At 43.1% G+C, this 246,664-nt stretch overlaps 4 protein-coding genes across 23 annotated transcripts; 1 reads left to right on the plus strand and 3 right to left on the minus strand.

The window, feature by feature from the left end:
• Positions 1-94,549: 94,549 nt before the first annotated feature.
• UTP18 (UTP18 small subunit processome component) lies at positions 94,550-137,154 on the minus strand. Of its 2 annotated transcripts, XM_060646440.2 has the most exons (14): positions 136,816-137,154; positions 134,978-135,090; positions 133,544-133,642; positions 129,444-129,511; positions 125,477-125,565; positions 123,469-123,594; positions 123,195-123,369; positions 117,241-117,341; positions 116,922-117,012; positions 112,404-112,527; positions 102,151-102,325; positions 97,090-97,232; positions 95,476-95,514; positions 94,550-94,702 (listed from the first exon to the last, which is right to left on the minus strand). In XM_060646440.2, exons 1-13 carry the CDS (start codon positions 137,152-137,154, stop codon positions 95,490-95,492), a joined length of 1,668 nt encoding a protein of 555 aa, XP_060502423.2. In that variant the 3' UTR covers positions 94,550-94,702; positions 95,476-95,489. The 2 variants fall into 2 exon arrangements, with proteins under 2 accessions (XP_060502423.2, XP_060502424.2); XM_060646441.2 differs by lacking the exon at positions 95,476-95,514.
• A 125-nt stretch (positions 137,155-137,279) lies between these two features.
• On the plus strand, positions 137,280-208,725 carry MBTD1 (mbt domain containing 1). Of its 18 annotated transcripts, none has more exons than XM_060646429.3 (20): positions 137,280-137,625; positions 138,549-138,612; positions 142,596-142,694; positions 158,563-158,642; positions 165,590-165,791; positions 172,887-173,026; positions 174,336-174,450; positions 176,912-176,997; positions 186,071-186,188; positions 188,520-188,654; positions 188,933-189,021; positions 189,234-189,468; positions 190,089-190,144; positions 190,484-190,588; positions 194,043-194,190; positions 195,059-195,141; positions 195,530-195,764; positions 196,304-196,381; positions 200,482-200,658; positions 205,497-208,725. In XM_060646429.3, exons 5-20 carry the CDS (start codon positions 165,638-165,640, stop codon positions 205,613-205,615), a joined length of 2,073 nt encoding a protein of 690 aa, XP_060502412.1. In that variant the 5' UTR covers positions 137,280-137,625; positions 138,549-138,612; positions 142,596-142,694; positions 158,563-158,642; positions 165,590-165,637; the 3' UTR covers positions 205,616-208,725. The 18 variants fall into 18 exon arrangements, with proteins under 18 accessions (XP_060502412.1, XP_060502414.1, XP_060502413.1 ...); XM_060646425.2 differs by lacking the exon at positions 137,280-137,625 and adding an exon at positions 137,651-137,910; XM_060646431.3 differs by lacking the exon at positions 142,596-142,694.
• Positions 208,726-214,464: 5,739 nt separating this feature from the next.
• On the minus strand, positions 214,465-218,065 carry LOC132687851 (nucleoside diphosphate kinase B). The gene is made up of 5 exons (XM_078437323.1): positions 217,934-218,065; positions 217,548-217,676; positions 216,335-216,436; positions 215,474-215,586; positions 214,465-214,717 (listed from the first exon to the last, which is right to left on the minus strand). The coding sequence occupies exons 2-5, from the start codon at positions 217,671-217,673 to the stop codon at positions 214,600-214,602; spliced, it is 459 nt and encodes a 152-aa protein (XP_078293449.1). The 5' UTR covers positions 217,674-217,676; positions 217,934-218,065; the 3' UTR covers positions 214,465-214,599.
• A 3,703-nt stretch (positions 218,066-221,768) lies between these two features.
• Positions 221,769-228,825, minus strand: LOC132677066 (nucleoside diphosphate kinase A). 2 transcript variants are annotated; one of them, XM_060628980.3, is made up of 5 exons: positions 228,718-228,825; positions 226,573-226,716; positions 224,005-224,106; positions 222,830-222,942; positions 221,769-222,079 (listed from the first exon to the last, which is right to left on the minus strand). In XM_060628980.3, the coding sequence occupies exons 2-5, from the start codon at positions 226,696-226,698 to the stop codon at positions 221,962-221,964; spliced, it is 459 nt and encodes a 152-aa protein (XP_060484963.1). In that variant the 5' UTR covers positions 226,699-226,716; positions 228,718-228,825; the 3' UTR covers positions 221,769-221,961. The 2 variants fall into 2 exon arrangements, with proteins under 2 accessions (XP_060484963.1, XP_060484962.1); XM_060628979.3 differs by lacking the exon at positions 228,718-228,825 and adding an exon at positions 228,431-228,534.
• Positions 228,826-246,664: the final 17,839 nt, after the last annotated feature.

Consider the following 246,664-nt stretch of genomic DNA (forward strand, 5'->3'; position numbering starts at 1 on the left):
ATTTATTTGTTACCTCTGCAGAGCCCAGCATTACTTACCCTGATTAACACAGTATTAAACATCATTGTTGGGCTTGAACTATAATTGGAAATCATTCACTAAAGTTTAGATTTATGGGAGAAAAGCCTGAAAAGATAAATAGGGATCAATTTGCAAAGGAGCCTCACTAAGGACTGGGGAGTTTGTCCTACAGGCAAATTACTGGGAAATTATGAAGATGTTTTAACTAGAATAGCAGAATCAAATGTGTGCTTTCAAAAGAGCACCCTGAAAACAGGGAAGAAGAAAAACCTGGGTGGAGGTGAGTCTGGAAGTAGAAATTCAGTTATTAAAGACCATTAGCTATGAGGCCTTGAAGACAAGGACTGTATCGTTCTCAGCATTCTATCCCAGGGCTTAGCTCAGTACATGCCACACAGCAGGCACTCAGTACAACTGGATGGATGGATGGATGGATGGATGGATGGATGGATGGATGGATAAATAGGCAGGCAGATATAATTATAGTAATCCTAGTGAGAGATGATGAGGCCTTAGGATTATGGCAGTGGAGATGGAAAGGAAGGGACAGACTGAAGATATATTTAAGGAGTCAGAGTAGACAGGGTTTGGGGACCAGTTGGCTATAGAGGATGATGGATTTCCAAGAAACATCAAGTTCAGGGTCCTAAAGTCAGAGCCCAGAGGCAGAGAAGACAAATAGTAGATGAGAGACTTGTCGCCAGCCAGGCTTTCAGAAGGACCATCTCGAGACTTGGCCTTTTGCCAGACATTCAACACATATTTTCTCATAATCTCTGCAAACAGCTTTGCATCCCCAGCAGAGACAAAGGAATTAAAGGGAGCAGATTTATCGATTTCCTAATATTTCCTGGCTCGTCTTTTGGGGCTATTGCCAGGTCTGCTGAAGGTCTATATTCTCCTTTGACTCCCCTCCCTCCTTTCTCTGGAAGCCAGTGTTTTCTCCCAACCCTTCTCCTCTTCAACCTTTTGGGATTTCCTCACTTTCCTGACTCTGTGATTGCCCACTCTGAAATTCCTCCCACCCAAGCAGGCAATGACATTCTATACCCCAAATTGGTGAACTTCTCTACAGAGGACCAAATAATAGAAATTGTAAGTTTTGTGGGCCATTCAAGCTCAACACTGCTATTGAGTCATAGACAATAGGAAAATGAATGAACATAGCTGTTTGTCAATAAATTTTACTTACAAAACCAAGCAAAGGGCCTGACTTGGCCCCAGGACCATAGTTTGCCAACCTCTTCTCTAGGCTGATCCAAGGCCATACTGGAGTGGAAACCACAGCAGGCAAGCAGCTGACCAGCTCTGGCCAGATTGGTCCTCAACCTCACCACCACATCTCTGGGCCTGGCCCTCAGCTTGCAGGGCCAAGAGCTGATGAACTCGTCACTCTGGACAGACTCCCAGTAACCAAACTCACAACGAACTAGTTATAAATCAGAATGCCAGAATGCCTGTTTTTCATGGGGGGGGGGGGGGGGGGGAACGTGAGAATTCCTCTTTTTGTAACCACAAGATTCTGGTCCCTTAACCAGCACACAACTCTCCTTGTTATCAGAGCACACAAAGTTCAGATTAGGAACCCTTGTGGCTTCCAAGGGAGCAGTGCCAAATGCAAGTGGTCGTGGGGGCAGACTCTGCTGCTGTCCAGAAGTAGCATTTGTTCTCACTTCAGGAATCTTCGTTTATCTCCACAGAGGCTATCGGTCTGGGGAACAAATAAAGCACTCCGAATAATACCCATAACAAGTTTTAAAAACAATAATAAATAACAAAATAAAAACCACTGGATTCATATTCCCTGCTCAAATCCTACCAACTCCGTGGCCTTGGGGACACTGCTTAACCTCAACATGCATCAGTTTCCTCACCTGTAAGTTAGTGATCGAATAATGTCTACTTTAAGGATGGTCTGAGGAGCATAAAATAATGTATAAGTGTTAATGTATGTGCCAGGCATACATCGGTAGGCTTGAGATATTTTATTATTATAATTATAATCATCATCATGATGATTACTTCTACACTATTGTTATTTATTATGATTACCGTTATTGTTGTTAAAGGAGGTTAAGGGACATCTCAGAGCCAGCCACACAGGGAAGAACCTGGGCCTTGATAAATTTCAGCTCACTGGGGCCCGTAACAACTCCATTATCACAGCCATAAACCACTGGGGGCACCTTCAGCACGCTGGCTGATATAATGCTGTACTCTTGGTGACAGAGGCCAGCCCATAAATAAATCAGACCAAGCTTCAAAGCCAAGATATTCAGACTCCTAAAATTTAGTGGCTTGCTTCTCCTCACAGCTAACACCATGCTCCCATCCACAGGACCCAACTACTCTGTCGCCGCTCGCCGGTCTAATGAAGATGGGGGGGGTGAGAAGGATCACGGCAGAAGTAAGGGAGGCCGTGAGCAGAAGGGAGGGGCACGATGGTGGTAGTGGTGGTGGATGTGTCTAGGGATGGACAGACCACAAGACAACCACTGCTACAGCCTTTCAAGGACTCAGACCTACCACCGTTCATCCCCTCAGCCATTTGAAACTAATAGAAACTGACCCAGGACACAGCATGCAGGATGCCAACCTAGAGCATAAGTTGGTGGCCAGAACAATGGGTCAAACAGGAGACTAAGGAGTCAAAGTTAGTTTGGCATACCTTTCCCCAGGATATCTTTAAAAAGAAAAATAGGGACACCTGGGTGGCTCAGTCAGTTAACCATCTGACTTTGGCTCAGGGCATGATCTCATGGTTTGTGAGTTCGAGCCCCATATTGGACTCTGCACTGACAGTGTGGAGGCTACCTGGGATTCTCTCTCTCCCTCTCTCTCTCTCTGCCCCTCCCCCACTTGCGTGCATGTGCTCTCTCTCCCTCTCTCTTTGTCTCAAAACAAATAAATAAACTTAAAAAAAAGAAAAGAAAAGCAAAAGAAAAACAGATCCGTTCTCATTAGTCCAGGCCAGCTTTCCCAGGAGAGAGGAAAAGAGGCCAAAATGGGGAAGAGAGGCCACGAACAAAATGTCAGACGAGCAACCCGTACCTGCTCGCCACATTCTCACTTTGCTCAGAGATCAATTACATAACAAGTTTATATGCTCTAAAGTCAATCATGACATCAATTCCAAAATGAGATTTATTTCCTCTCCTGAGTCGAAAGTCGCATATTGACACACGTCTGCTACTTCATGCCCTTCTTGTAAATTAATGCCTCTTTTCATCAGGGTCTGCATGGTGATGAGAGCAGGTGGTTTTTAGTAGCAGAGTCAGGCTCCAGCTGCATGGCTTGAAATTAAACTCCAGGGTGCAGCTTGATCCCACGCAATTCACCCCCTCCAGCCTGAAAACCGCACCCCCACAATCACCCCCAGGAAAGCTCTCTTCCTGTGCTCCGTTAGATGGGAAGGGACTGCCTTACTTGTGCCCTCATTCTCTTCTGCCCACTCTAACCCCTTCCTGAGTGCGGGTCCTTGGGAAGGCAGAAAAAAAGGCACTTTGCTTGGACAAATGACCATCCCCCCCACCCCCACCTGCCGCCAGTTCTCCTGTAAGAGGCCATCTATAATGCAAAGCACAAGTTTTTGGTCTTCGGGAGGCTTCACTCTGATGACTCAGCAGAACCTGAAGGACCAAGGTTGGGACCGTGATGAGGCCCTTCAGGATGGAGTCGGGACTCTGTGGGGAGAAGCAAGAACCTGAAGAGACCAGGAGGATCCCAGAGTGGAAGCAGAGAAGAAGGGGGACAGTCAGAGACAGAAGAGCCTTCCAGGCAACAAAGAGTTCAGTGTGGACTGAGAAATGATCCAATAAAGCAGCAAAGGAAACAGCTTTTGCCCTCGGTGTGTTCTTCTTGGTTGGCTGTGGGGAAGAATTTCCTTCTGGCAACAGTCCGCATCACCACACCCCTGCAGATGTCATGGATATTAGCGAGGGTTCCCTCCTGCGCTGACACTCTGTCTGCCTTTCTGTGACAGCCTATTGAGAGCTCAAGAAGGACATTATTATAATAATATCGATAGGGATTATAATAACCGCAAACAGAGATTTGATGCATACCGTGTGCTGGGTGCTGGTCTAAGCACTTTACAAACATGAACTCATCTCATCCTCTCAACAGCCCTTTGAGGGGGCACACCTATTATCTTCATTTTACTAACGAGGAAAGTGAAGAGCAGAGAGGTGAAGGAATTTACCCAAAGCCACACAGCTGGACAGAAGGCCAAGCTTAAATTCAAACTCAGGCACTCTGACTCCAATGAAAGACCATGAGCCAGGATAAAGCTGAGGACCAGAGCTTACGGCCATGTCCAGAAGTTTGGCACCAAGAGACAAAATGAAAGGGAGAGGTCCATGGCAAAAGTGAGCAATGAGAGAGGATTTGAGTAATTCCCTAGAACACGTTGGCGTTCAGGACTTGTTTGGTATAAAGGAGTATGGGGCATGGCAGGTGGATGATTCCACCTGGCTGGGTGGGCTGGGATAGTAGACAAACCAGGTAAGCAACATCCATTACATTAGGGAATGAGATCCTGACAAGTTCCCACCTCCTGCAGGCGACCTTTTTCCCTTCTCTGACCTCTTCACTATATTAAATAGGAAAAGCCCATCAGTTAGGCAATAAATATTAATTGAGAGACTCCTATGAGCTAGGCACATCCTAGGTGCCGGGGGCACATGGCAGGGAATAAGACAGAGCCCTGCCTTTAATGCACTTGCTTTCACATGGGCCCAGAGGAATGCCTTTGGAGCCAGAAATGGAGTGAGCGACTGGGATGAACACATCCAAAAGGTGGCCTTGAAAACAAATGTCCAAATATACTCTGGGAACAAGGTAATGTTTTTTATAGCCTTTTTACACCAGTCTGTAGGGAATCTTGGTGCTAAGGAAACCAATTTGATAAACTGTCATCAAAAAGCAGGGAATTGTCTTGCATGTGGTAATTACCCTAAGTCTTTTAAGGTTTAGCTGAACGCCAAAAAGTGGTTCCAATAAACTCATCATAATGAGTCATTTCTATCACCTTTTATGAGTTCCATACATTTTTAAAGTGATAATATTTGAATGCACTTTGCAAATTATGGTGCCTTCCCCAAATAATATCTAAAGTTCACGTGACAGCATTTGGGTAAGTGAGTGCGGCATACATTCCTTTATACAGTCAACAAGCAATTATTGAGCGCAGGCTCTGTGCTGGGCACATGGCATGCAATGGTGAAAAAGACAAAGGCTTTGCCCTCAAGGGTCTATGGGAGAGTGGGGACACAGATAACGAGCAATCACAATACAGCATGAAACATAGCACTGAGTAGACAAGCACCCAGTTCCAAGGAGGACCTAGCCTTGAGGGGTCAGACTACATGAAGGAAGGGACATCCGAGACCCACAGGATGCAAAGCAGTGAGCATTAAAATACCCAGGTAAAAAAACATGCCATCACTTCTGTAAAGAACATTCCTGTCTTGGAAAAAAGTAGGTTTGAATCGTAGCTGACCTGTTGGGTGTTTGGGGCAGATTCCTTCATTTATCTGAGCCTTGGCTTCCCAATTTATGAGATGAGCATAGTAATACTTACTTTGCAGGCTTAGGTTAAGGTACTTGTAATTGCCCAGCACCGTGCCTGGCACATAGTAAGTGCTTAATAAATGGAAAGCATTGTTTTTATGTTAGTGAGAAGCCAATAAACATTCACCCCTTTCAGCAGAGCAGAAGTAACTCTGAGCTGAGAAGCATGGGGTGGCCAGGGAAAATAAAGTAAAAACACTGCCATATTTCCTCATTAAAACCTGGCTTCGCTTTAGAAACGGAGATTTTTTCCTTCCTCTTCTCCCATACGTGGTGATTAACTAACCTACTCTAAAGTGGGAGAAATGCCACCTTCCCCTCCAATAAATAATAAGGTGAAATTTTCCAACATGCTCCAGGCCACCCAGGTCTCATCTTTGTAAGCCAGCAGGAAACCTCTCCTGAGTGCTGAGGGTGACCGTAATTGAATCATTTGGCATGAAATTGGGGAAGGCACCATAATAAATCAGACCTTCTCCTGCATCCTCAAAGAAGCAGGCACCTATGAGACCCTGATGCCAGATCTAGCTGAGAGGGCCCAGCCGTGGGGCCACAGGGGATCACATGCACTTCTGCACAGTTGGCAAATATACACTTCCTGGAAATGTTGAAAGGAAGGATATTGAGAGGTCATCGCACCTATTTTCTGTCTCCAGGTAGCCCTGCGTTAACCTGCTGCACACAGATTGAGTTTTTGATGTGTTCGAAGGTGTACTTCGGAAAGATGACTCCTCAGGCAGCAAAATCAGAGGGTAGGAAACACAGGTTCTGAGTCTGACAGCGTTGGAACCAAAGCTTGGTTCCATCTCTCACTAGCTGTGAGTCCTTGGGAAAGTTATTCAAGCACACTGAGCTTCCTTGTTTGTAGAAATGGGGAATGTAAGAATATGGTCGTGTTAGTGTCCAATTGCTTCTATAACAAACTGACACAAATTTAGTGGCTTAAAACAACACAGATTTACTCTCTCAAAGTTCTGGAGGTCAGAAGTCTGAACTCTGATTCACTAGGCTAAAGTCAAGGTGGTCTAGGTGGATTAAATCCAAGGTGGATTAAACACTGAAATATGAGACCTGGAAGCATAAAAATCCTACAAGAGAGCACAAGCAGTAACTTCTCTGACATCGGCTGTAGTAACATTTTCTAGAGGTATCTTCTGAGGCAAGGAAAATAAAAGTAAAAATAAACTATTGGGACTACATCAAAATAAAAAGCTTCTGCACAATGAAGGAAACAATCAATAAAACTAAAAGGCAACCTACTAAACGGGAGACAACATTTGCAAATGACCTATCCAAAAAAGGGTTAGTATCCAAAATATATAAAGAACTGATACAACTTAACATCCAAAAAGCAAATAATCCAATTAAAAAAATGGCAGAAGACATGAACAGACATTTCTCCAAAGAAGACATCTACATGGCCAACAAACACATGAAAAGATGCCCAACATCATGCATCATCAGGGAGTTGCAAATCAAATGAGATATCACCTCATACCTGTCAGAATGGGTAATATCTAAAACACAAGAAACAACAGGGGTTGGCGAGGATGTGGAGAGAAAGGAATCCTCCTGCACTGTTGGTGGGAATGCAAACTGATGCAGCCACTATGGAAAATAGTATAAAGGTTCGTCAAAAAGTTAAAAATAGAACTGCCTGTGATCCAGCAATCACAGTACTGGGTATTTACCCAAAGAATACAAAAATATTAATTCAATGTGATGTATGCACCCCAATGTTTGTTGCAGTATTATTTGCAATAGCTAAATTATGGAAGCAGACCAAGTATCCATCAATAGCCGAATGGGTAAAGAAGATGTGGTATATATACACAATGGAATATTATTCAGCCACCTAAAAGAATTAAATCTTGCCATTTGCAAGATGGATGGAGCTAGAGAGTATTATGTTAAGTGAAATAAGTCACTCAGAGAAAGACAAATACCATATGATTTCACTCATATGTGGACTTTAAGAAACAAAACAAGTGAGCAAAGGAAAAAAAGAGAGAGAGAGAGAGAGAGAGACGAGCCAAGAAACAGACTCTTAACTACAGAGAACAAACTGATGGTTACCAGAGGGGAGGTGAATGAAGGGATGGGTGAACTAGGTGTTGGGGTGTTGGGGATTAAAGACTACACTTACCGTGATAAGCACTGAGTAATGTATACCTTTGCTGAGTCACTATATTGGGCACCTGAAACTGATATAACACCGCATGTTACCTATACTGGAATTAAAATTTACAACTTGATAGAAAAATCAAAGTCAAGGTGGTCAGCAGGACTGGTTCCTTCTGGAGGTTCTGAGGGGAGGACCCAGTTCCTTGCTTTTTTCAGCTTTTAGTGGCTGCTTATATTTCTTGGCTTGTGGCCCCTGCCTCAATCTTGAAAGCACATCACTCCAACCTCTGATTCCTCACATTGCCTTTTCTGCCTCTGACTTGACTGTCTCCCTCTTATAAAAACCCTGGTGGTGGGGCACCTGGGCGGCTCAGTCGGTTAAGCATCCGACTTCAGTTCAGGTCGTGATCTCCTGGTTTGTGAGTTCGAGCCCCGTCTCGGGCTCTGTGCTGACAGCTCAGAGCCTGGAGCCTGCTTCAGATTCTGGGTCTCCCTCTGTCTCTGCCCCTCCCCTGCTCATGCTGTGTCTCTCTCACATGCGCAAAAATAAATAAATACTTTTAAAAATTAAAAAAATAAAAACCCTTGTGGTTACATTGGGCCCACCTGGACAGTGTGGTTAAGAATCTCACGATTCTTGGGGTCCTTGGGTGGCTCAGTCGGTTAAGTGTGCGACCTCAGCTCAGGTCATGATCTTGCGGTTTGTGAGCTCCAGCCCCTTGTCGGGCTCTGTGCTGACGGCTCAGAGCCTAGAGACTCTTCCGATTCTGTGTCTCCCTCTCTCTCTGCCCATCTCCTGTTCATGCTCTGTCTCTTAATAAGAAATAAACGTTAAAAAAAAAAAAAAGAATCTCACGATTCTTAATCACATCTGCAAGGTCCCTTTTACCATATAAAATTGTATAGACTCTGAGGATTAGGATGTACACACACAGTGGTGGGGGCGGGGGGGGGGGGAACATTATTCAACCTACCATAACCATAAAGGACAAAAGAAGACATGTGCAAAGCACCTAACACAGTTTCTGGTATCCGAAAGGCCCATGGTAACTTTCCATCTCTTCCCCACTCCTCACATATGACACCTGTGCCCAGAGGGATGGTCGCCTGGCATGCCCTACCCTGACTGCATGGGGTAAATGGTGCACTTCAGCACCAATGCAGACTTTTATGGCCCATCTGGAAGCTGCATATTCTCTTACTGAGACTGACTATTCCTGGCCCTGTGATGAGTCACCTCTGGCCATCAGAAGCCATTCTTCTGGTCAGGAGCTATTTGCTTGCAAGGAAGAGAAACACTCAAACTAGATGGGGTCACTGCAGGACAACAATAAGCAGGGAGCATCCAGGGACAGGAAACTGGGCCACGGGAAACGGAGGGCACTCCCCACAACCCTCCCTCTGGGCCACGTGCTCTTGCAGCTCTACTTCCCTCTGTTCATGCTCCCCAAAGACCAGCTCTAGAGTCTCTCTAGCTTGCCCATGGGTCTGGCTGGCCTTGGCACCGACTCTGGCCCCAACACCGTGTGGTTTTCCTTTGCCTAGTGTCTCATCCAGCCAGTCTCTACAGCCCTTTGTTCAACTTACCAATAGAAATAATGGACTGGCCCAATGCATCATAGATCCCTGTCTTAGTTCAGGCTGCAGTAGCAAAGTACGATAGCCTGGGTGGCTTATCACAACAGAAATTTCTTTCTTACAGCTCTGGAGGCTGGAAGTCCATGATGGGTGCCAGCCTGGTTGGACTGTGGTGAGAACCCTTTTCTGGGTTGCAGAGGGCCAACTACTTATTGTATCCTCATATGGCAGGGAGGAAGGAAGCAAGCTCTTTTGTAACCCTTATATGGGCATGAATCCCATTCATGAAGCCTTCACCTCAGGACCTCATCTAACCCCAATTACCTCCCAAAGGATCTACCTCCTGGTACCTGGGAGGTAGACAGCCAACACAAATTTTGGTAGGGACACACTCAGTCCCTAATAATCTCCATAAGTTAGGAGTACACTAGAGATTCAATCAGCTGTGTGGTTAAGGGGCCAAGATCACAGGCTCTTAGAAGGGGAGAGAGCAGTTTCCAAAAAGGCAGTCTGGGCTGGACACTCACTGTAAAGCATATGTACCTGACAACCACCCATCTCTAAAAGGGACACATAATTCTGCTAATATTCAAATGTAATCATTAGTTTCATTAGTGCTTGGAACACCTGAGAATCATTAATAATAAACTGTCTTGACATTAAGAATGAGAACTCCATGAATTGTTCATCACAATCTCCACTTCCTTGCCCTTACCTGGTATAGGAAAGACACCAACAGGGCCCAGAATCTAAAACTGCTGGCTGCTCTGTCCCTAAAAGCAAAGTTGTCCATTTCCTCCAAGGGTCCATTAAGCTCAAAACATGGATGAGAGTGCCTGATCGCAGAACTTTAGGAACATCTTTCTATACTCTTAGACCTGAGGTGCCTGGGTGGCTCAGTCAGTTGAGCATCTGACTTCCGCTCAGGTCATGATCTCACAGCTCATGAGTTCGAGCCCCTCGTCGGGCTCTGTGTTGACAGCTCAGAGCCTGGAACCTGCCTCGGATTCTGTCTCCCTCTCTCTCTGCCCCTCCCCTGCTCACATTCTGCCTCTCTCTCTCTCTCTTTCTCTCTTTCTTTTTTTTTTTTTTTTTTGATGTTGACATAGATGTATTTTATTTATTTATTTTTTTTTTTTTTTTAATATATGAAATTTACTGTCAAATTGGTTTCCATACAACACCCAGTGCTCATCCCAAAAGGTGCCCTCCTCAATACCCATCACCCACCCTGCCCTCCCTCCCACCCCCCATCAACCCTCAGTTTGTTCTCAGTTTTTAACAGTCTCTTATGCTTTGGCTCTCTCCCACTCTAACCTCTTTTTTTTTTTTTTTTTTTTTTCCTTCCCCTCCCCCATGGGTTTCTGTTATGTTTCTCAGGATCCACATAAGAGTGAAACCATATGGTATCTGTCTTTCTCTGTATGGCTTATTTCACTTAGCATCACACTCTCCAGTTCCATCCATGTTGCTACAAAAGGCCATATTTCATTTTTCCTCATTGCCACGTAGTATTCCATTGTGTATATAAACCACAATTTCTTTTTTTTTTTTTTTTTTTTAATATATGAAATTTACTGTCAAATTGGTTTCCATACAACACCCAGTGCTCATCCCAAAAGGTGCCCTCCTCAATACCCATCACCCACCCTGCCCTCCCTCCCACCCCCCATCAACCCTCAGTTTGTTCTCAGTTTTTAACAGTCTCTAATGCTTTGGCTCTCTCCCACTCTAACCTCTTTTTTTTTTTTTTTTTTTTTCCTTCCCCTCCCCCATGGGTTTCTGTTATGTTTCTCAGGATCCACATAAGAGTGAAACCATATGGTATCTGTCTTTCTCTGTATGGCTTATTTCACTTAGCATCACACTCTCCAGTTCCATCCATGTTGCTACAAAAGGCCATATTTCATTTTTTCTCATTGCCACGTAGTATTCCATTGTGTATATAAACCACAATTTCTTTATCCATTCATCAGTTGATGGACATTTAGGCTCTTTCCATAATTTGGCTATTGTTGAGAGTGCCGCTATAAACATTGGGGTACAGGTGCCCCTATGCATCAGTACTCCTGTATCCCTTGGATAAATTCCTAGCAGTGCTATTGCTGGGTCATAGGGTAGGTCTATTTTTAATTTTCTGAGGAACCTCCACACTGCTTTCCAGAGCGGCTGCACCAATTTGCATTCCCACCAACAGTGCAAGAGGGTTCCTGTTTCTCCACATCCTCTCCAGCATCTATAGTCTCCTGATTTCTTCATTTTGGCCACTCTGACTGGCGTGAGGTGGTATCTGAGTGTGGTTTTGATTTGTATTTCCCTGATAAGGAGCGACGTTGAACATCTTTTCATGTGCCTGTTGGCCATCCGGATGTCTTCTTTAGAGAAGTGTCTATTCATGTTTTCTGCCCATTTCTTCACTGGGTTATTTGTTTTTCGGGTGTGGAGTTTGATGAGCTCTTTATAGATTTTGGATACTAGCCCTTTGTCCGATGTGTCATTTGCAAATATCTTTTCCCATTCCGTTGGTTGCCTTTTAGTTTTGTTGGTTGTTTCCTTTGCTGTGCAGAAGCTTTTTATCTTCATAAGGTCCCAGTAATTCACTTTTGCTTTTAATTCCCTTGCCTTTGGGGATGTGCCAAGTAAGAGATTGCTACGGCTGAGGTCAGAGAGGTCTTTTCCTGCTTTCTCCTCTAAGGTTTTTATGGTTTCCTGTCTCACATTCAGGTCCTTTATCCATTTTGAGTTTATTTTTGTGAATGGTGTGAGAAAGTGGTCTAGTTTCAACCTTCTGCATGTTGCTGTCCAGTTCTCCCAGCACCATTTGTTAAAGAGACTGTCTTTTTTCCATTGGATGTTCTTTCCTGCTTTGTCAAAGATGAGTTGGCCATACGTTTGTGGGTCTAGTTCTGGGGTTTCTATTCTATTCCATTGGTCTATGTGTCTGTTTTTATGCCAATACCATGCTGTCTTGATGATGACAGCTTTGTAGTAGAGGCTAAAGTCTGGGATTGTGATGCCTCCTGCTTTGGTCTTCTTCTTCAAAATTACTTTGGCTATTCGGGGCCTTTTGTGGTTCCATATGAATTTTAGGATTGCTTGTTCTAGTTTCGAGAAGAATGCTGGTGCAATTTTGATTGGGATTGCATTGAATGTGTAGATAGCTTTGGGTAGTATTGACATTTTGACAATATTTATTCTTCCAATCCATGAGCAGGGAATGTCTTTCCATTTCTTTATATCTTCTTCAATTACCTGCATAAGCTTTCTATAGTTTTCAGCATACAGATCTTTTACATCTTTGGTTAGATTTATTCCTAGGTATTTTATGCTTCTTGGTGCAATTGTGAATGGGATCAGTTTCTTCATTTGTCTTTCTGTTGCTTCATTGTTAGTGTATAAGAATGCAACTGATTTCTGCACATTGATTTTGTATCCTGCAACTTTGCTGAATTCATGTATCAGTTCTAGCAGACTTTTGGTGGAGTCTATCGGATTTTCCATGTATAATATCATGTCATCTGCAAAAAGCGAAAGCTTGACTTCATCTTTGCCAATTTGGATGCCTTTGATTTCCTTTTGTTGTCTGATTGCTGATGCTAGAACTTCCAGCACTATATTAAACAGCAGCGGTGACAGTGGGCATCCCTGTCGTGTTCCTGATCTCAGGGAAAAAGCTCTCAGTTTTTCCCCGTTGAGGATGATGTTAGCTGTGGGCTTTTCATAAATGGCCTTTATGATCTTTAAGTATGTTCCTTCTATCCCGACTTTCTCAAGGGTTTTTATTAAGAAAGGGTGCTGGATTTTGTCAAAGGCCTTTTCTGCATCGATTGACAGGATCATATGGTTCTTCTCTTTTTTTTTGTTAATGTGATGTATCACGTTGATCGATTTGCGAATGTTGAACCAGCCCTGCATCCCAGGAATGAATCCCACTTGATCATGGTGAATAATTCTTTTTATATGCTGTTGAATTCGATTTGCTAGTATCTTATTAAGAATTTTTGCATCCATATTCATCAGGGATATTGGCCTGTAGTTCTCTTTTTTTGCTGGGTCTCTGTCTGGTTTAGGAATCAAAGTAATACTGGCTTCATAGAATGAGTCTGGAAGTTTTCCTTCCCTTTCTATTTCTTGGAATAGCTTGAGAAGGATAGGTATTATCTCTGCTTTAAATGTCTGGTAGAACTCCCCTGGGAAGCCATCTGGTCCTGGACTCTTATTTGTTGGGAGATTTTTGATAACCGATTCAATTTCTTCGCTGGTTATGGGTCTGTTCAAGCTTTCTATTTCCTCCTGATTGAGTTTTGGAAGAGTGTGGGTGTTTAGAAATTTGTCCATTTCTTCCAGGTTGTCCAATTTGCTGGCATATAATTTTTCATAGTATTCCCTGATAATTGTTTGTATCTCTGAGGGATTGGTTGTAATCATTCCATTTTCATTCATGATTTTATCTATTTGGGTCATCTCCCTTTTCTTTTTGAGAAGCCTGGCTAGAGGTTTGTCAATTTTGTTTATTTTTTCAAAAAACCAACTCTTGGTTTCGTTGATCTGCTCTACAGTTTTTTTAGATTCTATATTGTTTATTTCTGCTCTGATCTTTATTATTTCTCTTCTTCTGCTGGGTTTAGGCTGCCTTTGCTGTTCTGCTTCTATTTCCTTTAGGTGTGCTGTTAGATTTTGTATTTGGGATTTTTCTTGTTTCTTGAGATAGGCCTGGATTGCAATGTATTTTCCTCTCAGGACTGCCTTCGCTGCATCCCAGAGCGTTTGGATTGTTGTATTTTCATTTTCGTTTGTTTCCATATATGTTTTAATTTCTTCTCTAATTGCCTGGTTGACCCACTCATTCGTTAGTAGGGTGTTCTTTAACCTCCATGCTTTTGGAGGTTTTCCAGACTTTTTCCTGTGGTTGATTTCAAGCTTCATAGCATTGTGGTCTGAAAGTATGCATGGTATAATTTCAATTCTTGTAAACTTATGAAGGGCTGTTTTGTGACCCAGTATATGATCTATCTTGGAGAATGTTCCATGTGCACTCGAGAAGAAAGTATATTCTGTTGCTTTGGGATGCAGAGTTCTAAATATATCTGTCAAGTCCATCTGATCCAATGTATCATTCAGGGCCCTTGTTTCTTTATTGACTGTGTGTCTAGATGATCTATCCATTTCTGTAAGTGGGGTGTTAAAGTCCCTTGCAATGACCACATTCTTATCAATAAGGTTGCTTATGTTTATGAGTAATTGTTTTATATATCTGGGGGCTCGGGTATTTGGCGCATAGACATTTATAATAGTTAGCTCTTCCTGGTGGATAGACCCTGTGATTATTATATAATGCCCTTCTTCATCTCTTGTTACAGCCTTTAATTTAAAGTCTAGTTTGTCTGATATAAGTATGGCTACTCCAGCTTTCTTTTGGCTTCCAGGAGCATGATAAATAGTTCTCCATCCCCTCACTCTCAATCTAAAGGTGTCCTCAGGTCTAAAATGAGTCTCTTGTAGACAGCAAATAGATGGGTCTTGTTTTTTTATCCATTCTGATACCCTATGTCTTTTAGTTGGTGCATTTAATCCATTTACATTCAGTGTTATTATAGAAAGATATGGGTTTAGAGTCATTGTGATGTCTGTAGGTTTTATGCTTGTAGTGATGTCTCTGGTACTTTGTCTCACAGGATCCCCCTTAGGATCTCTTGTAGGGCTGGTTTCGTGGTGACAAATTCCTTCAGTTTTTGTTTGTTTGGGAAGACCTTTATCTCTCCTTCTATTCTAAATGACAGACTTGCTGGATAAAGGATTCTCGGCTGCATATTTTTTCTGTTTAGCACACTGTAGATATCGTGCCAAGCCTTTCTGGCCTGCCAAGTTTCAAAGGAGAGATCAGTCACGAGTCTTATAGGTCTCCCTTTATATGTGAGGGCACGTTTATCCCTTGCTGCTTTCAGAATTTTCTCTTTATCCTTGTATTTTGCCAGTTTCACTATGATATGTCGTGCAGAAGATCGATTCAAGTTACGTCTGAAGGGAGTTCTCTGTGCCTCTTGGATTTCAATGCCTTTTTCCTTCCCCAGTTCAGGGAAGTTCTCAGCTATAATTTGTTCAAGTACTCCTTCAGCACCCTTCCCTCTCTCTTCCTCCTCTGGGATACCAATTATGCGTATATTATTTTTTTTTAGTGTATCACTTAGTTCTCTAATTTTCCCCTCATACTCCTGGATTTTTTTATCTCTCTTTCTTTCAGATTCCTCTTTCTCCATAACTTTATCTTCTAGTTCACCTATTCTCTCCTCTGCCTCTTCAAGCCGAGCCATCGTGGATTCCATTTTGTTTTGCAATTCGTTTAAAGCGTTTTTCAACTCCTCGTGACTGTTCCTTAGTCCCTCGATCTTTGTGGCAAGAGATTCTCTGCTGTCCTGTATACTGTTTTCAAGCCCAGCGATTAATTTTATGACTATTATTCTAAATTCACTTTCTGTTATATTATTTAAATCCTTTTTGATCAGTTCGTTAGCTGTTGTTATTTCCTGGAGATTCTTCTGAGGGGAATTCTTCCGTTTGGTCATTTTGGAGAGTCCCTGGCGTGGTGAGGACCTGCAGGGCACTTCCCCTGTGCTGTGGTGTATAACTGGAGTTAGTGGGCGGGGCCGCAGTCCGACCCGATGTCTGCCCCCAGCCCACTGCTGGGGCCACAGTCAGACTGGTGTGTGCCTTCTCTTCCCCTCTCCTAGGGGCGGGATTCACTGTGGGGTGGCGTGTCCCGTCTGGGCTACTTGCACACTGCCAGGCTTGTGTTGCTGGGGATCTGGCGTATTAGCTGGGGTGGGTAGGCAAGGTGCACGGGGGCTGGAGGGGCAGGCTTAGCTCGCTTCTCCTTAGGTGATCCACTTCAGGAGGGGCCCTGTGGCAGCGGGAGGGAGTCAGATCCGCTGCCGGAGGTTTGGCTCCGCAGAAGCACAGAGTTGGGTGTTTGCGCGGAGCGAGCAAGTTCCCTGGCAGGAACCGGTTCCCTTTGGGATTTTGGCTGGGGGATGGGCGGGGGAGATGGCGCTGGCGCCTTTGTTCCCCGCCAAGCTGAGCTCTGCCGTCCGGGGGCTCGGCAGCTCTCCCTCCCTTTGTCCTCCAGCCTTCCCGCTTTCCGAGCAGAGCTGTTCACTTATGACCTCCCAGACGCTAAGTCGCGCTTGCTGTCGGAACACAGTCCGTCCGGCCCCTCCGCTTTTGTCAGCCAGACTCGGGGGCTCCGCTTGGCCGGCGAGCCGCCCCTCCGCCCCGGCTCCCTCCCGCCAGTCCGTGGAGCGCGCACCGCCTCGCCGCCCTTCCTACCCTCTTCCGTGGGCCTCTAGTCTGCGCTTGACTCCGGAGACTCCGTTCTGCTAATCCTCTGGCGGTTTTCTGGGTTCTTTAGGCAGGTGTAGGTGGAATCTAAGTGATCGGCAGGACGCGCTGTGAGCCCCGCGTCCTCCTACGCCGCCATCTTCCGGCACTCCCCTCTCTTTCTCTCTTTCAAAAATAAATAAACGTTAAAAAAAATTATACTCTTAGACCTAAGACAGTCATTGTCCAGCAAAATAAGTAACCTAAGCCTTGATGTCTGAGCTTTCAATGATTAATGCAAAATTTGCCCATTTAAGGAAATATGGAGGTAAGTCTTGAACTCAGAAAACCAAAAATTAAAAGGCAGGCAGAGAAAAAGAAAGAATCTGATCAATGAAAGACCTTAGCCACACCCTTGAATCATGGGGGATGGAGTCAGTGTGTCGTAAGAGTACCAATGGTGTCACTTATCACTAAGGTCTTGTGAGTCTCATGACCACATGACTCTTCTCCCAAAAGGGAGGCGGGATATCCCTGTGTGAATAAGCCTCCCCTGCTTCACCCAGCCCATGGAAAGGTAGTGAAATAAATGTGAGGTTGCTTCCATCCAGACCTCACCTGTTTCAAACACACTGGAGAAACGGAGATAGTTTAAGAGACTCTATTGGAACAGCCGGACTCCTGCCATCAGGGAGGAAAGGGGGGGACCCTTCTGGGCCAGAGCTGACAGGGCCCTGCCTCTGCTGAGCACAGTGTAATGGAACACAGAGGGAATGAGGGATGCGTGCTGTGTATGTTTATCAGGCCGTTTCCAATTTTGTGTCTGAAATCAAACAGCCAAGGATCTGTATGCTTTGAATTTCAATCTGTCCCTTTAGGGCAGTCACAGGTTATGAATACAGAGAACAAGTTCTGGGTACAGTGAACCAGCTATGTATGTACATTTATCCCTGTGTTTCCTTTACCACGTCCTCAGCATAGAGGTCCTCCTGGTCTTATTTTAGCCAAAATTCTCATGCCAAAAAAAAAAAAAAAAAAGATAGAGCCATTTTTATTTCCATCCAATAAAGACCATCTGACCGTGCTCTGGAGGCGCAGAGTGGCTGATGAAATTTCATTTCCTCTCAAACAGCTTATCTACTGTGACATCTCAGTCCGCAGGTGACCAAGTTAGGAAAGGACTTTACTTATCACTGGAGTTTGGCCACCACAAAAGCAGACGCTTCATTTTCAAAACATTCTTCTCCATTTAGAAAAAAAATGAAATGCTCATTCTATGGGGTCTCAAAATTGTAACAGAAGTTAAAATGATTATCAAAATACAGACCATTAGAACGTGGTGAGTAGCCACTGATTTTAGATACTTTGAATTTATGTATTCCTTTTACGGTGCCTCACATTATGCATTCTAATGTCTTTGGTCATGTTCTGCATTCTCAAAAGTGATATGCTGTCTACAGATGTGAGAGACGGAGTTCTAAATTATGAGGGGTGGAAAAAAGACACATTTTCTGAGTAGGAAAAGATGATGCCACAAGCAGCTCCTAAAGTTCCCTGTAAATCAAAGCACCTGACACTCAACTTGGCCATGAGGAGATCTGACGCTCCGCCAGGTCTAAGTCTACATATTTGGCAAGTGTATAATGAATGGCTGATTGGGATTTAATCCTATTTAACTTGCGAACATAAAAAGAGAAAGAAAATGAGATAAGTTTTTTCAAGGCAAATTGGTTTTATTTTTGTAGAATCAAAGGGCAGTTCTGCTTTCTTTTCCCATTTTAGACTCTATTCAAGATGTCCGTTTAAATCTAATCAAAGGCTTCTTCTCTTGCATACTGCATCAGTGTTCCTGAAATTATGGGTGATCAACCACCACACAAGTCAGAAAATATCAAACCGTGTTTTTTTTTTTTTTTAATTTACGATCTGCTTTGATAAATGGGTTAGACTACTGAGTGAACCTACAAACTTCATGTCAATTACACTTCCTCTGGGATTGATCAATCAAAAAATATTTTTAAAAAGACTCGATCTTTTCTGGAGGGAAATCTTTGGCCACAAGCCATCTACGCAAACATAACTGTGAAAAAGAACCCCAAATTGCACAAAGACATTTATCCTTGTACTTTTCCCACTTTAAATTGGTCTCAATGCTAAATGGACCCCTGCAGTTCATTGATTTCTTTCTCTGCTGCCTTGAAGGACAAAATTTCCTAGAAAAGGGTTACTAGGAAACTCAACTCTGCAAAGTAGATTGAGAAAAGCTGCAACTCGAAGATATTCTCCCAGGAGATGGGCAACAGGGCATTTTTCTGGCATCAGGAGGGTAATCTCACTAGAAACCAAGGGAGATAGGGCTGTGCCCAGCAGCCTAAAATTCTAATGATATACTTGACCTACTCTTTGTTCTGTTTCAATGGCCCCTCTTTAGCCACCCCCCAATCTTTGTCAGCTGGAAGAACCACCCATCCTTCCAGGTCTGGCCACTCTGACACTTCCTCTCTAAAGTTTCATTGGCATTTTGGCCAGATGAAGATAACCCTGAAGGAGAAAGGGTTTTTCGATGAGGATGAATGAGAAATGGTCTGAAAATGGCAATGGAGACTAAGAGAAAGTCCAAAATCACACCCCACTGCACTAGACTTGATCTGCCCTCTGATTCGATCACGTGTTCCCAAGGGTCAGAACTGTATTCCCAAAACCTCCTACAGAGCCGAAGATATAATCAGCTCTCAGAAAACTGTTGAATGGATGAATGATGGAGGCCATCTACCCTTGGATACAAAGAAAGATGGAAAGTGGTATTGTCTAATTTAGAAGCTATTGAGCATGATGAGGATTTGGAAGACAAGAACGGAGAAAATGGAAGGAAGGAAGGAAGGAAGGAAGGAGGCAGGAAGGGAGGAAGGGAAGGGAGGGAGGAACTGTTGACCCTCCACAGCTTAGCCACAAATCCTTTGTCTAGAGCCACTCTTTGGCACCTAAAGTGTTTTTGACCTGCTACCCAGAAATTCATTGCCTTTATTTTCTCTTATCAGGGCCCACCCTCTTGCCTAAACTAGCCAAATCTTAGAGATAGCAAAGGACCAGCCAGGAACATACCTTTGATATGCAAACTAACCTGTCCAAAGCCATCCCCCCTCTTATCTGACCCATACACCCCAGGAGGCAAGGTTCTATTGTAATCATCCCAGTACCTGGCAACTAAGGACTACCTCTATAGCTTGGAGCCCACCGACATTTTTAAACTAGCCAATCCTCACCTGCTTATCCTGTCCTGCCTTGCCTTTCCCATGGAAACTCCAATAAAGGCCATGGCCTTGGCTTTCTGCTTGCTTCTGCCCTTCTACCTCCTGACTACGACTAGTGCCTTCTCATTTGGCCTAGTGCCTTCTCATTTGGCCTTGCATGACATGCCTCCTATTTCTGTGACCTATGAGCATAATATACTGTTTTCCTGAGCCTCTCTCTCCTGTATCTCCTCTCATGGCTATTCCTGATTGACCGTCACCTAAAGAACACACACAAAAAGCTCTGACTCACACAACATACATGCCGAAAGAGACTTCTCTTCCCCCACAGCTCTGCACACCCCAGGAGTGGATCACTGTGCCCTTCCTCTAGTGTCATTGCAACATGATAAGGTGCTTTCTACCTTCTCTGCACTGGGTGTTTCCTTTATTTGCCCCATACTCTTTCATTCCCTGCTTCTGGATTATATCCAGCCTACAGCCAATAAAAGAACAAAATATCCTTCCATGATGAGACCCAAGCTGGGGCCATGAGAATCTTTTTATGTTGGATCTGACAAGAAATACTCTCTTGTTTGGGGGGGTCATGGAGAAAGTCACCTGCACAAAAAGAGAATGAAACCAAATAAGCCAAGCAGAGAGAGGTAGAGATCAGAGAGATACCAAGAGGCCTAGAGAGACAGAGAAATAGGGCCTCAGTTCCTGGTGTCCAGCTTTCTCTTTTTTCTTTTTTTTTTAATTTTATGCTTTGTACATTTTACCGTGATTTAATTTTAATTTTAATTTTTTAATATTTTTTAATGTTTATTTTTGAGAGAGAGATAGACAGACAGAGCACAAGCCGGGGAGGGGCAGAGAGAAGGGCAGACACAGAATCAAAGCAGGGTCCAGGCTCTGAGCTGTCAGCACAGAGCCTGACACGGGGCTCGAACCCACGAACTGGGAGATCATGACCTTAGCAAGAGTCAGAGCCTTAACTGACTAAGCCATTCAGGTGCCCCTCTTTTTTTTTTTCTTTTTAATTTTTGTTTAATGTTTATTTTATTTTTATGTTTATTTATTTTATTTATTATTTATTTTTGAAAGGGAGAGAGAAAGAGCACAAGCAGGGGAGGGGCAAAAAGAGAGGGAGATACAGAATCCAGAGCAGGCTCCAGGCTCTAAGCCATCAGCACAGAGCCCGATGCAGGGCTCAAACTCATGAACTGTGAGATCATGACCTGAGCCAAAGCTGGACACTTAACTGACTGAGCCACCCAGGCACTCCTCCAGCCTTCCCTTCTATGTACTACTCCATATTCTTACTAAATAAATAAATAAAATTTTTAAAAAGCTGTTGTTTCTAGCCAGCTCTATCCCTTCCCCTAGACATCCACCATCATATGCTTCTGACTTTCATCATGAGACCAGTCATAGCAAATTTTGGACATTGGTGCAGGTCATGCATCTTCTCAGCTGTGGCCTGTTTGTTTCCCAAGAGCACCATTTCCTGAAGAATGTTCCTTCACCACAAATTCCTCAACACCACAAAGGATTCTGCCACCCACTATGATGGGGAAACACTGATGGTGAGGGGCTGAATTCCGTCTCCTCCAAAATGCTTATTTTGAGGCCCTAACCTCCAGTACCTCAGGATGTGACTGCATTTAGAGACCGGGGCTCTTAAGAGGTGATTCAGTTAAAATGAAGCCTTTACACTGGGCCCTAATCCAATCTGACTGGTGTCCTTATAAGAAGTCATTTGGATATGCAGAGAGACACCACCGAGCTACTCACACGGAGGAAAGACCATGTGAAGACAGACACAGCAAGAAGGTCACCATCTGAAGGCCAAGGAGAAAGGCTTTGAAAGAAACCAACCCTGATAACAACTTGATCTTGGACTTCCAGCCTACATACTGTGAGAAAATAAATCTCTGTTGGTGTAGCCACCTGGTCTGTGGTATTTGGTTATGGCAGCCAAAGCAGACTAATATACTGGCCATTTATCCCTTAAAGAGTTACCACATATACTGATGAGGTAAAGGCTCTGAGAGGTCCTGCCATAAGGATGACTGTTTACCTTTAAACCGCATTTCCCAAACTTCTGTATGTATTCCCTCCACACAACTGCCATTATCAAGACTGATGGCAGAGAAAAGGCCATCTGGATATCAGTAAAAATTATGTTCTTGCTCTTCAGAAATAAAGAGGTAGATAGATAATTGTCAAAAGCATTCCCAAATTATAAAGAAAGGAGAGATATCACAAAAATGTCAAAGTCTTAACGGTACAATAATAAAGAGCGCCAAAGTTAAAACCAAAGTTCAGATTCCATCTCTGCTTTTAAGTGACTCAGCGACCTTGGTCAAGTCCCTTCCCTTCCCTGACCTCAGTTTTCCCCATTTGTAAAGTGAGTGGAATAGCTAGCCTTTGCTAGATTTTGCCTGAGTCGTCAAACGCTGGCGTGTCAAGGTTTCTTAGAGTTCCATAATTAACTTGCCAGGCTCTCCTTCTCATAGTTTCTAACATTCAAGTTGGAGTTTTCTTGTGGTGTCCATTTTAAATTTGAAAGTCTCTCTCATGACTAAGTGCCCAACTTCTCTCTGAAGCTTTCAGTGTTCCCGATCTTTAATTTTTCTAATCTTTAACACCTATAACAGAATAACACATTTTGACAAATGACCAGGATGCCCCAACTCTGTACACTTCTTTTACCCTTTGTCCTCTTCTCTTCACAAATCTGAGCATTCATTTTATGCTAACCATCTCCAGGAAAGGATCATATAGCAAAATACAGAGAGCAAGGGAGTCAATTCTTGGCTTTTGAACTGAAAATTCATAAATCCTGAGTGGATCTGGGGCACAGAAGACACATGAAGAAGAACCATGCTGCACTGACTTGCTGGGGATTTCCCGGAAAGCCTTCAGACTTTAAAATGGTAGAGCAAAACTCTTTCTATCCCCCGCCCTCCCTTCTCAAAAATCATCCCAAGATAATAAGGAAAGCAAGATATAGAAACAGAAACTCCATGTTAATGAGGCTACAAGTTATCTGTAAAATCAAACCATGACATATAGAAATAGAGAACAATAAAGGAGTGAAAAATGGCATGACAGAGAAAGGTCAAAGCTGAGTGCCAGAGCAAGAGATCATGAGAAGCACACCAGTTCATCACCTCAGACCCAAAGCAAAGGCAAAAGATAGCCTGGAACATGGGGTACCAGAAATGACACACTTCTTGAAAATCTGTATAAAGAACACATAGACCTTATAATAGCCACAATCTAAGATGGCCCCCAATGATCCCCATCCACTGCTCCCCACACATTTGCACTATGTCCTCCCACGCTGGACCAGGTTCAGTTGTGTGGTCAGTAGAACACTGCAGAAGCAAGGGTAAGTCACTTCCAAGATTAGGTTATAAAAGACCACTACCCCCATGCGCTAGTCTGGGGCTTCTCACAGCAATGCTGGAAGCTAGAAAATAATGAAGCAACACCTTAACATTCTGACTTAAAGTTATTTTCAGCCTAAAATTCTTGCCCCAGCAAAACTATCAATCAAGTGTGAGGCTAGGACAAAGATACTTTTCGACCTTCATAGACTCCAAAAGTTTACCTCCGTGTACCCCTGTCTCAACAACTACCAGAAGCTGTACTTGGCCAAGGTGAAGGACTAAATCATGACAAACAGAGCCATGGGGTTGAGGAAACAGAGTTCCCAGCACAAGTGAGAAGTAAAGGGAACCCCAGGAGGATGGCCATCCAGTGGGCCAGGACAGGGTGGAACAGCAGCACAGAGGACTCTTAAGAGTCTCTTTTCTTCTCTGGGGGGGTGGGGGGGGGTGGGGGAGGGGTGGGGGGGGCAGGGGGGAGGATAAAGGTTTATATGCAAATTCGTACTAAAAAACTAGTACAAATTATTAGAGGCTGTGAATTATTAGAGGCTGTGAGTAGGTTTTGCCAGGAATGGAAAGAAAACAAGAAAACAAATAAAATGCCACAATTATTAACTTTTCAAAAGAGCTGTTCAAAAAAGGACATAGGTTCATAGTGCATTCAATAGTGAACAATAACAGTGTAAGAACACCTTGGACTGTCAAAACACAAAAAACAAAAAATCTCTAACACAAGAAAATTGAAAGAATGGGAAAGTTGAAGGAGACAAACAAAAGCAAAAGAAAAACAAAAACAAAACAAAAAACAAACAAAAAACCTCTCAACTACCATAATAGGAATTAAGCAAAAAATGTCTAAAGTGGACAAATCAAGAGAGAGCCATGAACACATATTATTTATGATCCTGGAAAAAGAGCTTTTTACAAATGGAAAAGGATGCCTCTGGGGGAGGAGAAGAAGTCAAGGAGTGGGAGATGGAGGCTGGTGTTTTTCTTTTTCATTGCAAGACTTTCAGCACTATTTGTTCTCATGGGGAGGGGACCCAGATGAGAGGAGGACTCCCCGAGAATGACAGCATGGACAGCACCGAGTCCCCACCTGAAACTCTGACATTACATGAGACGCCTAGCATCACGGGAAAAGGGAGAGGAACCCCAAACAGAACCTAAGGTGTCCTTTACCCAGCAGAAGAGGGGCTTGAGCTAAAAATTAACTTCGGCCACACAAATGTGAAACTACATTTCTTTTTTTTTTATTATTGTTTTCAATGTTTATTTTTGAGAGAGAGAGCGCGAATGGGGGAGGGGCAGAGAGAGAGGGAGACGCAGAATCCAAAGCAGGCTCCAGGCTCTGAGCTGTCAGCACAGAGCCCGACACGGGGCTCGAACCCACAAACTGTGAGATCACGACCTGAGCCAAAGTCAGATGCTTAACCAACTAAGCCACTCAGGCACCCCCTGAAAGTACATTTCTTAGCCACCCGTGTGAATGGACCGAGGATCCTACTGGCTCTCGGCATGGCCCGAAGAACCTTCTGCAGGTGGAAAGATTCTGCACCTGCCCAAGGCAGTAGCCATTAGTCACAAGTGTCTGAAGAGCACTTGAAATGTGGTTGATGGGTGTGAGGAACTCCATCTTTTTATCTTATTTAACTTTAATCATTTAAATGTAAATAACCGGGGCACCTGGGTGGCTCAGTCGGTTAGGCGTCCGGCTTCAGCTCAGGTCATGATCTCACAGTTCGTGAGTTCAAGCCCTGCATCAGGCTCTGCGCTGACAGCTCAGAGCCTGGAGCCCGCTTTGGATTCTGTGTCTCCCTCTCTCTCTACCCCTCCCCTGCTCATGCTCTGTCTCTCTCTGTCTCAAAAATAAATAAGACATTAAAAAAAATTCAATGTAAATAACCACGAGTGGCTAGTGCCTACTGTAGGGAATGGTGGAGCCGAGTGGCATTCCTTAAGTCAGTCTGTCGTTCTATAAACATCAGGGTCTACTGTGTGCCAGGTTCTGTTCAGGGCTATTGAATAAAACACCCCTGGTCTTTTTAGTCCCAAGTGTACAGAGGTAGGTGAGACAAGACAATCATCACTCCAATGAGAATATTATTGTGAATTATGGTAAATGCAACGGAGGAAAAGGATGGGCTGGCACAAGACAGCAGAACCAAGACTTCTCCTTTAGACTGAGGAGGCCTCTTGGGATAGAAAAACGAAACCGCGGAATGAAAAATGTGGCTGGAGAGGCCCCGGGAGGTAAGCCTGGACAGATGAGCAAGAACCAGACTGTAAGGGCCTCCTAGGCCAAGCGGGGGGATCTCCTATTTTATTCTCAGTGACAGGAGCAGAAAAGCTTCCAAAGCATTCGGCATGGACACGTTTGCACCTGGCGAAGACCGCTCCGGGAGCGGAGTGGAGAATGCAGCAGAGAGGCAGAGGCTTGTAGGAGGCTGCCACAGGCAGGTGGCTGGGAGAGGTGACGGTGACAGAGATGCGGGCCAAGCCAGAGGCAGCTGGGTAAAGAGATGTGACCAGGTTCCAGAAGCTTCTGGGGAAGAGTCCAGGGATGGACTGGATGTGGGAGGGGCCAGGAAGGGCGCAGCAAGGAGGCCCCCTGCTTCAGCCGTAAGCGAATGAGGGTGTGCTGGAGCTGAGAGGGGGAGCAGGTGAGGAAGAAGGAGCCCCATCTTGGAGGGTCAGAAGTTGTTCCCTTGGCTCCCCGCTGGCTCCTCCCTCCCTGGGCCTGAGCCTCGGCTCGCAGCCCCTTCCTCAGCAGCGGCGCCCTCTGGTGGCCAAGCTCCTGCTCCCACTCCCCACGTCCCCATCTCCCCGCCATCTGGGTCTCCAGGGCAGGTGCTCACTTTCACCCGGAGTTCTTCTGCCACTTGGGGTCTCTCAGTACCCCGTGCCTGTGACCGGTCCCCAAGAGCTTGTCGCAGGCTTCCCAGAGCAAAAACCCCATGCTCAGGACAGGGTTGGAGGCTCAGCATGAAGGGCTGGCCATGGGAAGGGCCTGGTGTCAGATTCCAGGACTTGAGCGTGACTGGAAATCCAGGGAAAAGCCAGACCAATAGAAGCAAGGAGCAGGGACAGAGCCCAAGCAGGATGGAAGGCAAGAGTAGGCAATAAGCCCCTTGGGGAAAGGTCGTGGAGAAGACTGCCCCGATCCCTCCACCCCCCACCCCCCACCCCCCCACCTACCCGGGGCAGTGAGGGTTTTCTATGGCCTGCCTGCAAAGGAGGTCCTCGGCTGACTCAGGATAAACATTTGTGATCAGTTCTGAAAGGCTGGGCCCATTTGTTCTTCCTCTTGTGCTAACTCAATACTGCAATTTCACGGCCCCTCTGTCTTCCTCTCCCTTTTGTGTCTGCACAGAAAGTGTCCCCTCCCCTCTGTGCCTGTGCCATCTTATCTCCCTCAATTCACACACACGCATCTCGATCCCGCCAAGCTGTCTCCCTCCACCTGTGGAGATCCTTCTGCCACTCCGCAGATTGATTTCCCGGGTGTCCCAAGTGATCTGACCTCAATACAGCTGTGTTTGAGTGGCAAGAGAAATCCCGGTCGCCCTACTTCTCCGCCATCTTAACTCCCCCTCCCCATTTGTTCTCCTCCACACAGAAGAAACACTGCACCCCAAACTCAGCAAAACCTCACAACCAAGGACCATCTGGCCCAAGCATATGTGCCCTGAAGAAGCATATGTGCCCTGCATATGGCCCAAGCATATGTGCCCTGCTGGCTGTTGTGGGGCCATGCAACCCTGGCCACATCTCTTAGGCCCAGCCAGTCCCAAAGCCTCCCCGGTGAGGCCCCTGATGACCTTCTGTTAGTCTTCTTGTCCCATAACCTGACGGTTAAGTCTGAGCTCTCAGGGATGTATGCTTTCTTCATCTGGGACAGAGGTCCTAATCAGAATGGCTCAGCAGAGAGGATTCAGGTCCATCTGGAAAATCTGAAGAGTCAGGGACACTACCCCACCAGCAATCCATGTGCAAAGAAGAAACGGGGGCCTCCTGGGGTGGGGGGATAGGGATCTCCGCCTAAGAAAAGAGGAAGTGAGGTCTATAAACTTCTTTGAAAGGTTGGGGGTGGGGGGCATTTCTGGCCACAGCCCTGAGAAAAGCAGTTGGCTAGAATAAGAGCCATGAGGCAGTTTCTGCAAGGTGATGTGAGCAGAAGCCAGCTCTGCCTCTTAGCCTACATTCCATGCATCCAGACTACAGGCCTCAGCATAAATGTCACCTCCTCCAGGAGGGCCTCCAGGCACCCCAGACTAGCTAAGTTCCCCCTGCCACATATTCCCACAGGGCCCTATGCTTCCTTCTCTGAGTTCATCAACTTTCCAGCAACTGCCTGTTGACTCATCTGTCCTCCCCCGCTGGACGTCACCACCATGAGCTCGGGGACCACATCAGCTTCGTCCACTGGTATAGGCGTAGCACCCGCAGCAGTGCCTGGCACAGAACCAGAACGTCGTGGTACAAGTGCAGGCACTTTCCCCATTTCAATCCCATGTCAACAAGGGACCTTCCGCAGGGAAGGTCCCTTACCATCACTGCCCTCCAGGTCCAGAGACCTCCCCAAGGAGCTGGCAGGAAGCCAGAAGAGGCCGTACTTTCACAAAGGCAGACAAACACCACACTGGTATACCTGTCACCCCTACACAGGCCTAGCTGGGAAACAACAAATGCACACACTTGCACGTCCTCAGCAAAGAATACCAAGGTCGGGGCCACCTCTCTCCCATCGGAGATTTAACACATTTGCACGAAGGTGTTGCAAACGGATGTATATTAAAGCAAAAGTTCTATCAGAAGCAACAGCATCTCCTCAGCTTAACAGAAGCTATCAGATGCCACTACAATATTCAGTGTCTTTTCCCCAGACTTAAATCATGTCCTCAGCCACAGAGACCATCAGTTTAGAGTCTGATGTACAGCTATCCGAGAGAATAACAGGCACTAGCTGCTCCAACCTTGACTCCTAAAATAAGATAATAATTCTTTTGACACCTCAGAGAATATACCATCAGTTGGTCAAAAATGGATGAAGTCATCTAACCATTTCCAGGACCCAGGGGGTGGGGGGTGATTTAAGCACATTTGTTTTAAGGAATCGAAGGTGGGGAGAGGAGATTGCTGATTCTTTTCTGGAAAAGTCACGGATTTACTACTTGACCGCAGGCTAAAACCATATTAATTTTATTTCCAATGTATGTATCCAAGCTAAGAGAGGTTGTCGCGAAAGGTTTAAATCTTAAATCAAATGTTCTTTCCAATAAGGTCATTAGTGACAGGCTGAAATGTTGCAAGGGATGTATTACATGATGGATGTTTGTCATTTATTCAAAGAAAAATGCTACAGTGAGCCTAAAGGGTCATTTCCCAAAGCACAAGGTATTCTCAGGAGGCAAAGCTGCCACGTGATGAAGTCCAAATTACCCCACTCCCTCCTCCGGCCACGTTCATTACCCCTGCACTTTGCAAGGACAAGCTTCCAGCTAGTGCTCTGCTGTCTCCCGACGTTGCCTGCCTGAAGAACTCAGAGCAGCATCGTTTGAGCCTGTGATCACCAAACCCCATGAAGGGGAGAAGGAGAGGAATCCTATGCATTCAGAGACGTCTGGAGGCTTTTTCCTGAGCATGATGTCTATGGACATTCCAGGACATTCATATCTGGGGGTAACCAAGGACACAGAGGTGCCTGTGGATTCAAATTCCGCCAGCTGGTATAAGAACCATCACTGGGGCATTAAGTAACAATACCAGATATATCCCCAGCTTCTATAGCAGTGATGATCGGATATTCACGAAATCCCTGAAGTCTCTACAGCAATCGAAGGTTCCACAGAGCATAGTTCAAAAACCACTGGGGAATTTGAGTTTGCGTGAGTGTAGGCAAGGTCAAAGGCTGACCCCACCACTTCCTCATTGGGTGACCATGTATAAGTGATGTAACAAAGTGGGGCGCCTGGGTGGCTCAGTCAGTTGGGCATCTGACTTCGGCTCAGGTCATGATCTCACACTCCGTGAGTTCGAGCCCCACGTCGGGCTGTGTGCTGACAGCTCGGAGCCTGGAGCCTGCTTGGGATCCTGTGTCTCCCTCTCTCTCTACCCCTCCTCCACTCATGCTCTCTCTCTGTCTCAAAAAATAAATAAACATTAAAAAAAAATTAAATGATGTAACAGAGTAACAACCTTCCCCAAGTGCCCCTCCCAAATCCTCCCAGAACCCTTGCTTTCATTCCAAAAATTGGCAGTATATCCTCACTGACAAGTAACTACAATAATCAACTAGCAACAGTGATTGCAGTAAACAGAATACCTCATAGAATAGGTATAAGTATAGAGCTTTACACTTTGCAGAGCATTTTCATGCCCAGAGTTACCTCACGCCCTGCTCCTGACCACCTTCCACGGGAGGGAAGGGATAACAAGGCTCTCTCTCTCTGTGTTACAGACGGAGAAGCTGGAGCTCAGAGAGACGAAGCCACTAGCCCAAAATCACACAGCAAAAGGAGATGTGCAGGAACTAAAACAAAGTTTCTGTCTCCAGCTCTGGTGTGCTCTCCCCTACATGGGGTGGCCTCCTCATTCAGCGCCTAGAAGTTCCAGTCAGACAGCACACACATGACTACATCACCACACACAGTCTACGCCAAGAGGCTTGATGTCAGCCTAGGGTCCCAGGAAAAATGACTGACCACATCACAAGACTACCATGGATTGAGCTTTATGAGGCATGGAGTAAATGAATTGGCTCTTGCATAAGCCAAACCCAAACCCATCTCCTGTGTATTGCAAACAAAGGTTCATAGATGTCCAAAGAAAAGACGATGCTAAGGCAACACTGCTACTCTAGGCTCTCTGGTCAACGCTCTTCCGCAATATTGGATTTTCCACTCTGAAACTGCATGGAAAAGTCATTATAAAAGGATAATTTCCTATACTCATAGTAACTGCCAGTATGAACAAGCCGTCTTTGATATCAGATTCAAGTGGCATTTGATATTGGAAAACACTTTATAATCCACAAGTCTTCCTGGACCAGCAACTTCACGCTATATAAGCAGAGCACGAAATCTGGAAAATCAAACGGCAAGGCAGTCTCTTTCCTTCACACACACTGACAAAACACTTCCATCCTGCTTGGGTCTTTCCAGGCTGCTGGATTCAGAGGGAGGTACCCTTGGCTTCTAGCAGTCTTGTGACTGGTCCATCTGGGAGGCTTAGGCTCTGGGGAGCCCATGCTCTCTCCCAGAGGACCCCCTGTACCTGGGCTTTCATGCCAGGAGGGACCTAGGAAATGGTCTTATCTCACAACCTCATTTTACAGATGGGAAAACTGAGGCCAAAAGAGTTGAAGCTCCTTGCCCAGAGACAACCAGCAATTCAAGGTCTGAGCTAGGACAAAGAGAGACACAGGATAAGCCAAAGCAGCGGGTGTGGTTCCTAACGGACTACAATAATATAGTAACACTTTTTGTTTCTTTGGGATAAAGATAATTCCCTTGTATCCCCAAGCTAAGCCCTGGGCCTTATACGATCCTATGTCGATAGAACAAAAGACATACATTCGTAGCCCCATTTTATAGATGAGGAAGCTGAGACTGAGTTGTCCAAGTTACACGACGAGTGAGAAGCAGAACCAGAGTCCATAGTTTCGCCTGGCTCCAAAGCTCATGCTCATTCTCCTTCTTTGACGTGCAGAGTCCCTAGAGGCACGCAGTTGGCCTGGCCTGGAGGCTGAAGGTCATCTGGATTTTGGAAGTACGGTACCAGGTAGGCTGCCGGGCATCTGGTCCTTGCTCTTCGGCGCAGAGAACTCTTGCTGCTGAGCTGCGTGGACGCTTGCTGCCCACTCGAAGATGCTGAGGCTATCCTCCTGACCGCTGCCCACAAGGTGCCTTTGATGAACGGAGTAGCTGGAGTCCCCACTCAGTAGCTGTGCCTCCGATGCACACCCCTTCCTCCTCTGGCACTGGGAAGCCAGCCAGCTTCAGAGACTTCCGCCAGAGGGTGCAGAAAACCAAACCCAAGCAGAAATGGGGCAAAGGTCGAGGAGGGGCGCACAGCTCAGACCCACGTGACTCCGACCACCACCTGAAACCTGTCTCGCCCCGGCACAAACACCTCCCAGACCAGGCAGCCTGCCTCCCCTGGGCCCCGGGGCTCCACGCTTCAGGAGCCGGCTCACTCAGACGAACCAAGAGACGGCCTCTGAAATGCTGGTGGGAAAAGGAAAGCAATTGATTTTGTTTGGGAGAATTTCGTGTGCGTCCTTTTTATTATCTCAAGAAGGGTCAGGAAATCCTCTGAAGCAAAATCAATTACAGCCAGGCTCTGGGAGGCCAGGGCAGCCCTTTGGCTTCAGAGCAACAGGCGGGTCTCCAGACGAGGAGCCCTGGCCTTTGAGTGGCTGCTGGTCAGCTCCCTGCTGACTGGGATCCATGCCACCCTCTGCCCTCCACAGAGCACTTACGTCAGCTTGTAGGATGGCCCTGCCTTCGAGACCCTCAGCAGGTGATAGGGCTGGGAGCAGGATGGGGTGAGACCCTGGTCCACGGTGCACCCCGATTCCCTCTCCCAGAAATTAGAAAGTAGACACAGAGCCTCTGAATGGTGAGAACAGAAGCGATATTAACCTGGCATTTGGGGAGAGGGTATCTCCTGCCACATTCTCTAAAAAAGCAGAGGAAACCCATCTGAGCAGAGAGAGAGCAGCTGGTGGGTGGAAAGAAGCAGAAACAAAAGAGGGAGTTCTGGCAAGTCTTTACACCCTGGCAACCAGACCCTCTGACTGGGCTTGACTTCGGGTGGGTTGGGAATCCGCCCCCCTTTCTCAGTTAAGCTGGCTCGAGCTGATCTATCTGTGTTGTTTGCAGCCAAATATTAGAAATAATGTCTTTTCAGGGCACCTGGGAGGCTCAGTTGGTTAAGCGTCCAACTTCAGCTCAGGTCATGATCTCACAGTCCGTGAGTTCAAGCCCTGCATCGGGCTCTGTGCTGACAGCTCAGAGCCTGGAGCCTGCTTCAGAATCTGTCTCCTTCTCTCTCTGCCCTCCCCCACACACTCTCTCTCTCTCTCTTTCTCTCTCTCTCAAAAAATGAATAAACATTTTTTTTAATTTCTAAAAAAAGAATGTCTTTTCTTCCATTAGTTTGGTAACTATAAGAAAAATACCCCATAAATATGCTTAAGAAACAGTATGTCTTTATGAAATATACAGAACAGGTAAATCCATAGAGACAGAAAGCAGATTGGTGGTTGCCAGGGGCTGGAGGGGAGGGGTTAATGGGAGTGACTGCTTTCATAGGTAGGGGGTTTTCTTTGGGGTGATGAAAATGTTTCAGAACTTCATATAGGTGCTGGTTGTACAACACTGTTATTAATGTACTAAATACCACTGAATTGTACATCTTTATAGAGGGTTAATGTTTATGTTATGTAAATTTCCCCTCAAAAAAAAAAAAAAAACAAAAAAACAAAAAAACAAAAGGAAACAGTATGCTATACCTACGGATAACTGGAAGTCCCGTTAGAGATGCAGAATTTACCACCTAACTGGCTGAAGTATCTCATTCATTTGTTCATTTATTCGTTAATTCAACAAATACATATTAAGTGTTGACTGCATGCCACTGGGCAGAGGGTGCTGTGGTGAGGGATTGCAGTGGACAGTTAACAAGCTGTAACATTAGAGTATAGCAGGGGGGCCGGTGCTTTGTCCTCTGGCACCCGCTCCTCCTTTTCTTCCAGCAGGAGAACCCCCCTTCCCAGCAGGGAATGCATTCCCTTGTGGTACAGAAAGGAGGCGGATTCTGCCCACCCACTCCTTCAAGAGGTCAATCAGGGTAACCCCGTGCTCCTGACCACCAGGATCATTGGTTCAGGAATGGACACATGGCAGAACATGAGCCAATCAGATCTCCCTGGAACTCTTCTGCCATTGCCCTCCTGAAAGACCCTGTCTTTGCCCTGACGTTGCTAAGCAGAAGGATGCAAGCATTGGATGTTGGCCATCTTGCCCATCAGTGGAGATGACCAGTCCAAGAAAGTGAGAGAGAGACCTGGAGCCCTGAAATGAGCTACCCCACTGATGTTTCCAGTGATCGAGCCAAGAAAGTCTCTTCTTTTTGGATTGCTAGTTTGAGTTGTGTCCATCACTTTAAAATTTTTTTTTAATGTTTATTTATTCATTTTGAGAGAGAGAGAGCAAGAGTGCATGTATGAGTTGGGGAGAAGCAGAGAGACAGGGAGAGGGAACATCCCAGGCAGGCCCCATGCTGTCAGTACAGAACCTGATGCAGGGCTCCAATTCATGAACCTCGAGATCGTGACCCAAGGAGGAATCAAGAGTCGGACGCTCAAGCGACTGAGCCACCCGGGCACCCCGTGTTGCGTCACTCTTATTGAAGATTCTTTCCTTGGAAGGAGGACAAGTGTTACAGCAAGTAAAGTAGGGAGTGCCAGAGAAGCTCACAGCAGGCGCATCCAGTGAAGATCACAGGTTGTATGAGGTACTTTGTCCTGTAATTTACATGCATATTCGAGATTTCAGTATTGACTACTGAACACTTATGCTCAAACTCCTATTGCAGTAAATCACTACATTATGATTTCTAAAATGTTTAGGGTCAATGATGCTTGAGAAACACTACACCACAGCCTACCGTAAGCCATCAGAGAACAGTCTGTAAGGTGGATACTCCCAGGGCCTCGGTGTTTCCAGAAACCTGGGAGAACAGCAGGCTGGAGCCACATGACAGTCTTGGGAGGGCAGGGAGAGCCCTCAGTCAACGCTGGCAGCTCAGAACAGACTGAACTGATCAGGAACATTTGGTGCCCTGTATCACATCCTTCATCCCAGCAGGGCTGAGCCTCGTTCCCTAGCAACTCTGCTCCCTCCCTGCCCACCCACCAGAACTGCAGTCCATTCTTCCTCCTTAGGCTACTGGGATGGCTCCCTGATAGTCTGATTCTCAAAGCCTCAGAGAAACTACCTCTGCCTGCCCTTATCTACCCTCCACGGATGGAATTCTCACTGTTCATGGCACGTGACATTTACACACAGCTTTCAGAGCTTATAACATGCTTCCATTTACCTTTCTTCATCAGATGTTCACTGCCACTCTGTGAAGTAGGAATTACTCTGTGTCCATTTTACAGATGAGAAAGCTGAGGCTCAGAGGGGCTGAGGAACTTACCTCAGGTCACACAGCTTGCAAATGAAGGAGCTAGGGTGGGACAGTTAAAGAAGAAATCACCCCATCCCAACAGACTGCTTTCCACATGAATGCACATAGACCACACACCCTCTTGCCCAGGTTTCTGGAATTTCCAGATCATTCTACTCTCAGTCTCATTGAAACGTTGTGCCTCCTGCTGTTTTAACTGGCATGGGTCCTGACCCTGCCTTACCAGCCTGGATGGGGCTGCTACATCTTGCCCACATTCTCAGGGATGCCTTGTCTCTGTTTTCCTTCTCCCTCATGGACACCCCCAGGGGTCAGAGGCTTTGTAGCAAAGAGAACTTGACCCCAGAAGTTTCTCCAGAAGAAGGCACTGAGTGAGCAGAGGAGACTGTGCAAACTTGTTCAATTCAATTTGCAATTCTGAGGAAAATGCCAGGAGATACTCTGTCACAATGTCAGCTACGACACTTGTCTGTGGCCAGGCTGGTCGTTCTGAGCCCATTTGCCATCCCCCGGGACCGTAAGTCTCCCTGTACATGACAGTACGTGTTGATGTGCATGTGTGTATCTGTGTACGTGTATCGTTTTATCATTATGGCATTTAAGTGGCTGTTTCTGTAAGTCCAACGCTACTGGCAATTTCACTTGGTTTGACCTGATGTTTTTGAAAAATGGAAAACTCCATATTTGTGGATGATTTATTCACAACCCTCCTCTGAAGATCTGCTTTTCAAAACCAACAAGCAACACAAAAGAATTCTTTGGGTTTTTTTTGACAAGTGTTCGAGACGGGGGGCCTGGGAGAAGCAGGCCTTGCTCCCAATTACACCCAGGACCTGGCGGCTCCTGCAGTGGGCGGGGGAGGGAGGGGGGCGGGGGCTGCACTTACAGCTGGCCTTTTAGACGTTGCACCTGCTGGAGTCAAGTCAGACCCTCCCTTCCAGGTTCTGCTCTGACCCCCTGTTTGCTCCATTTGCTGGCAAGACTATCACATCTCCCCGCCATAGCCACGGATCCAAGCGCAGGTCTCTCACCCAGCCTGCGACCCCCTCCCACTCCCGGCTTCTCAGCCTGGGGGTGTCTCCCTTGCCTCCATCCGCCCCCTCCACTTCCCTCACTCCCTGGCTATGCCCCAGTCAGTACCAACACACCACAGGACGGCTTTTGCAACTGCTTTTAAATGCCTCAGAAATGTATCACAGTGAAAATGCTTGTCATTTTTCTCCAGGTCTCTTCTCCTAAAAACGTGGGCAGTCTTGAGAACGCCTCAGATAAATAGGCAGCATGCTGCTTTCAGGGAAAGGAGGTTCAGGGGGAAGCTGGGAGCCTCGCAACCTCGTCGAGGACCCAGGGAAGAGAGACCTGGTAGATGGCAACCCAGAAAGGAGCCGAGTCCACCAGAAGAAGGGTGGTAAAGGGGTTGAGCCCTGAAAAGACTCCCAGAAGAGTCTGCAAGGTCTGATTCGCCTCTGGAAGGCTTTTCCAGGGAAAACACTCTGAACACCCTGGGTTTACTTTATTTTTTTTTTTTTATTTTTTTAATGTTTATTTATTTTTGATAGAGAGAAACAGAGCATGAACAGGGGAGAAGCAGAGAGATAGGGAGACTCAGAACCCGAAGCAGGCTCCAGGCTCCAAACTGTCAGCACAGAGCCCGACGCAGGGCTCGAACTCACAAACTGTGAGATCATGACCTGAGCCAAAGTCGGACGCTTAACCGACTAAACCACCCAGGTGCCCCAACACCCTGGGTTTAGACATCCCTGCTGGCAGTCCTATAGGAAGAAGGCATAGGTTGGGAAGAGAGAAAAGAAGTGCATAAGGAGAGGGAGGAAGTTAATTTTACTGGGTTTCATGTCCCCACAATGATAGGAGACCCTCCAACTCCCTTGCTTCCTATAAAACAGGCCACATCACCAAAACAAGGCTCTTGAGCTTGGTAGGGTTATGTGAAGGGTGCAGTATTTGGGCCAGGTCTATACTAAAATATGGTTCATTGTTTATTTGAAATTGAAGTGTAGCTGGGCCTCCTGCGTTTTATCTAGCAACCCTAAGAGTGTGGGGAAGCTCCCAGAAGAGATACAGAACCAACTACCCAGACTGGGGTGACATCTCCCCTACCCCACGTCTCTCATCAGACACTAAACCGGCACAACTCTTAGCCCAGATGAGGGACACGCTCACACTTCAGAGAGAACATCAAGAAGGTCTCAGGATGGATATCCGAGAGACAAAAGTGTCAGCTCCTCACGGCATCCCCTACCTCCGTGTTCCTCAGCTCCTCACACCCAGGCTGGGCTCTGCCCCAGCACCCGGACCAAGGGTCTAAGCGTAAGTGACTTAAATAGCTGCCCACACCTCACCCGTCACTGCCAGGAGGTACTGGGTCCCTCGCCCTATGCCATCTTCTCCAAGGCACAGTCTTGGAGTTGCATTTCTGGTCCCTACAGCAGTCTTGGCTAAGAATAACTGTTTCTTTTAATCTTGACTATGCAAAGGATAGATGTGAATGATGATGCAAATGATTCACTGTAAAAAAAAAAAAATAGGAAATGGAGAAAATTCTAAATAAGAGAACAGGACACAATCACAATGTGCGTATACAGATAGACTCTTGCCATCTTTTTCTACGCATCTATGAACTTCTTTTCACATAGCTGGCATCAGGCTGAATGTTTGGGGGATTTTTTTTTCCGGCTTTTTTCGCGCAAATTGTTTTTCATTTGACGTCATCCCACTCAGTTCAACCTTAGTCAATAAATATTTGCCACATGCCTACTATCGGCCCTGCACTGTGTGCAGAGCCGTAAACAAGCCTGACACAGTCCCTGCCCTGTGAGGCTTACGGTTCAGGGTGGGGGACAGACATTGAACCAGGGAGATAAGAAGAGAAATAGTCTCCGACAAAGTCTGCAGCATAATTCAATTGTACGCGTTGCTTTTGAGGAACCGTGTTCCTAAAAATGCAGAGAGACTCTCTTAAAGAGTTACATTTAAGGTAAATATTTTGTATGTGACGCTGAGTGGTAGAACGTTTAACAGATAATGCCTGACCGTATTTTATCCTGGATTCCCGTGAGCCTTGGGCATCCTGGAATTACTACTGAAGAAAGCACTTGATGACCATGGGCCCAAAACACATCCTTCCACAGCACAATTTCTAGCGACGGCATAGAATTCCATTGCGTGAACAGACCGTAAGGTCTTTGATCCCTTATTGTTAAATATTGAAGTCGATTCTGAATGTTCACTTTTATAATAACAGAGCAATGAACATTTTCATGCTTGAATATCTGGGTGTGCAAATCTGATGATTTCTTTGGGATAGACTCTATGGTCTGACTGTTTCAACAATGAGTCTCGGGGCAGAGACCGGCTAGTCATACACAAAACCCACTTCGTCCTCCTGGGCGCACACTAGGCTACATTTCCCAGGCTCCTTAGTAGTTAGGTGTGGGCAAAGACTCATTTCTGGCCACTGGAATAGAGGTGGGAAAAATGTGTCAGGCTGGGCCTGGCCCGTGAACCCTCCCATCTATGCTGTTTCATGCTCCTTCCCCTGCTTCTAAGAGACCTTGGAAGGCACGTGTTGAAAATGGCAGGGCCACAAGTTAGAAGGAGGCCGGGTCCCTGAATCACCACTTGGAGAAGAGCTATCTCCTGGCCGGTCAGGATCCCCCATTTTGAACATTTCACAAAGAGGAAATGAACCCCTTTTGTGGTAAGCCGCTGAGACTTGAAGTGACATCTGTTACAGCAGCTAGTGTGGACTGATCCAGGGATCCTGACCCCACTTCCCACCTTGAATCCAGTCCCTCCTGGGCATCTCAGACGGTAGAAATGCAGTGGCCCCTCCACCCCAGGCTTCCATCCCTGGTCACCTGCGCGTGTCCACCGGTTTCACCACAGAGCCCGGGGCCCCGTCTTGTTCTTGGCAGTCTTCCTCCCTGGGGACTGGCCCCCAAGCTGAGGCTCAACTGAAGCTGCTTCACCCAGCCTCTCACCTGGGAAGACTCAGGTGAAGGCTACCAGCTTCCTGTCCTGGGACGCGCCCAGTAGCCACTGCACCTGGAGGGCCGGCACCAGTTTCTTTCCATGGAGCAAAAAAGAATCTACAGAAGTCGCAAGATAAATAGCCCCACAGACTACAAATAACCCATTCTCCAAGCTCGCCAGCACTCATTCCGTGCCCAGAAACCTCTATGTTGTTTTGTCTCTATGTCTCTTTCATCAGAAAGCAAAATGGATAATGCAGCCTTGTTCAGGGGAAGTCACGGCTGCTGCGTCTGGACACATCTGCCTGGCTGCCCAGGGTTTGGGTCGGCAGGGCATGTCGGCTTCCTGGTCCCTATCTAAAAGCCCCTTCCTCCCACTGTGCACAGGGGAGGCTCCAGTGTCCCTCAAAGAGCCTGCAGGCTGGTCCATTCATTGTGCTGTGATTGCCATCTTGTGGCAGAAAGGGCTCAAGGCAGTGGAGCGTCCCTGGTAGGCTTCGGGAGGACCCAACAGATAATCAGCCTCCAAAGAGCACCAGAAGACAACGGCCAAGATCAATGTTGCTTCTTCTCACTGGCTCCCAAAGCCCTTTCCTTTGCCTGGCAAAAAAAAAAAAAAAAAAAAAAAAAGCCTGCTTCCTGTTTAGCCTCCTGCAAATCATATGCTTTGCAGATTATCTGCAACTAGCTCTTTTAGCTTATTTCATTGTTATAAAAATGATACATGCACTTTATTCAAAAGTTAAAACACGACTGAGGATTTTAAAGAAGACAGTCACAAATCACCCCAAATCCACCGCTCAGAAATCACCAGCATTAGTACCTGGGAGAAGCCGCCGTAGGTGTCTCTCCATGCTACCCACAAAGAGAGAAACAGCCTGGCTTCTAGCAGGGCTTGGGCCGCGGCGCCAGGCTGCAGGGGTCCCTGGTTGGCTGTGCCACTTCCTTGGGCAAGCCACTTACCGTTTGTATATCTCGTTTTCTCATCTTAAAAACAGAGGTGATAGTCACATCTCCCGCTCAGCATTACTGTGAGGAATCAACCCTGAAATATTCAGCACAGTTCCCAGTCCGTGGGAAACCTTCAAATGTCAGCCATCATTATGGTGGATGGGTGAATAGGCAGATAGCAAGGTAGACTGTTAGGAGAAGAAGATTTAACTATGTACATTACTTTTTGCATTAAAAAGATAGAACTACCAGGGCACCTGGGTGGCTCAGTCAGTTCAGCGTCTCTTGATTTCACGACTGTTGATTTCGGCTCAGGTCATGATCTCTCAGTTCGTGAGTTTGAGCCCCACATAAGGCTCTGCCCTGATGGTGGGGATCTTGCTTGGGATTCTCTCTCTCTCCCTCTCTCTCTGCCCCTTCAGCTCTCTCTCTCTTTCTCTTTCAAATTAAATAAATACACTTTAAAACAATAAGATAAAATAATTTAAAAATAGAACTACCATTTGATTCATCAATTCCACTTATGGGCATTAATCTGAAGAAAATGAAAAGACATACACACTCCCATGTTCGTTGCAGCATTATTCACAATAGCTAAGATATGGAAACAGCCGAAGTGTCCATCAAGAGATAAATGGATAAAGAAAATGTGATGTATATGTGTGTGTGTATATATATATACACACACACATATACACACACAATTTAATATTACTCAACCACTAAAAAACAAAGGAAATCTCCATTTGCATATATATATATATATATATACACACACACACATATACACACACAATTTAATATTACTCAACCACTAAAAAACAAAGGAAATCTCCATTTGCAACAACATAGATGAGTCTTGAGGGCATTATGCTAAGTGAAATAAGCCAGACAGAGAAAGATAAATACTGTATGATCTCTCTTCTACGTGTAATGTAAAACCACAAACAAACAACAAAAACGAGCTCGTAGATACAGAGAACAGATGGGTGGCTGCCAAAGGCAGGGAGTCGGGGATGCATAAAATGGGTGAAGGGGTAAAAATAAAGTTATAACATAAGTTAAAAGTTATAAAATAAGTAAGTCATGGAGATGTGACTTGCATGGAGATGTGATGTGCAGTGTGGCATCTCTACCTAATAATACTGTATTGCATATTTGAAAGTTGCTTGGAGTAGATCTTAAAAGTTCTCATCACACACACAAAAATCTGGATGAGTGGGGATGGACAGCAAACAGACCTACTATGGGGATCGTTTCACAATATATACAAATATCAAACCATTATATTGTGCCTCTGAAACTAACAGAATGTTATCTGCAATAAAAACAAAAGGACGGGGGTGCCTGCGTGGCTCAGTCCGTTGAGCATCCAACTTCAGCTCAGGTCATGATCTCGTGGTTCGTGGGTTCGAGCCCTGCGTTGGGCTCTGTGCTGCCAGCTCAGAGCCTGGAGCCTGCTTCGGATTCTGTGTCTCCCTCTCTCTCTGTCCCTCCCCCAACTCATACTGTCTCCCTCTCTCAAAAATAAATAAGCATTAAAAAAAATTTTTTTAAAGGATGAACCATGGAAAGGGCGGGGATAGGGACTCCATAATTGGAGAGGCTAAGAACTGAGTACCTGAATCCCCCTGGGTCCACAGGTGACCAACCATGTGTCTCCTGGCTGGTTCTCTGTCCCCAGCCACCAGCAAGCCCCCAGGGATGCTGCCTCCAGCAAGAGCAGTACCCACTTAAGCAATTCCCACTCGGGAGGAACAAGGAGTGCTAAAAACCAACCAGGGAGAAACAGAACTGGGAGAGAAAACCCATCGTGCTGCCGGCACAAATCTGTGAGTTCCTTGCGGGCGGACGCTGGCTCTCACGCACCGTGTCGCCCCCGCTCCTCTCTCTTCACCTGGCTTATCGTGGATGCTCAGCCACATGCATGTACTGAAGGAACAAGTGACTGGCGGGTGGACCTGAAAGGCCAGACCTAAAGAGTCATTCGAGGGGATGCTCCCCACTAAGAAGTCACTCTGCCAGAACTCCTGCTTTCTATTAACACACGTCGGCCATAATAGAGAGCTCCCGACCAATGCTGGCAGGAAGTACCTGAGATACACCTGTCACCTTAACCTCTGAGTTAGATGTTATTGTCTCCATTTGGCAGTTGGGCACACTGAGGGTCAAAGAGACAGAACCTTACTTAGGGGCACATAGCCAGTAAGTAGCAGAGCTGGGGTTTAAATTCAGGATCCGTGCTGTCTGCCTCCCAAGTTCTTCCAACTGATCCTGTTCTTACAGCAAAGGGAAAGTGATAATCAACCCACTTGCTTGTGAAGTTTCCACATCTGGCCACAACACACAATCAGTCTAGCCAAGGAATCCCAGGGCGATTAGAAGCTGGCTTTTTGATCCTTACATCTTTTGACAAGCACCTTGCAGAGTAAAATCTTGGCCATCTAGAGTCCTTATGAAATTGGGGTGGGTTGGTTAGTTGGGTCATACCAAAGAGGTAGCCCTAAATTTTTCAAACAGTGGTATTAAAAATAGTCACCACAGGGGCGCCTGGGTGGCGCAGTCGGTTAAGCGTCCGACTTCAGCCAGGTCACGATCTCGCGGTCTGTGAGTTCGAGCCCCGCGTCAGGCTCTGGGCTGATGGCTCGGAGCCTGGAGCCTGTTTCCGATTCTGTGTCTCCCTCTCTCTCTGCCCCTCCCCTGTTCATGCTCTGTCTCTCTCTGTCCCAAAAATAAATAAAAAACGTTGAAAAAAAAAAATTTAAAAAAAAAAAAAAAAAATAGTCACCACAGGGGCGCCTGGGTGGCGCAGTCGGTTAAGCGTCCGACTTCAGCCAGGTCACGATCTCGCGGTCCGTGAGTTCGAGCCCCGCGTCAGGCTCTGGGCCGATGGCTCGGAGCTTGGAGCCTGTTTCCGATTCTGTGTCTCCCTCTCTCTCTGCCCCTCCCCCGTTCATGCTCTGTCTCTCTCTGTCCCAAAAATAAAAAAAAAAAAAAAAAAAACGTTGAAAAAAATAGTCACCACAGATCATCTAAGCAACTATGATGGATACAGGAGTGACCCTCTCCCTCTGTTCTCTTCTCTTCAATCTATTGCTAACACAGCCACTGCCTTAGTTTGGGTGGCTATAACAAAGCACCATAGACGGGGTGGCTTACATAGTTCATGGTTCTGGAGGCTGGAAGTCCAAGATCAGTGCATCACTATGGTCAAGTTCTGGTGAGAACTAGTTCCTGGTTCACAGATGATGGCTGTTTTCTCACTATGTCTTCACAAGGCTGAAGGCATAAAGGAACTTTCTGGGGTTCCTTTTATGGACACTAACTTTTAAATTTTTTTTTTAAGTAGGCTTCATGCCCAGTGTGGAGCCCAACATGGGACTTGAATTCATGACCCTGAGATCAAGACCTGAGCTGAGATCAAGGGTCGGACACTTAACTAAGTCACCCAGGAGTCCCTAATTTTTAATTTTTAAGGACATTAATCCCATTCATGAGATTATCTAATTATCTCCCAAAGCCTCCACCTCCAAATATCATTACATTGGGAATTAGGTTTCAACATCGGAACTGGGGACGCAAACATTCAGTGTCTAACAGCTACCAAAATAACTTAACCTTCTCTAACATAGAGCCCGCCTTGCTTACTGTCTCACTTAAAATTCGTCCTTGACTCCCTATCACTAAAGAACAAGGCCTAAGACCCCTTGCATGGCACACAGGAGCCTGCACTATTTACCTTACCCACCGCATCCGCACACCCTCCTCAGGATAAGCCCATGCCTTTAGCCAAGCTGTTCCCTCTACCTGGAAGTCCTTTTCCATTTTCTACACCAGGAATTCCTTGAGAAACACCAAAGCCCAGCAAAAAAGAAAACAACACGATTACCCCTGGAAAGCTCTCTCTGATACCACTTGGACAAAATTAATCATGCCCTCCTTCATGTTCAGCTAAAACAATGGGCGCTGCCTAGGTCACCTTCACAGGTGTCCGATAGGTGATTAAGAAATGTCTGGTAATTGTTTAGAACAGATGGAGAATAACCAAACCTTCAGGGAATAATGTCTAGAAGAAAGTCTATCCATGAAGAAAGTCTACCCAGACCCACATGTTGCTCTGTCCAATGGCTTCAAAGTTGCCAAGGAGGGTGAAAGAAATCACGGGTCATTCCTGTCTCTGTGAAAGGCATCTTGTATGTGGTACCTCATCAGGGCCCTCATCCACTGCCCAGGGCCTGGTTCAATGCAGGTATCCTCCCAGCCCCAAGTGTAACATGGGCCTGCCCTGGCTCTGTCCACCCTAGAATCCAGAGGCAGGTGATTGGACCCATTCCTACTCTGAACAGTGGGCAGGATGTCCAATTGATGCAGAGCTGACCAATGGGGCCAGTGTGCTTCCCAGCTCCCCAGCTTCCAAACCAGAACGTGTAGAATGGACCCAGAGTTTCCAAAGCAGGAAAAGGAGGCCCTCAGAACAGTCACAGAGCTGGAAGGAAAGCTCCTGGGGTGAGGTGGGCAGGCGGGGCGGGGGGGGGGGGTCTTTTCTCCCTGATCTCTGAGATCTGACAGCTAGGAATGGGGCATGAAAGATTATATCCAGTTCCCCTTATGGTTCCCCTAGCCCTATGATAAAGGGAGACTGGCACACAAATGTGCTCTTAACAATGGTCAGCCATTGTTCACAGCCCCAGGGGCTGAGGGTGTGGGCACTCCCTCTTGCCCAGGACAGGAGCACACACCCTAGGGTCAATATTGCCCCTTCATCCTTGCCTCCCTCCCTCCATTGAGTCGAAGACTACATCCATATGATGAGGCACCAGGAAGGGAAGAACAACATCCCTAGAAATCCCACTGGCCCACAGATTTGTCACATTTATAGCCCTGAGAAGGCCTCTAGATCTCTTTGCCTATTAACTTGACTTTGTAAACAGACATTGGATCTGGAGTCTGAAAACTTGGGTTCAAGTCTCAATCCAGCCACTTACTAACCATGTGACCTTATGCAAGGCACTCCCCATCTCTGGGTCTCAGTTTGCTCGGGAGCACGAGAGGATAAACAAAGACCTACCTCCAGGCCTCTTCCAAATCTAACTCCACAGTCCTCAGTGGTGACCATAGTGGGGAAAAGGAGAGGAGGAGTTATATGTGAGTCTCCTGCTCACCTGAGCTGGTCCCCAGATGTAGCAAATGAATGACTGACTGGCTGTGTTTGCACTCACCCTGTCTACCAAAATGTGCCTGCACTTGGATTGAGGAGGAGACTCCTGATCTTTGTCTTGACTTCATACAAGGAAGACATAAACAAGGGCGCCTGGGTGGCTCAGTCAGTTAAGTGTCCAACTCTCGATTTCAGCTCAGGTCATGATCTCACACTTCGTGGGATTGCGCCCCACATTGGGCTCTGCAACTGACAACATGGAACCTGCTTGGGATTTTCTCTCTCCCCCTCCCCTGCTTGTATTCTCTCTCTCTCAGGATAAATAAACTTTCAGAAAGAAAGAAAGAAAGAAAGAAAGAAAGAAAGAAAGAAAGAAAGAAAGAGAGAAAGGAAGAAAGGAAGAAAGAAAGTGAAAGGAAGAAAGAAAGAAAGAAAGAAAGAAAGAAAGAAAGAAAGAAAGAAAGAAAAAGGAAGAAAGACATAAGCAAAATGGACCACAGAAGGTCAGGGGAGATTTGGTAGCCATCTGACCATTCCCCACATTTTACAGACAAGGGAGATAAAGCCCTGGAAGATAAAGGCAAGTCTGCGAGTGAAGTCCAGGACTCTGGGTCTACCTCCAGGAGTGACTTCAGGCTTTCCAGCCACCCTATCTTCTGAATCAGACTTCCCAGAACCACTGGGGTCAAAATGGCGCTAGAGGCACTAGGGTAGTATGCACAGAGTATGGATGCAGAAATTATTAATTCTTGGGATCCAGATGCATTAGAGCCCAATTATTTGCATGATCTCAGCAATGGCAGTTTCATATATTTAGAGTTAATTAAATAACTTTTCTATCTTATAAGAAAGTCAGCATAATGCAATGGTTTGCTCTGTGGAGCTAAAGAAAGCAATGGACCCTGTCCCCCCAAAACACAAACACCCGATTTTGAAACTATTTCAAAGAATCCCCAAGCCCAATGAAACCTACAAATAATCTACTAGGTGTTCTTGGACCCCAGATTAAGAACACCTAAGAAGAAAGACCTTGGGCTTTTTAGTTACGAGTCCAAGGCTCAAGTCTTTTCACTACCACTTACTAGTATATGACCTTGGGTCACTTTCCCAAATCCCTAATCTTCTGTTTCCTCATCTACGAAATGAGATGATACTTCCTACCTCATAGGTAGGGATTTGAAGGAAATGTGAAGCCATGTATTATAGGCCTGCCAGAGGGTTTGCAGAGGTTAATAAAAGCTCTTAGAGACCATGTTCTCTGAGAGCCAGGCTCTGCCCCATGCACTTTACCTGTACTTTCTCAACAACCCTAGGAGACAGGTATTAACTATTATAATCTTTGTTTCCATAGATGAGGAGTATGAGACACAGAGGAGCTAGGAATTTGCCCGTAATGACACAGTTTCTAAATGGCAGGGCCATATGGTGGGCTCCAGAGAAAATGTTCTTAACCGCTATACCATATTGTCTCACCGAGTGACAATTTATTCCAGAAGTGTGGTTTACAAAATAAATAAATAAATAAATAAATAAATAAATAAATAAATAAAAATAAAAGCAGAGGAGAGGAAAGCGGAAAGAAACCGATGGATCTTATGAGAAAGGAGTTGACCCAAAGACCCCTCCGCAAACATGCCCGTTTTGCCATTTTCCTGGGACAGGAGCAGAGAAGCAGTGTCCTGAGCCTGGGGCAGCAGGTTCTTAAGATCTGCCTCACCCAGGCTCTGGCAGAGGGTGCTCTGAGGACAATCGCATATTTACATGCACGGGCACCGTTCTAAGGATGCTTTCCATAAATCATCCCACTCGATTCTCATTATCCCTATGAGAGAGGGATACCACTAGCCTCATTTTACAGACGAGGAAGCTGAAACCCAGGTTGAAAATGTCCCCCCGAGACCACAAGCTAGAGAGAGGCAGAGCCGGGCTGAAAACCGAGACTGGCCTGAGGCCAAAGCTCTCAAATGCCGCTCTAAGCCACTTCCCACTATGGTATCCCACAATTTTAGTATAACACGATGGTTAACACCAGAGGCTTTGGGGTGAAATCCAGGTAAATTGGGGCTGGGGGTGTTAGGGAGAGGTGTTAAAGCATCACAATCCGTATATTGCACATTGGCACAGCCTCCACCCAGCGTGAACCACTTGGGTGTGGTGGGGCTCATCTGAGAAGCTGCCCAGGGACAAGAGTGGGGGGAGTGAGTTGGTGGATGTGAGAGGGGAGGGTTGGTGGACAAGGCAGGTGATACCTCAAGGTGATAATCAGACACCTGGACTCCAGCCAGGAAGTAACAATATTCTGAGTTCCGGGACCCCTGAGGAAACTCACACGCCCACCAGCCTGCAAGTTGGCCCCACTGGTCTGCCGTAAACACCAGTAGGGTACAGGGATAGCCCCTCGCCCCATCACCTCCAGCCAGGTGAACCAGACCTTGTTCCTTGGTTCCCAATTCAACCTCAAGACAGCAGCAGGAGTCGGTGGGGTCAGACCAGGACCCTCCAAAGGAAGAAGTGCAGTGCAACAAAAACGCTGGCATCCCCTTCTGCATGTGACTTCTCATGCACTTAACCTGGGTTTTGCTTGTTTGTTAGTTTTAAGTCTTTTCATTCTTTTTGAGAGAGAGAGAGAGCTCTCGAGTGAGCAGGGAAGGGGCAGAGAAGAAGAGAAAGAGAATCCCAAGCAGGCTCTGCACTCTCAGCACAGAGTCGGACACAGGACTTGATCCCACCAACCACGAGGTCATGGCCTGAGCCGAAACCAAGAGAGTCGGACGCTTAACTGACCGAGCCACCCAGGCGTCCCGCACCTCACCTTGTTTTAAAATAGTGGTCCCTACACCTGTTGGCATGAGCACTGGGTGTTGTATGGAAACCAATTTGACAATAAATCTCATATAAAAATAAATAAATAAATAAATAAATAAATAAATAAACAATAAAATAAAACAAAACAAAACAAAACAAAACAAAACAAAATAAAATAAAATAAAATAAAATAAAATAAAATAGTGGTCCCTAATCTTGGCCACACAATGGAATTACCTAAGGGGCTTTTACAAAATACCAATTCTCTCTAGGGACGGGGCCTTGAGATTGGTATGTCAAAAATTCACGAGGGGTCCAAATGTACAGCCCGAACTGAGACTCCATTCTTCATTCATCTAGGATGGCCCCTATGACCCCTGCGACTGAAAGTGTGCTCCATGGAAATTTGGCATCAGTGTCACCTGGGATCTTGCTAGAAATGCAGAAACACAGCTCCCACCCTGGACCTCTTGAATCTGAATCTGCATTGTCACAAGATCGCTAGATGATGTATGTGCACTCTGGAAAACAGTATGGTCGTGCCTCAAAGAACTAAAAATAGAACTACCCTACGACCCAGCAATTGCACTACTAGGCATTTATCCACAGGATACAGGTGTGCTGTTTTGAAGGGACACATGCACCCCCATGTTTATAGCAGCACTATCAACAATAGCCAAAGCATGGAAAGAGCCCAAATGTCCATCAACAGATGAATGGATAAAGAAGATGTGGGATATATATACAATGGAGTATTACTCGGCAATCAAAAAGAATAAAATCTTGCCATTTGCAACTACGTGGATGGAACTGGAGGGTATTATGCTAAGTGAAATTAGTCAGAGAAAGACAAACATCATATGACTTCACTCACATGAGGACTTTAAGAGACAAAACAGATAAACATAAGGGAAGGGGAACAAAAATAATATGAAAACAGGGAGGGGGACAAAACAGAAGAGACTCTTCAATATGGAGAACAAACTGAAGGTTGCTGGAGGGGTTGTGGGAGGGGGAATGGGCTAAGTGGGTAAGGGGCACTAAGGAATCTACTCCTGAAATTATTGTTGTACTATATGCTGACTAATTTGGATGTAAATTTTAAAAAAAAACAATAAAACAAAAAAAAATTACAAATTCCCAGGGCACAGATGTGTTTAACAAGCACTCCCTGCCTCAGGTGCTTCTAATCCAGGTGATCCAGAGGCTGTGAGTAGAAATTCTCTGTTAGGGGTGCCTGGGTGGATCAGTCAGTTAAGCAGCTGACTTTTGATTTCACTTCAAGTCATGATCTCACAGTTTCATGAGTTCAAGCCCCATGCTGGGCTCTGTGCTGATAGCACAGCGTCTTCATGGGATTCTCGCTCTCCCTCTCTCGGCCCCTCCCTCGCACATGCACATGCTAACACTCTCTCAAAATAAATAAATAAAAATTAAAAAGAAAAGGAAACGTTCTGTTAGAGTGGAGGGGAAAGGGGCATTGGGATCAGTTGAATTACACCCCAAATTCTGACTCTGCCACTTGTCACACATATGAATTTATAGGAGTCATAAACTTCTCTGACTCTATTTTCTTAACTAGAAAAATCAGACCCTTGCTTATAGTGATGTTATGCATTCAGTTGTGACACACACCCCCAACATATACTCACGTCCTAAACCCCAGTACCAGAAAATGTGAACTTATTTGATATTAGGGTCATTGCAGATGTAAATACTTAAAAGGAGGTCATACTGGAGTAGGATGGGCCCTTAATCCAATGTGACTGGTGTCTATAAGAAAACACCACAGTTGCATGAGGGGAGAATGACATGTGGCAAAGGAGGCAGGGATCGGAGTGATGTGGCTGTCAGCCAAGGGACGCCACGGACCGCCACAGACCTCTAGAAAGTAGAGGCAAGAAAGGGTTCTCTCCTCCCAGTTTCAGAGAATGTGGCCCTGTGACACCTTGATTTCTGTTGTTCCAAACTACCCGCTTTGTGGCCCTTTGTTATAGCAGTTCTGAGAAACCAATATAAGTAGGGTTCAAGAATTAGGGCGCTAACATGAGAGTTGCACAAATAGGAAGTATCAATAAAACAGGGCTATCATGTCCTGTATCCCAATTTTTGACCTTCTAGTCCTTTGTCGTTACATAGACATGACGGCACTGTGGGTGCCCATTCCTTCAGAGCAGAGGGTCCAGTGCAAAGTGACAGGGGACATTCTTTGCAGGGAAATACATGAAGAAACTCAAAGTCCTTGTCCAATGAGCAGCCAGACAACAGCTCTCCAACCAGGGCAATATGATCAAAACCTAACTCTGCCTGTGCAGAGATAGGGGCGGCAAGGAGACCCCTGCGTGGCCACAGCAACTGTCAGCAACCCTGAAGGAAGCCTTCACCCTGAACAGCCCGCTCCCCCTCCTGCCCACACAGCCAAAGGAGAGCACAAAGGCTGGATCAAAGAGCTAGTCAGAGTTGGAAAATAATTTCTGAAAAGCCATAAAATCTTAAAAGGAATTTTGAGTGATGCCAACTGGATGGGGTAAAAGAGAAAAGAGATGCAAGGGATATTTGAATCGGAAAAGCAAAGAAGTGCTCTTAGAGTGAGTGAAGAATCTTAACACATTCACAGTGAAAGGAGGCTCCCTGTCCACACCATCATGTTTGCTGCAGCATCATTCACAATAGCCAAGACATGGAAACAACCTCAGTGTCCGTCCACGGATGAATGGATAAAGGAGACGCGATATATATACAATGGGCTATAATTCAGCCACGAGCAAGGGTTATCTCGCCATCTTCAGCAACATGGATTGACCTTGAGGGTGTTATGCTAAGTGAAATAAACCAGAGAAAGACAAATACTGTATGGACTCACTCACATGGAATCCAAACTCAGGGTGCCTGGATGGCTCAGTTGGTTGAATGTCCAACTCTTGATTTCAGCTCAGGTCATGATCCCAGGATCCTAGTAGTGAGCCCTGCATCAGGCTCTGCACTGAGTGTGGAGTCTGCTCAGGATTCTCTCTCTCTCTCTCTCTCTCTCTCTCTCTGTCTGTCTCCTTCTGCCCCTCCCCTGCAGCTCTCTGTCTCTCTGTCTCTCTTTCTCAAATAAAAAAATTAAAAGTAAAAAGCCAGATTCATAGAAACAGAGAGCAGAATGGTGGTTATGTAAGGTTAGGGGGGAAATGGGGAGATGTTGGTCAAAGGGTATAAATTTCCAGTTACAAGATGAATAAGTTTTGGAGATCTAATAATCCTGTGTTATGTACTTGAAAGTTATCAACAGAGTAGATCATAAATGTTCTCCCCATAAAAAAGAAATTGTAGTTATGTGATGTGATGTGATGAAGGTGTTAACGCTACAGTGGTAACCATATCACAGTATGTAAGTGTCACCTTAAACTTGCACAATGTTATGTGTTGATTACAGTAGCCTTCCCCCTTATCTGTGGGGGACATATTCCAAGACCCCCCAGTGGATGCCTGAAACCACAGGGGGTACCAAACCTCATATGTATTATGTTTCTTCCTATGCATAAAGTTTACGGTGAGGTTTAATTTCTAAATTAGATACAATAAGGGATTAACACCAACTAATAATAAAATAGAACAGCTATAACAATATACTACAGTAAAAGTCATGTGAATGTGCTGTCTTTCTCTCTCTCAAAATATCTTCCTGTACTATATTCACCCTTCTTCTTGTGTGGATGTGAGATGATAAGATGCTACGTGATGAGATGAAGTGAGGTCAGTGTCATAGGCATTGTGACATAGTGTTAGGTTACTACTGACCTTCATACCATATGTCAGAAGGATCCTCTGCTGCCAGACCATGGTTGACCACAGGTGACAAGCTGCAGATAAAGGGAGATGACTGTGTATCTCAATAAACCATATCCCATCTAACCATCTCCCATTCCCACTGTTGAGAGGCCAGTGAGCTCACTTAAATCATTTTACAGATGGGGACACTGAGGCCCAAAGCCAGGAAGACTTCCCAAGGCTGTATAAGTAAATATGCAACAGAGCTAAGCCCTAAGACTTCCAAGCCCCAGACTGCTGCAGGATTCCTGGAAGAACCCTTCCTTCCCTTGCCTTTATAAGATTGTCGCGTCCAAGTTGGGTTGACTGGGAGTGACTCTCTCAAACCATCAAGCTATGGGCATGTGAAAGAAACCCCACCCTAGATTGCATCCTCACCCTTAGGATGCTGGGATGGCTGGGCCAGGAGGGCCCTTGGGGGACTTCTGCTCAAACCCCCTCATTTCGCCCTGAACGCTAAGCCCAGAAAGGGAAGGAGCTCTCCCAAGAGCAGGGCTGAGTCAGGGATGGAATCAACTGGAACTCGGGTCTTCTGGCTTTAATTCTACTTCCGCACAAAGCTCTATTTTTTTGGCTGCAGGTGTTATGAACTAAATGTGTCCTCCCAAAATCCACAGGTTAAAGCCCTAACCCCCCAGTGTGACAATGCCTGGAGTAAGGCCTTTATGGAGGTAATGAATGGTTAAATGAGGCCATTAGGGTGGGCTCCTAATCCAATAGACCTTATAAGGTCCATGATAGGAAGCGGGAGAGATAGCAGGAGAGGGCATGTACAGAGGAAAAGCCATGGGAAAATACAGCAAGAAAGTGGAGGCGAGCCCAGGGAAGAAGCTCAGGAGAAACCAACCATCCCAGCCCTTCATGTGGACCTCCAGCCTCCAGAACTATGATAAGATAGATGTCTGTGTCGTAGCCACCCTGTCTGTGGCATTTTGTTACCACAGCCCTGGCAGGTCAATATGGTAAGCTTTCCCTCAGGCCCCCTCAAGTACTGGGTATTTATTGCTCTGATGCTTTTGCTATCATCTGAGAACCACCGGGCCCCCTTCTCTGTGGGCCTAAATGCCTCTCACACAAGTTGGGTTCAATCACGGATCATACCAAAGGCCTATGAGCTAATTAGAGACCTTTCAGAGGACTAGGGGAGATGAATTGAAAATAGTGAAGAATCAGGACCCTAGAACATATTAAAAGAAATGGTGTCATTATTTCCAGGGTCTTCATTTGTGTATCATTTCTTATTCCTGAAGTTCGGTTGTTATTTCCAACTACTAGAGGAAGTTATTCTTATCAAACATCATTAGAACAACAAAGAATCTCAAAACCCCCATTTGCAAATGGAGAAACAAAAGCCCAGAAAGGCTGTGGGACCTTCCTAAGGTCACACGGAAAATAGGTGGCAGGACAGGAGCTTGAGATGATGCCTCACATGGGGATGTGTGACTAAATGGGAGAAGTCCCACCTGCCCACGAGGCCTCCCCACGCCACCCTGGCTCATGCGTGACAATATAAACCACTGGCCTCATCCAGAAGCTCAAGGGTTTCCTTTAACATTGATGAAAGCATCCTTGGAATGATAAAGTTCTTCTGGGCACATGCACATCCCTTTTGCACCTTCGTCACACCGGGCTAGACAATCATGTCATGGAAAGCTCCAAAGGGGAGACTGCCCACACACTACCCCTCTCGGGGAAGGAAAAATGTGCCACCTGGAAGTGAACTCTGCCTAGAAGTTCCAGACAAGCCACCTTGTGGGACAGGAGCCTTACAAAGGCAAACGGGTGGGGAGGATTTTACAGGAATTTAGACAGCCTCACACCTTCTCCTGTACCAAGCAGAGCTGGCTCACTTCACATTTTGCCTCTTCCTTTCTGGCAATGCGAAGGATTCTAAACCCTGGATCTCAGCTCCAAGAATAGCCCTGATTGCTCAAACACAATATCTCACATTCCCTTTACATGTCCTGCTGGGACCTCTGGAAGCCTTGGGAAGATATTATAATTTATTGTCATGCCCATTTTATAGGACACCGTGGTTAAGGCAACTAATCTGAGAACAGTTAGTTACACGGCAGAACCAGGATAAGAACCTGGGGGATCTAAATCCAAACCTGTGCCTCTCTGCCCCACCAGTTCTGCCTGGAACCTCTCCATTAGGCAAATCCTATTATGCCACTGCCTTGCTTAAAACACCTTCTGTGGCTCCCCATTCCCCCAGGACTGAATCCCAGTTCCTGAGCCTGACTGGAAAGATCCTCATAACCTGGCTCCTTCCCACTTCTGCTACTGTGCCTCCCACTTTGTGCCCTACACCTTGCCTCTGTGACTTTGTCAATGCTGTTCCCTCTGCTGGACATGCCGTTCCCCTCCTTCTGCACTTGGCAAATGTCCATTCTCCCTTTAAGGCTCTTGCTTTATTCAACCTGGAAAGAGTGAGTCAATTCTCCCTACCCCTGCCTTTCCCTATAAATGTGTCTAGGGTGGCAGTTGCCATAGCTGCCCTGTAATTGCTGCCCTTTTGGACCAGGCTCCTGAATGCCTAGGAGGCAGAAACTGGCTCTTATCCACCTTTGACTCCCCAGTCCCCCACCAAAGCGGGTGCAAAAGGTTAGCTCCAGCGACTGGAGTAGACTCCAGCTGCTGCCCACCAAGCTTCACAGATGAAGGGAGCCACCTCCCAGAACCAGAGATTCCTGCCGAAGCAAGATGCAAATATTCAGACTCTTGGCAAAGCTACTCCTCGCCCTGCATTAGGAACACATGAAAGGCTCCAGTGATAATCATGCCTAAACAGTAATAGCAGGATGTCTACATGTTCCCAAGGGGCAGGGGGTCATCTTTCCCAAGGATTCCCCTCCTGCCAGTCCCAACAAGTCAGAGTGAGCCAAGTTCTTTGGCAGATGCCAGAAGGACTATCTCAGTGAAGGCCCCGAGCAGACTCAAAGTGGAGTGGAGGGGAACCTCCATAAGCTCACTGGGTCATTGGATCTTCACCCCACACCTTGTGATGCCTGCCCCTCCAAGGGTGGAAAAAGCAATGAAAGACGAGCAAAATCAAACTGGTTAATGTTGCTGCTTCTCAGCAGATGACTCTGGGACCACAGCAATGGATTCTAACAGGATTAACATACCTACAGTTAATCATGTTATTGTGGGGTCCTGCAGGAAGTGATTAGTAAGGCTGGTGGTGGGAGGCAGGGAATCAAAAGGCCTTTAAAAAATACAGAGCTCAGGAGGGGCCAAGATGGCGGAAGAGCATGGAAGGTTTTTTTGCAGCTCTCATCCCTGAAATACAGCCAGATCAACACTAAACCATCCTGCACACCTAAAAAACTGATTTGAGGATTAACACAACAATCTTCACAACCTCAACCAGAGAACTCAGCAGGTACATGGCACACGGAGAGGTGAACTTGGGGAGAGAGAAGCCATGGAAGGAAGGGAATTGTTTTTGCTTGCAGAGAGAGGATGGAGATGAGGGGAGAGTACAGAATGCATCCCACCTGCCTCAAAGCAACTGGAGGGAAAAGAAAGAGCATGCAAGGGACTGAACAAAAAAGGGAGAAAGGAGAGGGTTTAAATTCCATTAAGACTCTATAAACAGGGGGAGCACAGATTCTGAAACTCTGCAGCTCGATACCTGGCGGTGCTCTGGTGGGAAGGGCGAATTCCCAAGAGCAGAGTGAAGTCCGGGGGTCCTTGGGTCACACTGGGAGAGGCGGTTCCCCTGCTGGGAGGACATTTGGTAGAGGCTGTGTGGACTCCCCACAGGCAAAGGTCCCATTGGATCCTGGAGAACAACAACATTCACTGGTGCTGGAACAAGGACATTAAGGGGAAGCCCTGCGCCAGATGTGTGTTGTGATTTTCTATAATCCATGAAACACTGCTGCTACACAATCACGTGAAATTTTCTGGGGCGGGCCAGCGGCTTGGCCAAAGTATCTGGGCGTCGGCAGCAGCACAGTCCTGTGAACATTCCTGGGTGTGGCCGGCACCTATCCATTGCTTGGTGAGACCACCTCCAGAAGGTCTGGGCGGGTCATACCCACAGTCCCCCAGAAGTGAGGGATCCGGAAACACATCCACATCTGAGATAAAACACAGAATGGAGGTGCTGCCTGGCAACCTGACTGCTTAGTCACAGTGTAAAAGCGGGGAGTGGACAGAAGCCAGAGACAAAGGACGGATGTACAGTTGCTGACTTGGGAGAACAGAGTTCCGATATTAGAGCCTGGGTAGCTGGGTGACGCCATTTTGACCCCTCCCACGCATGCGCATACACACCTACGAGCACGACAATCCACCCCTGTAAGCTAAGCAGCACCATCCAGTGGAAAGCAGAGCTGTTACACTAAGCCCCGACCAACTGGGCCAACCTCGCTTTTCAGGAACACCACAAGTCTCTCTGCCTGCTTAGTTTACAGACTATAAAGTGTTTCATAGTTCAACTTCTAGGCGAAACCAATGTTATTTCAATCGTACTTCAGTCTGTTTACTGGTCCATCTATTCAATTTTTTTCTTTTCTTTTCTTGAATACAGAAAGAGAAAAAATTTATTTTTATTTTCCATTTCTATTAAAAATATTTTTTTAATTTTTTTCTACTAAATTTGTTACTTTTATGTAAATTTTTCAAATTCTATTATTTTACTTCCATCATTTCATTTGATTCTATTTCATTGTATTCATTTTTTCAAATTTTTAAACATTTCCTTTTTTTTTTTTCTTTTCTAATCTTTCCCTTTTTACTCTAATCTATCAAGCTCCTTTCAACAACCAGACTAGAACACACCTAGGATCTAGCACCCTTTATTTGATTTTTTGTGTTGTTTTTAATTTTTTAATTTTAATTTTTTCTTTACCTTATTAATTCCTTTTCTTCCTTCAAAATGATGAAATGAAGGAATTCACCCCAAAAGAAAGAACAGGAAGAAATGACAGCCAGGGACTTAATCAACACAGATACAAACAAGATGTCTGAACCAGAATTTATAATCACAATAATAAGATTACTAGCTGGGGTTGAAAACAGATTAGAATCCCTTTCTGCAGAGATAAAAGCTAGTCAGGTTAAAGTAAAAAATGCTTTAACTGAGCTGCAATCTCGAATGGATGCCACAGCGGCCAGGATGGATGAGACACAGCAGCAAATCAGCGATATAGAGGACAAACTTATGGAAAACAATGAAGCAGAAAAAAAGAGGGAGAGTAAGGCAAAAGAGCACTATTTAAGAATTAGGGAAATCAGTGACCCATTAAAAAGGAACAACATCAGAATCATAGGGGTCCCAGAAAATGAAGAGAGAGAAAAAGGGGTAGAAGGGTTATGTGAGCAAATCATAGAGGAAAACTTTCCTAACCTGGGGAAAGACACAGACATCAAACTCCAGGAAGCACAGAGGACTCCCATTAGATTCAACAAAAACTGACCATCAGCAAGGCATATCATAGTCAAATTCACAAAATACTCAGGCAAGGAAAGAATCATTAAAGTGGCAAGGGAAAAAAGGTCCTTAACCTACAAGGGAAGACAGATTAGGTTTGCCACAGACCTATCCACAGAAATTTAGTAGGCCAGAAAGGAGTGGTAGGATATATTCAATGTTCAGAATTGGAAAAACATGCAGCCAAGAATCCTTTATCCAGCAAGGCTGTCATTCAAAATAGAAGGAGAGTAAAATTTTCCCAAACAAAAATTAAAGGAGTTCGTGACCACTAAACCAGCCCTGCAAGAAATTTTAAGGAGGACTCTCTGAGGGGAGAAAAGATGGGGAGAAAAAAAAAAAGACCAAAAGCAACAAAGACTATAAAGGACCAGAGAACACCACCAGAAACTCCACCTCTACAGGCAACTTAATGGCAATAAATTCATATCTTTCAGTACTAACTATAAACATCAATGGACTAAATGCTCCAATCAAAAGACATAGGGTAACAGAATGGATAAGAAAATAAGATCCATCTATATGCTGTTTACAAGAGACCCACTGTAGACCTAAAGACACCTTCAGATTGAAAGTAAGGGGATGGAGAACCATCTATCATGCTAATGGTCAACAAAAGAAAGCTGGAGTAGCCATACTTTTATTAGATGATCTAGATTTTAAAATAAAGACTGCATGGGGCGCCTGTGTGGCTCAGTTGGTTAAGCGTCTGACTTCAGCTCAGGTCATGATCTCATGGTCCATGGGTTCGAGCCCCGTGCTGGGTTCTGTGCTGACAGCTCAGAGCCTGGAGCCTGCTTCAGATTCTGTGTCTCCCTCTCTCTCTGCCCTTTCCCCGCTCATGCTCTGTCTCTCTCTGTCTCTCAAAAATGAATAAACATTAAAAAAAATTTTTTCTAAACATAAAAAGTATGGGAACTGATCATATTGGTTGGCCAGATTTTTTTAAATGAAGAAATAAATAAAAGGAATATGGTAACTTTTTTAAAGAACCACTATGAATCATTAAAATCAATTCATAAAAGTGAATCTCAAGTTTTAAGTCCTCTGGATCGTAAGATGTTTCAGGGGATGAAGCCTGTTTTCAGCTTCACCCCCAGGGCCGGGTAGGACAGGCACTTGGGATGGAATGATAATGATTGCGATAGTGATCTAACTGATGCTTCTTAAACCTGGCTCTGCTCGCCATGTGCCGAGCTGGCCACTTGGTTCTTTCGTGACCTCCCTGAATCTTCACACCAACTGGGGGAGGCGCTTGGATCAGTCAGGGTTCGGTACAAGAAACTGGAACAACTCTGGATCTTTTAAGGAGGGAGGGATCTCGCAAAGGAAATCCGATGCTGCAAAGTCATTGGAAGGTCGAGATGAGTAGGCTCTCCTTTAGGTGCCCAAAATTGATTTCTAGAACAGTAAGAACTGGTCAACGTCAGGAGAGTCTTCCCTGAGGCTGACACTAGAAACGCTGAGTCCACGGCGCAGCCCCGTCACAATGAGCCAGAATCCAGGACCCTCTGCCCCCACTGCTGCCTCCACAACTACCATTCGGCCCAAGAGGCTAGTGACAGGACCCTAGGATGTTGCCCCAAAACCTTGCATTCTCATATCCTCGCTTTGCCAGCAGAAGAGTCAGGAAGAAATTCTGCACATCCTCCTCACTTAGCCATCCATATCTCTGGCAAGGGTCTCTAATTAGCAGACCCTACATTGCAACGTGAACCCTCACTGCAGAGGCATCTGGAGAATGTAGACTTGAGCTCTCCAAGCTCTGTAGTACAGGAAGGCAGCCTGGAAGGAGGGTGGAATAGAGATTGAGCAAGCTAAACCACAGCATCACCAGCCAATCCGAGGCAGTTATTAGAACTATTTCTATATGTTGCAGACAAGGACCCTGGGGCATGGAGATGGTTAAGTAATTTTCCCATGATAACACAGCAAATTAAAAGTGGAGTCAAGGTTTGAAACCGAAGGATCTGACTTCAAAGCCTCACTCTTAAAATGATCCCTTTCAAGAAACAACTGTTTGCAACTTTAAACAACATATTTATAAAAGAGATACACTTTTTTCAACTGCAGAAAATTACACCATAAAACTTTATTTTTTGATATTATACTATCAAAAAAAAACAACAATATGGGGCTTTAAATTTGGCAAAACTGTCTGAAGTAGAGTTCACATATTTAAGATTTTTTTTTAATAGCCATTGTATAAAATCCAGCTTCACTTGTTGATAGAAATAGAAAGATAAAGTAACACTATTTCATTCAACTCAGCATGTTCTGGGAGAACAGACAGAAGCCAAGAAACCACAACCCCTAGGATTGTCCTGCCTTCTTGCTGGGCCATGAGGAGAGGCAGATCCACGCCTGGAGAGGGTTCCATGAGTTTCCCGGTCCAAGACTACTTATCACAGAGTCAGAAATATATATCAAGGAGCTATACTAAAAACCAGGGACAAGCTGGTCAAGTTTGACCAATGGTTCCCAAACCCTCATGTAGGGCACAAGACCCAGAGGCCTAGCATGCAGGCAGGCAGGAGAAATCAACAAGCCTCGTTCATCACAGTGACTCTGGCCTCTGATTATCTTACCTCAGGATCTTTGGATGACTCCCCTCCTTTCTTCAGTTTTATAAATCTGACCTTCACATATGAGGTCTAAAACCCCAGTCCACAAAGGAGGCTGGGAAGATGGTGGAATAGGGGGACCTAAGCTTACCTCCTCCCACGGATGCAACTAAAACCCCAGGCAACATAAATCTGACTTCCTTCCTCCCCATCTTCAACAGACAAGAAGAGAACATTTTAGGGGAAGCAAAAGAGTCTATAAATTCAAATAAAGTTTAAGATTAGCTGAATTTTTCTTTCTTTTTTTTCTTAATTCTCTGTGCTTTCTACGACCACGGGAAAGCATGAGTGATTTGCAAGGGTTGTCCCTTAACTAAGTATCTTAACCTTTGCAAATTCAGAGCAATGGCAGGCATAGAGGAATGATTAGATAGATGAATGATGGAATCTGTGGATGGATAAATTGGTAGATAGATAATACCAGGAGGGAAGGAGGTAGAGAAACAGGGAGAGGAAACTTGCAAGGCCAGAGCTGGAACAAACACTGTCTCTCCAGAAATGTCAGGAAGAACAGTGTGGCTGCAAGGAACCTACTGGGGTATCCAGCAAAAAATATGCGAATTGCCAAAAGAAATAGCAACAGCAAAAAATAACAGTCACCAAACTACAAAATGGCAAACAGGATGATTATAGGGGCACCTGGGTGGCTCAGTCGGTTGAGCATCTGACTTTGGCTCAGGTCATGATCTCACGGCTTGTGAGTTCAAGCCCTGCGTCGGTCTCTGTGCTGATGGTTCAGAGCCTGGAGCCTGCTTCAGATTCTGTGTCTCCCTCTCTCTCTGCCCCTCCCCTGCTCACACTCTGTCTCTTTCTCTCTCTTAAAAACAAATAAACATTTTTTAAAAATGTTAGAAGAGGAAGCCAAATGGAAAGAGAGACCTATGAAAAACCCTAACACCTCTATCTACCACCAGGTTCAAAGTCAAGTTGAAACCCATCATGGAAACTACTGAGAGGAGCCTGCAGCTGCAAGAAATCCTACCAAGGTCACTAGTCAAGCCCTGCCTCATGGCAGAGCTGTTCCTAACCACCCTCCCCCAAGGCAGATGCTCACTACTGCTCAGGTCCCACAGGCTCACCCCTGAGCCTTGCAGAAACACTCCAAAATTAAAGGATCCCTTTGGCAGATCCCCGGTCTTACCCAGTGGTGCATTACCAAAAGGAAGAATGAGCTGCCACGGTCAGGTCCAGCAGCCCCACACGAGTTGAGGAAGTCTACATGTGCACCATGGGTAGGCTCCATGCCTCCCTCGCCCCAGAGTGAAGGCAGCTCCAGACTGAAATAGCAGGCTCACCACCAAGCCTTCCTTGCTGCCATCCCCCCATCGCGGGGTCGTCCCAGCACTGGGGGTGGGCCTTGACCCCCGTGTGTGCCTGCAATACCTTGTTCTCATAAATAGCCTCATAGCTTTACTGGATGTTTCCTGAACACCTGCTGACTCAGGACCCTCCTCCAACAGACACCCTATCCTGCCTGGCTCCTGCCTTGCTCTTGCCATCCCTCTCCCGGAGATGGGAGCCCCCGTTGGCTGGAAGATGCTCTGTTATTCAGCGGGAGGCCACCATGCCAGCAGAATGCTAGGGATCTCCTACATCAGGGTTCCTGCAGCGGGATTCTGCCCACTTCACCCCTCTTCCCTTCATTCCAGCCCCACCCCTGCTTCAGGCTGCCTGCCAGAGCTCACCCAACACCTCCTGCCTTCCCGCCAAATCTCTCTCCTTCTGCAGCATGTTAACTTAGTGATAGAACCAGACTACTCTGTCCATCTACTATGTGACCTTGGGTGAGTTCCTTCACCTCTCTGAACCTCATCTATAAAATGAGGATAACAGGGGGTCTGGGTGGCTCGGTCAGTTAAGCGTCTGACTCTTGGTTGCAGCTCAGGTCATGATCTCATAGTTTGTGAGATCAAGCCCCATGTGGGGCTCTGAGCTGACAGCATGAAGATTCTGCTTTTGGGATTGTCTCTCTACACCTACCCTGCTTGCTCTTTCTCTCTTTATGTCTCTCTCTCTGTCAAAATAAATAAACTTTGGAGCACCTGGGTGGTTCAGTCGGTTGGGCATCCAACTTCTGCTCAGGTCATGATCTCGTCATTCCCGAGTTCAAGCCCTGGGTCAGGCTCTGTGCTGACAGCTCAGAGACTGGAGCCTGCTTCAGATTGTGTGTCTCCCTCTCTCTCTGCCCCTTCCCTGCTCATGCTCTATCTCTCTCTCAAAAATAAATAATCAAACAAATAAACTTTAAAAAAATAAAATAAAATATAAAATAAAATAAAATAAAATAAAGATAACAGCTTCACGGGGCCATGGAGAAAATTCAAGGCATGGTGTGCATCCTAGCCTGGTGCAGTGTCTGACACATAGGGAGTGCTCCCTAAAGGCAAACCCCCTCCCTTCTGCCTCCTCCCACCCCAGATGGCCTGTAACTAGTCCTACCTCTCTAAACCCAGAGATATGACAGTGGTCATTAAAATAAATTTGTCACTTGATTCTATAGCCAGGTGGCACATGACAGCCATTAATTTTTCACATGAAAAATGGCTCTGCTAATTGAAAAACATCAAAAAGATTGAGGTTTACACAAATGTTCAGCTCCGTTTATTTTTTCTAATTTACTTTTCAGCAGTCAGTAAGAACTTAATGAGCTCTCATTTATGGCTTCCTCCCTATTTATAGATATTAGCGCCTGTGGTGTTCTAGATGTATATACTGAGAGCATTCGGCCTGCACTACACAGCCAGCAGGGAACAGTTACAATACGCAGGCGAATTCCAGATGGGAATGACAGCTCCTCACACACCTAGCTGATATACTTACTGTTCATCAGTTAAACACCTCAGCTAGTACCTTACATCAGCTGGATTCTCTTTTCCTTTCTTGGCATAGATTTGTCTGTCTTGAAAGTTTTTTATTGTTTTATTTGGTAGGAAATGAAAGTCGGTAACATTTATTGGGCAATTACTCTGTGCCAGGCCCTGTGCTGTGCCCTTGACGTGGATTGTCTAATTTTATCATGACACCACGTGGGAGGCGCCATTACTACCCCTGTTTCCAGAGGAGAGAACTGAGCTGAAGGGGGAGATTGGAAAGTCAGACATCCAGGTCTCCCCAGGTCCAGAGCCCATTTTGTATTATTATATCTAGACGGCTGCATTCTCTTTTCAGCAAGCAGAGCATCACTGATGAACTCTGCTCATTGGAGGAGGGAGATGTCGAGGAAAGAGGACCAGGCAAGAGTCAGAAGACCACAGTTCAAGTCCCACATCTGCCAAGAGTCCCCAAGACCTTGAGCGAGCCCCTCACTCTCTCTGCCTCTGAGTTTAGAGATCTGGCGTAGGGGTGGAGCTGGAACACTGACACCCTCCCTTCTTCCTCTCTACCTGGCCAGCCACCAAAGACACATGAAAAACTAGGGTATGGATTTTTTCTTTTTTTATAATTTTTTAATGTTTATTTATTTTTGAGAGAGAGAGCGAGGAGGGGAGGGGCAGAGAGAGAGGGAAACACAGAATCGGAAGCAGGCTCCAGGCTCTGAGCTGTCAGCACAGAGCCCGACGCGGGGCTCAAACTCACTCGACCGTGAGATCATAACCTGAGTCGAAGTCAGACGCTCAACCGACTGAGCCACCAAGGTATCCCAGGGTATGGATTTCTTAATGGCCAGCTTTGTACCCAATAACTCCCAAAAGAAAGAGCCCTCCGTCAAAGCTGGAAGGGCAAATACAATTGGACAGAGGCCAAAGTGGAAGCCTCCCAACTCCTCCCAAATTTAGAGCTTAGAACCCACAGGACAGGAGGATGTCTCTTTGGCCAGGCATGGGTTGAGAAGAGAGCTCTTTGGTTCCTGGGGTGGACAGGTCAAAAAGACAGAGTGGAGACACCAGGAACCCTGCCCACTAGTATAACATGACAAAACCAATCCTTGGTGAAGAAAAACAAGTAAGAGGGCAAAGGTGCTCCCACAGCCTCACTCTCCTGAGCGGAGAGCCCTGATGGGGAAGTTCCCTCCACTACTGGCCAAGGTGGGCACTTGGGGAGAGAAAGAGAAAGAGCCCCTTAATTTCTTCACCTGTAAAAGAACAGGCAGGACCACTGAGGCAAGAAGCCTGGGGGGATGGACTAGAATAACAAGGAGCAGAGATGGAAAGTGAATGAATTCCAGAGGTTTGCTGGTATCTGGCTGCAGATCAGAGCTGCAGTTGGGGAGAGAGTAGAGTTTCTGGTTTCAAGAAATGGAGGATGATGCCCCTGGAGGATGAGTAGGAAGGGGTCTTATTCATTTCTGAGTCCTCTGCCCCCAGCATGGAAAGAGCCTGGCTCAGGGTCAAGGCAGTATCTGCTGAACGAACAGAACAGCTGTGGTTTCAGCAGCGTCCGGAGATAATAGGCTCACGGGAGATTTGATTCATAATCCTTATGCAGAGAGGTTAGTTCGTGCTATACCTGTTCATTCTGACCCCCAGTCACATAATTAACAGCCAAGGCGACAGCAGGCTCTATTATAGTGTTTGTGGGGAGATCATAGAAATTGAAATAATTCACTCAGGAGATCAAGGTGTTACAGCTCTCGCATAATCACAGACCTCAGGCCTTGAGAAGGTATTCAAAACTTAGCTTGGAGCCCTGGACCTCTGACTCCCCTTCCAGTGCTCTTTCCCTGCACCCTCGGGCAGGGGCAGAGGCTGCTGTGGAGGCAGAGAGCTACACATAGCACAGGACTCTGTGATGAATGGGGTTTGTCACCTACTCCCAGCTTTGCCATCATCCTACAACCTCCTAATAATCACCATCCTCTTCTTAGGCTCCAAATTAATGCCAGGGATGGGCAGAAAAAAAGAGGAGAAGAGATCTAATCCCTCCCCTTTCCAATATTCCAAAATTCTGTTCTGCAGATCACTAATCATGGAAAACACTCCATAATGATAAGAGCTCTGAACCCAAATAAAATGGGAAACACCACATGTTATATCCTCTTCTTGACAATTCACAACTTGTTAACAATTTAAACACCCTGATAAGTCCTGCAGTAAAGAACAGGGGCTCTCCAAAATCATTCGACTATTTTTCTCATGCCATACCTATTTAATACTCCACAGAACCATGTCAGGGAAAGACTGCCATAAATTAATTTCAACAGCCACGTGGAGAGTGCCCACTCTGACATCAGCCCCAAGGACCAAAAGCTCTTTAATAGAACAGTCTATTGCTACAAGTTTCCTATGCGGCCCCATGAGCATCACAAATGCCCCGGTCAAGCCCCAGGCTTAAGGCGCCCATCCCCAGGACTACAGGCATGCGGAATGAAACTCACACTCACCATTTGATCTCTGGGCAGAAGGAGGAGGAGGCATGACTCGGGCTGGCTTAACAGAGATTTACTTCCCCGGCATCCTTTGGAATGGATATCCTGCATGATTGAGCCGGGCTTTGTTCAATTCTCAAAGCAATTTGCCAGGAGTGAGAAAGGAACGCTTAGTAAAGCAAGTTGGTCAGTCCTGGATGATTACTTCTTATTCCAAAACAATTACTATAAAGGTAAAATGGGTTATGTTGCTGTAAAAAATATGACTCTCTCCAAACAGTAACACATGAATTCCCAACCAGAGCCTCAAGGCCACGGCCAAAAGCAGGCCAGGCATAGGAAGTACGGGGAAGGCGTTTTTGCCCTGTCAAACAGCGCTGGTTTCAAACAGAATTAGAACAAACTAGGGAAGGCTAGATAAGTGGAGGGGGCGGGGAGTGATGGGGTGCCCCGGAAACAAGTACCTACTTGGCAGCCGGAGCCCATCCCTACAGGGTATCCTGTTTCCTTCTACCCAAACCCCTAGTCTCATTGAACCTCCTAAGAGAATAGGGCTAAGCAGGGTTTCTCAACCTTGGCACTACAGACATTGGGGCTGGGTAATTCCTTGTTGGGGCGGGGCTGTCCTGTACACTGTAGTCCCTGACCTCTATCCACTAGATGCCAGTCACACCCCCCACTGCCCCACAAGTCGTCTCCAGACATTGCCAAGTGTCCCCAGGGTAGGAAGTGAGGCAAAATCACTCCCGGTTGAGAACCACTGGACTAAAGCAATATGGGCCAGGTCCCTGGATCTAGCACATCTCCAAGAGAACACTGTGCTCAGGACTGGCCTCTCCCAGACAGTAAAGGGGAAGGTATTCAGAGGCTGTCACTTGTCTGGGCACTGAGGAGAACAGGGGTAGCCTGAGTCCCTGGACATGCTGCCCAGTGGCTGGCATCCTAACAGTGCACCTGCTCTTAGTGGGCAGCCATCATGGGGAATGGAAGCCGACAGATGTCAGGGAGCCCTCCTGACAAGCCCAGGAAACCATCCCAGGGAGCCTCTCCCCTTTCCCTACCAACCGTTCCTGTGCTATTGAAGAAAGGCAGCTTAAACTAAAAAGGTATCGAGGGGTACCTGTCTGGTTCAGTCGGTGAAGCACGTGACTCTTGATCTTGAGGTCATGAGTTCGAGCCCCATGTTGGGTACAGTTTACTTTATTTATTTTTTTTAATGTTTATTTTTGAGAAAGAGAGAGAGAGAGAGAGAAAGGAAGGGGCAGAGATGAGGGAGACACAGAATCCAAAGCAGGCTCCAGACTCTGAGCTGTCAGCACTGAGCCCGACTAGGGGGCTTGAATCCACGAACCACAAGATCATGACCTGAACCAAAGTTGGACACTTAACCGACTGAGCCACCCCAGCGCCCCGAGTTTACTTTTAAAAAGCAAGAAAAAAAAGTATGAGGCATCTGGGTGGCTCAGTCAGTTGAGCAGCCGACTTTGGCTCAGGTCATGATCTCGTGGTTCGCAGGTTCGAGCCCTGTGTAGGCTCTGCACTGACAGGGTAGAGCCTGCTTTGGATTCTCTTTCTTCCTCTCTCTCTGCCCCTCCCCGCCTCCTCTTTCTCAAAAATAAACATTAAAAAAAGAAAAAAGTAGGGACAGCTGGGTGGCTCGGTTGGTTAAGCATCTGACTTCAGCTCAGATCATGATCCCGAGGTTCGTGGGTTTGAGCCCCACATCAGGCTCTGTGCTGACAGCTCGGAGCCTGGAGCTTGCTTCGGATTCTGTGTTTCCTTCTTTCTCTGCCCCTCCCCTGCTCATGCCCTGTCTCTGTCTCTCTGTCTCAAAAATAAATACAACATTAAGAAAAGAGGGGCGCCTGGGTGGCTCAGTCGGTTAAGCGGCCGACTTCGGCTCAGGTCATGATCTCACGGTCTGTGAGTTCGAGCCCCGCGTCGGGCTCTGTGCTGACAGCCCAGAGCCTGGAGCCTGTTTCAGATTCTGTGTCTCCCTCTCTCTCTGCCCCTCCCCTGTTCACACTGTGTCTCTCTCTGTCTCAAAAATAAATAAACGTTAAAAAAAAAAAAAATTAAAAAAAAAAAAAACATTAAGAAAAGAAAAAAGTAGCAACATGTCCTGGAAGACTCAGGGAGGCCCAGCGAAAAGAGCTTCAGGGCTCTTCCTCAAAAGGGATTGTTCCTCTAATGGCAACAAGTGAGGTTGCTGTACAATGACCTCCATCCATTTCCCACCATTTACGACTAACCTCCCATCAGCATCAACTGCCTGTGGACAATAAAATGAGAGGACTGTCTTGGCTGGAAGTGGAAGCTGTGGTATAGGTTGTGGTGCTGACATCTACTCAAGGTCGTTCATCTCAGCGGCCCTCGTTTTCTCCCCACCCTCAAATGAAAACGGTAGCAATCCCCAACCTCACCCGGTCATTTCAAAGTTCAGCTGGGACAAGTGCATCCACGCGCTTTGTAAATGTAGAGCACCGGGCAGATGCTAGTTGTTTCTATGAACTCAGGAGGTGTCATGAAAGTTGCAAAGCAAATCAATTTTAATTCACTTAAAAGTAGATGCTGTGCAGACATTTGCGGAGGAGAAGCCTGGGAAGGAATACCTGCTTTGAATACAGTGATTAAGAGCAGCTAGGAGAGAAGAAAAGAACGTAGGAGAGTGTTTTTAAGATTTTAAGTGTGAATATTAAAACACCTCAAACTCCTAGGTACACTGAGAATAAAATAGCACTGCTCTTCAAAGTGGTCCTTTCTGGCTCTTTTTTTTCCACTTCTTTAGACCTTTATTCTCTTTTTCCCCATTCACCTCATTTCCATTGCTGCTCAGGCACCTCAAATGCACTTAATTGTCATTGCCAGCCTCATCCAGAGCTCCTAAGAAGCATTTAACTGCTCATGGCACCATACCAGCCACTGTACCGAGAAAATTACTATTGGTGTGGGAGAAAGGGGGTGGGGGGGTGGGGAGGTACAGGGAGTGGAACGGAGGGGAAAACTGGACCGGAGCACTCTGAGGCTCTAAGTCCCAGACTGGATGCCCGAATCGGGAAGTGGGAAGAGAAACTACCATCGACGGGGCTCCCAGTGCCAGGCTCTCTGCCTCCAATCTTTACAGCACCCCGAGGAGGCCAGCGGTCCCCGAAGCACATTCCATGTGGTGCAGGCCCAGTCCTTGATTCATTCATTCAACCTGTGTGTTTACTGTGTATTCTCTGCGCCAGGCACTGGTCTTGTTAACCGTAAAAGCAAATAGAGAAAGTCCCTGCTGTTTGCCACACACTTTCTCTATATGTTAACTCATTTAATACAACTTTATGAAGAAGATATTAGCATCGCCACCCCAATTTGACAGGTGAGAAGATGAAAGCACAGAGTTAAGTTATTGTCCAAAGTCACACAACTAGGGTGACAGGCAGGCAGACCTCCCGAAGGCCCCTGATGGTCCCCGCCTCCTGGTATTCGTGCCTTTACATAGTCTCTCCCCTTGAGTGTGGGCTGGTCAAGTAACTACTTGTAACCAAGGGAATTTGGCAAATGTGCATTTCCACGATTAGGCTTCGTAAGATTGTGACTTCCGTCTCGCTAGCCGACTGGATTTTTTTTTTTTTTTTTTTTTTTTTTTATTTGGACGCCTGAGTGGCTCAGTCGGTTAGGCGTCCAACTTCGGTTCAGGTCATGATCTTGCGCTTCATGAGTTCAAGTCCCATGTCGGGCTCTGTGCTGACAGCTCAGAGCCTGGAGCCTGCTTCTGATTCTGTGTCTCCCTCTCTCTGCCCCTCCCCCGCTTGTGCTCCGTCTCTCCTCTCTCTCTCTCAAAAATAAATAAACATTAAAACATTATTTTAAGTTTATTTATTTATTTTGAGAGAGAGAGTGAGCACAAATGGAGGAGGGGCAGAGAGAGAGGAGAGAGAGAGAGAGAGAGAGAGAGAGAGAGAATCCCAAGCAGGCTCCTCGTTGCCAGCCTAGAGCCTGAGGTAGGGTTCAAACTCACAAACGGTGAGGTCATGACTTAAGCTGAAACCATGAGCCGGACGCTGAATCAACCGAGCCACCCAGGCACCCCCCCCCCTGCTGGATTTGAGGAAGCAGACTGCCATGCTGGAGAGGCAGGCATAGTAAGAAACTGAGGGCATCCCCCAGCCAATAGCCCCCAGGGAACTCAATCCTGCCAACAACCACACAGGCTTGGAATCACATCCTTCCCCAGCAAAGCCTTCAGCTGACACCCCAACCCTGGCCAAAACCTTGATTGCAGCCTTGTGGGAGACACTGAAGCAACGACCCAGCTGCGCTTTCCCAGATTCCTGACCCACAGAAACTGGGAGATGATAAATCTGTGTTATGTTCAACCCCTAGGTTTGTGGTAATATGTCACACCAGCAAATAACGAATACAACTAGTAAGTAGCAAAGGTGGGGCTTAGGCTCAGGGAATCTGGCTCCCAAGTCCATATCCTTCCCCCACTACAAGACACTGCATCACCTATCGTGTTTAAGGGGATATTCGAGGGCTAAGAACAATTTAAAATGTTGAATATTACAGGCCCCTCTTGAAGATTCAAATTGCATGAAGAGAAGTCTTATAGCAAAGAGGAGTCTTTACCTTGCCCACATTTACCTGATCACATAACTCTGTTCACGTGACACCTGTAGCCTTTTCCCAAACCAGGATCCCACAGAAGACATTTTGGGAAAATCCTGAGACAGGTATACTCCCTTCATTTTGCAGACGAGGAAATGGAGGCTCAGAAAGGCTAAATAATTGTCAGAAGTCACACATAAAAGTGCTGAGCCTGGGCAGTAGAGAAGAAATAGGCTGAAGGAAGCATCAGTTGACGGGTAGTTGTGCACGACTTTAACCTCAACCCATCAGAATGCAGCCAGCCCCCCTCCCCTCCCCTCAGAAGCCCTCAGGGCCCAGATGATGTCACCTGAGCAGTGTGGGAAAGAAGGAAGTCTCAACCCCAGTGGCCACTGCTGCAAAGTGAGTGTGGTGAGAAAGGCTGGATGGGGACATGTGGCCTGGTGAGCAGGGGAGAAGGCGTCCTGGGACCTGTGTCTGGGCATACGCAATCATAACTTTCCTACCTTTTCGCTTCGCTTGGCCAAAAGGGCCCTGAGTCCCTGCAGGTGCTGCCCAGAAATGAACTGGAGAGCCGCTGTCTTCTTAAGCTGAGGGGCCATCCAGAATCATTCCCTGTTTGAGGCAACTTAGCATCATCACACCTAATTAGCTCACCTTTTCAACAGACCCGAAAGAAACGAGGGGAAGGACGGAGGAACATTACCAGTGGCTACACAGTTCCATGCTCTCTTCCCTCCCCCCATTCTACAGATGAGGAAACGGAGGCTCACAAAGATTAAGGCATCTTCTCAAGGTAAGGAAATGGTACAGCGAGACTCTACATGCAGGTGGGTCTGAGGCCAAAGCCCAGGATTCATCTACATGCAGTTTGGGGCAGGCAGAAGTTTAATAGAAACCCTCTCCCCTCTCTCTGCCTTCACATACAGGTGATGAAAAATGGATGCTTTGGGAGCTTCTGGAGAACTAGCATTGCGAGAGGAAGGCACCTGCCTCTTCAGCACGTGGGACACTCCATCCTTCCCACGTTTCAGAAAAAACCATGACACCAAGAACACCTCTAGAAAGGGAACGTTTTTATCCCATTGGTGGACAAATGTAGAAAAATGCCCTCAGGGTTAGCTTAAGGTGGGAGGTTTGGTTTCCTTTTAATAGCCCTTTTTATAAATGAAATGAAAGGAGCTACACTTTCTGAAATAACAGAGAGGGAGCTTTGTCATCAGGACATCTCGGAAGCTGCATGGGTCTGACAGAGCCGAGTTCGTCCACAGCAGAAGTTCCACCTCGTACAGAGGCGTCATTTTGGTACACGGTTGGCATACCAACGTACGCGGACTCCACAAACAGCAGTCTGCAGACAGGCTGTGAAAGCAGACATCTCAGTATTCTGCGGAGCTGCTCCTGGGCTCACATTTCCTTCTGCAAATGTGTGTGTGTTGTAAGGATAGCCACGATTCACTCCATCAGTCCACAAAGGAATGTGGACGAGGAAACTTGCATATAATCCATTCACCCCCAACTCCGCACCGGGCACTGCACGTGCATTATTTTTCATAAGGCTCAACATGCGACATGGGACCTTCCCCCACCTGCTGTCCCCGCGTCACAAATGAGAAAAGGGAGGTCTGAGAGGTTAAGCCACGGGCGCGGGACCACACAGCTAGTCCACGGCCAAGCCAGGATCTCAGCTAAGTCCGTCTGGCTGCAAAACTCACACCCATCCTCTGCACCACTCTACTTTCTAAAGGAGAGATGACAGAAACAGGAGGGAGCAAACACGAAGGAGTCCCAACTCTATGCGCAGTGTCTGTGCTGGCCACTTTGCACGCTCAGTGCTTACAGGGATCCTGTAGGGCATTTCTCATTATACTCATTTCACAGATGAGAAGTCAAAAGCTTTCAGAAAGGGTCAGTAAATCGCCACAAGATAAGCCGTGGTCTGGACCTAGATGTTTCTGCCTCCAAAGCCTTTGGATTTTTTTTTCCTACCACCTCATCAATACTCATTGACACATCTGTGCCCCTCTTCCCCACCCCTCCACCTCCCTACCCATCCCCTTCCCACGCTGCTGCTGAAGCACCGACTCAAGGGAGATGAGAAACAGGGCTAGGAACTAGACCGGTCCTTTGGGCACCAACACATAGAAGGGGCTTGGGGGATGAGTGCTTCTTCTCCCCACCAGCTATGGTAAGAAGTGATGGATTCCAGGGTACAGCTAAGAATGGTCCTCATTTATGGAATGGCACGTATGCCCTGAGGAGGCTTTGGACTGGGGAGAAAACATGTATTTGTTGCCTCTGACCCAGTTTCTGTGCTGGCTCAGCTTCAGTGGTCCCATTCGGAAACCTAAAGCGTGGTCAACTCAACCGTCCCTGCAGGCAATTAACCCTAGAGACGCACAGGCAGAGGGCGGAGGTGGTTTCTGGAGAGGTGCAGCACACGAGGCAAGTGCATTTGGTCCGAAGCCAAAATCATTCAAGCGCCAAGTGGCTAAAGAAAGTTCACACGATGGGGCGCCTGGGTGGCGCAGTCGGTTGAGCGTCCGACTTCAGCCAGGTCACGATCTCGCGGTCTGTGAGTTCGAGCCCCGCGTCAGGCTCTGGGCTGATGGCTCGGAGCCTGGAGCCTGTTTCCGATTCTGTGTCTCCCTCTCTCTCTGCCCCTCCCCCGTTCATGCTCTGTCTCTCTCTGTCCCAAAAAAATAAATAAAAAACGTTGAAAAAAAAAAATAAAAAAAAAAAAAAGTTCACACGAGACGGCACAAGCTCATCTTACACGCCTGCCTTCCTCTCCCACTCTCCCCACCTCTCCGTTCGAGAAGATCCATGAATGTTACATTTCAGTTTCCAGTTTGTTTATTTTTGCCTAGGTAGGAACCACTTTGCTTCATTTTTTTTTTTTTTTTGTCAGATTACATTATGTGATTCCTGGTTTTAGTTCAGTGCATCCATTCAGGAAAGCATCTTAAAATAATGAAACATGTTTTTAAGTAAGTACTTCAAAAATGAGTCTCCATCTTCTTGCAGGAGGCAAGAGGTCTCAACTGGGTGTTCTGCCTTGTTCAGTTTTGCCCTTGATCCCCACACAGCATGCTGCCTTGAGTCAAGGCTCCCTGTTGCATCATCCACTCATTTATTGGTTAATTCCCTCATTCACTAAAATGTATTTATCTATTTATTTAACAATTACCAAGTCATAGTCTGTGTTGGTTGCTTGGGAAACATGGTCATAGATGAGCAAAAAATAAACAATATCCTTCTCCTTGTGGAACTTAAAGTCTAGAGGAGGAGAAAGAAATTAATCACATATTATTCACATATTAATCACATATTATATATATATTTATATATATACACATTGTATATATATATGTATATAAATATATACATATATACATGTATATAAATATATATAAATATATAAAGTATATAAAGTATATATAAAGTATACTTATATATAAATATATAAGTATATAAATATATAAATGCATAAATATATACATGTATATATATATATACATTTTTTATATATTATATATAATATATATAAATATATTATATATATAAAATGAGGAAGTCATCCTAGGGCCTTGGAAGGAACAATCCATGGTGCTCTAAAAGCAGATAACAGAAGGACCTGACCCAGCTGGAGAAAGTGAAGTTAGAGATGATATCTAAAGAATGGGGCTGGAACAAAGGCTCTGGGACAAAGGTCGGGAAAGGTGGCAGCCAGAGAGGGTGTGTGCTCCAGGAAATAAGAGGAGAACAGACAGGAGGCTATCACAGAACTCCAGGAGGAAGGTGACATTCCCCTGGATAAGGGTGATGGCTACAGGGGGGAGAACAATGGACACAGTTATGTCATTGACCAGAGGGTGACAGGAGGTGCCATGATAACGGTTGGCTTTGGATCTGGGGAACTGGATGCTATCACTGCTCCCTGGACTGTGCTTGTAACCCAAGCCAGAGGGAATCTCACATTCTTTCTGTCCCAGAAAATGCCAGGCCCCATTCTGGATTCAGAGTAGACGGAACAGAAAAGGACTTTCCTTCCCATGCTGACCCACAACCCCATTTGCAGCCACTGTCTCAGCCCCTTTGACTTTTGTGACCTTGCTGTCAGCGTCCATCCTGTCCCAATTTCCATGAGCTTCTCATGCATTGCCCGCCCCTCCCCCCATATCATCCATTCATCTAGGGCCTGCATCATTGATGACTGTATTTGGCCCCTCTGGTGTCACTTCTTGCACACCATGAGGTCAGACTCTGTTCTTGCTCTGGCCCTTTCCACTATCCTTACAAGGCAGGCTTCTATAATTAAGACAATTGTAAGAGAGTGATTAAAATCCCTGTGACAAAGAACATGAGTGTGTCCATTTTTAGTTTTGTTTTGGGGGAAGAACAGTAAGTGTGTGAGAATGTGACAATTATCTACATCATTCAAGATTACCAGAAAGCAAGAATGAAAAGTGCTTATTTATTTTTTTTATTTTTTTTAATGTTTATTTTTGAGAGAGACAGAGAGACAGAGAGACTTGAGTCCCCACTCAACTGTTTGTTTAAGTAAACAGTATCAGGGAATTTAGATAGTCTTTCTGAATTTGTGAGCGGAGAAGGGGCAGAGAGAGAGAGACATAGACTCCAAAGCAGCCTCCGGGCTCTGAACTGTCAGCACAGAGCCCAACGCGGAGCTCGAACTCATGAACCGTGAGATCATGACCTGAGCCAAAGTCAGACGCTTAACCAACTGAGCCACCCAGGAGCCCCAAGAATGAAAAGTGTTTACATTCTTCTGTGAAATCACCACTGTGAAGACAGGTAGATGTTCTCGTGAAGGAATATTTACGAGGTTCTAGAAGAAGACCAAGCTTGAGTCCCCACTCAGCTGTTTGTTTAAGTAAACAGTATCAGGGAATTTAGATAGTCTTTCTGAATTTGGTTTCTTTCCTCCGTAAAACAGAAAAAACATCCACCCAACAAAGTCATTATGAGGTCCACGTAGGGTTGTGGCAACCACAAGCCACTGCACACAAGCGGGTCTCGTTACTGCCAGCAGGGCTATGGGTTCATTTTAAAGCCTCTGTCCTCGTGTCCACCTTCTTCAGACATATTTCCTCTGCCCTCTGTTCAACAGGGCACTGTGGTCTGCAGAAGACTTTTCCAGAGGCCTGACAGATATTGTTTCTTCTCTCTCATCCAGAGGAGAAGGGAGTGATGCATTCCAGTCCCAGAATTTCAGCCCAGTAGGGTCACTCCCTGGCAAGGCACCCTGACCCATTCATTCAGTCAGTGAATATTTAGTGTGGATCAGTTTTGTGATGGCCATGATTTGGGTGCTAGGGGTGCAGATATTTTTTAAAGACAGCATGCTTTAAGAAACCCATGGTCAGGGGCACCTAAGTGGTTCAGTTGGCTGAGGCTCTGACTCTTAATTTTGGCCCAGGTCATGACCACAGGGTCATGGGATCAAGCCCTGTCTGGGACTCCACACTGAGCATGGAGTCTGCTTAAGACTCTCTCTCTCTCTCTCTCTCTCTCTCTCTCTCTCTCTCTCTCATTAAAAATAAATAAATAAAAAGAAGCAGCCCATGGTGGGGTGGGGGTGGGAACAGCTAGGTCAACAGACAAGTATCATGATAAGACATGTACCTTAAGGCAATTGGGCTTTTAAGATAGAATGGCAACCATGAGGAAGAAGGCTTATCCAGAATCCAAGAGAGTCACAGAAGAAGTAAAACTTGAAGAGGGCATGGGACAAATACAGTCAACCTGTGATCTTCACAGGGATCAGGATCAGGAAAGAGATGTCGACAAAAGACAGCCTTTCTTGAAATCAAAGGAAACCATATTGGAAAATAGAGAGGAAGAATTTTCTCCTTATGTTCCTCTCTGGGTGGTTTCCTGTCAAGTAGGGTATTTTTCATCACAGAGGAATCAAACATTCCTGGATTGGAAAGTGAGACAATTCACACATGCATGTTCTTTTCAAAGTGTGTTGCGACCAAACCCAAGACCTGGTAGGAGCCTATGATGAGTTGCCTTCGTTTCTTAATTCCTTTGCTCCCCCTTTTACCTGCAATGGACAAACATGATATATACCACCCACACTGACAAATTAGACAGCCACAAACCATAAGCTGAGCAACATTTGGGGAAAGCAAATATTTTTTGCAGCAATCACACACAAGCGTAATCAAGAGACAAAGAAATTAGCAAACTCTTCAAGTTACATTCAACACCCCATCCCTGTCATTTACTTGAAAATATTAAGTACCTTCAAGGCAAATCACTGAAGTGGCTGAACAATCTCTACTGCAATATTTAATGATGCTTATAAATCCTAAAATCCTTACAGGGCCATTCCTGGCTGGCAATGAACAGCGTTTGGTGTTTCTGAAATTGCAAGTGCTTAATTATGTCTAACAAAGTCGGTTATCAATAAAGTGTGCATCCATGTCTGAACTCAATTTGTCTCTGCCTCTGTCACTCAGGGTGTCCGGGAATCTACTGAACAGGGTTGGCAACGTTTTTCTATCAAAGTCCAGATTTTTATGTTTTTTCATAGTTTATGTTTTGCTAGCCATGGTGTCTTTGCCACAACTACTCAACTCTGTCACGGTAGGGCAAAAGCAGCCATAGATAACCTATTAACAAATGACTAGGTCCCCGTTCCAACAACACTTTGTTTATGGACACCAGAATGTGAATTTCATGTAATTTTCATGTGTCCTGAAATATTCTTCTTTTGATCTCTTTAGCCATTAAAAAAATGTAACAACTATTCTTAGATCATAGCGGCCCAGAAACAGGCAGCTGAGTGGATTTAGCCTGGCAGCTGTGGTTTGCCCACCTCTGAGTTTGAGCGATGGGATGGGGTATGTTGAAATAGTTCAAAGAACATAAACTCTGCCTTTCCATAGTCCTTACACCTGGGAAGCCAGGCAAAATCTTTAACCTCACTGGGTCTCCATTTCTTCTCCCTGAAATGAAGATAATCAGAGAAAGTTGGTGCAAATTAAGTGAGGCGATGTTTGTAACACAAGTTCCAGAAGAGTCCAGATAGGTGGGCTCGGGAGAAACCGGAGTGCTTCATGTGCCAGTTGTTCTTGCTTTTACAGTCTGTCTTTCTACCTTTGTTTTTCATTTCTTTCTCTTACTTTGTATTTAATGTTCCCTTGTAGCAACGGATTCAATGATGATGCACGAAAATGGATTTGTTCCCAACAGGAGGAAAACCAGCCCCCTCCCTTGTTGACTTGAACGCTCCCAGCCTGACGTTTTCCCCTTGGTGTCAGTGCCAGACTGGCCCCTGGAGGGCTGGGTATCAGCTACCATTACATATCAGGGAGAGACTAATGAAGCCACAATTGATTCATCAAGCTGGGTGCCATTTCCCTGTGAAGGCATCCCATTAGGGATGCAGTATCTCTCTGAGAGGATTTACGGTAGCAGCAAATGTCAGTGGCAATTATATATGTTTCATCTTTCTTAACAGAGCTGCCACCCACTCCCCCCACCTTCCTCCAGCTCCCCAGGGTTTGCAGTGATCACAGCTTCCAATCACAAAACTACGGGTCAGAGCTTCCTCCCCCAAGCTCAGTGTGTCCCACAGGCTAGATGGAGGTGGGGAGACATCTCTCCCCATCATGGAAGGAAAAAGTGAACAATGAGACCCAGGAAGAAAGGAGGTGGGGGGTGGCCTGAGATTCCTGAGAGCTGGAGAATAGAATCCAAGTGGAGTCTTCAGAACCACCAAAACTTGATCCTTTCCAATTGTGAAAATATCCAGAAGCTATTTTACAAAGGCATGTTCTGACCTACTTCTTCTTGAGGAATGGGAGCAGATAAATCCCCTTTTCAAGTGATTTCTATCAGACCATGAGAACACCCAGGAAGACTATTCCCGCTGGCCAAGACTCCACAGTTGAACAGGTGTCCTCAGGAAGAGTAAATGAATTATATTAGGAACAGTGATGCTTTGGAATTAGGAGTCAATGCCCAAATGCCACTTACTGGCTTGTGACCCTGAACATGCCCAAACGAGATACCTGATGAGACAGTACCTGTTGAGCTGCTGGGTTTCCCTATTAGTATTTCTTCCAAGAAGTTCTATATGATCATAAATTCCTCTCCAAAGGTTTTTGCCTTCAATGAGATTTTTTTTTAAGTTTATTTATTTATTTTGAGAGAGATCGCAAGCAAGGAAGGGGCAGAGAGAGGGAGAGAGAGAATCCCAAGAAGCCTCCACACTGTCAAAGGAGCTCAATGTGGGGGGCTCAAACCCACAAACCGTGAGACCATGACCTAAGCCAAAACCAAGAGTCAGATGCTTAACTAAGCCACCCAGGCACCCAGCCTTCAATGAGACTCTTAATGGCGGGGGGGGGGGGGTACCTCATATCCCTCACTATCTCCAGTAACTAGCAGAGTACCTGGACCCAGCAAGTGCTCAAAAGGTCCAAAGTCTACCTATTGACTTAGGAGTTTTGGAAAAGGGGAACAGAGAAACTAGAGGGAGTGAAATTATTAATGGAATAGTTCAAGATAATTCCCAGATTTAATGTTTCTACACAGAAAGTTCCACTGAGTACCCAGAACAGAGATGCAAAAAGCCACATACGAAGACATGTCATTATAAAGCCCTGTTTTACCAAAAATAATGTACTCCAAAAGTTTCCACAGGAAAATATTTTTTAAGTTAACTTGAAAGTAAATAGAATTTTAATATTATCCTATTTCTCAGTAATAACACTGTATGTCAGAAGAACAATGCCCCAAAATACTAAAGGAGTTAATTTTCAGACTTAGGTAGATATTTTCATACACACACATTCTTAAAAAAAAAAATTATCTTGGGGCACCTGGGTGGCTCAGTTGGTTAAGCATCCAACTTTTAGTTTCAGCTCAGGTCATGATCTCATGATTTGTGAGTTCCAGGTCTGCATCGGGCTCTGCACTTATGGTGCAGAGACTGCTTGGATTCTCTCTTTCTCTTCCTCTCTCTCTGCCCTTCCCACACATGCACTCTCCCTCTCTCAAAAGAAATACACCCCAAAAACAAATAATCCAGTGAAGAAATCGGCAAAAGTCATGAATAGACACTTCTCCAAAGAAGACATCCAGATGGCCAACCAACACATGAAAAAATGCTCAACTTCACTCATCATCAGAGAAATATAAACCAAAACCACAATGAGATATCACTTTATACCTGTCAGAATGGCTAACATTAACAACTCAGGCAACAACAGATGTTGGCGAGGATGCGGAGAAAGAGGATCTCTTTTGCATTGTTGGTGGGAATGCAAGCTGGTGCAGCCACTCTGGAAAACAATATGGAGGTTCCTCAAAAAACTAAAAATAGAACTACCCTACAACCCAGCAATTGCACTACTAGGTATTTATCCAAGGGATACAGTGTGCTGTTTCGAAGGGACACTTGCACCCCAATGTTCATAGCAGCACTATCAACAATAGCCAAAGTATGGAAAGAGCCCAAATGTCCATCGATGGATGAATGGACAAAGAAGATGTGGTATACATACACACACACACACACACACACACACACACACACAATGGAGTATTAATCAGCAATCAAAAAGAATGAAATCTTGCCATTTGCAACTATGTGGATGGAACTGGAGGGTATTATGCTAAGTGAAGTTAGAGAAACACAAAAATCATGACTTCACTCATATGAGGACTTTAAGAGACAAAACAGATGAACATAAGGGAAGGGAAACAAAAATAATATAAAAACAGGGGGACAAAACAGAAGAGACTCATAAATACGGAGAACAAGCTGAGGATTACGGGAGGGGTTGTGGGAGGGGGGATGGGCTAAATGGATAGGGGCACTAAGGAATCTACTCCTGAAATCATTGTTGCACTATATGCTAATTTGGATGTAAATTTTTAAATAAATAAATAAATGTAGTAAAAAAATAAAAAGAAATAAAGAAATAAACTTAAAACAATTATATCTAATACACCTTACTTTAAGAAGTTATTTGAGAATGTGCTAGAGCAAAACAAGGAACCAAACCAAGAAAATGGAAGACGTGGGACCAGGAAACAGAGGATAACAACCAAGAAAGGAGATGGAGAATCCCAGATTCCAGATGAGGGCAGAAGGAAAGGTCCCAGGAAGCAGATACTTGATCTAATGGCACAGCATGGGATGGGGGTGGGGGTGGGGTGAATATAAAGGAACGCAATGCAAGAAATTAAATGTAATCAAAATACACCCCTTCCTTTTGTAGTAAATAATATTTATTTAGTCATAATAATGGAAATACCCTTTAACTGAAAATAACAAAACTGCCATATTGGAAGAATTGTACAGGGGAGGGGAGACTAGTGCAATAGATACTAATCCTCATTTGTTATAGCAGGAAGAAAACAGAAAATGTCTAAGGATGATAGATCACGAAATAATAGCATGAGCGTATTACTTATAGAAGTAACTACCAGAGGGAAGGGCTAAAGGGACTCAAAATGGCAGCCTCCAAGGGGCACCTGTGTGGCTCAGTCGGTAGAGTGCCTGACTTCTGCACAGAGCCTGCCTGCTTCAGATCCTCTGTCTCCCTCTCTCTCTGCCCCTCCCCCGTTTGCACACAACTCTCTCTCTCTCAAAAATAAACAAACCTTAAAAAAAAAAAAAAAAAAAAAGAATGGCAGCCTCCAAGAAGTAGGACTGAGGGTTAGGAGGGGTGAGGCAGGGGGCGTTTTTTCACTGTAAACTTTTGGTATCACTTGATTTCTAAACCATGCATATTACTGCTTTCACAAAAATTTTTAAATCTAAGTGAAGTATGACATGAAACACTAAATCCGATGGACAAAGACTTGAGGAAGAACACAAATCATCTCAGGGACTGGGGGCTTTGGGTGTTTGTTTTCTTTCCCTTTGTCACATTTTGTTGTAGTGTGAAATTGTATATATGTCTACAAATATACATACATTATATGATTATATATTATATAATTATTGTTACATATGATACCTTTTTATATCTATTTTATACATATTTCTTTTTACATCAGGCCTAATTTCTGATATAACATGAAAATGTTTAAATTGTTACAAAGAGGATTCTAGGAAAATGGCAGCCACAGGATCATAATTTCTCAATTATCTCCATATCAAAAGCAAACAAATAAACAAAAAGCAACCAAATAACAAAATCAAACACAGACAACATTTACATCAAAGTGTGACCAGGTGTACTCATGAACCCCAAAATGCAAATGAGTGGGGATAAACCACAAAGGCCACAAGACCTGAGCACTATCAGTATCCGTGCAGGAGGCAGTACAGAGAAGTCACCGGGGAGCACCCAAGAACAGGAGCGCCTTGATAGAGGCCGCAGATCCTCTCTAGGAAACATGGAGGGCCCTTCTCAAAACAGCAGCTGAAATGGGGAAGAGTCTAGCCCTCTCCCACCCTGGGTGAGCAGAAGGGGTCTGCGGTAAAGACCGAGGGCTCGCTTACTTCTAGCATGGGGCTCCATACCCGGGAAACACTGCACACAGAAAGACAGGTCCTTAAAACAAAATAAAACTATGACTGTTTCCAATCAAGCTCAAACACATTTTTCAACAACAAGACGTAAAAGAACATTATAGATCAGAATTGGAAAAACTCAGAAGTGAGGTGACAGATACCCAGGAAAGAACAGAAAACGAAAGAAACACTCCATTTCAGAAATGAAGACTAGACCAGAGGGAACACAAGATCAGACAGACACAACGTGTTTCTTAAGAGAAACAGGTGAAAATGGGGAGAGGGGATGATTAAAATTAAAAGATATAAAGAATAAATACAAAAACAAGACTGATAAATATTAAAGACAGGCAAAGAATATCAGACAGACAGTAGAGCTCCTGAAGAAGAAAGCCCACACAAGGGAACAAAACAGATACTGAAAAGCATAATTCAAGAAAACTTTCCTGAGTCACTATATTGTACACCTGAAACTTATAAAAGACTGTATGTTAACTACACTGGAATTAAAATACAATTCATTAATTAATTACCTAATTAATAACAATAACACTTAATAAAAAAAGAAAGAAAGGGGCACCTGGGTGGCTCAGTTGGTTAAGCAACTGACTCTTGATGTCGGCTCAGGTCATGATCTCACTGTTCGTGAGTTCAAACCCCACGTCAGGCTCTATGCTGACAGTATGGAGCCCGCTTGGCATTCTCTCTCTCTCCCTCTCTCTCTGCCCCTCTTCCCCACTCACTTGCGTGCTAGAAAGAAAGAAAGAGAAAGAGGGGCGCCTGGGTGGCACAGTCGGTTAAGCGTCCGACTTCAGCCAGGTCACGATCTCGCGGTCCGTGAGTTCGAGCCCCGCGTCAGGCTCTGGGCTGATGGCTCGGAGCCTGGAGCCTGTTTCCGATTCTGTGTCTCCCTCTCTCTCTGCCCCTCCCCCGTTCATGCTCTGTCTCTCTCTGTCCCAAAAATAAATAAAAAACGTTGAAAAAAAAATTTTTTTTAAAAAAGAAAGAAAGAGAAAGAAAGAAAGAAAGAAAGAAAGAAAGAAAGAAAGAAAGAAAGAAAGGCTTTCCTGAAATAAAAAAAAAAAAATTCAAAACCTCACATTGGAAGAGCAGACCTCATACCTGAAAATGCAGACCCAGAATGACTAGCACCAAGACAGTCCAGTACAATTACCCAGGACTTATAAAGAAAAAAAGAAAAAAAAAAAAAAAAAACAACTTCTTTAACCATCTAGAAAATAAGAACATGTGACTTGCTAACCACACTTTATGCCGAAAGGAAAAGGAGAAACATATTTAAGATACTCAGAAGGAAAGTATGAGGCCAAAATTTTGTATCTAGTAAAACTGACCTTCAAGTGGAAAAGGCTGTTGGTGGTCGAACCCAGGAGCTTCCAAGTGGGAGTTGAACCAGCCCCCAGACGGGTTGGGCGAGGAGAGACGGAAGAAAGAGGCAGGCAGCTCCAGTTGGGCAGGTGCGGGGTGAACAAGCAAGAGAACTTACTTCCCAGGCTGGTCTAGGGTGGCTTCAAGAAGAGTCCATATCAACCTACACCCACCAGCGTCTGTAAAGCTGCTTCTGTGGAGGCCTTGATGGGGTTCAACCACATGGATTGTCCAGATTCCAACAGATGCTGAGTCAGGGCTGCATCCTGCAGACAGCTTCTAGCGTGGGGAACGCAAGCAGGAAGCACACTCCAAGGACGGCAGAGGGGGTGACGAGCCTCCGGTTACCAGAGTTCAGTTCCTGGGTCAACCGGTGGTCATGTCCTCTCCATGACCTCTTCCAACAAAGGCACAGACAAAGCTTATCAACATGGAATAGATTCGCCACCCTCCCCCCCAGTTCTATCTACCGAAAATGTTTAGACACAGTAACCAACCTCAGTAGCAGTGATCATCACTGGCAACCAGAGTGTGTGGTTCTGAAATACAATGTCTCACTCAAAGAAATCAGTGATTCTCAGAGAAACGGCTCCTTCCAGGTCTGGGGCAGCAAATATGCAAGGTGAACCTGGAACATCCTGTCATACCAAATAGTGAGGAAACAATTAAAAAACCACTAGAGCATGTCTCTAGGGCTCAGAACAAACTTGAAGAAGCTTCCACTGCTCCAAGACAATAAATGCAATAGATTAAAAGCCATCAGATACTTAAGTCCATAGGTTTGTAATAATATGTACATATTTTTTTTTAAACTACGAGTCACCATCAGAGCATGATAGGAAACTAACTCGTCTTGAAAACTGGTCAGTAAACGGAAATAATCCGGCATTTATCCTGCCATTCCTAAATGACTGGTTACCAACACTTGGTAACCAAATAGTAAATGAGGGTATCTCTTTATAAAGGTATTCCAACTAATAAATGAAAAAGGGGCACTGGGTGGCTCAGCCGGTTAAGCGTCCGACTTTGGCTCAGGTCATGATCTCACAGTTTGTGGGTTCGAGCCCCGCTGACAGCTCAGAGCCTGGAGCCTGCTTCAGATTCTGTGTCTCCCTCTCTCTCTGTCCCCCTCCTGCTCGCACTCTGTCTCTCTCTCAAAAATAAACACTAATAAATGAAAAAGAAATGACAGAATTAGAATATCACCATTTTGCAACTTTTCATGAACATAAGCATAAAAAGAAAGACTATCAGACATTACCCACCTCCCATAGTCATGTCTAAGACTACCTACAGTTTTGCTAAAGAAACTGACCCTGAGTTCTGAGCCAGTTTCTGATCTATCTGCCAGTTTGTAAGAAATATAGAAGACCAAAAAAAAAAAAAACGAAAAAGAAAAAAGAAATATAGAAGACCAAGGAATATGCTTAATTGTACCATGAGCACACCATCAGCAAAACCCAGACTGTGCAAAACTCTGCAAGTCACATGGCTTGAATTCTCTACAATCCTTGTAAAGAAAAAAAAAAAAAGAGAAGGAACTTACAGATTGAAAGAGACTTACAAGAAATATGACATTTTTTTCATTTAAAAAAAATCTATTTATTTATTTTTGAGAGAGAGAGACACAGCACGAGCTGGAAAGGGGCAGAGAGAGGGAGAGAAATAATCCCAAGCAGGGTCTGTGCTGTGAGCACAGAGCCTGGCGTGGGGCTCGAACTCACAAACCAGAAATATCACATTTTTTTAAATGGGCTAGACTAACCGATATTGTCTCAGAGCGTGCATTTGTATAATAAAACTTTAAAAAAGCAAAAAAGTGGTTGGGGCGCCTGGGTGGCTCAGTCGGTTAGGCGTGTGACTTCGGCTCAGGTCATGATATCATGGTCTGTGAGTTTGAGCCCCGCATTGGGCTCTGTACTGACAGCTCAGAGCCTGGAGCCTGCTTCGGATTCTGTGTCTCCCTGTCTTTCTGACCCTCCCCCATTCGTGCTCTGTCTCTCTCTGTCTCAAAAATAAAATAAACATTAAAAAAAATTTTTTTAATAAAAAAAAAGCAAAAAAGTGGCAACTATGCAAATTGAGAGAGAGATTATTTATAGGAAGAGAGGATGTCGGGGTTGGGACAGTGCACGTGGAGGGGTCCCTGGAGTGGGGGCAAAATTCTGTTTCTTAACCTGGGCGGTGTTGACCTTATGATAATTCATGAAGCCATACATTTGTTGTGTGTGGCTTTTCCTTTCTGTGTTCTGTTTTTCAATAAAAAATTACGATATGCTTAAGATAGCAAATTGGGGATTTTCACGCAGGATCGACGAAGGTGTTAACCAATAAAGGTTTTTGTAAGGCCGTTTACCATATCTATCAATATTTCAAACTAACACTGGTCCCCTGTGCTTCACAGGGTCAGAAGCAAATACAATCATGAATGTGGCTATGGATGAATACATGTGAAAGTCTACAGAAATACAAGATAAAGATGAACTCAGGCTAAGCGAGTACTCACTACATGTCAGGGACAGTGCTATGGAAAGCACTTTATTTTATTTTATTTTTTTTTAATTTTTTTTTTAACGTTTATTTATTTTTTTGAGACAGAGACAGAGAATGAACGGGGGAGGGTCAGAGAGAGCGGGAGACACAGAATTGGAAGCAGGCTCCAGGCTCTGAGCCATCAGCCCAGAGCCCGACGCGGGGCTCGAACTCACGGACCGAGAGATCGTGACCTGAGCCGAAGTCGGCCGCTTAACCGACTGAGCCATCCAGGCGCCCCCGGGAGGCACTTTAGACACATCCTCTCACTGAACCCTTTACATGATCTCTGCGAGATAATCATCCCTTCCAGTGTGGCAACAAAGGCTCAGAGGGGTTCCGTGACTTACCCGAAGTCACCTACCCAACAGGTGAAAGAACTTTTCACTTTAGAAATTAACACTCCAGAGGTAAGAGAATAAGGAAACACTGGCATCTGCCCGTCAATGCAACAAGCAACGAGGAAGGATGAAACCCAAGGCTTTTATTAAACAAAATGGCATGTTCTTGGTGACATGCAAGAAGCCAGAGGTCTTACGTGAGGCATGATCCTTTGTAGAAAGAGCAACGGTGTAAAATTCATTTGTATCTTTTCAGCAATTTCGTATATGTATTTTACAATATCTGTTACAAGGAATTAAACAATTCTGCAAACTTCAAATGCATGAACATATACATAGGTCTTTGGAGGGACTCAAAGTAATTCCATTTAACAGACAGCTAAGTGAACGCCCAGCTGAGGACTCCGTGCCCCTTCTGTCTGGGGGAACCTACCTGCGCCGTGGCCACTGAGTACTCTTCCTGATCTGTCCTAAGAGAGACCTGCATCCCATCCTGGCGACCTCTGAGCGACAGGCCTAAGTTTGGCCCTTGGGTTTCTGCAGACAAGCAGCAGACAGAATCCTGGCGGTCAGAGGAGAAGCAGAAAAGAGAGAATTCACAGACATGAAAGTGGGTCAGGCAGGTCCCCAAGGGAAATACCATTCATTCCAGAGGCCATTCTGAGAGCAGAAAGAACACTGAACTCAGAGTCAGGACACCTGGGGTCCTGACTGCCATTTACTGCATTTGTGACCTCAGATCAAGTCATTTAACGTTTCTGAAACGGAGCCTTCCCAGGGTATAAAAGGGTTAATAACACCTGCCCTGCCTACCTCCCCAAGCTGCTGTGGAACCAGATGAGAAAATAATAACAGCTTGCATTTACGTGCCAGACAACAGGGCCCGTGCTTTATATGCTGTAGTTCCTCTTAATTCTCCACCAACCCTCTGAAGGGGCTCTGTTGTTGTCCCTCTTTTACAGGTGAAGAATTTGAGGCTTGGAGAGTGTCCCTGATCTGGGCTATTTAAATGCAAGCTGATTGGGGCGCCTGGGTGGCTCAGTTGAGCACCCAATTCTTGATTTCGGCTGAGGTCACGAGCTCACAGTTTGTAAGCTCAGAGCCCCTCATTGGGCTCCATATTGGCAGCACAGAGCCTGCTTAGGATTCCCTCTTTCCCTCTCTCTGCCCCTCCCCCCCTTAAAATAAATAAATTTTTAAAATTAAAAATAAATAATAAAAAAATAAAATAAAAGCAAGTTGATTGACTCTGGGCTCTGTGCTTTTTACTATGATGCCATACTGCCTCCCGGAGCACATCTCTACGAAGGCCCTGTATCTCTTTTTTTTTTTTTTTTTTTTAATGTTCATTTATTTTTGAGAGAGAGAGACAGAGACAGAGATAGAGGGAGACACAGAATCCGAAGCAGGCTCCAGACTCTGAGCTGTCAGCACAGAGCTCGATGCGGGGCTCGAGCTCATGAACCACAAGATCATGATCTGAGCTGAAGTCGGATGCTTAACCAACTGAGCCATCCAGGCGCCCCAAAAGGCCCTGTGTCTTTAAAACTGTACAACAGTGGGGGCGCCTGGGTGGCTCAGTCAGTTAAGCGTCTGACTTCAGCTCAGGTCATGATCTCACTGTTTTGGGTTCAAGCCCCGTGTTGGGCTCTGTGCTGGTGGCTCAGAGCCTGGAGCCTGCTTCGGTTTCTGTGTCTCCCTCTCTCTCTGCCCCTCCCCTGCTCATGCTCTGTCTCTCTCTCTCAAAAAATAAACATTAAAAAAAATTTTTTTTTTAGAATAAAAAAATAAATAAAACTGTGTGACAAAAGACACAAGTGTCCTCCACAAGCAAAGCTGAAGAGAGGTTTCAAAAACACCTCCAAGCCAACACTAAGGGATGTAGGGAGCTCCAAGAACATAGGTCCTCCAGACCCTCACGACTGGACAGACTTGCAAACAGTCCGGAGTAGCCACTGTATGTTCTCCCCATCCCACCCCCTCCCCAAGAGACAGCCAGCAATGCTCTCCCGAGAAGAGAGAATTTCCGGGGGCTGCACTAGAGAGCCAACTTTTTGCAAAGGAGACAAGAGGAGCCTTCTCAGAGCTCAGACCCAAGGCCTTTGTTACTCTTCTGGTGATAAGAGACGGTGAGCCCCACCAACAATCCCCACAGAGACTGCAGAGCATGGGATACTGCAGTAGAAAGTGGATTATATGCAAGCTGAGAACTGGTCCCAAGTCTCATGTGACATTAACAAGTTAGGTGACTTTAAACATCCACTGTTGGAACCCAACGAGCTCCAGGGTCCCTACTGAACATATGACTTCTATGGCCCCATCTTCCCTGCCCTGATTGGGCCATGGGGCCCTGGGACAGATGAAGGGACCCAGATCTTATGATGTGCCTATAATGTGTGATGTACCATCTGAGTCTTTAAAAAAAAAAAATAATAGCAGTAATAAAACTTTTCAAGAGCTTACTCTGTGTCGGACCCAGTGCTAAAGTGCCTTATGAATGTCTTAAGGCAAGTTATCCGAAACTTGGAAATAAAACAAAATGATTACTCCATGCCCTTTCAAAGTCATGTTAAAGCCTCGTCTAAGAAGAGTTTCTGCAGCAAGAGTCCTTCCTCAGCAAACTGAGGGGGGCGAGGTGGGGCAGAGCCATCAAAGAGGAGGCAGAGGTCCAGGGCACCTGAGTGGCTCAGTCGGTTAAGCTTCCAACTCTTGGTTTAGGCTCAGGTCATGATCTCACAGTTTGTGAGTTCGAGCCCTGCATCGGGCTCTGCACTGACAGTGTGGAGCCTGCTTGGGATTCTCTGTCTCCCTCTCTCTCTGTCCCTCCCCACCTCGTGCGCTCTCTTTCTCAGGTCCAAGGGAGACTCAGGAGTTTCAGGAAGGACCAGGGTTCCACATAAGGAGAAGCAGTCAGGGAATGCACAGGGAGTCGTCACAAAAAGTTGGGGAATTCCATAGAACATGATGGAAGGTAGGCCCCAGGGAGAAGGGGAGTGAGACTGGAAGGGCGGGGGTGAAATACTCCTCCTGCCCTGGCCAACTCCTACTCACTCTTCCGAACTCAACTTTGACATGGCCTCCTCAGGGACCCAACAGGCCAGGTCAAGTTTCCCTGCTCCATGTTCCCCAAGTATTCGGCCCTTCCCCTTTGGCCACACTGGTCGAACTTGTAATTCCCCGTCTAATGTGTGAGTCTCCCTCCCTGCGGGCGTGGACTGTGTCCGCCCATGACTGCTGGGAAGCCGGCATGAACAACATAGTGTCTGACATACACAGGCGCTCAACTGAGGTTCCTTGGGGGTTAGGATGGGTGGGGAGGTAAGGAGTTGGATGGACGATCTGAAAATCCAGGTGAAGGCAACAGGAGGAAGAAATTACATTTGAAGAAGCAAGGGCTGGAGGGAGAACGGCGGCATATAAAATAACAGTAGGCCATCTTATTGGAACTTCTGGAAATTTTATTTCATTTTACTATGCCAAGCCCATGTGTGCTTTCTGATGGAGAGGCAGGACCTACAATGGGGGAATTTTATCACCGCTTGGCTGTCAATGCGAAAATGCATTTGCCGGCTGCTGGCCGATTCAAAGTTTCACGATTTATTCTCAACTCATCATCTATTTTAAAAACTACTGATTTGAGCTTCGCCTCTGGCTACCTGTAGTTCATCTCTCCTTATGCCTCAGGATTCTCTCTTAAGCTCTACTTTACAATTTAACCTCTAAAATAGTCCCGGTTCCAAAAATTCTGACCTGCTGCTGTCTGTACAAACCATCAAAATACCTTAGAAGTTTCATCATTTCTAATTTCATATTATACCTCCAGGATGGCTTCTCACATCTGAAAGTGGCACAAAAATCCTTAGTCAATCCATGTATCTTGATTTGGATTTCAGGAAATGCGCTCTTGGTCATTATTGCCCCATATTTACCCTTTGTTCTCTCCATAATCAAGTCAGATTTTTTTTAAGCTCATAGAATTATATATCTAATATATGCAGCAAGCATTGAAGCAGATGTTGGAGATACGAAGATGGATAAAGTGCTAACAGGAGAGAAATAGATTAACAAATACAGTCAAGAAAGATGGAAGTATTAACTTCTTTTAGAGACTGTGAATTATATAACTTGTCCCTTTTCCAATGGAAGAAATAAAAATTACAGCACAAGCAAACTAAAACTATAGCTATCATTTTTCACTCATTAGGTTATAATATCTAGTGGTAAAATTTTATCACTGCTTGGATGTCAAAGGGAAAGAAGGGAGGGGATTCTCTCATGTACTGTTGGTGGGAATGTCATTGTCATAGCCATTTTAGAAAAGAATTTTATTTAAAAAAATTTAATGTTTATTTATTTTTGAGAGAGGCCAAGTGGGGGAGAGGGAGAGAGAGAAAAAAGGGGGCAGAAGATCCAAAGCGGGCTCTGTGCTGACAGCAGCAAGCCTGATGCGGGGCTGGAACTCACTAACCGCGAGATCATGACCTGAACTGAAGTTGGACACTCAACCGAGTCACCCACGTGCCCCTATCAAAATTGTGAATCAAAATTTTAAATGGCCATTCTACTTCAGGTATCTCTTGTGGAGAAATACACACATACAAAGAGACCTGTATAAGAAGGTAACTCCAGGGGCACCTGGGTGGCTCAGTTGGTTAAGCATCTGACTTCGGCTCAGGTCACGATCTAGCGGTCCATTAGTTCGAGCCCTGCATCAGGCTCTGTGCTGACAGCTCAGAGCCTGGCACCTGCTTGGGATTCTGTGTCTCCCTCTCTCTCTCTGACCCTTCCTCAGTCACACTCTGTCTGTCTGTCTCTCTCTCTCTCAAACATAAATAAGCATTAAAAAAAAATTTTTTTTTAAAGAAAGTAACTCCAGTATTATTTGCACTACTGTGCAAAAGTTACGTCTAAGAATGAGGTAAATCCATTATCTACCCCATCTACCGGATAAGTGAAATTAAATGAAAATAATTGTTGGAGAATATTAAAATCTGGGACCAATAATGTTAAAAAAATTCAAAAGCAGGCACGCATGTACCTGTGGCAAGCGCTGCTGTTTTTCTCCCAAAAGTCATTCCCTACTTCTGCTTCCTCTTACAAACAGAATGCCTAGAGTTTTGTTTTTGTTTTTTTTTTTTCAAGCAACAGGCAGATAGCTATGTGCTCAGAGACAGCAGGCCCCACTGCCCGTCCCTGGGACGAAGCCTGAACAGTTTTATGGAAAATTCCTCCTTTTTGACAGTGGTCTGGAGGCCTGTGACCCAGTTCTGCCAAGGAAACATTAGGGAACGTCTGCAGGGAGACTTCTAGAGAAACTTTCTCCTTTGATCAAAAGGAAGAATCCTGCCAGGAATGAGACTGTTTTTCCTCCATCCCCTTCACTCTGGCTTAGGGTGCTCTCGTGTTGTGAGAGGATGTGGGACTTGAGGTATACAGCAGCCATTCTGCAACCATGAGAAACAGGCAAAGAGAACCAAAACCACACTGACCAAAGATGGGACATGGGTGAGGCACCAAATGGATTCCGAAGCCAGTCAGCCACCTCTAGACATCTTAAATACGTTAAATACCCTTATGATTCAAGCCACTGTTTTTCAGGATTTGTGTCTCGCATGTAAACACATAATTGATTCAATGACAAAGACAGAAACAAAACCTACTAGGAAGATATACATCAAACTATTAATAGAGGCTCCCTTGGATAGGGAGGAAAAAGACAACTTTCACTTCTTCTTGAAATACATTATTTTCCAAAAAATATATTTGAGCATTGTTTAGGCTAAAAATTAAAAAAAAAAAAAAATTACAGTTCAACTTTACTAACCACGTATGGCCTACATATTTGGGTTCTAATTTCTCCGGTCTTATCTTCATTTTCCCAGAACCTGATTCATTTCTCTTTTTTCTCTTTACTGTGTTTGGGAAAGCCACTTCAAATCTTCCATGAAAAGACCATATAAACAAAGAAACAAATGCAACAAAGGGTGTAGGTACTATGATAGAAGTTCATCTCTGTCGTGCTAGATGCACAGTATTTGAAAGGCAGAAAATGAAAAGGCAAGGAGGAAGCATCAGCAAGAACAAAGGAAGGGGGAAGAAAAATAGCTTGGCTCCTTCAGGGAAATTTCAAGTAGCTCAAGATTTCTGGAGCACAAAGTAAGTGAGAAAGCTGGAGAGAAGGGAAGAGGCTGAGATAATGGGCCTCTCTACCAAGGGAAGGAGCTTGAGTATCATCTTGTACAGGACTGTGGTCACAATGATTATAATGGCAGCAGCTAACATTCACTGAGAGCTAGCTTGCTCTGGGCCAGGTACTGTTCTGAGCCTGATAACCAGTCCTGCGAGGCAGGTCTATTATTACGCCTATTCCATAGATGGGGAAACGAAAGGGTTTGGGAGAGGAGCCGTTGAAGGATTTCAAGCAAGAGTAGCATGTTGAGATTTGTAATTTTAAAACACATCTCTATATATACTCAAATATTTACAAATGAAGTGATACATTTTGGCTTGGCTTCCAAATAACCAGAGAGTGTGTGGGTGAGGACATAAAAATCTCCAGGAGCTGATTATTGCCAAAGCTGGGTGATCCCTCCGAAGAAGTTTATTATATTAGTATCTCTCTTTCTGTATATGTTTGAAGTTTTCCATAATAAATGTTTAAAAAAATCCTGGCTGCAGTGTGGATATCCAACTGAAAAGCGGGAAGCAAGTCAGGGGATTAATAGGTGAGAGCAGATTAGAGCCAGAGAAGCCACAGGATAGGAGGGAAAAAAAAAAAAGGAGGACTTTTTGAGAGCAAAATAAAAGCACTCGGCAACTCCTCTTTGTGGTGGGAAGCAGAGGTAGAGAAAAATCTCAGGTTTAAAGTCAGTCCCAGGTACCTAGCTTAAGTGACTAGGTTAATGGTGGAGGAACTATTAACATTGTAAAGAATACAAAGCCAAGTTTGGGAAGAATGGAGGAGAGGGTGTGGCAACCTGTGCAGTTTGGGATGTGTCAAGTTTGGTGTGGCAGGAGGCCGGGTCTCCAAACCAGTGGCCCTTTCGTAGAAAATCTTTGAGCACATACCCCCACGTAAGCCTATTTGTTTATAAATCATCTACATGATATGTAGCACAAATACTTTATGCACGGCACAGGAGTTCTATTCCTTCCGTCTAATGAGCTGTCTACTGTTAAAGAGTGTGCACACCCAGCCTTGAGGATCAGTGGTCACTGTGAGGATGACAGCTTTAGGGACTGGCATGTTCAACCTCTATGACCCTCGATTTATTTTCCTGTAAAAAGAAAGTATTACTTTCCTCACAAAGGAACCAGGAGAGTTTTGTGCGATTACATGTACATACAGACGTCGGTAAAAGTACAGGGCCAGGGGCTCAGAAATGCTGTTCCCACCCCACATTCTACCTTTCCCCCACACCTCTTGCCCCAGTCCCCATTTCCTCCTTAGAGTAACAGAACAGACCATGCTCGTGTCTCACGTGACTTTTCTTTGAGATGAGTTTGGAGATGCATGTCAACGGGATGCCAAGAAGGCCTAAGAGCTAGCTGACTGCAAGTGTGGGCAAGCACTTCCTTCCATGGGCATTTGCTTGCTTTCATCCTGCCCCCCCACCCCACCCCTTAGCTAAAGTCCAGAAATGCTGGTCACAAGCCCCGTAGCAGGTCACTTCATTCTGTGCAGACTTACGAAGGTCTCCAAGTCCTCACCGGAGACAACACACATGCCCGTAAGACTTCTCACCTGTAGTTGGTTCAAACAACAGGAAGAATTTCGATAGGCTAGTAATTCTTTACTTTCCTATTAGTGGGGATAGGGGAGAAATGAGCAGGCGCACCAGATTTCAACAAGTCATCACTGTGGGTAAACCTATGTCCCATGAGGCTCTGGATGGCAAACTATCACCTCACAGCCCACCACATCCCCTGCCCGGAACAGAGATAAGCCACATTCACACTATCACAGCAAGTGCCAATAAAGAACTGTGTAAGTGAGATCATGGCTGTGGCTCTCACCTCCTCGAGGAGTTAACTTGGCACTTGCTATGAGAAGCAATGAGAGCCTGACTCAAATCCCCAACTCCCATCGAGGGGAAATAAACATTAAAAGACAAGACACAGGTTTGGTAGCATTTCTGTCTGTAGAACAAATAGCACATTTGTCTCTCTTGGAGATTAGAACTGGGAGTTCTTTCCTCTGTCTCTAGCAGAGTATAAAAATGATGTAGAGATGTTAAGAAGTAGTTAAAATTTCAACTCCTACTTCCATCATTTTCTCTAGAATGGTAAATTCCTGAAAATCTTTACACTCTTAGGAACTGAAAATCGTATCCAAAATAAGCACATATAAGGCTCGGTATCCGTATCGGAGCTAAACAATGAGGTAGCTAAGAGAGATGGTAAACTGCTGTCAAGAGCCTTGTGTTTGATTACTCACGGCCCAATGCTGCCCTCTAGCACTTCAGGAGAGAATCAACCCTGACAAGCCAACCGGTTTCAGGACTGCACTCCAGCATTTTTACTATGGAAGCAGTTGCGGGGTGGGGGGGAGGGCAGGGCAGGGCCTCTACAATTACACAGCAACAGCCCATCTTAATAAAAGGCGTTTTCAGAAAGATGCCGGCATACGTGAACACAGTTATCTATCGAGCTGCTCTAGGTCATTGCCAGCAGACCTGGCGGGACCTTGAAGACACTGAAGATGCCCTTCACTGAGCTGTTGGCTGGACTAGAGTTAAGTGGGATCTATTAACTCTTTGGGCAGAGTCAGAGCCATTTTTCATCACTGGGAGAACTTCCTCCTCTAACCTGACTTTCCCAGGTGTCCGAAAGGAGGTGGGGTGAGGGCTCTCAGACCTACTTGATACTTCTCACAACGAATCCTCCTTAGATACATGGTCTAGTGTCTGCTTTCCCTAAGAAACGTAGGGACTGGTTTAAAGCAAGGTTATGCCACAACTGAATTATGCAACCAACTGTCGACCCTGGAACCTAAATTAAATGAAACATTTAAATTGACATGAGAGGGAGTGCCTGGGTGGCTCAGTTGGTTAAGGGTCCGACTCTTGATTTCGGCTCAGGTCACAATCTTGCAGTTTGTGGGATCATGCCCCACATCGGGCTCTGCGCTGACAGTGCAGAGCCTGCTCGAGATTCTCTCTCTCCCTCTCTCTGCCTCTCCCCCAAACACTCTCTTTCAAAATAAATAAATAAACCAAAAAATGTTTTTGAATAGACAGACAAAAAATACTTCCAGGGAATGGAGTGGCTAATCAGTAGGACACAAGTACCAGGCTTTTATGTGACCCTCTCCCGCAAATAACAATGACAACCACTTGAAGTACCAAGCCCAGGAAAATCTCATTTCCATCATCACCTTTCCAAGAAAACTTGCAAGTTCAAAATTAATCCCATGAGCCCTCACTGCTCTCATGTCAAGCCAACTGACCTCCATCGCTCATCAGAACCTCGCTTAGCATGGAGAGCTCTATGCTGGGAAAGGGGGAAATCTTAAGTAGGGTAAACTGTGAAATAGAGTATCTGTCTGTGTTATTTCTGGCTGCAGACAGGTGTTTCCAATCTCTGTGTGGTCTGAAAAGAAATGCATCCAAGTCAGTGTGCTTGTGTGTAGGTAGGAAGGGAAGAACAACTTACACTTGTTTTCAAACAAAAGTTGCTATGTGTTTATTAAGACGTTTCTGTTAACTTAAATAATACAGCTGGCTCAGTAAATCATTAGCCATATATTATCACACATTCAGAAAGTTTCTGGGAAGATCAAGACGGCTTCTCTTCTGGCTCAACTGGATCTGAGAAAAGAACAGAAGAAATTATACATTTGATTCATAGCTGCTGGTCATCAACAAACATGTGCTGGCTATACAGTTTGGGCAGGCAGGAAACCTAGACTGTTTTCCCCTCTTGGCTGTTTTGCTCAACAGTAAAGCGATACGCACTCCCAGTCTCCTCAACATGGAAGAATCTCAGAGAAGACCAACTTAGTCAATTGTGAGGAACAGGCCAACTGCAAAGCTCAACCTCAGAACTACTATATTTCCACATCAAAGATCAAGCCATGGAAAGGGAAGCACGTCTTACTGTTTGAAATACTAGGCAGCAAAATTAATGACCAGCCACTAACTAGCTCTGTGACAAGCTTCCACCAACTAGCCACAGGGCAGGCCACTTTTAATTTCTCAAGAAACACATACAAAATAAGAGGGTGTGAGCTCATGGAAGTTACAATTATATGTGAAGATCGTCATCTCTCACTATTACGTCTAGCCTTTGTGGATTAAATGTTCAGTAATAACAATTTTGATGACCACTACTGAACAGTATATTAGAGATCTGACCTCAGAAAGAGAGAACCAGACTGTTGTGATTTGGGATAAAAATTCCCAGGGAAGGTTCAGGTCCAACTGCGCTGCTCCTGATCTACTTCCATCCCGCTCCCCTATCTAAAGATACAGCAACCCTGGGGCAAGGAAACAAAGGTCAGCTCATGTGGTCCCCTCTGCCAACTGACAGCAACGAGTGTAACCTTAAAACCTGAAGAATCAATCAAAAAGGATTTTCTTACTTCATATAATCTCTTTAGAAGTCTGAGTAATGGTGCAACCTGAAAAAGTAAAAGACAAATCATCTAAACAAACAACTTTGTGATTACCCAGAGTATGGTCAATCAGATCACAGAATGGCACTTGAAGAAGCATTTTTGGGGGGTAAACAATGTATTCATAATCATTCTCACCAGGCAGCTAGGTTAAGACTCCTCAATGTGACATTCTGAAGGATCCTAAGGCTACTACCTCAGGTTTTACTAAAAGCATCAAGCTTGCTCCAAAGCATCGAATTGGGAGTCTTTGAAATACCTGACCAGCCACACCCAACACAAAGGTTGTCAGTCCCACACACTTGCTAGAAACAGTCTCCCCACTCAGCAATGCTCTGGATAAAATGTGAATGGCCTCCGGTGCTTAAACTTCAGAAAAGAAAATACAATTAGATAAACCAAAGTTTTAGGAGAGAATCTGTAAGTGCAGTAGGAATCTGCATTCTTGAAAACCCAAACTGAAACAATCACCCCAAAAACGACTGCAAGCGAGAATGATGGAATGTACCAACCATTCCAATGGTGGAATGATGGAATGTGTAACCATCTTCCTTTCTGAACAGAACTTGAGACCCCATTACTCTTTGCCATAACCTCTCTTCACAACTATCTCCTTAAAACTGATTTACATTTCTCTTCTTCAAACCAGATTCCAGGTCTGTGAAAGCAGGCCTTCCCTAAAGCATACAAACATAAACACAGGCTCCTACACACATTTGCCACCAACACAAGGGAGAAGGGACAGGGGGCTGTGATGGAAGCCACTAGCTTCCAGCTTGTCAGCAACCCCAGAAGAGCCACCTTGTCACCTGCATCTTCTAGCAACTGTGCAGTTAGATTTTATTTGTTCCCGCCTTATAACCAAGTGAGTTGAGTGCAGAAAAGAACCTGGACAGAATGTAACTTTTAGACATCTCTGTGGCTGACATTCTTATTTACAGCTCACAGCTACAGAGAAAGCAGCACCTTTTTCAAAAAAAAAAAAAAAATCACTTATATCAAGTGAAGTAGGTAGTGAATTAACAGATCAACAAAGGTCCATCTAGACATAAGGCACCAAGAAAGCCACAATATTATTAAAGTGGCTACACTGGGGGTGCCTGGGTGGCTCAATCGGTTAAGCAACTAACTTTTGATTTCAGCTCAGGTCGTGATCTCACGGCTGGGGAGTTTGAGTCTCATCAGGCTCTGTGCTGACAGCATGGAGTCTGCTTGGGATCCTCTGTGCCCGTCCCCTGCTTGTCCTCTCTCAAAATAAATAAATACGCTTAAAAAAAAAATTAAAAACTAAAGTGGCTACTCTTGACTACTCCCAAATAAATAAATAAAGTTATTTTTAATTAATAAATAAATCCTCAGGTGAACTTTTCTTCTAGTCACATTTTATGGTAGAGAAATGCATTTTGTTAGATAATGAAGAGGACAGTCAGGCTAAACACTCTACAATTAATAATTTATCATTGTAGTTGATTAAGACACTGCGTGTTAAGTGGAGAACTGGGAATGTAACAAGAGTATCTCTTCATACTTTCAAAAGAACGTTATGGGTATTTCTGACGTTTAAACATAAATAACACCCACCTATATATCAGGGCTTTGCCTTTTTCATTCCCCAAGGCAAAGTACCCACTTCTGGGAGAAAAATCCATGGTATGAACAAGAGAGACTGTCTTCTTTTTAATGACTGGGAAGTTTGAAAATACCGTACAGGAAGGAAGGTGCACCTGTAGGAAATAATATGAAGCTTTAAATCACAACAACTGCAAACTCTTCTTTCTTAAATTTTAGTCTTCATTCTACCTGTTTGCTGGAACAAAAAGTTCATTTTGATTGTAGTACACATGATGTACAACTCTCGTAATGGAGCAGAGTGTTCTGAAATTAAAATTTGGTTTTCAATGTGCTATTAACCTAGAGGGAAGGGAGGGAAGAGAAGAAAGCATTTCTTTGATGCTTCTAATGCACCATCTAGCATGGCGCCTGCCAGATTCCAATGTTTGCTGACTAAATAAATGAATACACTGAAGTAAAAAGTCAATAGCAGTACTCAATAATGTTCTAACTTAATGACCACAGTAAACAATACTCAAATTTGGTCACAGGGAACAGATACTTTAAATGTTACAAAGAGTCTGATTTTATGTAACTGAAGCCCAGCAAAGCCGTACAAATTCTTCCAGTATCATATAATCTATTTTCCATACTTTACTTTTCTGCTTTATGATATATTCTCTGCCTTTTCCAATCTCCCCTCACGGAAGACAAAATCATGGAAACCTGGTTTGTCAAGTGAAAACTGTGTTCTGATTTAAAGAGAGATGAAACGCTCACCACCAGGCCTAAACATGAGGAGGGGCACTGTCTCTTTCTCCAAGAGACTCCACTGTTGGGAAAATGAGCCAAGTCCAAGATCGATGCAACCAGTCCTCACTCGATTTGTGGGTAAATAAAACCCCAGCATGGAAGCAGTTACCCGAAGTACACTAGGATTTTAACAACTCTCACTTTCAAAGATTCTCCAGCTCTTCCAACAAATAGAGGACCTTAGTGTCCCAGTATGTGTGGAGAGCCCTCACTCAGCTATTTCCCTTTGGCAGTCTGTCATCCTCCACACTTTTAAATGAGGCTTTAAACCGTCCAAACAAGGTGATTTCGTAGACGAGCCCCAGGTAAAACCCAGTGATGTACACATCTGTCTGTGGAACAGGTTTCAGTGAGTCACTTATTAGGCCCTATTCCTTCTGGTATACACCTATTGACCATTTTGTCAAGAAAGTAAAGCTTACTGCGGATCTCCAAGCAATTTCAAATATTCTCAACTTTCCCAGGAACCAGGTTCTGCCTGCACAGCACGGCATCAATGCACAGGCATTAGTACTAATGAGAAGTGGTCTTGACCCATTAAAGCTAAGAAGCTGGCAGACTTGATCCGAACTTGTAAACTTCTTAAACACCACTCTTTACATAGGTTCCTTGAAAAATATATTTAAAAAGAACAACAACAACTTAAAGCAGACTAGTTATTTTAGGAGAGGAGCCACAATATGAACATTGCAAAATCTTTTTACTCTTAGTTTGGAAATGTGGAAATTACATGCATTTTTGATAAGCGGTCTGGCTTCTCAATTGCATTTTGCTTAGGCCACTGTAAGTCTGCATCCTCTAGGCACGCACCAACTTTGAACAGGTGATCCAAGGCATCACAGGAGCAAATCAGGAAGTAACTACTTCCTACGAGCGCCAAGAACAGAACTGTCCTATACCTAACTTTGGTCTCCATCCTATGTGTCACCTGGTACTTTTAAACCGTGCTCCAGACACTTGCTCATTAACTTTGCTGGCAGGACTTTGAAGTCTTTTGTGACTCTTCCAAAATAAAATACACCAGAACCAACCTTTCTACTTCAATGACTTTTTTTTAAATATAATTCATTGTCAAATTGGCTTACATACAACAGCCAGCGCTCATCCCAACAAGTGCCCTCCTCAGTGCCCATCACCCGCTTTCTGCTCTCCCCCCATCCCCATCAACCCTCAGTTTGTTCTCTGTATTTAAGAGTCTCTTATGGTTTGCCTCCCTCCCTCTGTTTGTAACTATTTTTTCCCCTTCCCTTCCCCCATGATCTTCTGTTAAGTTTCTCAAGATCCACATATGAGTGAAAACACAGGATATCTGTTTTTCTCTGACTGACTTATTTCACTCAGCAGAATACCCTCCAGTTCCATCCACATTGCTGCAAATGGCATGATTTCATTCCTTCTCATTGCCAGGTAGTATTCCATTGTATTTGAATGACTTCTTAAAGATAATTATATTAAATCATGCTTTTTATTTTCTAACCTAAATTGGAAAAAACAGTCTCCTAATTTGGATTCAATGTAACTTCATACTTAAGTCAACTCGTTATTACAAACAGGGAGCTCACTGTGGGGCAAAAATTGGGGCACAAGACACATATCAATTTTTTAAAGCTCATTTCCACCAGACGGGAGCTGTTTATTTTTGTAGCTAAATAAAGAGAAGAGAGTGCCAGAAATACTATGGTAAACACACACTCTTAATAAAGTTTAAGATGTAAACGGTGTCGCCTTAGATGCGGTGCCCTCAGGCAACAAAAAGCCTACACAACCGTATACAGTGGCCATGACTTCACACAAGAGGACCGTGTGTTTTTCCAATGGAGGACAAACACCAACCTATCAACAATGTATTTTTATATTTTATCTCCTGTATTGACTTGATTCTGAGGAGCAAAACCACGTTTACAACAGTCTCCTAAGAGACTCACATGTATGTATCTGTGAGGTCCCCCAGTAGACTCTCTCACTGCATTAGCACTTTCTTCTCAGACCAATGGCTCCCACCCACATGCTTAGACGTCAGCTGTGTTCTAACCTCTCTTTACGGCCCTTGTATCCAAAACTATAGGTGAACTGTTAATGAAGAAAAAGCCCATAAAAACCCAACCTCTTTACCTCAGAAAGTTCCCTTTACCTCCAACACCATTTCTGTCATCACATTTAAGGGCCCCAGTAACAAAATTCAACAAGTGAAAAGCTCAGTCATCCTTAATTTAATGGATAACCAGTTCCACAACTTTCTACTACATCAAAGATTGTAGATGCAATAACAATTTAACTTCTGTGTCTCTTACTGGTGCAATGGCTTAGATTTATATTCACTGCTTTGTGCTGGGATAACAGAACTGTTTGGATCATTATAAGAGACTGCATTTAATGATACTAACGCTGTTTCACCGAGGCATTCTGAAGCTGCTATGCCTGGCTACTTTCCATTAGATATTATGGTTGACTACCATTTAAAAAATGGGATTTGGCTGTTACTAATGAATTCCTTGTGTGATTTTGCCACAGTAAAGAACCATAAATGTTGCCATGATCACTGAAGCAAACTAGGCAGAACTAACTACTAGGCGTCTTGCAGAATATATTATGTCAACAGGAGATAGATCCCATGGTTTTCTAAAAACAATTTACTACCATTAAAATGATAAAAGGTTAATGTGTGCTAGACCACCACTCCCATTAGAGGAGTGGGGATTTTAAAGCTGACTTGAATTAGAACCTTCTCATTTATCAAACAATTCATTCGACACAGAGGCAATAAAACACAGTGCTGTATTTTTTCACTCTTTTCCAACAGAATTCTTTCTTCCTTCCAAGAAAATCTTATGCAGAATGCCAATATACAGCACAGATCAGAGCAGAGCTGCTCTATGTGATACAGGCAGAGCTTGGCCTCCTCCTTGCCCCACTTGCCATCTCAAGTTCTGCACACATTCTAGGGGTCAGAGGATTTCAGATGGAAAACCACAAAAGTTCTACGAAGAACGGAGAATCCAGAAGCACAGTTCTGCCCTTTACTAGCTGCTGACTTTGGGGGAGTTAATCCTCTGAGGACTGTTATTTGGCTCAACATTTTTTTGAGAAGTCTTTATAAACCTTTGGAAACTATACGCTATTACACTTGGTCGAAGCTTTGCTAAGTCAACAAGGTAAAAATAATAGTTTCTGCAAAGTGCTTATAACGCGATAGCATACACGTAACAACACAAGCCAGTGCTGCCATTCAAAGCTCTGTGCCATCTGTCTACCTGGGGCCTAGAGCAAATAACTGTGAAATGAATAAAGAAACTGGTTCTGCCTGAAGAGTAGGAAACTTCACAGAGACGCGATGACATTTAAAATGGGCTCTGAGGTGGGGCAGAAAAGAGTTAACACAGACCCGAGGCTGCTATCCTCAGGAAGGCATGCTCGCACGGACGGCTCTTAGATCATGTCTGGGAACTTGACTGGTAAACAGTTTCCCTACACTGATGCGACATTTTCCCTAAGTGATAAGGATGGCTCACCAGGCCTCAAGCATTTGTATAATGCGGTTTCTGCTCAACACCTGTCTTTCCTTCCGGGAGCCTAGAATCTGGGTACATGCTAGGCAGAGTGTAGCTACGTGATCAACCAGCAATAAAAACCTTGGGCACGAAGTCCCTAATGAGGGACTTCCCGGAAGAAAACACCAAACACATGTGGACACAACTTGTCGGAGGAATTAAACGTGTCGTGTGTGACTCCACTAAGAGAGGACTCTTGGAAGTCTGTGCCTGGCTTCCTCCAGACTGCCCCATGCACCCTTCCCTTGGCTGGTTTCGCTGTGTATCCTTTCCCCGTAATAACTCTTCACTGTGAATAAGACCATATACGGAGTTCTGGGAGTCCTAGTAAATCACCAAACCTGGAGAAGGTCCTGGGGACTCCTGGCACAGAGGCATATTCACAAGTAGTACTGAGCCCTTTAAACTGCAATCTTTTTACATAATTTATTTTCAAGCTCAGTTTATTTTCAAAATCTAAGAAAATCACGCTTTAAAAAGCAGAGATAAGGAAAGAAAACTGTAGAAACATGAAGAATTTGCCTCAAATACGTTCCTTAGTACAAATTTGGTGGCTACTGTGCATCATTTCTACAACCACACCCAAAAGCCACAATACTAGTAATGTCTACATCAAAAGAAGCTACTCTTTTTAAAATAACCCAACATGCCCCTTTCCTCCCATCCTTCCATGCCTTCAACTTACATTTTAAGATTATCAATAATGTTTTTAAAGGTAAAGACATATTACCAATCTGACTGCTTCTTTCATTTCTTCTGAAGCAACTGCCAAGATTTCTGTAGTAGGATTGAAGGTCAGAGAAGTAACGCCTGTAACCAAGTTCATTATAGCTTTTATCGGCTTTGGGTTTGTTTCTTGGAGACAAGAATCTTGATTGTATATGTTTACCACTCCACAATTAGAACTGCAAAGAGAAAAGGGAATACGACAGATTAAAAAACAAGCAGAAGGGCTTTCACAACCTAAATCAATACAGATTGAACCGCACAAACTGGTTTTTGCAGGAATCGTATGGTCCTGTGTTACAAAGGGACCAGGGCTGAAGAGTACCTCCCAGGCAAAAACTAGACCCATTCTACCGGTTCTACTGCAGCCTTCCTAAACTCTTGTTAAGTCTGACAGCTTTTCAACTACGAGCTAGAAAACCCAAGAAAGCACAGACTCTCCATTATTCATTCCTTCAATAAATACTCACTGAATGTCACCTTTAGGCCAGGCACCAGAATTAAGTGCAGAGGTGAACAAGAGAGACTAAGCCTGCCACTCCCACAGTGTGTATGGCCAACCTAACATGCGGAAGTGTGCCTGAGAGCTGTCCTTCCCCTATTTAGAGCGCCTTTCTTTTTCCTTCTATCATATTTGTGGGAACCGTCAAAACGGCCGAGTAGCAGCTGTAACAGCAGGTCTCTTCGTTCTACTCCCCTGGGAATATGTGCACTCTGAGTTTACAGAAATATTTACCGGCAACAAATTACACCCAATACTCATAAAAAGTAAATCCTGACGGGGTGCCTGGGTGGCTCAGTCGGTTGAGCGTCCGACTTCGGCTCAGGTCATGGTCTTGCAGTTTGTGAATTTGAGCCTCGTGTCGGGCTCTGTGCTAACAAACAGCTCAGAGCCTGGAGCCTGCTTCAGATTCTGTATCTCTCTCTCTCTCTCCCCTTCCCCTGCTCATGCTCTGCCTCTGTCTCTCAAAAATAAATAAATGTTAAAACAAAAAAATTTATAAAAAAAGTAAATCCTGACAACCTTACCATTAACAGAATCATTTCACAGACAAGAACTTTTTTTTTTAAGATTTTTTAAAAAAGTTTATTTATTTGCTTTGAGAGAGCAAGCGTGAGAGAGAACAAGAGCCGGGCAGGGGCAGAGAGAGGGGGAGAGAGAATCCCAAGCATGCTCCGTACTGTCAGCGCAGAGCCTGACTCAGGGCTCAAACTCACAAACTGTAACATCATGACCTGAGCCGAAATCAAGAGCTGGACACTTGACCAACTGAGCCACCGAGGCACTCCGAGACAAGAACTTTCAGGAAAAGTTTTGACCTCAGTGTTCAGACTACCTCCTGCTATGGGCACCACTTATAAGGAACAAGGATAAAGGACTTGCAATACATAGATACTTAATTCAAACTTTATCAGCAAATGCAACACAAACTCGAAAGATGAATTAAGTCACAAGAGTGACACATTAAGTCACAAGAGTAACACACACGCATTCCACGAAGTGTGTTCTCATTCCTACCAGACGTGTACCGACTGCCTACACTGAACCAGATACGATGCATGAACAAGACCAATTCAGTTCACACATGTTCTGTAGCCTGAAACGACAGCCAACCACACAAACAGAATGGTAGTGCTTTCGAGTCTTCAAATTCCTTACATACACATTTTCTCACTTGATCCTAAGAACGCTTTCGGTAGAGCTAACCGTGTGTAGTCCATGCTAACCACTCAAGAGACACCACATACATCCTTGATTTAATTTTGTTATGGACTGAATATTTGTGCCCCACCAAAATTCCTATGATGAAACCTTATTTTATTAGGAGGTGGGGCCTGAGGGAGGCGATTAGGGCATGTCGGTGAAGCCCTCGTGAATGGGATCAGAGCCCTCCTAAAAGAGACCCCAGAGGCTCTCTCCCTCTTTCCATGCGAGGACACAACAAGAAGTCGACAATCTGCAACCTGGGACAGGGTCTTCACCAGAAGCCAGTGACAGTGGTACCCTGACCTTAGACTCCCCATCCCCAGGAATAGAAGAAATAAATTTCTGCTAACCTAGTCTATGGGGGTCTTTACAATGGCAACCCAAACTAAGACAAATTTCCTCTTCTCCTTATTTGTATTTTTGGCTGGGATCAAAATGTCTATTCACTGTACTTATTTTACACCAAATCTCTTATTTGCTGAAAACTAATTTACAGCTAAATCCACCTTAATTAAGGACAAAAAGTTATAATCCATACGGCTCTCTTCTAAATATCAACTTTAGATCAAATCTTACCGTCATGAACATCAGAGGCTCCTTATACAATGCCTATTCATTCTTATTTGACTATTGCTTAAATTGATGGAACAAAAGTGGCACATGTTAACCATTCTGATGTATGGAAACTTACTTATAGTGGTATTTCTGCTCAAAGACCATAACTAATTCTAATATGCCACTGAGAGTGGGTGGTATTTACTGAATGAGAACTGTGTGTCCAACAGTATGCAATACAGGAATACAGAATATCAAAAGGAATTTATCCCAGAAAAAAATATACGTGCATAAAATAGCCAGAAATACAAGAGGATATAACACAGCACACTAAGCTCTATATGTGACCCAGAACCTCGAAGAAAGGAAAAATCAGCATGAGGTGAAGCTGCAGCCAAATGAAGTTTTGTGGAAGACAAAGGACTTAGGCTGGGGAAGGCAGACATGAAGTGAAAAAACAAAACAGAACAGAACAGAACAAGGTATCACAGATAAGGAGGAGAACAGGAACAAACAGAGAAATAAGCATGCTTACTAGCTTACCCCCGAACTCGTAACTAAAGAAACAGACCTGATAATTATCCTTCCACCCACAACCATAGCTGACTGGCAAGTCACACACAACCAGAGCAGAAGCAAGTTCCTGAATCAGGGACAGTAAACCCATTAGCAGATCAGCAACCACAGAGTCCTGGCCCACAAAAATCTCCACAAACAGGAATGGTGGCAATTAGCCAGATCAATGTTTGTCTTATGAATTAGGACTGGGACGGTGATGGTGGTAGTGGTAGTTGGTGTCAAAGCTAAAAGACACAGGGGCGCCTGGGTGGCTTGGTCGGTTAAGCTTCCGACTTCAGCTCAGGTCATGATCTCACGGTCTGTGAGTTCGAGCCCCGCGTCGGGCTCTGTGCTGACAGCTCAGAGCCTGGAGCCTGTTTCAGATTCTGTGTTTCCCTCTCTCTCTGCTCCTCCCCCGTTCATGCTCTGTCTCTCTCTGTCTCAAAAATAAAATAAAACGTTAAAAAAAAATTAAAAAAAAAAAAAAAAAAAAAAGCTAAAAGACACAGGCGCCTGGGTGGCTCAGTCGGTTAAGCGTCTGACTTCGGCTCAGGTCATGGTCTCAAGGTTCATGAGTTCGAGCCCCACGTCAGGTTCTCTGCCGTCAGCACAGAGCCCGCTTCGGATCCTCTGTCTGTCTGTCTGTCTCTCTCTCTCTCTCTCTCTCTGCTTCTCCCCTGCTCTCTCTCTCTTAAAGCTAAATAAACATTAAAGAAAAAAAAAAGACACATAGAAAGGGCACACGGGGGCCACAAATAAATATTATGAGCAAGAAGATATCGTAAGGTAGAACAGTAGTTATCAACCAGGAACAGTTCTGCCCCTGGGGGGACACTTGGCAATGTCTGGAGACAGTTTAATGGTCACAACTAGGGGGACACCTTAGCCAAGGATGTCCTACAGAACTTAAAGCAAACAGGTTGAATACAGAACTCAAATGCTCTCCTCTGTTGAATTCTCTAAGACTGAACTCTACCGAGTTTAGTCTCATTCTCAGTTACCCTTCTCCACGGACTCTTACCCCAAGGTTCTCTTTGCCACCTGCCTCTAATGTCTCACTCACCTTATTTATGGCCACGGGCCACCCATCTCCTATCACATCCAAATCAGCATCTTTACGCCACACCACACTTCTACCTGCCTGTAGACATGAATGCACCTCTCCCGACACCACTCCTCCTCCTCCTCATACAATGACAAGTCTACTCTTCTGGCCACTCAGGCCTGCAGCCTGAGAGTGTCACTGCTTCTCTCCCACCCCAATTTTCTAAGCAGCTATGACATACATCACAAACATCACTTCCTGTCTCTCCCATATTCCCGCTCCCACTGTCCCCAGTGATGGCCCCACCCAGGTTATGTCAATGACTTCAAGGCTCCCTGTATCTCTGCTGCCCCCCTAAAGGCTGTCATGGGAATTATCTACTTCAAACCCTAAAATTCAGATGTGACCACAATTCTCCTCTATGGAAAAACCCTTGGTGGTTGCTCTTTCCACTCAATATAATGTCCACACTCTTCGACACAGGGTAAAAGTTGTCCCCTTCCTGCTTTCCTTTGTGGCCTAAGCCCTCAGGAGTCATCCATCTGCACTCCACTCAGAATCCAAACCGGAACTTTCTCACCTCCACACCCTTCCTTTCTACTTCCTGCCGTGCCTTTCTCTGAACCCTACCTGGCCCTCAAGTGCTTAGCTGGAGTGCCAATACCTACAATGACACCTCTCCTGATGGCCCTTACAACAGCCCTCACCATTCCTTACAGTCTTTTATTTTTTGAGAAACAGAGAGAGAGAGAGAGAGAGAAAGCACAAGTGAATAAGGGGCAGAGAGAGAGAGAGAGAGAGAGAGAGAGAGAGAGAGAGAGAAGCAGGGCTTGAGCTCACCCAATGTGGGACTCAAACTCATGAACCATGAGATCATGACCTGAGCCAAAGTCCGATGCTTAACAACTAAGCCTACCAAGCACCCGTATTCCTTACACTCTTAAGAAATACCATCTCAACTGCAGACCTCTTGATGACTCATGATGTACATGGATACATGTGTCCCCACCATGGGACCACTAACTACCTCACAATCCCTAGCTAAATGGTAAATGTTTTTATAAATGAGAAAACCAAGGCAGAAACACATCATCGAATAAAACAGGTTTTCCTCACATTGTAAAACATCTATGGCTTGAAGATTCTCTAGATGAAGTAAAATGAAACCCACTTCATATGTTCAATGGGAATGTTAAAATAAGAGAACTATTAACTCCAGGCCCTAAAACCTAATGAATTTCGTATTTTTGTGGAGTCCTGAATTATCCAGTATTTTTTAAATATAAAATCCAAATATCTGGGGAGTGGCAGCGTGGAAAGAACACTGAACTGGGAACCAGACAAGCTGCGTTCCAGATCCAGCTCTGCCAATAATCAGTTTAATGAGTAACAACCAATAAACAAAACTAAAATTCCCAACTCTTAGGCCTCAGTTTCCTTACTGCTCAAATGACTAGATTGGACTCGCACTGTCTACACCTTTCTGTGATGGTGGGAATGCTCTGTATCTGCACTGTCCTAGATGGAAGCCACTAGATGCACACAGCTACTGAACACTTAAAATGTGGCTAGCGTCACAAAGGAACAAACTTTTATTTTAATTAATTTAAATTGAACAAGCCACATGTGGCTAGTGGCTACCATGATGGACATGCAGGATCAGACTACCATACAAAGATGAAAGAAAAACTTTTGTTTATTTAGCTTTAAGTTACAGAAGACTAGCTCCCACATTCTTCAAACCCAGAGAGGTTACTGAAATCACAAAAATCCTGAAGCAAGTCTTAAGCTAAGGGTTTAAAATCCAGATTTAAGTAGGAGAAATAGCAAGCCAAGGTCATTTAGAGACTTAAAGAGATAAAAGATAAAGCTATGTAAAAGCTGAAGCACCGAATGGTTGAAGCCGACTTTCCAAAGGGATTATATATTGGCACAAAAGGATTCATACACAAGACAAACTGGACTGTAAATGTTCTTCTTGTGAGATTTCTTAATTAGCAGAACTCCCAGTAATTGTACCTTCATATATTTAAAAACATGAACACAGAGAGGTACACCTTTAAAAAAAGGCAGCAGCATGGTTAAGAGCTCAGGCTTTGTAGCCAGATGTGGGTTGTAATGTTGGCTCTACCACTTACTATTTGTGTGACCTTAACCAAGTAATTTAACTCCCAGTACCTCGCCCTTCTCCACCTGTAAAGTGGTGACAGTAGGACCTATACTGTGAAGTAGAAAATGAGAAATAGTTTACGTATGAAAAATATATGTACACACACATATATGTGTATAGTTAACATACACGCACATACATACGTGTATAATAACATATGGAAAACAACAATTCTTGGCACATGGTAAATGCTGGGAAAACATTTGCAAGTAAGGGACCCCTGGGTGGCTCAGTTGGTTAAGCATCTGACTCTTGATTTCATGAGGTCATGACCTCATGGTCTATGAGTTCAAGCCCCATGTTGGGCTGTGTGCTGACAGCACGGAGCCTGCTGGGGATTCTCTCTCTCTCCCTCTCCTGCTCGTGCTCGATCTTTTTATTCTAATTATTATTCAAAGTTTGAAATTACTTAAATGGGAACCATAATAAAAAGACAATTTTGTATATTTATAAGAAGTTGATGAAGAGTAGAATCAACAAATCTCTAATCACCTGATAGGACTTTGATCTGAAAATACAAAAGTACATATTTCTATAGCGTTCGCCTAAAATTCTCAAAATGCAAAGACCCCAAAGTGGTTTGTAGCTTGCACCCCAAGCAAAGGCAGGAGCCTAAGCTAGCGATCTGTGCCACAGCTGCAACAGGAGACATTGCCAATTTCCTCATGGTAAGCACAGAAAATAAAATAAAACAAAGGAGATTCTCCAAGTCACATTATGAGGTCATTTGAATTTGGTGAGGTCATAAGGACCTCTGCACACAAAGGGCTGTCACACCTCTTTCCCATTCTTCAATATACAGTGCTTTGTACATAGAGGACGTTCATATGTCTATTTCTTTTTTTTACTGATGGACTTCCAGACCAGCTAGGAAGTCACAGAACACTACTGCATTTACAGAAGATGCAGCAAAGGTACGATTTAACCACAGATTCCACCCAGTGGAGTGAGAGAGGCACTGCACCTGAAAAAGTAAGACCACAGGCCTCCAGACCCCACTCTGTCCATGTTTTCAGTGATCTCTGACAGAACGCTTCAGAGCATCAGTCCCTGTCTATAGAATGAAGGACAGTCCAGAGATGTCCCAAGTACATTCTAACAATGATGTTCTGTGTGAATTAACATCAAATTTTCTAAAAGTATATAGCATTCCTTACAGGAACAAATGCCATAAAAAACAGTAATATAAGTGAAAAGTGATCTCTATTTACAGCATACTCAGCTTTCCTACTGCTCTGTCAGAGCAAAACTGCAAAGCAAAGAAAGCATCTACTTTCTGTCAGGACACTGAATGAGAAGAATTAACAGATACAAACAGATGAGTTTTTAGATCAAAGGAGTTAATTCCTAACAGCAGGAGCCAAGACAGAGGAGTTTCACACCAGTACAGCAGGAGGAGGGAGAGGGCGGGAGAGGGCAGAGAGAGGAGAAGAGAGGCAGAGAGATGGGAAGAAAGGGGAGGAGAAAAGGAGAGAAAGGGAGCCAACACCTCACCAGTGGGGCTCTGCCTCTCCTGCCTCTGGCTTCTCCACCACCAGTAACTCTTCCCCAACCTCCCTAATAACTCCAGAAATTCCTCTAAGATTAAGGCCCTGCTTTACAAGTATAACAATAACAACCTAATTATGTTCTTGGACCAAGCACATCAGAGTTCCATTACACTGAGGGCAACTCAAATCAGTTTAAACTAGTATTAGACTTTTCCTATTTGGGTCCTTCAAAGGGCCCAATGAATAAAATGATAAAAGTGATTCAAAAAAGAGAGGCAAACTCTGGAGAACAGTATGGAGGTTCTTCAGAAAGTTAAAAAACAGAACTACCCTACGACCCAGCAATTGCACTACTAGGCATTTATCCACGGGATACAGGTGTGCTTTTTCGAAGGGGCACACGCACCACAATGTTTACAGCAGCATTATCAACAGTAGCCAAACTATGGACACAGCCCAAATGTCCATCAACTGATAAATGGAGTAACAAGATGTGGTGTGGGGCACCTGGGTGGCTCAGCTGGCTAAGCATCCGACTTCGGCTTAAGGTCACAGGTCAGGTCATGATCTCACAGTGTGCAAGTTCAAGCCCTGCATCGGGCTCTCTGCTGTCAGTGCAGAGCCAGAGAGCCTGCTTCGGATCCTCTGTCCCTGTCTCTCTGCCCCTCCCCTGCGTGCTCACTCTCTCACTTGCTCGCTCTCTATGTATAAAATAAAACATTAAAAAAAAAATATGTGTAGTGTATGTACATGTATGTGTGTATATTCATATATATAATCAAGTATTACTCAGCCATTAAAAGGAATGAAATGTTGCCATTTGCAATGACGTGAATGGAGCTAGAGTGTATAATGCTAAGCGAAGTAAGTCAATCAGGGAAAGACAAATACCGTATGATTTCACTCACGTGGAATTTAAGAAACAAAATAGATATGGGAGGGGGGAAAAGAGAGAGGGAAACAAACCATGAAGGAACTTTTTTTTTTTTTTTGGAGAGAGAGACAGCAAATGGGGGGGGAGAGGGGGCGGGGAGAGGGGGAGAGAGAGGATTCCAAGCAGGCTCCATACTGCCAGCACAGAACCCGACACAGGCTCAAAATCATGAACTGTGACATCATGACTTGAAACGAAATAAAGAGTCAGACGCTTAACTAAGCCACCCAGGTGCCCTAAACCATCAGACTCTTAAAGACACACAACAAACTGAGGGCTGATGGAGAGAGGTGGGTGGGGGATGGGCTAGACAGGTGATTGGCACTGAGGAGGGCACTTGTGATGAGCACTGGGCACTGTATGTAAGTGATCAATCACTGAATTCTACTCCTGAAACCAATGTTACACTGTACGCTAACTAGAATTTAGATAAAAATTTGAAAAGAGAAAAAAAAAGGCAAGGATCAGAAAAACACTAACTTCACAAATTTAAGTGAAGATCATTTCTGGGCAGTTCTGCTTAAAATTACTCAAAATTAGTATTTTGACAATGCTAGTCTTCGCTTTAAAGGAGCTTCATTCCCAGAAGTTGTGCTTACCACGACTGCTGCCACAGTGCACACACTCTGCACAAATGCTGGGCTCACACTGAGACAGCCCTCCCTACAGGTGCCACAGGGGTGGTGACCAGGGAGAACACAGGACAGGGAGGGGCCTTCCTCTAAGGCTTTATTTCGGCTGGGTCTCCAAGCTCCACAGCATGGTCCCACTTTCCCTTCCTCCAGGCCCCAAAGGTAACCAATTTTCAAATGGTGGTGGGCATGTTCCCCAATTTTAACCCTGAAGGGAATGAAGTGAAAAAAGAATGGGGAATATGCTGTGCTTCCAGATGGTAAGACCCGCTTCATCTCTCACTCAGGAAGGATTTGACTGAAGTGGTGTCCAGTCTAAGAAAGTCATAAAAATCCACTGTTGGAAGCTCTAAAGTTACAGGTGCTAATGAGTGGTTTGGTAGGTAAGATGATTTAGAAACACAGGTAAGATGTATCCAATGCCTCCTCCCACCACGCAGCTTTAGAATCAAGTAGGAGAATAGCGTCATCTTTTCCCGAGTGTAATAACCATTTTTTTCCCAATGATAATACAATAGCATGCTCTAGGTAGTATTTTCGAGGTGTCTACGATATTAACAAACAGTATTTCTAAGGAACATATATTTGCTTTATACCACTAGCCAGACAAAGAAAACTATGCCTTAAGGGGCGCCTGGGTGGCTCAGTAGCTTGAGCGTCTGACTTCAGCTCAGGTCATGTTCTCAGTTTGTGAGTTCAAGCCCCGCATCAGGCTCTGTGCTGACAGCTCGGAGCCTGGAGCCTGCTTCGCATTCTTGTCTCCCTCTCTCTCTGCCCCTCCCCTGCTCACACGCTGTCTCTCTCTCAAAAATAAATAAAGATTAAACAAAAAATTTAAAAAAAAAACAAACTATGCCTTAAGTAGCTTCAAATTTAACTTGTTCTGTATCCTTGTCAATGGCAAGAAAACTAAAACAGCAAGAAAACTTGATGTGATCAAATGAATATTTCAAATATAAGAAAAACTACAATGATATAAAGTAGTGCTATAACCACCATTACTAAATACTGCATTAAGAATGCAAAAAAAACTGGGTCTACTGATTTTCTATTACTGAACAGTTTATAAACAAAACCACTTAAGCATCATGCAGTATATTCAATTCTTTAATATTTTCTCATTAGTACAATGGGATTAAGGTTATAAGAACCTCTCTTTACCTACCCACAAGCCACATACTGTCCATTCCTAGATGTGGCAATGCTTAATCCATATAAACTGCCTTCATCAACGAATCTGTTAAGGCACTTTCTAGAGTTCACATCCCAAACATACACTTCCCCATCGCCTGAAAGAAAGAGCCAAAAGGGTTTGGTTAATGTTGCTTTAAACTTGAAAGCCAAGTGAACTGACCATTCATTCTTAGCCACACTTTATTTTTTTTTTATTTTTTTTAAATGTTTTTATTTATTTTTGAAGGAGAGACAAACAGAGCATGAGCAGCGGAGGAGCAGAGAGAGAGGGAGACGTAGAATTTGAAGCAGGCTCCAGGCTCTAAGCTGTCAGCACAGAGCCCAATGCGGGGCTCGAACTCATGAACTGTGAGATCATGACCTGAGCTGAAGTCAAGATGCTTAACTGACTGAGCCACCCAGGCGCCCCCTCTTTGCCCCACTTTAACAGTACAAGAGACTACAAACAAAAACTCCCTATAAATGTCCTAGGTCTAGAAAACTGACCTAAAAGGATTCCTTGTATACATTTCTACATGTAGAAAATGCATCCTCAAATAGCCATTAATAAACAGTATCTTTAAGTTTAGAGTGAAAACCACAAACTCTTGGCTTGAGTTGAGCTTTCAGACAGAACTTCTACATTTCACTCAGATGAGTTATTAGAGCAAAAAAACTTAAAATAACAAAAAACAAAATACTTATCATCATAAGTTCCAATATCCATCAATAGGCAGAGCACCTATTTGTAGGGTAAGTTGATTAATATATCAAACTGATGATGATGGCAATGACAGAGAAAGCGGAAAATAAACTGATCCAGACCACAAGAAATTTATAATTTATGATACATACAGCATATCTATTACCAAGTCACTTAAATGATAAGAAATGCTAACACGCTAACTGTGAGCAATAAGCACAAATAGTTTAGAGAAAGAAGAATGTGGGTAAGATCAAGGAGGATGTTAAACCTGAAAAGAACACAAATATTTTCATGATAGAAATGACCATCGGGGCACCTGGCTGGCTGTCAGAAGATCATGCAACTCTTGATCTCAGGGATCATGGTTCTGAGCCCCACACTGGGTAAAGGAATTACTAAAAAAAATAAATAAACTTCAAAAAATAAAAAGAAAGGACTATTGCCAAAATCAGTCCTTATTCTTTTTTCTCTCTCCTATAAGCACAATACTGATGATCACTGTCTTCTTCATACCCATTTACAGATTTTTTTTTTAATCTTTATTTATTTTTGAGAGGGAGGGGGAGGAGCATGGGGAGAGGGGGACAGAGGATCCAAAGCAGACTCCGCACTGACAGCAGAGAGCCCAATGGGGGCTTGAACCCACAAACCGCAAGATCATGACCCAAGTCGGAAGTCAGATGCTCAACTGACTAAGCCACCCAGGCTCCCCATTTACAGATTTGTATAATGATCCTACATTCATCTCAAAAGTGTCTCCTCACTCACCCATTTCATCTCTGTCTTTCCTGCGGATATTGTGCTAAAGTTCACTTTTCTATACTCTTCTCCTCCCAATGAGAATTCAATTAATCTCACTGTTTCAAATATTTCCTTGACAAAGATTTTCCAGGCTGGCATAAAGGTTTAGATTAAGCAGTAATAAAATATATTTGGAAAAACTGAACAAGGTCAAACATGAAATTCTTTGTGTTTGCCTGTACAGTAATGTTACGATAAAGGAAAGCATTTACAGATTAGCCCAGCTAGCAACACACTAAAATGGGAAGAGAAGGGAATGATGGCAGAAAGGTCATCTAGATGTTACCAAAGCTGGACTTTTGATTACTCGTCCCCCTGCTTTTACAGGACCTTTGTTATAGAAAATAAGACCTCCACCATCATGACCAATTTTGTAAATACTTCACATCTGCACCTAATTCACATACCAAATTTCAGTATCTCTGACCCTCCACCTCTTCTCCCCGACTCTGGCCCCTCAGGATCCAAGGGCCATTACATTAGGAACATCACTCTGAACCAGTATTTATTCCTTACCTCTCATGAAATCTATTACAATAGTTGATTAAAAAAATACAAATGTGAGTAACTCAACTTTGTGAAAGTTTGATTCTAGGACAAAACCAGAACATGGCAGAAAACATGAATATACACCTTGCCAAAGAAGACATCCAGATGGCTAACAGACACATGAAAACATGCTCAACATCACTCATCATGATGGAAATACAAATGAAAACCACAAAATATCACCTCACGCCTGTCAGAATGGCTAAAATTAACAATGCAGGAAACAACAGATGTTGGCAAGGATGCAGAGAAAGGGGAACCCTCTTACACTGTTGGTGGGAATGCAAACTGCTGTGGCCACTCTGGAAAACAGTATGGAGGTTCCTCAAGAAACTAAAAATAGAATTACCCTACAATCCAACAACTGTACTATTAGGTATTTACCCAAAGGATACAAAAATACAGATTCGAAGGGGTGCACACACCCCCTAATGTTTATAGGAGCATTATCAATAGCCAAACTATGGAGAGAGCCCAAATGTCCACTGACTGATGAATAAAGATATGGGGTGTGTGTGTGTGTGTGTGTGTGTGTGTGTGTGCGCGCGCATATACATACATACACATACACACACATACTGGACTATCACTCAGCCATCAAAAAGAATGAAATCTTGCCATTTACAATGACGTGAATGGAGTTAGGGTATTATGCTAAGTGAAATAAGTCAATAGGAGAAAAACAAATACCATCTGATTTCACTCATGTGGAATTTAAGAAACAAAACAGATAAACATATGGGAAGGGGGAGGAAGAAGAGAGGGAAACAAACCACAAGAGACTCTTAATGACAGAGAACTATGGGTTGATAGAGGGAGGTGGCTGGGGGATGGGCTAGATGGGTGCTGGGTACTAAGGAGAGCACTTGTTGTGATGAGCAGCAGGTGTTGTATGTAGGTGATGAATCACTGAATTCTATTCCTGAAACTAATACTGCACTGCATGTTATCAGACAATAAATTAAAAAAAAAAAAAGGAAAAAAGAAACAGAACAAAAATTAAACAAAAGTTAATGCCAATGTTAATCCTTTTTTTAAAAAAAGCTTTTAAAACTTTTTAATCCAGTTGTAAGTCAAGTAGATGTACTTTACAGCATGGTGACTATAGTTAATAACACAGAACTACCTATTTGAAAGCTGCTGAGAGTAGATCTTAAAAGTTCTCATCACAAGAAAAAAATTAACTATGTGTGGTGACAGATAACCAGACAATGTGGTCATCATTTTGCAACATATACAAGTATCAAATCATTATGCTGCACACCTGACTAATTTAATGTTATAGGTCACATTACACCTCAAAAAAACAACAAAACTAATGCTATATTATCAAGTGCTCTTAGCTGAGGTATAGCAAAAATTCTGCAAAAAGGCCCCACAGAGATTGCAGAGTAAGTACTGACACAACCACCCTGATGCCTCCCCCTACCCAGCAGCACGAGCTACACTGAGATTAGGATGGCCCCAAGATTCTGTGGGAAAGGGAGCAAGAGTCCAAAAAGGCACAGGATGATCAGAAAGGCAGAAGAGCAGGAAAGTGCAAGATTAGAGTCTGTCAAGGATGACTGACAACTGGCCAACTGTACCACAGAAATGTCAGAGGGTGAGCTCTGAATTGTTTTCAATCAATTATGAAGAACATTCAAGACATTACCCAAGTGAAAATGTACTGTTAAAAGAAAAAAGGTGAGGATTGTAAGTAACTTTCAAAAAGAAAGGGAGTCTGAGAATGAATCATTTTTTAAGTAAGCGTTTTCTTCCCATCTTCTCCCCAAACATGTTAACATGATTAAATATGGTTAGCCCCTATTTTGTTTATTTATTTTGAGAGAGAGAGAGAGAGAGAGCGCAAGCGTGTGAGTGCAAGCGGGGAACAAGCAAAGACGGGGACAGACAGAACCCCAAGCAGGCTCTGCAATGTCAGCATGAACCGTGAAATCGTGACCTGAGCCGAAATCAAGAGTCGGATGCTTAACCTACTGAGCCACCCAGGAGTCCCGGCCCCTCACCGTTAACATGTTAGCATGTTAAATGTGTAGCCCTTCACTATCACTAGTCAGTAAATAAGAAGGCAAATGGGGGGCGCCTGGGTGGTTCAGTCATTTAAGCGGCCAACTTCAGCTCAGGTCATGATTTGTGAGCTGGAGCCCTGCATCAGGCTCTGTGCTCTGCTGACGGCTCAGAGCCTGGAGCCTGCTTCAGATTCTGTGTCTCCCTCTCTCTCTGCTTCTCCCCTGTTCACACGCTGTCTCTCTCACTCTCAAAAATAAACGTTAAAAAAAAAATTATTTTTTTTTAAAAAAGGCAAATGGTAATGACAAATCCTAAAAATAAAAAATTACTTTCTTACTAACATAAAAAAGTCTAAAATCAAGCACTGTTTTTGGTTAAATCTGAAATGAAACATATCCAAAGCTTCAAAAAAGCTTTAGATGATCATGTCAATTAACCCACCTGAAGAGGCATACATTCTCTTACTATCTGAAGAGAACGTGGATGCTGCAACCCTTCCATTAATTTTCATGCTGCCAATCAGTTCTTTAGTCTGAAAAAACAACATTACTTATCAAATTGTTAGGAGGTACACAGAAGAATCACACTGGGAATAAAAACAATGTAGGTCTGTTTTGTTATAACTATTTGACTTTGTTTTTCCCTATAGTCAAAAGTTCTCCCCAAGTCCTACTGTTGCCCTCTGCTTGAGATGATTCAAGACCATCCCTCCACTAATGTCTTATCCTAAAAGAACAAGCAACCACCAATAAGCATTCACCTTCATTGACAGCAAATGAAGATATCCAGCAACACCATTTATCAGCAAGAAGGACCCATCTGGAGAGACTTCAAAGCTCCTCACTATCTTCTCTTTCAAGCCTAAGAGAGGAGATGAATCAATAAGGATTAATATGATTTTCAGTTACATTATCTTTCACTAGCAACTGAGAGTTCCTTACCTTCTAAAATAAAAAGTGCCTCAAACTAAAAAAAAAAGCTAGGGTCAGACTCTGAAGAAGTCTGACCCCATGCATCACTGAGTATGACCCAAGTATAAGGTCATTACAAAGTGCTCACTTTTCTTCTCTGTCTTGTTTAACATTCACCATTTGAATGACTGGCTAGAGATTCAGCTCTCCAAACAGTAAACATAACAACTAATTTTCCAAATGTACACGGTGACATCTGTAATTAACTAAAAGGATAAATTATACTTCCTTCTCACAAAGTTCATTACCAGAAGAGAAATACACAGACATCAGAGACTGCTAAAACATAGTAACATATAGAAACTAGTTGTTGGCCACCTACTAAACATCCCATGATGAATGAGTCCAGTCCTTAACTTTGTGGATCCAAAAAGGAAAAAAAGGAAAAGAGAAAATCACGAAGTGTCATTGTATTCAAGGGTCGATCAGCTTCTCAAAATGTGACTCGTGTAACCAAACCACATGAGCTAAGTATATAAACCAGAGAGTCAATTTACTTATTTACAAAGGGATATGTTCCTTTTCCGTGCCTAAAAGATTCAGATTAACCATTCAAGAGACTCTTTCCGACAAGACTGCTTAGTGAACAAACTTAATAAAAAAGTGCCTAATAGAAAGGATACCTAAAGAATAGGTACAACTGGGGGAAGGGAAGCAAGTGGCCAGGGGGATAGAGTGGAGTAGACTTTTCACGTCTGCTCTTTCCTATGTACTGGATTTTTGTACATTTGAATGTATCGTTTAGTCAAAAAAAATATTATTTTTCAATCGTTTTAATATTTATTTATTTTTGAGAGAGAAAGAGAGGAGACACAGAATTGGAAGTAGACTCCAGGCTCCGAGCTATCAGCACAGAGCCTGATGTGGGGCTTGAACTCACAAACTGTGAGATCATGGCCTGAGCCACAGTCGGGTGCTTAACCAACTGAGCCACCCAAGCACCCACCCCCGCAAAAAAAAATGATTTAAAAAAATGTTTGGGGCACCTAGGTGGCTCAGTCAGTTACGCATCCAACTCAATTTAGGTTCAGGTCATGACCCCATGGTTGTGGGACTGACCCTCACATCAGGCTCTACACTGAGCATGGAGCCTGCTTGAGATTCTCTTTCTCCCTCTGCCCCTCTCCCCGGCTCACGCTTTCTCTCTCTCTCTCTAAAATAAATAAAATGAGGGCCGCCTGGGTGGCTCTGTTGGTTGAGCGTCCGACTTCAGCTCAGGTCATGATCTCATGGTCCGTGAGTTCGAGCCCAGCGTCAGGCTCTGTGCTGGCAGCTCAGAGCCTGGAGCCTGCTTCGGATTCTGTGCCTCCCTCTCTCTCTGCACCTCCCCAGCTCATACTTTGTCTCTCTCAAAAATAAATAAAATAAAATGAAAAACATATTTTAAAGTTGCTAAATTAAAACATTAATCAAAATAAATAAATTTAGAAAAACCTAGTGAAGACCCTTGTTCCCCTACCAGAAAATGCTGGTTTAGCAAGCTCCCACAGACCACTTCTACCCTTTTAACAGTCTTTATCCAGATGGTTTACAATCTTACAAACTGGGCCTCCTACTCTAATCCTGACTCCACAGACTATACCCTATATTCCTTGATGGAAATCAATCCAGACACATATTTCCAATTACTGGAGTTACTCCTGCTAGGGATGACCAGTCTTCTTAACTATGAACCTATTCCTACCTAGGGTCATTTCATCCCCAAATCTGGGCAAACTTTAGGTTCTGACTACCGTAGACAGAAACAGCTCTAAACAGAAGGAAAATACCATTACATGATGAAACAGGAAGGGAGGCTGATTCTAGCACAGTGTGAGGCTGCAGGTGGAACCCTTTCCCCCCCAGACCCAATCCTACTGACACAAAACTGGGTGGAAGAAATGCAAGAGAAAACTAAAAAGCCTACAGCTGAGGGCCACCAGACCACGGAAGGATATGGCATCATCAGAGCAACAGAGAACAAAGTTCCCTCATACTGTGCAGAGAAACCCAGTGTGGCAAAGTGCCAGCGGCTCATTACATAGGTGGCTAGAAGACCTTATGCATTTAGCCTGAGTAAGCTTGCTGTTTTGAGGGAATTCAGGAGAGGGGAGTGTCTTCCAGAAGGAAATACTGGACTTAGAACAAATAAGGATAGGTAGCTGCTTTAGCAATTAATTGGAAAAATAAGAAACACAACTATATTTTCATCCAAAACTTGCAGTATACTAGCTATATGTATACAGTACTTTAATTTTAACCCCCAAAAAAGTGATAATAAATGCTAATATCAATACTGCAATTGCTTCTTACAAATGGTGAACCTTCCAAAATAGAAACCAGATAAAATTTATAAAATGGCCTTGAGAAAGAAGATACGATGCTTTAAAGGTGTCAGATATAAATCTTTTTATAGATCGGTGAATGAGATTTTTAGGCCAACTAATAAGCAACTGATAAGAAAAGGAAAGGCCAATTTAATTATAATAGTGCCAAATTCCATAGGATGGAAAGTGGACTTCGCTGTGATCTGTCATCAGATAAATGATATGCTGCTCCAAACAATGGCGGCAGTTACCACTGAGCATTTACCATGTGGCAGGTGCTAATTTAGGAGCTTATAAAAAATTATCTCTTTTGAACAAACTGAAGGCTACCAGAGGGGAGGGGAGGGAGTGATATAGGTGACGGGGATTAAGACGTGCACCTGTGATGAGCACAGGGTGATGTATCAAACTGTTGAATCACTGTATTGTACACTTGAAACTAATATAACACAGTATGTTAACTGGAATTAAAATAAGAACAAAACAAAAACGAAATAAAATAAAAAATTTTTAAAAAAGTATCTTTCAATATTTAGGACCCTCTATTTCAAAGAAAGAAAAAACTGAAGCTCAGGTATCACACACCATAGTGCCTATAATCAAAATGGCTGCCTGAGCAACTAATTTAATTCCCAAATTGTCAAATTCCTTATGCGTTTACCTGGAACAAGATATCTCTCGTAAGAATTACCCTTATAAATGAATCGGGGCGCCTGGGTGGCGCAGTCGGTTAAGCGTCCGACTTCAGCCAGGTCACGATCTCGCGGTCCGTGAGTTCGAGCCCCGCGTCAGGCTCTGGGCTGATGGCTCGGAGCCTGGAGCCTGTTTCCGATTCTGTGTCTCCCTCTCTCTCTGCCCCTCCCCCGTTCATGCTCTGTCTCTCTCTGTCCCAAAAATAAATAAAAAACGTTGAAAAAAAAAAATTTAAATGAATCAACAGAAACTGTTTCTGGAATCTGAACTAGTAATCTGGGGTTCTCAAAATTTTTGTGTGTCAGTCTCGTGAAGCGTATGATCCCCCTCTCAAAATAACAGTTGTTCAAAACTTTCATAACTGAAGGAAATGCTAAACTTCAGTTATAGGTTAGTGAAAATAAAGACGTAATGTTTTTCCCATCTGATTTTACATACCCCTGAATTCTATCAGAATTTTGAGTCCGTGGACCCGACATTATGAACCCCATCAGTTAATGGAACTATCAATTCAAAATTCTTCAGAATGCACCAATTCTGCATTCTTCATTTTTCAAGCTTGCATTTAAGACAGTGAATGAGTTTGGTGCGCCTGGGTGGCTCAGTCGGTTAAGCGTCCAACTTTGGCTCAGGGCATGATTCACAGCTTGTGAGTCTAAGCCCCACGTTGGGCTCTGTGCTGATGGCTCGGAGCCTGGAGCCTGCTTCGGATTCTGTGTCTCCCTCCCTCTCTGCCCCTCCCCTGCTCACGCTCTGTCTCTCTCTCTCAAAAATAAACATTAAAAAGATAATAAAAAAAAAAAGACAATGAAAGAGTTCTGAGGTGTATAAGTTTGCACATTCTAACCAGTCAGCGATTTTTCTAATTCTAGTGTCCTTAGTTTCTTGAGTTATTTACAGTTTTATAGTAATAGACTGAAAACAGTGTTCAACAACCAACCCCACCAAAAAAAAAAAAGTTTAATTTATCATTATCACCATTAATGAGCCAAGTTATGCTTACTGAGGAAAGAGGAGGGGAAATATTGAGAGCAAAAGATAAATACCACGTCTTAGAAGAAAGTTAGTGGTCAGATCCACACTCCTGTGCACCAGCAGATCCACAGTAACCATCACTAACTGCCTGTGGGCCAACCCTGGGCTTGCTTTTCCCAAGAAGATGCAAGGCAAGGATGGACAAAAGCCCACTCCTTTTCATAAGTGGAATAATAAGTAAAAACACTAACACTACGTGTTGTTTTCTGCTACAACATGGGGGGACTATCTAAGGCTTTTCAACTCAAAGTGAGGTCCATGGACCAGCACCAGCACCATCAACTAAGAGCTTGTAAGTAATGCAGAATCAGGCCGACCTCAGACCCACAGAACCACAATCTGCACTTTAACCAGATCCCCAGGTAATTCATATGCACATTATGTCTGAGAACCACTGGTTTAAAGCATTCTTAAACTAAGAATCCACTGAAGGTGTCTGGAAACTTAGGAAACAGAAGATTGGGCACACTGAACACAAACACCATAAATGTTTCTAAAGCTGGCCTTGTTCACTTGGAACCATTAGTAGAAAAAAGACTACACAGAGCCACCCCGGTCCTTTACAGCCCCAAACATACACGCAGTCTAACAAGGAGATGGTCATGGAGCCACAGCGCTGTTCGCACCACCTCTCAAGACTTAAAATGCTAACCCAGCCAACCTCACTACGAGGGAAACCAAAGTTCACAGAGGGTTCATGACTGCATCACTGCATTTTGTGGTGATGTGGGTCGGGCATGCAGGGGAAGAATGGGTAAGGCAGAGGAAGATAAATTTTCACCTAAAAGATTTTTTAAATAGTTTTTAAAATATATCACAACCGGCAATGAGAAATAATGAAATATGGCCTTTTGTAGCAACGTGGATGGAACTGGAGAGTGTGATGCTAAGTGAAATAAGCCATACAGAGAAAGACAGATACCATATGGTTTCACTCTTATGTGGATCCTGAGAAACGTAACAGAAACCCATGGGGGAGGGGAAGGAAAAAAAAAAAGAGGTTAGAGTGGGAGAGAGCCAAAGCATAAGAGACTGTTAAAAACTGAGAACAAACTGAGGGTTAATGGGGGGTGGGAGGGAGGGGAGGGTGGGTGATGGGTATTGAGGAGGGCACCTTTTGGGATGAGCACTGGGTGTTGTATGGAAACCAATTTGACAGTAAATTTCATATATTAAATAAATAAATAAATAAACATTAAAAAAAAAATAAAACAGGAGTAGAACATCAAAAAAATAAATAAATAAATAAATAAAATATATCGCAACCTCCAAAAATAGTGCTTTATTTCTTTTAAACGTAAACCAAAAATCTATTACAGACACTGGAAGAACAAGAAGAGTATCCAAATTTCCCGACTACCAGAGAGGAGAAAGTTTATCCGAGGACGTGGAACTCAGGTTTTCTAGCTCCCAGGCTCTTTCAGCTGCATAAATTGCTAATTTTATAGCCAAGTATTTGCAACTGCTTTTCAGGTCTGGGGGACATATGTTTCTAAATTATGATTTTCCTGTAAGCGCTCAATAAAAAGTTCCCTATTTTCATTCAAACGTATCATCTCAACACAATAACATTTCCCAAATACCAAACTAATGGCACTCTTTTTAAGAATCCTATGGGAAAGAAGTGGTTGTAAATTCTGTTAAGTGAACTCAGTCGTGGGCTGGCAGGGAAGGTGTGTGACCGGCTGCCTGTTCAATAGAAACCTTACCTCTCACTTGATGCACAGGAATTAACTTTCCGGCCAGCATATCATAAACATAAAGAACCTTGCTGTGGACACTCGTGGCTAAAACCTCTTCTCCATTAGCACTAAAACAAGACTTATAGATTGGAAACTTTTCCAAATAGATGCTCTGGATTTTAGGATTTGTTTTTCCATCAACCTATAAGGAAATGCAAAACATTCCTTTTGGTTATTTCCACAGACTGTATCCTGGGAGTCAATACGTCTCACTACAAGTTTTTCACGTAAAAATGCACACCTGAAACAGCGATATGGCATTATCCAGAGCAGCAACCATCACAACCTGCGCACGAGGATGGAATTGCACAGACGAAATCCTGGCTGTAGTCGGACGTTCTGCGTTAGCATGTTGACAATTCTTTATCTGGGGAAAAATAAAGCTGGAATTTTATCAATTCAAATGGGTGGACATTACATTCTTCAAAGCATGGAGGAAAAATACAGTAACATAGCTTATAACATAGAACAAAGTGCACTGGAACGGTAACCAGAAGACCCCAGCTCTACCAACTAGCAAGTCATTCTACTATGCAGTGATCCATTTTTACCATCTTTCAAGTGAGGGGATGAAATCGTTATGGTCTTAGAGCACCAGGATACAGTCATTTCCTCATGATATACCCATAAATGTTAGCAGACTTTGACTTCCAGGGATATTTTACTTAAAACTCTAGTGTCTACTAGAGTAACATCTAACGTTACTCTAGCGTCTTTGCAATCATGGCACAAAATAAGAGGCACTATGTAATCATCCCCGTGGTTCTATGGTTGGCATGGACAGCTTATGTTCTCCTCTCAGCATACATGGTTGCTAGTTTAAACTATTTTTTTTTTTTTAACATTTATCCACTTTTTGAGAGACACAGCATGAGCAGGACAGGAGCAGAGAGGGAGACACAGAATCCGAAGCAGGCTCTAGGCTCTGAGCTGTCAGCACAGAGCCCGATGCAGGGCTTGAACTCATGAACTGTGAGATCATGACCTGAGCTGAAGTCGGACACTTAACCAACTGAGCCACCCAGGCACCCCAACAGGGTTACTAGTTTAAAGCAGCGATGATCCTGGGGCACCTGGGTGACTCAGTCGGTTAAGCGTCTGACTCTTGAATTCATCTCAGGTCATGATCTCATGATTCCTAAGTTCAAGCCCCACATCAAGCTCTGTGCTGTCAGCTTAGGATTCTCTCCCTCCCTCTCTCTGCCCCTCCCCTGCTCGCTCGCTCTCAAAACAATTAAACATTTTTTTAAAAACTCAATTATACAAGTATACATACAATACATACAAGTATACAATACAATAAAGCGATTACTATATGGATGTTTTGTTTGTAACAAATGAAGTTAGATTTTTATGTAACTGCATTTTCAGTGGAGGTAAATTTACCATATGAAGAGCTGAATGAATTGTCTTCACAAGGTGGGGGGAAACACAATCTCTGTCTCCTAGTGATTTGCCATAATAGGGTTCCCTCCCCCAACTAAAGCATGCCACCATTTTATAATGGGGAAAAATACCTATGGCAGAGACAGATCTGGTCATTTAACAGACACTTAAGCACTGTGTTGGGTAGGCACGTCGTTACTGCAACGAACAAGTTAGATACAGTGATGAGTTGGAAAGTAATTAACATAGACCACTTCAGACAAGCTAGCCAGGAAGGATGTAAGTGTCATCTAACGAGGAAGGTACAAATCGATTGGCCACCAGCAGTATTTAAAGAACAGACACTCAGGAGGAAGAGTGAAGGTGTGAGGCAAGAAAGTATTTGGCATGTTCAAGAAACAGAAAGAAGGCCTAGGGAACTTGGGTAGGAAATAAGGGGAAAACTTCTAACATGAAGTTTCAGACGTAGGCAGATGCGAGATTACGAAGGGCAGTGTAGACTGTGATAAAGAGCTCAGAAGTTTTCAAAAAGCAAGGAAAAGTGACAAGACTGAGGTTTCATTTTTTGAAGACCCCCCCCCCCTGGCTCCTACTAAATGAAGAATAAAGTGAAGTAGGAAACCAGTCACGAAGCAAGAGAGGACAGGGCAGGAACCAAGCTAGTGCCCGTGGAAATGAAGAGAAACCCAAAAGGAGAAATCAAATACAACTTTCAAAAGATCCCTGGGATATAATTTGATCTTCTTGACCATTTCTGCAAAATAAATAACAGCAACACGTTTAATCCCACAGATAACAGGAATCCATACGTTTGTAGCAGGAAGCACACTGGGCGGGAGAGACCCAACTTCACCAACTCTCACCTTTAAGATTCCTTTAGGAAGAGAGGTTGATGTGGATATGAAATTCCCAGTCCTTTGCAACAAATCATCTTCATCCTCTTCACTTTCATCTAAGTCAAACAAACCCACAAGGCTGATCTTTAGAATCAATGAGATGGCCAGTACCTTCCGCAAACATCTGCATTCCAAACTTCAATTCCCCCCCACTCCAGCCTCCAATCTCAATCCCTTTATTTAAGCTGCAATTAGTAAAAGTAAAACAGCAAAATAAATTTGAGGGTGGGGGGATGACAGAGAATTCAATTATATGGTTAAAATAAAAGCCTGACTCTGGAACGAAAGGTACACATTCACACACAGTGACTAAAACAGGATGCAAAAAATAAAAGTCAGTATTCAATTTGAAAAGGACAATTCACAATTACAGCCAAATTGGCAATAAGGTAGACAGCAGATCTAGCTTAATTCACATGAAAAAAGATTAACACTTTTAGTTGTAGGAGAGATCAAGGTCAGCAAATTGTGTATCATAACTTCAAAGAGACCTAATAGGGCTGATTTTTTCCTGATGATTCTAGCAAAGAGAGCCAAGAAGCTGGGCAATAGTTCCAAAACACTCATGGGGATGAGAGCAAAAACCAGCACTAAAAGTCCTCTGAGGTTCTGAAGGGAGTCTAATAAACCACCAGGCTTCAGCATGGGGCCATAAAATGCTACATACACCAAGGATCAAGGGTGAAATTAAAGAATCATAAGAAAATCCTCCATAAACTGAAACCCAGCTTTGAATCCTTACAATCTCTCACTGGAGATGCTTGGGACTGCCAGTGCCCCTTACCCAGCCTCTACCCAGAAACAAACATACGAATTCTCTGGAGAAAGATATCCTCGTCCTCTTATTAAACAATAGTATTCTTTCACACACAGTGTCAACACTCAATGAAATACAACTAGGTCAATAATGACAACATAAAGTAACCTGAATGAAAACCTAAGGAATAACAGACAATCTCCATAGGAGATCTAGATAACAGATTTTCAGACACAAACTTCTAAAGGAATATGTTTAGTATGTTCAAAAACAATGAAAGACAATATTCAGACTTGAACCAGAGAAATGGACTATTAAAAAAGAACCAAATGCAAACTCTAGAACTAAAATATACAGTAGTTAAAATTAAGATCCCAGTGGTCGTGTTTAACAATATATAAAAATTAGATGGAGGGACAATCAGTGGTCTGGAAAACGGATCAGAAAAACATATCCAGACAAAGGTACAGAAAGCAAGAAGGACAGAAAATGCGGGGGGGGGGGGGGGGGGGGGGGGGAATGACACAACATGTTTAAAAAAATAAAAACATTTAATATACATGTAATGGGTAGCCCAGAAGAAAAGGAAGACTGGAACAGAAACAATGTTTGAAAAGGCAGTCGAGAAGAATTTCCAAAACTTAACACAAAACGACATCAGGCCAGATTCAAAAGCATGGTGAAGACCAAGCAGGATACAAAGCAAAAGCTACAATGATCTGGGGTGTGGGGGGAGGAAATAAACAAACAAAACAGCAACAATAAAACAATCCAGAGTATCAAGGAATTACTGTTGATAAATTTTGAAAGTCTATGACAATAATATTGTAATTATGTTTAAAGAGAAGGGTACTACTCTTTTAAAGATAGCCAATGTAGTATTTACCAGTAAAAATAACGTGCTGGGACAACCATGAAGATGGGGTCTAGTCATCACCGTGCCAGTGAGAAGTATACCTTGGACAAGTCACTGTTACCTCTTTGAACCTCACTCCCCTCATCTATAAAGGAAAGGTATAAGGCTGGGATATCCCAGATGGTAGCAGACTGGCTAATTGCTGACCTAACCCATTTCTTTTTTTTTTTTTTTTTTTTAATGGGCACAAAGACAAATTACATTTCCACTTAGTATGGCAATGTGACTGAGCTCTGGCCAATTAAATCTAAGTCAAGGTATCATGTACCTCTTCCAAGACAGGCCAATAAAAATCTCTTTGGGATGAGCTGCTCACTCTTCCCCTGTAAGATGCCTGGATGTCAACCTCTTGGGCAACTTTGAAAAACCCAGCGTGTAGTTGACAGAACCTCTTGGGTCCCTAAAGGACACTATCCCCTTCTCACCTCTGGAATTTCACATGCATGAGAAAAAAACTTCCAGTGGATTAATCTCCTGAGATCTGAGAGGTTTTCTGTTTCAACAGCTAGCATAACCTTATCTAAAATATTCTATGAATGCAGCATTCTAAAATGGATAATAAAATTACATTTCATCTAGAAGGGCAAACTGGTGACCAAGGGTGTAGAAATCATTCAACGCAAAAAAAGGTTAAAAGATAAGAGATGTGAAACTTGTTAAAAAACAAACTTGAAAATACATTTCTCCAATAACAACAGTTTTACATTAAGTAGAGATAAGAAACACTGCATACTTTTATTTCTAAGTTTTTTAAACTGTACACTTTTAAAGAGTAGAACTACAGAGTATAAGGAGGTAAATTTCAAAATTGGGGCAAAAATTTTATTATTTAAAAAAAAATTTTTTTACTGTTCTAGTTTTGAGAGAAAGAGAGAGAAGGAGAGCGAGAGCGAGCATGAATGGGGGAGGGGCAGACAGAGAAGGAGACACGGAATCTGAAGCAGGCTCCATGCTCTGAGCTGTTCACACAGAGCCCAATGGGGGGCTCGAACCTATTAACTGTGAGATCATGACCTGAGCCAAAGTTGGATGCTTAACTGACTGAGCAACCCAGGCACCAAGGAAAAAAAAACTTAAGTATTTATCTTGAGAGAGAGCATGTTCCCAGGGCGGGCGGGGATGCAGAGAGAGGAAGAGAGAGAATCTCATGCAGGCTCTGTGGTGTCAGCACAGAGCCCAACTCAGGGCTTGAAATGACAAACCATGAGATCATGACCTGAGCTGAAATTAAGAGTCGGACACTCAACCAAATGAGCCACCCAGGTGCCCCAAAACTGGAAAAAATTCTAACAGTTAGTTCTTAAAGAGGAAAAAACAGTCCAGTAAAGAGTACATTATCTGACACGTTTAGGCAGAGACTAAATTACCATCTAACAGATGCTGTAGAGAAGATTCTCATTGTGGATAAAGTCAGGCTGTATCACTAAGATTCCTTCAACCTCTAAAAGTATCTGGCTGGAAATCAGAAGGTAAATTCTGACTTAATAACAGATTGAGTTTTCTAACAGAATTACAGAAAGCTGGATCTTTATATGGGCTCCCTGTACTGGAGTATCATTAGGACTGGACGCGGGGGGTGGGGAGGAGGTGGGGGGGAGGTGATGGCAATCGAACAAAAGCTCATCAGAAATCAAGGATGCTAAGGAAAGAGCTCCTACGTTATGAGGGAGAATATACTCTGGACTCCCTAAAGGATTTCCAAAGTCAATTCCAAGTCTAAAATGTGTAACTCCAAGCACACAAATCAAATCTTGGTAAGCCATCCATATTTATAATCTCTAAACTCAAGGATCTAAAAAGGAGAGAGCAATTATAGTTCAAACCAAACTTAAAACCTGGAGTTGAAAAATAGGTTTTTACAAAGTGACTAATCATCTGGGCCTGACCTGACATGTGCTCCCTAGATATCCCATTTCCTAGTAGAAAGCTAGACTAGCTGCCAATGTCTTCAGAAGGGGCTCTGAATGAAGAATAACAGTCATCTTTCCTTAATCCCATAATGCAATACAGTTCTGTTGAAAATGAAACATAAAATTCATCAGTTACTGTCCGTACTACAGAGAACACGTGATAAAATGAGTCTTACGCTATTGTGAAAAGGCTTCCCTCAGAGAAATGGCAGACTTCGAAACCAGACATTTCAGGGAAAAAAATATATATATTTGAAACACCAGGTTTTAACGAGCCTCATAAGAAAGCTCAAATAACAAAACAGGAACAGAGGCTTATTTACTAACTTAAACAGAAATATCAATACTCACCATCTGAAGATGTTTTCCGCTTCTTAGTCTCTGCCCAGGCAGGCACTCCTCCCATGGCATGCTGGAATCTAAGCAAAAACACAAAAATGAAATTCTGTGGCAACTAATGAATGTTCACAGAGCTTGAGAGATTTAAATGGTATACATTAGCTCACCCGTTAGAGCATGTATAGAATCTCTGCCAAGGAAATTATCTTTTTTTTTTTTTTTTTTTTCAACTTTTTTTAATTTATTTTTAGGGCAGAGAGAGACAGAGCATGAACGGGGGAGGGGCAGAGAGAGAGGGAGACACAGAATCGGAAACAGGCTCCAGGCTCCGAGCCATCAGCCCAGAGCCTGACGCGGGGCTCGAACTCACGGACCGCGAGATCGTGACCTGGCTGAAGTCGGACGCTTAACCGACTGCGCCACCCAGGCGCCCCGGAAATTATCTTTTAAGAACAAAAGGGCAACTCACACAGAGTAGTCCCAACTTATTCAGGAAACTTTCATAAACCTCTCTAACCATATAAACTACTCTCAGATATAGGACACCTGGATACATATTTGTTAGTTACTTTCATCTAGTTACATGGTTGCTCACTTGCTTGTATCAATGCATCTCAGATCTTGGGACAAAGTAAAAGCTCTCTGTGATTACAAACCAATGCTACAGTAATAGAGTACTTGATAAAACACATCTGAAAGAAAATGACCAGGTTGGTAAGGACATACAAAACACAATCCTTTGAATAAAACTGGAGCATTTCACTCTGGAAAAAGTAAGTTTAAAGAGAAGCATGAGAAGCATATTCTAAAGGGCTAGTTTTGGGAAGAGTGCAGAGAATCATTCTAATTGTTTAATGCAGAAATATAGACAAGACCACCAAACTCAAGCCTACTGGCCATAAACTAAAAAACTAGACAAAATATATGAAACTGTTTTCCGATTGGACAACAGGCAACAAAGGATTGTGATCCCTGGGAGGAAGGAAATAACAAGATGAGCCCTTCTATCCCAGGAATTTTACCCTGAAGACAATTTTGTGAGACCCTGGCACAGAACCAATGAGAAACAGTCAGACTTAAGAGGAGCTAAGAAAATTGGAATTTGAGGGGCAGTGGACAGAAGAAAAAAAAGAGCTCCAAAAATCTGCACAGAGGTCCACAGATATTTTTGCTGAATAATAAGCTGCACATTCACAGGATGAAACTCCATGAGGTCAGGCAAAGAACTACAACGGAGCTGTAAGTTGCACAACACCAGAGATGAGACACTTGAGTTCCAACCCGTCAAGGGAAGGTCCTTATTGAAAACTCAGGGCATTCAGTAGAGATGGCAGAGAGATCATACCTTAAAAATGGAGCTAAACCAGCCTAGAATAAATGCTACTCTTCAAGCAAGCTAAAAAAAAACCTTGAAAGGATCAAACTGATCTCCAAGCCAATTAATTGTCCACCAAGACAAACCCATTAAAAGCACTCACTCAGGGCGCCTGGCTCAGTAAGTCAGTAGAGCATGCAACTGTGAACGTGGGGTGGTGAGTTTGAGTCCCCCATTCGGTGTAGAGATTACTTAAATAAATACTTTAAAAACATAAAAAAATATGGGGGTGCCTGGGTGGCTCAGGTCAGGATCTTGCAGTTTGTGACTTCGAGCCCTGAGTCAGGCTCTGTGCTGACAGCTCAGAGCCTGGAGCCTACCTCATGTTCTATGTCTCCCCCTCCCCTGCTCACACTCTGCGTCTCTCTGTCTCTCAATAATAAATACATATTAAAAAAAATTTTAAGTAAAAATAAAAAAAATGAAAATAAAAACATAAAAAAATATGGGGCGCTGCTGGGTGGCTTAGTTGGTTAAGCGTCTGACTCTTGATTTCAGCTCAGCTCATGATCTTAACAGTTCATCGGGTTCTGTGCTGATTGCACGGAGCCTATTTAGGATTCTCTCTCTCCCTCTCTCTCTGCCCCTCTCCTGCTCACTCACTCTCTTTCTCTCCCTCTCTCTCCTCAAAACAAGTACTCATTCAATAATCATTAAAAGCAAAATCCAAAACCCAGACACTGACCAACATTCACACTGCCAAAAATCCAATCAAAATTTCTAAACACGCAGAGAAGCAGAAAAGCATGAACCATGACCAGAAAAAAAATCAGTCAATAGGAAGACACAGAAATGATAGCGGTGACAGAATTAGCATACAAGGACTTTGAAATAGCCAATACAAATATAGTTAAGTATTTAAAGGAATTATATATGAACATAACAAAAGGGAAAGTAGGAACAAACCAGAACAAAAGGTCTCAAGCTGAAAAGACCTTCTCCAAAGCTGAAAAATGTAATATTTAAAACAGAGTTACTAAATGAATTTAACAGCCTCAAAAGACGATCTACTGTATGATTTCACTTATGTGACATTTTGGAAAAGGCAAATCTGTAAGAACAGAAAACACATCAGTGGTTGTCAGCGGCTAGAGACTTAAAAGTTGAGGAGAGGGGTGTCTGGGTGGCTCAGTCAGATGAGCAACTGACTCAATTTCAGCGCAGGTCATGATACCAGGATCGTAGGATCTAGCTCTCCTTCGGGCTCCACCCTCAGTGTGGAGCGTTCCTACGATGCTCTCTTTCCGTCCTTCTCCTTAAGGTTCTCTCTCTCTCTCTCTCTCTCTCTCTCTCTCTCTCTGTCCCTCTCCCTTGTTCACTCTCTCCCTCTAAAAAAAAAAAAAAGTTGAGAGAGGGTTGACTACAAAGAGATATAAGATAATTTTCTGGGGTGATGGCCATATTCTGTATCTTAATTCCCTATCTTAGTTGTTGTGGTATTTACATTACCATATGTGTTTAACAAAATTCATAAAAAGATACTTTAAAACGATGAATTTCGCCTAATGTAAATTATACAATAAACCTACTTTAAAAAAATGAGTAATACAATGAACCTATATGAATACATAAAAAAAAGTTGTCAATACAAGTAAAAATTTTCATTTTCATTTATTTATTTGTTTAAAAGTAGGCTCTATACCCAAAGTGGGGCTTGAACTCATGACCCTGAGATCAAAAGTCACGTGCTCTACCGACTGACCCAGCTAGGTGCCCCTAAAAATTTTTCATTTTTCAAATATTTTTGAAGATCTGTAAGTTGGAATTGGAAGAATCAAGATGAAATCATTATTTTAAAATATATGTATATTTGGGGCACCTGGGTGGGTGGCTCAGTCAGTTAAGTGTCCAACTTCAGCTCAGGTTATGATCTCAGTTTGTGAGTTTGAGCCCCCATCAGGCTCTGCGCTGACAGCTCAGAGCCTGGAGCCTGCTTCGGCTTCTGTGTCTCCCTCTCTCTACCCCTCCCCCACTGTGCTCTGTCTCTCTCTCTCTCTCTCTCAAAAATAAATAAAATGTAAAACATATGTGCATTTCCCAGCTGTGATCAACTAAAAGCCTAGAAGTTTAGTTTACCATATAGAAATGAACAAGCAAGTAAGCAATATTATCACTGCTTATAAGTGGGTAGTGGGATTACAAAATTTTTCCAAAATTTTTTTGTACTTGTAATCCCTCTCCCTCCAAAAAACTAACACTTGGGGCACCTGGGTGGCTTAGTCAGTTAAGTGTCCGACTCCTGATCTTAGCTCAGGTCTTGATCTAAGGGTCATTAGTTCAAGCCCTGTGTTGGGTTCCACGTTGGGTGGAGCCTACTTAAAAAAATAAAAATACTTGTCGGCACAGAGTCCGAGGCAGGGCTTGAATTCACAAACGGCAAGATCACGACCTGAGCTGAAGTCAGAGGCTTGGCTGACTGAGCCACCCAGATGCCCTGCAAAAGTACATATTAAATAGGTCCCAAAGATCTTGTTATACCAGAATTTGACAAAGTTAGCATCTTCTGAATAAATGCTACCGTTTCTACCTGGAAAAAAAATAAAAATAAAAATACTAAAACTTAATCATTTCTTCCAACAGCAGTGCTCTTACTATCTTCAAAATGGAAATCTAACCAAAAAAAAAAGGAAATCTCACTACCCAAGAAGCTGTGAGAGCCAAAGACTCAGGGAATCCAAATAAACCACTGATTATAAACACAGCTTGGTAAATCACATGGAAAAGATTTCACACTTACTCTTCCTTAAGTCTCTTTTGAAGTTTGTCTTTTGAAAGTTTACTTTCACTGGCATTTTTCATCATATCTTTCCGAAACCGATTGTTCTTCATGTCAACCCTATAAAAAACAAAATAGTACACTTTAAATGATGTTTAAGGATTTGTCCTAACTAGTTGTTGCCTTTAATAATTTGAAAACACATTTAACCAAATACAAACATTCGTAAGGTGTGGAACATCACATACACGTTTATTTTTTAAAAAAATAAATACACGTAATAGAAAACGCTCTGAAAAAATACCAATGATTAATGACAAAAATGTTTTCTCAACACAGATTAAGTAGATATTTCCCACCCAATTAAACTGACAAAGTCTGAAAAAAAGATAAGCATTGGTTGTAAGAATGGAGTGCAATGCACACCTTTCAATGGGAAGGTATGTTGGTAGAACCTCACAGTCAATCTGGCAGTATTTATCAAGAACCATACTCGTGCCTATGCTCTTTAAGTAATTCTACCTCAAAAAAATCTTTCTTCAATAATTAGAAACTGGAAAAAGATTTATACAGAAAAATATGTCTCACTATGAATTTAAGGAAAAAATAAGAAAACCTACCTGTCCAACAATAATACTTTGATAAATTACAATTAGTTCACAAAATGGGACTGTATTTTACCCATTTTAAAATGTTTACAAAGCTTTTACTTCTAAGTGGGGAGAAATGCTCGCAAGACAAGACATTCTCACTTATTAAAGTAGATATTTTGTGTGCTTGTCCCTAGCCTTTCGTTTCAGGCATTGCGCTAAGAGCTTCACATATACCGTTTCATTTATTCTCAAAAGCCTTCTGATATTGTTACTATTGTTACCTCCATTCAAAAGAGAAAAGGCAGTTCCAAACTTGCCCTTGGTCAGTTAGGAAGTGGCCAAATAAAAAGGCAAACTCAAACACGACACCAAACACCGTGCTTTCTTTGCCATTCCATACGGCACACAGGAGAAGAGAGCAGGAAAGAATGCCAGCGTGTTAACTGGTTCTCCCTTGCTTGTGGGATCATGAATGACCTTTTTCTTTTCTCTGCTTTACAGTATTTTTCAAATCTTCACATAATCACCAAATTGTAAAGAAAACTTTAAGGGGCGCCTGGGTGGCTCAGTCAGTTAAGCATCCGACTTCGGCTCAGGCCATGATCTCAAGGTTTGTGAGTTCGAGCCCCGCGTCGGGCTCTGTGCTGACAGCCTGGAGCCTGGAGCCTGCTTCAGATCCTGTGTCTCCCTCTGTCTCTGACCACCCCCCCCCCCCCAACCGTCTCTCTCTGTCTCAAAAATAAATAAATGGTAAAAAAAAAAAAAAAAAAAAAAAAAATTAAAAAAAAAGAAAACTTTAAAACTTGCAAAATAATTTTTAAAGTACACAGAGGAATTCTGGAAGAAAAACTCAGCAACCTACATTTCATCATCTTCATCCTCTTCATCCACCCAAACTGGCTTCTTTTGAAATAGAAAATTATCTTTTGCTTCATTCTCCACTTCCGAGTCACCGGAGTCTTCCTGTACTCGAACCTAGAGATGACAAAATTGCCTTCAAACACGAGTTTTTCAGCAGACTAGTTAGATGTCTTGTAAGAATGCTTTGTAGGCCCTCTGATGAAATAATGGGACAATGCTACCAAAGCAAATGCTAGAGACAGAACATAAAATGCAGAGATTAGAGAACGGCACCATAACATGGACGGGCAGGTAGGATGAGAGCACGCGGACATGCTGAAAGGAAAAGATCAAGTAAGACAAGAACCACAAAAGGTAAGTTGACAGGTGAGGAAAGGAGCAGGAAAAATCCGGGAACTACAGAAATCACGGGATGAGAGACAGACTAGCATCAAAAACGTGATTGAGGGGTGCCTGGGTGGCTCCGTTGGGTAAGTGTCCAACTCTTGATATCAGTTCAGGTCATGAGCTCAGCGTTTGTGGGATGGAGCCCAGTGTCCGGCTCCATGCTGACCGCACTGAGCCTGTTTGGGACTCTCTCTCTCCCTCTCTGCCTCTCCCCTGCTCATGCTAGCTTATTTTAAAAAAAGAAAACTTACACTCAACTATCAAATCTAAATCTAGACCATAGAACGCTCCCAGAAATGAGCTTGAGCTTTTCCAAAGACCATATTAGACATGTCCACTTGACTTCTCCCTGGTCTATTACCAGCCTACGATCCTTCAAAGCTCAACAAATCCCACCTCGCACATAATGTCCCTTTTCTGGACTATAAAACTGTCCCACCCGCCAGCATTTGTCCAGTAACAGTTCTCTACTTCCCAACTAGTTTTCTGCAGCTTCTCTCATAAGCACCCAAAGGAGATTCTGGCAATCAGTTGACACTGGCCACTTAGTAGGTCTGCATTCATTTCCCAAACTGAGTATTCTGTGAGGCTTTGCTGGGCCATCCTACGTAAAATTTCACAGCTCTCCACACACACTCATCTTCCTTTCCCTAGTACTTTCATTTTTTCTCTTCAACACATGTCCCTGACATGTTTGCATTTTATCTTCTTCTAGTCCACATGCTCCAAGACAGCAGGGATTTTTGTCAGGTTTTGTCCGTTGCTGTGTCTCCTCCACTGACTAGAACAATTTCTGGAACTCTCCTTATCTCAAAAAAAAAAAAAAAAAAAAAAGTTATAGCATAAAAGGGATGATTACAAATGTGCAAAAAAAAAAAAAAAAAAACTGATAAAAAAGTGTGCAAAAGGAAAAGGGATGATGAAAAGAATGCAAGATTTTCACTGCCAGGAAAACTACGTGGTTCCCAACAGGCTAACAACGACCCAGCAGGCAAATACACGATCATTCTCAAAACTTGGCTAGTCAATCACTTGGGAAGCTGTTAAAACGCACATTCCCAGGCCCGGGCCCACGAATTCTGATTCCACAACTCCCAAATCACGGCAAGGTACTGAGGCAGGGGATCGAACGACGAGGAAAGAAACAATGATTTGGGGGAGAGGAGGTGGGGCTGAGCCGCGAAAAAAGCTCGCGCCTGCAGTTCGCTCAACGTACGTGTAGAGCGCCTGCTGGATACTAGGCGCAGGGGCTGCCCCGGGGGCGGAGAAAGGCGATGTCCCCGCCCAGCTGAGACTTCCAGTCTGGCACCCGTCGGCGCCCGCCTTCTCGGGCGCCCGCCGACCTGAGCGCTCCCGGCGCCGCAGGTCGCCCAGGCTCCGCCCCCGGAGGCTCGCCGCCCACCGCGCGCCCCGCCCGAGCGCGCCCAGTCCGCGCGCCGCGGCCTCCCTCACCCGCGGGCCCTGCAGACGCCGTAGCAGCGCGTCCTCGTCGTCCTCGACGTCGCCGAACACCAGCTCCTCCAGGCACCGCTCCACGGCCGGCTTGTCCTCCTCCAGCGTCAGGCGGTTCTGCTGCCGGAGCCGTCTCTCTTCCTCCGCCGCGACTGCGATCGCAGCGGCCGCTGTGCTCGGCCGGGCCGGCGGTTTCCGCTGGGATGAAGGAGCAGCCTTTCGTGGCGGCCCGCCCGGCCCTGCTCCGGCTCTCCGGTCCGGCTTCACTCGGCTCTTCCGGCCCAGCCTCGCTCCGGTTCTCCGGTCCGGTCTCGTTCGGCTTCTACGTTCCGGCGGCATCGTTGGGTTTGAGAAGAAACGCAGGCGCTCACGTGGAACCTCGCTGCGCGTGCGCCGAGACGGTTCGGTTTCCGCGGCCGCTGAGGCCCCGCGGGGTCGGAAGGAGCCTGCGCGGCCTGTTAGCACGTGACCGACACTCTCTCCCTACGTAACGCCCACTCCCCTCACCAACCCCTCCCCGTAGGGGAGTTCCTCCGGGAGGACCAATCTTCCGGGTGGAGGGGGAAGCGGCGTGACTGGAGTGGAAAATTTTTTCCAACACAACTTCGCGGCTGCAACTGATTGGAAGGAGCACAAGAAAGCCAGAGTATAGAGTGGGATGACTGAATCAAACTTCTACTTTTCTTCCTGATTCTTTAACCACTCGACTTCACACGAGCCGCGGTTGCCTTTCCCACCCCTTCGTCTTGGTACAGCCCTTGGAGTACGGAGCCTGCAGAGGGTCCCACGCTGGAGGAGAGAGAGAGGAGGGTATGTAGGGAAGTGGGCCAATCGGGGCGCGGGTCACGGCGCAGGCGCGCTGGGGAGGGAGGGCTATGCTAATGTTGTTGATATCCTGGGGCCACCCGAGTTAAAGGGGGGAAATCCGGGGGCTGCCGCAGCCGCCACCGGTCTGGGCCCAGCGGGGGCTCCCCTGTAGTCGCCGTAGTCCTGGGGAGAGGCGCCTGCCCCCAGCTCGGGGAGGGGGCGCCGCGGGCCCGGGGAGCACGGACAACCCCTACCCATGAGGCCCTGATGGAAAACACAAAGGATCTGGTGAGAGCCGAGCGCGGCAGCCGCTTTGTGTGCCAGGTGGGGGGGACGCCTGCAGCTCCCCGACCCCAGGAACCCCTGCAGCTCCCTGACCCCGCTCCCAGGCCTGCTTCTCCATCCCACGCCCCCTCAACCTCCAGAGTCCCCCTCCCCCTACCGGCCGTTAAACGATTCGGGGGGTTCCCCTCCCCCCACCGCTCAGCCCCGGACTCCGCGGGGTTCTCTCTGCTCCCTTCGCTCTTTGGAGGAAAAATTTTAGAAGAAAGTTTTTCTCTGCGTCCCGCCCCCCCTCCCCCTTCAGCCCTGGCTGGTGGGGGGAGGGAGACTGGGTTTGAGACTTTTCCTTTTTTAGCCGTCCAGGGTGGGAGAGTGGAGTCCTCACTTGCCCCGGGGGCGGGGGCTAGATTCGGGTGCTTTGCGGGGGAAGGTGCCTGTCCCCTCCGGGGCGAGTGCCGCGAGGCATTTCGCACGTGGAGGTGAAAATAGCGAAAGGGGGCGGGGTGGGCACGTGTGGGAGGGAGAGGTGGGAGTGGTGTTTTGGGCAGCAGCCGCCTGGGCCGCTTGTTTAAAAGGGTTCTAGGTCGATGGGCGTCTGGGACCGTTGCGTTCTCTTTTGTGAAATAAGAATCCTAACATTTCAGAGTCGGAAGAGACATTAGAGGTCACCCAAAGCAGCCGTCCCCTCTGCAGCCTCTCTGACAAGTGGTAGGTAGTCTGGCCTGTGCCTAAACCCTTCCCAAACCTGACCGCTCTCTGCCGCCCGGGAAAGCCCTTCCGCTTTTCCAGCCGTTCGTATCGTTGTTCGCCTGCCCCTGTTAGACCTTCCAGTCTCATTCATGCCCTTGTTCAGATGCTCCCTTTTTTACTTCTCAAATTTTCTCTCACATCCTCCTCACCCACCCACCGCTCATTGGCCTATATTTTGTGTGCCAGGAAAGAACAGCAGGGAAGTGGAGGAAGGAGGGTTTGGGAGATAGTGAGGGCCAGCTGAAAACTTTGCTGGGTCATTTTTCAGATGCACTGGCTTGCATGTCTGAGGACGGTTGATATTTTTCTACAGGAAGCTTGGGAATTACAGTCTGGGATTTCATGGCTGTTCTCTGTCACTAGAGTGCATCTTTTTTGTACTTGGAAAACTCAGCTTCATTCTCTATGTCTCCTCTCTCAAAGCACATTAGCTTGTTGCCTAAATCACTCTCCCTAAGGATTCCTCAGATTGCCTTTGGGGATAGTACTGAAGCTGTTAGAAGCATCTCCTGGTGCAGACGTGGTCAGAGCCACTCCCCCCCTCCCCCCAACTTTGACCTGTGTCTTCCTTTCCAACCGGGCTTCCTTTCAAGGCCCCTCCCTCGCAATGCTCTCGTTTCTTTGTTATTTTCTTGTGCAGTTCTTATACGAGATTTGGAGCACTTGCGTATTTGTTTACAGTTTGTATTAGTTTTTATGTTCTTCATTTTCGTGTATGCTGTTTATCACTCAGGAGCTGAGATAGTTCAGTTTCTGCTGTTGTCAGTTAACGTTTTCCTAATGTTGTCCTTCAATTGGTGAGCTGTGCTGCCCCCAAAAGTAGTTTTGTTGGCATTAGAATCTGCAGGGCACTTGTCATTCCTCTTCCTAATACAGTGAAATGGAGTCAAGACTATCTAAGATGTAGAAATAATGAATCTGGTGTAAAAACCAAAGAATAAATTTCCTTTTAAACTCCCAGTGCCCTGTTTAAAATATTGAAACATTTTTTTCTCTCCCCCTCTTCTGACTTAGAGACTCTTGCTGTGCTCTGCCATGCTTACTTAGACTGTTTGGGTTTTTTTTTTTTCATTTGTTTACCTCAACACCAATGAGTGTTTAGAAAGAAAATAGCTGTCTTTTTTTGCACTCTTTCTCTGAATAACAAGTAGCTTCTATTTATATAGAACCCATCTCAGGGCTTCTGGGTGCCTTGTAAATTACGGTAAAACTCTTGAATAAGTATTTGTTCATAAGTATTTTATATTGGGCCATGTTTTTTAGCTTTCAAATTTTTAATTTTAATTTTTAGTTTAATCCAAATAGAGTTTGACATCTATTTCATCCAAATGTAGTCACTAGAATTTAACATGGAAATGAATACTAGGTGCTGAAAAAAGCTGACAGAGCTGTGTAATTCTGTCTTTAAAGTTTTAATTACTATGGAGTCCCAAGTTATTTTCCTGCTTGCTTTAAACATGAACTGTCATGACTTAAATTGACTTAGGAGACATTTGCGTTCTGAACATACTAGACAGGAACAACTGGTTTTATTTTTAAAGAAGACACTGTTGGTTTTTTTTTTTTTTTTTTTTTTTTAATGGGTGGTTACATGTTGGTGTCTAAATCTTCCTGCAGTTCAGTTGCTTCTAGTCCCTGGAGTTGTTTGAAAATATAACATAGTAGTCAAAAGAAGGTAGAGCTGTAAGTTGCAAGTGAAAACAACATATTAATGTCATAAATATGAAACCACTAGATTACTGAAAGCCAATCGTGCTCAGTGGTTTGAGTGACCACATTCTAAAATTAGACAAGTACTATTTTTTGGTTGCTCCTTATTTCTCAGTTTTCATCTTTAAAACGTTTGCTGAATAAGATGTAACCTATTCACGTTTATAATTTTAAGGTAAGCCAGTTAAAATGTAACATTAGTTTCAGGATTTCAAGTCCAAGAGAAAGATAAAAACAACGGGTCAGTAGACCAGGAAGGAGTTAAAATGGTTAAAGCAAGCTAAGAAATGCCTCCGAACACCAGAGTATTCTTAACTGTCAGACACTACTCTTAGTTTTATACAAATTTGCAGATTGGTTTAGATTTAATCATGATTTTTTCATGACCTTCCCCCCTGACATGCACACACACAAATGTAGACTTTTTTTCTTTCTTTGCTGGAACCGAGAAGAAAGGGTGGAAAGAAAGTAATTCCCATTTGAGTAAAGCATGGTTTGAGGTGGGATGAAGCGACACAGTAAGAGAGGCACTAGCAGACTAGGTTAGCGTTTCAGTTCTGCCACTGACTAGCTTCATAGCACTTGTCAGACGAGATCCTGTGCTCTGTTTGCTCATCCTCCTGTTGAAGGGCTGGTCTAGAATCAGCACTGTCCTACAGAACTTTGCGCAGTGATTGGAATGTTTTATACATGTGCTGTGCAGTATGGCAGTGCAGTGTGCTGCTGTGCAGTGTGGCTATTGAGCACCTAAATGGTAGCTAGTACAACAGAAGGACCAGGTATTTTATTTTGATTTAAGTAGTGTAAATTTAAATAGCCACAAGTCTGCCATGTTGGACACGCATATATAAAGAGTGTTTTCCAGGCTTAACTAATCATTAAAACCACCTCTTGTGGCCCTTGCAGCAATACAAAACCTCTCTCCTGATGGTTAGCATTCAGTAGGTGTGCAGTGGGGCCTCTGTTTTTAACGCATGCCCCAGAAACTTTTTCAGATTGATTAGGGAAACACTGCATTTGAATATTTCTGGGCTCCCTCCTAGTTCTCACTTCAGTGTTGGTAACTTAGAGTGTAGTTAGAAATGAGCTTCTGGGAAAAGTTGGCAAACTGGCCAGGCTCTCACTCTGCTGCTTCTGACCTGTGATCTTAAGTTGCTTAACCGCTTCAGTCTTCATCTTTCTCACCTGAATGTGGGCCGAGCTTCAGCGCTGCCTCAATCCCAAGATTTCTGTAAACCAGCCAGTGTATAAGAAACTGTAAGGTGCTATGAATGGTAAAGTATTAAGTATCCTCCCCAAATCCCTTTTTCTTTTTTTTTTTCACTGTTACCTATTACTACTCTTATTCTCATGGAACAGATTGTATGCAGTACTCATTACTTCAGTAATTTCTTGTTCTCCCAACTATTTCTTGTTCTCCGTAGTTGGCAGTCTGTGTGTAGGACATGCATAGTAAATCTAAAACATTTTTGTATTTCTGTTGCTTAGCATAATGATTTGTCTATATTGCTCAATAAATACTGGCTGATATGTCATCTATTGCTTTACTTTTAGACCTCAAAACTTTAGTTAGCTGGTTGCAAATTATTTTATACACCAAGGAAATAATCCCCTTATGTACACATATGTGTTTAACCATATTTTAATTGTATCGTTATTAATACCCAATGGTTATTAGTGTTCAGTGATAATATATCTTTTGTACGACCTGCTCCAGATATATTTTCAAAAGATAAACACCAAGAAAATATCTTCTTACATCAGTGTTTTTATTAAGTTTTTTTTTTTTTTTTAATGTTTATTTTTGAAAGAAAGAGAGCATGAATGGGGGAGGGGCAAAGAGAGAGTGAGGAAGACACAGAATCTGAAGCAGGCTCCAGGCCCCAAGCTGTCAGCACAGAGACCAATGCAGGGCTCGAACCCACAAAACGTGAGGTCATGACCTGAGCCAAAGTCGGACGTTTAACTGACTGAGCCACCCAGGCGCCCGTACATCAGTGTTTTGGGTTGTATCAAATCAACATCATGCTGTTTAACTTGTTTTTTTGCCATATTTACATATTAATAAATGATCTCATTTGATTGCTCAAACTGCATTTGTACTACAGTCCCAGCCTTAGTATGAATTCTGTTATTTGTGATAGAATAGATAGCTGGTAATGATATTAAAGACCGTCTTGGCTACTGCATTTCATATTTAATTTTGACATGGTCATCTTATTTTTAATTAGCTTTTCAGGTTCATACTTAAGGATTCATAGCTTTCTTCTGAAGAACTGAAAGCCCATTCATGTGAATTATTTTATTTAATCATACATCCTTCCTGTGTGGTAAGTGATGTTTTCCTTATTTAGAAGAGAGGGAAACTGAGACCAAAGTAATTGTTAACATCCCAAGTCTTAAGTGGTAGAACCAGAACTTGAACCCCAAAAGATAGAAATTTGTATTTCTTACATATCCAAGAGCAGCTTTCTTTTGTTCACTGTTGGATGTAGAATATTGTCCTCTGCTGTTATTCCCAGGGTACTTTTCAGTCTAAAAAGGTGATTCAGTATATTATTGCTTTCAGTATCCTCTTGATTGTATCATTGACATGAATTTATTCTTTCTCATTGAACTTGTGGAAAACAGGAGCCCAGTAATCCCAAGTCCTCACCGTTTATCTTCCTCCTAATAGTAAGCTGAGCAAGAATAAATGCATTTCGGTTTAGGCCAGTGAATTGTAGCCCTATGCCAGACAGCTTTTCACCTGATGGCAGAATGAGGAAAACCAGCAAGGGCTAAAGAGCTCTCTAGCTCCTACTGAGTCCAGTTATCATAGATCTCTTAACTCCTTTAGTTTTCACTTTGTGAGTTTACACACACAGCTTTCAAACGCAAGGTTTTAGGAAACTTACACTTCATGACTATAAAACCTAGAAAATGAGGTGGGCTACTGTACCCTGTTGGTTTGGATAATGGAGAGTTGATTAACTTATGATGAGTTTAATCATATTGAAATTAGACTATTACCTGGTTGTATATTTATCTGTGCTTGCATTTAGAATCTCAAATATTTTCTGTAAAATTTCTCCTAGAAAAGTTTTATAATTCCTTTGTAGACTTTATAGGGAGAGAGGTTCATCAGGTGACAGTTACAGTAGGGAAATGAAATTCTGCTGTGATTTGTCACTCCTGCTTACGTTTTGTCACTACAAAAACCTTGTTTTATTTTTTTCACTACAGAAGTATTACACATTTTTTGTTTAAACAAGGAAAATGGGGGCACCTGGGTGGCTCAGTTGGTTGTACATCCGACTCTTGATTTCAGTTCAGGCCATGATCTCATGGTTGTGGGATCAAGCCCCACGTTGGACTCCATGCTGAACGTGGAACCTGCTTAAGATTCTTTCCGCCCCCTCCCCCCCTTTAAAAAAAAAAAAAAAAAGGAAAATGAAAACCATAGAAAAGTTAATAATCCTTCCATCCCATTCTCACCCTGTTAATAGTTTAGCTGTTCCTTCTAGGATCTTCCTAAATGCATATACAAACAAACATAGATCTATCAATCTGTGCACATACCAGCATATATTGTTTCTTTTAATAAAAAGTGAGTCATGCCATTCCTACGTGCAATTTGCTTTTTTCCTCAGTACTTTACCTATTAGTATTTATTTCCCTACTGGTGGTTAGATTGCCTCCAGTTTCTCACTGCTACATTATTGCTGCAAGAAACCTTTTTCCACACAGATTCTTGTGTCCTTTGAGTATTTCTGAAGGACAGATTCCAAAAAGCAGAATTACATGGTCAAAAGGCATACTCCTGTTTTTGTAAGATTTCAGAAATAATGTCAAATTGTCCTCCAAAAAGGTGGCATAAATTTTCCCTCCTATGAAGGGTGTGTCAGGGCTGTTTCACACATACATTTGCCAATGCCAAATATCATCAACCTCTCCATTTTTACCAGCTTAATGAATTTTAAGAAGGTGATTTACACTTCATAGAAATTGACCTTTATTTTTATAAGAATAATACATGCGCCTAATGTGAAACCATGCTAAAAGTGCCCCCAAAACAGCATCCTTTATAACAATCTCTTTCTCTTCCCAATATAGCTCTCATGAAACAAGTCCTTTTAATTCTTTAGCTTTTTCACCTAGAATGTATCTCCATGATTCTGATTAGGCTTATATCACCCAGTGTATGAATCCTAGATATTTTGACTTTCTCTGTGGTGAGTGAGGAGTTTTCACATTTGCCCAAATACCAAGTAACATATTCTCCCACCTGCAGTTTCCCATCACCTTACACTCAAGGTCTCAAATAGATAGTAAACAAATGAACATGATTTTTCAGTTTCATTTTGAAGAGCAAAGTGCTAAAAAAAAAAAAAAAAAATGGCACACTACTGGAAGTAGTTTTATTTGATCCTTGTTATCTGTGCTTACAGAAGTTAGCTGACAACGATAATTAAAGGGAAGAAAGAGAGAAAGCAGGTTAAAATTTAACATAGGTTTAAGATTATTTTCTTGATTCATGTGGCTAGTGTTCATTTTAGCAGTGTGACCTTGGGCAAGTTGCTTAGCCTATTAGAGCCTCTGCTTCCTCATCTGTAAAATGGGAGTAATAACATTTATGAGGATTAAATGCATTACTACACATCAAGTGCTTAGAATGTGCCTGCCACATACCAAGCATCTTGTATGTATTGTATTAATCATAATAGACCTTTACAAATCACTAGTAAAAACAGTCCAGTGAGGGATTTCTATGGAATTTAAAATAAACTCCCATACAGCAAAATGTGCTTCTGAATCAGATTTGATAAATATGGAGAAGACTTACTCTGTAAAACTGTTAGGTGATACAAAAAGTGAATCTGATGAGGACAAACTGTTTCAAAAAATGGCAAAACCAGTATTTCTAAAAAGGAGTAAATATGTATGTGTAAACTTCAGTTTTGGAGAACAGTGGCAGCAGCCTGATCCAATTTCCCCACCCACCTTTCTATAAATCTATATAAAGCCAACAAAGAGTACATGTCAATCAGACACCACCCATGCCTTTAGCATTATTAATAAGCAGGTTATCAGGGGCGCCTGGGTGGCTCAGTCGGTTAAGCATCCGACTTGGGCTCAGGTCATGATCTCGCGGTCCGTGAGTTAGAGCCCCGCGTCGGGCTCTGTGCTGACAGCTCAGAGCCTGGAGCCTGTTTCAGATTCTGTGTCTCCCTCTCTCTGACCCTCCCCCGTTCATGCTCTGTCTCTCTCTGTCTCAAAAATAAATAAACGTTAAAAAAAAATTTTTTTTTTTTTAAATAAAAAAAAAAAAGCAGATTATCACAACCTTCAGATTACCTCTAAGGGAAATAGTCAGATTCCAGGAGCTCCTTCTGCCAAGTCCTGCGGGATGTGAAGAATGAGAGAGAGAAGGCTTAATGGTTTTAATGGGTTCAGTGATAGGGTTTTAGGCCATGGAACACTTAGATGAAGCACAGAGTATCGCTTCCAAAAGAGAAGACTCCAACACTAAGTTCCAAAATACTGAACACAGGTTTGAAATTTGGTAGTTTGCAGCTTCAGCCATGGAGAAGAGCTTGAAAGTAACCAGTGCCTCGTAGGGAAGAGGTGGAGACATGGCAGTGAAGAGAAAGAAGGAAAAGGAGAAACTAACAACTCTTACAGAAAAAGAAAGAGAAAGTAAACATAGGAGTGTTCTGGAACCAGGAACCCTTGACCATGAAATAAATAGAAATAGGAAAGAGTGGAATACATGCAGACAGAACTATTGGAAAAAATAATGTGAATCAGAACATCTCAACTAATGAAAATCTTCCTCTCCCCCACCCAGAAAAACGCAGAAAAAAATTGACACAACACTCAAAATGAAATAAAACGCCGTCAAACCATTGGTTAGAGATACAAGGAAAAGAAAACCATGATTCAGAAATCTAAAACTAAGAAAGGAAAATAAAAAAAAAAAAAAAACAGGAAGAAATAAAATCAGAGTAGATTACACTTAGAGAAAAGAAGAAGAAATCCTATCAGATGAAGACTGAATTATAAAGTATTCCCCAAACAGTAGATTTAAAGGCAAACATAATGAAAGAGATTGAAGCAAAGCAGGAAAATGGTCAAGAGAATGAAAATGAAATTCTTTTCTAACTGATACTTTAAATGGAAGAGGGGTCCAAAAAGTAACATGTATTTAGTGTCCCTCAATAAGGAAAAAGAATAGGGGCACCTGGACTGGCTCAGTTGGTAGAACATGTGACTCTTGATTTCAGAGTTGTGAGTTCAAGCCCCATGTTGGGTGTAAAGATTACTTTAAAAAATAAAAATTGGGGGGGGGGCACCTGGGTGGCTCAGTTGGTTAAGCGCCCAACTTCAGTTCAGGTCATGATCTCATTACCATTCATGAGTTTGAACCTCATATCAGCCTCTCTGCTGTCATCACAGAGCCTGCTTCAGATCCTTGATCTCCCGCTGTCTCTCTCTGCTCCTCCCTACCTGAGCTCTCTCTCCCTCAAAAATAAATATTTTTTAGAAAAAGAAAAATCTTTTAGAGGCGCCTGGGTGGCTCCATTGGTTAAGCATCTGACTTTGGCTCAGGTTGTGATCTCACAGTTCATAGGTTCAAGCCCTGCATCGGGCTCTGTACTGACAGCTCAGAGCCTGGAGCCTGCTTCAGATTCTGTGACTCCCTCTCTCTCTCCTCCCCCACTTGCACGTGTGTGTGTGCAAGTGCGCTCTCAAAAATAAACATTGGGGGGGATTTTTTTTAATAAAATCTTTTAATAAAACCATAATCAAGAAAACTTTCTGGCTATAGAGATCTAGGTCTATACATCAGAAGTTAATACCAGAAGGTGAACTGCAGGCTGTGTTTTAGTAAAGCTGTATGAGTTTAAAGAAACAGAAAAATTCTCCAAGCTTACAGGTAAAAGATGAAGTGCCTTACAAGGTCTAGAGAATTCAACTGGTATCACCTACAAAGCAAGACAATAATGTGGTAGCAAAAGGAAAGAAAATTCTAACCAAAGATTTTATATCCAGTCAACTGTCTTTTGAATGTCAAGACTGTAGAAAACGTTTTAAACAGACAAGAATTTAGAGAATACTGTTCTCAGGAGCCCTTCCCAAGGAAACTTAAAGGATGAGATGCATCTAAAAGAGATATTTGGGAAATTTTCTGCAAAAAGTTTGACAGTATTTTCCATGTCTTTTTGAACTAAGGTTAAAATCAGGAGTAGGGGTGTAGGTAGCAGAATGGTGTACATAAATGTTACAGGATCTGACAGTGGAAAGAAGGGAGCTGAAAAAACTAGGAGGGAAAAACTAGAGTAACACTATTGACTGTAGGTTAACTATTACAAGGGATTAAAATGATACCATTTGAAGCTGAAAAAAAAGGTTAGGTAAGAAAAAGGATACATGGAAATATGAAAGAGGGAGGGGCACCTGGGTGGCTCAGTCAGTTAAGCATCCAACTTCAGCTCAGGTCATGATCTCCTGGTTTGTGAGTTTGAGCCCCGCATCAGGCTCTGTGCTGACAGCTTAGAGCCTGGAACCTGCTTCAGATTCTGTCTCCCTCTCTTCCCCACTCAGGCTCTGTCTCTGTCTCTCTCTCTCAAAAATAAACATACATTTAAAAAAAGTTTTTAAAGAAATACAAAATATTCAAAGGTAAGCATTAGAAAAAAATAAACCTTTCAAAACACTGCAAATTTAATTTAAAAGGCCAAAGAAAACCATCATGAAAAATCATGTGATGAATGTTCCATAATGCACGTAGTAATTATAACAAAATAATATGACAGAATTGAAATCAAACATACCAGTCATATCAGTAAGGATTCCCTCACCAATAAAAAGATTTTCAGATTAGCTCAAAAATCAAATCCCAACAAACTAATCTATGTCAGTTATATAAGAATAAAATCAAAATCTAACTTTATAACATGAGATCTTTAAAACAGCGAAAAATAAAAAGATGGACAAAGGTAAACCAAGCAAATAGAAGTAATATGAAAGCAGGATCGGCAGTGCTGATACCACACTAGAAGTCAAACCAAAAAGCATTAAATGACAAAGGAGGATAGCTTGTAATACTAAAACCCATAATTCATAACAAAGATATAATAGTTCTATACCAAATACAGCAACCATCTTTATAAAGCAAAAATTATGAGAAATGCAAATCATAAAAAGCACTTTAAGTTGGAGATTGACACTGAACACAGGATAGGTACAGTAGACAGAAAGTAGGACTATAAAAGATCAAAACTTAATGAAGCAGATTTTCCAGTATATCTGCATCCTAGAACCAGAATACTGTACATTCTCTCAACCACAAAATATTCACAAAAATAGTTTATACGTTAGGAAAACATTCGTAGGTCCCATATAAGAAAACAAAAAGCAAAAGGACATTTCCACTTCGAAACTTAGAAGCCTTCTGTTGTATGTTAGAAAGCCTTGTTCGAGAATATTCATAGAGACTTTATTCAAAGTAGTCAAATCTAGATGGAGAATGGATAAACAAATATTATTAAAGTGCAGTATTAGTAAAAAGCAATGAACCAATCATGTGTAATAATATGCATAAATCTCAAATATGCTGAAAAAAATACTATGTTGAGTGAGCTAAATTAGTTATAAAAATGTCCGTGGTGTTATATTCTATTTAAATAAATATATGCAGGGACACCTGGGTGGCTCAGTCAGTTAAGTGTCCCAACTTCAGCTCAGGTCATGATCTTAGAGTTCGTGAGTTTGAGCCCCGTGTCGGGCTCTGTGCTAACAGCTCAGAGCCTGGAGCCTGCTTCAGATTCTGTGTCTCCCTCGCTCTTTGCCCCTCCCCCATTCGCACTGTCTGTCTCCCAAAATAAATAAACATTAAAAAAAAATTTTTTTAAATAAGCATATGCAAAATTAACCAGTAGTAATAGAACTTTAATGGGGGAGGAGAAGGATTGACTGGGAAAGGACATGAGGGTGCTTTCTAGAGTGACAGAAAAATTCTGCGCCTTGATACACATTCAAAATTATTCCTCAGTCAAGGAAAAAACCTCTTGGGTACAAGAAGTATTGTAAACAAGTTACAGAGTTTCTAAAAAATTATGATAATGAAAATACTGCATATACAAATCTATGAGATACATGTAAGGCAGTGAGCAGAGGAAAATTCATAGTCCTAATTCTGTCGTATTAAAGAACAAAATTCGACTGAGTAATTTTTTAAAAATCTTACAGACTTTATTTAGCAGTTGATAAATTGGCCAGCATCCAATCTAGCAGATAGAAAGGAGCTCCAAATTGCTTTACAAAGCAAGAGATTTTTATAGTAGACCAAAGTGGAAGCAGGAACAAGGAAGTTACACTGGGCATTTTGCTGGTTGGTTTTCTTACTGGAGCAAAGGGAAGTATTAGAGCTGGGTCAGGCAATGTGTGCTGAGTGGGTGAGCACTGATAGTTTACATAAGCCTGCCTTTTTACACAGAGGTGAGCATAGAAACTTGGTTACTAAATCTTGATTTACTGAGATGGCTTAGCCAGAGCAAATCTTAGGCTTTATTGGGTTATTTTGTTTATTTATTTTTTTTATTATTATTGTTTTTGCTTTTGTTTTTTGAGAGAGAGGGAGAGTGCACATGTGTGTACATGCAGGGGAAGGACAAAGAGAGAGAATTCCATGCAGGCTCTGCACTATCAGCACAGAGCCTGACTTGGGGCTCAAACTCCAGAACCATGAGATCATCACCTGAGCCAAAATGAAGAATTGGACACCTAACCGACTAAGCTCCCCCCCGGGTGCCCATAATCTGGTTACTTTGTCACAGTAAAAACAAAAGAGTGAAAATAAGTAATTCCCAGCTCAGAAAGGAAAAAGAACAAAAAAAGTAAGCCAGAAAAAAAGTGGGGTGGATCAACTGGTGTCTCAGTCAGTTAAGCATCTGACTCTTGATTTTGGCTCAGGTCGTGATCCCACAGTTGTGGGATCAAGCCCCATGTCAGGCTCTGGTCTGCCTGTGTGGAGGCTGCTTTAGATTCTCTCTCTCATCCTCTCTCTCTCTGCCTTTCCCCCACTTGCACACATGCACGCTCTCAAAAATAAGTACTAAAAAATATGTTAAGATATGGGTAAACTTTTGTATACACTGGTTCTAAGAAAAAATTTTCTAAGAGTCAAAATCAAGTTGCAATGAAAGTAGTGATAAATATTACTGTGTTTACAAAATTAATTTCATGACCACTTTATAAGCAAAATAAAATTTTGCCATATGTTACAAAGGGTCAATTCCTAAATACAAAGAACTTTGAAAAAAATATTTAAAAGACGAAAAACCCTAAAGATAAAAGGACAAAAGAACACACATCACACAGATGCAGAAAAGAAGATATAGAAATGGCTCTGTGTAAAACAGCTGAGCACATCTTGGTGGTTAATACCATTCCCCACTGAAAAGAATGAGAGCTCCTTGGAGAAATGGTTGATTTCAGGGCTGGAATAATGTAGGTACAAAATGATCCTGGAATATCTTGATGTGCCAGAAAGTCAATACTCAAAAATTGATTGTATCATGTGAAAATGATGCAGGAGCAAGTTCAAAAGAATGCATGTAGTTTGATGGGCACCTGGGTGGCTCAGTCGGTTGGGTGTCCAACTCTTGATTTTTGCTCAGGTCATGTTCTCGCAGTTCATGGGATTGAGCCCCAATATCAGGCTCTACAATAACAGCACGGAGCCTGTTTGGGATTCTCTCTCTGCCCCTACCCACCCCCCCCCCCCAGCAAAATAAATACAAGAAAATTTTTTTAAAAAGAATCCATGTAGCTGAGTATGGGATAATTTGAGCTCCAAAATAAAATAGGACAGTAGTGAATTATAAACCATTGGGGAAGAAAAGAAGTATGAGTTGATACTGATTATAAAGGTAGGTAGGTAGGTAGGTAGGTAAACCTAAGGAGAAGATGGAAGAATTTTATGCTGACTGGTAGAAGAGTACTAGAATTACAAAATCATTTTTCAGCCATCACAGTAATGTTTGGTTTGGCAAGAGCTATTGGACGTTAAATTTAGGGATGGGATTGGGTGGGGTGAGATTTCAATGAGAAACAGTATTCACATACTTTAAAATATGTCTACAAGATTGCTTGCTAGTTGCAAGGAGAAATATGATAAGTACTGTGTAAAATTTCAACACCTTGAAGAATGATTAAAATTAGCATCAGCGATGAGGAACAGATAGGCATCTTTTGCCTCTAGATGTAATATTCTGAGAAGGTTATATCACTTATGTAGTATTACGGGGATACATAACCTGATCTAATGAGGAAACATGAGCCTCAAATGAGAAACATGAGCCTCAAATGAGAAACAGTCTATTAAAAAGGTGGGGAGGCAGGGCGCCTGGGTGGCTCAGTCAGTTAAGCATCTGACTTCAGCTCAGGTCATGATCTCACAGCTTGTGAGTTCGAGCCCTGCATCGGGCTCTGTGCTCCCGGATCCTGCTTCGGATTCTGTGTTTGTCTGTCTGTCTGTCTGTCTGTCTCTCTCTCTCTCTCTCTCTGCCCCTCGCCTGCTCACACTCTGTCTCTCTCTCTCAAAAAGTAAATAAACATTAAAAAAAATTTTTAAAGGTGGGGAGGGAGCCTGCATTATTCAAAAGTAATCTTCCAGATTGAAGAAACTAAGCAAACAAATACGATATGTGATCCTGGAGACTGAAAGGAACAAATGCTATATAAAGGACATTATTGGGTTCACTGGACTGTGGATGGTAAATTGGGGGAGAATATCACATTAATGTTAAATTTCCTGAAGCTGATACCTATGCTGTAGTTATGAGAGAACAATTTTATTCTTAGGAAATGCATACTGAATTTGGGGAGGACAAAAAGATGTGATCTATGCAACTTACTCTTAAATGTTTTAGTAAAAGTCAGTATATCTAGAGAGAAGAATGAAACCAACGAGGCAAAATGTTAGTCGTTGGCAAATCTGAATAGAGTACACAGGATTTCACTGTACGATTTTTCCAACTTTCCTAGAAGTTTGAAGTTCTTTCCAAGTAGAAAGTTTAAAAAAAAGAAAGACTACACAGACATACCATTTTCATCTGTTATATTGGCAAAAAGAAATCACATGCTGAGACTGTAGGGAAACACACACTCTCACTGTTGCTGATGCAAATGCAAAATGGTAAAATTTCTGTGGGAAGAAATTGGGTAATACCTAACTAAATTACATATACATTCACTCCTCTACCCAAAGAATATATTCTGAAGGTGATCCTCAGTTTTAAAGATATACATAGGTTCACACATGCATAAGTTCATTCATTGCAGCAGTATTTGTAATTGTAAAACATTGAAAACTGTCCAAAGAAGATAGAATAAACATGCACACAGTGGAGTACTGTGCAGTTGAAAAAAGAATGAAGAAGATGTCTGTGTACTGTGAAATGGAATGATTTCCAGGATATATTTCTAAGTTAATAAAAGCAAAGGACAGAGAAATTTAGCATGTGGCCTTTTCTATAAGAAAGAAGGAATAAGAAAATATACCTATTTACCTTTTCAAAACACACAAGAAGGATGAACCAGAAAGCAATAAAGTTGGTGACCTGCCTGCAAAGGTGGATGGTGAAGCAGGGAAGGAGCAACATGTTTCCAAGTTACAACTTTTTATATAGTTCTTTATCTTTGGAAGCAAAGCCATTTTTTTAGATAGTCTCCAGAAATGAAATTAATTCAATAAGGATAGCAGGGAAGACTAAAAACCAAAGTCAACTTACTTCAAATCATTAACAGTCACATTGAAGGAAGGAGAAAATAATCCAAGTAACTTTTTTTTTTTTAATGTTTATCTTTGAGGGAGACAGAGTGTTGGCGGGGGGCAGGGGGTGGCGGGGAGGCAGAAAGAGAGGGAGACACAGAATCTGAAACAGGCTCCAGGCTCTGAGCTGTCAGCACAGAGCCCAACACGGGGCTCAAACTCAGAGATCATGAGATCACGACCTGAGCTGAAGTCGGACGCCCAACCAACCAAGCCACCCAAGTGCCCCCCAAGTAACTCTTAATACTCTGTCCTTCAGTTTAGGGAGATAGAACTACAAAGAAATTCTGGACTCATAAGTTTGTTTGTTTTTTTTTTTTTTTTAGCAGTAGTGCTCCTGAAACTATTTAAATGTATGAAAGAATTGAGCAAATAGGTACATGTAATTTGGGCGGGAGCCAAGGTTTTTACTGTGGCAGAAGAGAGATACAAATACAGATATGGGAAAATAAAAAGTCCTGTGGGATGCGTTGGAATTGGAGTTACAGGGGCGCCTGGGTGGCTCAGTCGGTTGAGCGTCCGACTTCGGCTCAGGTCACGATCTCACGGTCCGTGAGTTCGAGCCCCGCGTCAGGCTCTGGGCTGATGGCTCAGAGCCTGGAGCCTGCTTCCAATTCTGTGTCTCCCTCTCTCTCTGCCCCTCCCCTGTTAATGCTCTGTCTCTCTCTGTCTCAAAAATAAATAAATGTTAAAAAAAAAAATTAAAAAAAAAAAGGAATTGGAGTTATAAATACGAATTCATGATATTCTAAGGTACATGTGTGTATTCGTACGACATGTCACGTGCATATATATACGTATATCTACACATGTATATTCCATCTCTGCCTACCGAAGGGCCCAGAGACAGAGGTCTCAATAGCAATGACCATGTGGAGTACGTACATCTTTATTTCTAATACTCTCCACTAAAAGAAACCAAGGTTCTTTGGAGAAATGGTTGATTCTAGGCTTGGGACAGGAAAATTAGTATATGCTTGAATATCTTGCTATTCCAGAAAGGAATTGCTGAAACAATGATAGGGGCTTGTCAGAATGACACAGGAGTCAGCTTGATGGGGCTCCCATCGGCTAAATCTGGGACAGTTTGAGCTTGCAGATAATTAAGGACTATCATGAATTATAAATTATAAAAGTAGTAATCCATGAGTTGATGCCCTTAATAAGAAAAAAGAGGGGCACCTGGGTGGCTCTGTCGGTTGAGTGTCCAGCTTCAGCTCAGGTCATGATCTCACTGTCCGTGAGTTCGAGCCCCGCGTCGGGCCCTGTGCTGACAGCTCAGAGCCTGGAGCCTGCTTCAGATTCTGTGTCTCCCTCTCTCTCTCTGCCCTTCCCCTGCTCATGCTCTGTCTCTCTCTGAATCAAAAATAAATAAACATTAAAAAAAAATTTAAAAAAAGAAAAACGAGCGGGGTCTTCCCTATAGAAGAATGCCAGCTGAAACTATGAAGAAATTCTGAGCCTGGAAAGTCATAGGATTGGGCAAATCCTCACTGAGTATTCAATCTATAGTGAAATTTTGCTGAACAGAATATTTGCATGGTCTTTAAGTATCTCCTTGCAGATTGCTTACTAAAAGGGAAAATAGTAAGACAACAATGGAGAACCAGACCACACCTACACCAGGACTTCAAACGTATCATCACCGGTAAGAGGCAGGTGGAAATCACGTAATCTGGATTTGCTACCCTGAGAGCATCAGTTAGATGGTATTTCAACTGGAGATATACAACCTGAGAGAAAAACCTCCAACCCTGAAAGAGGAAATACTTATTTTAGAAAAGGAGAGGGAATCTATGTGGAAGAATTCCAAATTATTTTTGTGGATGCGCCACTGTCAAGAGGGAGCGTAACTCCCTACTTCGGAAGTGTGGGCTTCACAAAGCCACTGTACTTGTGAAAAGTACAGTATGGAAAGGGGTTAGGAGTAATCTTGTAACCTGGGAAACCTGAAAAAATACTGCTTCAGGTAGAGGTGGTCAAGGTCAATACCAAGAGTGATGACTCAGGTTAATAACATGTTTCTTTGTATAATTGGATACAAAGGTTACTGCACAGTACCTCTGATCTTTTTTCAAAAAACAACCCCAGTCTGGTCATTAGAAAATTAGGAGACAAATCCCAGTGGAGGGTCATTCAACAAAATACCTACCAGTACTCCTCAAAACTGTCAAGGTCATGAAAAACCTGAGAAATTGTCACAGCCGAAAGGAGCTTAAGGGGACATGAAAACTAAATGTAATGTGGGATCTTGGAATAGAAATAGAACATTAAGTAAAAATGAAGGAAATGCAAAAATAGTTTGCATTTTCTATAATTTTATATAAATGGGAGTCATACAGCATGTGCTCTTGTCTGGATTTTCATGCAGTGTGATTATTTTGAGACTTACTGCTGTTGTATATATCAATTCATTACTTTTTATTAAGCTGAGCAGCAAGATGGAATCACTATATGGATATGCCATAAGTTGTTTATTCATTCACCTGTTGATATTTGGGTTGTTGCCAATTTTGAGCTGTTTTGACCATTCCTGTGTGTATGTGTGTGTGTGTGTGTGTGTACATGTGATATATGTGTTTTTATGTGGATGTATCTTTTCATTTATCTTAGGCAAATAGAAATGCTGTGGGTAGTTGGTGGTGTATATTTAACATTTTAGCAAACTGCTTTTCTGAAATGCTTTTATAGTATTTTACCTTCCCATCTGCAGTGTTTGAGAGTTCCATTTGCTGCCTAGACCATAGAGGGTTTTTTATTTTTCTATTTTAGGCATTCTGATAGATGTATAAGAGTGTCTCGTGGTTTTAATTTGCATTTTCCTAATGACCAGTGATGTTGAGCATCTTTTCATGTCCTTATTTGCCATCCATATATAAATGAATTGTCTGTTTAGATGTTGTGCTTTTTTATTTTTTAATTGGATTGTTTCAGTTACTGAGTTTTGATAGTTCTTTATATTTTTTTATTTTATTTTCATGTTTATTTATTTTGAGAGAGAGAGAGAGAGAGAGAGAGAGAGAATGCGTGTGCACGTGCAATAGGGAGAGGAGCATAGAGGGAGAGAGAAAATCCCAAGCAAGCTTGGATTGCACAGAGTCAGACCTGGGCCTCAATCTCATGAACCGTGAGATCATGACCTGAGCCAAGACCAAGAGTCTGGCCACGTAACTGACTGAGCCACCCAGACACCCCTTGATAGTTCTTTATGTATCCTAGATACCAGTCCTTTGTCAGACACACGTGATTTGCAAATATTGTTGTCCAGTCTGTGGCTTGTCTTATTCTCTTAATAGTAGCTCCCTAGGACCAGTTTTTAATTTTAATAAAGTCCAGTTTGTCAATATTTTTCTTTTATGGATCTTATGTTTTGATGTCATACCTAAAAATTTTGTGCCCACCCAAGGTCATGAAGATTTTCTCCTATTTTTTTTCCTAGAGGTTTTATAGTTTTAGTTCTTACATTTAGGTCTGTGTCCCATTTTGAGTTAATTTTTGTACATGTGAGGTATGGATCAGAGTTTGGTTTTTGTTTTGTTTTTTTAATTTAGTAATGTATTGATCCAACACCTTTTGTTGAAAAGACTTTTTTCCACTGAATTGCCTTCTTGTTTTTTTCTTTCTTCTTTTTACATTTTTTTTTTTTTTTTTTGAGACAGAGAGAGACAGAGCATGAATGGGGGAGGGTCAGAGAGAGAGGGAGACACAGAATCTGAAACAGGCTCCAGGCTCTGAGCTGTCAGCACAGAGCCTGATGCGGGGCTCGAACTCACGGACTGCGAGATCATGACCTGAGCTGAAGTCGGACGCCCAACCAACTGAGCCACCCAGGCACCCCTCTTTCTTCTTTTTAATTGTTTTTTTTTGAATATAGTTGACAGTGTTACCTTGGTTTCAGGTGTACAGCATTCAGCTTCTCTATACATTGTGCTGTGCTCGCCATAAGTGTAGCTACCATCTGTCACCATACAATGCTGTTAATTGATTTTTCACCGTTGTCAAATATTAGTTGACCGTACATGTATGGCTCTATTACTGGGCTCCGTTCCCTTCTGTTGATCTGTTTATCTATATTTTATGTCAAAGTAGTGCAGCTTCATGATGCACCTTGGAGAGGAAGTATTAAGTGTTTCAGCTTTGTTCTTTTCAAATTTGTTTTGGCTCTTCTAGGTCCTTTGCAGTTCCATATGAATTTTAGAATCTGCTTGTTGATTTCCACAAAAAAAAAAATCTGCTGTGATTTGATTGGGTCGTGTTGAATCTGTAAATCAAGTTGGGGAGAATTTTTTTTTTTTTAAGTTTATTTGTTTATTTTGAGAGAGAGAGAGAGAGAAAGCATGAGTGGGGGAGGGAGGGAGAGAGGGAGAGAGAGGGAGACAGAGAATCCCAAGCAGGCTCCATGCTGTCAGCACAGAGCCCGACACGGGGCTCAAACCCACGAAACCACAAATCATGAACTGAGCCAAGATCCAAGAGTTGGACGCTTAACCAACTGAGCCACCCAGGCACACCAAAATATCACTTAACGTTATTGGTTCTTCTGATCCATGAACACTATGCATTTTCCCGTTTATTTAGATCTTTCTTTAATTATTTAAGCAACGTTTAGTAGTTTTCAAGGTATCAGCCTTGCACATCTGTTGCCAGATTTATCTCAAATTATTTCTTTTTCTTTTTTTAAGTAGGCTTCACGCCCAGCGTGGAGCCCAATGTGGGGCTTGAAGTCACGACCCTGAGATCAAGACCTGAGCTGAGATCAAGAGTCGGATGCTTAACCGACTGAGTCACCCAAGCACCCCTTATTCCATATTTTTTTGATGCTTTGTAAATGGTATTTTCTAATCAATCTCTGGTTGCTTGTTGCTAATATATGGAAATATGGTTGATTTTTGTATATTGACATTCTATCCTGTATCCTTGCTAAGCTCACTTAATATAGCCAAGCAGCTCTTTGTATATTTTATCAGATTTTCTACAGTGTTGTCTGGGAATAAAGATTTATTTATTACTTTTTTCCCCAATCTGAATTCCTTTATTTCTTTTTTGCCTACTACATGGTCTTAGAATCTCTAGTACACTATTGAATAAAAGTAGCAAAGGCAGATACACCTTATCTTGTTCCTGGTCTTAGAAAACATCCATATTGTCACCATTAAATATGATGCTAGCTTTAGGACTTTCCTAATGCTCTTTATCAGGTGAGGAAGTTCTTTCCTATTCCTCTTCTGCTGAGGGTTTTTTTTTTTTTAATCAGGAATAGATGTTGGATTTTGTCAAATGCTTTTTCTGCATCTCTTGAGATAATCCTATGGCTTTTATTTATTTATTTTTTAGGCTTAATATAATGTATTGATTTTCTTTCTTTCCTTTTTTTTAAGTAATCCCTATGCCCATCTTGGGGCTCAAACTCAGGACCCCAAGATCAAGAGTTGCATGCTCTACCTACTGAGCCAGCCAGGTACCCCATGAATGTATTGATTTTCAAATGTTGAATTAGCTTTGCGTTCCTGGAATAAACCCACTTGGTCACTTTTATTATTATTATTATATATTGTTTGATTTAGATACTAAAATTTTGTTAAGAACATTTGCATACATGAGGGATATTGTTCTGTAGTTTTCTTGTAAGGGCTTTGTCTAGTTTGGGATCAGTAATGTTAGCCTCAGAGAATGAGTTGAAAACTAGCCTATATTCCAGTTTTCTGAACAAGTTGCTATAGGGGTTTTTTAATGTTTATTTATTTTGAGAGAAAGAGTGCACCTGGGTTTGGAGCAGAGAGAAAGAAAAAGAGAATCCCAAGCAGGCTCCATGATGTCAGTATAAACCCCAAGGTGCGGCTCCATCCCACGAACTGTGATACCACGACCAGAGCAGAAATCAAGAGTCAGACGCTTAACTGACTGAGCCAACCCTGGTGCGCCAGTGGTATTTTTTTAATTTATTTTTAAATTTTTTTAATTTACATCCAAGTCAGTTAGCATATAGTGCAACAATGGTTTCAGGAGTAGATTCCTTCATGCCTCTTACCCATTTAGCCCATCCCCCCCCACAACCCCTCCAGTAACCCTCTGTTTGTTCTCCATATTTAAGAGTCTCTTCTGTTTTGTCCCCCTCCCTGTTTTTATATTCTTTTTGCTTCCCTTCCCTTATGTTCATCTGTTCTGTGTTTTAAAGTCTTCATATGAGTGAAGTCATATGATTTTTGTCTTTCTCTGACTAATTTCACTTAGCATAATACCCCTCTAGTTCCATCCATGTAGTTGCAAATGGCATGATTTCATTCTTTTTGACCCCAGTAGTAGTTTTTAAGTAGACTTCCCCGGTGAAGCCATTTGGGCCTGGGGTTTTCTTTGTGTGAAGATTTTAGTTTCTTTATTCAAATTATTAGAGTTATTTACCTATTCAAAGAACCAACTTTTGCTTTTATCTTTTTTTGTTCTTATTTCATTGATTTTTTTCACTTGAAACATTAAGTATAGATTTTCCAATTATATATTTTTTCCCTTGAAAAGTTTGAAGGCCTTGCTTTCAATCCTGTTGTTGAAAAGCCCACTGATATTCCAGTTCCCCCCCCCACCTTTTTTTTTACACGGCATAGTGTTTTTCTTGAAGCTTTTAGTATCTTCATTGGCAGAGTTCTGTAATTTTTATAATGATGCACCTTGGTGTAGTTTTGGTGTTTGGGCGAGGCTTTTAAGTCATTAAGCTGAGCTTCCTTGGTCTTAGTATAGAAACTCTGTTTTTTGATCCTGGAAGTGTGTGTGTGTGTGTGTGTGTGTTTTCTTTATATAACTTGTTTCTCATTCTCATGTATATCTCTATGCTTTGAGTTTTGGTTCTTCTGGATTTAACCCTTATTTTTTCTCTTATTTTCTAGCTTTTTTGTCACATGTACACACTCCACACACATGCACTCGTGGTTTTTGAAAGATTTCCTTGGTTTTACTGTCCATTTATTGAAGTTATTGTTTTGCCTTTTTTGTTTTTAAATTCCAAGATCTTGTTCACCAGTAGTATCCTACCCTTATGTCCCTGGAGAATTAATTTCATTTTTTGAAGTATTCTTTTGGTCCCTGCCTTACTTCTGTTTCCTTATAGATTATTTTTTCCTGAGGGTTTGTTTTGGCCTTTCACATTTTTTTTTTTAATTTTTTTTTTTTAACGTTTTTTTATTTATTTTTGAGACAGGGAGAGACAGAGCATGAACAGGGGAGGGTCAGAGAGAGGGAGACACAGAATCTGAAACAGGCTCCAGGCTCTGAGCTGTCAGCACAGAGCCCGACGCGGGGCTCAAACTCACGGACCGCGAGATCATGACCTGAGCCGAAGTCGGGTGCTTAACCGACTGAGCCACCCAGGCACCCCTTGGCCTTTCACATTTTTAGAGGTCTTTCTCAAATGGTAGGTGATCCTCACTTGTCTATTCATATCTAAGGATTAGTTACTAAGCAGCTGATTGGACTGAATGAGCTGGAGGTTAAGCTTTTTGACTAGTGAGATTCACTGTGGCAATTAATCCCTTTTTAAAAAAATTTTTTAATGTTTATTTTTGAGAGAGAGAGAGACAGTGTGAGTGGGGAAGGTGCAGAGAGACAGGGAGACACAGAATCCGAAACAGGCTCCAGGCTCTGAGCTGTCAGTACAGAGCGTGACGCAGGGCTCGAACTCACAAACTATGAGATGATGACCTGAGCCGAAGTCGGACACTGAGCCGACTGAGCCACCGAGGCGCCCCCCTCCACTTTTTTTTTTTTGTTTTTGTTGGTCCCTTTTTAAATCTTCTCCCTAGTGTTTTACACTGGCACTGTGATCTATTTAAATGTGGTTTTTTTCTTGTGTTTAATATATGTGGTAGTTCTGTCTGAATTTGTGTTTTCAGTGTTTCTGCAGAATTCTTAGCCAGTCTTTCATTCAGCATCTCCGTATCCTCTCCTTTGAGAATTCCTATTAGACCTTTTATTAGATCTTTATGTTTTATGCCATTTGAACCTCTTATTTTCTATGTTTCTGTTTTTCTTTGCAGTGTTCTGGGTATTTTCTTCATGTTTATCATTTCCCCAGTTCTTTTTTAGCCATGGCTGATCTATTCATCCCATCCATTGAGGTGTTTTAGTGGTGGTGTCTTTTTTTTTTTTTTTAATTATAGCACTTACATTTTTTATTTACAGAAGTTACATTTGGGTCTTTTCAGATCTGCCTGGTTGCTTTTTATTTCTTTATTCCATTTTTCAATAATATTTTTGTTTCTTCTTAAACATTTCTTGAATGGTTCTTTTATACTCTGTGCCTGGCAATTTCAGTACCTAACAATTTGGGATTCCTAATCTGTGTCTACTGACACTTGTGACGGATTGCTTATTGTATGTTTGTTATTGATTGTGTGCTCATACTTGATCAAATCTGTAGGAATGCTGAAAGGCCTGAAGTGTAGGTGATTATTTCCTGAAGTGATCCAGTATGCTTCTGCTGCGTGTCAAGGGGCACTAGTGGCCCTTTAAGGTCTTGATCTGGGTATTTTCTGACCATTTAGGGCAAGTTAAGGTATATCCTCAGAGTCACTCAGAAGGGCAGGCCCATGATTATACAATCTCAGAGTAGCCTCTCCACCCAGAGCATGGGCAGAAAAGACCCACATGTAGGTCTTATTTTGCCTGCATGTAGTCAGATTTTTGATTCCTACCTGCCCTTTGACTGAAGTTGTAGCCCTCTTAGGGGTTTCGGTCTGATGCAGGCATTTCCATTCCCTGCAGTAAACGGTAAGTTTTACATGGAGTAAATGGATTACAATTCATACATTGAATTAGTTCATTAGTATTCTGTCCTAATCTAAGAAAAAAATGCTGAGGGAACATTTTCTCCTGAGTAGAATATAGCTTTCCAACTAGTGTGTTGTAGATTTGTCAAGATAATTCATCCCTGCAATATTTGGGACCGTCTGAGGCCTCAGGCTGGGTGCATTCAGGGGCCAACTTCTCTTGCATTGTATAGATGATCATTTTCTGTGCGTGCTGGAACTATGCAAAAGGTTAGCATTTTTCTAGATCATTAGTTCTTGGAGTTGCTTTGGAGAAGGCTGAATACTGTATGTCTCTCTTAAGTTGTCATAATGTTCACAAGCATATTAAAAGCTTAAAGAGGCCTTGAAATAAGGAAAATTTTCTTATTTGACCATAATACTTTTATTTTTTAATGTTAACAGTCTATAATATTGAAACAAAGATGTTCGTAATTATTGACCCCCTGAAATTTCAGGGTTATATTTGCTGACAAGTAGAGTCAGAGTAAGATATTCTGTGTTGATATTTGAGGGTCAATGAATATGCATTAGCTGCTAACCGAGGTGGCTGTAAAGTGGACGAGCTTATACGAAAACTGCAAGAGATCTTCTTCGCATGGAAGTAGGCTATATGAATCTACTAGAACTAGAATTCTAGCCAGTGTTTGTAAGTGTGTATTCCAGGCACTGTGATAAATATTTCACAATGTCTTTTCATTGCCCTCGGGGGAAAAAAAAAATCAATACCCTGGCCTTCAAGGACCCTCACGTCCTACTAGTTCTGTGCTGACAGCGCAGAGCCTGCTTGGGGTTCTCTCACTGTGTCCTCCTCCAACCTCATCTTTTACACCTGTCACTCTGGGCACCAGCCACACTGGCCTTTCAATGGGCTAGGGATATTCCTACTGGAAAGCCTTTGTCTTGTTGTTTGCTTCACCTAGAACATCCCAGCTGCCCTTTTTGGCCTCGAGGTCTTAACTCACCAATGCCTTTCCTCACCACTGAACATGAGTCGACGACTCCTGTCTCAGTTTGACTCTGCCTTCACATGGTCTAACTTGGGTTCCTCCTGCCAGTAAACTGTCACCTTGGTGAAAAGCATGCATCTTGTCTGCTCTGTACACCACTCGATCTGTAGCCTCTGCTACTGTGAGACACACAGATGCTTGATAGTTGTTGAATGTTGAACGAGTAAGAGAAGAAACTCATAATTTGCCCAGTGTTGACAGCTAATAAATGGCAAAACCAGGACTCAGACTTAGGGCTATCAGAATTCCGAGCTCTTGGCACCACACTTCGTTCAAACAAGGACTCTCCCATTCCTTATCACCTTATCAGTTCAGAATGTTGCTAGACTTGACTTTTGGCATCACCTTCAAAATTTTATTCTTTTGAAATCCAGTGGTAGCCGATTTTGATTCTTTGAAAATACATTTGATTTTTTTTTTTTATAAGTTTATTTATTTATTTTGAGAAAGAGAGCACACACAATTGGGAGAAGGGCAGAGAAAGGGAGAGAGAGAATCCCAAGCAGGCTCTGTGCTGTCATCAGTTTGCAGCTCAAATTCACAAACCATGAGATCTTGACCTGAGCTGAAATCAAGAGTCCAATGCTTAACCAAGTGAGCTACTCAGGCACCCTGAAAACACATTTAACTTTTTTTTTTTTTTTTTTAAATACCTGCAAGTTATTCAGAACCAAATTTGTTAAATAAGATGGGTAGTCAAGCTAGGGAAAACTGTTGAGGGAAACGGATTAATTACAAAGTAGCCAGAAACAGTAGGGTTTTCTTTTTAAAATTGGGTTAAAGGAAGAATACTGTAAGAAGTTGGAGGTTGTGGCAACAGCATTAGAACACGAATAGAGCCTCATGAGGGGACTTCTTAAAAGATGGTATTCATCTGGGGATAAAATATTTCCATTGTGTGGATTAAGGAACTACTTTTGTTGCTTTCATAGTTATACTTGATTCAAGTGAAAAATCAGTTGTCCACTTTAGTTGCAAATGTTTCGTAACTGCACTTCTGAAAAAGACAGCTTACTCTTCTCAAACTAAGAGATGCATTTGGATGATTTTATTTTGTCAAACTTTACACAACAGATTTCGGCTTTGTATTGGTCATGGGAGGAAGTTACCCTAGCCAGAAGAGACATTGTGCATAAAGTGTAAAATGATACCAAAAAATACTAACTGCAGCAAAACATTGAAATGTGCCAGCTGATAATTTTTACTCTAGTTGCCCCATCGCATATTTTTTTTTTTTTTTTTGAAGTTTTCTTTTGCTCCCTGCATTGGTCCTGTTTCCTTATAGATTCTTTTTTCTGGAGATTTTTTTCCTCTTTATTATTTCCTATTTTCTTTTTAGTTTCTTTTCCCTAAACTTGAAGTTTTGCAATTTATTTCAAGACAGGTTGAGTTGACAGTGTTACTTTTTGGGGATTTAGGCAGCTTGAGAGAGAGCATATCTTTTGGAAGAGCAAACATGTATCATTCACTGAAGATGATGTAGTGTCTTTGTAGCTTTTCTTTTGAAAAGGAAATAATGTTTAGCTTGAGATACTTGGAGTTTTTTTAACCATTGTTTATGCTAAAGAAAAAAATGAGATAAGACTGCAAATGTACAAATGTTATCTTCTCTAGTATTTGAAATAGTTAATATCTAAAAACTCTAAAATTAAAAATTCCCAATTAATCACTCCAGAACTCTTCACACCGATTTTTTTTTTTAATTTTTTTTTTAACGTTTATTTATTTTTGAGACAGAGAGAGACAGAGCATGAACAGGGGAGGGGCAGAGAGAGAGGGAGACTCAGAATCAGAAGCAGGCTCCAGGCTCTGAGCCGTCAGCCCAGAGCCCGACGTGGGGCTCGAACTCACAGACCGCGAGATCGTGACCTGAGCCGAAGTCGGACGCTTAACCGACTGAGCCACCCAGGCGCCCCATTCACAGCGATTTTTAAAAGCATCTATATATTTCCTGGATGCTCTAAATTATAATAAAAATCTACACTTTTAGAGATGAAAGGTAAATTAAGAAACCATCTGTTATGCGTATTTCACAACAACTTAAAAAAATCATCTAATTTTTAAAAATTTTTTTTGATGTTCATTTTTTTGAGAGAGAGAGCATGAGAATGCGCACGAGCAAGGGGGGGAGGAGCAGAGAGAGAGGGAGACACAGAGGGTGAAGCAAGCTCCAGGCTCTGAGCTGTCAGCACAGAGCCTCGTGCAGGGCTCGATCCCACGAACTGTGAGATCATGACCCAAGACACTTAACCAACTGAGCCACCCAGGCACCCCTCTGATTCTTTCTATAGAGAAGTGACCTACCTAGTTTATAGCAATTACTATTTGAATTTGAATTGCATGGTGATCCTCTGATTGTGTTCCGTGTTTATTGTTGTCATCGGTATTCTTATTAGCTAACATGGTGGCTAATAAATTTGCACCCTGTAGAAAGGAAAGGCTCCATTTTGAAACAAACATTTTGTTACAAAGTAAAATTATCATTTGTCAGGGCTAGATCTTCGTTTTCCAAATATCATCACAATTTGAACTAAATTCTTTGGGGTGGTGGTTGTGTATCTGTGCTGTGTCATGTATTATTGATTTTTTCTACTTTTAAGACTGAACATTCTTCACGCCCTGAAAGGAAAAGAAGAGACTCTTTCGGGATGTTTGACGGTTATGATAGCTGCAGTGAGGACACAAGTAGCAGCTCCAGCTCCGAGGAGAGTGAAGAAGAAGTTGCTCCTTTACCTTCTAACCTCCCAATTATCAAAAACAATGGACAAGTCTACACATACCCGGATGGCAAATCTGGCATGGGTGAGTATTCCGCCTTTCACTGTTAGGCAGCTTCTTATTGGAGGATATGTTCTGATTTCATTTCTTCTTTCATTTCCCTTCCTTGGAATTTTTCAAGGGAAAAAGAAACGCGGTCTGAAACTTACAGTTGTAGATGAGATCACTAGATTCCCATTTGATCCATCTTGCCTACCTGCCGTGTTCTGGCAGAAAGCAAGTAGAGCAAAATAAAAACAAAAGGCTATTGAGAAACACAATGTGGACGTAAATTCAGTAATTAGGTAATAAATCCCAGTGTAACTGAAAGTGTGTAGGATCACAGGCTTATAGAGCTGATACACTTGCAGAATGAGTTTCTCTCCTCTACAAAAATTCCTTATAAGATTATGAAGCTTTCTATTTTAACACTTCCAATGATAGGGTATCTCTAATTACCAGATTATTCTTTGTATTGAACCAAAATTATCCTTGTTCTCAATTTTGTCTTTGGGTCTTAATTTTGCCTCTTAAAGGTACAGAGAAGAATTCTAATCCTTGTTATGATGATAACTGTTCACACCAGAACAGTCCCAAGTGACCCTAATTGCTTCAGCGATCTGTCATAGTGTGACAATGATTTTAATTCCTCAATAGCCTGCTCACTTTCCTCTGGGCATGCTTCAGATTTCATGGTGCTGGAGTGACAGCTTACATGACTTGCCCAAGACTGTCCTGTTTTTAGGATTGAAAATCCCATATCCTGGGAAGCACCTCAGGCAAATGGCTAGTCACCTGTGTAATAAGGGCAGCTGGTCACCTGTGTAATTAGGGCAGCAGGTAGGCCACAGAGTTGCTTTAACTTTTTTGAAAGTAATACTGATTTCATGTATAACTGAAACCCTTTAGTCTTTACTACAGATTCACCACTAAACCAGTTAAACCAGTCTTGTCTGTTAGCAGTTGACTTTTTAAAAGATATTTTATTTGTGAGTAATTTCTACACCCAACATGGGACTCAGACTCACAACCCCAAGATCAAGAGTCACGTGCGGCACCGACTGAGCCAGGCAGATGCTCCGACTTTTTATTTTTTAATAAACGATAGGAGGTTGATTTGAATAATACCTTAGGAGAGGCACGAGCAAGGGCTATGGGAACATGAAGGGCAGGCGATGAATTCTAATCTGGGAGGGCTTCACAGGGCAGGCAGATCTGAGCTGGCTTTGAAGGACAAAGGTGGAAGCTGTGGGAGAACCCTGTGGAAGAAGGGAACTGTACTAGCAAAGATTGGGAAGTAGGACTTTGAAGGAATCATGCTGAGCCATTCAGATGTGGCAGGCACGTAAGTGATTGTCCAAACGAAACATTGCAGAGAGATGAAAGGTCTGGTGGTACAACCGTCTTTGGGCATGCAGTGTCTGAAGCTTATTTTTAAATCAGTCAGTGTTCACCGAGGGCCTCTTTCAGGGTCCAGGCATCTGGTACTTGCCGTCAGCAGAGAGGCTTCCTGTTGGCAAAAGTGGAAGGACGTGCTCCCACTTCACTTGGGAGCCAGACAAGTCATTTCCAAGGACATCGCAGAGACTAGGGAAGAGGGGAAAGAAGGTGGATCAGGAAGATTTGGAGTTAAGTTTTTGGCTTTGGGCAGGCCTCTAACTCACTGAGCCTGTTTTTCCGTCTGTACGGTTGGGATGTGGGTACCTGCTAGGCAGGGTGGCCGGAGGACAAGGATAAGAGAAAGTATCCCCAAAAACTCCAGCTGGGGCTGCAGTTACACCATGGATGCCTGGGAATACTGAATGAGAACAGGATCCAGCCTTGTTTGATACCACTTAGATTCAGGAGTGAGTCTGCCATGATAACATTCTGATTGTAAAAATTGAAAAACGATTTGGGCCCTGAAGAGGGCCCAGGAGCGATTTCAAGCTTACTCCCAAGTTGGGCCTATAGGTGGACCTAATAGATGAAATCAGCTGTACGTTTCTCTTAATGGCTCTCTTGATGAAAGGAAATGGAGTGGAGGTGATCCGTGCTGGAATAACTGTCCTAGAACCTCAGCAGCCCAAAGCCAGGTTAAGAGGCCTGGCTGATGCAGTCTGAGGGCAGAAAAGTGGTGTGGACGTCCCCGGGCCCGTCCACCAGGATGATGGACAGCAGGTGTGGCTGCAGAGGTTTCCCCTGTGGACACTGGTTGAGCTACACACTGTGCTGTCCTGGAAGCCTGTCCCTGAGTGTGGCAGGTATCTGGTGAGAATTAGGCACCTCCTCAGTCCGCAACAGGACAGGCTCTGGATCTGGAGACAAGAATCTTCTGGGGGCTTTCCTTTTGAGACCTGCTAAGTTCCAGCCCCTTTCCAGCTGCAGTGGATTTTTTAAAACTTTATCCCATGTAACCTTTTTCTTACTGAATTTTGATCTTCTTAGAAATTGTTTACTTCTAATTCTCATTTAACATTGAAGGTTGTGTTACATAATCTTCTAGTTTTATGTCATTTGCAGATTTGATAATAATGCCCTGGAGGTATTCTAGTCTTAAAAAGTTGAACAGCACAGGGCCTGGTACAGAATCTTGTAGGCTGTGTCAAAATACTTCCCATTATTGGGGCACCTGGCTGACTCACTTGGAAGAGCGTGCACCTCTTGATCTCAGGGTCGTGAGTTCAAGCCCCAAGTTGCATGCAGAGATTACTGAAAAGTAAATAAATAAATAAACTTTAAAAGAAAAAAAATTCCTTGGGACCCCAGGGTGGCTCAGCTGATTAAGAGTCCGAGTCTTGGGTTCAGCACAGGTGATGATCTCACGGTTCATGGGTTTGAGCCCCACGTTGGGCTCTGTGCTGACACTGCTGGGCCTGCTTGGGATTCTCTGTCTCCCTCTTTCTCTGTCCCTCCCCTGCTCTCTCTCTAAATAAATAAATAAATAAACATTAAAAAAACAAAAAAAAAGTTTCTACTCACTTATCAGGACCTTAAATTTCTCAATCTTTATTGACAAAGCTGCATGAGAGATTTTATCAAATGTTTTAACTCCTAAAAAAAAAAATTTTTTTTTTAAACCCATATTAACTCCTATTAATATATGGTTGACCCTCAAACAACATAGGTTAGAAATGCCAATCTCCCATGCAGTTGAAAATCTATGTGTAACTTCTGACTCCCCAAAAACTTAATTACTAGGGGCACCTGGGTGGCTCAGCCCTTTAAGCATCCAACTCTTGATTTCAGCTCAAGTTATGGTTTCTAAGTTCATGCCGTGTATCAGGCTCTGTGCTGATTCTCTCTCTCCCTCTCTCTCTGCCCCTCCCTTGCTTGTGCTCTCTATCTCAAAATAAATAAAAAATATTTTTTAGAAAGGTGTCTGACCCTTGATTTCTGCTCAGGTCATGATCTCACAGTCATGAGATCTAGCATGGCATTTGAGTTAGCACAGAGCGTGGAACCTCCTTGGGGTTCTCTCTCTCTCTCTCTCTCTCTCTCTCTCTCTCTCTCAAAATAAATAAACAAAAACTTAATTACTAATAGCCCACTGTTGGTAACACTAATAGTCGATTAACACATGATATTTTGTTTGTTTTTTGTATTATTTAATCTATTCTTACAATAGAGTAAGGTAAAGAAAAAATATTTTTAGGAAAATGTAAGAGGGAAAACACATTGACAACACTGTATCTCTTATTGGAAAAAACCCACATATAGATGGACCCATGCAGTTCAAAACCCCTGTTGTTCAAGGGTCGATTGTTTACTCTTGCCAGGGTTTAGTTATACCAGTCCAGTAATATTATAACAAAAGGAAATAAGGTTTATTGAAGCTTTATATGTGCCAGGCTCTGTTTTAAATACTAGAGATACAGAGATAAAACAATATAGAATAGTCCCTGCCCTGGTGGAGCCAAAGATACACTATCCCCTTTGGGTCACAGCTTCTTTAGCTAGATGGTCACAGACCTTTTTAATCTGTTCTATAACTCTTTCTCCTTTTTTTTAAACTTTTTTTTTAATGCTTACTTATTTTTGACAGAGAGAGACAGAGCAATAGCGGGGGAGGGGCAGAGAGAGAGAGGGAAACACAGAATCTGAAACAGGCTCCAGGCTCTGAGCTGTCAGCACAGAGCCCGACGTGGGGCTCAAACTCACAGACCGCGAGATCTTGACCTGAGCCGAAGTCGGACGCTCAACAGACTGAGCCACCCAGGAGCCCCTCCTTTTTTTTAAATGCTTATTTATTTTGAGAGAGAGAGGACGTGTGTGCCAGCAGGGTTGGGGCAGAGAGAGAGAGAGAGAGAGAGAGAGAGAGAGAGAGAGAGAGAGAGAGAGAAAGAGAAACCCAAGTAGCCTCCGTGCTATCCACACAGAACTCAATGCAGGGGCTCCATCTCATGAACCCTGAAGTCGTGACCTGAGCCAAAATCAAGAATTGGATGCTCAACCGACTGAGCCACCCAGGCACCCCTGTAACTTTTTCAACAGAAAACCATTCAGTTTTTTCTCTCCTTAAACACCCTTTCTTCATCTCTAATCCTGTGGTACCTTTCTTTCATGATTTCTCAATAGATTTATAAGTACTGGTTAAAACTATAAGCCCTTCTAAGTTTAACTGTTTGGGTGGAGATTTGAGCCCACTCCGGCAGTTTTTCGCTCTGTTACTTTCTGGTGTTTTATTTTTTGTTTATTGTTTTTTCCTAACTCTTCTCAGGAATAATTGACAAAGAGAGTTGCATATGTTTAACATGTACAGTGTGATGATTTGATATACATTGTGGGATGATTACCAAGATTGAGATAAATAATACCCATGGTTTCACATAGTTAACTCTTTGTGTTGGGGTGGTGGGGAAGAACACAGTATCTACTCTCAGCAACTTCCTAGTATGCAGTACAGTATTATTAACTGTAGTTACCATGCTGTATGTTAGAGTCTCATAATTTACTCTTCTTATAACTAAAATGTCGTACTCTTTGACCTACCTGTCCCCCTCCCCCCAATCCCTGGCAATCACCATTCTATTTTCTGTTTCTATGAAATCGGCTTTTTTTTTTTTTTTTTTTTTTTTTTTTTTTTATTAAGGATTCCACATGAAAATGATCCCATACAGTATTTCACTTAGCATATGCCCTGCCCTCCAGGTTCAACCGTGTTGTCACAGTGCCAGGATTTCCTTCTTTTTTGTGGATGCATAATATTCCACTACAATGAATAATACTTCATATATGTATATATATATCACACTTTATGCATCCATTCAGCTATCAAAGGACATTTAAGTGTTTGCATTTTCTTGGCTCTTGTGACTAATGCTGGAGTGAACATGGGAATTCAGATATCTGTTCAAGATACTGATTTACAGTCAACTAATTTTTGACAAGGGCACCAAGAATGCAGAATAGGGCAAGGACAGTTTCCTTTAATAAAGGGTGTTGGCAAAACTGGATATGTACATGCAAAAGAATGAAAATGGATCCTTGTCTTACACCACTCAACAAAAATTAACTTAAAATGGATTAGACTTAGGGGCACCTGGGTGGCTCAGTTGGTTAAGGGCCAACTTTTGGTTTCAGCTCAGTTCATGATCTCCTGGTTTGTGGGTTTGAGCCCCACATTGGGCTCTGCGCTGACAGTGCAGAGCCTACTTGGGATTCTCTCTCCCCTCTCTCTCAAAATAAATAAACTTTAAAAAGAACAAAAAGAATTTAAAAAATGGATTAGACTTCAGTGTAAAACCTAGAAATATAAAACTAGAAGAAAACATAGGAGAAAGCTTTTTGACACTGGTCTTGTAGTGATTCCTTGGATAAGAGAACAAAAACAAATGGGCCTACGTCAAACTAAAGAGGTCTGCGCGGCAATGGAAACAATAAATTGAAAAGCCAACCTACAGAATGGGAAAAAGTATTTGCAAACCATGTCTGATAAAGAACTCCTACAACTCAGTAGCAAAAAAACAAATAATCTAAGTGAAAAAGACCTGAGTAGACATTTTTCCTAAGAAGACATACAATTGGCCTACAGGTACATGAAAAGGTGTTCCACAACACTGATCATCAGGGAAATACCCATCAAAACCACAATGAGATACCACCTTACACCTATTGTGATTGCTATTATCAAAAAGATAAGAGAGGGGCACCTGGGTTAAGCGTCCGACTTCGGCTCAGGTCATGATCTCACGGTCCATGAGTTCGAGCCCCGCGTCGGGCTCTGTGCTGACAGCTCAGAGCCTGGAGCCTGTTTCAGATTCTGTGTCTCCCTCTCTCTCTGCCCCTCCCGTGTTCATGCTCTGTCCCTCTCTGTCTCAAAAATAAATAAACGTTAAAAAAAAAAAATTAAAAAAAAAAAGATAAGAGATAATGTTGGTAAGGATGTGGAAAAAAGGGAACTCTTATATACTGCTGGTGGGAATGTAAATTGGTATATCCGTTATGGAACACCATATGGCAGTTCCCCAAAAAATTAAAAATAGAACTGTCATGACCTAGCAGTCCCAGTCCCACGTATATATCTGTTTACCTATTCTGAACTTGAGTTCTTGTGACCCTTCTTCTAATTCTGCCTTTCAGATCATTGTCTATTATGCTAATTTACAAAAGAGGCACATTAATAGGGTTTTGTTTTCCTCTGTTATCAGTGAGTAATCAAGCACCTACCTCAGGCTTTGACCCTCTCCTTTCCTCCTTGTCCTCTGAACATAACTTGAAAGAATCTTTGTATGACCCTTAACATTTTTCCAAGACTTGGCTCTTTTTAGCTTGCCCTTTGTGTTACTCCTTAGCTGCATTGCACTTCTTTTCCTCTTTTGTTTATAATCCTTTCAAAGGCTGGAGCTCTTAATGTATAGGAAAATGCCTGGCACACAGTGAGCACTAAGGAAATGTAAGTTGAATCTGATTTGTTTGTGGGCTTAGACCCTCTGTTAAACCTTGAGCTGCGGTCAGACCCTCTGGAGCCGTGGCCATGGCATCATACCAGTATTTTCTCTAACTTTTGTGTGCGCTTTTCTGTCGTTTGTATAACAGAAGAAATTTTCTGTTAGAAGGCAAATATTTAAATTAACACTTAAGTAATTATTAAGCTGTTAGATAAAAATTGGTTTTATTATATGATCATAATAACACCATTGTTTTTGTTCTCTTAATTAGCTACCTGCGAAATGTGTGGGATGGTTGGTGTGCGAGATGCTTTTTACTCCAAAACAAAGCGTTTCTGTAGTGTTTCATGTTCAAGAAGCTATTCGTCAAACTCCAAGAAGGCAAGCATTTTGGCCAGACTTCAGGTAACGGTACAGAAACCTTCTTCTTCTTTATATCTGTTATTTCTATGGCTTTCACTGTTTATCTGTCATTGGATTGTGATTCACTGCACTCCACTTCTACCCAGTTGGCCAGTTACCATTTTATACCCCACATTTTTTCAGAAATACGTGATCCCCAAAGTTTGTTCAGCCTGTAAAATTGAACAGCTATTATAATAGACAAGGCATACTATCCAAAGTAAACGATGAAACTGTTTAAGTGAATTAAAAACACTCTTTTTCTAAATAAGTATAAATATAATAAACGCCTTGTTATATACAGAAATTGAAGCCATTTTTCCCCCCTGGTTTCCTTTTGAGTTAACATCAAGGTAGAATCAATGCAGCATTTGAGGGGAAATGATATACCCTGTGGTTCTACTTCTCCATCATATCTGCTTTGTACTTTTGATTGCAGCCTATTTGATACCTTGAACGATTGTGTTTGGTTAATCCAACTAACCTTTTTGAAAACGTTCATGGTATAAAAAGAAAATCATCTTTCTTTAAATGTACATCAATGCCTACAATACAAAATGGAGATTCGACCATTTGACTAAGTTGTTAACTATTGTAGCATATAAACAGTGTTTTTAAGGGCATTTAACTGATTTTTGTAATATATTTTATTTGAGTGATCACATTTTTCTTATTCTCCTGTAATTGATTGTGATCCTTACATAACACTGAAAGGATTTATAAAAATTCCCCAAATTAAGGAAATACATCACTTAGATGTATTTCTATATTTCAGATAGACAGTACCTAAGATCCTGAGCAGTGGTCTGTACCCAAATGGATGGCAGTTTGTCACACTGTGAATTTGGCCCATGATCATTTTGTCATTGATCTTTTGCGTTAGCACTAAAGGTATAAACCTCAGTCACTTGCTCTTTAAACATAAAATTATCTTCTCTTACCATAAAAATAGCAATGCTTGGCAACCTGCATGAGTGAATAACCACTGGTTTTATCTAGTATAAGAAGGAATCAAGTATCCACCACAGCCTATATTTTAACATCTTATGGGATATAATTTTTTATTAACATATTAATTTGCATATTGCTGTTTTAGTCTGTGCCAGCTCTGCTACCCATAATAGATGTCTACATTGTAGCAGAACTCCAAAAAACAGTTCTCATGTTAAAATTCCTTGTATGTTTCCTCTGCTTTAATAATTTTCTAAACCCTTGATGTTTACTTAAGCAGAATGAGTAGTATGCGATCAAGTTAATTTTTTCGGTGGAGGGGGATGAATGAAAAAGAATCCTATTTACTTAACTCTTCTTGTTTTAGGGTAAGCCTCCAACAAAGAAAGCAAAAGTTCTTCAGAAACAACCTTTAGTTGCTAAACTAGCTGCATATGCTCAGTATCAAGCTACCTTGCAAAATCAAGCAAAGACTAAAGCAGGTAATATTGGTGAATATAGTAGAAGTGAAATGTTTGATAATGATTCGCCTAGTTTTAGTCAACATTTAAATTTTGAATTTTGTTAACTAAGCTATTTCTCTGTCCTACTAGTACATTATGACATTAGGCTTCCTGATGATGGTTTTGGTTTCAGTAATTTATTCTAGGGGTACCTGGGTGGCTTAGTCGGTTAAGCGTCCAACTCTTGATTTTGGCTCAGGTCATGACCTCACGGTTTCAGAGTTCAAGCCCCACAGTAGGCTCTGCGCTGGCAGCTCAGAGCCTGCTTGGGATTCTCTCTCTCTCTCTCTCTCTCTCTGTCTCTCTCTCTCTGCCTTACCCCTGCTCGCCTTGTCTCTCTCTCTTTCAAATAAACTTCATAAAAATAAATAAATACACAAATAATTCTAGAAGAGAGTAATTGTGTTGGCAGTTTCACAGTGCTTGTGGCAATATCCTTAACGTATTTTATTGGGGGGCCACCTAGGTGGCTCAGTTGGTTACGCATCCAGCTTTGGCTCAGGTCATGATCTCATGGTTAGTGAGTTCGAGCCCTGCGTCAGGCTCTGTGCCAGCAGCTCAGAGCCTGGAGCCTGTTTCAGATCCTGTGTCTCCCTCTCTCGCTGCCCCTCCCCTGCTCACACCTGTCTCTCTCAAAAATAAATAAAAATATAATTCTGGGGTGCCTGAGTGGCACAGTCAGTTGAGCGTCTGGCTCTTGCTTTCAGCCTAGGTCACGATGTCAGAGTTTGTGAGATCGATCCCCACATCAGACTCCTTGCTGACAACACAGAGCCTGCTTGGGATTCTCTCTCTCCTCTCTCTCTGCCCTTCCCCTCCTCGCTAGCCCTCTCTCTCAAAAATAAATAAACATCAAAAAAAATTTTTTTTTAAATAATAATTTCAAAAACATTTTTTATTTGGTTATTTTCTGTGTTCCACTTCTATGCTGTGGCTGGTGGGGAGCATTATGAAGATAATAAGCAAAATGATAGGACGTTTAGCAGGCTTCAAAAGTGGGGAGATGAGAGTCATAAAAGGAAGAGATTGAGAAAGGATCATTTCTAATGATTTTTTTAAGTTTATTTTGAGAGAGAGAGAGAGAGAGAGCACAAGTGGGGGAGGGGCAGAGAGCGAGAATCCCAAGCAGGCTTTGTGCTGTCAGTGCGGCACCTGCCAGGGGCCTCAAATTCACAAACCACGAGATATGATCTGAGCCAAAGCCAAGAGCCGGACACTTAACTGACTAAGCCATCTAGGGCCCCTGATAGAAGATTCTTAACAGGAAGGCAGAAGCAAGGAAGTATAGTAGGGACTGAAGCAATGAAAAACCCTAGTGAAGGTAAGGTATTAGTGGCAGATACTGGAGAGAAATCTCACTGAAAGGGGCACCTGGCTGCCTTAGTCAGAAGAGTGGCAACTATTCGTCTCAGGATCATGAGTTCGACCCCCACATTGGGTGTAGAGATTACTTAAAATTTTGGGGAAGCCTGGGTGGCTCAGTCAGTTAAGTGTCTGACTCTTGATTTCAGCTCAGGTTGTGATCTCATGGTTCGTGGGTTCAAGCCCTATGTTGTGCTCTCCGCTGACAGTGCAGAGCCTGCTTGGGATTCTCTCTCTCTCTCTCTCTCTCTCTCTCTCTCTCTCTCTCTTTCTCTCTTTCTCTTTCTGCTACTCCCCCACTCATGTTCGCTTGTGCTCGCTCTCAAAAATAAATAAATAAACTTTTATAAAACTTTATAAAAAAGACATGGAGAAAGGGAGAGAAAGAATCTTAAGAATCTTAAGTAAGCTCCATGCCCAGCACAGAGCCCTTTGTAGGACTCCCATCTCATGACCCTGAGATCATCACCTGAGCCAAAATCAAGAGTCAAATGGTTAACCAACTGAGCCACCCAGGTGCCCCCCAAAAAAACACTTCAAAAAAAAAAAAAAGAAAGAAAGAAATCTCATTGAGATGCACAGTAAAAGCTACATGGGAATAAAAACCCAAAAGCAGCCATGGTAGTGTTTCTTATTCTGAACAGTTCTGCGCTCAGCTGTTCTTTGCTGCTTAGAACATGGAAGACTTAAGCTAATATTAGTTTTCAAATATGATCTATGTGAAAGTTCATGTTTATTTAGAAAAGTTCTTAAAATTTTGTAGGAGAAAAGAAAACTTTCAAGATGATGTTATTTTTTCTCTAAGTTTACTTATTTATTTTGAGAGAGAGAGAGAACAGGGGAGGGGCAGACAGAGAGGGAGAAAGAACAATCCCAGGAAGGCTCTGTGCTGCGCACAGAACCCAACATGGGGCTCAATCTCTCCGTGAGATTGTGACCTGAGCCAAAACCAAGAGACCGTTAACTCACTTGAACCACCCAGGTGCTCCAAATGATACGTTAGTTTTATGTCATTTCACATTTTCTCATAAATAAAAGATTTGAGCATTGTAATAGATCTAAATTTATTTTTTTTCAGCAGCAGTCTCCATGGAAGGCTTCAGCTGGGGTAACTACATCAACAGCAATAGCTTTATAGCAGCTCCAGTTACCTGCTTTAAACATGTGAGTATGGAATTTCTCACCTTGTACTGAAATGCATTGTCATTGTTTAAATCTGAAGGTACAGTAACACCTAAGCATCTTACCTTTAGAAGATCTCTTTTTTTAGACATTGTCATAAAAGTGCTAATTTTTAAATAATACTTATTAGTACCTAGTAATAACTTGTAGAGATTGTACAAGTAAACGCGTCCTATAAAGAAATTACAATTTGAAATTATTTGAATAGGGAAAAGTACTAGTCTCCTCCAATTTTCATATTAAGTTGAACCATATCCAGTGCTGGTTTTGTATATCATGTGTATTGGCAATGTCACGTGGTTCAGTGTAACACAAAGCATCCATCGTGCATGTTACCTAAATCTTTGTGATCTGACCTGATAATTCAGAAAGGGAGGGATCTTTCTTCCAGTTATGTTTTGTCCTCAAGGGTAAAATCAGAAAAACAAAAAAAGAACTATTAGAAGCATAGTATTGTGGGCTGAAATACATGATATATCGTGGAAACCCCTTTGCAGGATATTCTTTTTAGCAAGTAGATTCTTAGAGAGTATATGTTGTAATTCAGAATTATGTTAAAAATTTTATCTGATAGTAGGTTCGTTCCTTTTGATCCTCTTCCTTTTTATTCAATTATTTGTGATTCTCTCCCATACGTTTTTGTACCTTTCTACAAGTTTAATTTGTATTTAAAGGTTCTATCTGCTACTGACTGTGTACAAAAAGAAAAGAGAATTTGGAAAATGAATGAATGAAATTTTGTTTATACTGAACATTTTGTTAAGTTAGCACTTTACTTTTAAATAACAGCATGTGGACAAGTGACCTTGAGTTCTTGCTGTGGAAACCCAAGTGAATTTTTATTTGTTCACGGCCAATAAAGGATCTTGATCAAGCCTGAGCTAATGAAATCAGTGGTAGAAATATAAAATAAAGCTTGAGTTCATTAATTTGCTAGTTTCCTTTCCTGAAAGCATAAGTGTTCAGCCCTTATGTGGTGGCATGCTGACCCTCTGAACCAAGCTAAGTAGAATCTTAGATACTTTATCGTGGTGTAAAGTAGATAATTTGCTTTACATAATGTGGATAGTAGTGTCACTTTGTGAAATACATTACATACATGGCAACAGCAACATTAAAGAGAACAGCAAAACAAATGTTTAACTCTTCTCTCTATATTTCTTTCTGCTTTTCAGAAGCTCAAAATCAGATTAAGTTCTGTTATAATAACTCTTTTATCCCAAATACCTGGAACCTTTGCTGTCTCTTTCTGAATAGTCTTTATCTCTTTTCCTGTCTTTAATATTTCGGTTTTTTCCTGTTTTGCTGTCATAAACCATGTAAAGCTGTGTTATGTAAGTAGTCAAGGTATTTTTTTTAAAGCATATTTTATTTCATGCCCATGTCTTTGAATAATACTATATTAAAGTTCCTTATAAGAAAATCTCCTTTATAATAACAAAATTGATTTTGTTTTCAACTTTGCTGTTAAGATTAAAATGTTCCATCATATAGGTTAGAGCAGCTAGCCTTCACTGTATTATGAATGATACCATGCAGGCTCCTGTCTCTAGCTCAGAAGTAAAGCATCTGTCCCCCATTGTCTTCTTATTCCACTTGTCTTTCTTTACTGCCTTTTTCTCACCAAGTAGAAAAGCAACTAATACTGGTAATTTATGAGTGTATTTTAGTACAAATGACTTTGCTTTATTGCCTTAACCAGCATCTTCACTTGAAGCCATTTGGTTTATGTCAGACCTCATGCTACAGTTGATTTTATCCTTTAGAGCTGATGCTTCCTGGTTCTTCCCCAGAATAGTTTTCTAGGGGTGCCTGGGTGGCTCAGTCGGTTAAACATCCTGCTTCGGCTCAGATCATGATCTCATGGTTCTTGAGTTCAAGCCCCGCGTCAGGCTCTGTGCTGACAGCTGGGAGCCTGGAGCCTGCTTCTGAATCTGTGACTCCCTCTCTCTCTCTGCCCTTCCCCCTGCTCATATTCTGTCTCCGTCTCTCAAAAAATAAATAAATATTAGGAAAAAAAAAAAAATAGTTTTCTAGATCTCCAAGGAGAGTCACTGGCTTTGGCTTTAGAAAGTCTGTTGCCAGGAGCTGCTGGGAACACAAGGCCCTGCCTTTTTTCATCCGCCCTCTAGTCTGCGAAGAGTCAGACCGCCCACCCTAACACTGGTTCATCAGTAGGGCCCACTTCCTCCAGACTCTGCATCTGCCTTATCCCCAACTGAAGCACAGGTTGGGGGCCTTTTCCTGCTCCTAGAAGATTCTTTTTCAAACATAATTTTACTTGGCACCTGGGTGGCTCAGTCCGTAAAGCATCTGACTTGATTTCGGCACAGGTCACGACCTCAGAGTTGTTGAGATTGAGCCCCAAGCTGATCTCAGCATGGAGCCTGCTTAGGATTCTCTCTCTCTTCCCCCCCTCTCTGCCCCTCCCCAGCGTGCACTCACATGCGCGCGCTCTCTCTCTCTCTCTCTCTCTCAAAAATAAATAAATCAACTTAAAAAAAAATAATTTTAAGAAACCTCCAGTGTGTAACATGGAAGCAGAGCTGTTCTGAATGAACCAAGAATTAGGGGTGGGAGCAGTGTCAGGGCCCTGACTACCTTGCTTCGCTAACACAACCCACCCTCATCTGGAGTAAGGATCACAGGTAAACAAACACTTTATATTTTCTGGCACTTAAGTATGATTGTGATTTGTTCTAAAATCACAGGATTTCAAGAGAGGAATTCTCTTTTCCACTGTCTTTCAGCTTCTGAGAACGAAGTGTCTGCAAAGTACAGCATAGGACTGGGTCCTCTTTGGTAATTGCTGTAATTATGCAGTGGTTTATACTCAGGCCCTCAGTTACAGTGATGTTTGGCATTTTTTATAATTAGCAATGGAAGTTGAGTCTCAACTGTTATAAATATGTCTACTAATAATATCTTTCATTTTGTCTAGGTGAAAGTTTGGTAGTTGTGAGACTTTTTCTTTTTTTTTTAAGCTTCAGAATTACTGCTCTTTTCCCTTAGTCTAGGTAGGATAAGAGGAAGCTGCACCAGTCGGTCTAGCAAGAGTGGGATGGGGTGGCCAGAGCCTTGGCCCCTGATCCTGGGCTCTCCCCTTCCGTGGCAGTCTCTGAGGTTGGAAACCACTGAATTATGTAATAACGCTTTTAATTAATCGTAAATCATGTCGCAACACTGTAAAATGTCTTAAAAATCATCTAGCTCATCTGATTCATCTCTTGTTGTAAATGAAACTCTTGCTACTTTTTTCAGTAGCTGGATTATAATTTCAGTGTGGGGGTTTAACCTGCTTTTCCTAATGCAAAGTATTTTATTTTTTTAATGTGGTTTTGAATTAAGCCCTTATAGGAAAACCACTTTTCTTATAGTTTGTCTTTTACTCACACACTACCGCCACATAATATTTCTGACCCCAGATATGCAGGTTTTCCACACATCAAGCAGTTCTCTTACACCAGCTGGGTATCTGAAATTCAGCTCACTTCTGATGTGGTCTACCTGGAGTTCATCACACCCTCAAGTTAAGGGCTCAGTCCCACGAGATTACCCCCACTTCAGATACCAGTCAAAAGTTTTAGGTTGTTACCTGTGCTTCTGACTCTAATCAGAAGCTCAGAACGCTCTAAATCAGCGTTCCCATGACCTGCTTCTTGGGTTCAGTAATTCCAGCCATTCAGTAGAATGGCTCACAGCACCCAGGAAAACAAATACTTAATATTTGCCCATTTATTACACAGGTTATAATAAAGGATACAGGTGAACAGCCAGATGAAAAGATACGTAAGGCGAGGTTGTGAGAAGGGACCTAGAGCCTCCATACCCTCTCTGGGCGTATCCGTCTCCCAGCACTGCCAGATGCTCACCAACTTGGAAGCTCTCTGAATCCCATATACAGATTTCTCTTGCCATCTAAAAGTCGACTTAATGCCACTTTACTTTTACGAAAGGCCTGCGTTAGTACGTTTTTTCACTTAAGAACGAAATCAGAAAAGGATTTTTGCTTTTAGGGAATGTTAACTGCTTCCTCACATTATGCCTCTTCAGCTTTTTTAAGGTTATAGTTATGGTTTTATCTACTTTTAGATGGCAGGGGAAGCCTGTATTTTGAGATTCTGATGAATGCTTCATCGTACAGGCATGATCAATCATGAAGTCAGTCTCCATACCCTCTCCTGGAGGATGGGGACTGGGGCTGAAAGTTGTAAGCTTCTACTCCTAGCCCGGTCTTTCTAGTGACCGGCCCACATCCTGAGGCCATCTAGGAGCCTACCCAGAGTCTCCTCATTAGAACAAAAGATGCTCCTATCACTCAGGAGATTCCAAAGGATTTAGGAGCTCTTTGTCGGGATCCAGGGTCAGAGACCAAACGTGAGAACATAAGGTGCTTGTGGTGCTCTTACCACTTAGGAAGTTACAAAGGTTTTAAGAGCTCTGTGCCAGGAACCAGGGGCAGAGACTGATATACAGATACGTATTTCCTACCTTTGTTTCCTACCGGTTCACAGCTCCTAAAAGCAGTATCTGTATCTATCCTAACTGTGGAAAAACCCAAAACGGTACTGCAGCACCACATGCCAGTTAGGTACATGGCATTAATGAAATTCAAGGTGATTTTCTTCTAGTAATTTGTGTTTGAAACCAAGAGAGCCTCCGGTTGGTCACTGTGTAAGTACAACATTGAGCTTTAAAGCATTCTTAATTTTTTAAAGACTGTAGTCTAAGATTGAAGCAGTGCTGTTTCCCATTATCTGCCTTATAAAATCGAGTAACACATTCCTTTCCTAGACACTACAGCACAAGCCAAAATGCACTAATCCCAAGTGGTCGTGAAACATATACATCACAGTCCTTCAGACACATATTCACAGACTTAAGATTTCTTTCGTTTGATACCCGGACTGTGTACTCTGGTGTCTTGTTGACTCCTTACTAAGACCAAAAATCATCCTACATTTTTCTCCCTTGAAAATAGTTGCAGTTTTGATTTTTTTAATAAAAGGTCCTTTGTACACATACGTGGAATCACTTTAAACCTGAGCTTACTATGCTTGTTCATCCTGCCTCCACAGATATTCCTGCTATTACTTACGTGTTCTATTCTAATCCTCTGGCGCCTGACCTGTGTGCCAGGTGTTTTGAGAAGACAAGTGTTTCTTCACACTTCTTTGCAATATATATCACAAGCATATTTTTGTATTTTAAGGTCAAAAGCGAAAGTCCTTCGTTTGTGTATGAACAGCAACGGTAGTTTTTCTTTACCGTAAAAACTCATAATCCACTTCTCAACTTCTCAAGTATGTGTTTATTAGTTAAAATAATCCATTTCAAGTAAAATTATTTTTGACTTTTTTCCCTGGCCTTGACTACGCATACCCAGGACTTACCTGAAAGTTGGAGACCAGTATTTGTGTCCGTTTTAACTGAAGTTAGAGTCTTCAGTATGTCACCCGGGATCACAGAATTTCTTCCTACTGGAAATCAAACTTCAGTGTGTTCCCAGTACTTGTTAGCGCTCCATCTGATTTAGCTGTCGTGGGTGTTGCCACGAAGTAGCGTTTCTGCAGGAAAGCAGGGGGCTCTAGTATTATAAAATTCACCTGTTTTTTATGTTTTAAAGAAAGCCTAAAGAATCTAGATTATTTTAATTTTGCTCTGTTTTCTAAAGTGGCTCTTGTTTTTCTGTTGGGATCTCCTGATTCTTAAACAGTATTGGTTTAATAATTTTTTTTTAAGTTGTGGACTGTTGTATGCCTTTCAGATTAGCAGTCACTGCTTTCTACCCCTTTTCACACACTCATAGCCTTCTCCCATTCTTAACCTTCTACCCCACGCATCCCATTTTCCTTTTATACTCTTGGCACCCTTCCCTCAGCTGCTGCCACCACCTCATAGAGTAGATTCTGGTCTCAAATCAAAAGGTGAGTGGACTTTCTGGAGAAAGAGGGAACAATTTTTTTCCTGTTTCGACCTCCTACCAATTCCAGACAAGCAGCATTCAGGAGTTCTAATTTCCTTCCAGTTAATTTCCAGTAATGTTTTCTCCCCTTTTTGGCCAAACAGTATTTCATCTTTCTGTACTAGATGAACTTTAATAATCACATGCCTGTTAGTCTTAAGATGTTTCAGTGGTGGCTTTTTGTACATTTGCCATATCATCCATCAGTGGGATAGATTCTTTCTTGGTTACTTATGTGCAATTTCAGGGCTAACGTCTGCCCACTTGTTGAAGTTTGTGGGCGGTTATCAAAGTAGGTTGGCAGTTCTGTGGAGGGAAATTGTATTTCTGCCATAAAACATCATATATGGGCAGTGTATCAGCCCTCTGAGAGTCTAAATACTAGCCATCTGGGCTGTTGGCCTATCTGGGAATGTTCTTGAAGTGCAGAAAATAAAACTTCCCGCTCCATTGTTTTTTGACAGACAACAGTCAGGTGTAGGTTATCATTCATTTGTGCTGGGGAGCCCTCAGCATGTGGATTTGGCCATGTCCTGCAGGACCTGATGACAGCTTACCTTGCAGGGAAGGAGAGTCGCTCCCAGATAGCCCTCACGAGTGGCCCTGGAGCAGGAAGTGGTGAAGCAGATCTTCCTGATTTGGGAGGAGCCTGAGGTGGACCTCTCGTCCTGAGTCTGGAAGGTAAATTTGTTGTTACCTGTAAATTATGGTTCTGCTAGTTCATGCTATGCCAATCCAGACTTTCAGAGGTATCCCTCCTGCCAGCAAGAGAAGACAGATGACTTGGATGAAGATGGCTGTCAAGCCCTGGGTCATTTAGTCTTCCACACTTAAGAGTATTCATTTTAAACAAAAGGGCAGATATATCTATGAAATTACCTTATCATATCAACACATTGAGCACACACTATGTAGTAGTAACTATGGTGCTCTTGTTTGTTGTTCTTGTTTCTTCGTGTTTTGTTTCTCAGAGTGAACCATATGGATTGGTTTAAGAGGGCCTAGCAGAACCACAACCTTACAGGCAAGAACAAATGTCACTTTCTGCTACTTTCTCCTATACCAATCCAGACTGTAGGGACAAAAACATAATATCCCCCAATAAAGTGAATATTAACCTATTTTTTAAGTGAGCAATATATTGACACTTCATCTTCTTTAATAAAATGTAACTAAAAGTTATTTTCTCCAAACAATTGTTAAGGCTGAGAAAAAAAAAAAAAAGTTGGTATGACATTGTCATATCTAGCTCAAAGAGGAGTGCTGTATGCCAAATTCACTTAACAGTGTGCCAACCTCACCCCCAGCTTATCGGCATAACCATGCTTCTTTCTTCTCAACAAAAACTAAACCCATTCCACAAGATTTGGCAGCCAAACAAAGAGGGATTGATACCCTACCTTAATTTAGTGCATACATTTAGCTGCATCTATCTGCTCTAATTGGTTCTTCCTCACAGAAATGAATACATGGTCTTGGTGTTACTATATCGTAGCTTAATCCACGTTACCTATCATCCTTCCAGCCTCTCCTTTTCTGATCGTATCTGCTGGCAATAGGGATGGCCCTACAGTCTAGAATGATATAGGGGGAGATAGCAGAACCTGAAGAGTCCAGTCTTTCAGTTCAAAAACAGCAGCAAGAGGTAGTCGTATTGGATGTATTGTTTTATTTTTGCACGGCTCAGGGAGATAGTTTACATGTACTCTTCCAGAATCACAAATATTTGAGGTAGGCCACTGTCTCCAAGTTACTAAGGTATATTCATTGCTTGCTACTTAAAGTAATCACCATAATTTGATTCTGTCTTTGGTTTCCAGACTTACTCTAGTTCAGTATTAATTTGACCTCTTCTTCCTCTCCTTCAGAAACGTCAGAACTGTTGAGAGGATAGGGGTTGAGTACTGTTTTAGGCTAATCCTCCTATTGGGTTGGCATCTACCAAAGTATAAGAAGCCTTGCATGGAAGACATTTGCCCACTGTTCAAATTGGCTAGATCGTGTAACTCGTAGATGTCTTTGTTTAGTCATCTTTGAGCTCTGAAGCTGTTTTGTCTTTTCCTGATTTGTTCATATTATCAGGTCTTTTATAACCTCACCCAGTCCTTTTCTCTGTGTTCAGGGTTCTAAGTTGTATTTAATGAGGAGCCAATTATCAAGGCCACAGAGACTATTTAATATTATCAGCATTTATATTCCTAAATTCACTTATTTGACTTAATTAGCTATTGCATAAACTTCAAATAATTGTAAATGGCCTCAAGTTGTAAGGATTAAAATGTAATGGAAATTATAATTTGGGAACATGGTAGATTTGGGAAAGTCTCTTCATGATGCTCTTTTAATCAGTTTCCTGAGTCCCCATCATAACCATGTTGTGTGGAGGCTAATGATTACCAGTTCTAACATTGAAAGTTTTCTCTTGTTTGTAGTAATTCCTGCATGAGAAATTTAGAAATAATAAGTTACTTGACAATTTACCACGGTATGCAGCTCCAAAAACTCTTCAACTCCACCTTTTTTAATAACTTTAGCCAATGTTTTTGCCATACCTGTTTTAACAGACTCTATTTCTGTTTTACGAATTTAACTTAAGTTGAAAATATAGATAAGTTTTGTTTCTCCTGTTAATAGAAACCACATGCTGATTGGAATTATTTTTCTTTCTGCTCGTTAGCCAGATCCTTTAAAATTAGAGATTGAGGTAAAGTGCATTCATTGAGTGTATATTAAAAATAACAAGTTTCTTAAATCGGCTTTATCCTGTGAAATCTGTTGAGTTTGTGATTCAGCTTTTATAAAAATTGCTGTTCAAGTCTTATATTAGAACAGTATTGGATTTTGAAGTTAATGTGGATCTATTTTAATATATGTGAATTCTCTTCATCTTGAGCTTGCCCCTGACACTGGCTTTTTCCCAAAAGAATTCTGTGAAAAGGGAAATAACAATTATATTTTTAGAGAAAAATGAATGAATTAAATGGCATTTTTAATTTAATATTTCCGTTATTGATGGTAATGCTTATTTTAAATAACGTGTTTTAGGCTTTATGTTAATAAGATGATAATTGAATAATTTTTATATGACAGGCACCTATGGGGACCTGCTGGGGTGATATCTCAGAAAATGTGAGAGTAGAAGTTCCCAATACAGACTGCAGCCTACCTACCAAAGTCTTCTGGATTGCTGGAATTGTAAAATTAGCAGGTGAAAGCACATGTAATAATTTACCCGAAAATGCCAATTATATCTGTAACTTTTAAGAAAGCGTATTTGTAAATTTTGCAATTGTTGCCAAATAAATAATAAATATGATAACAGGGCAGAGGTTAGCAAAAAAAATTTTTTTTCTATAAAAGCCAGGTGGTAAATATTTTTAGCTTTGTGGGCAGTACAATCTCTGTCACAGTTACTCCGCCGTGCAGTTGTAGCATGAAAGCAGCCATAGCGATACATAAATGAATAGGCGTGGCTGTGAGCTGGTGACACTTTATTTATGAGCACTGAAATTTGAATTTTATAGAACTGTCATGTATCAAGACATGCAACCATTTAAAAACGTAAAACCAATAAAAGTAAAAATGTAAAACCATTCTTAGATGGCAGAGTGTAAAACACGTCACGTCAGACAGTAGACCAGATCTGTGGGCCAACCTCTGGTATAGGGAAATACTTTGAAAGGTAACAAAAACCTGAAGTGCTAAGAAAAGTGGTAAGGTCCATAACCCAAAAGTAAACTAGTGTTGATAATTTCATACATCTTAGGTTCTTTTTCTTCACCCCCACTGCTTTCCATGTACCCTAGTCCTTGTTACCCTCTGGCTCATCACATAAATGCATTAGGTGTCTACTGTGTTAGAGATGATGCACAGTGATGTGCAGAAGTGTAAAACCTAGTTTATTCCATGACCTGATATCTGCCAAACGCGGACTACCTTTATGATGAGGTGCTCGGGGCACTGTAGCACTTTATGGCAGGCAGGCGTGTGGGGGTGCACAGCCATTCAAAAGATAAGAAGTTGTCCTTAAATTAGTGAGCGATATCTCATGCATCCTACTTTTCCTATTTCTCTCCAGCCATTCTCCCCCAAACACCCTGCCCACTGCTCACTATGTACTGCTGACAGCCTTGATCTACTAAACATGATCTTCTGTTTTTCTGCTCGAGCACTTCTGATGGCTTCTTTGTCCTTAAAGGATCAAGATGGTTGGCATTTACAGTTATTGATGAGTTGCACCATAGACCACTAGCCAGATTTTTGGTTGCTCCCCACCATAAATGCTGTCTATGTCCCGATGAGGCTAGTTCTCTCCCTCTTCCCTCATAGAACACATTGTCACCTCTGTGCCTTTGCACATAATATATTACCCAGTTCAATTCCCACCTTTCCCTTGAAACATTCCCCCGGCTGTTTAAGCCTTCTCTAAATCTTGCATTATTCTCTATACTATAATTTAAAACAACATAATCTTTCTGTTCTAGATGTTTAAGCTAGTTGCATTTAAATAGCTCTAAAGATCAATGCGTTTAATATCCAGGAATTATTTCTACCTTCCATCTCCAATTTTACATTTCTGTTTTATCTCATTGCACCATGTATCTTATTTTAAGCCACTTTAATGATGTTTTAGAATCGAGCCTGATGTTAATCATGAACTAGAGCTCGGCAACAGTTGGCAAACTCATGAATTATGTTGTAAATTGTTGAATTTTGAAACTAAAGGTTTAATGCTATAAATTGTCTCCATGGATCTTAACACGTGAAAATGCTGCTGAACTGAGCTCCCTGCCTGGAATATAAGTTTGTTGGGCCTTTTTTATTCCCCTGAGGGCCTTAAATTAAACTGTAATGTTGCCAACAGAAGGTTTATTAAATTATAAATAGGATATATCATACACTTTTTGTTCTTCCTAAGAAATAAGTCATTTCACATATTTTCTTTGGTGTTTATTGAACTTTTTTACTTAGTATTTTCACATTCTGTTTCCAGATAAATAGGACAGAAAAATTTGGGCTCTTGAGGTAGCCACATCCAAATCATCCCAAAATAATTGGTCATCTAATCAGCTGGACAAAGCAGTTTCTTTGAAATGACTTCAACTGGATTTCTATGATGTCTTGACAAGATTTTCCTAACTTAACCATAACCTTTTTTCGTTTATTTTCAAAACTACATATTCCAGTAGGACTTTCCCACCCTTGTTTTCACTAAGAATTTATTTTCTAGAAAATTTAAGAAACTATGGGTAAAATTGAACTCAATATTTAAGGGGGGAAGCCATGTCTGAAAACAGTTAAACTACTGGCATCGTACCTCACCTGGGGACTTGTTAGAAATGCGTGTTCTCAGACTTACCCAAGATCGACTCACTCAGAATCCCTGGGGGTAGGGCCCAGCCCTCCGTGTGTTAACGCGCCCTGCACGTGGTTCTGTTGCAGGTGCACCCTGACACTTGACACCCACTACCAGCAGCTGTGTCCTGTTTGATCCCATTCCATTTTTCTTACTGTGTGGTGATTGATTTGTTGGTTTCAGGTTACAATGCCCTTTTAAGATATGAAGGATTTGAAAATGACTCTGGGCTGGACTTCTGGTGCAATATCTGTGGTTCTGACATCCATCCCGTTGGTTGGTGTGCAGCCAGTGGCAAACCTCTCGTCCCTCCCAGAAGTAGGTGGCCTATTTACCCTCACTGTCATTGAAACATATGTACTTTAATGCAGTGTCACACGTAGTAACATTCAAGTGATACAGAAATTAAAGTAATCATTTTTGGTTTTAAGTAACTTCTCTGATGGCAAAACATGCTCGTTTTCTTTATTTTTGTGACTTTTCTTCATAACCTTAATGCTCTGAATTGCAGGGGGAAATTGTTATTTTTTTAAAAATAGTTTATGAAGCAATTCTGCTCTTTGCTAAAGTGTAACTGGTTATTTCTTTTGTTTTAGCTATTCAGCATAAGTATACAAACTGGAAAGCTTTTCTAGTGAAACGACTTACTGGTGCCAAAACACTTCCTCCCGATTTCTCACAGAAGGTAAAGACAGGATCTTAGAAAGGACTGAAGTGTCAATTGAGAGCTCTGAAAAGGAATAGCCTGGAAGTTTTTAAAGGAATTGTTTTCATTTAGTGAGCCAGATGATCTAGTTAAATATCGAGTGCACTCAGTATTTTTAATGGTACAAAATTGAAATCAGTTGTAGAGTTCTGTCATGAATTCCGAACAGTTTTTGTCTGCTTTTGTTTAAGGTTTCAGAGAGCATGCAGTATCCTTTCAAACCTTGCATGAGAGTAGAAGTGGTTGACAAGAGGCATTTGTGTCGCACACGAGTGGCAGTGGTGGAAAGTGTCATCGGAGGAAGATTAAGACTAGTGTACGAAGAAAGTGAAGACAGAACAGATGACTTCTGGTGCCATATGCACAGCCCGTTAATCCATCATATTGGTTGGTCTCGAAGCATAGGCCATCGATTCAAAAGATCTGGTAAGCACCTGTCACAAGCCCGCCTATTGAAAACATCATTGAGGCTGAATTGTACTACCGTGGTTATCTTTCTTTACAGAATAGCAAAGATCCGAAATAGCATTCTAGTTGTCTGGGCTGCTTATTCTACCTTAATTAGGGGATGTTCACACCAGAATATGAGTGTCCCGGCTAACTCCTTTATATTCCTTCCATTTGTTCTCAATTAAAATATAATGCACTTTTGGTCACAACTACATTTTGTTCTCTTCTACTTTTCTTATCCAGCCCATTTGGAAGATCCAAAGGTAGCCTTTCCATTTGCATTCAGTTTTAATCAAAATAGCAAAATTATATGTGGTTAGACCTAATACTGAACACATTAAAACATACTTCTGAAGCTGTGATTCCCTCACTAGGGAATTGCAAGCATTCTAATTGGCTGAGCGTATTTCATAGCACATGTACTCTGAAGAGAGCATTCTATTAAAGAATTATTTTTCACCATAAATGTAGAAGGCATGTATTTCTGCCATGTTTTAGAATATACATACCTTGTGAGTTTGAAACCTTCAAAGAAACGTGGTTTTTGGTCTTCTCTCACAAATGCTGACAGATTAGTATGTAACTTTTCCTTGTAGATATTACAAAGAAACAGGATGGACATTTTGATACACCACCACATTTATTTGCTAAGGTAAGAAGTTTTTATAAGAACCCTCATTTGTAAATTAGGTTTGAAAGAGGGTTGTGGGTTTTTTCCTAACATTACGGAAATCACAATTACATTTGTTCACTTAAAAGGATTAAGACCTTGTGATCCATAGGTGTCACAACTATTGATTATAATTATTCTTAAATTCTGTCCATTTGCCTGAACTCTCTCTATCCTCCGACGGAGGTTTGAGTTACAATACTAGGTAGGTAGGAGAAGGCATTTGGTTTTTTCATCTGGTAAACATTTTCAAAGTGGTAATATTTATTATTAAAATGATAACATTTGTAACAGCCGATGTGCTTTCATGTAATTCTTTAGGTAAAAGAAGTAGACCAGAGTGGGGAATGGTTCAAGGAAGGAATGAAATTGGAAGCTATAGACCCATTAAATCTTTCCACAATATGTGTCGCGACTATTAGAAAGGTAAGACAATAGGTTTTAAAGTATAGAAATGCAATTGTAAGAACCGGGTTTAAGGTAATAGGAGAAGGAGGCCCTTAACATACTCATTTTGACATAAAATGTATGTATCTGGGTCTTCACTGGGGAGAGGGTTGGTAGTAATTTTGAAATAAATTTCAGTTCTCTTATCAGTGGTTCTCTTTCTATGTAGCTTGTTGTCAAGATTGTCATCTTGAGTCTGCTGCCTCTAGTTATGGAAATATGTATCCTGAGTTAGAGGAAGAATATTTATCTAAATTACTTCTGGTCAAAGCTACTCCAACACAGAATTGCAACAAGGCCAAATTTATCTTCAGTTTACTGTTTTTCCCTTTGTGCCTTTTTTCTTCTTTTGGTAGTACTTTACTTCTTCTTTTTTTCTCTCTTCTGAAGCTGCGTTTATGAAAAGGTCTAGAAGAGTGGTTCTCAGTTCTCAGTAGGCATCAGAACACCCTGGGGAACTTAAAAAAATACAGGTGACCAGACTTCTTAAATGCCTACCCCACCCTGTTCCGATTTCATCAGTCTGGTGGGGGGCCCTTGCGTTGGCATTTTTTAAAAGTCCCCAGGTAATTCTCCAGTTCTGCCATGGTTAAGAACCACTGGTCCAGAGTCTACCTATATAAGGGTGGAGCTTAAATTGTGATTTGCATTCAGCACAGTTTAAAGCCTTGAGCCAAAAGAATTAAAAACAGTTATGGTTGCTGCCGTGTCCCAGGCACTTGAGCTCAAGGTCACACAGCTAGACCAAACCGGCTCCAAGTTTTTGTTCTTCCTCTTTACCTGACCCAGTGATCAGAGTCACCTGGTATGATTTCAAACATAGATTTCCAAGACCTACTCCAGACCTACTCGAGCGGAATCACAAGAAGTATTACACAGGATAATGTATTTGTTTTAAAAATGATAAAGTTGTCTAAGTGATTCTGACAGTCAGGTTTGGGAACCCGCCCATTATGCCATGCTCTGTTCCATGAAATGAGAATGAAGCGTCCAGTGAGTAGAGCGTCAGACTTCGTGCGGGAATTACTTAGTTCATGCTCGCCACACTAGGTTTGGTTTGGACTCTAAATAAAAAGCTTACAGTCTTGTAGAACAAGGTAAGATACATAAAAATAAGTTTGATACAGGATTGACTATGACTTACATGTACACAATACTGTTGGGATTCACATAAAAGGGCACATTGTCTCAGAGGAATCAGGGAAAGCTCTATAGAAGGGAGGCTATTTGAAAACTTCACCTTGTAGGTTGGGAAAAACAGCCCAGCAGAGATGCAGGGAGGAAACTGTTGTGGAAAGAGAATGTGCACAAAAGCATCGAGATAGGAAAGCACAGGCCAGGTTTAGGAAGAGACTGAGTCGTTCGTACAATACACATCAAACAAGTCATACTGAGTATGGTGGTCAAGGCTTTTCTTTCATCAGGAACAGAGACCCATGCAAGTTAGCTCTAAGAAAGTTACCCTAAGGACATGGCGGTCTCACAGACAGACATGCAAGGACACAGGGATAAGAACTGGAAAGCTGTAAACCTAGTGTTATTCTCCCCAACTCTTGGGGCCTCTTTGTCCCACCTCTTTCCTGCTCTGAGTCTCTGCCATTTTCCTTCACTCTTGTGATTGGTGTTCCTCTCACTCCGTCTCCCTGTGTGGCTGCTAGCTCCATCCTGTATCACAGCCTTTCAGGTCCAGTTCTGACCCATGATTTGACAACAGCCTCTATGTCTGTTAATGGTAATTACTGCGAGAGATTCTAGCTGAGCCCAGCCTTTGGCTTCGTCCCCTAAAGGTTAGATACTAGCCCCCAGCCCAGTCAGCTGTATTTGGAAAAAGAATCCGTGCTGAATGGAGGTAGCTCTTGCCAAAGGGATAGGCAGAGCTGTTAAGCTGGAAGAGGAAGTTATTATACATATCCACTATAGTAGAAACCACTAGAAAAAAGGCACTTGGGGGCAGAGACTAAAAGATGATTTAGAACCAGGCATGCAGGCTTTGAATACTCGGTCGGACCATCTGAGCTTTCTCTGGTGAACAGGTGAGTTGGAGAAGCTTTCTGGCGTGAATAGAGGTCATAACACAGGAAAGTTAAACTGTGTAAGAGGAGAAATGTCCGAAAAGGAAGCCTGAAAGCAGTGCTCTCAAACAGTGCAGTGGAGACAGAATTCATGGCACAGAGAGAGGAACTAACATTAAGGGGAGTTGTGGGGTCTGGTGCTTGCTTACCTCTGAAGGTGACTTTGACAGCCTGCATGGACTCTGAGAGGGCGTGTGCAGCACTCAGGGAAAAGGCAGGACTGAGACCCTGCAAGGGAGACAAACTCCTGACTTCAATGGAGGAATTGTGGGTGTAGAGGTCAGTTATTGAAGCACTGGGTGTGGGTGATCTCAGCAAAACAGAGAGAAAAGGGCTAATATCAGAAATGTAAGGATTGGATGTGAAAGGACACTACCAAAAGAAGCCTCACCAATCAGAAGAGGTGAGAAGGTCGGGCAGTAGACTGTAATGTAATGAGAGTCTGGGAAAAAACGTCGCAGAAAGTTGAGAGTAGTCAGTGGATATCAGATATTTCAGGGAGGCTGAGGTTTGAGGAGGATGAGTGTTGGGAGAAAGGCTCTGGATTTGACAAACTAGGTCACTAGTGAAATTTGGCATTTTAGCAGGATCAGGACAGAAATCAGACTGCAAAGAGTTACATAGTATAAACCTTGAAGTGGGTCTCTGGGTGAAGTATATAGGAGTTCACTGTGCTATTTTTGTACCTTTTCTGTAAGTGTGAACTGTTTCAAAATTAAATATTTTTCAATATTTTTAATGCAATGAAAATTGGGAGACGTTAGATTATACAAGATAGTGTTTTTGGAGCCAGGTACCAGTGGTAATAGCACAAGATGGAAAAGTTACTTTGTGGGGTGGGGTACTACCTCTTAAAATAGTCAGGGGTGCCAAAGAAGGAATATGGGGACCCTTGCACGGGGTGGCCTTCGTTTCTGTCACACGGGAGCGTGGGTATCTGTAGCATAGGAGAGGGAAAGTGAAAGCTTGACGAAGGTAGAAAAGGTTTGGAAAAACTCCTCTGCGAAATCAGAAGGAAAGGAGTAGAGTTACCGAGTAGGACGCAGAGCCGCGCTGAGACTAGACGGTTAAATCGGAGAGGAGCACTCAGCCCTGTTTCATGGGCCACAGCAGCCAGCACCTCAGCCATCCGCAAAGGCACCGCTTTTCCTACGCCTCTGAGGTCACTCTGTGTAACCCTGCTTTTGTTGCTGGTGCACACTGCAGTCCGCATAGGTTCTTCCCGTTCGAGTTGCTAGCGTAATGCAGTGAGGAGACCGTTATGTGGTAGATTTTCATTTCTTGTAGAGTGTCACTTAAAGGATCACTTTTACAATAGTGGTGTCTAATTTCAAATACTTGAAATTCTCTTAATTTGAAAGGTGCTGGCTGACGGATTCCTGATGATTGGGATCGATGGCTCAGAAGCAGCAGATGGATCTGACTGGTTCTGTTATCACGCAACCTCCCCTTCTATTTTCCCTGTTGGTTTCTGTGAAATTAACATGATTGAACTTACTCCACCTAGAGGTATTTCATCCTAATGTGAACGCTGGGTCTTTATCCTTGCCTTCTTTTTACGTGGTATCTATTTACATCATTTAACACAGCCCTGGGTTTTTTTTTTTGCTGTGTGGACATATTACATGTGTTCCTGTATGCAAACATACATACACATAACAAGAGCTGTGGGGTGCTATACACACATAAAGCACTATATTCTAGCTACCTTTGATAAATTATATTAGTATAGAATTTTTCCTGTGTATCTGTACATTTTGTAATATGAATTGGTATTCTCGAGCCCTGTGGAGATGGTGATGTAGGTTATGGCATACATAAACGTTTTTTAAAAATAGATACAGGCTAAAGCCTTTGAGGGAAAGCAAGTTTCCATCTTTAGAATACCATGTGGCTTTTTTTTTTTTTTTTTAAAGGCATACCCTTAAATAGCTCTCAAGTCTTAACTAGTGACTTTCCTAATTTCAGTATCTGAGCGTTGGGTTTTTCTCTTCAGAAAAGAAGGGGGGAAAACTAAAAACAGAGGCCTATAAAATAGCGTTTGCCCAGCAGAAAAATATCACTGTGACATATGAAATGCTAGACTATCCTAAGCGTAGGATTACAAAAGCAAAAGTTTATAATTCTTCTGGTAGACAGGAGAGAGACACTCTTGCATTGGGTAAGTAGGTGCACCTGTGTCTGTCTAGAAAAAGAAGAAATCCTTATAACATGGAGGAATTATTGCATTAAATAATGTGAGTGCAAGAGTTAAAGTTTATTATATAATCTAAAGTCCCGAGATTTTAGTGTGTACTGAGTTAACCTTTTATATCTACGTTTTAATATGATGGTAATTTTAAATGAACTGCCAGTTAAATCAGGTGTGTTTTTTCAGGTTACACAAAACTTCCTTTTAAATGGTTTGACTACCTCAGGGAAACTGGCTCCATTGCAGCACCAGTAAAACTATTTAATAAGGTAAATTTAAATAATGGCATAATTATGTGGAATTTTTTTGATGCCTCACGAATGCAGATCATTGTTGGTCAAAATGTGTTTGCTTTATATTAGAACTTCTTAATGGAGATTAGTATAAACAGAACAATATATTTTCTTTACCTAGGAAATGAAGCTTGTTTTCAAACTTTGCTTCATTTTTAATCTGAGTAAAACAGAAATTAATACATTTCCTGACTAGTTCTGAAATGCTTCACCTTCACATGCCTTAATAATTAGAGAAGAATTTGCGATTTTTTTTTGGTTTAAATTAGGTTATTTGGATCCGTCGCTGCTTTTGTTTCTTAGTGATGGTGGACTCGGGCATACTTCTTCTCACCAGTGTTCCTGTTGTGCTTCTCCATGTCAGGATGTTCCAAATCACGGATTTCGTGTAGGAATGAAATTAGAAGCAGTAGATCTCATGGAGCCACGGTTAATATGTGTAGCCACAGTCACTCGAATTATTCATCGTCTCTTGAGGATACATTTTGATGGATGGGAAGAAGAGTATGATCAGTGGGTAGACTGTGAGTCCCCTGACCTCTATCCTGTAGGGTGGTGTCAATTAACTGGATATCAGCTACAGCCTCCAGCATCACAGTGTAAGTTGGTATACAGAAAAGGTGTCCTTTTGTAAAAATCAGCAATTCTCCAGAGGACTATTTCACATAAATCATCTTGTGAGCTCACAGGACAAGAATATTCCTTTATCTGATTGGTTGCCAGGTAAGATCTTAAGATTCACCAACAATATCCCAGAATCAGACCATGAGTACCATGGCAGTGTGAACTCAGTAGTCGGTTACATGATGACTGTAGAGACACGACAGTAAGAGCACCCACCAAATTAGACTTGTTTTAACGAGTTTGAAAGTATAAGCTAAAATTTATTGGTATACATATATGTGTGTGTGTGTGTGTGTATATATATATATACATATATATATAAAATAAGTGCTTATTGATTAAGTAGTGGAATCTGTGGTATCATGGGTTTTACAGGAACAAGCACCCTTATTTTCAAAGCATCATGTACTTTTATAAGTATAATGGCCTTGGTAAAGATAATCTATCTAAGTTGTATCTAGAGTTGTATGCTTGCAGTGCTTATCTGGTACCAATTTTCCCTTTTATTTTTCAGCATCAAGAGAAAGCCAATCAGGTTCATCAAAACAGAAGAAAAAGGCTAAGTCCCAGCAATACAAAGGACATAAGAAAAGTGGGTCACCACATGGTGTTTATATACATTTTCTAAGTTATTAACCAGTTGGGGTCATGGTTTTCTTGCACAGAAACGAATATACCATACGAGAGCTGATGACTGTGCATTATGTAAATTATGCTTAAAGGTGCAGTATGCCATAAAAGGCAAACCTTTTCAGTAATGAGAAACACTTATGTTTTAGTTGACAAGAAACATGATTACCATCATATTTTAAAACCTATATGGTAAAGAAGAGAATACAAGTAGTTCTTAAAATAATATGCAAACCTACTGAAAATTAATTCTTTTTTTTAAACTTTAAAAAAATAAATGCTTGATACTTACAAGAGACTTGGAGCCTAGGAAACCCATCCTTCATAAACCAAAACAATCTTTCTAGAATGAGACTTACATAAAACTCAAGTTGATGGCTAACAAAGTCAGGCTTAAGAATGTTTTTTTAAAGTGTGTTTTCTACATTATGTTTTACCTTACAGTGAATGATTATGGCCATTAATAGCCAAAATAACATAATAAAATATATTGATAACTCTATTCATATGAGTTGATAACTCTATTAATAACTCTGATACTGATATTGATAACTCTATTGATAACATTGATAACTCTAATCATATCTAAAGATATGATTCTTTTCAACGTCCCCCACCATAGGAAACCACAAGTTTTTCTCTTCACGAAACTTGTCATGGAATATTTCGTTCTGAGATCAGATTATTTTTATGTAAGGATATTTTTAAAAGTAACAAGTATGTTTGAGGATTAAAACTAAAACAGATTTTTCAAGCTGACTTGCCATATGTTCAAATAAGTGTTAATCTGTCTCATTAACAACCAAGAGACTGAAGCAGCATGAAGAACCAAATATACCCTTACTTTCTGATTATCGTCATTTATGTATAATTCCTTTCTCACTGGGGACTACAGACTTTCCCCACCCACTGCCATGGCGCTCTCATGTCCTCCCGGCATGGAACCCAAGTCAGATTCAACAGGGATAACCTCCAGGCCTTTCTCTCGCACTCTCTTTTATATTAGAGGTATAGGTTTCCCATTTGCCCATAGTTATTTTGCCCACTAGCTGCTTGCCATGTTTGATATTCACCTAAAAGAACTTTAGAGAGCATTGCCAGACAGGCAGATGGAAGCGATCCCCAACATATCTGGAAATGATGAGGAAGAATTCACAAGGCAGCTTTGTCAGTGGACTAACCATAGCACATGTGATCCCTAAGCTTTCTGTGAGATTGGATAGCACAGCCTGCTTTGGCCTGTCTTCTCACTTTCTATTGGACAAGACTGAGAGAGATTTCAGAATTTTTTTCCCAAGGTGTTATAAACATTTATTACTCCGTGGCTATGTGACATATAATTTTTAGGACTAATTTCTGAGCACTGGGTACACAATTCACACACCTCCCTCACTGTGACTCTTGCGGGTTTGTTTCCAGCTTACGGGGTTTAATTATTTTGGATTAATGGGCCATGGGAAGAAGTAAGAAACTAACGAAGTGATATCAGTATGCCAGTTTATAGTGACATTTAATAGTACCACATTTCTGGGTTAGCTGGAAAAAGGAATTTAGCTTTAAATGTATAACATGTTCTTTAACTGTAACATTGCAAGAGCTCTCAATATTGAGAGCAATATTGAATGCAAAGGCATCATCTTTGATGCCTTTAACTTGTCCTTTGGACATATGAAGGAAAAGGACTATAAACCCACAGTCCCTTATTAGAAACCTTTGGGACCAGATGTGTTTTGGAATGCAGAATTTTTCAGATTTTAGAAAAGAAGTGTAGTATGTAGCATATATTATGTAACACTGCTTACAGACTCTGGCACATTTTCTGAGACAAAATATATGTAAATGTTTACATTAAGTGGGCCAAATAAAGATTATAAATAGTATCACCAAGTGAGATCTGGTTTTGTTGCCAAAGTTTTACAGAAAAACTGTGGATTTTGGAATTGAGGATAAGGAATATAGTGCCATGTGAATGAAGAAGCAGCAGTCTTCATTGTGAGGGTACTCTCTGTTCCTTTTATTTTTTTATAATGCTCACCAGATAGTTGATTAGAAATTTTTCCCACAAAACTTTACTTGCCCCAATAAGAAAGATTTTGGGGTCCATGAACCTAATTTGTCCATTGCATATGCAATGTCAACAGCAGATTGGCCACAAACCCTATTGTTTTTAAATTTGCCTACAGATTCCTTATGGCTCTGTGGTTTCATCTTCTAGCTCTTTGGTCTTTTTGTCCTGAAAATCCTCCATCAGTGTGTTCTTTGGTAGTGTTGTGTTTTTGTTTGGTCTTTTTTTTTTTTTTTAAACAGAAATAGATGGTTGGCTTCATTGTTCTAGCTTGTTTTGTAATGATCTGTGTTCATTCTATAGAGGGACGACTTCTAGTGCTTTTAGAAAATAGAGTCATGTTCTGCCGAGAGGATCATATAGACCGTTGTATGCATGTGATCTGTCCAATCTGAAAAGCCTTAATTTTTTCAGGGTTTAGTAATTCTAGAGCAGGAAACCCAGCACTAATTTCTGAACCATCTTCAGGGGCTGTTATAGGTAGCAGAGAGTTGGAGAACCTCCTTGCGTTTTAACTTGCGAGTGTGTGGGACATGAGGAAAAGCCTAAACGATTGCTGCACACGATTTTGGTTTGGCAGCTGCAAGTTGAATGTGTACTTGCGATTACTTCTAGCTTAGTTATCAGACCATTTTACATAGGAGGTACTGTGTAACTTAGATTTATCTTGTAGCCCTGATTTCATGAAGCCTAAGTTCTGATTGCTCTTGCCTGAATCATTTGTGTACTCTGGAAGAAAACAGGTATAATTTCTAGTCCCAGAGATATGTAAGTATCCTTTAGCTTTCAACCTGACTAATGGAATATGTTGGTGGTTCACTATTTGCAAAGTTTAGTGTACTTTTTTTGCTGGTGAAAGCATTGTATAAGTCTTCGAAGGCTTATGTTTGCTTAGGAAACTATAATCAAAAGGGCGTTTCAGAAGATACTAGATTGCTTAAGTACTTGCGGGCAACGAGCTTTATATTTTAGAAATGGTTTTCAGTGTAAGAATTACAAGTGTTATCTAAAAGACTAGACTGTAAACCAGAAGGTAGGGGAGCACATTTCATATCAGTACAATCCTGCCACCTGGATACTGCATTTATTCAACTGATTCTCCCTGAAAGCCAGTGTTTGGCCTTGTCTGGGCAGTGGAATGCTACCCTGCAGTCGGGTTTTAAAACCTTCTTTCTCTCCTGTTGGATTGTCAACCCCCTCAAGCTAAAATTTTCTTGAAGGAAGTTAGCCAGCTATTCCCCACACAAAATGCTCTCTGTAGTTCATTTTGTTTTATTTTATATTTTTTTTTTAAGTATTTTATTTTTAAGTAATCTCTACACCCAACATGGGGCTCACACTCATGACCCTGAGATCAAGAGTCAGCATGCTTCATTGACAGCCAGCCAGGCACCGTGCTTTGTGTTTTTTTAAATTGATTTAAGAATCAGGAACCAGAGGAGCACCTGGGTGTGTCAGTGGGTGAAGCGTCTGACTTTGGCTCAGGTCGTGATCTCATGGTTCATGGGTTTGATCCCTGCCTCAGGCTCTACGCTGATAGCTCTGAGCCTGCTTTGGATTCTCTGTCTCCTTCTCTTCCCCCCCCCCACTCCCCCCCCCCTCTCTCTCTGTGTCTCTCTCTCTGCCCCTCCCCCACTTGCACTTATGTTCTCTCTCAAAAATAAATAAACATTTAAAATATATATATATATATATATAATTTATTTATGTATTAACGTGTGTGTATATCCTTTTTTTTTGTTTGTTTAAGAGAGTCAGGAACCAGGATTACCAGGCTCTCAGAGACCAGAAATAATCTCCACCCCCCCCCCCATTCACCCCCAACATACACACCCACATGTACACACACTCACACTCCTTGTTTTCAGAAACACAGACCTTGCATAGTTGGTTCTCTTTTCAGAGTATCCTATGCAACATAATCTTTCCTAGTTATATTGCACTTTTCTTACCACGCATGTAAGTAAAAGCTTACTTTAGTCTGACTTGATATTTAGAGAGGAAGATGCCAGTTGGGAAGAAGCCTGTCAGTTTGTCGAGCCTGCCCATGACAGGTGGGGTGCGGAGGAGCTTCTCTGGTGACGAAGAGTTGACTCCTCCTCCAGCACAGACAGCCCCGGAGGCCTTCCCACCTCCCAGCACTAGCCGAGAGTTCATTCCCAGCCTCAAAACAGGTAATAGTCCCGTCAGCACCTCAGGTACTACAGGGGGTGAAAGTCTGGGCAGGGCGGTGGGAGACAAAGCATGGTCTGGCGTGACAGATGCTGACTCATTAAATTTTTATTTTTCTTTCAACTAAAAACTTCATCTTCACTAGTCCTTGGTAGTCACTTCACTAAGTTAAGTCATCAGGGAGGGGTTTTTATTTTATTATAAACCACTTCTGAGCTTCAGATGAGGAGAAAGCTCATCATTCCAGTTGGTGGAATTGAGAGGCAGCATGTCCTGGTTCGTGGTTTCATTAAAATGGCTGAACATTTTCCATTGCAGAATTCCATGTAGCTTGACCAGGGGAGAAGCACACCGTTAGGGATCAGTCTGATTAATCAGAGCCAAATATGAGGCTTTGCATTCCCATGGAATTTTGGTTCTGGTGGTAACATTTACCACAATCTTAGTTGAATAACATGGACTTGGAAATACAGTCTTGTGTAATTTCGGTGTTGAATTTGAGTAAAATTTAATTCCCATTATTTCACGCTTATGTACTTACAGTGATTAAGTAAGTGACATTTAATTTGAATTTAATTGGTTTGGCGAAGCTACTAGCTTGTAAGGAATGCAAAATGTTTTGCCCTTTGTAATTGCTAAGAACAAACATAGCACCATAAAATACTAGAAAGGTTTCACTTGCGTGTGATGAACCTCAGACAGGAGTGCGGAGGAGAGCACTTAGAAGCCAGAGTTGTCTTAGCCTTGGCATATGTTCTGCCATATCCTAATTATTGCTTTTAAACTCCCTTGTTTTATTTAATCTGTATTCTTTAAAATGCCTTTTGTATGTTGAAAACCCTGATGGGTGTTGATACCTAGCTGTGTTTTTTTCTTCTTCTTCCTCCTCTGTTTGTAATATCTTTATACCTGAAGTTTTGGGGGACTTGGGGGTTTTGGGGGGTGGGGGACAGGAGTGCCATTTTTAAGATACGTTCTTTAGCTTTAGTCTCCTTACCAGGGTATTAGGTCATCTTCATTCTTCCTACTCTGTCTTCCTGAAGATCACTCTAATAATATCCTTATTTCTAGAAGAAATTACTCTGTTTTGTGTAAAAAGTAGATGAGGACTGCAAATATGAGTTTATCTCCTCTTTAACGGAAAAACATTTAAAGTCTATCTAAAGAGCATTTCAGTTTCTTTTCTTGTTTGTCTCTTTTGTTTTGACCTTGTTATTTATGAAATAGTCTTTAAGCAATTAACTATAGATATTGTGAGCTCTGAATACGTTTGAATTTTTATTGGGTTTTGTTGGGTTTATTGGCATTTTTATCGGGTTTTAAGAATTAGACTAATTTAGAAGGTGCGTGTCACATTTTGTAAGATGTTACTAATTCATGTATAATAGAACCTAAGTTCTAGGATTGGCAGAACCCAAGAACTTAAGAGTATATGCATGGGATGGAAACCACAGGGTCTCCTAAGTGACTTCCTTCTTCCACCGGTGTCTGTAGTGTCTTCTGAGCTGGGGGCACATCATGTGGGACTTGGTGTGATTTTACTCTGGTGAAACTGTGGTACTACATTGCTATCTGAACTACCTGGAAGCTACAGTTTGATTAGCTACTCAGAGTTTATTACTTCTGGACTTCCAGCTAGGAAAATAGGATTTCCATTAGTTCATCTCCTGAAATATTAGTGATGAGAGTCAGCAAAGTGACTTCCTTTTAAGAACGGAGCTAGAAAAATGCACTTGCGCCGCATTCAGCCACAGGATCTATTTTATTTCATCCATCATTCATTGAGTATAAGGCCTAGAAAGGAGAAATGATTCGTGTGAAGATACCAGACCGGCATTGTTTTAGGTTCCATGAAAACCGTCAGACTGTGCATCAAAGCATTCCACATCTGAGTGAGCCTTTCACCTTTCTCTTGAGTTACTTTTTTTTTAAGCACATTATTTCCATATTTTAACATGAGTGGAAGCATACTCCAGAAATTTGTTGTTTATAGTAAATGCAGATAGTTTCAGGATGTGCTTTAGAATCTCGACTTACCTTTGTCCCATTTCAAAAAAACAAGCATCCATTTGAATGGAAGGTTTGGTCTGAAGCACAGGAACTCTTTTCTCATTCATTTAGCCATCTGATCATCCTAGAACAAGATACTGTTTTAACCAACCTTTTATTGTGGGTACTGCACCTTTAATGAAACATGGTTTGTTGTGTTTTGTTTGTTTTTTTTTTTTCTTTTCCATGTATTTATTTTCATGGTATTGTTCAAATGTCCTTAACAATTAATATGTGTTGGTTAGATTTAAAGGTTAACCATTATATTCTTGATAGTCTCCATAAAAGTATCGTTAATTATATTACGCAAAAGAAGAACTGCACAGTCGTGTTTACTTTGAGTTTCCCAACAATCTGATTGGTGTTTGTTTTGCTGTTATTATAGGCTTAGTGTATTCGCTTTTCTGTCTTTGGACTATTGAATTTTTTAACACCATTACCAAAACAAATACCAAAGTAAAATGAAGTGAATTGATCTCTCTCAAAAGAGTATTCTTTAAATTATTAAGATATCAAATACCATTATTCTTTTAAAGATTTTATTTTAAGTAATCTCTACACCCAGTGTGGGGCTCAAACTCACCACCCCGAGATCAAGAGTCCATTGCCTTACCAACTGAGCCAGCCAGGCACCCGAAAGACCACTATTTTTTAAACTAATCTTTGTAAATATGATCAGGAAGAAAGTATTTTTCTGTGACTGCACTACTTGACTTTAAAAATATAACCATTTTAATATTGTTCCACATGGTGGTACTATCTAGTTAGTGATTCAGGTAAACTCAGTTGGCTTACTGTTCATCTAAATACTCTCTGAGCCCTAATTCTTCTCATAAATGGACTTTTTTCTTTCTGTATAAGCAGTTCCCAGTTTCCATTCCATATATGTGCACATCGTCTTGTTCCAATTGTAATGAAAAGATCCGTAATGGAAAAAACAAAACTTGCACCTTTGATTTGAAGACGAGTTATCTCAGAGAGTAACACAGCCAGCACGAGTGGGAGTCACACGTTGCTCAAACGCGATTGTGGCAGGCACCGCGGCCCAGGGAGGCTTGCGCTGGCAGTCAGCTCCCCCAGCCACAGCCCCTGGAAAAGCTGGCTGTCTGTGGCCAAGTGTCCCTACTTTCCAGGGTCTTAATGGGAAATCTCTTGCTTCCAAATATTCAGTCAAATTTAAAAGAACCATGGGAGGAGGGAGTGGGAAGGACACAGTTTGTGACCTCTGATTTAACACATCCTTGTGCTGAAGAAATTGGAGAAGGAAGGGAGCACTGCTCACCGTGGGATTGGATCCCAGTCAGTGTGTTAGCATACAGGACCACCCATTCTTTCCAGTATTTGGAGCTTGACCAGCCCAGTTTTGGTTAAACGGTAACTTCTTTAAGAAACCTGAATACCTTTCTGAGAAGTTGGTGGTTACTAAGACTAGTTTTTAGCACCTAGCTGAGACCATTTTTATTTAAAAAGTAGGGAAGTAATTTTTTGAAGGAGAGTTCTGTAGGAAGTAACGGTAGACCATGAACCTCCAGGAAAGGATTCAGAGGAATCTGAAGTTACTGGATAATTGTGTTGAAGGACAGTAACTTCAGAGGGATTTATTTTTTTAAAAAAGGAAAATTTCAGTATTAAGTAGCCTCAAGTTTTTGCCCAAGGCCACTGCTGGGCCCAGCAAAGAAGACAATTTTTTCTTCATCTTTGCCCATGCATTAGAAAGAAGCCTTCCTGTCCCTAACGACTCTGACTAGCATGACTTCAGTGGCTATCAAGAAATCTAAACCCCACTGAAAATACTAGAAACTTAAAAACAGTTGTCCACAGAAATAAAGACTTACTAGAACATGGCCTGTTTATGAATCGAGGACCGCCTAGACTGTTGGGTTTGTCTTCATTAAAAAGGAAGTCATCAGGGGCACCTGCCTGGCCCAGTCGGTAGAACATGCAACTCAGTCTCAGGGTCATGTGTTCAAGTTCCATGTTAGGCGTGGAGCCTACTTAAAATTTTAAAAAAGGAAGTCCTCAGATCCTCCGATAAGGACTCAGGCAGTACTGCTGTTAGGTGATGCTGTTGCCATCATTAGCCATTTTGCACCAATGATTTTCACATTGCTGATGTCAGTAAAGTTTTATTTTACCTAAAATGATTGTTCAAGTTTTCCATGATTTTAGTTTTAACATAGGTGTTGATCCAATATCAGATTTATGACTTATTTTTATGAATATGAAAATTATGTATAAACATAACATGTCTATCATAGATGATATCATACTTTATATTATTTATAATACTGTCTTACTATTATTACCAAATTTATATCTTTTTTCTACAGGGAGTCTTTTTAATGAAGGTACTCCTTGGAGACGATAAGATTATATTGAAGTCATTTATTAACGTCACTTCTTTTAAATATTAGAGTTCAGAATCATGCAAGAAATGCGTCACTGTTGTATAGACATTGACATAAAAGTGAATACTTAGTTATAAGAAAAATTCAAATTATTCTCATCAAATCAGCGATCACTATTAACTTGACCACTTCATTGAAGAGGTTCATTGTGCAGTGTCTAGATTACGGCATTGTTCCTTTCTGGGACTTTCTTAACTGCCAATATATTTTAAGAATTAAAGTGAATTAAAGGTTCATACTTCTGGGGGTTAGTTTTAAGAGTTACGGAAGACATGAAGAAGTCTTATTAACTGTATACAGCTGGTGGAACCTGAAGACTGAAAGTAATCTGAATTTTCCAGAAAGGCTTAATCACATCCCCCGCATTTATCTCTCTCATGCAGTGACTACATTGCAGCTGAAGGAGGAGTTGATAGATGGAGAGGATTATAATTTCCTCCAAGGAGCGTCCGATCAGGAGAGCAATGGCTCTGCCAGCTTCTACATCAAACAGGAGCCCTAAGGCGGGCTCCGGACCCAGGGGCGGGAGGGGAGGGGTTTTACACAGGACTGATTTATAATCAACCGAGCTGTACAGCGGGGCTATTCCACTGGGACATTTTGCTAAACATAGAAAATTTCAGTTCCAGATTTTTCAGGTGGGTGGGGAAACTATTTTAGTCGTGGGGGGAAATTTTTCAATTTATAAAGATGGACAATTTTTGTGTTGTATTTGAAGCTTTTGGAAGAATTTTGTAATATTTTCCAAGTTTGGATTTATGTGCATTGTTAACAACTGAAATTCTAACTTTTTGGTAAGATTAAAGTTTAGGTAGCAGGATTGAAGGAAATGATTTAAAAGAAGGATATAATTGTAAATGCAAATGAACTGTCATTACAAATGAACCTTTTTGGTACCTGTTGGGAGATTTTGGGATTTTAGAAGTTAGGCCAGTCACATCTCCAGCTTCCTTTGCTGCAGAAATATGCAACTGAACCCCCCTCCCAGGGAGGGTTCATCACCACATAGGATCATGGAAGGGGTAATTAATTCTGCTTGTTGGCATTTTATTGCAGCCCATTTTAAATGTTTGTACAGAAATGTTTTTCATTCTGTGAAAATTTATTTGGAGTTCTATATGAAACTGGAAGAACTCTGGATACTTTTATATGTTCTCTTTTAATTAAAAAAAAAAAAAGATTAAAATTATCCTAACACTAAAGTGTTAAACTGGAATGGTTGACAAGATATACAGGATCTCAGTCTACATGTCGAGGGGTTGGGGAAAATGCAATATTGTCCGTAGTTCATTTTATTTTCCTTACTAAAGATACCCCACATGAGGGATTCTGGTCAGGCCTCTACCGTTTCCCTCCATCAGTTAGATGATACTTGGTATAACCACACCCCAAAACAGATGTTCTGCTGTATTACCAGTGGAATCAAATTCAGAGTTGTTTAAAGCCAAAAATCCGTTTAGATTTCAAAATCATTCCAGCTCTGCTTTTAACTATCCTGGATTTGTTAGAAAACTAATTTGAAAGAGAATTTAATTTTCTTAAAATTCCATATATATAAATATAAATATATATATATATATAGTATGAATTGTCTTTTAATTGTATTCAAAATTAATTTTAACAATAATAACTGATTTGGACCATTTCAGACATTCCCTATTTTAAAATTCACATGGCTTCCTTTAAAAAAAGGATACAAGGGTAAATTGGTGAAAGGTTTGCTCTCTGCATTTTTCAGACCTTCTGAGTTGTGACTGAATGAGAGAGCTCTAGCGTTTACCAGTGAGGTTCATAAACTAAACTCTCAGGAATTAATTGCATCTGTTCTAGAAGTGCTTCTGGGTCTTAGCCTGGCCTCTTCAGAGTGGTAACATTGGCCATCTCCTCTGGAATATAGGTAGGGCTAATTAGAAATTAATCAAAATGATTAACCTCTAAAGTCCTTCAGCCTATGGAATGCTTTAAAAAAACGGTAATGGAAAGCCCCAGGAGACCATTTTAGGTGAGATTTTTGTTTGAATTTTAAAATGCATAGAACATTAAAAACCAGCAATTTATTTTCTAAAATATTGCTCTACTTTTGGGAATAAATAGCATTGGTAATACGCACAGGTTTACCTCATTCTATGCAAGAGGGGTTAATAACATAAGGTTTTGTAGTTGCTACTGGAAGTAAAATTTGTTACTTTATAGTGTAAGAATGTATGGAATCGCATGTCAACATTTCTTAATACTGACTCTTTAGGGGCATAAATGCAGATCATATCAACGCCAGGTTGATTCTCACGTGTCAAATATATGTGAATTCAGCTGTTAAGTTACTGGATATTTATCTTAAACAACCTTACTGAGAGGGACCTACTGTAAATGTGACATCCTCACACTTCCCAAATCTTTAACTTAAAGAATCTTCCCATAAACTTAAAGCCTGGAAGACTTCCAAAGCAGGGCTTACCACGACCTTCGTTCTCAGGCTCTGGTTCCATGACACGTGACAGGGGCACAGGAAGCAGCTGCATGGTGCGCTTTGCCAGTGCCTTGGGCTTTGGGGCTCTGCAGGGACCTGAGAAACCCAGGAGGGATTTGATTTGGAGCCTGGTAATGAGTTGTGTACAATGCTCATTTGTAGCCAGGTCCTGTAAGCTTCCAATTATATAGCAAAACCAGGCTCTGAGTGTTTTCGAATTTCCCACCTGTTCGCCAAGTGTTTCCTGTCTTGACCCCGTGACCAACAGCTAAAGGTTGGCAAGGACTTCCTAGCAGCCTAAACACAATCTGAAGCCCTCCTCATCATTCAGGCTCTAACTCCTGCCGCTGATAAACAGGAAATAAGTCAGTGCAGAGGAGATTGGTGTCTTAGCCATAACTCCAGTCGTACAACCCAATAGCCCCATTCTCTTTTACGGTTCAAAATGTACTGCTGACCTTGGGTTTGCTTTCATTTTTTTCCTGTTAGGATTATTTGGGGATTTTTGGTAGTTTAAACTCTTTTAACCTTTTCCTTGCTGTGTATGAGGAAAGCTAAAGCTGTTATCAACAACTTCTACGGATACTAACACGGGTTTTCAGTGTTTGTTTGTTTTTATTATATTAATTTTGCGTGATGTGAATACCCTCTCCCATCAATATTTGTATTATGGTGCTATATATTTGGTAATGATCCTTTACTATTGGGAAGGGATTTTAAAAATACTGTGATTAAACTGGGTTGCTTCCTTTGATTTTCATATTTTAAATAAAGCCACAGTCATTTATACAAAAGAAAAGCATCTGTCCCTGGGCAAATCTTTTGAGGACAGAGGTCAAAGTAAACTGCATAAGGTTTTTACATCATTTCTGTATGTATTTGATATATAGATCAATATCTGTACAAATTTAATCTTTTATTTTCTTGGTAACTTGTGATCATTGAGAAAGTGTTGAGACTTTCTCAGGAAGTGTATATAATGGCGTGAAAAATTCCTTCAGAGAAACTTATGTTCCTTTCATTTTTACCAAACTGCAAATTTTCAGCATGGATGTGAAAAGCATTAAAATTATAACTTTGTGTACAAGATGAAAATAATTCACTAAATTTGCCCTTTTTTACACAAAATAAAATGTTAAAGTTGAGTCGTATCGGAGCGGTTCTTTAATACGCTTTAGTCTTTGAAGGGTGTCATTTTTTTATTCAAAGTACTTAGTGCCTTCTGTAAGCAATCACAGGTCTCTGAGAGAGTCAGGTCAGTTCCTTCCTCCCAGAACCTGTGCCCCTTGTGGGAAAGCAAGCACATGAGTGAGGAAGAATCTGCTGGTAGCTGACAAGGGAGGAACAGAATATGGATGGATATGTGGATGTGGCTGCATTTGAGCCAGGATTTCATAGAAAGGTAAATGGCAAAAGCACGGCATGGGCAGAGGGGAGTGCGACCGCCGGCAGGGAGGTTTCGTCACTTTAGAACATGCTGTTTCAGCCTCGGCATGCTTGCTAGAGGACTTTTTTTTTTTTTTTCATTTTTTATTATTTTTTAGTCTTAACATTTATTTATTTTTGAGAGACAGAATGAGACAGAATGTGAGTGGGGGAGGGGCAGAGAGAGAGGGAGACAACAGAATCTGAACCAGGTTCCAGGCTCTGAGCTGTCAGCACAGAGCCCGACACAGGGCCCAAACCCATGAACGGTGAGATCATGACGTGAGCCAAAGTCAGACACTTAAACTGCCTGAGCCACCCAGGTGCCCCATGGGGGACTTTTTTCTAAGCTCCCTTAACCTCAACAGCAGACAGAATTCCTAGGCTGTATATAAATTATCCCAGCTAGAGCACTATCAGCAATAACCAAAGTATGGAAAGAGCCCAAATGTCCCATCGATGGATGAATGGATAAAGATGTGGTATATATACAATGTAATATTACTCGGCAATCAAAAAGAATGAAATCTTGCCATTTGCAACTAAGTGGATGGAACTAGAGGGTATTATGCTAGGCGAAATTAGAGAGACAAATATAACTTCACTCCTATGAAGACTTCAAGATACAAAACAGATGAACATAAGGAAAGCAAAAATATAAAAACAGAGGGGGACAAAAAAAGAGATACAAATACGGAGAACAAACGGTTACTGGAGGGGTTGTGGGAGGGGGGATGGGCTAAATGGGCAAGGGGCATTAAGGAATCTACTGAATCATTGTTGCACTATATGCTAACTAGCTTGGATATAAATTTTTTTAAAAATCAATTAAAAAAAATTAAAAATTATCCCAGCTAGCTCTTGTTGTTTACATGAAGAGGAAATGCAAGACACCCTCCTTTACCAACAGTCTCTTCGGTAAGTTACTCAACATTTACTAAAAAAGCTGCAGAGAATTTTATGGATGTAAGATAATGGATTGAGTCTCTTCCCGGGTTAATTTCATCATCACACTTTAGAAATCTAGAACACATTCCAAGAAAAACAGTATCTGCTTTCTACCTTAAATGGCTTGAATAGTTGCCTAGTACATGGGAATTCCCAGCTTGGCTCTCATTTACAGTCCCATGAGCTTTAACATATATATATTATTCTTTAAGCCTCTTAGGAAACTAGTTTTCTGGTGTGCTTTATGCCCAGCATATGCATTAAGAGTAACAAGTGTTTCCCAGAAATAAGTAACTTTTTAGCCCTGTGTTGTTTACCCAGCCTTGTGAGATCAGGGAGAACAGTAAAGGATTTCCTCTTACAGACTTGCTGAGGCTGGCGTAACCCTCTTTGGCCGGTCTCACAAGCAGGCCAAATAGGGTTTGCCTATTGACAAAAAGCAAATAACCCTGTAAAAAAGTAATGCATTTTAAAGAAGAAACACAGATGGCTAACAGACACATGAAAAGATGCTCATCATCCCTTACCATCAGGGAAATACAAATCAAAACTACGATGAGATATCACCTTACACCTGTCAGAATGGCCAAAATCAAAAACATAAGAAACAAGTGTTGGCGAAGATGCGGAGAAAAAGGAACCCTCATGCGCTGGTGGGGATGCAAACTGGTGCAGCCACTGAACACAGTATGGAGGCTCCTCAAGGTTAAAACTAGAACCACCTCTCCCTCTCTCTGTCTCTCAAATCAACTTAAAAAACAAAAAGCTACACTACCATCCAGCAATCACACTACTGGGTATTTACCCAAAGAATACAGAAACACTAATTCAAAGGGATACACGCACCATTATTTATTGCGGCATTATTTAGAATTGCCAAACTATGGAAGCAGCCCAAGTGTCCATCCATAGATAAATGGGTAAAGAAAATATAGTGTATATATAAATACAATGGAGTATTATTCAGCCATAAAAATAAAAAAGGGCCGCCTGGGTGGCTGAGTCAGTTAAGCATCTCTTGATTTCGGCTCAGGTCATGATGTCACGGTTTGTGGGATTGAGCCCCGCGTCGGACTCTGTGCTGACGGTGTGGAGCCTGCTTGGGATTCTCTCTGTTCCTCTTCCGCTTGTGTGTGCTCTCTCTCAAAATAAATAAACTTTAAAAATAAATTAATAGGGGCACCTAGGCGGCTCAGTTAAGTGTCTGACTTCAGCTCAGGTCATAATCTCACAGTTTATGGGTTTGAGCCCCATGTCGGGCTCTGTACTGACAGCTCAGAGCCTGGAGCCTGCTTAGGATTCTGTCTCCCTCTCTCTCTGCCCCTCCTCTGCTCACACACACACTCTCTCTAAAATGAACATTTAAAAAATGTTTTTTAATTTAAAAATAAATAAAAATAATAAAATACTATAAAAAATAATGGGAGGTGCCTGGGTGGCCTAGTTGGTTAAGTATCTGACTCTTGATTTTGGCTCAAGTCATGATCTCATGGTTTGTGGGATCAAGCCCTGCATCAGGCTCTGTGCTGACAGCTCAGATTCTCCCACTCTCTCTCTCTCTCTCTCTCTCACTTTAAAAATAAATAAAAAGCATGAAATCTTGCCATTTGCAACAACATGGATAGAGCAGAGTATAATGCTAAGTGAAATAAATCTGAGAAAGATAAATACCACATGATTGCACTCAATGTGGAATTTAAAAAACAAGCAAAGGAGGGAAAATAGAGACAAACCAGGAAGCAGACTCAACTCTGGACAACAACTGACCGTTACCAGAGGGGAGGTGGGTGGGGGCACGAGGGAACCAAGGGGTGGAGATTAAAGAACATACTATGATGAAAAAAATAAAGCATTTTGGTTTTTTAAAGGTTTTATATACATATATATGTGTGTATATATATATATGTATATATATTTTAGAGAGAGGGCAAGCAAGTAGGGGAGAGGGAGAGAATCTTTTTTTTTTTTTAATTTTTTTTTTTTTAACGTTTATTTATTTTTGAGACAGAGAGAGACAGAGCATGAACGGGGGAGGGTCAGAGAGAGGGAGACACAGAATCAGAAGCAGGCTCCAGGCTCTGAGCCGTCAGCACAGAGCCCGACCCGGGGCTCGAACTCACGGACCTCGAGATCATGACCTGAGCCGAAGTCGGCGGCTTAACCGACTGAGCCACCCAGGCGCCCCAAGGGAGAGAATCTTAAGCAGGCTCCACACTCACAGAGCCCAATGTGGGGCTTGAATCCCATGACCCTGGGATCGTGACCTAAGCCAAAAAACAAGAGTCGGACGTTCAACCGAGCCACCCAGGGCCCCTAAGGTAACGCATTTTAAACAATGCGTGTAATACACGTTCAAATAAAAGTTGTACTGAAATCATAAAAGGTTCTGAAGGAGTTAACTGCTTTCACACACCTAGCTGGTATATAGGATTTACCCTCACCACAGTCCACCTTTTCTCATTCACTACCAAAGTAAGTCCTTAAGTCCACACCGTAAAGTCCACAGCTTTCCCCACTCCAAATTTGACTCCAGTTACCCTCCAACCTTATAATTTTCTGGAGTCACTTGGAAGGAAAACTAGGTAAAGCAGAGTGGCCAAGAGCGTGGGGTCCGAATCCAGCTGCCGGCACTGAAACCTTACTCCTTTACTGGTTAAGTCTGTAATCTGGCTCCGTTTCCTCAGTCGTAAAGTGAGGATACCAACCTCCTAAGAGTTGTGAAGACTGTAAATAAACTGATGTATGTAAAGTTGTTAGAACAGCCTTGACACAAAATAAGCCCATAATTAACTGCTGCTGCTAATCCAAGTACCTCAGCCCGTGTGCAGAGGGATCACCGGGGGACACATTAAAATGCTGAACCTCAGGGGGCACCTGGGTGGCTCAGTCGGTTAAGCGGCCGACTTCGGCTCAGGTCATGATCTCGCAGTCATGAGTTCGAGCCCCACGTCGGGCTCTGTGCTGACAGCTCAGAGCCTGGAGGCTGTTTCAGATTCTGTGTCTCCCTCTCTCTCACCCTCCCCCATTCATGCTCTGTCTCTCTCCGTCTCAAAAATAAACATTAAAAAAAAAAATTTAAAAAAAAATGCTGAACCTCGGGACTGTCCCATCTGTAAGTTTAATAATCAAACTTCTACTTAATGTAGTGAGAGCACGTAGCGTATATAAACATTAAATGTGACATTGAAAAATAATTTAGAAAATGTTGAACTCGTTGACTTGTAACATTTTTTGCACCAAACTGTCAATGTATTTTTGTCATTGTTTTCTAGTCTAGCAATATGCATTAAAAAAAGTAACAATGGGGCACCTGGGTGGCCCAGTCTGTCAGGCATCCAGCTCCGGCTCAGGTCATGACCTCATGGTTCACACGTTCAAACCCCACGTCGGGCTCTGTGCTGACAGCTCAGAGCCTGGAGCCTGCTTCAGATTCTGTGTCTCCCTCTCTCTCTGACCCTCCCCTGCTCATGCTCTCTCACTCTCTCTCAAAAATAATACAGAAAAATTATTTTTTTTAATTTTTTTTCATCTTTATTTTTGAGAGAGAGAGAAACAGAGTGTGAGCAGGGGAGGGGCAGAGAGAGAGGGGACACAGAATCCGAAGCAGGCTCCAGGCTTCGAGCTGTCAGCACAGAACCTGACGCGGGGCTCAAATTCACGAAAGTGAGCTCATGACCTGAGCCGAAGTCAGAAAGAAGCTTAACCGACTGAGCCACCCTGGCGCCCCGAGGGGAAAAAAAAATTTTCTTAAATAATACGGAGTCTTTTATATGCAAGTCGCATATCAACTTTCACCAGTTGCCTAACAGAACATAGCTATTCATAAACCCACATATTCCCGTAACCTCCAATTTTTTTTTTTTTTAAGGTTTTATTTATTTTTGAGACAGATAGAGACAGAGCATGAACGGGGGAGGGCAGACAGAGAGGGAGACACAGAATCGGAAGCAGGCTCCAGGCTCTGAGCCATCAGCCCAGAGCCCAACGCGGGGCTCGAACTCACGGACCGCGAGATCATGACCTGAGCCGAAGTCGGACGCTCAACTGACTGAGCCACCCAGGCGCCCCACATTCTTTTACACCTGCATTGCAGGGGCATCATCCTCCTCTTACAGATGTCCTTAGACTTCCATTTCTTCAGACATAACTCGCCCAGTTTTCAGTCAACAAAGATGTAACTCTGGACTTGACTGGTCTGCGTTTCACCCTTGGCGAGTTTCAACAAATTCTGTGTACGGAAACCCACCTTTTTCTACATCCTCTAAGGCAGCTGCGATACTTATTTTCATTATTCCCTTTTCAGTTTCCGTACTCACACAACCAGTGCCACACTTGTCCTCGTCCGCCTCACTACTTTCCCTCCTAGAGTCTACAAGTGCACCCAGATGCTGACAAGGGGCAGACCGTTCTTCCACCGCAAGTAGGATCATTTGCTTCTGGATAATGCTATGAAAGCCAAGGGACCAAGTCACTTCTTCCAGTTTGGCATCAAGTAAGCACAGGAGGCTGCACCAGTTTCCGAGGGCTTTATTAGTAAGTTTTAGAAAAGAAAGATTGATTCTCTGGCTTCCAAGTCAGTGGAATGCAGAGCAGTGTCCGGGGACGCATCAGGGGGTGCCGAAGGGGACTGATGCTCCATCCACCTTTTATTCGTAGATCCAGTCAAAAGCACAAGGCTTGTAGTCAACCAATTCTTCAGGCTTAAACCACAGGCTGATTTCTTTCTCTGCACTTTTTACTGAATCACTGCCATGAATGATGTTCCTGAGAGAGACAACAATCACTGGCTACCACATTTTAGAGTGCAAAAGTCTGTTCGCGGCTGAAGCAAAGGATGGTCGCTGCAGACCTTTCCCGCCAAACTGCCACCTGAAGCAGGAGACCCAAGGCATTTCCTCTTAAAAGCAACTATAAAATTCTAAGAGTACTGGATCAAAAGCATCCCGTGGCTCAGCTCTGTTATGCTCCCGCTTCCAAAACGAGTGTTTGTACCCCAAGACTGCTGTGCCACAAAACATTACTTCTCTCATTTTGAAAAACAGGGAGAACCAGACCGAGAACCAGACGAGATGGGATACATTCACCATCGGGGGCCATTTCTGTTGCATTTTCTTACAACACTAATTTGCAAAGCTCCGCCAAGACATTCACACGCCCAACCCCTCTATTCCACTTGGATCTTAAACTCTGTAAGGTTTTTGCCCAGATTTTATACAGCAAGGGAACCAAAGGGTTAAATGACACGCCTACAGACACAGCACCGCACAGAGCAGAGGCTCTTTGGCTGTGTCCCCTGAGACCTACCACATGCAGCTCCCTTCTGTGAGGTTTTGGTTAAAATTTTAAGTAGCCCAGGGGGAAGTAACTCTTTAAGGGAGCTTTCATCCAGTGATCATTACCACCTAATTTTAAAAGTTCAAGCCTTCCTAAAATTGGGATATGCCCCAAATGGTTTGTACCCACCCCCCACCCTTTTTAAGTGGCTTTGAGGACACATCATTGGCACCCCTCGGGACTCACCTGCCAACTTGAATGCAGAAGTCCCCACGGATGGTGCCGGGCTTAGAATCTGCTGGGTTGGTCTCCCCAAGCATCACTCGCCCCGTCTTTACCACGTTCAGTCCCTCCCAGACCTGGACAGGAGGGAAAAGGAACTGCATCAGATCTGTCCTTTGGGGCCACCGGGAACAAACACTCAGCCCTGCCTGATGGCACACTTCAATCAGACCAGTCAGTGACATGGCCAACCAGCCGGCCCCAGCAGACAGCAGGGACCGGTGTAAGGTGCTCGCACTCCATCCCGGGCACGCTGCGAGGAGACAGAGAAACCACCTACCCAACCCAGGGACTTCCCAGCCTGAGAGGAAGGCTAACAGGACTGAAGGCCCTTCTGCAGCCACAAACACGGACAAGAAACGGTGACGGAAGGGTGGAGAAAAGTGATCAGACTGAAACAGGGGCAGTGGGATGGGCATCAGACTGTTAGCACGGGACACTAGGTTTGCATGAAAACAAAAAGTGCATTGCAGGGAAGAGCGGAAACAAAGCCATCCTCAGAGAACAGGAAGGAGGTGCACTTTCTCCACGACTCTGCACCTCCTTATTGTACCCTCTGTTCTCTTCCTTCCCAACTGGACACAAATGTCACAGGAGGAAATCGACTGCTCTATTTCTAGCACTGGATTAGACAACTTTTTCCCCTTGCTTTTGCCTCCCAAGCTCCTAGCAGCTCTGTCGACTGAGTAACTCCAGCAGGCTCCGTTTGTAAAACAAGGCATTTGGAGTAGCTGGGGCCGATGTCTAAAAAGACACACGGGCACTGTGCAAGCCCAGTCCTGTACCAGCCCTTATTTTCCTCCATACCCCCCCAAAAGCACTTGCCATGGCCACAACCGGCCCGGAACTCATGTACTTCACCAGCCCGGGGAAGAATGGGCGGTCCTTCAGGTCAATGTAGTGCTGCTTCAGGAGTTCCTCCGAGGCCTGGCATTGAACAGGAGGTTGCAGTTAGGAAGTAAACTGGAGAGGCTCAAATATGGATCCATCCCAACCCCAGAACCCCCCTTTCAAAGGACGGCTTTTCTAGAAGTCCAGTTATATGTTAACCCGCATTCATATGTAAGTGTGTATACATGTATGCAATATGTGTGCATATATATATACACATACATATACGCATATACATACATGTGTATAGATATATACACGTATATCTATAAAATAATTATCCTCTCCAAACCCTGACACTCTTTTAGTAGAAAGACTGATCAGATCATGAAGACACCCTCATAATGTCCCTGGCGTTAGGGATGGTACAACCCTAAAGAGTAGGTGATTTGAAAATCTAGATGTGGGGGGCGCCTGGGTGGCTCAGTCGGTTAAGAGGCTGACTTCAACTCAGGTCATGATCTCGCGGTCCGTGGGTTTAAGCCCCGCAATGGGCTCTGTGCTGACAGCTCAGAGCCTGGAGCCTGTTTCAGATTCTGTGTCTCCCTCTCTCTCTGCCCCTCCCCTGTTCATGCTCTGTCTCTCTCTGTCTCAAAAATGAATAAACGTTAAAAAAAAAAATTAAAAAAAAAAAAAAAAAGAAAATCTAGATGTGGAGGGTCTGCCGTTGAAGGAAATACGCCAGAGAGAGGTCCGTTCCCAGTGTCCTTGTAAACATTTCAGATGTTAACCGAGAACGTTCTCTTCTTCCCAGATGGGCCTGGTTAAGATTTCAATACTTATCCCTTAAGGTCCAGATCTGTGCCCCCACCTGTGGCGTGGAAGTGACAGGCACTGCCCTAAGCTGGAAGGAGCCGGCTGCGGGAGGGCTCCCCCCGCCACCGCCCCCCCCCCCCCGGGCACTTGCAGCCTCACCCCCCACACACACACTTGCAGCCCACGGGGGCCCGGGCATAGGCCCGGGCGGGGGCGGGCTTCCCCCGCAGGCAGCGAGCCCGGGCAGGCGACACGTCACCTCCGCTTAACCTTGCGGAGGGCGCCGGGGCTCGCGGGCCTCGGGGCTGGTCTCGGGCGGCTGTGTCGCCGCGGAGGCGAGGGCCACGGCGGGGAGCGGAAGCAGGAGCACCCCGGCGGCGCGCCGCGTTACCTGCAGGAACTTCATGGCCACGAGGCGGAAGCCCTTCTGCTCGAAGCGCTTGATGATCTCGCCCACCAGGCCGCGCTGCACGCCGTCCGGCTTGACGGCGATGAACGTGCGCTCCTGGTGGGCCATGGCCTGCGGGCGACAAGGGCGGCTCAGGGCCCGGCGGCCGCGCGGACAAGGGACGCGGCCCGCGCCTCCCCCCACCCCGCGGGCGCCCCGGCCCCTCCGCCCGCTCCGCGGGGACACGCGCCTCCCGGCCGCCGCCGCCCCGCCGGAGGGGACCCGGCACCGGGCCTGGGAGGAGAGGGGAGAGGAGCGGGGGCGGGGGGCGAGCGCGCCTGCGGGGAGGGGCCGGGGGGCGACAGTGGAGCGCGCCCGTGGCGTCTTACCGGGAAGCTGGCTGCGCTGCGGGGCGGGAGGCGCGACGTGGAGCTGGCGGCGGGGTCGGGAGCCGCTCGGGGGGAGGGCCCTGCGACGGCCACACCCCGGACGCCCCGCCGCCCAACCCGCGAGGCCGCCGCGGCCCGTGGCCCCTGTCCACGCCCCGGGCTCGCCCGCAGTGGATGGGGGCTCCGGAGCGGGAAGTGGCTTCTCCACCCGGGTGTCCCGCGGCCGGGGCGCAGCTACGCACGTCCAGTCCGCACCCTCCCTTCGGTACCTGTTGCCGCCACACACGCGGGCACGTGCGCGCGCACACGCACACACACTGTGTACCTTCTGCCGACACACACACACACACTCCGGTCAGGTTCTCCAGTTCAGCCTGAGACCTACCCCTGACAAGATTCTCGAGTAGTCTTACAGCAGACCTGTCATGTTTGCGGAGGGCTCTCCACCCTTGGGGGGGGCTCCCAGGTCCCTGGGGAGGCGGCGGGCCCCTCCTCTCGGCCCTTCCAGACCCCCATCCAGCAGCGCTTGTACCCCGAGATGGTGAGAGCCCTGTATCTGTCTGTCTCCCTTCAGGACAGTGAGCTGATCAAGGGGAGCCCTGTGTCCTCACCCTAGTGCTCCCGGCACTGCACTGACAAGCTGTACCTGCTAGATTGAAACTGGGCTTCAACTACCTCCATTTTGACCTCAAACTCGCTGATTGATTAAATTCTTCCTTCTAGTTTCCCTCTTCACTCAGGCAGAAAACCCTGCAGGCAAGCATCCCGTGATGGAAACAAACCACCCCCTCAAGCAACAAGAACTGCCCTGAGCCAGCAAGACCAGGGTGACTGACTGCAAGACAGTGAGCGATTTGACCTTCGCTGCTCACTTGTGGTTACGCACGACCTTTGTCCCACGTAAGCTTTATGTGAACCTAGAAGCAGGGCTGAATTGGTTAAGGGTCCAACTCTTGGTCTCTGCTCAGGTCTTGATCTCAGGGCCGCAAGTCTGAGCCCCACACTGGGCTCCACGCTGCGTGTGGATGCTTTAAAAACAAAAAAGCAATGGGGTGCCTGGGTGGCTCGGTCAGTTAAGCCTCTGCTTCTTGACTTCAGCCCAAGTCGTGATCTCCTGTTCATCAGATCGAGCCCCACTGCCAGCTCTGTGCTAACAGCGTGGAGGCCGCTTGGGATTCTCTCTCTGCCCCTCCCGCACTCCCTCTGTCTCAAAACAAATAAACTTTTAAAAAATGTTTAAAAGAACAAAAGCAAACAAAAAGCAAAACAACAAAAGACCTGGAAGGTATTTTCAGTCCTTTGGAGACAGTCTTTGAGAGGGTCCACTGTCTTCCCGGTGGTGGCCTCCCTGGAATAAACCCCATTCTTGTTTCACCATGACTCCCCTCTGCCTTTGGGTTGTGTGGAACCTGGTCTGAATGGGCCCCTCCGAGCTGGGTGCCTTTGCACCCGTGAGTCCTGACTGCAAGGCGACAGACAGTCCAGCCCTGTTACACCTTGCTGGCTTCCCAAACTTCTGGTCGCAGAGCATGAACACACAGCCCTCATTCTGGAGAAGAGACGACTAGTGTTCCCTGTGGCTTCGAGGCCAAGCCCTAATTTGGACTTCTTTTTCGGAGTTATCCAATGTCAACTGTGGGAAGGAGGCTGGGAATCTCACCGGACAATTCTCTGGAGAGCTGTTTGCCCCTTTGGCCCCGTCACTAATACCTCCCTGCAGGGGCAGCCTTCTGCTCACTTTTCTGTCCTTCCTGCAAAGACTGCCCTTAACTGGGCGAGGTGTGACCCCTGACCCTGCCTCACGACACACATACTCATTCCCCAAAGGGCTGGCACTTCATCTCACTCCCCCCAAAACAAACAGGCCAGGCTTTGCGTGCAACAGAAATGCCTCTAGTCCTCAGCTGGACGAGAAAACAGTAGCCCCTCATGGAGGAAATCCTCCCACGAAGTATGCAAAGGTCAACTCTCATTGCGCACTTTAAATAATCTTAGTTTTGTCAGGGATGCCCCAGGGAAACTGGGAGGACACGGAAGCCCCCATCCCAACTCCCCTCCTCTCTACTCTCTACCAAAGCCAGGGCACAGGCAAAATACCAAGAAAGAAAAGCCGCTCAAGTTTGTGGCAAAAGTCATAGTCCCCAACATCTGTTCTCACTTGCCTCCTTCTCAGAGAATTTCTGAGTATTCTCCAAGCACAAGGTCGCCCAAATAAAAACCAAATAAAAAAGGTTCCACTTTCTCTTGCAGCGAGACACTTGCCCGTGACTAAGTTCTGGCCAATGAGATGGGGCGGGGAGCAAAGGGGGTAAATCCAGGATTACCCCCTTGAAAGAACGCTCCACTCCCTTTCCCAACTTGCTGTTAGGCATGGGTGGTAACCCATGTTACGTTGGTTAGAAGGAAAGGAGTCACCGGACCCCCTCAAGGCTCATAACCTCACCATCACTGCCTCCACTTAGCTATGTGGACTTTCTGGGCTTTTTACAGCTTTACTGAGGTATAACTGACAAATAAAACTTGTATGTAGTTAAGGTATACGATTTGATGTTTCAATTTATATCTAGCGTGACATCACCACAATGAAGTTAATGAACGTTATCGATCACTTCACATAGTTACCATTTTTCTTTATTTTTGTGTGGTGAGCACACTTAAGATCTACCCTCCTCGCAAATTTCAAGTGTACATACAGTATTGTGAACTATAGTCACAGTGCTGTCCATTTTTAAATAAAGGGTAAGTAAGTCCCAGGGCGCCTAGGTGGCTCAGTGGGTTAAGCGTCGACTTTCGGTCCCAGCTCTGGTCATAATCTCATGGTTTCTGAGTTCAAGCCCTGCACTGGGCTCTGTGCTGACAGTGCAGAGCCTGCTTGGGATCCTGTCTCCTCCCCTCTCTTTCTTTAAAAAATAAAAAATAAACTTTAAATAAATAAACATTAAAAAAAAAAGGTAAGTAAATTTCCAGCTTGCCCATTAAAGCAACCAAATCAGTGCCCTAACAAATCAAAGCTACTTACAAGATTTTACCTTTTTTAAAAAAATTTTTTTAAGTTTCAGGGTGCCTGGGTGGCTCAGCCAGTTGGGCGTCCCTTCGGCTCAGGGCACGATCTTGCAGCCTGTGAGTTCAAGCCCCACGTCAGGCTCTGCATTGACAGCTCAGAGCCTGGAGCCTACTTCAGATTCTGTCTTCCCTCCCCCACTCACACTGTCTCTCTCCCTCAAAAATAAAATAAAAACATAAAAAGTTAAAAAAAAATTTTTTAAGTTTTATTTGAGAGAGCATACACACGAGTGGGGGAGGGGCAGGGAGGAGAGACAGAATCCCAAGCAGGCTCCACACCATCAGCACAGAGCCCCATGCAGGGCTTGAACTCACAAACTGTGAGATCAGGACCTGAGCCGAGACCTACAGTCAGACGCTTAACTGACTGTGCCACCCAGGCGCCCCTCGCCTGCTTCTTTCAAGGTCATCCCAGGGACCCAGGCCCACTGTCCACACAGCCTTTCTGTTTTGGAGTAGTTACAACTTCTCACACTCCCCCATCCATTGAGTCCCTGAGAGCTTCTCAAGAGCAGAAAGGCTTTTATTTCCAATGAATCCTCTGCAGATCCTAGCAGATCCTTCCTGGATGGCTGCTGACTGGCTCAGTGTCAAAAGTGGATGGGATACAGGGTGAAGAGAGGGACAGGGAAAGAGAGAGAGAGAGAGATCTCTCAGGCCAATAAAAATATTTTATATAGTATTTACACTATTAGCTCAGTTATCCAGAGTACGTGAAAAGGAAACAAGAATCCAAAGCAGTAAGGCGATACAAAGTAACCAACTCCATGGATCCTATACTGGGATGAGATATTTTAATCTGATGGTGGTACATAATACTGTTCAGGGAGCACTCCCAGCTCCAGGAGTTCCCCTCCGCATTACAAGGAAGTTCTCAAAAATAACCGGATTTGCTAGAGGCTGGCCCCCTGCTCACGGGAGGGAGAGGGGCTGGAACGGGCAGAGCATTGAGGTCTGCTCTCTCGTCACTCGTAGATCCAGTTCTGAGCACAGCTCTTGTAATCCACCAGCTCTTCAGGCTGAAACCACAAGCCAATCTCCTTCTCCGCACTTTCCACGGAATCACTGCCATGGATGATGTTCCTGGAAGGGGGAAGAGATGGCCACGTTACCGAGACCCAAAGGATTAAACTGCCCAGGAGCTCCCCCTGACACCCACTGCCAGACAGCTCGCAGCCACTGCAGCAGAAAGAGCCAAAGCTCCGTGTACATTAGTTCGTGTTAAAAGAAAAAGCCCACAGCTGCAGTTAAGGTCAGGATGAAGGATGCCCTCCCCATATCCGGCCCTCCTAGCAACACTGATGCCAGCAGTGAACGGGCTCCGGCCAACAAGGTATGCTGTCCCAGGCCCTACCCTCTCGAGAGAGGCACAACCACAGTGATGTCGATGGCCGGTGGCAGGGAGCTCGCCAGGCCAGACACCAAACTCAGAGGGAGAAACACAATGAACTTATTTTAAATTCATCTGCATATGGCATCATGTCCATCCCAGACTCAGGAACCCAAATTTTTTATTATTATTATTATTTTAAAGTAGGCTTCATACCCAGCGCAAAACCCAACATGGGGCTTGAACTCACGGCTGTGAGATCAAGACCTGAGCTGAGATCAAGAGTCGGACACTTAACCGACTGAGCCACCCAGGTGCCCACCCCCGCCTTTTTAAAAGATTTTTTTAAAGTAATCTCTCCACCCAACATGGGGCTCCAACTTACAACCCCAAGATCAAGAGTCACATGTTCTACCAACTGAGCCAGCCGGGTACCCGAGGAACCCAAATTCTCGTGTCACCTAACTCAGATTTTGGAAGAAGGCAAAAGCACCAACTCTCACCTGCCAACTTGGATGCAAAAGTCTCCACGGATGGTCCCGGGCTTGGAGTCCGCAGGGTTGGTCTCTCCCAGCATCACCCGGCCTGTCTTCACCACATTCAGCCCCTCCCAGACCTCCAAGGATAAAAGAACAAATGGTCAAGGAAGAAAACCAATCTCAGCAGAAAATCTGAAAACTATTAATTCAAAACAAGAAAACAAAAAAGCCCCCTTAACACTGAAGAAACGTTTATGGAGCATCTGCTTATCCCAACAACGGGAATACCAGTCTCCCTGCCTCCACTCCTGCCTTTCTACAATCCCTTCTGAACAGAGCAGTCTCTAAAAATGCCCAGTGTAAAACCTCCCAGGCATTCGTCTCAGAGCCCGTGAAGTACATGGCCGACACAGCCCTGCCTGATCTGGCCCCTGCCCGTATCTTTGAACTCATGTCATCTGACCTTCTCTTCTACCCACCAGGCTTCAGCCACTCCAACCTTCCTTCTGTCCTTCAAGAGCCCAGGCCCTCTGCACATGCTGTTTTCCTGCTGAGAATGCTCTTCAGTGTGATTTTGTGTACGTCTGGCTCCTTCTCACTCAGATCTCAGCTTGAAAAGCATGTTCCTTGACCACCCAATCTAAAGCGGTCACTTGTCACATCATCCTATTTCATTCTGTGCAAATCACTGATCACTAGCTAATAGATATACATATATATATATGAATATAAATAAATATACATACATATGTATATGTGTATATATATATGTTTCTTCATTATGTGCCCATCTTCCCCTTCAAGATGTATAGGCAAGGAAAGCTATGAAAATAAGTTCCTGTGTTGTCTCATTCATGACTATATCCCCAGCGTCTGGAAGAGAGTGTGGCACAATAAGGACAACCCATATATACTGCAATAAACAAGAGACAATCTGCCTCCCTCCAGAAGTGCAGAATCAGGCAGACTCTGCCGATCGCTCCCAGCTTTGAGTCGCGATGAGTCTTCAGTTCAGCAAACAAATGTATTTTGTGTTTGGTGGGTCAGAGAGCCAACTCACATCCTAACTGTCCAATCCTCCCAGCCCCCACTCCCTCTGTATTAAGTGAGGACTTGGTGTCAGAGGCGAGAATCACAGCACACACTCTTGGCTCCCAACTGAGTCATTCGCGTCAATGCCCCCACACGTGCACACTCACCATGGCAACCACAGGCCCTGACTGCATGTACTTCACCAGGCCGGCAAAGAATGGACGGTCCTTCAGGTCAATGTAGTGTTCCTTGAGAAGGTCTTCGGAAGCCTATTTCACGGAACAGAGGATGAGAACTGACCCTCAAACTATCTAAGGATCAGCCATCTAGTTATTTCCCACTCGCTGCTGTGTGAAATGTGAGCTCGTAGCGCACTGATTCTGTTACAAACCAATCCTTTCCCAACACTACCAGAGGGGAGCTGTGCCAGAGACTAAAAGTGCATCAGCTTTGTACCAATGTCCCCCCTACTGGCCTTGGCTGATCAGAACAGAACCACAGAACATTAGAATTGAATCCAGCCATCCCAACTCAGACAGGAAAACTAACAATACAATGAATTTCCATTCATTGAGAGCAAGACTCAACTAAAACGTGAAAAGGAAGTCAGGGTTGGGGGGGTCTTGGCAATGGATGAGAAGCAAATTGAACCCGGCCACTTCTCAGGGATACTTCAGATTTATTCAGAAGATGAAGGCGGGTATGGCAACTATGCGATTTCCACACAAACCACTCAAAAGAGCGTGACATCTGGTCCCCTTGGTGGCTCAGATGGTTAAGCGTCTGACTGTCGGTATCAGCTCAGGTCATGATCTTGCGGTTTCATGGGTTGGAGCCCCACGTCTGCCTCTGCGTTGGCAGCATGGAGCCTGCTTGGGATTCTCTCTCTCTCTCTGTTTCTCTCTGTCTCTCTCTCTCTGCCCCTCCCCTGCTAGCGCTGTCTCTCTCAAAATAAATAAATAAAACTTTTTTAAAAAGGGAGGGGAAAAAGATGACATCTAGCAATAAATAATTTTGATGAAGAAGGAACTAGAAACTGTCACACTGCCAAGGCCGGTATGTGGGACCAAATCAAATTAGCTGGGGAGGAAACCACCTGCCTAGCAATCCCGACTCACCCAGCTGTGTTCGCTCTTTGCCACTGCGCACACACTTGTTCAGGGTCTAACAAGGACCCTTAGTTTTCCCAGTTCTGTAGGACTGCATTGTGGAGGGCACACTGCAGGGATACCCACAAGCGTGGACATCTGCTGCCAAAAAGCACATTCAGAACATCCTGCCGCTCAGCCTCTGGTTGATACTTACTTGCCAAAGTAAAATTACACAGCCGCGTGATCACGCCATGTTAGCAATTCACCCTCTCCCACCAACCCCCAATCCAAATGGAAGACTGGTAGGGGTAGCCTCCGGACACACTGACTTGACCTTCCCTTACCAGAACACTCTTTTAATTCTAGTCATTGCTTCTGATTATCTTTAATCTGCAGAACAGATTACAGCGTGGTTTGTTTTTTTTTTTTCTGGAGGAGGGGACATCAGGTCTTTCCTCCTCCAAGTCACCTATAAACAACCCTAGACTCAAGGCAGTCATCCCTCGCCCCATTCTTCACCAAGCCCACACCCTGGATGGGAACTTGGTATAACAGGAAAAATGCACACACTTAGGAGTCAGAGAGACCCGGGTTAAAATCTTCCCTGCATCACTGACTGCATGCCTTCAGATTCATTACTTAACCTCTCCAAGCCCCAGGTTCCAACGACCACAGGCATAGAGATAAGTACACCTCTGGGTCATCGTGAGGGCTACAGAAAACACATGCGTCCAGCACATGTGATCAACAATACTGTTCATTTCGCTTTACCTTCAAAACCTAATTTAATATGCAAACTCTCTGGAAAGCAGTACTGACCCGATACCCGGCACTAACGACTCCATCACGTACCCCCCTCTGCGTTAACACCCATCTACCCCCCCCCCACCCCGCCCCTTACACTAAAGCGGTTTTCCCAAAACACCACGCGGGAACTACACTGCAAACCAAATTCCATTTAAAATGCACCAGCAGAGTCCAAAGATGACTCTAGTGCTGGGAAAAAAGACTGTCCCCTAATTTATCTGCTCTGAGAATTTGAATTCTCATTTCCCAGGCCTGTCTGAAAAAGGGTTCTTGGCCAATTAATTCTTTTCATTTTTCCGGAATACTGCTTGGCAGGTGTGTTGCAAATGCATCTGTTCTCTACTGTTTTCAGGGGGGCTCCCCCAAGACCAAAACCACAGCTTTCCCCCCAACAACCCCTGATGGCGCCTAATATATGCTACACACTAAGTGGGCAGTAAGTAAGGACAGAAAGATTTCCTTGCTGACAAACAACCTGCCTCAGAGAGGGAGGTGGGGGAGGGGAGAAGCTCTCTGAAATAATCTGCTCAAGAAGTTCAAGACCAGGAGCTCAAACATGCCCAGGGCTTTGAGTCAGAAATCACAGTGCTGCGGTAACATATGGAACTCTGCATTGCTAAAGGGAAAGGGAGGCTATTTCCAAAGTCCCAGTAATTGGTTTGTTGCAAGACTCAGCCACAACGCCAGCCACCGAGTTGTTTCCAGGTCTCAGGACATCTGTGTTCACCCTTCGTGGGGAAGACTACAAAGGAGGGGAAGGGAGAATCCGAGAGGCTAACGTACAACGTTGCCCTGTACTCCAAGAGAACAGAAATATGAAGAATGAAGTCCACTTACCTGAATTAATTTCATAGCAACGAGGCGGAATCCCTTTTGCTCAAAACGCTTGATGATCTCTCCCACAAGGCCGCGCTGGACCCCATCAGGCTTGATGGCAATGAAGGTGCGTTCGCTGTTGGCCATGGTCCTGAGGATAGACAGCTGCAGGGATGAAACAGCACTGAATATCCTGTCTACATCATTATCCTTCTCAAGCGGATTACCCCATAAAGCTGGTTTATATCTGTCAAGCCAACTCCAAAAGTCTCTTTGGTAAAAAAAAAAAATGCGTTCACCACAAGTGCCGCACTGAAAATACTCTAGAAGAGCACATGTATAAAAAATGTTCCTAAAGGGGGCACCTGAGTCAGTCAGGCTCAGGTCATGATCTCAGTTTCATAAGTTCGAGTCCCACATCAGGTTGTCTGCTCACCACGTGGAGCCTGCTTGGGATTCTCCCTCTCTCTCTGCTCCTCGTCCTGTCGTTTGCACTCTGTCTCTCTCAAAATAAATAAATTAAAAAGAAAAGAGGGGGGCCTGGGTCGTTCAGTCGGTTGAGTGCCAACTTTGGTGCAGCTCATGATCTCACAGTTCATAAGTTCAAGCCCCTTGTCTGGCTCTGTGCTGACTGCTCAGAGACTGGAGCCTCCTTCAGATTCTGTCTCCCTCTCTCTCTGCCCCTCCCTACTCATTCTCTCTCTCTCTCTCTCTCTCTCTCAAGAATAAAATAAATGTAAAAAAAAAGGACATTTTGTTAAAAAAAAAAGTACCTAAAGGAAAAAAGAACTTTCCCTAAAAGAAAAAACAAAGAAACCCAAAAACCCAATTCCTCTTCAGTGCCCTTAATTCTGAACTAATATCCCAGGATGGGGGAGCGTGCAAAAGCAGGGACCATATAATTTCTATGGCATTTGACTTAATAAGCTTCTATTAAGCATCTATTTTGTATCCAACACTGTGGCAGAACTAAGGTAGGGGATGTTAAAAAAAAAAAGGAAGAAGACATTTTGTGAATAATCCAGAGAAGGGAAGCTAGAGGGATAAAGTGGTGTCAGGCAAAAAGCAGAATGAAGCGGTCTGACCTACTACCACAGTCATGGTATTAGGACTGAAAGGGGTTTTAGAGATTATTTCATTAGAATCCCCTTCATTTTACGAATGAGAAAACAAATCTAGGGCACCAGAATGAAGGCCAAATTCCCAATTTCCCGATGCAATTTATGCTCCATCATAAGACATCATGAAGATTCTGACAAACCAGTAAAAGGTGGATCTTGAGAGAACTAGGGCCACGTGAAATGGGACATCGTGCAGGAAAGAGGCCTAGAGAATGTCTATCCCAGACCTCGCCTTTTACAGAGAAGACTGGGCTCATGACCTGCTCTGTCTACCCAAGATGAGAATGGAGGAGGCCCCTGACCTTGAAAGACAATCCCTAATGTGGATCGCCACATCACCTCCTGGCTCTCTTCCTGTACTTTAACCTCTTATTACAGCACCTTAACATATTTGAATTTTCTGTTTGTGGGTCTGTCTCCCCACTGGTCTGCGGCCTGTATACACGTATGGTTTACTGCTGTGTCTGTCCCTGGCACCTAGCCTCCTGGCCCAGCACTCAATAAGAGCAAAGAAAATATCTTAAATGGTAATCACCCTGCACCTCCGAGAAAAAGAGACAAAGCCCAAAGGCTGGCGGAGAACTCCCAATGGAAGCTCGAGACAGGCAGAGATTCCACAGGAGAAAATGGGGGTAAGGAGCCAAAATACTCCTTATACCCATACGGTGAATTCCTATAAATGTCCACCATACCAACCCAGACACACACCCGTCATTCATTCATTCATTCATTCATTCATTCATTCAGCAAGAACTTACTGAGCCCCAACTCCGTGCCCAGCACTGCACGCGACACAGACAAATAAGGCACAATCCCAGTCGTCGCGGCCCGATGTTCGGAAAGGTAGCCTCGGACAAAGGCGAGTCCACGTGGCGTGGGACCTGCGCTGACAGGTCTGCACCTGTCCACCGGCGCTGCCCCGCCCTTCCCTCCCAACCGATCCCTCTGGCCACCTCTCAGAGCCGGACTCATCCGACCCCTTGGCCTCCCCCGACCCCGACCCCACTGATCTCCCCCTCCTCTCAGGACCCAGAACCCATCTCACCCCTCCAGATGCTCGAGCTGCAACTCCGGCTGGGGAAGCCGGCACCGGAAACACGCCCCGGCCCCACGTGGTTCCTGGCGCCGGCAGGCGCGGAACGCTTCTTTCCGGCTCGGCTGCCGGGGAGTCCGTTTTGGCAGAACACCACTCGCCCACGCTTCCTCTGGAGGGTCGGGTGTCATTCTAAGGAGCAACGTTCCGACGTTTAACTTCCGGCACTGCTTTTTCTTGCTTTTCCGGCATGCTGCTTTTTTTTTTTTTTTTTTTTTTTTTTTAAGATTCTGTGACTCACTTCCTTCGTTCTGGAGTCACTTGGCTCCCCGAGAGGTGGCGCTCCCACTTTGCATGAAGTCTGAACGGGCACCTGACTTAGAAGTAGACATGTCTTTCTCACTTTACATTTACACACTTTTTCCAGCCTATCAAGCACTGCATTGTTAATTGAGTACCTACTATGTGCCAGGCACTACTCCACGGCCTGGGGGCATGACAGTAAACCCTCTAAGGAGCTTCTGGCGGGGTAGGGAGTGGGGGACAAAGAATAAACAAATAAGCAAATTGATGTGTAATACTTTGCATTATGTTAGCGCTGTTAAGAAAAAGTAGGGCAAGGGAGAAAGATTGAAGGAGTGGACTATCTTAAAACGTTGGTTGGGGAAAATGTCTCCGAGGAAGTGACAATGGAATAGAGCTGTATGAAGTGAGGGAACAAGCCTAGTGATTATCTGACAGCAGAGTATCGCAGTGCGCATCCAGTAATAGAAAATGCCATTGGAGGGGCGACTGGGTGACTCAGTCCCTTGAGCCTCCAGCTCTTGATTTAGACTCAGACTCTGGTTTTGATCTTAGGTTAGTGAGTTCCAGCTCCAAGTCTGGCTCTGTGCTGACAGTGCAAAGCCTGCTTGGGATTCTCTCTCTCTCAGAGAATGAATACATAAACTTTAAATTAAAACCACAATGAAATATCACTACACACCTATCCTAATGGCTAAAAAATAAAAAAATAGTAAGAGTGCCCCACTGGCCTAGTGGGTAGAGCATGACATTCTTGATAATCGCTGTGGTGAGACTGTGAGTTTGAGACCCGCATTGGGTATAGCGTTTACTTTAAAAAAGAAAAAGAAATAGTGAAAATGCTGTCCGGGAGGTGGAGAAACTGGACCTACTCATATATTGCTGGTGGGAATGTAAAATGAATGGTATGGCCATTCTAGAAAAGTTTGGCAGTTTCTTATAAAACTAGGCACTTACCGCATGATCCAATAACTGCACTCTTGGCTGTTTATCCCTGAGAAATTAAAGATTTTTGTTCTGTTTACACAGAAACCTGTATTTAAATGTTCCTAGCAGCTTTATTTGTAATAGCCAAGGACTAGACACAACCCAAATGTCCATCAAGTGAAAGCTTAAACAAACTACAGTCCATCCATACCATGGAACACTACTCAATAATAAAAAAAGGAAAAAAGAAAAAGAAACAACTATTGACACACAGCAATTTGGCTAGATCTCAAGAGAGATTATGCTAAGTGAAAAAAAAAGCCAATCACAAAAGGTCATACACTATATTATTGCATTTATATAAGGTTCTTGAATTCTCAAAATTCTAAATATAAAGAATTCATGAGGGGTGTCTAGGAGTTCAGGATGGGAGAGAAGGCATGAGTATATTCCTACCGGGGTAGTACAAGGGAGCCTTGGAGTGATGGACTAGTTCTGTATCTTGACGCTTGATTGTGGTGACAGTTACATGAATCTACACATGTGATAAAGTTGCATAGAACTACACACACACTCAAGTGAATGCATGTGAAACTGATGAGATCCAAATAAACTCTGTGGATTATACCAATGTCAATTTCCTGGTTTTGATATCGTTCTATAGTTATGCGAGATGTTAGCATTAGAAGACACTGGGTGAAAGATACATAGGACTTCTGGGGTGCCTGGGTGGCTCAGTTGGTTGGGTGTCCGACTTCGGCTCAGGTCGTGATCTCGCAGTCTGTGAGTTCGAGCCCCACGTCGGGCTCTGTGCTGACAACTTGGAGCCTGGAGCCTGTTTTGGATTCTGTGTCTCCCTCTCTCTCTTACCTTCCCCTATTCATGCTCTCTCTCTGTCTCAAAAATGAATAAACGTTAAAAAAAAAAGATACATAGGACTTCCTTCTACATGTTTTGTTTTGTTTTGTTTGCAGCTTCCCATAAATCTTTTCTTTTTTTTCTTTTTCTTTTCTTTTTTTTTTTTAAGTGAGCCCTACACCCAATATGGGGCTTGAACTCACAACCTTGAGGTCAACAGTCTCATGCTCCACTGACTGAGCCAGCCAGGCACCCTACAATTTCCCATAAATCTATAATTATTTCAAAAAAATTTTAAAGTTTACAGGGGCACCTGGCTGACTTAGTTAGAAGAGTGTGCAACTCTTGATCTCAGGGTGGTGAGATCAAGCCACACCATTGGGTGTAGAGATTACTAAGAAAAATACATAAACTAAAAAAAGGGGGTGCCTGGATGGCTCGGAAGAGCATGTGACTCTTGATCTTGGGATTGTGAGTTTGAGCCGCCTCAGTTTGGATGTAGAGATTACTTAAGAATAAAAGCTTAGAGGGGTGCCTGGGTGGCTTAGTCCATTAAGTGTCTGACTCTGGATCTCACCTCAGGTCACGATCTCACAGTTCATAAGTTCGAGCCCTGAGCCTGGCTCTGCACTGACAGTGCAGAGTCTGCTTGGAGTTCTGTTTCCCTCTCTCTGTCTCTACCCCACTTGTGTCCTCTCTCTCTCTCTCTCTCTCAAAATAAATAAATAAATGTTAAATTTTTTTTTAATAAAAATAAAAGCTTAGGGGTGCCTGGGTGGCTCAGTTGATTGAGCATCTGATTCTTGGTTTCTGCTCAGGTCATGATCTCATGGGTTGGTGAGTTCGAGCCCTCTCTCTCTCTCTCTCTCCCTCTGCCCCCAAAATAAATAAACTTAATAAAATAAAATAAAATAAAATAAAATAAAATAAAATTAAATTAAATTAAATAATAAAACCTTAGGGTTACCTGACTGGCTCAGTGAGTAGAAGATGTGACTCTTGAGCTTGGGGTCATGGGTTTGAGCCCCATGTTGGGCATAGAACTCACTTAATTGAAAGGAAAGAAAGAAAGAAAGAAAGAAAGAAAGAAAGAAAGAAAGAAGAGAGGGAGGGAAGGAAGGAAGAAAAGAGGGAGGGAGGGAGGGAGGGTGGGTGGGTGGAAGGAAAGAAAAAGTGCTTGGGGCTCAGTTGGTTAAAGCATCTGACTACAGCCTGGGTCATGATCTTGAAGCTCATGAGTTTGAGCCCCATATCAGGCTCTCTGCTGTCAGCACAGAGCCCACTTCAGATCCTCTGTCCCCCCCTCTCTCTGCCCCTCCACTGCTCAGAAATAAACATTTTTTTTAAAAAAAGAAGGGAACTTAAAAAATTATTTGTAATATTTTGATTTTTTTTTAAGAGAAAGAGAGAGAGTTTGAGCTGGGAGAGGGGCAGAAGGAGAGAGAGAGAGAGAGAGAGAGAGAGAGAGAGAGAGAGAGAGAATCTTAAGCAGGCTCCATGGTCAGCTCAGAGCCTGAAGTGGGGCTCGATCCCATGACTTGTGAGATCATGACCTGAGCCTGAATCAAGAGTGTTCAACCAAGTGAAACACCCAGGTGTCCCCCCACCACCAAAAATCTTTAAATGGAATGAGAAAAACTGATTGAGACTACACTGTTAATCCAAGTGGGAGATGATGGTTATGACAAAGGAGAGAGAGAGACAAATGGTTGGTGCAGGATATATATTCAAGGTTAAGCCCATAGGTCTTACTGATGGATAGGATATGGGATATGAGGGGGGGAAAATGGATGTTGGCTCCTAGTTTTCTTTCCTTTTTTTTTTTTTTTTAAGCTTTTTAAAAAATTTAAAAAATTTTTATTTTACAGAGAACGAGAGTGTGTGAGCTGGGGAAAGGGGCGGGGGGAGAGAGAGAGAATCTTAAGCAGGCTCCACCCTCAGTGCAGAGCCTGATGTGGGGCTCGATCCCATGACCCTGGGATCATGACCTGAGCCAAAATCAAGAGTAGGACACTCAACCAGCTGAGCCACCCAGGCATCCCAATTTTATTTTAGTTTTTTTTATACTTTTTTTTTTAAGTTTATTTACTTTGGAGGGGGAGTGGGCAGAGATAGAAATAGAGAGAGAATTCCAAGCAGGCTCTGCATTGTCAGCTTGGAGCCCATTGTGGGACTCAAACTCACAAACCGTGAGACCATGACCTGAGCCAAAACCAAGAATTGAACTCCTAGCCAAATGAACCACCCAGGTACCCTTACTTTAGTTTTTTTAAAGGGTGGTTTTGTTTTGTTTTTGCCTTTAAACTTTTTATCTTTAAGCAATCTCTACGTCCAACATGGGGCTCAAACCCACAACCCTGAGATCAAGAGTCACACCCTCCACTGACTAAGCCAGCCAGGCACCCTTAAGATTTTATTTTTAAGTAATCTCTATACCCAATGTGGGACTGGAATGTGTAACCCCAAGATCAAGAGTCACAAGCTCTACTGGCTGAGCCAGCCGGGTGTCCCCTAGGTTTCTTCTTTTTCTTTTATTTGGAGGGATGCATTAAATATGAGTTCAATAGAGTTATCTACAAAGGTCCTTCTTAAGTGGCTGGGGTCCAGTGCAGTAATGCTTCTAAAACCTCTATGTACAAACAAGTCATTTGTGGAATTGTTAAAATGCAAACTCTTGATTCAGTAGATCCAGAGTGAAGCCTGAGAGTTTGATGATTCAAATGTTGTTGACTGATAAACTCTACAAGACCATGTCCTAGAGCCAGGTTCTTTTAAAGACGTTTAAGCCTTATTAGGTGGGGAGGATCTTGCCCAGGCAGATGCTGGGGAAGAGGAATGGGCAGTAAAAAATGTGAAGATCTCATCTCTTCCTGGAAGCCATCCTAATTACATGACTCAGCCTCACCTTCCTTTCCCAACCCAACCCTTCAGGCTTCCATAGGTAAATGCTTCAGCAAACCAAATCAGAAAACAGCAAGCTTTAAAGCTAACAGTAACCTTTTTTTTTTTTTTTAAGTTGTATTTATTCATTTAAGAATTTCTACACCCAGCATGGACTCAAACTCATGACCCAGAGATCAAGAATCCCATGCTTTTCTGCTGAGCCAGCCAGGCGCCCCTAAACTAACAGTAATCTGAATGGGCATATGGATCGATCTCTCCAGAAACCCTGGCAAAGGGTTCCAGTTTCTGCTTGAAATCTCCAAGAATAGGAATTCACTACCTCAGACATCTGATCCCCGGCCTTCCACCCTCCCCTTGCTTAAACAGCAACAACAATAAACTTGCAAATTGAATATATTCACCTGCCCCCCAAATTAATAACAGGAGTAATGTTTAGTGAACTGCACTAATGATATCAACTATTGTGGAGAAAGGAAAGAGTGGTCACTGGGCTCCCTTGATAGAGAAGGAGGAACGGGGCACCTGGGTGGCTCAGTCGGTTAAGCATGTGACTTTTTGGCTCAGGTCATGTTCTCATTTCGTGGGTTTGAGCCCCACATCAGGCTCTGTGCTGACAGCTCAGAGCTGAAATCTGCTTCAGATTCTGTGTCTCCCTCTCTCTCTGCTTTCCTCTGCTCACGCTGTGTCTCTCTCTCTCAAAAATAAATAGTAAACATTTAAAAAATTTTTAATACATAAATAAACGTTAAAAAATTAAAAAAAAAAATCAGGGGTGCCTGGGTGGCTCAGTCGGTTGAGTGACCGACTTCGGCTCAGGTCATGATCTCACAGGTCGTGAGTTCGACCCCCATGTCAGGCTCTGTGCTGACAGCTCAGAGCCTGGTGCCTGTCAGATTCTGTGTCTCCCTCTCTCTCTGCTCCTCCCCTGCTCACACACTGTCTCTCTCTATCTCTCAAAAATAAATAAACATTACAAAAAAGTTGGGACTGTAGTTAATGGAAATTCACAGAATCTTTGAGGGTAAAACAGTGACACGAGAAACATCTTAAAATTCTAGAACTCAGGGGTTCCTGGGTGGTTCAGTTACTTGAGCATCAGACTCTTGGTTTCAGCTCAGGTCATGATCCACAATTCATGGGTTCAAGCCCTGCATTGGGCTCTGCACTGAAATGCAGAGTGTGCTTGGGATTCTCTCTCTCTCTCTCTCTCTCTCTCTCTCTACTCCCTCCACTTGCATGCATTCTCTGTCTCTCTCTCACTCTCTCTCTCTCAAAAAAAAAAAAGAAAGAAAGAAAGAAAGAAAGAAAGAAAAAGAAAACCCGTCATAGCTACCTAATTCACTCCCTTTACAGAGATACACACAGACCAAAAGAGATGACTCAATTTATTCTAGATTACAGGTGTTTATGGGGAAAGTTCTGCTTTAGAACAGCGAAGAATCTAGCTATAGTTGGGAGGGTAGATTGGACGGGGAGAGGCTGGAAGCAAAGACTCCCATAAGGAAGATACCGGCATCACCAATAATCAAGATATGAGGACTGAAGTGGTCAAAGGAATGTGTGTGCTAAAATTCATAAGATAAACCCACAAGATTTGGGAACTGATTAAGTACAATTAACAAAGGATGGAGAGAAACTCTATCCCAGCAATCATAGTGCTGAAGGTCATAAATCTGTTCTCAAAAGACGTAGGGGCACTTCTTAGCTCAACCACATGTTAGTTATGTGACCTTGGACAAGATATTCAAGATCACCAAGCAAATCTCAGTTTCTGTTTGTTAAATAGGAGTAAGAATAGTCACAACATCTTAAGAGTATTGTGAGGATTACATAAAGTAATGCAATGAAAATTTTAGCAGTGTCTGGCACATAGTATATAATAAATGTCAGCTGTTTGGGCTTTTTTTTTTTTTTTTTTTTTTTTATAGCTCAGGGTGACAGAATCTTACACCTAAGAACTGTGACAATTATGATATTAACAGAAATAGGGAAGACTAGAAAAAGCCAGCTAGAGGAAAATGAGTTTGGTGTAATGCAGTTGATGCAGGGAGATACAAGAGAGAAAATATACAGTAATCAATTGGAGACATTTATCTGGGGGTCAGAAGCGATGCTAAGGCTTAGGAGAGACATGAGGGGATTATTTGCATAAAAGTGATCTGTAAATGCCTTGAAGCTAAACACAAAGCATTGGCAAGATTCTTTTTTTTTTTTTAAAGGCAGACTTTTTTGTGGTTGTGCAGGTATGAATTCCAATGATATTTTATAACTAACATGCATACTAACAAGATGTCACATTTATACAATTATACATTATGTGCTATAATTTGCTGAGCCTAGAGTCTTTTAGAAGTGAAATTATTAAAAAAAAATTATTTTAGGGGCACCTGGGTGGCTCAGTCGGTTAAGCATCCAACCTCAGCTCAGGTCATGATCTCACGTTTCGTGAGTTCTAGTCCTGCATCAGGCTCTGTGCTGACAGCTCAGAGCCTGGAGCCTGCTTTGGGTTCTTTCTCCCTCTCTCTCTGCCCCTCCCCCACTCACGCTCTATCTTTCTCTGTCTCTCAAAAATAAATAAATGTTAGAAATAATTTTGGGGGGCGCTTGGGTGGCTCAGACGGTTAAGCGTCCGACTTCAACTCAGGTCATGATCTCGCAGTCTGTGGGTTTAAGCCCCGCAATGGGCTCTGTGCTGACAGCTCAGAGCCTGGAGCCTGTTTCAGATTCTGTGTCTCCCTCTTCCTATGACCCTCCCCTGTTCATGCTCTATCTCTCTCTCTGTCTCAAAAATAAATTAACTTAAATTTTTTTAACTTAATTTTTAACTTAAAAAACTAAAAATTTTTAAATTATTTTACTATTCTAATGTACGTTATCTAAAACTGACAGGGGTGTCTGGGTGGCTCAGTTGGTTAAGCATCTGACTTTGGCTCCGGTCCTGACCTCACAGTTTGTGAGTTCGAGCCCCACATTGGGCTCTGTGTTGACAACTCGGAGCCTGGAGCCTGCTTCGGATTCTGGGTCTCTCTCTCTCTCTCTCTCTCTCTCTCTCTCTCAAAATAAATAAATAAACATTTTTAAATTTAATTAAAAAATAAATAAAACTGACATTAATTATACTGCTATTAAAATAGTCTTAGAAAAAAAGGTGACCTGTGATATTAAAAATTATCTTTTAGTTTTAGTAGGCTCCACACTCAAGGTGGGGCTTGAATTCATGAACCTGAGATCAAGAGTTGGATGCTTTACCGACTGAGCCAGCCAGGTGCCCCTATTACACAGTATCTTAGGGGGCACCTGGGTGACTCAGTTCATTAAGCCTCAGACTCCTGGTCTCAGCCCAAGTCATGATGTCACCGTTCATGAGATCCAGCCCCAGAGAATCTGCTTGGGATTCTCTCTCTGCCCCTCCCCCTTTCTTTCTCTCTCTCAAAATAAATACATAAACTTTTTAAAAAAAGTATCTTAAAAGAAGTAATAATTACCATTCGTTACACAAACATGAGTAATAATGGCCAACCTTTACTGGAAGAAGATTGCTCTGTGCCAGGCGCAAAGTGCTTTGTGTATTGTAATGTGTACAACTGCATAATGAGGTTAATATTATTTTTTTTAGGTGGGGAAACTGAAGCTCGTGGCGGGTAGGTGATTTGCCCGAGTTCAGACAGCTAGGAGGAATGGAACTAGGATTTAAAGCCAGTCACTGTGAGGTGCAAAGAAATCATAATTTGAAACCAGTGAGATAGCTAGTTCTAACACGGGGCAAAGAATAGGACTGATTCAGATCATGACTTTCCTGCTATAAATGATTTATGGAATCAGAGCAACTAATGCATTATGCCCACGTGTGAGAAACAGAAAGGCATCTTGGGATGCAGGGCAAAGAGAGGCCATTCATAATACTAATTAGGAATGAGTCCCGAGGGAATCTTCACTGCCCATAATCAAGAATGAAGAATGAAGCCTCCCACTTTTGACTCCAGAGTCAAACTACAAATCAAGCAGCAGGATCATTCAGTGAAGGTAATTGCCTCTGCTTCACAAAAACTACACACAGGTCATCTGTCTGTCTCTGGCTCTACAATATGCATAAGAAAACTGCCTCCTCAATCTTCTGAGCGACGTGCTGATCCTTGAGGGAGGGAGGGGAGGCGATTTGGGGGAAACCTGCAAAATTTGCTGATTGGGACAAGAAGTCGTAAGGGACTTCTCACGTAGTCTGATGCAACAGCCGTATGAGGTGGGTCTGATTCTAATTCCAATTTTACAAATGGAGAAAATGAGGAACAGGAAGTTTCAATAACTTGCCCGAGGCCACAAAACCCCTAAGCGGCAGAGACTGGCTGTGACTCTATCTCACTCTTGCTCCAGCTCACATGCTTAACTACCATGCTGTGCCATGGGACATCATGTCCTCAGAAATTATACACTTCCCTGGCCCAGTGAGACCACAAGGATTACAATGCAACCCAAATTATATCAGTCATCTCTTTTCTTTCTATTCAACTGTACCGCCTTCCTCTGACTTTCTGATCTTGACTACGAGCAATGACTCTAATACCATTGATTTCTTTCTCCGTAAGCTCCTCAATCTCATTTATTTTTACATTCTCTTACAACCCTCCTCTTGTTTCCACTTTCTAAACTTAGATATAATAAAGCCTTTAGCAAAGACATGGGCTCTTTGCCTGTAACAGTCTTTCCACTTGCCTTGACCCAGGTCTAGTCTTTCCGACTAAAACTCTCTGGGGGGGAGGATTACATGGCTGAAGAGGCTCCACATTCCGAACAGCGATTTCACATTAGTCTCCCTCTTGCTTTCTTGTAGTTTGATTCCCCAGGGCCCCTAGTGGGAGTCTTTGACACAGGCCTGGTGTCTTTTGTCAATGACCATGACACTGGGACTGGTTCGATTTGTCTCCCCAGTCTCTCCAGATTGCGGTTGAATGTCACATGATCTGTAATTCCTCTGATACTATGATTGGAGTGCCTTTTGTATTTGTCGGGATAGGCTACCATGTGCTACAGCCGAAAATCAATCACAAGGCTCAGTGGTTTAATGCCTTGGTCCATCAGACTTGTATAAAAAACCACAATGGACTGGGTGACTGCTAAACAACAAACAACTTCATTTCTCACAGTTTTGGAGACCGGGAAGTCCAAGATCATGATGCTGACAGATTCAGCATCAGCAGATTTCCGGTAAGTTTGGTTTAGTTCAGTGCAGTGGACTGAATGTTTACATGTGGTCTGGTGAGAGGCCCCTTCTTCCCTTCCCACTGCAACCTCACGTGGTAAAAGGGGTGAGGGCTCTCTCCGAGGAGGTTTTTTTACACTGGCACTGCTGGGGAGCAAGAATTTCCTGTCCCTTTCAAAAGTCCTTTGAAGGCTGGACAAAGAACGAAATTGACACGAGACGGATTAAGAGGAGAAAATCAAATTTCATTTCATGCCTACGGGGAATCCACACAGACATGGAAACTCCAAAGACAGTCAGGCAAAATGAGGTATATATGTCAGCCTGAACTCAGGAGAAAGGGGGAGGGGGTCTGGGACTTTGAAGAGTAGGAATGCAATTTATAGGACTGTAAGAAAAAGAGATGTTTGCTAATTAAATGTTTGCCCTACAGATGAGTCACTCAGATAAAATTTATCTCTGTTTCTAATCATTATTCTGGGAAAGACCCCCAATTTTAGAATTTTTTTTCTTTTAGATTCTTCCATGTAGTTAAGGGAAGGGCAAAAAGTTTCTCTTGAGCCTGCAGGCTCTCAATATTGCCTTCAGCTCAGAAAAAGATTCATGCTAAAATGGTCCACCTTGGGGTGGCCCCTGTACCACTAATCCCATTCATGAGGGGCCCACCCTCAGGCCTGATCACCTCCCAAAGGGTCCACCTCCTATTTTTTTTTTTATGTTTATTTATTCTTGACAGAGACAGAGACAGCAGGAGTGGGGAAGGGGCAAGGGAAAGAGGGAGAGAGAAAATCCCAAGCAGGCTCAGCACTGCCAGCACAGAGCCCGACACCGGGCTTGAACCCAAGAAACAGTGAGATCATGACCTGAGCTGAAACCAAGAGTCGGATGCTTAACCAACTGAGCCACCGAGGAACGCCCCCCAACATCTTTTTAATGTTTATTTTTGAGAGAGACAGAGACAGAGCACAAGTGGGGGAGGGGCAGAGAGAGAGGGAGACACAGAATCTGATGCAAGCTCCAGGCTCTGAGCTGTCAGCACAGAGCCTGATGTGGGGCTCGAACCCACAAACCACGAGATTGTGACCTGAGCTGAGGTCCAGCAAACGCTTCACCGACTGAGCCACCCAGGCGCCCCTAGGCTCCACCTCCTAATCCCATCACCTGGGGGGGTTAAGATTTCACTATATGAATTTTGGAGGAAACATGGATTCCATTGCCCTGAACAAAACCAAACTTACCCAAAATTTGCAGGGCTAGCACCTCTGCAGTTAGATGCCCCTCTTCTAGGGATTCTGAGAACCTGTTTTTTTTCCAATCTGTCATCTCAATACAAAGCCTATACGCAGCATAAGAGGGCAGAGATAGCTAGGTGGGGGGTGTCTTACAGTAGCTCTTAAACAGTTGGCTTAGGAGTCGAGCACCTGACTTTGGCTCAAGTCATGATCTCGCCGTTCATGAGTTCTGCTGTCAGTGTAGAGCCCGCCTCTCTCTCCCTCTCTCTCTGCCCCTCGTCTGGCCTGTGTTCTCTCTCAATCTCTCTCTCTCTCTCAAACATAAATAAACACTAAAGAAAAAAAAAGAACAAAAAGAAAGTGGTTGCCTTGGCCTGGAGGTCACTGCTCCTTCCGACCCATTCCCCAGAACTAGTCGATTGGCCCTATAACTCTAAGGCCCCTAGAAAATACGGAGGATCACACAGCATTCTGTGGGCAGGAAATGTCTCTGCCTTCTTCTCATTCCTGTATCCTACAGTGTAATCCCATCTCTTCTTTTCCCAGTCTGGTCCCAGCCATCAGCCTGTACCTTGAACTTTAACCTTCGACCTCTAAATCCACAAATTATAGTTTATTCCAGTTCTTGTTCTTTGGAGTATTTTAACTCCTGCCAAGTGACCCTGCCTCTGCCCTTTCCCTGGCATATGCCTCGTGATCGGAATGTTTTCTCCTTCATCCCCATGTCTCATTTTGCATCTAGTCATTTTCCAGGAGCCACACCTCCGAGAGTGGTCTGGAAAGACCCCCCCCCAAACTTTCTAAAATCAAAACTGAAGTTATTGGGGTGCCTGGCTGACTCAGTCGGTTGAGCATTGGACTTTGGCTCAGGTCGTGATCTCACGGTTCATGCGTTCAAGCCCCACAGCGGGCTTTATGCTGACAGTGCAGAGCCTGTTTTGGATTCTCTGTCTCCCTCTCTCTGCCCCTCCCCTGCTCTTTTCTTTTTCTCACTGTCTCTCTCAAAAATAAATAAACACTAAAAAAAAACCAAAACACACCTGAAGTTATTAAGCCTAAGAAACATTCTTTCTCAGTAAAGTAAAGAAAGGGAGATGGAAGAGACACTGAAAAGATAAAAATAGGTGGAAAGCCCAGAGCCCGGAGCCTGGAAGCCAGAGCCAGGAGTCACCCCTGGTCCCCAACTATCTCCCTAGGACAGTTTTTTTTTTTTAAATTTTTTTAATGTTTTATTCATTTTTGAGACAGAGAGACAGAGCACGAATGGGGGAGGGTCAGAGAGAGAGAGAGACACAGAATCTGAAACAGGCTCCAGCCTCGGAGCTGTCAGCACAGAGCCCGACACGGGGCTCGAACTCACCTACCGTGAGATCACGACCTGAGCCGAAGTCGGACGCTCGACCAACAGAGCCACCCAGGCGCCCCTCCTTAGGACAGTTTAATACAGATCAGAGGCGCCTGGGTGGCTCAGTCAGTTGGGCGTCCGACTTTGGCTCAGGTCATGATCTCATGGTACATGGGTTCGAGCCCTGCTTCAGGCTCTGTGCTGACAGCGCAGAGCCTGGAGCCTGCTTTGGATTCTGCGTCTCCCTCTCTCTCTGCTCCTCCCCCACTTGCATGTACACTCTCTCTCTCCCTCTCAAAAATAAGTAAATAAACATTTAAGAAATCTCTACACCCAACATGGGGCTCAAACTTACAACCCTGAGATGGAGACCCTGGGATCAAGAGTCACATGCTCTTTCGAATGAGTCAGCCAGGCATCCCAACATGTTTGTGATTATACCAAACATATCTTAGCAAACAAACAAACAAATAAACAACCGTAGTGACCATAACCTTGCAAACAAATTCTTTTAAACGGATGTATCACTGAGAAAAAAAACACATAAAGTGAATGACTTAGTCATTTATATTTTAGTAAGAATTAGCTTGGGGAGCCTTTTTTTTTTTTTTTTTTTTTTTTAACAGCTGCTTGGGATCACTGAAGGTTGAATACAGAAGGAGGTGTAGGCAGCTGGTGGGTCTCTGTGAAGTACTGTGGTATATGACTTTGGGTAGCCCATGGCAGCATGCAGTCACTGGGCCTTGGGGAATGGAGGGCCAATGAGAGTAGAATATTCGAATTTTAAAAGTAGTGGAAAAAGGGAAATGGTGGACTCCAAAAGCAAATTTTGCCAACCTAATAATTTTTTTTAAGTTTATCTATTTCGGGGTGCCTGGGTGGCTCAGTTGGTTGAGCATACGATTTCAGCTCAGGTCACAATCTCTGGGTTCGTGAGTTCAAGCCCCGTGATAGGCTCTGGGCTGACCACTCGGAGCCTGGAGTCTACTTCAGATTCTGTGTCTTCCTCTCTCTCTGCCCCTCCCTTGCTAGTGCTCTGTCTGTCTGTGTCTCTCTCTCTCGCTCTCTCAAAAATAAATAAACATTAAAAAAAAATAAAATTTATTTATTTTGAGAAAGAGAGAAGAATGAGCAAGGGAGGGGCAGAGGGAAACAAAGGCTCCCAAGCAGGCTCTGTGCTGTCAGCACAGAGCCCAATGCAGGGCTCGAACTGGTAAACCATGAGATCATGACCTGCGCTGAGGTTGGAAGCTTAACCAACTGAGCCACCCAGGTGCCCCGTGCCAGCCTAATTATTTTATTTTATTTTATTTTATTTTATTTTATTTTATTTTATTTATTTTATTGTTTAAAACAACAGACTCTTAAAAAATTTTTTTTTGATGTTTATTTACTTTTGAGAGAGACAGAGCAACAGAGTGCGAGAGGGGGAGGGGCAGAGAAAGAGGGAGACGCAGAATCCGAAGCAGGCTCCAGGCTCTGAGCTGTCAGCACGGAGCCTGACGCGGGGCTTGAACTCACGAAACACGAGATCATGACCTGAGCCCAAGTTGGATGTTTAACCGACTGAGCCATCCAGGTGCCCTGTGCCAGACTAATAATTTTAACATCACACATATAGTGAACAGGATCTTGAAACTCACCCATTCCAGCTCCCTTCTTGTTTCCCTTGACCATATTGAAGGAGGACCCTGGCTGCCTCCATTTTGACTTCAGACTTTCTTGGGTTCTTCTTTCCAGCTTGTCTCTTGGCTCAGGCAGAAGACCCTGAGGGCAAAGCATCCCCTGATGGGAACCAAAACTCCCCCCTCGAACAAGGAGGACTGCCCCAGTCAGCAAGACCCAACTTGTGAATAACTCCGAGATCCATTTGACATTCACTTATAGCCCTGAGCATCAGCTCCAGCATCCCTGATACGTGCTGCCCACACTAGGCTTGAAGAGCCCCAGTGCTGGCAACTCCGCTATTTCTCAAGATTCCCCCTAACCATTGTTTTAAAGATTTATTTATTTATTTATTTATTTAATCTCTACACCCAATGTGGGGCTTGAACTCACAACCCTGAGATCAAGATTCACGTGCTAGGGGCACCTGGGTGGCTCAGCGGGGTAAGCATCCGACTTTGGCTCACGTCATGATCTCACCATTCGTGAATTCTAGCCCCGCGTCGGGTTCTGTGCTGACAGCTCAGAGCCTGGAGCCTGCTTCAGATTCCGTATCCCTCTTTCTCTGACCCTCCCCTGCTCACATTCTGTCTCTCTCACTCTCTCAAAAATGAATAAACTTTAAACAAAGTAAAAGTCAAAAAAAAATTCGAAAAGTCACATGCTCTACTGACTGAGCCAAGCCAGGGACCCCCGCTCCCAAGCCATTTTTGGACAACTCCTATTGACTCAAAAAAAATTTCTTTTTTGTTTTAAATTCCAACTTTAAAAAAAAGTAAAAAAATAAATTTCAGCTTTATTGAGATTTTTTAAAAAAAGGTGTTTTTTTTTTTTTTAATTAAAGGTTTTTTCTTAGAAAAAAATGCACTTCCTCACAGGTTTGTTTATAATCCTACCTCTAGTCCTCCTGTAGAGGACATGCTATTTGAAGGAATCTCCTCAAAAGCTGTCTTCAGTAGGGTAATCAGGTTTAGTTACTTCGAGCATCCTTCTAGTGGCCAGTTTGGTTTTTTTTTTTAATGCTTATTTTTGAGAGAGAGAGAGAGAGAGAGAACGAGCAGGGGAGGGGCAGAGAGAGGGAGAGAAAGAATCCCAAGCAGGATCTGAGCCGGCAGCCTGAAGTGGGGCTCGAACCCACAAACCATGTGATCACGACCTCAGCCCGCAGTCAAGAGTCGGAGGCTTACCCCACTGAGCCCCCCAGGTGCCCCTTGTGTCCAGGTTTTAAGTTCCAACTCCAACCATGCCCCTTGTCCCCTGGACATACGTGGTGGCCTCTGTAGTTTTCAATGGATATAATCCCATAGAAATCCTTCCAAGAGAATGGAGACACTGCTATAGACATACAGGGTGTGATTTTGACACAGGACTTGTCACAAGAAGAGATGCCCATAGGAGGTGGAACTGAACTTGGCTCCTTGCTAATAATTCAACAGGAATTAAAAAAAAAAAAAAAAAATTCAACAGGAATTAATAATGTAGCTCGCGTTTACCGAGTACTTCTGGGCCAGCCGCCATTCAAAAACGCTTTGTGTGCATTATCTCAGTGAAGCTTCACTACAACCCTGTGGGATGGGGACTCTTATTCTCAACCTCATTTTACAGAAGAGGAAACTGAGGTGCAGAGAGTAACTTGTCTAAGACAGCCACAGCTGGTGTGTAGCACATTTCAGACCCCAGCAACGAATTCCAGACCGCTCGGACTCTCTCAGTCACTGGGGTTCGTGGCTTTGTGCGTGGCCAAGATTTTGAATTTTAGCATTGTTACAAAGCAGTAAAGAATATCTTCCTCTCTGTCTTGATTTCTGCTAATCTGATAGTAAATAATATTATTCCCTTATAGCAACATTTACACAGCAGTAGAATGGGACATAGGTCCTCTTCTTCCAGACTTATGAGCTTGTATCCAATGTACTGTATCATTTGGCTTCTGACTTCAGAATTTGAAAAAACAGAGGTCGAACGTGACATTGAACTGGGTCCAGAGTTCCGGATACTAAGTCCAATGCAGTCAGAAGCTGACACGTGACCATGGGTGATCCCTCAGTTGTAAAAGGAGGGCATTGGATTCCACCCTGCGCTAGCTAAGGGATCTCCTAATGCTCAGATCTCATGTCCAAAAGAGTAACTCTCTGCGGGGGGGTTTCCCGGGAACTGCGGCAGAAGGAAAGAGCAAACATGTATCTTGAAAAAGGCCGGCTCTCCGGTGCCCCTTGAGTCACACACAACAAATTGAAATGAACAAATGAGTATCTGTTCCCTGCTTCTGATGTGTGAGACTGTCAGTTGGCAATGGTTACTATGCTTAGGTTTTTCACTGGCTCTGTTGCCCCTACTAAAAATAAGCTGCCAGTGTTGGGGTTGAGTCATTTTCATACATGAATATGTGGAGGAAAAAAGTGACAAAGGTCATAGAGGCTCTGTGTACGATGATTTCCCTTCTGACCAGATACCACACCTTGTTCCCAACACCCAGCCCCTCTTTTTTGTTTTACTTCAGATAAGCCATATGCCTCAAATAGAAAAAATATTTGACCATATGTTATTATGTTTTAGATTGTGCATATCCTGTTCTCTGCTTGTGGATTGGCCTTGTCCTTATTTTTTAGCTTTTCTGAGGAACAGAGGTTGATATTAACAGCATTTGTAACTGAACTTTATAGTTTGCACAGTGATTGCATATGCATATATACATATGCATGGTTTCTTTGGAATAGTCAGCCATGCCTCTGGTGATGTGGCAATCTGACGATGGGTTCCCGGCATTCTTTAAGGGTGGTAAAGTCTTATCAGGACAGGATCCATCCCAGGCAATTTGTAAAGTAATGTCTTGTTTTAAGGGAATCTTTCTATTTTATTATTTTTTAGAATATATATGTGTATATATATATATATATATATATATATATATATGTTTTAAGTTTTGTTTTTTGTTTTTGTTTGTTTTTGTTTTGAAGTAGAGAGAGTGATTTGGGAGGGACAGAGAGACGGGGAGAGAGAAAGAATCCCAAGCAGGCTCCACATTGTCAGCATGGAGCCAGATGAAGGGCTCAAACTCATGAACCCCAAGATCATGACCTGAGCTGAAATCAAGAGTCAGATGCTCAACCAACGGAGCCACCCACATGCCCACTTAATATATTTTGTAATGTTATTTATTTACTTTGGAGGGGGAGGGGCAAAGGGAGAGGAAGAAAGAGAATCCCAGGCAGGGTGCACTAATGTCTCAGAGCCCAATGCAGGGCTCAACCTCATGAACTGCAAGATCATGACTCAAGTGGAAACCAAGAGTCACTCAACTACTGAGCCACCCAGGTGCCTCCCCTTATCATCTTTCTTTGTGATCCAGTACAGAAGGTCTTCAAATAAAAGTGTCCAAAGCAAACATTTTATTTTAAAAAGCAAACTTCCTCCCTGAATTAGCTCTCTTGATTGGGGGTATCACCATCTACTCATTTGCCCAAGCCAGAAACCCGTGAGTCCCTTTCTGTCACCTTCTAAATCCAGCAAGTTCTGTCCATTGGTTCT

The sequence above is a fragment of the Panthera onca genome, chromosome E1, assembly GCF_046562875.1.
Source record: "Panthera onca isolate mPanOnc1 chromosome E1, mPanOnc1 haplotype 2, whole genome shotgun sequence".
Lineage (NCBI taxonomy): Eukaryota > Metazoa > Chordata > Mammalia > Carnivora > Felidae > Panthera > Panthera onca.

Bases quoted from the DNA above. Each gene is read 5' to 3' on its own strand.
- UTP18 (XM_060646440.2), bottom strand. From the start codon at position 137,154: ATGCCGCCGGAACGTAGAAGCCGAACGAGACCGGACCGGAGAACCGGA. The intron at 133,643-134,977 runs GTAGGTTGCTGA...TGTTTTTTATAG, and splicing joins GAGGATGAAGATGATGAAAT to GGTTGACATGAAGAACAATC. The intron at 112,528-116,921 runs GTGGGTTAATTG...TCTTTCTTTCAG, and splicing joins GAGAATGTATGCCTCTTCAG to GCGATGGGGAAGTGTATGTT.
- MBTD1 (XM_060646420.2), top strand. From the start codon at position 137,890: ATGGAAAACACAAAGGATCTG. The intron at 186,189-188,519 runs GTGAAAGCACAT...TGTTGGTTTCAG, and splicing joins TGGAATTGTAAAATTAGCAG to GTTACAATGCCCTTTTAAGA. The intron at 188,655-188,932 runs GTAGGTGGCCTA...CTTTTGTTTTAG, and splicing joins ACCTCTCGTCCCTCCCAGAA to CTATTCAGCATAAGTATACA.
- LOC132687851 (XM_078437323.1), bottom strand. From the start codon at position 217,673: ATGGCCCACCAGGAGCGCACGTTCATCGCCGTCAAGCCGGACGGCGTG. The intron at 216,437-217,547 runs GTAACGCGGCGC...GTTCAATGCCAG, and splicing joins TGGCCATGAAGTTCCTGCAG to GCCTCGGAGGAACTCCTGAA. The intron at 215,587-216,334 runs GCAAGTGCTTTT...CCTCCTGTCCAG, and splicing joins CCGGGCCGGTTGTGGCCATG to GTCTGGGAGGGACTGAACGT.
- LOC132677066 (XM_060628980.3), bottom strand. From the start codon at position 226,698: ATGGCCAACAGCGAACGCACCTTCATTGCCATCAAGCCTGATGGGGTC. The intron at 222,943-224,004 runs GTGAGTGTGCAC...TTATCCTTGGAG, and splicing joins CAGGGCCTGTGGTTGCCATG to GTCTGGGAGGGGCTGAATGT. The intron at 222,080-222,829 runs GTGAGAGTTGGT...TCCCCCTTCCAG, and splicing joins TTTTGCATCCAAGTTGGCAG to GAACATCATCCATGGCAGTG.